Consider the following 282,661-nt stretch of genomic DNA (forward strand, 5'->3'; position numbering starts at 1 on the left):
ATTGTTGGCAGGTGAGTCCTTGCTATTCCCCATCCCTCAGGACACCTGGAGACCTCGTTACCAGCAGCCACAAATTAACACAACAGGGGAGAGACACCTTGTTACTCCAACTTTCAGCTGTCAAATTATCCTGTGTCCATCAGGAAAAGGTTTAGATTGGAGATTAGGAATCCTTCCCTGGGAGGGTGGGGGAGGCCCTGGCCCAGGTTGCCCAGAGAAGCTGTGGCTGCCCCTGGATCCCTGGAAGTGTCCAAGGCCAGGTTGGACGGGGCTTGGAGCAAGCTGGGCTAGTGGAAGGTGTCCCTGCCTGTGGCAGGGGGTGAGACTGGATGATCCTTAATTTCCCTTCCAACCCAAACCACTCCAGGGTTCCCCAGTGACCGTGGCAAAGGGAGATGTGACAGGGGTGCTCAGGACAAGCTCCACCCTCTGAGCCTGGTTTAACCCCTCAAGCTGAGCCAGGACCAGCAGGGCACTCCCCAGCCCTTCCCAGCCCCATCAGCACGAACTGGCATCAACCCCCAGGCAGGGAAAGAGCTCCAAAGTCCAGGGCGTGGAGGAAAAAAAGCTAAAGCAGGAGATGAAGTGATTTGTTTGAAGCTGAAATCTTCCAGTGGAAGCGCTGGAAGCACGACCTGGATTTCCTGGATTTCCTGCTTCCCAGTGCTGAGCTTCACCTACAGGCACATCACACATCACACCTCCCACCGGGATGAGCAGGAGGAGGAACGTGCCTGGCTCTGGAGTGATCTCACACCTGCACTCTGAGTACACACATGGATCCTGGGGAGGGTCCAACGTCCTCCTCCCTCGCTCCAGACTCCAAATCCTTTAATTCCTGGCTGGCAGGAGCAGCCTGGTTTCTTTGTCCAAGATGAATGTGGGTCATGAAGGCTGGAGTCGAAATGAGATTATTTTTACATTCAGTTGCATCATTAAATTGGTCCTGGGAAGGCACTTTCCTTCACACATTAATGGTGGGGAGGCTGATTTCCCAAGGAAAGGTTTTGTCCAGAGAACCCAATGGATCAGGGCTCACTCCAGCAAGGCAAGATTGGGATGCAAAAGGAAAAGCAACCCAGCATTTCCCAGTAATTCAGGATATGATTTGGCTTTATAAAGGCTGGTAAAGTTTATATTTTCAGCCTGAAGTGACCCAAAATCAACCCACCGGGGTCAGCAGCTCCATGGGGCTGGAAATAAATGATGGAAACCAGGAGATTTACGTGTAAAAACAATTTCTGGGGTTGCTACATCAGGCTCCTTGCCCACGTTTTTGTTGCCCATGCACAGCTTTAGCAGCAGGATTGAAGGATTCATTTGTATTTGGGATGAGCCAGAAATCTCAGTCCCATTCAGATTTTGCCTCTGTTGACAGGGAATTAAACCCTGTGGCAAAAAGAATTCCTCTTTTAACATGGAATTAATCACTTAGCAAAGAGAATTCCTCCTTTGGCAGGGAATTAAGTGCACAGCCAAGAGACTCCTCCTCAGGTGTGTTTGTTAACAACCATGACTCACTCCAGACACCTCGCAGTGCTCAGTGTCACCAAGAGGTTCTTAGAAAAGATAAAAACAAGGAAGAAAATCCTCTTCCTCTCAGGAAATAGTTCCTGAGAGAGGCCAGAGCTCCAGCCCACACCACCAGCACAATGAACACGCAGCATCCTTCGGAAGGTTGGAACAATCTGATTTTTTAACATTATTTCTGCAGCCAATCGAACAGACAAAGCCTTGGTCACATCAGGTGACAGCACGACCCCTCAGCCCACCCTGGGTGGGGTGACAAGGACAAGCTGAACGGACAGAACAGGTCACCAACTCACAGCAGGAGAAAATGAATCTATTATTGGTACTGAACACCCGTGAAACAAATATACCCCGATAAAGTTCTCGTTACAAAGTCGCCCGGGTTCCTATGTTAAGGGTTTATATGAAAAAGCAGGAGTTCTCCAATAGAATTCCCAATGTGAATTCCCAATAGAAAACAGCAGGTACAAACCTAAGGTAGAAATCTGGAGTTAGAGAAATCCTTTGGCAGCATGTTCAGTTACAATCAGGCCTCAAAAATAAATATGATCGTGTCTACAAGTGTGAAGAGAAACAGCAACCCCCCTCTAAATACACTGGTTTAATAATAATTAAATTATTTTACACTATCTACAAGTTGCATATCACAGAGTTAGGAAGAGAAGAGATGAGAGGAGGACAAATCCTGCTTTTAGAAAAGTCCAGGCGTGTGTGGAGCTGCGTAGAAAACCTCAGACAAATGAGTATATACATTATTTATATTTAACAAGGAACTGAACATAATCAAATCACATTTGGCTGGCTCCATTCAAGATTTCTCTTGGGCCAAAGCTTGGAAAACACCAATCCCAAATTCCTAACAAACATGGAAGATTTACACCAACGAGAGCAAAGTTTAATTTGACCACAAACCAACTCGGAACAAAGTCAACTCTTACAACAAAAGCTCCAAACAACAAGAATTTGGAAGAGCAGCATTGAAATCAATTCATTTCCTTAAAAGACACAAGGAACAAGTTATCAAAACACTTCAGTATTGCCATGGGTGCTGTTTGTACTGAGCTACTTCCAGGGGAAGGATCAAGACAAATTAAAGGCCTGTCAAAAGGAAAGACAAAAAAAATCTCCCTCCCAATTGCACAAATTTAAATAAAAAGTGATTTAAAGAGCAGGTTCTCAACACCTTATTGCATGAGCACGAGGCTGCAAGTGAACAGAAGGTCATGATCATTAAATAAAAGGTGAAACCAGGGGAGGAGGTGCTGAGTGAAGGGGGGGTTCGGTCACTCAACAGCCCAAAATCTGGGAATTCCAACTGGGGACAGAATTCAGACACCAAAACTACTTATGGAGACATCTGGGAGCTCCATGGATTGAATCCAGATGTTTGTATCAGTGAATTGCTTCCATTATTTCCCCAATCTAAGGGTTATTACTCCCCACAGGTTGTTAGAGCAGGCATGGATGTGACCTTGCTACAGTGAGGAGGGAAAAGGAACAGAATGATTTTTTTCAGTGTTGAAACAGAAAAAAGAAAGAAATCCCACATTCCCAGGATATGGATAAGGATAATCCAGCTCATCTGCTCCCTGGTACAAACCCCACCCCTTTAAAAAGTGCATCAGGGAAGAAATCCTTGGATTTCTTTTCTCAGCCACACTTCCCAGCTCCAGGGACACGGCTGCTGTTTTCCACTCCTTGTGTGGGGAGCACATTCCCACCCACCAGCACGTGGATTCTGCCTTAAATCCACCTTTCCCAAGAGTTCCTCTGTGATCCATGGTTGTTTAGACACGGACATGGTGGCAGAGAAAGGAAATCCAAGAGAGGAAGAGCCCCCTGGTCCCATCGAGGCCATTCCTGTTCCACTCAGCTCCCCCCTGGGAGGGGAACAAGGCAGATCCTCACAGTCTGAAGGAGCTCCAAACATCCTCGAGCCCCCTCCTTTCCCACAAGGAAGTACAATGCTCCTTCACTTCTAAATACATCCAAAAAGGAAAAGAAAAAGAGATTCTGTGCAAGTTCCTGGCTCAGCACCTTGGATCCGGCTGGGAGCATCCCTTGCCAGCTCTTCCCAAGGAGACTTGTGCTTGCAGTGCCACCTCTGCCAAAAGACATGGGAATTCTGGTAAAACTTGTTTCCTTCAAGAAGAACGCTCCAGTTCTCTGGATTTTCCAAAACACCCCGAGGCAGCACTGTAAAAACCTCCTGTTCCCACAGGATCACGTCCTCGCTGTCACCGTATCAAACCCTCTTCCCGCTGGACTCACGGATTGCTCCCATTCCGGGTCTCCAAACTGCAGAGATTCCCTAAAGCCACCGGGACAGAAGGACTACAGGAGACACCAGAGGAGGCAAAAGCAACACCGAGCGACGTCTCAGCTTCCTCCAGCTTCCAGAAACACATTGAAAAGGGAATTATTTTGGGACCATCTTTCAAAGACTCACAAAGTGGCGTTTCCTGAAAGCGCAGGAAAAGAAGGGCTCGAAGGAATCTGGAATTATTTTAAACCATCCCCTAATCTAGTTCAAGATGCAAATATGCAAATCACCATCAGAGCTGGTGCCTATTTTTACTCTGCAGCGAGCTGGGTTATTGGAAAAGGAAGATGTACTTTGATATCCATGACAGGGATTCAGAAAGATCATTAGGTCGGGTGGTCATTCCCTAATTCAGGAATGGGAGCTGGTGGTTTTAAAGCAGAGGCTGCTGATGGTAATTTGTTTGTTGCTGGAGAAGGGAGTGAGCGGGCAGTGCCACGGGATAACCTGGTCCTTGAGGCAGAGTGGCTGTGCTGCTCTGGAATGCTGCCATGTCCACGGGCATTGCCAGCTGGTGCTGGGGGAAGGCGGCCGGGCCGGCATTCGGGAAGGGCTGCGGCAGAGCGGGCTCGGGGCCTGGGCTGCAGGGAGACAACACAAGGCTCACTCTCACCACTCATGGCCATCCACCCCACAACCAGCTTTACAAACAACACCAGTGGCTGCTCCAAGAGCAAGTCAGGGGCTTTAAGAACACAGAAATTTGAACGTAACGTGAACCAAACGGTGGTTTTTCAAGGTATTCAGTGGCTTTCTGGCTAAAAACCCACATTTTTTACACACACACCCTCACAGCCCAAACCAGCTGCAGCCCCAGGTTTCCCTCCTGTTACTCTCCCATGTTAATGAACAGAGAATTTCCCAGGAATACTCCCTTTCCATAATGTTCATGCCTGTAACTTGGCAGGTTTTTATGGCTTTTGCAGGAAAAATGTTCTCACCCCCAAAATTCTTCAACAATTTTGCTACTCGATGATCCTTGTGGGTCCCTCCCCACTCAGAATATTCTGTGAAATATACTGAATTAATATACTGAATATCTGTGGAATCTCTTTAATTTTTACTCTCTGGGGCTGGGTGGTTAAACCTGAAGTCTGAGGTTCCTTTTCAAGCTTCATCCCTTAAAAACTTCCTGGGAAACATCCAATTTTATCCCTAATAAAGTTCCCACTCATACCCAGTTCAGCAAAATTGCTGTTTTCCTTTCAAAATTCCGTGTCACTGTAAATATAAATATGACAAGAACGTGGCACTTCCAGGCAAAGCAGCAGAATTCCCACCTGGGAGAGGAATTTGGTGGATCCATACCTTAAATAAGCAGCTTGAGGGGGCTGAGTGGCTCCCGAGGAATTGAGGCTTTGAGGTGCCAGGCTGTACCCTGGGGACATGGAGACCTGCTGGACCCCCTGGAGCATGTAATTCCCACTGGGAGGCTGCACGGGATACGACTGCAAAGAAAATCCAGCAGGAACCTGAGACTTCTTCAGCACATTTTGGAAATCAAACCATCAGAAAGATAAAACCCTTTTAATTTCTTGCATTTCTGGCTTAAATAATACAAGATTTCCTCAAAATTCGGGTATCACAGGACTAAAGAGCTCACTGGGTTTGGATTTGGGATGATTTATGGGCACTGAAGGAACGGTTTGTCCCAAATAACCACTCCCAAAGCCCAGCATGGCCAGCATTATCCCACATTTCTGACCACTGGAAGTAGGAATCTTGGAAGGAGCAGCAAACTCCAGTTGCCTTTTGGCTTAAATTACTTTCTAACCTCCAGATATAATGAATTTTCCATCGTCACTGGGAGTTAAGGACACGGAATTACTTTTAACTGACATATTTTCAGATCTGGCAGTTGCTATGGCAACTATTCTTTTCCCACTGAACAATTAACATTAAAGTAAAATTCACTTCAAGTAAAAACCCTCATTCTGTGCTTAAAAACCTCTCCTTCTCCTCTGTTTTTTTTTTTCCTCGAGCCCTCAATAGGCACATTGGGGACACCGTAAAACGCTCCTGAGCCTGAATATGTGCTTGTAACTAATAAATATGTTATTATCCAGGTATTATAACTGATGGAACATGTTCATTCCTTTAAAAAGACCTAAAAGGGGGGTGTTTCCATATTTAGAAAAAAAAACCACACTTGGGATTAATATTATATTGCAGTTCACCCCCGTCCCCTCCATTAGAGAAGAAGGGAACGTTCCACTCGGGGACTGACATGACTCACAGCAGGAGCTGAGACACACAATTCCAAGTGTAAAAAAGGAACCATGGGAGGAATCTTGGGGAATTTTCAATACTGGCCAAGCAGAGCCATCAGTGCACCCCTCAGGTTCTCCTGGCAAGGCTGTAAAAAGCCCCCCCAGGCAGTGTCAGGTCGCTCGTGGGCTCGCTCCGTGTTTGCTGTCATCCTTCCAAACAGAAATCCCGAGTTCTATTCCCAGATCCCAGGGACACTGACCTGCACAGAGACCCCCGAGGACGTGGGTGGGAACTGTGCAGGGTGGTGGAGTTTGGAGTAGGCTGAGTACATGGGGCTCTCATTCATCAGCTTGTTGTAGAGCTCCAGAGCTTCCAGAACCTTCACGTTCAGCTCCGACAACTCGGAATGTTTCCTGGTTCAAAACAAAGGCATAAAGACACTGAGCTCCTTTAGAGGGGGCAAAAAGGGAAGTGGTTCCTTAAATAGCTTGGAATGTGCAAGAAAAATTAAGCCTTAAAACGTAAATGGTCAAGTTTTTACCCATTTATATTGGAAAATTGCCGTTCTGGGACTGGAGGGAGAGCCCAAGTGGTGCAAAACTATCCCTCCCCAGAGCTGCCATGAGACAAGCAACTCCCAGGGGTACTGTCACCCCCAAATATCCCCAGAAATCACAGAATCATGGGATGGGTTGGGTTGGAGGGAAATTAAGGATCATCACTAGCCCAGGTTGCTCCAAGCCCCATCCAACCTGGCCTTGGACACTTCCAGGGATCCAGGGGCAGCCACAGCTTCTCTGGGTAACCTGGGCCAGGGCCTCCCCACCCTCCCAGCCAGCAATTCCTTCCCAATATCCCATCTCTCCCTGCCCTCTGGCAGTGGGAAGCCATTCCCTGTGTCCTGTCCCTCCATCCCTTGCAAAAACTCTCTCTCCATCTTTCCTGGCTCCTTCAGGTCTTGGAAGCCCAAATCTGGGGAGGGAGAGGTGAAGATAACACTGAACAGATTTTCCTGTCATGGATGCTGAGCAGGACACTGAAAATTCCAACCTCTGGCCAAAGCTGCAAAAGGCTCCAGCCAAAAAAGAATGCCAAAATAAAATGCAGCCATGGCTCGTGCAGGAAATTTTGGAGAGCAGCAACCAAACCTGAGTGCACCCCCTGGGAACTCAATACCTCAGCATTAAAAAAATAAAGGGAGGGTTGTCACAGTTTCCTTGCAAGGTTTTCCAGCTTGGGAGATGAAAGTAGCACAAAAAAATAATATTATTCCAACTGCAGAATTTGAAGTAAATCAGTAAATAGCAGAAGCTTCATTAGGCTCACCTGTCTATCTCTTCTAGTTTTTCATCTATCATTGGACCCATCTGCTGGCAGATATCTGTGAGCACAAAGTGTTGAGGTAGTTAATATCCTGCACAAATTAAGAGCTTAAATGCAGCCAAAAGCATTTATTGAAACAAGCAATTGATTTTTGTGTAGCCGGGTAAAAATCCAATTTTTTCATGTTATTTCGATAACTGCTCAGCTGAGAGCTGGGATTTGGATCTTGCAAAGATCAGGCATTTTCTGGGAGCTGGAAGCTATGCAAATTGCTCTGCTAAACATGGAGCTGGCTTGGAACTATTAAAGAAATTCAAATTATACACAGAGCCCCACACTCCCACTGGGAGAGAAACTGTTCTACAGCACTCTCTTGGTACAGACCACGGCTCCTCTAAGCTTAAAATAAACACAAAAGAACCACCAGCTCGAGCCACAAAAGGTAATTGTGTGAGCAGAAATAATATTAGAAAAATAGCTGAGTGCTCCAAGTACCTTCTGAGTCGAGAAGATCTGGAGAATCAAGCTTTAAATCTGTAGGATCTATGCTCTGGAGCACCTGCAGGGTTTTATCCATCTTATCCTGGAAGGTGAAGAGAAGATTAAGAACTTTTATTTCCCAACCAACGCAGAGACGGTTTGAATTTTCAAATAAAAGTTCTTTATGCAAAAAGAATTATCTGCCAGCATTCAGCAGCAAAAGGATGCAAAAGCTCAGCAATATTTTACATTTAAAGTGGCTCCATACCTCATCTATATAAACTGGCTCAGGCTCTGCTTTCTTAATTTCTTCTGCAGTATCCTCAGGAACAGAGATTTTATCCACAGCTGCTGGAAGAACAAAGATGAGTTTCTTTTCTGCAGCTCTAGGTTAACTTAAAACACACATTTCCTCCCTGTAATCCATCAGTTCTTTAAAGGGCAGAGATGTTTGAATAAGTGCTTCAAGCAGTGATGCACCCAGTGAAAGGCAAATGGGTTTGCCTGGGAAACCTAAAAGCTAAAAACCACCTCCAACACATTCCCTTCCAGCCAAGTCCTGAGTGCTGAGGTTTATTTTGGTCTCCTGGGCTTGGATGGAGCCAACAATGTGACTCTGACAACCCCCTGCCACGGGTGGGGATGTTGTTCTTGGGTCTGAAGAGAGAATGTGACATTTTAAAATTTACTGGGTTCATGTGTGTAATATGTCAGTGACAAACAGCTCTGGTGAGCTGAACCAAATTTCTGTAAGAGGAGGAAGAAATGGAAAACTTAGAGGAGAAAACAGAGATGACAGCGAGCTGTGATCTGTGGTTGCTGGTTTGAAACAAGGGCAGGATGTCTCTCAGTTCTTTCCCCAGGCTGATTACCAGGGAATTATTTTGCTGAGGGGCTAATTAGCTGCAGCATAAACCTGCCTTTCTAAAATAACTCCTGAGTTTTGGGCAGGTGACTCACCTGCCTCGGGTTCCACAGTCAGGTCAGAGGTCACAAAATTGGATGGGAAGAGCCCCACTCCTCTGTGGTTTTCACCTTTCCACCAGTTGGCGTCACTGGGGGAATAAAGATGGATTAAAACCCCTGGGTATTAAAACAGAGACATATTTGGGGCTTTTTACAGGAAACCTGTGATCCTGAGTACAGAGATTAACACCAAGCCACAGCCAGGAGCTGGGGCAAAGGGGAGGGAAGGGAGGAAGAGGAATAAGGGGACCAGGAATCACTCCAAACTTAACACAATTCATCAATTCTTTATATTGATTCCTTTATAACTCTCTGTATATCTACAGGTGGTAACAACAAGAATCACTTCAGCTATTTATAATCACTTTTATCCCTACCAAATGTGCTCCTTGATAGCCAAGAGATTTAACAAATGCTGGAAGCAGCTGGAATTCAGCTCTGGGATGACACACAACCAACTAACACTTATCTTAAAAAACTACAAATTGCATGAAATCCTTGAGTTTGTCTGCACTAGAGGTCAAAAAGAGGAGGATGGAAAGACAAAAGGAAGATAAAGGGGTGTGATGGAGGCCAGAGTGACAGGATGTTTCTCCCAGGAAAAGTTTACCATCCTAAGAAAACAGTATTTTGTGGGATAAATAACGGTGGGATAAAGTCCCCCCCTCCGTGTGAGCGTGTTATACCTGTCATCCAAAACAAAAATAATCTCTCCACTTTTAAAGGTGAGCTCATTGTCCTCCACAGCTTCAAAGTCATACAGGGCTCGCACCTTCCTCAGGCTCTGGGTGTTCTGGGGCATTTCTGCACTTGGGTACAAGGATTTGGTCTCTGTTTGCTGCTGCTTCTGCTCTTGAAGAGACAATTCGATGGCTACAGTTAAGGGAGAAAGAAAAATCACATGTCTTGTGTGCTTAGCCCTGTATACAAAGGTGGTTTGATTTCTTAATGTAATAAAAATAGTATTTATTGTGTTATTTAAACGTGGTCTGCTTCCCTAAGATGTAAAATTTCGAGTTCAAATGGCTGCCATGGGGAAGAATATATCTTACCCCAGATCCTCATGGGTGAGGAAAACACCATGAATGGCACAGTATTCCAACTCCCAGCCTGCTGAGAATTTGATTTCAATTCTACGAGGCAGAAAAGAGCCCAAATTCCCATTTCCCTGCTTTTTAACAAAACTTCTGGAGCACAAATCTAACTTACCTTTAGCTATATCTTCATCTTCTTTGGTTTTGCTGGCTGATGAACCATTCTTAGCAGCATTGGTGGAAGCCTGCAAAGGTAGGAACAACAGAAAATTGAGGTTACAAACAAAACCCACAAATCTCTATAATTATATATTTAAAAAAATTAGCACCAAGTTGTTCCTGGGCAGCTGCCTTAAGGAATCAAGATGACTTTCAAGAAGGAAAAATCACCAGTCTTCAGAACATCAGCCAGGTTTTGTTTTCAGCAGGGAAAGAAGTAAAATAAATATTGAGATTTAATATAAGTAACATTTAAATAATTATTTTACTTGTATTTATTATATTTAGTCATATTTATTAAAGTGAGAAATGACTCTTTGCACCTTTGTCCTTCACCCCTCCTTCCCAATGGGAGCTGCTGACTGAAACACTCTGAGTCTCCACACCAGCACAGAGAAATCATTCCTAGAGTTTTCATTCCCCCAGGGAAGTGGAATTGGGTGCCAGTGCTCAAACCTTCCATGTTTCCACCATATGTTTTAACACATAGCCTGGATTTAGAAGTGAAAACATCTTTGTGGAGGAAGGAAAGATTGTAGAAGTTAAAAAACCCCTGGGTGTTTAATGTGGAGCAAAGTAAACTTGGGGTAAGGAATATGGAATAGGAGCTGTCATTGGAATTTTCAGGGCTGATCTGCACCTGACTCATCATTAACATGAAAACATAAAGAAGCATCAAGAATAAAGGTTAGAAAGAAACCACCTGGCATCATATCTGCCAGTCAGAGAAGGTACAATAAACCATAGAAAATAAAGAACAAACCACTGCAAAACCCATGACAACCCCTGCCATGGACAGGGAACTGCCCAAACAGGGAATGGGGACTTGGAAAAGGAAACCACACCACAGATCCTCTTCCCAAATGTCTCTATTCCACTGCCCCCTGCTTTGGGAGGCTCTGGGAGGGAGAGTGAAGGGGTGTGTGCTTCATGGCAGCAAAATGAGAGCCAGGAAACACCAAATTCCAAGTGTGGGTGCAGAATTGTTTCAGCTTCAGGTGGTGCCAGAGAAATGAAGCTCTAAAAAATCTTTGGGAGAAAATGAAACAACTCACAGGGGCATCATGGAATGGCCTTCAGTCTGGTCTTCTTTGTCTAATTTTCCCATTTTTTTTATTAATAAAAAAAGCAGAATGGCCAGAAGTGAAGCTCAGCCTAAGGAGGAGCCCAGCAGGAACCAGGGTCCTGCTCTCCTCGGATCCAAAGCTCCAGTCACCACACCCAGACAAATTTTCCCTTGTTCCCAGGAACACTGAATCCAACAGTATCCCAAACCAGCTTTTACCTGTGATCCAGCTGCAGGAAAAGTGACCCCCTCTTCTTTTAAAGATTTGATAGTTGCAGATATTAAGCTGCACTGGGGGTCTTTCTGGAATTCCTCTGCCCACTCCACCATGAGGGTTTTGAGCTTCTCACACACTTTGGGATGAGCCTGGAAGACAAAAATTGCCCAAGAAGGGATGTGCTTGAACCTCAGAATGAACAGGAAGAGTGCTGGTATTTTAAATTCACTTTTAAGGGGGTTAAGGAAGGGTTAAAAGACAAACTGTTTGACTTTTCAAATGTTAGCCACGTTTCCACCTCACTAGTTTTGGAGAAATTCAGGCCACTCACCACACTTATCCCAAATTTCTGCCCTTCTGTGTTAAGTTACTCCATATTTTACCTCAATTTCCTCTCCATTCCTTTTGTTATTCCACTCCCAACTACAAAAGTTGGTCTAATATAAGACACTGTCTTTCCCTGGAAGACAATCCCCCTTCCCTGCCTTTCCTGACCTCAGATGCCAGAACACATTTCTGCCAGCTGAGAGAATCTCACAAAGCCCTGATCCCTGAACCATCCCTGTGTCTCCTTGAATCAGCTTCTCCCACAAAAAGGAATTATCCACAGAGCCACCCCTCTCATGGCACAGTTTCTACTCCCAAACTGGGAGCTGAGGGGCAGGCATGGGCTGAGATGTTTGCCTGGACTGGGGGCAAAGCAAGCTGAGGTCTGTGCTCTGCCTGCAGCTCCTCTGCTCCCACCTTCTCCTCCAGCCTCTGCACAAGAGCAGTGCTGGCCAAGATTCCTGAGCCAAGGAATCAGCTCCCACTGGAAGGCTGTAAACATGTTCTGAGCAGTGAGAACACTGACAGGTTTGGGCTCAAACGTGCCTTTAATTCCAAGGCAAGCCGTGGTTTGATGGGCTCAGGATCAGCACAAAGACATTTGTTACACTCCACTGAATTTCCTCCCAGTTTTATTTGCCCTCTGCACATTATTCCCCCCAAATGGGCCAGGGATGAGGGTAAAACATCACTAATTTCCCCAAACCACGATGAATTCTCCCCAGCAGCCCATCCTCCCGTGGGATTCCAGGTTTCCCTGGCATTCCAGGAGCTGTCAGACCATGAAGGTCGAGTCCTGGTTCAGCCTGGACCGTGGGTAATGAGGAAAGGGGAGCACTTGCAGACCTATTTTTCCACAGAAAGCAAGAAGCAGGAGAGCTGTGAACTCATTTTGCTTCCCAGCAATTTTATTAAGTTCCCTTAATTGCTTTGCTCAACCTCTGATGGTTCCAGGGCTCCCATGCAGCTGAAAACTCCTTTTTAACCCATTAACCAGGTTTGGCTCTGGCTGGAGAAGCAATTTGGGAAAAGCTGGTTGTGCTTTTCAATTCATCACATCCAGATTAAACCCCATCAGCTGCTGGACCCCAATCTTTAAGTCTTCCTTTCTTGGTTATTTTCTCTTTCAGAATTCCTAGAAAATTGTCTGCAGATTTTACCTTTTTCCCTGTAAAAATGTGATTTAACTTTCTGACAGTTCTCACTTCAGAGTTTCATTCAAGGCCAATAAAACCCTCTTCAAGAAAAGCTGCATTTACCATTATCAAATTAATCGAGTTTGGGAAGAGTCACAGGTTTGAATTTCAATTAAAACTGCTCAGGTCATTTGGGGTATCAGCAGCTGTTGCTTCTTTAATCCACTATTTTTGACAGTAAAAATCACAAATTTCAGTGAAAACACAAAGAGAAGTTCCTGCAACTGCACCAAAACCAGAAAAAGTGCATTAACCACAACATTAGTTTTGTTATGCTGAGACAAAGCAGAGAAATTACCAAAATAATCCTCCCCCAGCACTTAAGGTTATAAAAGCTTTACCTTATTTATTATCCCTCGAGCTTCGGTGGCAAAATCCCGAGAACACACTTCCAGGTGAAATATCTTCCCACAGTTTGAGACACAGGCTCCTAAAAGCTGCAAAAAAAGCAGAGAGACAACTGTGAAAAAGCGTGAAAACAGTGAAAATAATCCAAAATAAAAGAGCTCAATTCAACCCTGTGTTTAGTACATGCACTGTGTGTTAATGAAGTTATTAACTGAAGTTAATAAAGGGGTTAATGGTTTAAATAATGGCTGTGTTGCATCAAGACTAGTGATTTTGGGGGGAACAGGGGGGATTTACTCACTGTCAGTGCTTGCAAAGCCACGTGGGGAACTTTATGGTTTACCCTCTTCATGATGGCTTTAAGGCAATCCTTTGCTCTGCCAAAGGAACAGAGAAATAATCAGGAATAATCAGGAATAATCAGAGAGAAATGCAGAGCAGACACTCCAACTGGATGAGCAACAAATGGCAAAACATTTCTGAACAAAAAATGTCCCCAAACCTGAAAACCTCTCCCAGGGCTGGGCTCAAAAAGAGATTTAACCACCTGTTTGCTCCTATCTGTGCATTGGCTTGGAAAAGGCTCCATTTTCCCCCTGGATCCATTTGCAAACACTGCTGATGGGTCACAAAGGGATAAAATGATATAAAGTTGAATTAGACAACGGAAGAAACATCACTATAAAAGAAATGATTAAATAAATGGTTATTTTAGAGGCCACTGCAAAGGATTTAGTTTCCAACTTGTGCTGCTCCAGCTCTTGGATCCCCTTTTCCAGAGCCTGAGGACACAAGGATTTTATGATTTCTTTCAGCACAATCTGAGGTGGGTAGAGAATAATAAATAGCATTTTAAATGTTCCAGCTGAGGAGTTTTTCCACACTCTAAATGAGCGTTAATGGCAGCAGGAGCTACATGGGCTCAGGCAGATGAAAAGCTTCATTAACATTATTATTTTGAGCTCCTAAAAACATGAAATCCCCCTGAAAAAGCTGATGCTGCATTTTGAAAGCTAATATCCCTTCAGCTGCTGTATTAGCAAAGCACAGAAAAGTCTCTGTGCCACAGAAATATACTTTTATTCTTAATATTTTTATCATAATTTCAGGTACAAACAAAGTCAACTTAGTTGATTTTCAGTTACATATTTATTTAAGTTATATATTTATTTGTTTTCATAATATAATTATTTATTATTATCTCAGTGATGGGCAGGAGGGATGAAAAGTACCCAAAACTGAAGTGATTTTAACATTCAGAATTTAGGATTTGATCTCATGGAAAAAACTCATCTAGATAAGATTTAATTGTGTATTTTTATATAGTTATATTTTTGAATGTATCCTTGAAAAACAAACCACTGCATTTTCTACCATCTCCTCTCCCCCAAAACCAGATTTAAAACTCGACAAAAATGGCACTAAACCCATTGTTTTTTAATAAAAGATTGAACAGATTTGCTATTATTCCTTGTGGGAGGTAATTAATTAAAAACAAACAAAGAAAACAACAAAACAACCAAAAAAACCCTCAATTTTCTCAGTGTCATAATGTTATATGTTATAGAATTTAATTTAGCAGTTGTATTTAAATTCTAAATTCCTTCAGAATTCTGCCTGTGCACTAATTGAGGTTTAATTAAAAATTTAAAATGTGTTATCACTCGAAAAAATTACCTTAAAATCCCACATCTCTTGGCCATTGTAAGATCCCTGAAATTCCTCTTATATCCCAGTATTACCACTCAGCTCCAACTGATTCCAAGTGATCTGTGTTTTCCTTCCTATTTTTCCCCTTTTCTCCTCCCTCACTCCCATTTTTCCTCCTAATCAACCCCAAATTTCTCATCATAAATTGGTATTTTCCTGCAAAGGAACTATTCCCCTTTCTCCTCCTGGCACAGCCACCTCCCAGAATTTAGGCTGGATCATTAAATAACTCGGGCTGCTGTGCAAAATTCCAGAAAAAACCTGGAACACCCTCGGTTTTGTGCTGGAATAATCCTGCTGGAATATTTATTTTAAAGAATTTCAGAGCCAACACCACATATTTTAACATTTGAGCATTTTGAGGGTTTTCCCTCTGAAATATCCTTCACACCAACACAGAATTCCATGGAATTCCAGGGCCCAACTCACCCATTGGGAGTGCTCCCGACTTTGTCACATATATCCATGATAAGCCCCCAGTCCTCACTGGTGTTGTATTCATTTGTGGCTTTCTCTGGAAGGAAAAAATCAGATTTATGAAGTGTCAGACGCTGTTCAGATTCCAGACAGCACATCCTATCAAATTCCTTAATACTTAATTATTTACCAATAATTAATATTTCATGGAATCAGGGAATGGTTTGGGCTGGAAGGGACCTCAAAGCTCCTCTTGTTCCACCCCCTGCCATGGGCAGGACACTCATTTTTAGGGATAAACTGATAAGGCTTCATGTTATTTATTTGTGCTTTTATTATTTTCATCCCATGTAAATATTGCAGATCAATTTTAAAAATGGCAAATCAAGTATTTTATACATTGAATTTGCTGCCTTAAGGTTTAATTTTAGTCCACCAACTCGATATTTTAACTGAATTCAAAGAGAAGTGCCAATTATTATTATTATTAATATTCAATTTATTTTTAAAAATCAAATTAAAATCGAACCAAATCAGCCCCTGGAGGTTGGAGATTCCCTGGATATACCAACCCCCAGCACTGGACAATCATGGAAGGTTATCCTGAAGTGTTTGGTGCACAAAGCTTGGGGTTTCCTGGGAAGTTCTGCCAGGGAAAATGGCTTTTTGAAAGCACATCTCCATCCCCAGGGGGTAAATCCTCCCATCCAACCCTGCTATCCATAGGAATCCAGCTCCTCAAATTCCAGCAGCCACCAGTTGTGCCCGGAAAGCCAAGGGCAAAGAGCACCAAGGCCTGGAAAAGAGCCTGGCACGTGATTCCATAGCACTGCCTGGGGTCACCACTCTGGAATTCCTGGGATTTTTGAGAGGTGCCTCTTTTTCCAGGAGCAGCAAACAGGAAACGGGGAGAAATGGTGGCAGGTCAACAAGAAAACTCCATGGGCTCTGGATCCTTCCAAGGGCAGCTTCCCTGCCCTCATGGTGCTTGTCAGGAAGGCACAAGTGGCACTTTTATCCTCCACAAAAGACTTGGAAGCGCTTCCCAAGGGTGTCCCGAAGTATTCCTGGACCCTCAGTGGAAGTCAAGCCCAGCTTTGCCTGCCATGGGTGAAACAATCCCAACTCTGCCCGTGGCTACAGGAGGGTTTGAGGATTACAGGTTTCACCAGGAAGCGAATCCTGGAATCCCTGAGGTTGGATGAGACTTCCATGGTCATGGATCCCCCCTGTGCCCGATGCCCCCCTTGTCACTGAGTGCCACGGCCAGGCCTTCCTGGGACACCTCCAGGGTGGGCACTCCAAACCTCCCTGGGCAGCCCCTGCCAAGGCCTCACCACCCTTTCCATGAGAAATTCCTCCTGATGTCCAACCTGAGCCTCCCCTGGCACAGCCTGAGGCCGTTCCCTCTCCTCCTGTCCCTTGTTCCCTGGGAGCAGAGCCCAGTTCCCACCTGGATCCATGAGGGAGTTGCAGAGAGCCAGAAGGTCCCCCCTGAGCCCCCTTTTCTCCAGGTTCACCCCTCACTCCACACCTTCCACATCCCAAACCACAGCACAGCTCCCACTCAGTGCTCCCTACTCTCCATTCCTGGGCCTTTTCCCTCTCCCCCAGCCAGCACATTCCTACCTGGAGGAATGTCAGAGGCAAATCCCTCCTCCTGTACCCACATAGCCTGTTTTGGGGAGGATCCAAACGCTGCCCAGGGAGGATCCCAATCCCAGCACTGCCCTACTCCAAACCCTCCCAGCTCTGGAGACTCCTCTCCCTCCCAGCACACCAAAGGAAACACCACCTGCTTCCCTCCTTCCCACAGAGGATTTTGTAGGATAACTCCTTCCCAGATGCTCAGACTTGGCCTTTGATCAGAAGGAACAGCTGGGGGAGGACACATTTTCCCAGGTTTTTTTTTCAGTGCTAAGAGAGCACAAACTCCAAACCCGTGCTCTGCCTGATCCTCTGCATCCCTCCAATTCCCACAGGAATGCCAGAGCCGAGTTTGCTTTGAGAGCAGGAACACTCAAATCCCACTCTGCTGCCTGGTGGATTTTTAAAAAGCAGGAAGAACCAAGGCCCAGTGAGTGATTTTGGAGTGGGTGAGTCCCCCGAGCTGATGTGCAGCTGCAGCAGGAGCTGTGCCAGCCCGGGAGAGGACTGGAATGAGCAGCTGGGAAGGGGCTGGGAATTCTTTGCTGCTATTCCTGCCCAAAGGAGAAAAGCTTGTGGAGCTCCTGCCTCCAAACGCTGCCACAGGAAAAGAGGGAATGCTTGGCCACTGTGGGAAGGTTTTTGGGATCGTCCCTGTACAGCCAAACCCAAGCTGAGTGTCACGGAATCATGGAATGGTTTGGGTGGGAAGGGACATTAAGGCTCATCCAGTGCCACCCCTGCCATGGTCAGGGACACCTTCCACCAGCCCAGGTTGCTCCAGCCTGGCCTTGGACACTTCCAGGGATCCAGGGGCAGCCACAGCTTCTCTGGGAAATCCATTCCAGCACCTCCCCACCCTCCCAGCCAAGAATTCCTTCCCAATATCCCACCTAAACCAACCCTTATTCAGCTTAAAGCCATTCCCTGTGTCCTGTCCCTCCAGCCCTTGTCCCAAATCCCTCTCCAGCTCTCCTGGAGCCCCTTTAGGCCCTGGAAGGGGCTCCAAGATCTCTCTGGACCTTTCTCTTCTCCAGGCTGAACAATCCCAATCCTCCCACCCTTTCCTCCTGGGAAGGTGCTCCAGCCTCTATCCCAGCTCATTGCACTATTTCTTTCCCTTTTTTCCCAAAAAATGGATGGATAACACCCAGAAATAAAACCCAAGAGGAGGGGAAGAGAAATCCTGAGGATTGGAACCAGCCAACACGTGGCAAATCCCCAAATCCTGCCCGTTTCCATCTCTTCCAGCACCAGGTCCTCACTCTGACAGCTCCACCACCTTCAAATTCCCAAATATTTTGTTATTTCAGTCCTCAATTCCCTTGGGCCAGGCTTCCCAAATACCATCTAGGTCAAAAAAATATATATATATATACTAGAAAATAACATTTGTCTCCATCTGTGTCACTTTTAATGCAAGAAACAGAGAAAACAAGTCCTGATTTAGCACCAAAAAGTCACCACCAAGTCACTTTTAGCCCAAAAGTTTTTTGTGCCCTGAATGCCCAAAAAAATCAGGATTAATATATCCTGGCTGACACTGAGAGCAGGGTGAGGGTTTATAGGGAAGCTGGAAGGTAAAAGGAAAGGAACAGAAAGTTAAATAGAAAATAAATTATAAAAGAAATGAAAAATAAATAATAAAAAATAAAACAAAAAATTAAAAAGGAAAGAAAACATAAGGGAATAAAAGGAAAGGAACATAAGATAAAATAAAAATAATAAAAATAAATAATAAAAATAATATAAAAAATAAAAAAGGAAATCAAAATGTAAGGGAATAAAAGGAAAGGAGCATGAAATAAATAATAAAAAATAAAAAATAACACAAAAAATTAAAAAGGAAATAAAACATAAGGAAATAAAAGGAAAGGAACACAAAATACAATAAAAAATAAAAAATAATACCAAAAAAATTAAAAAGGGAAATCAAAATGGAAAGGAATAAAAGGAAAGGAACATAAAATCAAATAAGTAATAATAAATAATAAAAATAAATAATAAAAAATAATACCAAAAAATTAAAAAGGGAAATAAAATCTAAGGGAATAAAAGGAAAGGAGTATGAAATGAAATAAATAATAAATAATAAAAATAATTAAAAAATTGAAAAAGGAAATCAAATGCAAGGGAATAAAAGGAACATAAAATAAAATAAATAATAAAAATAAATTAAAATTAAATAATAATAAATTAATAAATAATAAAATATTAGAAAATTTTAAAGGAAATTAAACATAAGGGAAATGTAAACCTTTGAGGGCTGGATTAAGTGGGAAAAGAAACAGCCAGCAGGACAAAATGTAAATTCCCACAGTCAGGAAAAGATTCTCTTGGAAAACAAGTGCTCAGCAGCTGGAAACAGGAGGAGAACAAGGAGGACACTCAGCTCCAGGACAAGAGGACACAGGCAAAGGCAAATCCAATCGTGGAATGAAACCCCTCAGCAGCACACAGGGACACATGGAATGTTATCCCACAGCTTCTCAGCAAGCCCTGATCCGCTGGGGAATTGTGGCTGGCAGTCAAAGCCCAGGGAAAACACTTCCTGCTCCCCTGGGCCTGCCAACGATCCTGGGAAAGGAGGGCAAATAAACACAGGATCAAAGGGAAGGGGGTTGTTCCATGAAGGGGGGGAAGGTTATGGAAGGGGAAGGACAACACCGGGAAAACAGTAAGTGCACATGGACTGGGAATAGATCCAGGCAGGAAGTTTAAAGCTTCTCAGGGTTTTGGGGGTTCCCCTCAATAGGAAAAGCAGGTAAAAGAACCACATTCGACTGAAATCCTCTTCCCGAGGTTTATCCTGTGGCACTGCAGAGCAGCCAAAGCACATCCAAGGAATTCAGGCCCTGCTGGAATGCTTGGAACCACGGGAGCACATCCAGCTGTGGCCCAGGAGAAGCACATTTCCCACAGGTGTCCCAGGGGACGTGTGGCCTGAAGGGAGAGCTGGATCTGCCTCCTTGCTGCTCCTGAAAAAGGCCCCAAACTTCCCAACTCTGCCCTTCCAGAGACGATCCAACTCACCAGCCACACGTTTTCCTCTGGCAAATTGGTTTTCCACCAAAAATCAGCTCAATGAATCAAAAAAACCCCCAAAACCTGGATGTGGCCATGGAAGAGAAGGATCCCTCCAGTGCCACCAGCAGCTGGAATCAATTATTTCCTTGGAGTTTGTCTTTTTTCACAAGAAAAAAATATAAAGAAAGTTAAATCCTGACAGATACACATTAAAAGGTAATGTGTATAAAAAACCAGTCACATAAATACTGAAAATTAAAGTACAGACTGTCCACATGTGATAATTCTGGACGGTCTCATTTACAGCAGAATAATAATAATTTTTAAAAGCTTCTAATGACAAATTTTTCCCGGCAAAGCACTGCAAGATTTGGCCTCAGCAATTCAAGTTCCTACTCTGCTGCACTTGTTTAAATGTAATAAGTAGTAATTATAAGTTATAAATAATTTTGTTTAATTGCAATAAGTGATAGGAATAAATTCTAGAAAACTTTGTTTAGTTGTAATAAGTGATCAGAATAAATTCTAAACAATTTTGCTTACTTGTAATAAGTGATAAGGATAAATTCTAAATAATCAATATTCGAGTGTTAAATAAAAAATAAATTTTACACTCAGGAAAAATTAAGAAATTGCAAGTGAACAGACTCCCATTTTTTAAGTTCTGCAGCCTGGAAGCCCTTGAATTATAAGTTTGTTAAAGAATCCTGCACAGTTGGGAGTTCAAAAAAAAAATGCACTTGTACAAATTCTTCAGTCTGAGCCACGTGAAAGGTGAGTCAAAAACTCATCAAACTGCAGCAAGAATTTGAAATAAGGAATCAAAATAAATGAAAATAAATAAAATAAAAGAACAATTTGTACTCAGCACGAGTTTGCTGCTCCAGAAAGCACAAGTCAGGGCAGGAACTCGACCCAAAACAACTGAGTCATTGTGTCACCCCAACCCCGGCCACGGGTTTTGTAACCACGGGATGTCAGAGTGTCCTCTGAGCTGGGAGGGACCCACAGGGATCGTCTCCTGCACAGGACACCCCAAAATCCCCCCACCTGTCAGTACAGGGTCCTACAGGGAAGCTCATGGGAAGCTGGAAGGATAATGTAATAAATTCCATCAAGAAAAGGATGAAAACCAGAACTTACACCAACCACTTCAGTCCCTGAATCCCTGAAAACCCAGCAATGTCAGGGGAGGGCAAGGGGCACCAAAACACCTGAGACATGCTGGAGGAGCTGGAAAACTTCAGGAGTTAGAGCAGGAAAAACACAGCACACTTCCTGATGTGGCTGAGGAACGGAGTGGCTGCTCCCCTCGGGAATCCATCACGGTGGGAGGAAGAATCATGGAATCACTAAGATTGGAAAAGCCCTCCCAGCCCATGGATCCCCCCTGTGCCCGATGCCCCCCTTGTCCCCCAGCCCAGAGCACTGAGTGCCACGGCCAGGCCTTCCTGGGACACCTCCAGGGCTGGCCACTCCAAACCTCCCTGGGCAGCCCCTGCCAAGGCCTGACCACCCTTTCCATGAGAAATTCCTCCTGATGTCCCACCTGAGCCTCCCCTGGCACAGCCTGAGGCCGTTCCCTCTCCTCCTGTCCCTTGTTCCCTGGGAGCAGAGCCCGACCCCCCCCGGCTCCCCCCTCCTGTCAGGGGGTTGCAGAGCCAGAAGGTCCCCCCTGAGCCTCCTTTTCTCCAGGCTGAGCCCCCCCAGCTCCCTCAGCCCCTCCTGCTGCTCCAGCCCCTTCCCAGCTCCCTTCCCTTCCCTGCACACGCTCCAGCCCCTCCGTGTCCTGCCCGAGATCCCAGAACTGCCCCAGCACTGGAGGTGGGACGGGCACTGCCCTGGGGCTGGGACACACCAGGGCTGGCACAGCCCAGGGGCCATTGGCCTCTTGCCCACACCTGGGCTTGTGTCCTGTATTTCCTAGGTCGTTTTCCAGCTTTCCAGCCCCTCAGCCCCTCATCCAGACCATCAATAACGACACCGAACAGCGCTGGACCCCACACTGATCCCGGGGGGGCACCGGGAAAGGAGCGAGAGGAGGAAGAGGAAGGAGCGGAGGAAGGAGCGGAGGAAGGAGCGGAGAAGCCGCCTCCCCCGGCCCGGCGCGGTGCCCGCCGCCGCCCCCCGGCCCTGTGGCTCACCCACGTCCTGCTCGAAGGGGTTGGGTGCGAACAGCGGCATCGCGGCCGCTCCGCCGCCGCTCCGGCACCCACGGCACCCACCGCCCGGCCCGGCCCGGCCCGGCCCGCCCGCGGGCTGCCCCCCGCGCCGCACCGCCCGCCGCACCGAGCGCCGGGCCCGCGCCGCCGCCAACCGCCGGGATAATGGGACGGGCGGGACACGGGCGGAGCGGCCCGGCGGGACGAGGCGAGACGGGGCGGGCGGCGGCCGCGAAAGCGCGGCGGCGGAGACAGGCACGGGCTGGGGCAGCCCGGCCGGGCGGGGGCCTCGCGGGGAGGGGGCCTGGCCGGAAGGCGGAGACGGGGCGGGGGCGTAGGGGGGTGCTCTGACGTCACGGGAGGGGGCGGTGCGTGATCGTGACGTCACTGGGGCGCTGTGAGTCCTCGTGACGTCACGGGATGGGTGCTGTGCGTGCGCATGTGACGTCACGAGCGGAGAGGGAACGCTGTGGGTGCCCGTGAGGTCACGGGGAGGAGGGAGGCGGTGCTGAGGGTCCCGTGACGTCACGCGCCGCCATGTTGAGGCGGTGGCTGAGGGCACGGCGGGTTTCGCCTTCCCCATTTCCCCGCCGGGCACTGTCGCTTGGCGGTTTCCCTCCTCCGCGGGGCCAAAACCGAAATAAAAGTTGTCTGAGGGCACAAACTGTGTCGTGTCAGTGCGCGTGGGGAGGGAGGAGGGCGGGGAAGTGGTTCCCGGCGGGGAGAGTGCGGATGAGGGGAGGCTGTGGGTGAGGAGATGATGGGGGGGCTGTGGGTGAGGAAATGGAGGTGGGTAATGGCTGAGGAGATGGGGATGGGGCTGAGGGGCCGAGGGGTGTTATGGCTGGAGATGGTGGGATGGGGGGCTGTGGGTGAGGAGGATGTGGCCCATCTTGGGGAACGAAGGAGGGGACAGCCCCCAAAAAGCCCCTTCCTGGGCACACCTGAGGGCCCCCTGTCCCCGTCCCCGCTGTGGCATCACCAGGGCCTGGCAGGGACCCAGGGGCCCCAGTCCTGGTGTCCCTCCTTCCTCCTGGGAATGATGAGCTCCACATGAGCTCAGAGCAGGGGTGAGTCAGGAATTTGTGCCCAACACCACATTTCTCTGGAATTTGCACCATCATCCCTCTGGGAGTCATCGTGATCCTGAGTCACCATCCTGCCGAGTCACCACATTAGTCACAGCCTGAGTTCTTCCCTGAGAACTCTTGAAAAGTGAGGCAGAGCAGCAGCAAAGGGGCTGGTTCTGTGAAAAGGGCAGGAATGTGGGAATAATTGGAATGAGATGATCTTTAAAGTCCCTTCCAAACCATCACAAGATTCCTGAAAGCTTCCTCTGTGATTCAGTGATGTTTTCCTGCCCACTCACCTCAAATTTAAGAGGCTACATTCCTTTCTTCTGCAATATGAATGCACTGAAATAGATATGAAAGTATAAAACTTAAAGATACTGAAGTTTCACCTAAACACGTGAAAAAAAAATTTACTATATTTTGCGAGGAATTTTAGTTTACATATTAGAAACGAAAATTTTATTTGAAGAACACACCGATGTTGCTCCGAAAATTTAACAGAGTTTGTATTTTTCGAGTGATTTTTACATCAAAAAGTTTATTTTTGGGGGTTATCAAATGTGCTTTTTGAGTCTGAAGTTGCGTTATAAGAGACCTTTAAGTTCATCAAGCCCAAATTGCTGGGGAGGTGGTGGAGATCCAATTAGTGGCTCTCTTGCCCGGCTGTTCCCTTTAATTCCCATTTTCCATGGATTTAGACTGTCTGCAGGTGTCGCCGTTGCACCACATTCCCGGCCTTCCTCGTCCATCCCGAACTAACTGCTGGGAATGAACTCGGTCAGGTTTTTAAGGCAAAATGGAGCGTCTTTCCAGCTGTAATTCCCTAATTACATCGAAACTTCTAATTTCGCTTAATGAATCGCGCCGAGAATGGCACTAATTTGTTTAATTGCCTAAAAAAAAAAGCGAGGACGAAGCCATTTGTGCAGAAAAGCACCGAACACTGATGTTGTCTGGCTGAAGGAGGGAACTGTAATGGATCCTGTGTCATTCCAGATGGTGAGTTTTGTCCTTTATTGACTCCATGGATCCCACGTGGTGCAACAATCGCAGCAGCTGCACATGGAAATGAATGGATGGCTCTTCCATATCCATTGGTTTTGTCACCTTCAATCACATTTTCATGGACTTTTGCTCTGTTTTTTTGCCTGGTCATGGTGGGATAACGCGTCCAGGACCTGCTGTTCCTCCTGGGAATGAAAGACTGGGAAGGATCGTCCACTGGGTCTGAGCTTCCCAGGTTCAAGCAGTAGAATTTCCAGTCCAGAAGCATCTCCAGAACTTCTGCTCCAGGTGACATCACAGCCAAAGGCACAGGACGATTCCCAGCGGGAAAATCCCACAGCAAATTCTCAAATCCCCAGTAATAATAAGACCTGGGAAGAGGAAAATCTCGGGGCACTGACAGTTATCCAGGAGCAAACCATTCATTAAGGAAAAGCAGGAAGCACTTGAGAGGAGGACGGAAAAACGCTCTTAAAAAATCAGTTATTTCCAAACCTGTTTTTCCAGACTCCGGATCTGGGAATCTGTTTATCCCTGAGCAGGCTGTGCCCCCACATCCCAGCTGTTCTGCCATCACCAGGGACAGCCACCTGCAGATTTGGTGTCCGTATCCCTATGGATCTGTGGGGTCCATGGGAAGTCGGTGCTTCCCCCTCCTCACCTCCCTGTCCCACATCCAGGGGCCAACTCGGCTTTCCCAGTTGTCATAATATTTAGTCTCCAGCCTTTTACTTTGGCAACAGATGTTTTAAAGGACAACTTGTATTCCCCAAAGTGCTTTGGGAGCCCTGAGGGAGCTCCCAGGAAGCTTTTTCCCGGCGCACAGAAGCCGCTTGCTCCGGCTTCCAGCTTTGCTTTGAGGCTGGCTGGATCCTCTGGATTTCTCCAGCTGCCCCCTCGTTTACTTTGTGGTTTATTGAAATATCTGTTTCCTCTTTCTGGTCTCTCTCCTCAGTGCTCCGTGTGGGAGTCACGCCGACAGAAAACCGATGGAACAGAGAAACGCTGGCAGTAATTCCATGTAAAGCATTCCAAGATGTGAGTGAGGAGCTCTTGGGATGTGCTGGAACTCTTGGAACTCCAGGTGAGGCTCCAGACACAGGCCTGGGTGAGAAAACCACTCTTTAAAGTGTTAAAAGTTCTGTGTTTTTACAGCTCTGCTCAGCAGCTGGGCACGCTTTGTATCCGTCACGATATTCCTGCCTGGAAAACGACGCTGCCTGAGCCAAGTATGGAAACACTGGGGTGTTTTTAATACCTGATTTCACTGTACACATGGTCTGATGCCACTTCCATGGAACATCCCCTGGCTGGTTAAAGGCTTTGATTCATTATTGTTCATTATCTGGCTTTTGTTGCTCAGCTCAGGCGCCCGAGTTCCCTCATAAAAACGTCTCTGACACTTTTCCAAGCGTGGCTGTTGCAGCACCTTTGGAATACATCTGTTTTAACTGGAATGCATTTCTTTTTCTAATCACAGTTTATTTGCTTGTTACACGGTGGAACTCCTCTTCCTCACACCAGCTGCCACAGGGGAGATGAATCCCACATTTTCCCCACTTCCATGCACAGTTCCCACCCAGTGTCTGCATCCAGCAGTCCCTGAATGCAGGGAGATGATTCCAATGGTAAAAGACCTGGTCCATGGATGTTGCCCTGGGGTCTTGTTGTGTCCTTCCAAAAATTGGCCTCAGCCAGGGCAGGGTTGTGCCAACAGAATGAAGAGCTCCTTCTGGAGCAGCCAGAGGATCCAATGTTTCCATGCTTGGCCCTGGCTTTTTTTTCTATGGGAATGCTGCAGCTCCTTGAGCCATGGCTCTTGAGCCCCTGTTTCCAGCAGGGAACTCTACAAAGAGTTATGGAATCACAGAGTGGTTTGGGTTGGAAGGGACATCAGGGATCATCCAGTCCCACTCCCTGCCATGGGCAGGGACACCTTCCTCTATCCCAGGTTGCTCCAACCCGGCCTTGGACACTCCCAGGGATCCAGGGGCAGCCACAGCTTCTCTGGGCAGCCTGGGCCAGGGCCTCCCCACCCTCCCAGCCAGCAATTCCTTCCCGATATCCCATCCATCCCTGCCCTCTGGCACTTTAATCTCTGGCTCTGAGCTCTCCATCCCCAAATCTCGGGAGATGCTCTTCCAAGCTACTGGCACGCAGGGTAGGTGCTCCCATCCCCAGTCCCTTTGCCTCAGAGGAGGGGTTTTGTTCAGCGCTGGGCCATGTGGGGCGGTCGGGTGCCCATCCCGCATGGCAGCAGATCCCGGACTGTTGTTTTGCCACCGACTGTCCCCCCTTGGCACCGCCTGGCCCCGTGCCCTGTCTGGGTGCCCGCCCGCCGGGCCGGAATGTGGCTGCCGGGCAGTCCCGATTGTCGCACAGCACAGGCCAAATTCGGGATCAGATGTTTCCTCTCCTGAGCCCCGGAGTTCAATGTCCTTTCAGCGGGAGAGTTTATCCCTGAATGGAAAGTGCCGGGACGGTGCTTTGCATCTCGTTATCGCGCCCAGACAGCGTGTAAGCGATTCTCTCTGGGACAGATTTGGATCTGTCTGTGCCTCTGGGGCACCGCTGCCTTTTTCCACCTCCAAATATATCCCCAAATCCCTCCTTTTCCCTGGAGAGCGGCTCCCGCTTTTCAGAGCTGTGACGGGACCCCGCGTTCTTTCGGGATACTCATCCCAGCCGAGCATCCGGACATGCAGAGCCTTGAAGCACATGATTAACGCACGGTCTAGAGTATGCAAATGTGCTTTTTTCATTAGCCTCGGAGACGCCCAACCACGTGCAGGGTGAGCAGGGAGGGGAGAGGACGGGGCAGCACAGCCCAGACACTCGTGGAGGCAGAGAATGAAGCTCAGCATCAGCTGATTCCCAGTTACAGGGTGTCCAGTCTGTGCTGCCAGGCTTCTCCCAGGAAAACAGACCAAACCCGGGCTAAATCAAACCAGAACCGTGCCGGGAAGAGACCAGGGAGGTCGTGAGATGTGTCAGAATTAACCCCCCCACAGGTGAGGAGCAAACAGGTTAAAGTGTCAGGACTGCATGGAGTGGAGAGTGAAAGGAATCCATGGATTGAGTCCTCGCCTAAATGGCGTCAAAAAGCAGATTTTTCCTGCCAATTAAAATTTAATTTCCTGATAATTAAAGGGGGAGATACTCAAATAAGGACTTGCATGGTCCTCACCCCAGTCCCAGCACCTCTGGTGTCTAAAAGTGGAGGCATATGAAGATCCACAGCTGGGCTGCAAGGCTTGGGGCTGGATCCAGAGGAATCTCGGGAGAGGAAGGCTCAGAGGGAAGAGCTGCTCCTGGGATACATCTCCATGCCTTCTCCCATCCCATGGCATTGGCAAGGACCAGGGTAGTCCTGACCTCATCCCCAGCAGGATGCCAGGGGAGCCTCTGTCCTGCTCCCCATCCCCTCTGGCATCTTGTGTTTTGGGGGGTGTTCTGGAGAGTTCTGGAATCCACTTCCAAAGGGGTTAATGGAGCTTTTGGAAGGGATGAGGAGAAGAAATATCCTTGGCTCCCAGGACTGTGGCCCACTCACAGCAGGATCCTGTTGTCCTTCAAGTGTAAGGACAGAGGACTGTTGTGGTATCCAGATGGGATGCCAGGATGCCCCTGCCCCAGGATCAGCAATGCCAGGCTGTCCCTGCCCCAGATCAGCAATGCCAGGATGCTCCTGCCCCAGGATCAGCAATGCCAGGCTGTCCCTGCTCCAGGATCAGCAATGCCAGGATGCCCCTGCTCCAGGATCAGCAATGCCAGGATGCCCCTGCTCCAGGATCAGCAATGCTAGGATATTCCTGTCCCAGGATCAGCAATGCCAGGATGCTCCTGCCCCAGGATCAGCAATGCCAGGCTGTCCCTGCCCCAGGATCAGCAATGCCAGGCTGTCCCTCTCCCAGGATCAGCAATGCCAGGCTATCCCTGCCCCAGGATCAGCAATGCCAGGCTGTCCCTGCCCCAGGATCAGCAATGCCAGGCTGTCCCTCTCCCAGGATCAGCAATGCCAGGCTATCCCTGCCCCAGGATCAGCAATGCCAGGCTGTCCCTGCTCCAGGATCAGCAATGCCAGGCTGTCCCTGCTCCAGGATCAGCAATGCCAGGATGCCCCTGCTCCAGGATCAGCAATGCTAGGATATTCCTGTCCCAGGATCAGCAATGCCAGGATGCTCCTGCCCCAGGATCAGCAATGCCAGGCTGTCCCTGCTCCAGGATCAGCAATGCCAGGCTGTCCCTGCTCCAGGATCAGCAATGCCAGGATGCCCCTGCTCCAGGATCAGCAATGCTAGGATATTCCTGTCCCAGGATCAGCAATGCCAGGATGCTCCTGCCCCAGGATCAGCAATGCCAGGCTGTCCCTGCCCCAGGATCAGCAATGCCAGGCTGTCCCTCTCCCAGGATCAGCAATGCCAGGCTATCCCTGCCCCAGGATCAGCAATGCCAGGCTGTCCCTGCTCCAGGATCAGCAATGCCAGGCTGTCCCTGCTCCAGGATCAGCAATGCCAGGATGCTCCTGCCCCAGGATCAGCAATGCCAGGCTGTCCCTGCCCCAGGATCAGCAATGCCAGGATGCTCCTGCCCCAGGATCAGCGATGCCAGGCTGTCCCTCTCCCAGGATGATCAATGCCAGGATTCTCCTGCCCTAGGATCCATGATCCTGTGTCAGTACAATTTGCCATTAAAGCCACATTTTCCCTGAGTTTCCCATTTTAACACCACCTTTATGCAAATGTTTCCTCCAGTTTCCTTGTCCTGCCTTTTTTTTTTTTTTTTTTTTTTTTACATATTCCAAACCTGCCACGGTGTGACTTCAAGGAAATTCCCCAAATCCCCAGGAACTGCCCTCTCTCCCAAGCAAAGCTGGGCAGGCCCCGTTCCTGCTCCCACACCTGTCGGACCAGTAGGATGGGGAGGCCCTGCCCCGGTGCTTTGTGGCTTCAGTCATGTTTATAAACTACCCCGAGATCTGAGAGAAAACATTTACGAGGGCAAAATACTAAGTTGCCAAAGTGTTTCCAGCCTCATAAACACATCATTTTAAATGCGAGGAGGCACCAAGCAGGGCAAGATCGCACAAGTGGGATCCCTCCCGGGAGCTCCAACTGCAGAATTCCCTCCGTTTCTGCAAACCATTTCAATCATGAATCGGAAAAAAAAAGCCTTTTTAAAGATATTTTCTGCGTTCTAAAATTGGAAACTCATTTGTTTTTTTCGCTGCCCTCCTCCTCCTTTTGTTTCTCTCTCTTTGTGCAGCGTTTGGACAAAGCTTCCTGGAAATCTGGGCTGAAATGTGGGAATCAATTCAGCTCGGGGTGACTTTGTTCCTTTATTTCACACAAACTGCAGCAAACGTGTTTGTTGTGGAGCCATTCACTGGAACATTATCCCAACAATTGTGCAGCTGAGCTGGGATCCTGGGGCTCCTCCTGCTTGTGGGCCTGCAGTGGGAAAGCAGGAATTGGCAGCCTGGGAGACAGAGGTTTAGGACTTAGTCATGGGCCACTTTGCAAACAGAGTGGGATGATCAATAATTCATTGATAATAATTAATTTTTGTGCACTGACAGAGCCTGCCCAGAGAAGCTGTGGCTGCCCCTGGATCCCTGGAAGTGTCCAAGGCCAGGTTGGATGGGGCTTGGAGCAACCTGGGCTGGTGGAAGGTGTCCCTGCCCATGGCAGGGGGTGGCACTGCATGGGCTTTAATGTCCCTTCCAACCCAAACCAGTCTGGGATTCCAGAGCCAGGGCCAGCAGTGGGTGCCTGGGCTGGAGCCATCCATGGCTTGGTGGCCACAAGCTGCTCTCCCAGCCACCCTGAGCTCCCCCATCCTGGGAAATGCTCAACCTCAGCCCCCTGATTCCTCCAAGGATTCATGTCCCTGCCCTGAGCTCCCCCATCCTGGGAAATGCTCAACCTCAGCCCCCTAATTCCTCCAAGGATTCATGTCCCCACCCTGGGCTGGTGCTCTCTGAGTTTTCCAAAGGCAGGAGCTCCCCCAGCCCTGAGCAGAGCAAATCTCTTGTGGAGCATTTCACAGGGTCCTTCCAGGAAAATTTGTTCACTGAGCAGGATTCCAACACCCCCGTGGGGAGGCACCTGCCCATGGATGCTCCTCACCAGGGCCAAAGGCTGGGAAGTCTCCACGTAATCCACGGTGCTCCTGGTGGCAGCAGAGCTCCCTCCCGGGAACAAGCTGCTCTCCAAGCCGTGGAGGTTGTGCTGCTTAATATCTGAACAGAAGGCAACACAATTAGAGCTCAATCTAATGAATGAACCCTGATAAGAGCCACTGTCACGTTCCCTGTCCAGTGCTTGGCGTTGGATGCTCCGTGTGGAGCGAGGAGCCGGCAGCGCGGCCCCGGCCACCCACGGCCACGGCCGAGGCAGAGACACGGATGCTGCGGCCACAGGATGCCAAATAAACAGCGTGGACAACCATCTGCCACCCCCCTGAGCTGCAGCCAGCCCTGACACCCCATTAGGCTGTGGCCCAAAAGCACAAATCTGGTGGTTTGGCCACCGGCGGTTTTCGTTTTGCTACAGAAAAGGCTTCTGGCATTTGTTAAAAACAGCAAAAAAAAAAACAAAAAGAAAAAGCAACAGGAAGAGAGCCAAGGGATTTGAGGACTTGTTTAAATAATGGGAAGGCTGCTGCTGCCTGTTTTGTTTATGTCATCAAAAAAGGGCACAGCTTTGAAGTTCCCCATGAGCAGCTACAATGTTGGCTTAAAAAGGAGAGCTGGGATGCTGCTGGGTTTGCACCTTTCTGGAGCGGAGCATCCGTGGGGTCACTGTATCCAAAACCCCCGTGTCTGACCTCAGAACGAGCTGATTATTTTTCATTATTAACGTAGAGAAAGAGGGAAAGAATCATAACATTTTCCTCCCCCAAACCACTTGTTGTGCTACAGCTTAACTTGTGAAATGCCATTGGAATTCCAATCAAGGACAAACCAGGGAGGAGTGTCACCTCTCCTGGCTGTCACCAAACCACCAAACCACATCCTCCTGCTCTGAGACCTCCTCCAGGTACCAGGACTAGTAAACTGATTCTTAAAAACATTTCACTGCGCTCTGTAACATTAAACCCTGAGCAATTCTGTTATAATTCTATAAATCACAAATATTTCCTTACAATAGACCTAATTTTCTGTTTCCTGAGCCGTCCTCCATTCTCCCTCAGCCCATCTCCAGCCAGTAAGCAATTCCCAGAGAATGCAGTCGTGCAGTCCATCTTCTGCTTTACCTTTGGTTCCAAATAAATCCAAGCTGGATTCCATAGCCAGGATAAATGTGTGAGGAATAGTCATGCCAGAGCTTTCCCTGCTGCCGTCCCACTGCTGATGAAGCCGGCCCAGTGAGAGGGGGAAAAGGTTTCCCTGTGCCCTCATCGCCAGAGAAACACGTGGATGTGTAAAAGCCTGATCTAGACATGTTGGGATTGTGGGATCATTCCTGTTTAACCACTTCTGAGTCGCTGCATTTCCCCATCAAACACCGGATGGGGCATTTGAATACCTGCGCTCGCACCTCCCCGGCTGGGATTCCTGTGGAAACCCAAACTGCTCCGGGAGAAATCACCGAATCCCACACTGGTTTGGGTTGGGAGGGACCTTAAAGACCATCAATTCCACCCCCTGCCATGGGCAGGGACACCTTCCACCAGCCCAGGTTGCTCCAAGCCTCGTCCAAGCTGGCCTTGGACACTTCCAGGGATGCAGAGGCAGCCACAGCTGCCCTGGGTAACAAATGCCTAGAAGGAGTAGCTGAGCGTGGGAGGTGAAATCCTGTGTTCCATCAGTTTTCATGTTTAAAAAGGTGTTATTTCCTTGCTGTTCTAGGAATAGGCTGGTGTGACATTTCCCTTGGGACACAGAGTGGGTTTGGCCAGTTTGGCTGGAGAGGGGCGGAGAGGCCGGTGGTGGATCCAGCGGGATCCAGAGATGGAACTACCCAAAAATGAGCAGCATCTTGTCCCCTGTAAAATACCTCTGTGGTTGAAGCACCACAAGTCCTGTTCCCTTTGCACCCCACTGCTCCCCAGTCCCGCTGTGAGCTGTGGATGAGCCGCTCCAGGGTTACTCTGTGGGCAGGACCTGGCTCACCAAACCACGCTGGTGTTGGGACGTGGCCCCTGAATCCATGAGAAAACGCCCCAGTGGATTGCACAGCTCCATCCCTCCTGCTTCCCACTCTGATTAACTCCTGGGACACAGCCCTGGGTCTGTCAGCTGTATTCCTTTAATCCCTGTGATACCAGATTATGGATCACCAATCTGCTGGAAGGACTCCACCTCTCCAGAGGGGTTTTCCAGCAGCTTCGTTAACACCAGTGCTAATGATTTGAGTGACTGGCAGTTCAGGCAGTGGAGGTTCCCTTGTTCCAGCGTGGGGCTGGGTGTGTTCAGGACAGGACAGGGCTCTCTCTCCCAAAGCCCAGGAGGACAACAGTGCCACGGCCCTCCCAGTTTCCACGAGGAGAGAAAACTCCGTCGAAAAAGCTGGAGCAATGTCATCACTGGCTACACTCTACATCTGTTCCATCTCAGAATAATTTATTTTAACCTCTGAAGATACAAGGGAAAATATGTGAAGGAGATGGAGACGTGCCAGTATTTCCAGCTCATTATAAGCACAGAACTGTTGCTTGTAGCACTTTTTTGGAGCAGAGAGCAGTCTGGTTTGAAATCCCCCAAGCAATGAGGAATCATGTCCTCACCAATGGAAATCATTCCCGGGCGAAGAGTTTGCTAATTAGAAAAGTTTCAGCTTGAAACTCAGTCTAAATTTCCTCCCTTTACATAATGTTCTGTCTGCTTTCTGAGGGCACTGCTGGGGGTTGGAGTCACCCAAATGTTTTTCCTTCTCTCAAGGGGTGAAACCCTGGGCTGGAGGGATGTGGGACATGGAGCAAGAACAGCAGGGATTGGAATTGTCATGGGGGATGCTAAAGGTTTTGGGGTTTTTTTTCCTATTTGAAAGCAATGCTGCAGTTGGGAGGCAAAGGTGAGGCCAAGGGGAAGTGATGGATCTGCATTTTGGGGACCAGCAGAGCACGTGCCACACACCCCTGGGGGGTGACACTGACTGGGCTGTGACAAACCACTCTGCCATGTGAGAGGTGGCAGATGTGGCCCCTCTGTGCCCAACCCAGCCCAGGCAGCCTCTGCTCCACCACCAAAGCACAAATGAACTAAAAATGGCTCTTTTCCAGCCACTGGTTTCCCTGTTCAGCAGCGCTTTCCACAGCACCACAAAATGGCCCTTTTTGGCACAAAAAGGCACTTTCTGCCCGTTCTCTTTGTGTGGGAGAAGGGACTAAAGGACTTGGGGGACAGAGGGACTTGCTCAAGCAGAGTCATTCCCAGTCTGTTTGAGGATGAGCAGCCAGTGACCCGAATGGAGCAGACCCAGAGCCACGAACAGCTCAGCAGCTGTGCCCGAAGAGGACAGAGATATGAATGAGTGTTACCAAGATTAAGGTTTAATTAAATTCCTGCGAGATTTTTGGGTCTCCATAAATTTCCTTTGAGCTCTCTGCCAACTAGGATATGCTCCCTGGCTCCGGAATAGAAAAGCAAGTGTTGTTGTGTTTTGCAAATACATTTTCTAATGCATGCAAGTGCTGACTATGCAAAAGGCTCCCTGGTTTCCACGATTAACAAAATTACAAAAGCACAAAGGGTAGCAGTTCTTCTTGTTTTCGACTATCCCTTAAAAACAAGAGATGGATCAAAGTATCCTGTGATTAAGTTCATTAATCACACCCACATCGTGAAAACCATCGACTCCTCTGAACCCACATCTCACACAGGGAGGGTGAGAGGGGTTGGCCGGGGTGGATCCTGCTGTGGGTTGGGTGTTTATTTACTTGTTTTTCCCAAACAAGGCCCTGATGGGGTGGCATGGCCAGGGGGCAGGGATGGCTCTGGCCGGGAGCAGCCGGGTGGGCGAGAACAGGCAAAGTCCCTGCCCGGCCCTCGGGGTTGGGATGCACAAAACTCTGCTGCTTTCATCCCGTTCGGGGGTAAATCCCGGGAAGGGAAGGACTGAGCTGCAGGGCTGAGGGGTCAGCAGGCAGGATGGGCACAGGGATGTCTGTCCTGGACAGTGGTGCCCTGGAAACCCACTCCAGGAGTGGCATTCCCTGTGGTGCTGCTCCTGTAGGGTTCGTATCTTCCTTGCTTTTAATCCTGTGCTTGTCCTTGTCAACACAGCAAAGGCTTATCTAAGACACAGACCTTTTATCTTCCCAATGTCCCATCTAACCCTGCCCTCTGGCAATGGGAAGCCATTCCCTACATCCTGTCTCTGCAGGCCCTTGTCCCAAGTGCCTCTCCAGCTCTCCTGGAGCCTCTTTAGGCCCTGGAAGGGGCTCTCCTGTCTCCCCTTATCTATGTCTCTCTGTACCTGGTAAGTGAGAGCCATCTGTTAAAGCACTTGGAAAATTCAACAGCAAGCTGACAATCACATTCCCAAGCTGCTGGATCAGCCAGAAAGGGATTCAGCCCTCAGCTCCATCCCTACAAGTGGCACCTGACTGCAGGAGGTACAGCTGTGTTTCTCCAAGTGATGGAGCTGGAGGAGCTTCCAGCCAACGGGAAATCATCTCAACCCAAGGAGGACACAAGTGCCACCTGCTCTGCTTAGCAAAGCCCAGCTTTTTTCAATGCCTGACAAAGAAGTGGACACTGAGAGGGGTTTGTACCCTTGAGGGTCCTCCCTGCCCTGCAGGCACAGAGTGACTGCCCTGGGTTCTGGCCAAGGCCATCCCAGGATGAGCTGCTCATCATCCCAGGATGAGCTGCTCATCCCAGCACGGACCGGGCTGTGCTATGTCATGCTCTGTTTAAAACCAGCCCACAGGTGCTGTTTTGTGGGGGGGACCAGGCCCACTGACCGTGAAGACTGTGGAGGTTATAATTTTGTACATGCCAAAAATATTTCTCCAGCCCACCCCTCACAGATTTAATCACAACCAGAGATGAAAACACCCGATTCGGGGTGGATTTGCACCAAAGTGTGAACACTCTGCCCAGGGAGGATGTGTTGTTCATTGCCATTTGCCAGGTGCAAAATAAGCCTTTCTGTGACCCCAGTGTTATTGAAATGTCTGGCTGAGGGCAGGGAGAGCAGGGCTGAACTGCGGGTGCAGCACGGAAGGGGTTAGAGCGATAAGCCCGTGGCTCCACGTGGAACAAAGCTGGCATTTCAGGGGGGAGACAATGGATTGTGCTCTCTGTGTGCAGTTCAGTCATCCATCGGGCTCTGGGGCTGAGGTCACCCACCCAGCCCTGCACTGCAGCATCTCTGGCCCAGCCAGCAAGGAGCAGCCAAACAAAGAGGAGCTGAGTCGGCAGGAGTGGGACTGTCCCGTGGATGGGGAAGGGCTCCGTGGATGGGGAAGGGCTCTGTGGATGGGGAAGGGCTCCGTGGATGGGGAAGGGCCCCGTGGATGGGGAAGGGCCCCATGGATGGGGAAGGGCCCCGTGGATGGGGAAGGGCTCCGTGGATGGGGAAGGGCTCTGTGGATGGGGAAGGGCCCTGTGGATGGGGAAGGGCCCCGTGGATGGGGAAGGGCCCCGTGGATGGGGAAGGGCCCCGTGGATGGGGAAGGGCCCCGTGGATGGGGAAGGGCTCCGTGGATGGGGAAGGGCTCTGTGGATGGGGAAGGGCCCTGTGGATGGGGAAGGGCCCCGTGGATGGGGAAGGGCTCCGTGAAACGGCTCCCAGAAAACGCCAGGCAGTCCATTCCAGGACACTGCTGCAAATCCTTCTGAATAAGCATTTTCCCTGACAGCACATCTTAGCACTTTGCATGGCCACTGGTCACACTCAATTCCTGTCTCGCATCCCAAACAATAATTACGGGCTTGGCCTGGTTTTGTGGCTGGCTGATAGGATTTGCAAAGCAAGCGTGCAGGCTCCAGCCCAAAGGATGCAGGGGCTGCCATCCCTCTGTAAATCATCTGTAAATATTTTCTCCAGCAGCAGCTCTGTTTCCTTTGAAGCATTAAAAGGATGGCAGGTCTAATGTGGGCACGTGGCTCAAGGCACACCCCAGGCACACACACACACACACTCTTGGTTTAGGCTGGGCTGGGTTTTGGGCCATGAAAAGAGGAGGCTCAGTTTGTCACCCTGTGCTGTTTTCTGGGAAATGGGCTTTAATTATGTCACCAGCAACTGGAAAATCTGAGCTCTGAGTCGCAGGGTGGTGCTGTGAGTTCCTCTGCTTGTCAGGGGAAGGTACAGGCAGGCAGGGAGTCCTGGAATGGGTTGGGTGGAAAGGGACCTTAAATCCCATCTCATCCCACCCCCTGCCATGGGCAGGGACACCTTCCACCAGCCCAGGTTGCTCCAAGCCCTGTCCAGCCTGGCCTTGGACACTTCCAAGGATCCAGGGGCAGCCACAGCTTCTCTGCCCAACGTGGGCCAGGGCCTCCCCACCCTCACAGCCAGGAATTCCTTCCCAATATCCCATCTAACCCTGCCCTCTGGCAGTAGGAAGCCATTCCCTGTGTCCTGTCCCTCCATCCCTTGTCCCAGGTCCCTCTCCAGCTCTCCTGGAGCCCCTTTAGGCCCTGGAAGGGGCTCTCAGCTCTCCCTGGATCCTTCTCTTCTCCAGGGGAACCCCCCTAGCTCTCCCAGCCTGGCTCCAGAGCAGAGGGGCTCCAGCCCTGGGAGATCCTCTGTGGCCTCCTCTGGACTCACTCTAACAGGTCAATATTTTTCTCATGTTGGGGGTCCCAGATCCCAGTGAAGGACAAGGTACAACCCTTCTGGCTGTGCAGGATGTGCTGGGAAGTGAAGGAGAGCTTGTACTGGGCACCAAAGTGGTTGTTCCCTGCTTTATTCTGAAACAAATTGGGTGTGAGCTGGTATGGGACTGCTCCATCAGCTCTGCTCCATCAGCTCTGCTCCATCACCACTGTTCCATCCCAGTGCTCCATCCCCACTGCTCCATCCCACACCTTTCGGAGCTCACCAGGTTCAGCTGCACCCCAGAAGTGCCCTAAGGTATGGGATGCCCTGCAGCTGCCCATGAACCTCCTCGACCCAACACCTGCAGCATTTTGGAGGGTCTGGGCCGTGCCTTTCCCGGGCAGTGCCACCACACACACCACCCTGACCTTGTGCCGCAGGGCAGAAAGAGACGGGAGCTTCAGAAGTTTTACCCCCTGGAATCTCCAACCCCTCCCAGCTGGCTGCTCAAGGAAGTTATTAAAGATGCAGCAGGCCTTCTTCACGCTCCCTGCATCCATCATCCCCTCCTGGCTGGGTTCAGCCGGTCTCCGTCGGTCCCCAGCGCCACGAGCAGTAAATAATTCAGGGTGAACTTCTGTTCTCCTTGTCGTGTAACAGGAGTGGAGATGTTTGGAGTGGGTTGGGAAGGGGAAATGTCTGTTTTATGGGAAAAGCTGCACTGCTGGCCTTTTGCTGAATTTAGCAGCGGAACAGAGCCTGGTGATACCCTGGAGAAGGGAAGGCTCCGGGGTGACCTGGTTGTGGCCTTGCAGTGTCTGAAGGGAGCCTGCAGGGAAGATGGAGAGGGACTTTGGACAAGGGGGAATGGCTTCAAACTGACAGAGAGTAGGGTTAGATGGGATATTGGGAAGGAGTTCTTGGCTGGGAGGGTGGGGAGGCCCTGGCAGAGCTTGCCCAGAAAAGCTGTGGCTGCCCTTGGATCCCTGGAAGTGTCCAAGGCCAGGTTGGACAGGGCTTGGAGCAATCTGGGATAGATGAAGGTGTCCCTGCTCATAGCAGAGGTTGGGACTGGGTGAGCTTCAAGGTCCCTTCCCACCCAAATCATTCTGGGATTCCATGACGGTGGGACCCAGAGGGAAGGGACCTGTCCCCATCCCAGTCTGCCCGTCCCTGCCTGGCACAGCTCAGGAGCAAAGCAGTGACTTGTCCCACTGTCCAGCTCCCAGCAGGCTCCCTGGGAAGCTGAGGAACTCCAGACTGATGTCCCTGTGCTCCCATGGAAAGCTTTTGCTCCCCCTGAAAATCTGTCAGCTGGGACCGGTGACCCTCAACCCAGGACCTGCCACAAACAGGCCCTGAGGGGTGAGGACAGTCACAAACTGTCCCAAACCTTGGAGAACATCAACCTGTGACACCAGGTACCCCCTAATGACCCTGCACACCCTGTGGGACCAGCAGGTCCTCACACTCAGCACCCCCCACCCCATCTCCCCACGCGCCTGCTCAGTGAGCAGTGGGAGCATTCCCAGAAGTGCTCCCACCCCACACATCCCCAGCTGCCAGGGATGCAGACAGGGATAGTGGCAACTCTTTCACTTGGCAGATGCTGAGGAGTCCCTAAATTTAAAACAACAGCCAGGAGAGGCCACAGTGCCACCCACCCTGTGTCCATGGAGCATCCCGGGGGCACCAGCTACATGGGAAGGGGGGGCAAGGAGAGCTCAGCACTGCTGGGAGCTTTACCTGCAGTGAGACATCATTGAGGGGAGCTGGTGACACTGGAAAACGTGATTTAAAGGTCTGGAAAAGGTGTTTCCAGTGGCTGCACAACTCTTGTTCTGGCAAATTCTCCCCCTTCCCCCCCCACCTTGCTGGGAGACAAATGTTATTAATCAGTCCCGTAAATTGAAATCCATATTTTTTTCTCAGGAGTTCTGAAACCCATTTAAGGCCTCTAAACAGCTTCTATCAGCTGAAAAAATTGAATTAGTTTTATTCCTCTTGCCCAAGCATCCTCGGGAGCTCTTTGTCAGGAGCCTTTGGTGGGAAAACAATGGGAACTTGTGCGGCGCTTGTGTGCGGAGCCTGCGTGGAAGCACAGGGAGCTGTCCTCCTGCCTGGGGACAATGGCTGGCATTGTCCCACGGGTGGCCTTTGGAGCCAGGAGCCAGCTGAGGGCTGAGCTACAGCCCCTCCATCGCCGGGAAAAGCGGAGAGAAGGATCTCCTGGCAGTTACTGCATCTCCTCCAGGCTCGGTCTCCATCTCACCGCGCCGCTCTGCGCTCACACAGCAGCTTTATTAAATATTGACTCCTTCCCTCCTGCTATTTTCTGCTCCATTATCTCAGTTTCATTAGCATTTGCAATCCCTTGCCTTGCTGGGAATTCCGAAGTTGTGTTTTGTCTGCTTGCCTTCCTGCCAATAAATCATGGACGAGCTCCCGGCCGGGCTGAATCCCACCAGAAAACAACACTCGGGTTGTGTTTGATCACAGGGAGATGAGCAGGAACATGGAGATTCCATGGATGACCCCGAGGGTCACCATCCCAGTCTGGAAGTGGGGTGTCCTCCAGCTCCAGGTGTTCCTCTTCCCATCCCAGTGCTCCCTGGGGATTCTCCATCCCAGCATTTGCACCTTGTTTTAAACTCAATTTACCTGGAGGGGGGTTCACCTGGACAAGAGAAGGCTCCAGGGAGACCTTGAAGCCCCTTGCAGTGCCTAAAGGGGCTCCAGGAGAGCTGGAGAGGGACTGGGGACAAGGCATGGAGGGACAGGGCACAGGGAATGGCTTCCCGCTGCCAGAGGGCAGGGAAAGATGGGATACTGGGAAGGAATTGCTGGCGGGGAGGGTGGTGAGGCCCTGGCACAGGTTGGGCAGAGAATCTGTGGCTGCCCCTGGATCCCTGGAAGTGTCCAAGGCCAGGTTGGACGGGGCTTGGAGCAACCTGGGCTGGTGGAAGGTGTCCCTGCCCATGGCAGGGGGTGGGACTGGATGGGCTTTAAGGTCCCTTCCAACCAAACCATTCCATGATTCCATAATTGGATATTTTACAGTGCTACTTTTAATTCATATTAAGGAGCAAGTTCTCTATGTAACCGAATCCAACTCTGCTGCTTTGGGGGTGAATTTTACTGTAAGTCCTTTCCTCGATTTTCAGGGAATTCTCAGAACTTGAAGGCTGATCCCAAACGTGGGATTTTCCGTCTTTTTTTTCTTTTCCTAGCAACATTTCAGTTTCGTTTACAATCACTGCAGGTACAAAAGGAAAGGGAAGAACAAACAAAATTAGTTGAGTACACAAAGGTTTGTAGGTCATTAAACACAGTAATAGGGATTGAAGGGACCTTAAGGATCATCTCATTCCACCCACCACCTTCATCTCACCTTCCACCAGCCCAGGTTGCTCCAAGCCACAGCTTCTCTGCCCAACCTGTGCCAGTGTCTCATCACCCTGCAGCTTCTTATTTTCCTTGAGAAAACTGTTCTCAGAGAGCAGCCTATGGGTTGGTTTTTTATTCTTTTTTCCCTTTATTACAGCAAACCCCCTCTCTGTCTCCCAGGCAAGGTCAGTGCTGGTGTGCTGCAATCAATAACCTCTCGTTAAGTGTGCCCTGCTCAGCTCTCACACAGGGGTTATGGTTGCTCTACATCTTTATTATGAATGAATGAAACTTCCCCTGCCACGGCTGAGCCAGGAGCTGGCTATTTATTGAAGCCTCTCCAGCTTTAGGAACATTATATCACATCACCTGGAACTGCAGCTCGGGATCCATCTGGAAGTGCTGAGCATCGGGGAAAATGAGGGTTCATAAACCAAGCTTTTCCCTCCAGAGATTCTTCCACAGGCAGATAAGTAGACACTGGTTCAGGAGATTTTAGGAATGACTCAGCCCCAAACTTCCAGCTTGTTGTGTGGAGATTTTGGTGACAAACAGACCAATGAGCTTGAGGAAAGGCTGAGATGTCTCATTCTCCAGGGAAATTCCACACGTGCTCGTGGCACAGAGCCCTTGCAGAGCTGGTATGGCCATTAATCCTGGTGTCTTTCCTGGTGGCATCACCTGGTGTGAATTGTCCAGGTGCCTGGGATGAGCTCTGGGAACTGCACATTGTGTAGCTGCTTATTTAGTTTGAATAAATAAACGTAAAAACAAAGCTCTTGTTCATGAATTTTTATCCCAGAATAATTTCTTAGCCTTGTGTGAGCCAGCTGAGTCCCTTTTTTATTTAGCACTGCTGCCAGGCTCGTTCTGACATTTGCAAACATTGACATCCCAGTTACAGACAACAAATTGCTTCAAAATCCTCTTATTCTCTTGAAAGAATTCCTTCCTTTGCACTCTGGCATTGATGTCAAACAGTTGCTGTGTGTAAGGATGGCTAATTTCATTAAAAACTTTGCAAGGCTGGTTTTGACCTGAATATGCCTCATAGCAGGATTTGGAGCTGCCTTTGGCTTCCTGCCGAAAGCCAAGCCAAGGAATCCAGTTTGGATTCCCTGCAATTATCCCAACCTGTCCCAGGTATTCGTGGCTGGCAGCGGCTCCCGGGCCCCGACCGTGTCCCTGTGTCCAGAGGGATGCAAAAATCCTGAGGGGATTTGCCCTTGATTCAGAAAAATGAGGTTCCTGAGTGCTTCCATGGTGGGAATTAGTGATTGGGAAAATGCTGGGATTCCTCCTCTTGGAGGAAGGTTTCTGTCGCAGGTAATTCCCAGCTGGCAATTTGCTGCTGGGAGAGAGAAGGATCCCGGGCTGGAAACTGTCTCCAGCTCACTGTATCCTGACCCTCCTCTGTTATCAGTGACACTTCACTGCTCCCTTATCTCACAGCAGTGTTGTGAAGCTTAATTAACTAATTAATCTCTCAAAGAATTGTGATAGTTTTAGATAAAAGACCCTGAGCAAAGTATTTATTACCGGTCCCTTCACTAGCGACAATAACGTTGTTATTGAGTCCCAAGGGCTCTCTGGGGTTTAAACCTTGGTTTATTAAGGATATTGCAAGAATTTTAGGCTTTTGACAGAGCAGTTGTATGGAATTCTGGGCTGTTCCTGGGGTAACACCTTCCCCAGTGCCTGTGGAGCAGGAATCCACACCCTTGGCATTGCTCGGGGGCCCTGATACTCTATGGGCAAGGTGGGGTCTAATCCAGGACTCCCCATCCCAGTCATGTCTTTTTTTTTTTTTTTTTCTAATTAGAATGAGCACATTTAATTAGTGGTGGGTTTAGAGCACACACAGAGAAAAGCTTCCTGTCACTTCCCTGGATTTCCACTGCAGGGTTGCGTGTGCTGCCACACAGGATTCCCAGCGAGCTGTGCCTCTGGCACCACTGCCATCCCAGAGGAAATAAATTCAGGAATGGTCATTTTCTAAACAATCTTATCTTCTTGCTTTCCCCCCCAAAAAATTAATCTTCGGGTTGAGGAGAGACAGCAGTAAGAGTGTTGTAGTGGAGGTGACAGCTGAGTGAAAATCATTCTTCCCTGGAAGGATAATGGAATGTTAATAGAAGACAGTGGGATACGGATTGTGGGTGACAGGAGGGAATTAGGTCTTGGAGTGGGGACTAACACAGATGTAAGAGCAGGACAGCACAGTCACCAAACGGGTCAATGCCATCTCCTGGGATTTTCTCCAAACTGGGGGGGAGTGCTGGGGGCCAGGCTCGTGTTTCCTGCACGGCCCCTGCACACCCAGGGACCATTCCCAGGGGCTGCGTTTGGCCACCAGGACACTGACATAGTGTTGGAGAGGATCTGCAGGGAATGATGAAGAAATGGGGAATAGCACCTGAGGAGTGGGCAGGTTTGATATGCTTTGGAGGATGATCCCCTGATTACGCCCAGGCAGCATCACTGGCTTGGTTACGGATACGTTGGGGTGGTGAACCTATGGAGATTGATTCCCCCATTGTCCCAGTCTCAGCCAAAGAGATGTGGGCTCTGGGGGCACCCTGGAAAGCCCCTCGGTGGGGCAGAAGGCCCTGCTGCTCCAAGCCAACAGGCCCCTGTGGCTGCAGTGTCAGCCCCATGCTGGCACCACAGTGGGTGCACAGAGACCATGGAGTCCCAGGATGGTTTGGGCTGGAAGGGACATTAAGGATCATCCAGTTCCAACCCCAACCTTCCACCAGCCCAGGTTGCTCCAAGCCCCCTGGCCTTGGACACTCCCAGGGATCCAGGGGCAGCCCACTCTCCCAGCCAGGAATTCCTTCCTAATCCCCAAGGCAGGGGGGCCTTGGCCGCATGAAGCCGTTCCCCGCGTCCTGCCCCTCCATCCCTGCCCAGCGCGCCCGCTCGGCCAAAATGGAGGCGGCGGGGTCGCCCCCACCGCTGCCCACCCTTCGCCATCCCCTTCCCACCCCTTCCCCATCCCCTTCCCACCCCTTCTCTCTCCCTTTCCCACTCTTTCCCCGCGTCCCTCCCCCGGCGGGCGGCGGGACTACGAGTCCCATGGCGCCGCGGGCCGGGGGCGGAGCGGGGCTTTGTGCGGGCGGCATGCGGGGGAGCCGCAGCCTGGGCTGGAGCCGGAGCAGGAGTCGCAGCCGCAGCCGGAGCCGGAGCGAGCCCGCCCCGGGGGGAGGAGGGCGAGGGCGGCGAGCCATGACGGGCGGCGGCGCCGCGAAGCGCCGGCGGTGGTAGAGAGAGAGAGAGAGAGAGAAGAGAGGGAGAGAAGAGAGAGAGAGAGGAGAGAAGAGAAGAGAAGAGGGAGCCCCGAGCGCGGAGCCCGCGGGGCAGCGCCGAGGGGCCGCCATGGGCAACGCGGGCAGCGTGGACGCGCAGCACACCGAGCTGCGGGCGCACCCCGTGCCCCTCAAGCTGCCCATGCCCGAGCCCGGCGAGCTGGAGGAGCGCTTCGCTGTGGTCCTGGTGAGCCGGCGCCGGCCCCATTGTCTGCGGGCGGCGCGGAGCGGGGCGGGGGGGGAGGCAGCGCCGAAAAGTTGGAGCGGGAGCGGCGGCCGGGCACAGGTGGGGTGGGCTCGGCCCCCCGCCCGCGGGACGGGGCCGCGGCTCTTTGTCTCGGGAGCCCCCCGAGAGCCGCCCCTGGCCGAGCCCAGGCAGAGCCCCGGCCGGTTCGCCCGGCGCCGGCGGAGCGCAGCCCGCGGGCGGGGGCGGCCCCGGCGGGGCTGGAGCTGCGGGCGGGGATCGGCCCGGCCCGGCGGAGCCCCCCGGGACACCCCGGTCCTGTTCCCCCACCCGGGGACACCCCGGTCCTGTGACCCCTCGAGGACGCCGCCGTCCTGCCCTCCCCCTCCCGGGGAGCCCCCTGTCCTGCCCCCCGGAGACACCTCGGTCCTGTCCCCCCACCCCCTCCATCCTCCCCGGGGACACCCCTCTCCTTCTCCCTCGAGGATACCTCTCGGTCCTGCCCCCCCACCAACGGGGACACCCCGGTCCCGTTTCCCCCTGGGGACACCCCTGCACTGCCCCTCCGGTGTGCGCGGGGCACCGGGGCCAGTGCTGGGCTGGGTGTTTGGGATCAGCGGGACGGGCCGGGTGTTTGGGATCAGCAGGGCTGTGCTCCCCTGGGTGCTCCCCTGGGTGCTCCCCTGGGTGCTCCCCGGGCGCCGCATCCCGCAAACCTCCCGCTGGCTCTCAGGCGCCCGAGCAGCGCGACCCGGGTATCGCGACCCGGCTATCGCGACTCGGTCGTGGCGCCCCGTCTCCCTCTGCCGTGCCCTCCCTACTCGGAGCCCCGTCTCCGTGCGGAGCAGGGCCGGGGAGGAGGGCGAGCGGCCCCCTGTGCGTGCCATGCCCCGCGCTCCCTGCAGTGCCAGGGAAGCCCGGCCGGGAGAGCTGCTGCCGGAGTAATTCCCGTCGCACATCCCGGGGCAGCCCCCCCGGGCCGCGAAACGCTCCCGGCGCTGGGCGAGGATTCGCGAACTGGTGTGCGCTGGGGATTATTTCTGGTTAGACCCAATTAGATTATCATGTCTAAGAAAAGAATAAGCCTATTCAGTCAGGAACCCCCACTGACGAGCCAAATGGCGAGTGAGATGTTACGATTATTAGGCACAGTGGAAAAACCTTGATGTCGTGTTGCTCTTGTCGGGAAAGCCGTGGTGGTTCTGCGGATGGGAGATGCTCCTGCAGGCAGCACAGGGCTCAGAATCGGGTCTGGATTCATCCTAACCTGCCGCAAGAGTGTCTGGCTTGGTTTGCCTGCGTGGTCTGGGGGAGAAAATTGGTGGGTTTGAGTTGGGACTGATTGATTAGATCAGTCAGAGGCAGAGACGTCCTCTGGGAGAGCGTTAGAGATGTGTAATGTAAATATGGGAGATAACAGGGCCGTGCCTGTGATTTCCTGAGGTACTTGAAAGGAGGAGATGGCCTCTGGTTCTAAAGATGGACTTAAATAAAGGCTCAGAGGGCGAGTGCTATAGCCTTGCTGGAGGGAGAGGCCATGCAGAGGCACAGTCTGTACAAATGGGGTGTTGGATGGTTTGCTCCCATTGATTCCTTCTCCCATTGGGCGAAGCTGCAAGGTGGGGCTCCAAAAATCACCTTCATCCCGTCCTGGAAGCCAGCCAGGGATGGCTGGTGGTGTTGCAGCTTCCAGGAAATCTCTGAGCAGTTCCTGAAGGAATAAACTCCCCGGCTGTTACTGTTTTGCTTTCTCTGTGGCTCTGAGGGAAGGATGGCTGTGCCACCAGTCAAACCCCAGAGCGGGGCAGGCAGGAGGGCTGCAAGGATTGATGAGAAAGGAATGGTGAGGGGAGAAAGGACGAGGGATATTTTCTGTGGGGATGGTGGATTAGTCAGGGGATGTGAGTCTGAAGAAGAAGCTGAAGGTTATAGGACTAAATCTCACCTTCTTTACACGCTGTCTTAAGAAATTAGCCTGGCACCGGCGTTGCTGGCACACTGGGGAGCCCTGTTGAGGTCCTGGAGGGCTTTGCTGACAGTGGCAATTCTCGTGTCACTGACGAAATTTCCAGGACTGATTGTGACGTTGATGAACACGAGGCTCAGCTGAGTGGCTCGTGCAGATCTGGAGTCATCGTGCTGAGGGGTTTGTTTCCAGTTCTGTGTGCCAGGATCGGGTTGTGCAGGAAAGGTTCCTCCTGTGCAGCCTCACGAGTGTGTTTGGAAGTTTCCCCCCCCTCGTGCAGGACAACGAGCCATCACCCTCCAAAACACGTCCATGGCCACGAATGCTGTGATAGCAACTTTTATTTTTCCCACTTTGAACACGCTCCCCTGAGCTTCTCCAGGATCTCTGTGGTCCCTGATGTGCCTGGAGGTGATGGATGAATGTGCCAGCGTGCGTTGTTAGAGGAGCTGGTCTTGAGGAAGGGCTCTGGTGAGGTGGTTTGTCACCTCAAACATGCAGAGTCACCTCTGGGTAGCCTCGCTCTTTGAGGTGTTTCCACTGGAGGGGGTGATGGGCAGTGCCCCAGGTCACACTTTTTGGGTGAAGCTCTCCAATCTCCCTGTGCTCCCACGGCGTTCCCGAGGGTGTGCTGAGCCCGTGTGAGGTGGTGCCAGGCCTGGCTGTGCCACACCTCTTGGCCTGCTGGACAAATAACACGAGAGGGGTTTCCTGTGGATCTGGATGTCCTGGGGCTGTTTTTGGCACTGCTGTGGTAAATGTGCTTCCATGGCTTGTGTGCTGCGTGGAGTCTCCGGTGTGAGGCCCAGGGGTGTGTGTTGTGTTTGATGGGATGTACTTGGAGGAGGGAAACGTGCAGGATAACCCAAGAGAGATCCAGCTTTCTGTCTCTAAGCTGCTGATGTGAATTGTCCCCCGTTCCTGTGAAATAATTTCCTCAGTCTCAGGTTTACCCCGGAGTGTGTCATGGCCACCAAGTGTCCCGATGTGCCCGTGAGGGCTGATGGATAAACTGAGATCTGGATCCCAGAGCTGACTCTGAGCCTTCCATCACTGGCATGTGCCTGCAGGGACCTGCCTTCCCCAAGATGCTCCCTTTTCCTCCTCAGCCTTGTGGGATGTTTTCCTGGCTTTATCCTACGGACACGTGAGGCATAAACCCTGGATTCTGGTGTCCAACCCTGCTTTGCTGCCGGGAAAACCATCGCTCGGCAAACCAAGTGTGCCACGAGCATCCCTAGACACGATGGCACCACTGTTCCCTGTGGGAAGCTGGGATCCATGGGGGTGAATTCCAGGCTCCCAGCTCCTGCAGCAGGGTGGTCTCCCCCTGATCCCATAACGGGGTTGCACGTTTGCAAACGCCACGTGGTTTGGAGGAGGCAGCCAGGCCGGAGTTGGCAGGGGAAATCGGTGCCTAATGAGCTGTGATTGACATAATTTGACTGCTGGATTACAAATCTGCGGTGAGGTTAACAGGAAATATCCTCTTACCCCCTCCAAGTGGGATTTCATGTACAAAGGAGGCTTCTGTGCCCGCTGCTGTGGGCTGGAGGGACGGGGCTGAAGGCTGAAGGGAGGTGTTTGCCATCCTCGGTGTAACGTGAGGGCAGGGCAGCCACTCTCGTTCTGCTCAGGGCACTCAAGGCTTTGCCTGTAAGAACTTCCTCCTTCCACTAGAATTTCCCCTTTCATGGTGGATTTTGTCCCAGCATCGTTTTCCACACCGGTGAGGGCAGTTTGAGTGTCTCCTGCTGAAGAATTCGAAGGCTCAGTGTGAAAACTCTAATGTTTCCCAGCTGTTTTCCATTCCCCTTCCTGGTCCATCAAGTATATTAGGCTTTGTTTTATAATATGGATGGTTTAGGGTCTGCAAATCATTACAGAGCAGGACGTGGCTGCAGGGGATGTCTGTGGGGTAGGATGAGTTCCCTCCTTTGGTGGAGCTGGTGGGGCACTGGATTCCTTGTTGTGATTCCTAAATTTAGCAGAACTTGGGATGGATTTCAGTGGAGATCCTGAAATACCTGAGACTCCCATATCAGGTGTGATTTGTGTTGGTTTGGTGGAATTTGAAGGCAATACTGTGGAAGCTGAGAGACACTGAACTAGGTTTAGGAATCTTCAGGAAAAGGAGATTTCTAAAATTCAGCCCTGTTGGGTTTCCTTGTTCAGGCCCCAGCTCTGACAGAGCCCCTGGGCTCTACCTTAAGGTCTCATTGCAATGATTTGGGCAATGACACCTTTTAATGAGGAAACAGTCCAATAAATCCCACTGTTAAATACATGTATTTCAGAGGGAGGGAGCACTGGGTGGTGACACTTGTGCCCAGCTGCTGTGGCAGCCAGGGGGTGGCATTTGTGAGTTTTTCCACCCAGACATCACAGGAGAATTATTTTTATAAAACTAATTTTTAATTTGAGTGTCTGGAACGCGAGGTCTGAGGTGAACAACAACAGCTCAAACAACTTATTGAGGTGGAACCCCCCTGCCTTTACCCTGAACCTGCACCACCAGTGCACTGAACCTTTATTAAACATCTTTATCGACTCCCTTAACCTTGTGTGCAAGATAAAAGGGGTTTTTATTATTTTTATTTTGTCTTCACAAGCAAGGTCACGCAAAACTTGGCCCTGAGGTGTGACATGTTCTCTTCTTCTGTGCTGCAGGATGTTGGTGATGTTGGGAAAGAATTTGAGAGGTGCAAAATGAAATTCAGAGTTTACAAGATGGTCTGAAGTAAAACAGTAGCTGTTGGGTAGTTTTCAGTTGGTGACTGAATGACTTGGAGTGACTGGAGTCAGCCTGTAGTCTTTAATTTAGAAATAAAATCTGCATGAAAAGGTGTTAAAATCCACAGGAACTTCTCCTCCCCAAATAGCAAAACTCAGCAGAAACAAACCCAAACGGAAATGTTTGATTTGTTGTGTTTGTTTGTTTCGAAAGGACTTGTTATTTTTATTATATTTTTTTGCATCATTCCACAAAGATTATAAATTATTTAGGGAACTTTTTAAAGACTCCAAGTCCTTTTTAAAATAAAACATCCATCTGAAGGTGTGCAGGGTAATTATCAGCCTGTCCTTATGGGGCTGCTTAAGAGAAGGGGAGTGTTTTTTCCCTGCTGGAATTTTGGGAGCTCCTTAAAGCTGCCAGAGGGACTGATCTGGTGCTTCATCTGAGATCAGCACCGCCCCTGTTTTTAGCAGGGTTTGAACTTGTTCTCATTTTGAGGTCAGCACCTGCTGAATAAAAGAATTTCTCTTCCCAGTCTGTTGGAAAAGGTGGTTTAAATCTGTCACCTTGGTCTGGCACTTCATAGCCAGGGGAGTGAGTGACCCTGCAGGAGGAACTGGGTTTATTTGCCTCATTATTTCTGCCTTGGAATCCCTCCTAAAGTGAAACCAAGCTCTGACATTTCCCTTTCTGATCTCTTGTTCGGTCGTTGGGAGGTTACTGAGAGCCAAACCTTTCCCCCCAAATACGTTTTTAGTTTCGAGCTTTCAGCATTTCTGTTCATTTTCCAGGCTGTTGCTGTGCTCCCAGCTCAGTGACTGGGAAGTGAGGATGAATGGTGCCCACTGTTCTGGTCAGGAGTGGAAAATCCCTGGGATTGATTGCAGTTTTGCTTTTGCTTTTCCCCAGCCCCTGGTCAGTGTGGTGCTTGCTCTGGGCAGCAGCTCCCTCAGTGGGTGTGAGGAGGTGGCCAGGGAAGGGTCTCATGGGCCAAGTTTGGGCTCCAGTGGCACCAGTGTCCAGGTGGGATGATCCCACATTGGCATTGGTGCCTAGTGTGGATTTGTAGCACAGGGAAGGTAAAACCTCTTTGGTTTTGCTGCAGGTTCTGCTGCACTAGTTGTTGTCAGGAGTTGGTGACGTCCATCAGGGGAGTTTGGTGCCACTTACACTGGTCATGGAATGGTTTGGAAGGGAACTCAAAGCCCATCTCATTCCACCCCCTGCCACGGGCAGGGACACCTTCCACTAGCCCAGGTTGCTCCAACCTGGCCTTGGACACTTCCAGGGATCCAGGGGCAGCCACAGCTTCTCTGCCCAACCTGTGCCAGGGCCTTACCACCCTCCCAGCCAGGAATTCCTTCCCAATATCCCATCTCACCCTCCCCTCTGGCAGTGGGAAGCCATTCCCTGTGTCCTGTCCCTCCATCCCTTGTCCAGAGTCCGTCTGCAGAGGGACTGATTCTGATCCCATGTTTAGGGCCATCACTCAGAGCTCCATGACCTGCTCATGGAAGAAGGATTCCCATGTTCCAGCTGTACATTTAGAACCAAAATAGAGCAGGGAATGCCCCTGGGACTCAGGTGTTACAGTGGTAAAACCCATGGATTGATTTCCTGGAATCCCAGGCTGGTTTGGTTTGGAAGGGACACTGAGGATCATCTCATTCTACCCTTCTGCCTTCCACTAGCCCAGGTTACTCCAAGCCCTGTCCAACCTGACCTTGGACACTTCAGGGATCCAGGGGATCTCCAGGCAACCCAGACCATTCTGAGCTGGATTGTGTCTGGCAGGGAGTGCTGGCCCCCCGGGCTGTGCCCGGAGCAGGCCGTGGAGCAGCACGTGGAGGTGCCCGCGCTGCCACCGTGACCTCGTGGGGCGGGAGGCGAAGGGCTCTGCTCAGCACGAGGAAATGAATTATGCAAAACATGCTAATGCAGCAACACTTCAGCACCAGTTTATTTTTAAGCATCTGGGCTGCCTCTTGAGTTTGAATTAAGCTCTCGATGATCAGGATCAAAACACTTCCCGGTGCAGGAGGCCACGGAAGGGACGTGGTTGGTTTGCCTGGTGCCCTTTGGGTGCCGTGTCCTGGGAAGGTGAGGTGGCAGCAGGAGCTGTGGGTGGAACATGCCCTGCTCCAGAGGGTTTTCTCACCACTGGGAGATGTAAATATGATTTTTCTTTGGACCTTAGAACTAGCAGGCCAGTTGGAAGTGTGCTCCCGGGCAGTGGTGGGACCAGCTGATCCAGCTGCTGGAAGGTTTCCACGGCCAGCAGCGTGCAGCAGCCACATGGGAGACAAACTGAGCTGAATTATTGTTTGTTTTCTGTTTGGAAGAATCCGTTTGGGAATTTGCTGTGGGAAATAAGCGACACCTACTCCCTCCATTTGATTTATAATGGGGTTAGAAGGAGGTCTCTGGTGTGAGCCTCCAGCAGTGAGGAGCTGCAGCATCATGGAGCCAAAGGGCTCAGGCTGGTCCAGGTAACAGCACCTGCAGCTGCTGGGGCTTGAAAAGAGTCATTTCCCTTTTATCACATCCTGCTGATTGCAGTTCTGAAGGGTCAGTGTTGTCAAACAAGCAGATTTTCATCCCTTGGCCTTCACACCCTGACACCAGTTGACCGTGGAAGGGACAATTCTTGCCCACACAGAACTGTCACTGGGAAATGCCGTTTTCCCAGTTACTCCTGCCAAGGGCTCCAGTTTAGGCTGCATCTCAGGGAAAGGTTCTTCCCCCAGAGGGTGGTTGGCACTGACCAGGCTCCCCAGGGCAGTGGGCACAGCCCCAAGGCTGCCAGAGCTCCAGGAGGGTTTGGACAACGCTCTGAGGCACAGGGGAGGATCACTGGGGTGTCTGTGCAGGGCCAGGGGTTGGATGGATGATCCCTGTGGGTCCCTTCCCACCCAGGATATTCCAGGATTATATGATCTGCAGGTATGATTTGCACCCCTGTTTTAACTGAGTGTTGTTTCACTTGCACTGATTGTTTTGCCCACGATCATCTGCTTTTTAACTTTAATAACTCGAGATGCACAACGTTATATATGGATATATTGGAAAACAAAAGCACTAATTTGTCCTAGGCTTTGTCTCTTCCTAAAATAGTGCCTTTCACAAGTGTTTCATTGCTTAAAGACTTGGAGAATGTATAACTTGTGTATACTGTGCTATAACATGCTGCAGAAACTCAACATGTGTTGGTTTTCAATTTACTGGGGGATCTCTCAACAAACCAAGCGTTTGTGTGCCGTGACTGCGCAGCGTTAAACATATATTTGGGGAGGATATTCATAAAGCAACATAATGGTGGCATTGTGTTGGAGATGAATGGTCTTCTCATGAGTGCTGGGCGCTGTGAGGACCTCCAGGACTCTGCACTGCTGCTCTTGAGAGCGCCGGAGTGTCCTGGATCATGAGCTGGAAACGTGCCCGGCGCTTCCCGACGGCAGCGTCGGAGAGGCAAGTGGGGACACCTCGGCACTGCCACCCTGGGAACGGTCCTGCCAGGGGCTGGGCTGCTCTGGGTACAGCCTGCTCTGGGCCCCAGGGAAAAGCCCACGTCAGAAAGGTCCACAGGAAAACTCCTGGAAGTTGTGACTTCTCTTGTCATGTTGTGTGACGGGCACGGAGCAGGGTGAACCATGGAGGGTGGGACAAGGGGAATGGCTTTGAGCTGGAGGAGGGCAGGGTTAGATGGATATTGGGAAGGGATTCTTGGCTGTGAGGATGGTGAGGTGATGGAATGGATTTCCCAGAGAAGCTGTGGCTGCCCCTGGATCCCTGCAAGTGTCCAAGGCCAGGTTGGAGCAACCTGGGCTGGTGGAAGGTGTCCCTGCCCATGGCAGGGGTGGGACTGGATGGGCTTTGAGGTCCCTTCCTACCCAAACCAGTCTGGGATTCTGTAACTATGGCCTCCTGCCCTCTCAGAAGTTGTATCCCTGTGGTCCAGGGGCAGAAGTGGTTGGTGATGGCAGTAGGAGCCCACAGGGCTGCCCTTGGTGTCTCCAAAATTGGTGGACACCTCTGGCCACTCTCCCCTACGTGGGTGTTGGTTGAGGGCAGAAGTTCCTCCCACACAGAATATTCCAGAAGCATATGAAGAAAGTTTAGGTTTTTTAGTGTATGTTGGGGTGTTGTGGGAGATACCTTAAAAAATACAAGAATTTGTGTTCGTTCGTGGTTTGCCTTTTTTTTTTTTTTAAATATACATTATTTGGCCAGAAATCATTTACTATAAAAGGACTTGGGGCGACTATAGATTGTACATCTGTTACTTGTTTGTCTGCAAAATGACTGTACAGTTGAGGCCAAAAGCAGAGAATAGAGGGTTGTACAAGTTGGCAAAGTTGCTGAAGTCTTTCAGAAGCCAGTAATTACAATGAAGAAGCAAATTGTTCAGTGCAGGAGCTCTGGTTGTTCGTCCCTCTAACGCTCTGGCACGTCCCTCTGTGATCCCTCTTGTCCTGCTTTCCAAAGGGCACACAAATGACACGGATCTACCTGGGCTGGATCTGCAGGCAGGGGAAAGGAAAGGTCTGGGGAGTGATGGAGGTGACTTGGCTGAGTTCGTACAGCAGCTTTTCCCGAAGATTTCCCATAATTTAGCGTGTTTGGGAGTGCTTCAAAGGGCTTTCTGCCCAGCTCTGAGCCCTGCAAGCACGGACGGTCAAATAAATTAACCATCACAAATATTTAACTTAAAGCCTGGTCAAATAAGAGCTTTGATGTTTCACGTGTGTGGGGGGGAAGCCTCCGTGCGTCTGTACACTCTCACACGTTGGGGGAATTTGTCTCTTCTCTCAGACATAAGAAGCCTGAAACTGGAAATCTGAATAATTACGTTCCACCCCCGGGGGCAGCAGGTTGAAATATGGGATTGGTTGGAAACGGGGCACACGGAGTTTTACGGGGGAGCTGATGGAAAACAGATGGCAGAGAGTGGTCACACCTTGGGGAACCGTGGGCTTGGATGTGCCATCCCTCCAAAAAGCTTTGCCTCACAGGTGATTTTTTCCTCGCGTGGTGTAAGTGTTGCTTGGTGGCCATCGACTCTCCAGGGGCCAATTTGACACGGTGATAATGATGAAAGTGCACCGTGGATTGAGCCAGGAAGTGTTTGGGTTTAATCCTTGGGTGATAACATCTGTTTACAGGTGGCTGGAATGAATTGTGAGCTGTCTCGTCTAAAAATTGCAGCTTCCTAAAATAGTGTGGGAGTTGTCGTGTCTTCCCAGGGATGTGCGTGTGTGTGAGCACAGCTCTGCTCCTGTCACAGCTCCAGGTACAAATCCCGTTCTCTTGATCACGTAAATGAAGTATCTGAGCGTGGCAAACGCACGCTGTTCTCTCGGGTAAATGAAACAAGAACTTTTGCGCTTTACGTTTTTTATCCGTGAATTTTTTACGAGCCCCGTGGTGCCGTGGAGGAAGGAGAGGAGTGGGATGGGCTTGGAGCAACCTGCTCTAGGGAAGGTGTCCCTGTCCCCAGGGAATAAGATGATCTTTAAGGTCTCTTCCAACCCAAACAATTCCACGATTCTGTGACTCTGTGATTTTATGCCTGAGCAGATGAATGTTTTGCACAAAACACTGCAGGAAGGTGTTTTTCTTTTAAAATTTTGGTTTTTAAGTCCTTTTATGGGAGAGCCTGTAATACCTGGGATGGTCAACAGTGTTTTCCTTGTGCATGAGAAGGGAGAGGTTCAGCTGGCTCGGATCAAGTGGCAAAAGAGTAGGAGAAGAGGAATTTAGGAAGCTGAGTCTCAGCCTTTGTACGGATTAAAGTGAAGTGACCTTTCGGATCAGGTTTACAGGCTCAGGGATGTGACTGGTGACCTTTCCTCCAGCGTGGGGCATCTCTGGGAGAGGCAAAGCTTTGGTATCATTCCCACAACATCCAGCCCTCCCTTTGTTGGCCATCTCCTGGTATGTGAGCAGGAGGTGTTTTCCAGGAATAAATCTGTGCGTATTCCTGCAAATCCAGGCTGTTGTTCGGAGCAGAAGGCAGGTGGGCTTTCTCCATGCTAGGGAAGGATTTTGACAGATTTAAGTGCTTCGATTAGAACATAAAATAAATTGTGCAAGAGTTTACATGAGCTGAGTCCTTCCCTGTTTAGCAGCAGCGAGGGGGATGCAAATGAATTTCTTGTTTCACAGAGCAGGGCAGGAAAACCAGCTCAGTTTTCAGGTGCTGATAGTGCTCCTGCATCCTTGGATGAAGCAGATCCAGTGTGTCCCGAGCTGGTTTTGCAGGGAAAATGAAGAACTCAGATACCTACAAACAAAAATTGATTAAGCATGAAATTCTTTTCTGGCAGTGAATTCGTGGTTGGCTCAGAGACAAAAGGTTGCACAACTGAAAAGGAAAAGGAATTTTACTTGGAAAGCTCAAAGCTATTGTTTGTTTGATTTTGCTCGTGTTTATTTTCTGTCTGGTGGCAAATCTTTGTTAAAGGTGAATTATCCCTTCTGTTCAGCAAGTGGAGTGAAAACAGCCCAGATGCACTTGTGAGGCATTCAGTAAATGGTTAGAATTGTTGGGATTGTTGTAGGTGCTCGGAGGAAGTGGTTGGTGATCCTCGAGGTGCAATAACCCGTGTAGAGCAGGGTGTTACTTGTACTTCCAGTGTGAAGCACAGCTCTTGTGTTAGAACAACCCAGACAGCACATAAATAAATATATGGATGTGTAGATACATTGGAACATCAACAGTAATACCTGTTGTAATATTTCAAGTTTAACCTACAGGCTTGTTTGGGTACATTCTCCCAGCTGCTGCTGTGCCAAAACATTTCACAGGAAAGGTGAGAAGGGAGCAAACCACCTCTTTGACACTGGGAAAATTCCTGTTGGGGTTTATTGTGCCTTCAGAAATGGTGTGTTTAGTAATTTCTTTGTGGGACAGCTCTGTGTTGGTGTGTGTTATATCTGGTGGCTCACGGGACGGTCGCGTTTTGGTGCTTTGATGGACCCTGAGCATCCCAACTTTCTGCAGTGAGGACCTTTCTCCCAAAGACAGCCGTGATAAGCAAAGCTTTGTAGCCAAAACACTGACTGAGGCCTTGAAGGGGGCTGTTCTTGCCCCCCTGAGCTTCCAGCCTGGCTGACCCTGTGCTGGGTGATCCCACATCCATGGACACTTCCACCTCTGTGGAAGCTCCTTACTCTGACTCTCCAGTGCTCAGTAATGACCTAATTTTGGGGTCCAAGTTGCTGCTACTCAAGGTGCCGAATTCTGGCTGTTTCCTCCTGTTTAAATTAGCAGAGATTTTTAGTTTTCTAGTTTTAATTTTCTCCTTGTTCCCTCGATCAGCAATTTTTGGGTCGAAACTTTCCCTTTCCTGACAGGAGCTGGAAGCAGCAGCTCTTGCAGTGCACTGTGATAACAGTAGTGATGATAAAGGCTTTAGGCAGCGGTTAGGAGGGAGCAGGTCAGTAGATTTATGGATTTTTCTGGCCAGACTCCATCCCTGGAGATGTCTGTGCTGGTTTTTCCCTCAGGGACTTCTCAGGAGCTGTGCTCAGCCAAGAGTGGGATGTGGTGTTTGTGCCCCTGTCACTGCCCCGTTCCTGGCTCCATGGCAGGCAGGGATTGCCCATGAACAGGACACTCCAATCCAGGCAGGGATTGGACATTCCCAGGACACTTCAATCCAGCTGTGGCAGCACAGTGGAGCCCGGCCTGCTCCGTCTCCCCTCGGTTATCTCGGAGGCATTTCGGCCTTCGTGGGAGGGAATGTGGCTGGAGAAGTATCAACATGCCAGGAGCAAATACACTTCATTAGGGAGCAGGGTTTAACATTTTTGGCATTAGTAGGAGGCTGAGCTATGGTGTTTGTACACTTGGTGGTGGAGGGAGGGAGGGAGGGATGGATCTTGTGTGTCTGAGCAGCGGGGAGCAGTTGGACAATGCGTGATAACAACCCATCAGAATGGGAAAGCTGAGGGAAAAGGGGAAAAAACAAAGAAAAAACCCCCCAGAGGTGAGGTTTGCTGTCCCACAGCAGCCCCTGACTTGCTGGAGCAACTGTCCCTTCCTGGGATGTGTGCTGGGATGCACAAGAGGCTGGTGTGGCTGTGGGAAGGGATGCCAGGGACAAGGGCAGGGTTGGATGGGATACTGGGGAGAAATTCCTGCTGTGAGGGTGGGGAGGCCCTGGCACAGGTTGCCCCATCCCTGGGAGTGTCCAAGGCCAGGTTAGAGCAACCTGGGAGAGTGGAAGGTGTCAGAGTTGGAACTGGATGAGCTTTAAGGTCCCTTCCAACCCAAGCCATCCTGGAATTCTGTGATTCCTCTTCAGGGGATGCTGGGATTTGAGGAAATGGTGCCTTCGCTGCTGCACTTGCCCATCAGCTGAGGATGCCTGTCCTGTGATAAACCATGGGGTCTGTTAGGCCACCTTTTTATCATGTTGGGATTGTTTTTACACTCTTCATCCTGATTTTTGTCTGGAGCAGCCTGTGGCTGATCCAAGAGCTGGGATTTCTGAGCACTGTCTCCCCGTTTCTGTCGGGAGAGCCTAGTGGTGTTTCCACATTGCCTTCCTGCCATGTGTGTTTGGAAATTTTACACAACTCTGATGCTTTTTTCTGTACTCCTATGTCACATTAGGATCTCTGGAAAATGTCACCAAGTGTTTCAGCTGAACAAGATATGAAAAGACAAGGCCCTTGTGTTTAGGCTGCTTGCTGTTCCCTCAGGATTCATCATCCCCAGGGATGACTGTGGACTCTTCCCAGTGCAGGATTGTAACCCACAGGCCTGTGCAGGTGTTAAAATCAGCTCCCATGCAATGTAGGAGCTCCTGTAGATTAAAAAGGTTTTATTTTACTTCAGATAAAACAATAACTGCACTTACAAACCTCTCTGGTTAGACTTCTTTGGGAGTGTTTTACACTGGATTCTTTCCTCCCTTCTCTCTGTTAAGTGCTGAAACCCGCAGCTTACATGAAAATATAAACCTTTCCTTTTAACAGGCAACATCTTTTCCAAAGATTTCCCAGAGCCCCTGGATTGTGGTAGCACCATATTGAGCAGGGCTTATGTTACAGGAATAACCATTTCACTCAGTCATACACGATTTAAGGTCTATGGAGTTTTTTACTGTTCTTTCACTTAATAGTTAAATCATCTGGAAAACATATTTTAAGTTTTTACGTGGTGTGTCTTTCCTGATGTAAAACCAGTCTGAGAGTCAGCAGAAGTCCTCCTCAGTGTGCAGGCCTGGAATGATGTCCCACCCCAGCGTGGGATACGTCAGAAGCAGTTTGGAAAATCTCGTGCCCGATTTCCAGATGATGAGAAATTCTCTTTACCTGGTGAGCTCAGACTGCCCTGCCCGAGTTCAGCTGCCCTGAGCTTCCTTTTCAAAGGCTGTCAGTTCTAACAATCCAAAGAATGAGCCCCCAGCACAGGTTTTCCTTGCTTTCTGAACAGATAGTGTAACTGAGAACAGGTAGGAGCAGCTGTCGTTTTGGGGGCAGGGTGATAAAAAAATCCTAACCTTTTATTTTACAGCTCGTGTGCCAGGGAATTGTGATTTTACAGGAAAATACAACAGCTCTGCTTCAACCTGACACGTCCCCTGGCACTGGCTCTGCCTCCTGCTCGTGGATCATGGCAAGGCTGGGCCCTGCCTTCCCTGTGCTTCCCTGGGAGCAGGCAGGGAATTACATGGAATTACTTTAGATCCTTAAGTTCCCTTCCCACCCAAACCTGTGATTCCATGATTCTATGGCATCAAGTTTGGTGTAATCAGGGCAATAACTTGGGTTTGGCTGTCAATGTGGTGATTAAATGCATTTTATCCCTCTGTGTGAGAACTTCCCTTTCCTTACAGCAGCATCACAGGCAAAGGTAGGGTGTTATCCAGTTCCATACCTCGAATCCTCAAAAGATTCCCTTTCAAACATCAGGTCATTTCTGTTCATTTGTGCACCAGGAAGGCAGGAAAACCTCAAATGAGATTTAATAAGCTCCATTGCCAGTATTTGTGCATGAGATGAATAGCAGAAAAAGCAGAGCTTTGTTCCTGTATCCCCTTTCTTCTTAGGAAATGGGTTTGGAGGCTGGAGTGTGATGGAGACAGTGCTTCCAACAGGAGAATTTATGCTAATTGACAGCTAATGGATCAGCTATTTTCCAAATAAAGATGGAGAACAGGCAGCCTTATGTTCTGCTAACTGCAATTGAATCATCTGGAGTCGAAATCCAGGGAGAAACAAAGCACGATCCCATTCAAATATAGCTCTGGAGTGCTAAAACTGCAGGAATTGTGTAGGTTTGGGTAGTTTGACAGTAACATGTGAGGCATTTGGGGTGGTCAGAAATTATACTGCCCCAGCTCAGTTGTGTTTCACACCAGACCAAAGAGATTCTGACCCTGGAAATGTGTAATTTAAAGAGTGACTTCCAGCTTTTCAATAGAGTGTTATTTTTGTCTTAGCACGTGAATATTAGAGCTGGAATTCCACCAAAGTTGTTAAGATTCATGAGGGACAGATGCCTGGAATGGGTATTAAATGAAAAGGCTTTATATTAAATGTTGGTATTTAGGGGAGAGTTCTGCAATCTGTTTTCTGGGAGGTGATGCAGGAAAAGGGGTCCAGGGCTGGGGAAGGAGCTGGGAGAGAAACCTTGATCCAGGGAATTAATGGGAGCCGGGGAAGCACAGACTTTTGTTCTTCCTTCATGCTTTGCTCAAACCTGAACCTGAAGACTGAGGAGTTGAATTCATCCAGTCTCAGTCCCATTGGAGCCAAGGTGGTTGGTGAGCCCTGTGTGGATCCTGCAAATGCTCCTTTTTTGGGTATATTCTGTATATTCTCCTCCCTTGGCCACCTGCCTTCCAGAGGTCCTTTCCCTCTCCCTCTCTAGTGATTCCTTCAGCAGCTTTGTATCCTGTAGCTGCCTCCTTTTGTCTGGAGAGCTACTTTTCCATAACTTAATCCTCGTCTGCTTAAATCAGTCCAGGTTTTTTATTATCCCCTGGTTGTCCCTGTTCAATATTCCTCAGGTTTACTTGCCCGTCCCTTAAGTAGCTTAGGGATAAAAATGAGGATCATTTGCTAGTAATTTCCTGGGTTACTCAATTAAGTTTTAGTTGTTCCAGTAATTCAGTGTGGGGTTATTTATAGCACAATCAGCTGTGGAGTCTCAGAGGAGCCTGGAGAGCTCCAGCTCGCTTGGCTCCATGGATGGGAAGGAGCAACCACACGTTCCTGGCAGGAATGAAGGGACAGTTGTGACTTGACTCATTGAATTAAAGAGTAGTTTGAGTTGGAAGGGACATTAAGGATCATCCAGTACCACCCCCTGCCCTGGGCAGGGACACCTTCCACCAGCCCAGGTTGTTCCAGCCTGGCCTTGGACACTCCCAGGGATCCAGGGGCAGCCACAGCTTCTCTGGGCAACCTGTGCCAGGGCCTCCCCACCCTCCCAGCCAACAATTCCTTCCCAGTATCCCATCAAAATCAACCCTCCTTCAGCTTCAGACCATTCCCACTTCTATCACTCCATGCCCTTGTCTAAAGTCCCTCTCCAAGGGATTTGCTTCTTCCAAGTGCATCTGGGCGAACGGGCACAAAATCCAATATATTTTCCCCATTTACAGCAAAGCCTCAGCCTGTATTTTCAGGGTGGGCTGGTGTTGTGTTGGGAATTAGCTGGGAACAGGAATGAGCAGGGAAAGCTGCTCTCCCCTGTGCCATTCCCAGGACTGGCTCTCATTCCCTTTTGCCAAGAGACCTGGTTGGAAACCAAGTTAAACCCAGCCTAATGTAGGGAAGCTCTGGCCCACAGATGTTTGGGATGAATCGTGCTGCTCGTCTGTCTGTCTCAGCTGGGGTTAAATCCCGGGCTGTGGAAAATCCAACCAGGCTCTTTATTGCCTCGGAGTTGAGCCGGAGCCATGGATGCTGTGGGATGAGAGCTGGAGCACCCAACAGCTGCCTGGGAGAGCAGCACAATCTGCACGGGGAGGAGCCTGGATCACCAGCACAGAAACACAGCTTTGTGGGGTTTTTTTTCAGCTAGTTCTGAGCAGGGCTTGTCTTCTCCAGGATTTCCAGAAGATTCAAATGTGCAGGAACGAGTAGAAACACTCCCGGCACTGCTTTTCCCTGCTTGGAAATCTCTCCAGTTTTCTGATTTCCTAATTTCCCTGCTTGGAATTTAGGAAGAATCTCCCTAAATTTCTTTGAGGGCAGGAGCATTAATGACACAGGAGAGTCAAAAGGAGTAATGATATTTTTTTCTGGTCGGTTATTTAGGATTGGAAAAGCTTAGGAATCCTAAAATCCGGGATGTTTCCAGGCTCTGTCAGTGCTCACATTTTCCTGATGCTTTTGAGTCTCACCTGCCCTTTAAGGACTAGGTAGGTCTTTAAGTCAGACCTTTTCCTTGACTAATGCAGGAATAGATGCATAAATATAAGCATATTTAATCCAGAGTGGATTGAATAATACTTTTATTATGGCAGGAGTTGAGAACGTGGTAAATGAGGATAATTAACACAATCGAGTGGGTGTCCCTACAAAAATAATTCCAGCAAATGTTTTTAATATGGAGTTAAACACACTCTATTAATTTTATTTTTTCAATTCCTTAAGCCTTCTCGCCAGCAACCCCAAATTTAGGCTTATCAGTGCAAAATGCTCCTTACTGAGAGCTGTTTATCGACTTTGCACTGGAATAAATTGTAATAAAATGTAATAAATCATAGGTTTTGGCAGTCATTGCTTAAACCCAGCTCTACAGCAGGGATTCAGCACCACAGCCTTGTTTATGGAAGCAGTTCTTGGGGAAGATGGGACTCAACTGGTTAATGGCAAAGTAAGAAAAACTCAGGGTTGGAGAGGGATGAGAAGCAGTGAAAAGAGAAGGCATATTTTAAATTATATTTATTTATTGAAGCTTTATGTGGTCTGGCCCGTTTGCAGAGATGTGGAGCACTGGGAGAGACTTGGCTGAAAGGTGCTTTTCGTGGATGTGGAAGGTGCTAATCAGGAAAATGGAACTTGTAAAGTAAATTAATTTAATTACTGCTCAGATTTTCCGCACAGAGAGGGAATAATCAAAGTAATTCCCCTCAGCTGGAGCACAACATGGATCAACATCTCAGGGCAGGCAGGGGGTTAGGGATGGGCACCCCAAGAGCACCTGAATTTACAGGGTTCCTGCACTCTGGGGTGTATTTTGCTGTGCTTCAGCCACTTGGGGACAAAAATTGCCCCCTAATTAGGCTTTATTTCCCATCTGTTCCTGGAGCCCTCTCTAAATCTTCCTGTGCTCCAAACCCTCCTCCAGCTCCAGGGAGATCCTGGCTTGCTCTCAGCCCTTTTGTGCCGTGGAACAAGAGCTGAACAAGCTGGTGGTGGGTTTTCATCCCTCCGACCTGCACAGGCGGGTTTGGGTGGACTTAATAAATGAGTTTATTTGGGCAAGAAAAGGCCCGGGAGACACACATGACAGCGAGTTAACAAACAGCTCTGGAGCACAAAAGCCCTTTTCCAGCCTCAGACTCCGTGGCTCTGGCTCCCTGTGCTGTTTGTGAGGTGCCAGGGCTCTTTTCTCTCCCTCTGCCCGCTTTGAAACTCAGGTTTTGTCCTCAGAACCGACTCTCACACGACCAGTGCTTTCGGGGGACCTGCTGCAATATTTCCCCAGGTGGAGATTAGGCTGCCTGAGCAGCTTGGCCTAAGCACAGGGGGGTAAAATCCCTGTGCTGGTGTTCCTTAACAAAGGGAAATGGGAAATCTGGGAAGGTTTCACCTCCCTGATCACCTGTGCCAGCCCCTGAGCCCTACTCAGTTGGGGTGGTGGCCTGGGGTTGTGTTCTGAGGTGCATTTGTACCTCCTGCACATCCCCAGCTCGCAGAAACCTTCCTGTGGAGGGTTTGTTTTCCTGTCCGATATTCCACCTGGACGTGCCTGCAAAGTCCTGGCCTTGGGGGGCTGGGGATGGATTGAATAATAGTGATTTTGAAAAGCTCTGTGGTTCTCTTTGCCATTGTTACAGAGTCATTGTTATTCTCGGATTCAGACTGAAAGAGGAGGTTTAGGTGGGATATTGGGAAGGAATTGCTGGCTGGGAGGGGGGGGAGGCCCTGGCCCAGGTTGCCCAGAGAAGCTGTGGCTGTCCCTGGATCCCTGGAAGTGTCCAAGGCCAGGTTGGATGGGGCTTGGAGCAACCTGGGCTGGTGGAAGGTGTCCCTGGCCATGGCAGGGGGTGACACTGGATGGGCTTTAAGGTCCCTTCCAACCCAAACCATTCCATGATTGGATATTTTACAGTACTGCTTTTAATTCCTGTTAAGGAGCCAGTTCTCTATGTAACCGAATCCAACTCTGCTGCTTTGGGGGTGAATTTTGCTGTAAGTCCTTTCCCTGATTTTCAGGGAATTCTCAGAACGTGAAGGCTGATCCCAAACGTGGGATTTTCTGTCTTGTTTTTTTTTTTCCTAGCAACATTTCAGTTTCGTTTACAATCACTGCAGGTACAAAAGGAAAGGGAAGAACAAACAAAATTAGTTGAGTACACAAAGGTTTGTAGGTCATTAAACACAGTAATAGGGATTGAAGGGACATTAGGGATCATCTCATTCCACCCCTACCACGGGCAGGGACATCTTCCACCAGCCCAGGTTGCTCCAAGCCCCGTCCAGCCTGGCCTTGGACACTTCCAGGGATCCAGGGGCAGCCACAGCACAGTTGTGGTGTTACCTTCTCTCATAAAATAGGGCAGAGACAAAACCCAAAATAGACTATTTTTTTACCAGGACACATTTCTGACTCGTGATGTTTGGTTTCTGTAGCACCAAGAGTTGAGAAACCCCCAGTGGACAGGGAGAAGCAGCATTCCCATGCCCAGGACAGGGCTCCTTCCTCTCCTCGTGCTCACACCATTCCATGCTGCTCCAGAGCTTCCCATGCAGAGCACAGTGTCCCTTCTCCTTTTCTTGGAATTCTGTGCCATAACATTCCAGGGAGGCTGTGCCACTCCTGTGCTGTTCCTCCCCTTCTCCCCCCCAGCGTGGCACATTTTTTCATGGCATCCTTGGGTGAAATGTGTGGATTTGGATCCCAAATCCCCTGTATCCATGTAGGCTCTGCATCTCCTCCCTCAGCCAGGCTTGGACGTTATGCCAAGCCCTGGGACTTCCAATATCCACCTGGAATGGGAAGATCTCGGGGTCAGTGGTGGAGCTGCCCTCCTGCTGCCTTTGGAGTGGGCACCAGCTGGAGCATCCACCTGCTCCTGCCTCGGGCCAGCTCTGGAATTACCAGCCATTCATGGAACTGCATTCCTGGGGGTTCTTGATCCGTGCCCTGGAGTCATCCCTGTGGAGGAGCAAAGGTGGTGGTGCCAGCCCAGACCATGAGCAAGCTGCAAAAAACCATTGATTCCCCATTTTCAGGCTGGTAGCAAAGTCTGGCATCAGCAGGTACTAAAAGCCCTTACCCTGAATGGTTTACCTCTGAAATGTAGAATTTGGGGGATTTTCCTTCTTGCTGCCACTCAGCAAGAGAGTGAAAGGCTTCTGTTAAGTAAGTGTGAGCCTGAGCTTAGTGATCCTTGATTTGGGAATAGTTTTATCATGGGATAAGCGAGACTTTGGTCAGTTTGGCCACCTTTTGTTTGTGACCATCAAGGTGTAAGTTAACACTGGTCCAGGCACTGTATTATTATTATTATTACTGTAGTCATCATAATAATTTCATTATTTTGTTATTAATATTATTTCATTATTATTTTTATTGTTTCAGTTATTTTAATTATTTTCATCGCTATTTTATTTATTATTTTCATCATTATTTTCATCATTACTTTCATTATTTCTGTTATTTAATTAATTAATGTTGGGGGTGTCTCTCAGCAATGGTTTGAGGTCACCTTTTCACTCTTCCCAGGCTCTTGCAACACCCTCTCCCGTTTTTTAGGACATGACAGATGATGGCACAGCACAATACATTTTTAATTACATCACTGGGTGTCTTACAACTCTGGAAGTATATCATAAAAATTTTAGGGGTGCATATGAAAGCCTTCCATTTGCCAGCCATTGCACAAGAGTTGGATTCGTGTCTCTGCAGTTTCTGATGTGTTTTTAGGAGGGATGGAAATCTGGTCCCTGTGGTGGCTTCTCTGCAGTGCTCAGCCTCAGCCTGCATATTTCCTGTGTTTTCTTTTTTAGCAGAACCCAGTCTCTTCAGAAGAGTTCAATTTACATTGAATTCCTGTTCACTTCCCTATATATTCGTGGTCAAATTCTGGTTTTAGTTAACTCAGAGACAAACGGGGTTGACGTCAGGAGAAGCTGGATACGGGGAAAAGGGGTTTGTGCATTTATTGCTTTCCTTTTGGCTCGTGGCTGCAGAACTCTGGTGTCTCTCATTACAAAGAACAGATGCCCCTCATTTCAGACCCAAATTTATTCCTGTCCCACACAGATCTGGTTTGTGTCCTTGCCCTGTTATTGTTGAACGCTCTGCAAATGCGTTTGTGGTGGGAGGTCAAGGGCTGGGGAGTGCAGGCAGTGCTCTGTGTTTAAATTCTGCAGGAGCAGAATATTAACAATTTCTGACTTTGCTCCTTCCCTATTCCTCATTTGGGGTTTTTGGTTTGGGTTTGTGTGTTTGTATCTGTCCTGTGTTTGGTTAAGGACAAGGGGGAATGGCTTCCCACTGCCAGAGGGCAGGGAGAGATGGGATATTGGGAAGGAATTGCTGGCTGGGAGGGTGGGGAGGCCCTGGCCCAGGTTGAGCAGAGAAACTGTCCCTGGATCCCTGGAAGTGTCCAAGGCCAGGTTGGACAGGGCTTGGAGCAACCTGGGCAGTGGAAGGTGTCCCTGCCCATGGCAGGGGGTGGAACTAAATGTTCCTTAATGTCCTTTCCAACCCAAACCATTCCGTGATTCTGTGATTCCATTTGGTGACATGTTTTTGGGTGCTGGGATGCACATTTGTCACTTGGAAACAAAAGGCTGTTCCCTGGCTAGGGACAGATTTCCTGGATGTAAATGGATGTGGAATTGCCCCTTTCAGCTTTGACACTGTCCCACTCTGATCCCTTAATTCCGACGTGGAGTGAGCTCCATGTGCTCCCACTGTGCCTGGAGGTGTTGCAGGTGCCCTGGACAGGGCCAGGAGCAGCAGGATCCTCCTCTTCATGCCCAAGTTGCTCTTGGGAACGTGCCATCTCCAAACCTGCTGGTGCCTGGAGCAGGCACAGGGCTGTTGGTTCTCCTGGTGGGATGCTGTGAGCCGTGAAGGGGAAGCCCAAAGGGAGCTGCTCTTTAGTTGGTGTGAGGTGACACCTTCCAAACCAGGCATGGCAGGACCAAGCACCAACCCTCCCAAAGAAACCCCCCAAAAAAGACCTTTTTCACACTTGAAAATGTGTGAGCTCAGCTTTTTGCATCTGAGTTCCCGCCGAGGAGCAGGAGGGATTTGTAGCAGCGGTGACCTTGTTGCTCTCTGACCACAGCAAAGCTGTCGGAGCTGCTGGGCTCTGTCCTGACTTGACCTGGGCCTGCTGGGCCGTTCCTGACGGATGCTGAGGGCCTTTGGACTCTTGGCACGTGCAGGAGCTGCTGGCAGGGCTGGAGCTGGTGCCGTCTGTCGTGGAGATGGGGACACGAGTGCTCGCAGGGTGTGGGGCTGGCATGGGGCTCTGCACTCACACCAGGGCCTGCCCTTGGAGACCTCTGTGCCTTTGGAGGAGAAAAATGGGGATTCTGGAGGAAGCAGCAGCTGTCCCATCTTGGGGGATGTGTTAGAATCACAGAATTATTGAGGCTGGAAAAGCCCTCTAAGACCATCGAGTCCGACTGTCCCCCGGGGCCAGCACTGCCCCATGTCCCCAAGTGCCACAGCCACTCCTGTTTTAAACCCTTCCATTGGTGGTGATTCCAGGTGGTGATGGTGATTCCAATGTTAGGATGGGGGTAGCCACTCCAGGCCGTTCTTGCATCCCTGCGGTGGGATGAAGGTGAAGATTTGGCAGGACTTAGGTGGGAAATGAGCTGGGAAAGCAGCAGCACCGTGGTTGTGGTGGTGGAGTGTCCCTGTGCCTGTTCCACTCCTTTCCCCTTGGAAAGAGATCCCAGGAATGGTGTGTGTGGGGTGTCTCCTTCCCTTCTTTTTTATTACTGGAGGTGATTTATAGATGCTGATACAAAAGCTCCCCGTTGAAGCCTCATTGAGTTTAATGAAGTGAGTTTGCTCAGCCTGGAAATGAAATAAAAACCCTCCCAAGTCAGTAACCTTCAAGTGAACAAGAGGGTGATTAAAATGCTTTATTCGGAATTGCTTGGGATTCTGAGCCATTTCCCAGATACTCGCTGATTAAAAAGAGCCCTAATGAAAAATTAAGGATCAGCAAAAGAAATTACATTAAAATAAATAATAAAAAAGGACAGTAGAGGGGTGTCTTTCCTGAACCACTTTTGCAGACTTGCACCACGAACCTGTTGGTGCTTCCAAGTCAGCCCACATGTCTGGACAGATCATTTTTGCATTTTTTGGGCTGGGATAACTGTAAATACCTGCCCCAATTCCTGGGAAGGCGTTTCACAGGCGCTTCTTCCTCCTTCTGTGAAATTACAGCTCCAGCCCCAGACTTGCCTCAACAGATCCTTGTCCCCAGAGCTGGGGGTGCTGTGGTGTGGCAGGTTGGAAATCCAGGCTCTGGGGATCTGCTCTGGGAGGTGAATGTTGTGATGCCCTGACCTGGGTTACACTGAGGACCTTTCATAAGTCTGGAGCGTTAATATATTAATAAATCATGGAATCTCAGGAGGGTTTGGGTTGGAAGGAACCTTAAAGCTCATCCTGCCATGGGCAGGGACACCTTCCACTAGCCCAGGTTGCTCCAGCCTGGCCTTGGACACTTCCAGGGATCCAGGGGCAGCCACAGCTTCTCTGGGCAACAAATCCCAGCTGTAAAGATAAAACCAGCTGAACCTTCCCTGGTTCTCCTCAAATTCAGAAAATATCGTGAAGTGCATATCCATCTTAATAAAACACTTGGAAATTTGAGGCTGAAAAGTGCAAAATTCCTGCTGTAAAGCAGAATCTGAGGGGAAATGCTGTCAGGTGGGCGTGGTCCTTCCAGAAAATCGTGTATTTTGTGGAGCCATTAACAGGCAACTCAGGAATGTTGATTTCTGTGTGATTGTCATAGACAAGGGATATTATCTGTGATAATTATGTGGGCTGCACATCCAAACATGCTGCAAAGAGCAGGAAGAACATTAGCCCAAATTCAGCCAGGCAGGCTCTGATTTAACAGAGTTAGAGTCTGTGAAATGGGCAGCTGGGCTCACGTTCAAGGCCGATCAGGATCCCTGATTCTGGGCTTATTTAAGCAGTGTAAAAATGCATCAAAGCTGGGGGTGTTCTTAAGGAGGTGCTGAATCCTCACCGGGGTGTTTGGCTGAAGCACGAGCTGCTTTAACGCGCTCTCATAAAATGCAGGAGCTCTGAGTGACTTGAAATTTAAACCACTTTGAATTTGAGGGACTCGAAAAGGGGTTTGTGAGTTCTTCTGTTTCTCTGAGGGATTTTCTGGAATTCTGGGTGTCCACTCTGATGCTGAGAGGACGAGGCTCTGACAGGCTTTGATGTGGTTGGAGGAACGCGAGCGCTCGCGCTTGGTTTGATTTTCCAGGGGATGGAGCGAAAGGAGGAAAGGGAGCCTGGAATTCCTCTTACTTCCTTACTTTTAGAGGAGACGTGTGGGCAGTTGGGGTTGGATTTCCTACTGGACATCTGGAAAACCCCTTTTGGATGCATTTGTGATGTGTCACTCAGTGTCCCCTCGGTGGAGGCCTGCAGATGACCTGCCTGGGGCCGGCCCGGCACTGGAGGCTCCAGGGGACGGGAATTTGGCTCCTGGCCCGGGGTGGTTGATGTGTAAACTCCTGCTCCAAATCCAGTCGGGAGATTTGCAGCAGCAGGCTGGGAAACAAAAAGTGAAAGAAAACCACAAACCCTTCTGGTGTGTAGGGAAAGTTCCTCACTGTGGGATCAGGGCAGGGAAGGGGATCTCCTGGGATTCATGGTCCTTGTGGGCACTTTGGAAGGCCTTGGGCACGGGATCTCACCTTGGAAGGAAGGTGTGCCCCAGCCTCACCTTTGCCTCCTTTGCTGTGCTTGATTTTCCGAGTGGTTTGGAGTTGGAGCAGGGATTTTTTGGTCGCTCAGCCCCTGTCCCCTGTGAGATCCAGGTGGGAGCATTTCCTCCCAGCAGCACACCCCGTGCTCTCCTCCCCGGGGCTCGGGTGACAGATGCACAGTGGCCGAGCTGTTCAGAGCTTTGGCATCACCACCATCACCTCTGAGGTTCCTTCTCTCTCAGTTATCTCCGGACAGGAGGAATTTTGGTGCCAGGAGCTCCCTGACAGCTGATGGACAAGGTCCTTGGTGGGGAGAAGTGCTGCACCTTGGGGGGGAATTTCAGCTGAAATGGTCCAAAAATTTACTTTTCTGGTGTAAATCTGTTGGTGTTTAGAGGCGACTTCTTAGAGTGAAGAAGTTGTCTGGGATGACAATTAGTGAGTGACTTAATTACCTTGCTTGCAAGCCTCATTAAACCCTCCAGAGCAGTTGTCTTCACAGCTCGTGGCAAACTGGGCTCCCAGGTGGGTGCTCCGGGGTTGTGGAGTGGGTTGGCCACATCATCCAATAACTGTGGGCCAAAATCATCAATTATTAATTATTCCTTAATTATCTGTGTGGCCAGGGGACCTCTGTTGCCGTTGACAGCGGTGACAGTGGTGCCTTCCTGGTTGTTCCCTCTCGGAGTGCCTGAGGGTTGTGGCGCCGGGTTTGACTTCCCTTTGTCTGAGGGCAGGGCAGAGAGACAACAAAGTGGAAGGTCTTCCCAAGGGATGGGCCAAACAACACTATGGGCCAAATCCTGGGCTCAGCTGTGGTCCTGCCCCCTCTCTGGAGCTGGCAGGAGATGCTGGGGCTCCTGGGATATCAGCAGACACAGACCTGGCCTCTCGAGCTGACGTGAGGAAGAGGCCACTGGACAAGATGGAGGCAAAGGAAGAGACCCAGCGTGAACTTTCTGCCCCAAATTTTCCTTAAAGCTTCAGCAAAGCTTTAAAGTCAACCCAGAGCTGCTCTAACTCCAGTGGCTTTGGAAGAACTTCCCAGGGAGAGCAGGGAGGATGTTCTGAGGGGGTACCTGAGGGGTGCAGGCTCTGTGCACGTTTTGGAGACACCCCAACCTTCACACAATACATCAGCTGGGCCAAGTACGGAACAGCAGGAGCACGCCTGGATTTTCTTGTTGTTTTAGAGATTATGTTAAGTGTTGCTTAAATGAAAAGGCTTTATTTTCTTACACCCACGAGCGTGTTTACTTCCTCCTCGTACCTTCTGGAGTTGAAAGGGCTCTTTCATTACCAAAAATCCCCCTGCAAACCGGCCCTTTTGTTGTGGTTTTGTGTGATGAGGGCCCAGTGAGTGTCTGTCTGTGTTTCATAGGAGAGCTCAGGGAAGAGATTCCAGCCAGAGCTTGGAGAGTCCGTGGGCTCCTTTCTGTCCCTCTGCCACCGAGGCAACATGTGCTGGTGACTTGCTGGTGGTTCCTATGGGAACGGGTGATGAATCCTCCCAGGGAGGGGAGGAGGAGTGGGCAGAGGGACAGGGCTCCTGCTGAAATGTGGCCAGGATTTCAAGGAAAAGTGCCCGAGCACACGTGTGTGTGCTTGTTCCGCTCGGCCAGGCTTTGCTGCTCCGGTTTTTATCCAGCTAACACTGATATCCCTGGCTTTGGGGTGCCAGCTCTGGGGCAGGCTACAAACGAGGTGAAACATACCTTCCAGTTGGGTTTCCAGCAGGAATGTGTTCCATGGGAACAGGGTTTTGTACTGTCTGTCAAACCCGTCCTCCCGGGAACCCTGCGGTGGCTTCGGCCGCGTGAAGATGCCGTGTTACAACCTGGCAATAAGTGCTGCTGTCACCCTCAGGGGACTTCACAACTGCTCCTGTCAAGGTGTCTGCATGAAATTTTCATCCCTTCCTTCCTTCCTGGATGCCTGAGGAAACACAGGGATGCCCATCCAGCCCAGGGTCGGAGTTTGGAGGTGCTTGGCACCTCCTGCCACCTCGGCATCGCCGCGTGGTCTGATGGGGTTTTGTTGACACACTTTGGGTCACCCTCGTTGGAGTCACTTCTTGATGTCTTCACAGACATTGGGACAGACTGCCCAGGGAAGTGCTGGAGTCACCATCCCTGGAAGTGTTCCGAAGGCTCTTGGATGTGGCACCTGGGGACGTGGTTTAGTGGTGAACACTGGGTTAATCTTGATCTCAGTGATCTGACAGGTCTTTTCCAACCTCAGTGATCCCATGATCCTGTGATTCTATAGCTCATCATCCTGACAAGTGCTTTAGTGTTTTTCCATGCAGTGGTCTTTTGGCAAATAAGAAAATAATGACTTTAATAATAAAGATGTAACCCCTCAGAAGTATGAGCCCCATGCCCCTGAATGTTTGCTTTTCTATTTTTTCAAAGAAATTAAAATAAGCTCCAGTCAGTTTGGAGGGTTTGCAGTGAAAGGCTGGTGTCTGTAAGGTTTGCTCCTGCAATTTTTCATCATAAAATTCAAGAAAAAAGTCAAGGGCATAAAGCAGGTGTTTGTCCTTTTGATGCAAATAAAGTCCTGTAAGAAAACAAGGGAGAAAGGAGAAAGCACAGGTTTAGTGTTGATATTATTCTGGAGAGGGTTTTGTCATTCTACACGTGGGTGTGTCTGTTTTTATTCTGAACAAGTTTCCTATTTTAAGGATTATGTCAGCAAATAGAGGGAAGTGGCATTGTCTCACATTGCTGAAGGCCAAGCCCAGACCTGGCTGACATCCTGCACCAGCTCAGGAGTGTTTGGGGAGGGAGAATCAAATCTGGGATGGAGTTAGGACCTGTACCCAGCATAACTCACACAGGGAATTTAAGCTCCAGTGATGCTGTGAAGCCCTTGTGTCCTTGTGCTGCTGGTTCTGGGAATGTGTGGAAGGATGGGATTCCCAGCCCCTGGTGTTTGCTGGGGTTGGAGATTGGAGGCTCAGGGAGTTCAGTGGGACTGGGGCTGGAAGGGACCTGTGGATGGCTCTGATATCCCTGCTCCAAGGCTAAAATCCCAGCTCCAAGGCTAAAATCCCAGCTCCAAGGCTAAAAATCTTTGCTCCAAGGCTAAAATCCCAGCTCCAGGGCTGAGACCATGAGCTATTACTGAGCAGGAGGAGAGCAGGGTCCTGCTGCTGCTGCTGGGTTTGATGACATTGCACAAAGAATGCAAACAGGGAGGGCTTTTCTAAAACATGATTAGGAATTTTCCCCCTTTGGCTCAGCTCCACATCCAGCTTTGGGGGCCTGGTGGTGCTGCTTCTCCTGGAGTTGTGACTGGGAGGGGTTTGTGCTGCTGCAGAGGATGAAAAATATGATTGCAAATGAGCCAGCAAACACATTTCCTTTTCAACCTTAAAAATAGATGGAAGATAAACAACTTTGGAATATGGCTCCAGCGGACAGAAACACTTTTTCCCCATATTTTCTTTACATTATTGTGTTACTTCTCCTTTTCACTGCAGGAGCCCCTTTTCCAGAGTGCAGGAGCATTTGCCAGTGCAGCTTTTCTTGATCCACCCCTTGGTTTTGGCTGCAGGAGCACCTTAAATATCCTTCCAGAGCTCTGGTGCTGCCTCATGCCAGCTGTGCCCGCAGTCACTGTGTCACTGGGTTAGTGGAGGGCTTCTCTAAAACCTTATTCCTGCTTCCCCCTTCGGCCCAGCTCCATGTCCAGCTTTGGGTCTTGGTGATGCTGCTTTTCCTGGAGTTGTGACTGGGAGGGGTTTGTGCTGCTGCAGAGGATCCAAACCTTGACTGCAAATGAGCCAGCAAACACATTTCCTTTTAAACCTTAAAAATAGGTGGAAGATAAACAGCTTTGGGATGCAGCTCCTGCGGACAGAAACATTTTTTTCCCCTATTTTCTTAATGTTACTGTCTCACTTTTCCTTTCCACTGCAGGAGGCCCTTTCCCACAGTGCAGGAGGAGCGTTTGCCAGCACAGCTTCTCCTGATCCACCTCTTGGTTTCAGCAGCAGGAGCACCTTCCCCCCCTCTCCCAGGGCTCTGGTGCTGCCTGGTGCCAGCTGTGCCCACAGTCACTGTGTCACTGGGTTAGTGGCACGTCCATATCCTGGCCTGGCACCGAGCTCCAGGCTGCAGGGTTTTAGGATTGTTTTGGACGAGCTGCCTGGCACTGTGCCATGTATTTTCCAGGCTCAGCGTCGGGAAGCTCTTTCTGAACACTGAGAGCTTCCTGCAGCCCCTGCAGAGGGGTCAGGGAGGTGTTGGTGGCATGGGTGGCACAGGGACGTGTCCCTGGGTTCACCTGTGCTCCTGGGGGCAGTGGAGGGGCAGGACCTGCTCTGTTTGAGCAGTGGCAGGGCCCAGGGAATGGCTGGAGCTGTGCCAGGGTTGGGTCTCAGGCAAAGGTTCTTCCCCCAGAGGGTGGTTGGGCACTGACCAGGCTCCTCAGGGCAGTGGGCACAGCCCCAAGGCTGCCAGAGCTCCAGGAGGGTTTGGATGATCCTCTCAGGGACAGGGTGGGATTGTTGGGGTGTCTGTGCAGGGCCAGGGGTTGGACTCTGATCCTTGTGGGTCCCTTCCAGCTCAGGATTTTCCATGACTGTACCTGTGCACACAGCAGTGGATGCAGTGCGGGCACGTGAAGGGATCCTGCAGCATCCTGGGGGTGGCAGGGAGGGCACAGCAAGAGCCTGCTCAGCTCTAAACACCCAAAGAGGTCAAGCCAACGTGCTGGAAGAATGGACTAGACATTAATGCTCCTGCCATTCAGTGTTTCTCGGAATACCTGGGGAGAAAATCCCAGCCCGGCACTTCCAGGGCACACTCAGCCTTTGTTCGGCTCCTCTGCTTGGTTTGGTTTGTAGAGGTTTGAGATGTCTGGGAAGTGCAGGACCCTCGAGGGTATAACAGAGAAATGAAGGGTTTTCATGTGAGCTGCACATCTCCCTTCCCTGCCTGTAAATTGCTGGCAATGCACTTTCTTATGGCTTTTAAGCCTTTGGGATAAAACGGGAAACAATCGGAGGTCAAGTGAAAAAAAGGAGGAGTTTTTGCTGCAGGAGTAAAGAACGAGGCCGGGATGGAGGTCACACAGCACAGGACTTTAAAGGCTCTTTTCTACAGCTGACTTGTACTCAGAGGCTGTTTGAAGTGCACATCTGGTGAGCAGATTGGAGGGACAAACCCCCAGTGTTTGCCTCGCGGTTCCTGCGCTCGCTTTCCAAACATCTGACCCGGAGAGCTCCCTTTTGGGGAAAAAGTGCGGGATCTTGCTGGGCTTCTCTCCCCTGCACGTTGCAGAAATGGCTCTGGAGGCTCCAGAAAAGCAGGAGGCGGATTAAGGCTTCCTCTTTTCGCATTCCCAGCCACCTGCTGCTTGGATTTTGCAAGTCCAGCCCTGGATAAGGGACCAGAGAGCGTCCGGCGGCATCCTCAGGGAATGTCGGCCTGTCGGATGGGGTGGAACCATCTCCCCCTGACCCAGCCACCCCGGGGGGCTGTGGGGCAAAGCCAGGCACAGGGATTTGGGAGAAGTCTTTGAGGGATAGGGGATCATGTGTGTGGGTTGTGCCCCATTCTTCCCTTGTCCTGGTGTTTGATCTCTCTGGAGCTGCTCCAGGCCCTGCGTCAGAGTCGGCCCAACGCTCCTTCCCTCCGACAGGAATCTGGAAGAGCTCTGCTTAAGGCACAAAAATATTTATAGACAGGAAGGGAATCTGGTCTCCCCCCACCCTTTGGCAGAGTAACTCTCAGCTTCCTTGAGATCCATCCTTGGCAGCGAGGAAACCTAATTCATCCCAGCGAGGGCTCTTCTCCTCGGCATCATCAGATGGAAAATGTCATGGATTTGTCATGTAATCTAATTTCTTCCATTTGGATGTATGTTAGGAATGAAGTCAGCTGAGGGGATCACAAAAGGAGCATTGATGCTGCCGTCCCCCCGCATATTTCCAGGGGAGGACTGAAATTCCAGGCGGTTGGCAGCGCACGGCGCTGCGCCTTCCACGGCCCCAATTCCTGGGAAGAGCAAGTTGGATTTAGAGACACCCCACGGACACCCCAAGGCCTGGGAGGTGCAGGTGGTTATCCAGCTCCTGTGCAGGGAGAGCTGTGTGGAAGCCCCTCAGCAGCCCAGCCGAGCATCCTGACCTGCAACCCCCAGCGTGGAAAATGTCAGGACAAATCCACAAAAGCCTCTTCCTGGTTTATTGGGGGGGTTTGGGAACCGTCACGTTCCTCCTATAAACTGTAGCTGTAGGTTCATGTGTTGTCCTGCCTTTGCATTGAAGACAAGACAGGCTGGGACTTGCTGGGGGTTCTGTCACCACTTGGAACGTTGGAGGAGAAACCCCACGTTGTTTCCTCACTTTTAATGGGAATACTCACCTCGAAGCAACAGCAATAATCACTCCTTTCAAAACAGGTGAGAGCTGAAGTGACTTTATGGGATGATAAGAGCAGTGAAGACACAGCTTTATATGTGACAAGGATCTGGTTTGCAATTGCATCCTTTACCCATAGGAATTCTTGGATCCACGGAGCCATGGAGCCCCGGGAGCTGGGTGTGGTGTGTTCCACCAGCTGGCATCTGTGTGGTGCCAGAGGGAATTTTATCTCTTGGCTTCCAGGACTGAAAAGGCTCAGTCCCTGCTCCTCCTCTGGCTTGTCTCAGGCTCGGTGTGTGTGTCAGTGCCAGCTCTGCTCCCTGGGACAGCAGGAAGGTTTCCAAGCCGTGTGGTGCCTCGGAGAACGAGGTTTGAGGCACAAACACCCCAGGGAGGAAGGAACGAGGAGAAAAGTGGGACACAAAACTGTGATTGGGGTGTGTGGCTCGGGGGGAGCCCCACCCTGCACCATTCCAGGGGGGACAGTGCCTGCTGTGGGTGCTGCACTGGTGCAGAGCTCCATGTTCAGTTTGGGCTTCCCATCGCACGGAGCTCAGCCCAAACAGGGATTGAGGGGACAAGCAGGGGTTAACTGGAAATTCATGGATGCACTAAGTGCTTAGTCATAGCAGGACCAAGCTGTGTGGCAGGGAGGGATCAATGGAAAACTCAAAGGGAGTGATTTGCTCTCCTAACTCAAAGGAGAGGGAAGAAAAGTTGTGAAAGCCGGGAATGCTGAGCCATGGGACAGCCTTGGCAGGCTGGTGGCTGCAGCCACAAGGCAGGGATGAGCCAGGGATATCCATCTGTTTATTCATGGTTGTGATGCAACCCAGTGCTTGGCTTAAAGTTGGGGTTTTATCTAAATAATGGGCTTCACATGAAGGCAGAACCCACTTCATCCCCACATGTCCTCTGTGCCCACTTCCCACTCAACTTTGTTATTTTCTGTGGAGCTGGGGCTTGGGCACCACCTGGATGGAGGAATTTGAAGATGAGAGAGGACCCCGGAGGTGCAAATATTGTATTTCCTAAGGCAAAAATCTGTTACCCTTCTGGGATGGATCATCATTTGGTGGGAATTGGTGTGGGATGGATCATCATTAGGTGGGAATTGGTGTGGGATGGATCATCATTGAGTGGGAATTGGTGTGGGATGGATCATCATTAGGTGGGAATTGGTGAGGGATGGATCATCATTAGGTGGGAATTGGTGTGGCTCCCTTCATCCCAGTGCATTGCTGCCTCTTTCCATCTGGGAATGGTGGTCACACACTGTGTATTTAATTGGTGTAGCACTGTAACAGTTAATTAATTACTAGTTTATGACCCCCTTGAGTCACTCCAGCTCCTGGCATTCCTGGTTGTTTCTGGTTTCTTCTCTTTCTGGTTCCAGCAGACAGTGATTTTGGTGCCTGGGAAGGTGCAGGCTGTGAGTTGGTGCAGACCTTGCACGGATCCAGGGTGACCAGTCTCCCCAGTCCCTCCCCCAGCCCTGCTTTTCCCTGCTCAGCCCTTCTTGGGCAGAGATTTTCATCTGTGCAGGGATTTTTTGTGCCCAGGATGCACATCCCCCCCTCCACCCCGGGATTAATTTAAGGCTTGTTTTATTAGTGACCTAATCCATATCTGCATCCATGGCCCTGGCTGGTGGATGTGCTGGCCAGACCTCCTGGTTTCCTCTCCCTGGAGCTCTGCAGGTGCAGGACACGTGCTGTGACCAGCTGTGACCACAGATCTAGACCTTCTCCTGCTCCACAATGTGGAGTTGAGGGAATACTGTGGGAACAGGGATGAGTAGACTCTCTCCCTCTGTGCCCATGGCCATGAAATAAGAAAAATCCCTTGGATACAACGACTGGTTTTCCATTGGGGTGTCCCCCTTGGCTCTCTTCAGGGATTGCACAATTTTGGAGCAGTGCCTTTGTGTCTGTCACTGAAGGAATATTGGCACAACCCTTCCCAGGATGGGAAACCCGAGTGCTCTTTGCCTCAGTGGAAGAAGTTTAGATATTAAATACCTTTTAATTAAAGGTGAGGAAACCAAGATGTGAAGAGATTAGGGACCAGTTTTCTACAGGAGCTCAGTGGCTGGTCAGGACTAGATGTTCAGAAGGGCTCAGCTCCTGTTGAAGTAGTGAATGAACAACCAGATTTTCCCAGCATCCCATCCCGTTAAAGGCTGAGCCCTTCCAGCTGGGCCCTAATTGCTGGTGGGAACTGCCCACCTCGGGCAAAGGGAGGGTGTTCTTCTCCCTCTGGGGTCTGGAATGGAGGTTTTCACATCTGAACTGGCTCCTTGGAGAAACAGGGACTGTGGGACGTTTGACTGGGTGAGTTTGGCTTGGGGAGGGGGGTGTTGGACGTGCCCCTTCCCCTGTGTTGGACAGAAATGTCTATGACCTCAGAGGTGCATGGAGAGGTGTCCCAGTCCAGGCCACATCTGTAGGGGAGGGGAAACCCCATCCTTTCTGTTGTGCTCTGTCAGCTTCAGCATCATCTGTGTTGAGGTTCAGCATCTGCATTGAGGTTCTGCATGTGATTCCATGAAATTCAACATCAACTAAATTGAAGCTCCAAAGAGCTTTGTGAGTGAGGGCTGTGTGGGTTTAAGCAGATGCTTAAACCAAGGTGTTAAAATTATTGAGGACCCTGTAATCTGTTTTGGTGCCTTTATGAAATTAATACTCCAAATGTTATCATGGTTTTCCCTGAAAACCATAGAATTCAAAGGACATGAGATAGTCTGTAGGTGGTATGTTGCATTATTGCTGTTAAAAATACTGAATGTGAGGTACACAAAGTGATTGAGGCAGCACAAAAGCTTTTCTGCTGCAGGAATTTTGAGTGGAGACCCCAAAACTACCCAAGGAAGGAAGGAGGGACGTGATCTGTTTTATCCCTTTATATTCTAGGAAAAAAAAAGGTGTAGGAAATTAAATAACATGATTTTCCTGTGGAGGTGCTGAAAGTCCTGCTGTGTGTGCCTGAGAGGCTGCTGCAGGAAGCTCCCTGTCAGGAGGGGATGACAAATAGGGAATGTTTTCCCAGAATGCCGAGAAATTGCATCCATATCCTGCATTCCCCTGGAGCAACCTGGGATAGTGAAAGGTGTCCCTGCCCATGGCAGGGGGTGGAACAAAATGGGCTTTAAGGTCCCTTCCAACCCAAACCATTTTGGGATTCCATGAAAATCGGTTGCCTGGAGTTAAGTGGGCTTGACCAGCTCCATGGGCAGCTCATCCTTGGACAAGGACATGGGGCAGCTTCCTCACATAATGAAGGAGGGAACTGGAAACTGGAGCTGCCTCCTTTCATCCAGGTGGCTCTTGGTGTCACTGGGCACGGTGGGGTGTTGAAAAGAAGGAGATGGGGATGGCCCTTGTGGAGGGACAGGGTGGGGGTTTGACAGGCCCACAGCAGAGGGGTTGGGGTGGAGCGGTGTCCGAGGGGCTGAGCTCCTCTGTCTGCAGCCAGCCCAGGCTGGGGGAGCTGAGGTAACACTACAGCCATTGCCAGATGTTTCCAATCCATAATTTTTGGCTGCCTCCAGGAATTATTTGGTGTGACCTCACCGCGAGGAACAGCGGGAACGGCTCCGGCGTCACCCTGCGCCGTGTCCAGCCCGGGGGAGCACGGCATCCCAGCTCCTGCCCTGGCAGGGGACAGCCAGGAGGGCCACCAGTGTCCTGGGGGCATCAGGCACCTCAGTGCAGTTCCAGCTTCCTGGGCAGGGGCAGAGGAGGGGCAGGGACTGAGCTCTGCTCTGGGGGACCAGGGACAGCACCCAGGGAATGGCTGGAGCTGTGCCAGGGAGATTTGGGTCGGATCTCAGGCAAAGGTTCTTCCCCCAGAGGGTGGTTGGGCACTGCCCAGGCTCCCCAGGGCAGTGGGCACAGCCCCAAGGCTGCCAGAGCTCCAGGAGGGTTTGGATGATCCTCTGGGACTCTTGGGGCTGGGTCTGTGCAGGGCTCAGGGTTGGACTGATGATCCTTGTGGGTCCCTTCCAACTCAAGATATTCTGGGATTCTGTGTCCCTGTATTATGTGATGCACAAACCCCTCACTGACCCACCCTCAGAGGGAAGAATTCCTGCCCAGCATCCCATCTCACCTCTATTCTCCTTCTCCTCATACCTTGTCCGTCAGGGGTTTGTTGTTGTGTTGGGTTCACAGGTACAGACAATAATAGTTTTTCCCACCAAGGAGGGCACTGTATTCCTGTTTTTTTTTTTTTTTTGTCATTACATTACATCTTGTAGATGTCACAGCAATAGGAGTTTAATCAATTAATATGCAAAGCAAATCAATAGGAACCTTTCCCTCAGTGTGGATTAGGAGATGAGGGGGGTGGAAGATTCTGAGGCACATCCCTGGCCTGCCCTCACGGAAAAGGTTCTTGGCCTGAACTCCTGACCCAAAGCTCTTGGGTGGGTGTAGGACAGGCTTGTGTGAGCTGGAGCCTCCAGCTTCCTGCTCTTCAGCCTTTATTTGTCCCTGCTTTGTACACAACCACTGCCTGAACAGTGCTTTGAAAGCAGAGGAAGGTTTCTGAAGGTGGGCTGTGTGTGTGTTGAAGGCAGAGCTGGGGCATCCAGGAGTTAAACGTTGCCTGGGGTGTTGGAACACTGAGAGTTTTCCAGAGAGAATAAAGGAGAAGTAATCACAAAGATCTGTTATTAAAAACAGCCACAAAACAAACTGTCACAAAAAAATTGGGGGGATTTTTTGGTACCCAATAAGGAAAGTTAGGAGATAAAATTTTAGATGCAGGCAGTGAAATCTTATTTTGATATAAGCTAAGGGGGTTTATGGCTCTTTTCTTCTCAAAGACCAGGATTTCAATTCTCTGCTGAGAATTTTTGGAAATTTCCAGGCTTGGTTTTACTTCAAGAGCCACTTCCCATCTCGTGTAAGACCAGTCCTAACTCCACGGAGCAGTTCCTGTGTCTGTGTGAGCCGAGTGGCAGGAAGAGGTCCCTGACTCGCAATCCCACGCCGGGAAAATTCCCAGTGACTTCGAAAGGAAGTCCATGGGAAGCAGGGAACACAGGATCAAACCCCAGAGATTAGAATTGTCTGTAAATCTGAGCCACTGAAACACCTAAAACCAACGAGGCGACCGAGAAGCCTTTTGGAGTCACGCATTTATTTCCCTCGTAGGTGGCTCAGCAGTTGGGAGGGAGGGCTGTGTTTCAAATTAATGTGTGTTAATTTAGGTTGCTCAGTTGCTCCAGTTGCTCCCTACCCTCTCCTCACCTTTTGTCATCTTGGATGGCAGTTTAATTGGGTCAGGAACGCTATTTTTGTCTTAGCTGGGGAAACAATGAGCTCAAGCAGCAACAGCAGCCGTAGTGAAAAGCCAAATTAATTCCTGATGAATTTGCCTGGGTTGTGGTCTGGCACTTGGGTTCTTGCAGAGCACAGATGACAGGGGTGGATGAGTGAAGCTGCTCAGTTGCTTTGTGAGCTCATAGGAGTCACAAGCATGGCCTGTGCTGTTGTGGGGTCCATGGAATATCCTGAGCTGGAAGGGACACACAAGGATCATCCATCCAACCCCTGGCCCTGCACAGACACCTCAGTGATCTCCCCCTGTCCCTCAGAGCGTTGTCCAAACCCTCCTGGAGCTCTGGCAGCCTTGGGGCCGTGCCCACTGCCCTGGGGAGCCTGGTCAGTGCCAACCACCCTCTGGGGGAAGAACCTTTTCCTGAGATCCAACCTGACCCTGCCCTGACACAGCTCCAGCCATTCCCTGGGTGCTGTCCCTGCTCCCAGAGAGCAGAGGTGGTGCTGCCCCTCCTGAGGAAGCTGCAGACCCCCATGAGTCTCCCCTCAGGCTCCTCTTCTCCAACAAACCAAGTGCCCTCAGCTGCTCCTCATGTGGCCCCTCCAGACTCTTCCCCATTTTCAGAGCCCTGCTTAGGTTGTGCCCCTCCTTTAGGGAATCCACACCGAGAGTTTGGAGCTCTCCAGGGGAAAAACCCTCCCATGAGTGCCATGTGTTGGGATTGTCATTGTCAGGGCAGCTCCTGGAGAAGAAAAGAGGATCCTGGTGGTGGCAGGTCTGGAATCACGAGCTGGGAGGGTTTTCAGGGCTCTGGGCTGGGAGAAGCAGGAGCAGCCAGGGCAGGGTGGCCAGCAGAGCTCCGTGAGGGCTGTAAATAGCAGTAATACCACAATGGGATTGTAGGGTTGCCTTGATGAAGGACACAACCAGCACAGCCTGGTGGGACATCTCCAGGTGCTGCTCCACAAACACAATCCCTCTCCTCTGCAGACAGTCCACAGACAGAAGTGTGTGTTAATATTGCAACAACAGCTTGGCTTAAAACAGCTTTTATTACCTTTTTCCAGTTCTGCTCAGTTTTCCAGGGTCATTTTTTAAGCAGGGATTTGCGTTTTTGCTGCAGGAACCGCTCAGGAAAGGGATGCCAAAAGCCTGATTTAAAGTTGTTATTCTGATTTCTGTCCAAAAAGTCCGTGTTTACTTTACCATTGCAAATATGTACACATGGCACCAGCAGCTGGCTGGGAGGATTTGGGGCCAGATTCTGCTTCCACTGAGAGTGGTGGAGGTTCAAAACAGCCCCTGGGACTTGTCCTGGCCCTCACTGAGGCTCAGAACCCAGGAGGGTTGTGGGGCTGTGTGTTGAGTGTATATTACAACATTTTGGGGTTAATTTATAGTAAACCAGCAAGATACTTTGTTCACAGTTTAAAGTGGGTTTGTCAGCATTTTTTCTGATATTTTATGGAAAAACAGAACAAAATAAAAGCCCTGTAGTCACACACACACACAAAACCAAACCCCTCTGTCTTCTCTTTGCCCCACATGCCTGGGTTGGCTTTTTGGGCTGCCAAGGAGGGTCAGAAAGGTGAATCAGAAAGGATTTAGCTCAGGGAGCAGCTGGGACACGGCAAAGTACTCCCTGTACTCCACACATGGCATGTGGGAAGTGACTCCATAAAGCCTGAAATACTTCCCTTGCACTTCTCTGTAACAGGGTAAAGAGAAAACCATGTGGGTTAAGTTGTCATGGGAATGAGGAAATCTGGGAGTGAAAGTTGATGTCAGACCCGAAGGACTCTGGAATACTGGTGATGTTTTTCTGGTTTATTGGGAATGTGTCTCTCCTGAGCACATTTCCCAGTGTGGAACCCGGGGGTATCCCGGAGTTACCTGGAGAAATGGTGCTGTGGTAGTTCAGAGCACCCCAAAGTGCTCATCCCGCTGCCTCCAAGGGACACTGGATTTCCTGGAAGACCACCCAGGACTGTGTATTTACAGAGCTTGCTTTTTCCCTTTTCCCCAAGGCCCCTGCAGTTTCCATTTATTTGTGCACCGGCGGAGCTGCAGGTCAGGTTTTCCAGCAGGGTTGGGAATGCAGGTGTGGAAATGAGGGGCACCAGCTGTGGCTGAGCAGAGGCTGGCAGGGATCATCTGCTCTGGAGCTGCTGTGATTCCCAACGTGCATCTTGGAGAATCCAGAGGGGACACAGAGCAGAGCCCTCCCCAAACCTCCTTCGGCTTTTTTCCCCCCTCGCTTTTTTTTCCCACTTTTTTATTTTCTTCTCATGACAAGGACATGGAGGGGCTGGAGCAGCAGGAGGGGCTGAGGGAGCTGGGGGGGCTCAGCCTGGAGAAAAGGAGGCTCAGGGGGGACCTTCTGGCTCTGCAACCCCCTGACAGGAGGGGGGAGCCGGGGGGGGTCGGGCTCTGCTCCCAGGGAACAAGGGACAGGAGGAGAGGGAACGGCCTCAGGCTGTGCCAGGGGAGGGTCAGGTTGGACAGGAGGAGGAATTTCCTCCTGGAAAGGGTGGTGAGGCCTTGGCAGGGGCTGCCCAGGGAGGTTTGGAGTGCCCAGCCCTGGAGGTGTCCCAGGAAGGCCTGGCCGTGGCACTCAGTGCTCTGGGCTGGGGGACAAGAGGGGCATCGGGCACAGGGGGGACTCGGTGACCTTGGAGGGCTTTTCCAACCTCAGTGATCCTGGGATTCTGTGATACTTTAACTTTTAAAGTTCTTTTCGGAGCCCTGAGGATTGTTAAAGTTTAAATGCAACAAAACCAGTGTGGTAATAAGTTATGCAAATAGGGTTAAGGAGAGGGTCAAACCATGGGAAAGAAAGAGGGAGGAACACACCTTCCCTGGATGCTGTCAGGGCATGAGCCTGGAGTGTGTATCCCTTAATTAAGATATGTCTTGTGTATCCCATGTTTTCATAGTTCTCAACAGAAGCTTCAGACTTTTCTTTGAAAAGTTATCTAGAACTTCCAATGATCACAGAATCCCAGAATCCCAGACTGGTTTGGGTTGGAAGGGACCTTAAATCCCATCCAGTGCCACCCCCTGCCATGTGCAGGGACACCTTCCACCAGCCCAGGTTGCTCCAAGCCCTATCCAACCTGGCCTTGGACACTTCCAGGGATGGGGAGTTCACAGACACCTCTCACCTGTGGATCCTGAATAACTAAATAACCTTCAAAGCCACACGGAGTGTCTCCTTTCCAGCTCAGCTCTGCCTGAAGAATCCCTAATAAAAGGGTACATGATTCACATGGGCTTTGTGAGCCTTAATTGATTCAGGTTTATGAAGAACTTTGATCCAAGAATGAAAGGCATCCAACAGACAGGAGCAATTCCCAGTGACAATTACCCTTTATTTGGAGGTTGTGTGGCAGTGATTAATTTGTATTCTTCGTACACAAGCAGTGATTGGGATGGTTTTTCCCTGTTCCCAAATGTCCCCTGTTGAGTTGAGCTGGGTCTAAAGGAGTGTCTCCCCTACACCCACCCGTCTGAGCCTGTCAAAGCCTGACATCACCCCTCAGCCCCAGCCTGATTTCGCAATCAGAGAGAATTCAGAGAGCAAACTGCCAGTTTAATAAGCACTGAAACACGCCCAGCCAAGTTTACTTTATTGTTCTTGGGATGCAAAAAAAAAAAATAAAATAAAAAATAAAAAAAAAAATCGTATTGTTTGGACAATAAAGATGTTTGGGAGGGTTTGGCTGAGTGCAGCCTTTCCTGCCTCCTCCTTTGTGTTCCGGATGCATCAGCAGATGTCCGTGGAAGTGCTAAATCTGCACCCTGCCTGACCTTTCCCACTGAGGAAGGTAAATCACTGCTGGCAGGAGCCTTCCCGGAATATCTCCAGGACGGTACTACTGCTAATGTAAACAAATCTAATTAAAGAGGGATCTTAAGGAGGTTTGGGGCTTTGGTGGTTCCCCCCCCCCGCTGATGTTGGAGTTTTACACTTTGGGCCTTTCTCAAGAGGTGAAAAATTTGCTCATGAGTTGAATTTTAAGTTGGTTTTTTTTTAAGGTGTTGTTCGTTTCAAGGCTGTTTTTGTTGTTCCTTTTAAGGGTTTTAGGCTGTTATCCTTTTTGGGGGGGGATAACAGAGATTAGGCCACCGAAATGAGAAATAGTTGGAGAAATATTAAGTCTGTGTTGGGCATGTGTAGCAGGGGTGGACTCCTGAGCTCTCCTAACATGGTCCCTGGTGCTTTGGGGATAAGAGGAACATTATCTGGGCAGAATAGAGGATGAGAGAGTTATCCAAGCAGTGGATGTTGAGCCTCTGTTGGATACATCCCGTTTTATCTTCTTTCTGTGTGTCAGCATGTCATTCTGCTCTCACTCCTTTCACTCTTCCTAAAAATTTGGCCACTGCTTCATCAGCAGTTAAGAAAACTTCCTGGGATCTAAAGATAGATCCCCAAATCTATAAATGATTCCAAAAACAAGCGTATTCCTGTCCCAAGGGTGTGTCTGTAGGTTCCTAACACAGAGCCGGTCAGCAGCTCACTTGAAAGCTGGGCTCAGCTTTGAGGACATCCAGGTCCTGATCCCAGTCCTAATCCTGTCCCTGGAGCACGTTCAAGTGAGGGTTGCAAAGTTCCCCTGAGCAGGAAGGGGGGGAGCCCCCAGTCCCGTGTGCTGCAGGTGTGACCCCGGGAGGGGCCGCCTTGGTCTCCAAAAGGGCTCATCTGGAACATCTCACGAGTCAGATTTTCCAAAGTACGTGTGGATGTGGGTTTATAAAGGGAATTGCAGCAGGGATTTGTTATGTAAGGGCAGGGGATGGTCCGTCCCAAGTGCTTGGTTGGGAAAACCATCAGGATGGTGAAGCTTCCGTGGGAGTTTTTGGCGTGTGCTGTTTGTCAGGTAGCTCTTGACCCCGAGGAACGTAACCAAATCATTCTATCAGATTTTTCTTTCCATAACAAGAATAAACCCCCACTATTTATTTATATGAGCAACATGAACCTCAGCCTAATGATGAGACTTTAATTTGGCTTCTTACAACAGCTCCTACAGGAAACGAATCCCAGCGCCGGTCTGGGCTTGCGGCGTGTGCCAGGAAATCAATAGGACACAGTTCCAAATCTGAGCCACGCTCTGCCTGGGAACTGAGTCACACAGCCATGACTTAACACCCAGGTGGTGCCAGAGCCTTCAGAGGGTGAAATATTTGCCCTGGGAAGAGCAGGAGTGTGGATGGAAGGGGTTGGAGATGACGAGTTTCACGTTGGTCCCACCTCCCCTCAGCGCTGTCACATCCCTCCCGCAACCGGTGTGTGCTCCTGCTGGATTTTGGGGCTGAACTGGGGTTTTTGGTGTGAGGAATGCTCAGTCCCCCTCTGTGTTTGTAGGTGCTCCCCCTCCCTGGGTGCAGGATGGAGCGGGAAGGGTCTGTGGGCACGTGGGTGCTTTGCCCGTCCCGCCAGAGGGAAGCCAAGCACAACCTTGGAAATGCAAAGGGAAGGGGATGCAGATGGTGGGGTGGGGTGCTTGGAGGTTTGGGGGGCAGTGGGGGGAGTGATTCCCGGGTGTGTCAGGGCTCTGGTGTGGTTTTGGCTGCAGATCCCCCCTCCTGGAGCAGCGAGACGGGGCCGATAGGATCAGGAGGCTGCGGTTGGCTCTGCCTCGGTGGGACTGGCCAGGGCTGTTGGGATCCATCTCCATGAGATTTGCATAGCTGGCAAAGGGAGCCTGTTTGCTGAATCCTGAGAAAACTGCCTGTCTTTTTGTTAGGAATGAGGGCTCTGGGTTGGTGTTGGGGTGTGTGATGGATCCTGGGGTGAGGGTCCTCCCCGTGCCAAGCTCAGTCCGCTCTGGGCTCCCTCCTGGTGGTGTCCTGCTTCCAGAGGCTGAGGCTCACCAAGCCTGGCTGCAAAACTCAGGATATCAGAGAGCCCTAAAAGCACAGAGAGTGGCTGGATGCAGGTTAAAGTCACGGATGAGGACTCTGGAGCTTGTTTTACTACTGTATTTTGCTGCTGCTGCTGCTCAGGGCTCAGTGTCCAGCAGGGATTTTAGAATGACAGAGATTCACCTGGCAAAGAGGTGCTGGAGCAGTTTGGTTGTTGTCACTTGGATCGAGGAATTAGAAGAGGAATATGCTGAGATGGATTCCCATCTGTAAGATTGATTGGATTTCATAAAATTGTAGAATCATGGAGTGGTTTGGGTTGAAAGGGACCTTAAAGCTCATCTTGTTCCAACCCTCTGCCATGGGCAGGGACACCTTCTACTGGACCAGGTTGCTCAGATGTGGGGTGGGATGGGTGGCTGACCCAGCTGTATGTACCAGAAATGAGGCTAAAAGTTCAGTAAAACTGTCAGACTCCAGTAAAAACAGAAGGAAACTAAATACTGATAAATCAATCTCCCTTAAGACTGCATTGAAGGCATTTAACAGTGGTCCCTGGCATCCCTGGGGTGTGGAAGGACCATCCAGTCTGCCAGGTGGAGTCACACTCCATGAACTTGTGTTTGACTGAACAGCACGAGGTGGGAAGGGGTTTTTGTTTTGCTAATGGGCAGAATGAGTCCTGTTTTCTGCTAAATGAAATCCTGACAGGCCTTGGTCAGTGCTGGTAGCTCTGCATTATTCAGAATTCCTGGTATTCCTCCCTTAACAGCCTTTGCCAAGTGTTGGATGCAGCCAGTTGTCTCCCTCCCTGGGCATCTTGGAGGACCCAGAGGTTTTTATCCCTCTCGGAGCAGAAAGTGGCCGTGGCAGAGCCACGTGTGGGAATCTGCACCGGGAGAGAATCCTGGGATGAAATAATGAAGCTCTAAACATAATTTAAACAGGGAAATGGCACGACTTGGATAACGACTATAATTAATTAAAGCTATTTAAGCAGCTTCATGGGGTTCTGATGATGTTGGAGGCAGGAGAAGAAGGATGTGGAGCTCGCAGGGTCTAAAACCCCGCTACGTGTGTCGACTTTATTAATGGCCTTGCTGTGTTGGGGTGGATGTTTTGCTGGATACCACGAGGTCCTAATTGGGAAAACATGTTCTCTGCAAACAGCCCCTGCCCTCCTGCTTGGCCTCGTGCAGAGCCAGGGTTTGTCAGGGAAGATGGGAAGGCAGGAACGCCGAAATCCCCGCAGGGCTCCGCCCGGATCGCGCTGGCCTGAGCTTTGCCTGGGTGTATCCATGAGGAGCTCGGGGCCAGCTGGACTCTGGGATGAGGGCCTGGCCGGCCCTGCTTCCTTAGCAAAGCCACAGGCTGTCAGAGCTAATGGGCTGGGAAAGCTCCACTGGGTTTTTCCCACACCTGCACAGTCCTGGGCAGGGGCTGGAGCCTGGGCATGTCCCTCCAGCTCACCGGTGACCTCCTCTCTGCCTGGTCCTGCTTGTGGGCAGGATAACATATCCCAGGAATCTCCAGGCTGGAGCTTCCCTTGCTAGAATCACAGAATCCCAGAATGTGCTGAGCTGGAAGGGACCCACAAGGACCATCCAGTCCAACCCTCAGCCCTGCACAGGACAGCCCCAAGAGTCCCACCCTGTGCCCCAGAGGATCATCCAAACCCTCCTGGAGCTCTGGCAGCCTTGGGGCTGTGCCCACTGCCCTGGGGAGCCGGTCAGCAGCCCACTTGGGGAAGAACCTTTCCCTGAGATCCAACCTGAGCCTGCCCTGGCACAGCTCCAGCCATTCCCTGGGTGCTGTCCCTGGTCCCCCAGAGCAGAGCTCAGTCCCTGCCCCTCACAGCATTTCTGGGGGTTCTCACAGAAGGGGTCAGGTTGGGAGGGACCACCAGTGGGGTCATCTTGTCCAAGCTCCCTGCTCAAGCAGGGTCATCCCAGAGCACATCCTCAATCCCTTATCCTTTGGGATCCCCTCCCCACAGTGTAAATGTGCCAGCAGTGCTTTCCTGAGCAGGGGAACCCCAGATTCCTGATGGCATCCTAAATACAATCCTGATGGCTGCTTTGTGGCCTGTGCTGGAGAAGGGAAAACCAGGTCAAATTTAGAGATTAAGATCAGTTCTGGTGTTTGTGTTATTGCTTGTTAAAGTATTTTTTCTAGAGCTCCAGTGGTCTTTAGTCTTAAGGACTTAAGTGCTCCTGATCCTGCTTTTGGAGTGGTTTGGAGCGGTCAGTTTGTGTCGGGGGATTTTTAGCGTGAAGGGGTTTTTCCCTGGAATGTTTTGGTGGGTAACACAGCTCCCACTGTCACCTCAACCCCTGCTTGGTGGGAAACTGTGTCTCGCTGATACTAATATTGCCAACCTGTAGAAAACACTCCATAAATCCCTGTCCTGCCTCTTTCATTCCACAGTTTGTGAGCATCTCCACGAGGTGACCTTTAAGGTCCCTTCCACCCCAACCCCCCTCCGGCTGCTGTGGCTGACACTGTCCATCCCTGTCTGCTCCTTGCAGCCCTTTCTCCTTTTTTTAAGTGCTTGAGTGATGTTCAGTTTTGGGTGGTTCTGTTTTTCTTCTGACAAATGCTTTTGGACAAAGGCCTGTGTTTCTCGGGGTGGTGCTGAACTCTTACACAAGCTGAGTAATCACCACCCCGTCAGGGTGCAGGGCTGTGGCTTTGGGGGCTGAAGGGGGGCCCAATTCCTGCTTTCCAGTTAAACTGAGCAGGGTTCTGAAGCAGTGTTCCCTGGGATGTGTTTCCAGAGATGATCCAATCACTTCTTTTCTGGTGTGAATGGTAAGGATTGAGTTTAACCCGGAGACTCGGAGCACTTGTGGAAGATTTGTTAATGAAGCACCAGGAGAGGTGTTTTCACAGCCCCTTCCCAGACAGAGGCACAGAGGGAGATGCAAGAAATACAATGTCCCAGGCCAGGTTGGATGGGGCTTGGAGCAACCTGGGATAGTGGAAGGTGTCCCTGCCCATGGCAGGGGTGGAACGAGGTGGGCTCTGAGTCCCTTCTGACCCAAACCAGTCTGGGATTCTGGAATTCCATGATTAAAGAACAGTATTGGCTTGTTCTCCTCTTTCACAGATGGTCATTTTTGTTGTCCAGTGTGACCTTTTGTGTGTCTTGTGGTATTTCTTTGTCATTTTAGGCAACACAGATTCTCCTTTTGCATGTGGGTGTCCTTCAGCTCCAAGCACAGCTCTCAGACTGAGAGCTTGGAATGCTGGGAACTGTTCTTTCTGAGCATCCTTTGCTGTGCTGCAGCTCTAGCAGAAGGAATTTTGAGTGCAAAAGAGCATTAGCCACATCTCTGATCATATTTAGGATGCCATCAGAATCACATTTAGGATGCCATCAGGATCACATTTAGGATGCCATCAGGAATCTGGGGTTCCCCTGCTCAGGAGAGCACTGCAGACCATTGACCATTAGCTCCCTGCTGTCCTGGGAGTGAGTGTCTCTGCCTGGAAGAAGCATTAAGGAGGATGTTTTGAGTGTGGTGATGTGGGAATTGATCATCTTTGCTGGTCCCAGGGTGCTCTAATGGAGCTGCTGGTTGTGTTTTTCTTGGCACGGCGTTAGGATGGGCATTACCCAGCAGGTCCTGCTTTTGCTCCTGCAGAGAGGAGTGAAGATGGATGTGGTGTTGGAGGGTTTCACACTGGCTTTATAATGCTCTCTTTTGGTCTCATGTTAAACCAACAGCCCAGGATTTTAGCTGGTATTAATCGTGTGGCTGAGCAGTAAAATGCCCTTTTTAATGGCATAAATTGCAATTAATGGGGAAAACTGGCTGTGGAATCTTAAACTTTACCTCCAGTTGTTTGTGTTCCCTTTTCCTACCAGCCTGGCTACTGGGCATTTTGGGCACAGGGATAGCCAGGAACTCCTTCTTGCCTGGCCCAAGGACATCCAGGATTAGCTGGAATGAGCAAAAGGCTTGAAAACAGTTCTTTGGGTGAAGAGGGGGGGAGGTACCATTTGTTTGCAGAGGATGGGGCTGTTCTTGTCCAGGGGACTTGATGTCATGGAACCATAGGATTGACTGGGTTGGAAAAGCCCTCTGAGACCATCAAGTCCAGCTGTTCCCCAGCACTGGCCGGGCCACCACTGACCCCTGTCCCCAAGTGCCACATCCACAGGGGTTTTAAATCCTTCCAGGGCTGGGGACTCCAAACCTCCCTGGGCAGCCCCTGCCAAGGCCCAACTACCCTTTCCATGAGAAATTCCTGCTGATGTCCAACCTGACCCTCCCCTGGCACAGCCTGAGGCCGTTCCCTCTCCTCCTGTCCCTTGTTCCCTGGGAGCAGAGCCCGACCCCCCCCGGCTCCCCCCTCCTGTCAAGGGGTTGCAGAGCCAGAAGGTCCCCCCTGAGCCTCCTTTTCTCCAGGTTGAGCCCCCCCAGCTCCCTCAGCCCCTCCTGCTGCTCCAGCCCCTTCCCCAGCTCCGTTCCCTTCCCTGGCCACGCTCCAGCCCTGCTGTCAGGTTGCTGTGGCCTCCTGCTCCGTGATGGCCCGTCGGAGCCGTGCGTCCATCTGGGATGAGGCCATTCCCATCTGCCTGGCAAAGGGCTCCATCCACCCACCTGCCCTGAACCCACACGGGGCAGTTTCACCACTCCTTGTTCTTTGGCCTGATTTTTCCTTTCATCTGTGCTTGTTTTCCTGTCTGTGTTTGGACACAGGAGCTGTTCCAGAGGCCGATCTTTGCCTTTCCCTTGTTTACGGAGCGTTTGCATTTCCTCGCGCTCCGGTCGGTTGGGTTCCAACCCCTCCAAGGGAATCTTTAGCAACAGGTTTCGGTGGCCACTTTCTACAAGGAAAAAAAAAAAATAATGTTTGGAATATTTTCATTGTAATTAAGCTTTGGAAATATTTATAAAAATAACATCTTGGCCACAGTCATCCATGCAGTGAAACCTCCCGGTCTGTTAGCCCGGAGCAGAGAGCGTTCCCTGGCCCTTTCCCAGGAGGGATGCTTGTTTTCCTTCCCAAAGTGTGAGCTGGGGAGGAAGCTGGGGAAGCTGAGAGGCAGGTGAGGAGGCAGCAAGGGACTTTGGCATGTTTGGACTGCAAACATCCTTCAATCCCTGCTCCCCAGCACCTGCCGGCGGTGGAAGGTTGGGCACCTGGGAGCAAAAACCCAAGATTTTTCTCTAAATATTAGATTTATTTTAATTGTTTTGCTACCTTAAAGAAAAAAAAGCAAACAGTTATTTAGTCCCCACACACTGTGTTTTGATTATATTCTAATTTTACAGGCAAAGCCAAGATATTAAACCTACAAAAGGAGGGTGGGAGCGCAGGGACAACGCTCCGGTCGCAACACTCCGGTCGCATTCCCTTACGGAGCTGCCATATGGATCGGCCTGGGTGCCTGCTAAGCTCTTAGCACGTGCAGGATTGTGTCTTTTCCCCGTGGAAAATTTCCTTGCTTCCCCTGAAGGCCAGCCCCATTCACAGGTTGGCATGGCACGGCAGAGAATTCCAGGGCGGGGGGAGCGCCGGGCCCGCGCTCCGGCTCCCGCTGCTCCCGAGAGCCGGCATTTCTTTCAGGGGCTGTAAATCCTGTTTCAAGGCTTGAGCCAAACTCCTGACTAATGACTGGGAGGTATAAACATTCCCTGTGGGCCAGGGCTCCTGCCTGCCTTCTGTGTGCTGCTGGCATCCCCTTTCCTGCCCCGGTGCCGGAGGGTGTTGGGACAGGACCTCCGGGTGCTGGTGGACATCGGGCAGGGCCTCCTGCAGCTACTCCTGGTGGTTTCTACCCTTCCAATGACTAATGCAGGGGTTTTAATTATGAACTAAGTCCTGTCTCAGTGACCCATTTCCCAGCTGGAACAGTCCCAGCCACTCTCCTTGTTCCTCTCTGGATCTGCTGTGGGCCGACAGCTCCTGTGGATTTGTGTGCATCCCGTGGCCACTGCATTTGGAGGTGCAGCTGAGCTTCCCTGGTGTTCAGGTGACTTTGATCATGAGGTTTTGGGTTGAATTCCCTCAATTCTGGGTAGCTTTGAAAGGCAGAGTTCTGACCATCCCCTGGCATAATGTGCTGTGCTGCTGGGCTTGGCAGTGCTGTGGGAATGGTTGGACTTGGTGACCTTGGAGGTGTTTTCCAACCTAAATGATTCTGTGATTCCATGATTTTATGGTGATTTGAGCTGCTGTCCTGTGCCCCCTTTCCTTGGTACACCCACATCCTCATCAGCAAATCCCTCCACCCCACCAAACTTACCTGTCAATAGATATTTTTACTGTTGTGTGCGAATCGTTTTCCACTGTTTTGCTCAAATTTAAGGATTTGTTCTCTCCTCAACCTTTGAGGAGTTCCTGACATAAATCCTTGTCCATCAAATCAACCTTTTGCCTCAGAAACACAGAACAAACTGCTGTTTAAATCCAGTGTGTCAGCTCAGATTCCCCAAATAGCTGCTGAAAGTACAGGAAAAGGCCGTGTCCGGGTCCTGGCCTAATTCGACAATTGTTGTTGGTGCCAAGTCGGTTTTGATGCCACATAATTCTCCAGGAAAGTTCAAAGAAAGCCTGTGGAAACCTTTCCTGTCAGCTGTCCCTCCTGGGTTCCTGCTTCTCTAGCATTTGTTTAGGTGACATTTGAGCTAAAGGTGTTTTGGGGCTGCCCCGTGTCCCGTGGGTTGGTCTGAAACAGGGATTACAGGTGTGCCTTTATCTTACAGTGCTTAAAAGGCTAAAACACAATCAGGAAAACACGGAAATTAATTGGATTATGCAAAAGGATGGAGCCACTGACCTTTTAAAGCAGGGAGAGACCTCACTGCCCAAAGGAAATAAGAAGATGTGTGTTAGGAAATTGGTGCTTTATGTGAGGTTTGGTTTGGTTTGGTTTGATTTGGTTTGGTTTGGTTTGACAGATTTCTTCCCTGGTAGCCCCAACTGCCCTCCCTGTGTGCCAGCTCAGTGGGGGCACCTTTGTTTGCAGGAAAACCCTCTTGATTGGGTATCCAGAGGAAACGATGTCCCTAATTCAGGATTTTCCCTGCCGGGGTTAAAGGATGCTCTGTGGGTGTAGGAGCAGCAGGTTTGAGAGCTCTTTGCTACTGTCACCCCCTGAAACACAGAGAGGGGTTTGCTTCTCCCCCCAGACCTGGGGGGGTGTGAGGACCTGTCCCCCCTGTCCCTGTCCCAGCAGCTCAGGCTGGGAAAATGTCCTTTCCAGCCCTCCTGAAATACAGACATCACGGTGGCAGCGCCGGGGGCTCATTAGCCGGGCAGAAAAGGAGGACTAATTAGCTGTGCTGTGCTCAGTGTGGCTCTGTGTGTGCTGTTCCCAGGAGCAGAGCCAGGGCTGGCTGGGATGGTTGGAGCTGCCAGGGCTGTGCTGCTGCTCCCACTGAGGGTGTTCTCCCTGCTCTGGGGGTCCCACATTCCCCCACCGCGTTTTCATCCCGTGCCCGATGCCCACCTTGTCCCCCAGCCCAGAGCACTGAGTGCCACGGCCAGTGGGCACCTCCAGGGCTGGGGACTCCAAACCTCCCTGGGCAGCCCCTTCCAATGCTTTTGTAGCCGTTTTCCCCAGAATTTTTGCCTCAGCTTCATCCCCCACTGTTGTTATTTTTGAATCCTTGGTCGATTAAACATCAGGATGGGCTCTGTCTCACCTCAGGTGTTTGGGCCTCAGAGACCTGCAGTGAGCAGGACAGTCACAAATCAGCGTGGCAAGACAACCACGTTGCCAACCCTGTCACCCTTTGAGTGTTTAGGCCACTGAAACCTCAGTTCAAGAGCTTAATTTCGAGGAGGTGAGTTCTGCAGACTCTCCCCCCGGTCTCCCCGTGGCCGTTTGGATCCCTGTGGAGCCGTGTGGGTGCCCCGGGGGTGCTGTGGGATGGTGCTGTCACCCCCAGTGCTGCTGATCAAAGGCAGCATTCCACACTGGGAGTGTGAAATCCCGTTTGGGGGGCTGTGCCGGGGCTGTTCTGCTCCGCCTGCTCCCAGAGCCGCCTCGGTGTGTGCCGACAGAAGGCCGAGCATATGTTCCGAGGGGCGTCATTAGGAGCAATTGGTTGCAACCTTGGTAATGCTGGGATTTACAGTCTCCCTGTAATCTCTGGTGCCTGTCAGGGTGGAGAAGATGCTCCCAGAGGCAGCCTGCAGCCTTCTGAAGGGCTGGGGCTGGCTGATTCCAACCGGGAATGGGGGTGCTGGTTGCACCTCGCCAGCTGGGACCTGGCGGGGGCTGGTGGTGCCACCCCCTCCACGGGCTGTCGTGGTGAAACACCATCCAAGAGATCCATTGCCATCCATGAGTGCATTTGCATTCCTTCTGGAGGCAGCTGCTCCCCTGTCCGTGCCATCACTCCCCCGGTCCTGTGGGAATTCAGTGTTGCTGCTCCCAGTTGGTGGCAGCTGGTGGTGCCAGTCGGATCCACAGCTCTGCCATTGCTTGGGGCTCCCTTTGTGTCCCCTGACTTGGGGCTGCAAAAATGAACCCTCAGGTCATGCTGGCCACCCCTCAGAGGTTCCCAAAGAATGGAAAGGCACATGAGTCTAGGGGAAGCTGGGAACTGGGAAGCACAGGGATGAGAATTCCCAAAGTTCTCCAGGTGTGTACCGCATCGCGTTGCAAGGGTCCCAAAATTTGGGTCTCGTAGGAATGCTTCCAACAAGACTTCCAGACACCCTCCCTTGGTTCTCAGAGCTGCAGAATGCATGGGCTGGCCTTGTGTTGAAGCCCTGGAGCTGAGACATGATCCTGAAGGAAGAGCAGCTCCGGGAACACACGGCTCCCAGGCAGGGAGCGTCTCCGTCGTGGGCCGGGAGTTTTTGTTGGCACTGGGACCTGTGCCGAGGCTTGGAAAGGGAGCTGATCCCGCTGCTTCCCGATACACCACAGAAAGCAACTGTGTCTGAACTCCTGCTTGTGAATTTGGCTGGTTTTTGGCACATCTTCCCCGAGGTACCGCCGGCCACGGAAGTGTGTGGTGGGGACGTGGCCGATAACATCTTGGAGTTCTTGCAGATCAGGGTAATGAGGTGTGAGCGGGATAAGGATGTACCATTGCTGGGAAGAATCTGGTTTTCTTTGCCAACTCCAGTTAAAGGTCTGTCAGAGAGAGTGTGCTTTGCTGTGGGGCTGCTGCTGCTTCTCCTGTGAGAAGCTGAGTTATCCTGGAGTCAGTGATGGGCTGAGGTGCTCCCAGCAGGTTGCTCAGGGCTGGATCCTGTTTGGCCTCCAGGGATGTGGCTGCACATCCTCTCTGGGCAGCCTGTGCCAGAGCTGGATCATACTTAGCATATAAAGGGGTTTTTTTGTTTGTTTTTGTACCATTTAAGATGGAATTTGAGGTATTCCAGCCTGTGCCCGTGTCCAGGCTGGGGGGGGCTGGTTGCTGCTGGTCCCGGTGCCAGTGTGGAATTAATTCTGCTGGTCATCCCAGTCATGTGCCACTGGAGAGCTTTGGCTCCTGCACGGGCTCGTTGTCATTCCAGGCCATGCTCGGCTTCAGCGGGAGCCCACGAGCTCTTTAACCTAATTCCCATCCCATTCCCGAGCTCCCGGCGTGGGAAGCCGAGGAGAGCCAGGGTCCTTTGGACAGGGATATCTTCAGCTCTCACTGCAGTGCAGCCCAAGTGCCCCGGCCATGGAGAACCCGGAGTTGCACTCGTGGGTGCTGCTGCCCTGTGCAGGTGCAGGAGGGGGTACAGGGATAAATAAATGCCTGGAGTTATTCATTCACCTGCCTCCAGCTGAAGGAGCTACTCAGGGTGTGACAGGGGCTCAAATATTACCAGAAAAGTCTCCTTATAAATAATTTTCAGCTCTCTAAGCCACAGTCTCTCCAGTTGCTGGTTGTGCTGACAGCCAGCCCAGCTCCCTCTGCCTGGGATGATCTGCATGTGGGATTGGTGGGGTGTCTGTGCAGGGCCAGGAGTTGGATCCATGATCCTTGTGGGTCCCTCCCAACTCAGGACATTCCATGATTCTACATCATAACTTCCCTGGAACCTGGACTAGTGCTGTTCTTCAGCTGATCTTACTCTCAGCAACCACTCCCTGCTGTAAAACTACTTCCTAAACTGGGATATTTTTACTTAAATGGGCAGCAGTTTATTTTTGTCAAGGTCCTTGGGTACTCAGTGAAAAACTGAAACATAATTGAATTCCTCCTCTGTAACTATTCTCTCTAATTAATTTAGAGGTAGGTTATAGTCAGGAATTAGGACAGTTCTGCCTTAAAGGAGCTGAGGAAGAGCCGGTGTGTGGAATAATGTTCCCATTTCTGTACTCTGGGCTGGGTGACAGGGTGGGGATCGGTCACAGGTTGGACTCGATGATCTTGGAGGTCTTTTCCAACCTCAATGATTCTCTAATTCCCTGATTGAGGCAGTTGAGTCCTGCCCTTGCCAGCTCCAGGAGTGCTCCAGGCAGGAGCTGGGAGTGTGTGGTGTTGCAGTGCAATTCTCCACCCCTGTTCCAGCTGCTCTGCAGTTTATAAACATTCTTCAAAGGGAGTTTTGATGAAATACAAGTTTTGTGTGTTCCCAGGCTTCCTGCACCGGGAAAGTCACGGGGTGGATGTCTTGGAGGGTGAGCAGGTGAAGTGCCTCTGAGATGAAAAGGTTCAATTAGAAATGTGTTTGAGGATAAACAAAGGGGATTGTAGTGCATGGGTTATCATCAGGTGAGAAATCCCGTGGGATTCAGGAATAAGGATGACCCCGGGATGACTGGAGCTGGAGAGAAATCTGCTGGCTGGCAGGGTGGAACAGGCCTTTAGGGAATGAGTTTTCTCCTCGTGTCCTGGCAGGACTCAGATGAGAATTGTCCTGCAGTGAGAACAGGAAAACAAAGTCAGAAGTGTTTAAACCCGTTGCAGCGCCCTGGGTTTAATTTGTGTGCATTGTGAAACCCTGATTTAATACTCAGAGCACTTCTAGCTCTGTGTACACCGTGTGTAAAGAATGAAACCTGTATTTCATGGAATCATAGACTGAATGCCAGAAGGGTTTGGATTGGAAAGGACCTTAAAGTTCATCTTATTCCACCTCCTGCCATGGGCAGGGACACCTTCCATTGGAAGGTTCTGCCTTCCCCTTCCCTCTCCTCTTCCTCTTCCTTTTCCTATCCCTTTCCCTGAATATCTGTATGTTTAATATGCACATGAAGTGTCCAGAAATTTGGGATTCATCTTCTTACAGGCATTGAAAACAGCATCAGGACTTGCCTCATCATTTTCCAACAGACCCATTTTACATGAGTTCAGCTAAACCAGAAACTCAACTGAACTTCAGTGCTCGAGTCTCTGCACTCCCAACTTTACTCAGTGTGTGTCTGAGCCTGGTGTTAGGTCAGGTATTGTCATGTGAGGTTTGGAGTGCCCACCCTGGAGGTGTCCCAGGAAGGCCTGGCCGTGGCACTCAGTGCTCTGGGCTGGGGGACAAGGTGGGCATCGGGCACAGGGAGGATCCATGGGCTGGGAGGGCTTTTCCAGCCTCAGTGACTCTGGGATCCTGTGAGGTGCTGTGTGTCATAAATGTCATTTATTAGCAGTGACTCAGAGCCTTGCAGGGAGATCTGAGGGTGGTGGAGTGTGACTGGGGTGTGCTGGAAACTCCAAGTGCTGCTCGTAAATGGGAGCCCGGCGAGCGCCGCCAGGGCTTGATTTGGAAAAACTAATGTGGTGGGAGCCTTTATGAGGGAGATCAAACATTTATTGGTCTAGCACCTACCTTCAGGACTGGATTTGGGACGGCTGCAGTCAAAGTGCTTAAAGAATAAGCCAGGTGTGTTTTCTGAGGGGGTTTGTCCCACGCCTGGAGCTCAGCGGGGCGTCCATAAAGCTGTGACCCTCTTGGTACCTCCCAGCCAGCTCAGTGGGCCAGACTGTGGGTCCTTGAGCCCAGATTTTGGGGAGGAGAACAATAAAAGCATCACTTTGATGAGGGAGGGTCAGCTGTGCCCACACTGGGTGACTGGGTGACAATGCTGCTTATATTGAGACTGCAGAGTTAAAACCCATGTGGATGAGGGAGAGATGTTTTCATTTGTTATAATTCATGTACTTAACCAAGGAGCAGCTGGTGGCTTTGTAGCATCTTAGAATTGTGGAATATCCTGAGCTGGAAGGGACACACAAGGACTATCCATTCCAACCCTCAGCCCTGCACAGGACAGACCCAAGAGTCCCACCCTGTGCCCTAGAGGATCATCCAAACCCTCCTGGAGCTCTGGCAGCCTTGGGGCTGTGCCCACTGCCCTGGGGAGCCTGGGCAGTGCCAACCACCCTCTGGGGGAAGAACCTTTTCCTGAGATCCAGCCTGACCCTGCCCTGGCACAGCTCCAGCCCTTCCCTGGGTGCTGTCCCTGGTCCCCCCAGAGCAGAGCTCAGTCCTGCCCCTCCTCTGCCATTCCTGAGGGATTTATAACTGCACTGAGGTCTCCCCTCAGTCTCCCCTTCTCCAGCTGAACACTCCAAGTGCCCTCAGCTGCTCCTCAGACAGTTTCCCCTCCAGGCCCTTCCCCGTCCTCGCTGTGATTTCCCCTTTTCCTGCAGCTCCTCATTTATATTTCATGCCCAGTCGTCTGGCTCCATAAACACGGGGATGGATGTTCCTGGGTCTGACACCTGCAGTGCTGTGAAATGTGCCTGTGGAGCAGGGAGGATGAGGAGGAGGACGAGGAGGAGGACGAGGAGGAGGGAGTGGGGCCGGGCGAGACGCGCGGATGCCTCTGGAATTAGGACACCTTTGGAATTAGGACACGGCAAGGGCAGCTGGTGCCGTCAAGGGCAGGATTTCTAGGAAAGGAACAAAGACAGAGGTGTTTGCTCAGTGGCCACATGTGTTCCCTGGAATCCTGATGCCTCATTCTTGGCTAAGACCTGGAGCCTTGAACGCTCAAAGGCAACGAACAGAATAATCCTTCAAGGAGGTGACATGAAAATGTGCCCAAAACAGCAAAAATCGGGGCTGAAGGCACCTCATTTGAGACATTTAACATTATTTATGTGATGCACATGTGCTCGTGTGTCACACATTTATTGAGTCAACCCAGTATCACCTCTGATGTCACTTGTCCACTCTAATGCCTTGGGGACAGTCACACTGGAGTGCAGGACACAGCAGCCCCGCTGGGGGAATTATTTCTGATTATGGCTGGAAAATCGCAGGTTTTGGGTTTATTTTGGCTCCCCTACACCTCTTCTGCTGGGCTGGAGTGGTGCCTGCAGCAGTGAGACCTGTAAATGTTTCCCAGTTTGTAACTTGCCTTTAAAAATTCCCTTGGGATGGGAGCTTGGTGTAGGAGAGCCTTTCCTGGTGTTTGCATTTTTAGGTGTCATAAACTGCCAAGTAAATTCCTTCCCCTGTTCCTCAGGTACTTGAGTGCAGAAAAGAGGGATGTGAATAATTTGCATTTCTTAAGAAGTGCTTGGGACTTACCTGCTCCTTCTGGGCTTGCAGAGACCTGGAGTTACTGAGAGGTGCTGGGCAGGGAGGAGAGCTCAGGGAAAATTAGAAGTAGGCTCTGAAGGCTCCAACTTGAGCATCTGATGATGATTCCTGCCTGCCTTCGAAGCAGAGGAGTTTTGTCTGCGAGGAGGGCTCTGCTGACAGCCATTGGAGACAGAAAACCTGGGCCTGGGCCCCGGGCCAGGCTTTTTATCCCTGACTTCATTTATTTTTCTTGGTTTATTCAGCCCTTAATATTATTCCAATAGAGATTTTGTTTCCAGCCCGACATCCCTCAGGGAAGCTCCCATCCAGCCCCATTTCCTCTGTCCTGGGACCAGACCCTGCTGCCCCTGTGGGGTTGATTTGCTCTTAGTTTTTATTTGTGTCCGTTTTAAAGGTGTTGCTGGGTTTTATTCTGGGTTTTGGGGGGTTTCATGCCCATGTTTGTGTGCTGATGGTGGTTGGATTTTGCTGTGTGGGGGTTTTTTTGTGGGTGCTTTAGTTCAAAGACTTTGCATTTGCAAAAGAAACTCACTCTGAACAAATTCCATGTCTTTTTATCCATATGTGTGGGTAGTGGAAGGTGTCCCTGCCCATGGCAGGGGCTGGAGTGAGATGAGCTTTAAGGTCCCTTCCACCCCAAACCATTCTGAGATTCTATAATTCTGTGATTTTTGTAGGGAAAAGAATTATTTCTATGACAGAAGTGCATGTAGGACAATTTATGATGTTTAAAGTGGCAGTGAGGTGAAGTTTAACTGCTGTTTGGATGAGAGCTTTATCCAGCTTTTCCTCAGCAGTTTTCTTTGCAGACTGTGTGAGCAGCTCATTGCTTTGGGCTATGGGGAAGTGAGGAGTCCTCCATGTGAAGGGATGCTGGAGGGGTTGTGTTCCACCCACCCTCTGCAAATCCCTCCTGTCATCCTCAGGAATATTATATAAATCGTAGAATCCCAGAATGGTTTGGGTTGGAAGGGACCTCAAAGCCCATCCAGTGCCACCCCCTGCCATGGTCAGGGACACCTTCCACTATTCCCAAGTGGTTCCAAGCCCTGTCCAACCTGGCCTTGGACACTTCCAGGGATCCAGGGGCAGCCACAGCTTCTCTGGGCAACCTGTGCCAGGGCCTCCCCACCCTCCCAGCCAGGAATTCCTTCCCAATATCCCATCTATCCCTGCCCTCTGGCAGTGGGAAGCCATTCCCTGTGTCCTGTCCCTCCATCCCTTGTCCAGCTCTCTTGGGGCTGCCTCTCCTCTGGTCCCCAGCCCTGCTTTAACTTCCCAGCTGAGGTTTGTAGCTGTGGAAGGACCATGACCTTTGAGCTGCCCTGTGCAGCTCTTGGATCCAGGGATTCTGCAGTGCCCAGCTGGCAGATGGGGTTTGGCAGCTGCTGCTCGGAGCTGCCGCCCTTAATTTGAATTTTCCTTCCCAGCAGATGATTGATGAGCAGCAGTGCAGTTACACAGGTAACATATGCTCCTATTTCCAGAGGGTTTGTAGGGAACAATGTTATGAGGGGATGGGATCCTCTGATTTATAGCAAGGGGGTTTTTGTGGTGAGATCTGGGTAAAAGTTCGAGAAACCAAAACCCATCAGCATATTTGGGATAACTGTAGGGATGCTTAGACTTCACCCCTCTGTCTGTAGTGCTGTGAGCCAGCACAGGGGTGGAAAAGATGGAAAAACTGCTGGAACCCTTTCTGTGTGTGTCTTCCACCCTTTCCCTGCCCTGCAGCACCCGGCACGTGCAGTGCTGTGGTGGGATGCCCTGGAGTGAGGACCCTTCTCGCCCTGGAATCACAGGGATTGACCACAACCTCTGCACAGCCTTTGGAATACACATTCTGGTTCTTTGGAAGCCACTTGCTCAGACATTTCACTAAAAGGGCTTTAATTTTGTATTTTGTGGTTGGCCTTATCAACAGCCAGTGCCTTTGAGTGATTGAATAAAGCCCCAGGCCCTGCCCGGAGCAATATTCCAGCTGGGTGAGTCAGGGCTGAGCTGGGTTTTGAAGCTTTTGTAGCATGCAGCTATTTTTCAGTGGTGAATTAATGAGGTTTCAGCTTGTCCAAAACGTGAAGCCATTAGGCTGAGTCTGTATTTTTGAAAGGAACAAACAGCTCCGTGGTCTCAGCAGCCCTTGGTCCCTAAAACCTTCCAGAGGTTTCCCAGATGGAGTTGTCTCGGCTGTCCCAGTGAGGCCCCACTCACTGTGTGAGGTGAAAGGGTTTTAAAATCGTAGAATCAGAGTCCTTAAGGTTGGCAAAGCCCTCTGAGATCACCAAGTCCAACTTTTCCCCTGGCACTACCAAGGCCACCACTGACCATGTCCCCAAGTGCCACATCCACACGGCTTTGAAATCCCTCCAGGGATGGTGTCTCCAGTGCCCTGGGCAGCCCTTTCAATGCCTGACCGCCCTTTCCATGAAGAAATTGTCCCTAATATCCAGTCTGTCCCATCACTAACCCGGGACTCGAGGAATGAGCCCACGGCAGCACGAGGGGAACGCCGAGATTCCCCCAGCTCCGTGGGCAGCCTTAAACATCTCCGTGCCGGTGCTTTCATGGTGCTTTCATCTGTACTCAGTGTTTCTGTGCTCCTGTTTCTGGAGTGGGGATTAACCTCCGTGAAGGGCTTTGAAGTGAAATGCTAATTTATTACAAATATGCAAATGTGGGTGCTGATCAAAGGCAGCGGCACGTGGGAAGAGCTCCGAGTGCGGCCAGGCTGGAGAGGCTCGGAGGAGCTGTGGAGAACCACACTGGTGGGAAAAACGTGGGCACCTGAGTGTCAGCCTTGCACGTGGACATCGTCCACTGTGGCCATGTGGGGCAGGAACCCCTTGGTTGTCTCCCTGGCAGCATCTCCAGGCCGTGCTCCATCAGGATTCGGGATGGAGAACAGACAACCAGGGCCGGTTGTCTGTAAACACCCAGGAGGTGCTGACCCCCCAGGAGGTGTTTACCCTTCCCTGCCACTGGATTTCTGGATGGTTTAGTCCTTCCTTAGCTGGGGAACTGCAGGTTCTCACAGCAGTTTCCTGCATCCCAGCTTTCCCCTTCAGGGTGCCAAGTGGATGTTCCTGGATGTTCCACCCCACCGAGGTGCACATGGGGAATCATGGATCTGGGGTTCATTTGCCTGGTTCTTCCCAAGGATAAGCTCCACATGAGCGTCCCCACCACAGCCCTGGACCGTGATGTGCCTCCTGAGTGGAGACACTGCACCCTCAGCAGGTCCCACCACACTGAAGAGGCTTCTCCTGCTCTTCCCTGCGGATCTGGGGCGTGTTCAGGAGGAGAAGGGCCTCGTGCAGCCAGGGCGTTGGTATTTTTAGATCAAAGACCAGTTTAATAAAAAAAAAAAAAAACAGAGGAGAAGAAGGAGGATTAGAACAATAAGTACATTTAATTTTAGCCTAGCTTGGATTCCTCAGAAAGTCAACGAACTTTGGGATCGCTTCAGTCGCCTCTGGCTTCCCTAAATAAACACACCGTGGCAGGACCGAGCAGTTAAGTAGCATAGAAAATTGCAAAAAGTTACATTTTAATATTGGAGGAGAATATTAAGGGCTGTTTTATGGGCCAGGTCCTGGAATTCAATTTTAATGCTGTGCAGAAATATCGGAGGTTGTTTTTGTAGGCAGCTGCTGGAGCTACAAAGAGAGTTTTTTTCTGTGTCTCCCTTGCAGGAAGGGTCAGAGTTAGGGCAGGGTGAGGGACCTTCTCCAGCAGTGGCAAGTGAGGTGAGTTTGGGGCCAGGTTCTTATGGAATGTTGTGTGTTTTTATGGAATTTTTGTCTGGACAAGAGGAGGGTCGGGGGGAACCTCAGTGCTCTCTCCAACTCCCTGAGAGGAGGTGGAGTGAGGGGGGTCAGGCTGTTTGCTGTATCTCAAGGGAGAGGATGAGAGGAAATGGCCTCAAGTTGCACCAGGAGAGGTTCAGATTAGAGATTAAATTCTTTTTTTCCCTGAAAGAGCGGTCAGGCCTTGGAGTGAGCTGCCCAGGGAAGTGTGGGGTCGCTGTCTCTGGAGGCATCTGGATGTGGCCCGTGGGGATGTGGTTTGGGGGTGATTCTGGTGGAGCTGGGTGATGGTGGGACTGGATGATTTGAAGGTCTCTTCCAACCCTGTGATTCTGTGGATTTTACCCCAGGCTAAACAGACCCGATTGCCACCACCCTCCTGCCTTGGGTGATGTGGTGGGCGTGTGTTTCACCTGGGAGGAAGAATTATGGAATCATTAAGGTTGGGAAAGCCCTCCAGGATCATCAAATCCAACCATTCCCCAGCACTGCCAAGGCCACCACTAACCCATGTCCTCAGGTGCCACATCCACACCTCACTGCTCTTAAAAGGCTTTAGGTGTTGTAGATCTTGAGTAGGCCTCAGGATAGAAGTAACTGGGGTGAGTGGGATGAGTGAGGAGGTCTCACTTGTGACACTTCATGGCTCCAAGTCAACACCAAACAGCCCCTGTCTCCTGGTTGTCCCAGCAGAGGATGAACTTGAGTAGGGGTGAGTTGTCCTCATTGCTCAAGCCTTAAAGGATGAGGAGAGAACCCTGAGTTGCTGCTGCCTCCTCTTTGGGATGTTCCAAACTGGATTCTTTTCACACCAACTAAATGTAGAGAACCTGAAGGAACGTTGACAGACCCAGAAATCTCATCTCTGATGACCAAGGGTGACAGGGTCACTGTCTTTGTGAATGTCCATGGGCACATCTGAACTGTCTTATGTTGCTTTTCATTCCCTTTTTAATGTTTTTGGAATTTGGTTGCTTTTGGATCCTGTTTTCTGGGAAGACCAAGAAGTAAACCTGGATCCACTCAGGAACTGGGATTTGGTTCTTGGGCTCACTCCAGGCAGGGAAGGGGCTGCTCTGCCCCAGTGTTCTGGAGGTGGGAGGTATGGATTTGACTTATGACCCAATTTTGGGTCTCTTTTGTAGGAACTCACTGGATATTAATGAAAGTTAAAAATAGCTCAGGCAGTGCCTTGAAACAGCCCTGTCCCTAATGCAGGAAAAATCGGGATTGCAGCTCCTGGTGGTGGAGATAAAGCCAGGAGAGCTGTTCTGAAAGGAGGGATTGAGGAGTTCCGCTGCTGAGCTGGGGAATGGGCTCAGGTTGGGAAATTCCAGGTGAGGACAGCGGGTCCTTGGAGCCTGGAGTGAGAAGTAGAGCTTTGATGTCCCTGTGTAAATCAGGATCTCATTTACCAGGACCAGGGCTATTGTTTTAAAGGAATTAAAGCCTGATCTTTGCGAAGCCAGAAATGACCCAGGTTTGTTTTTCTGTCTCTCTGGTGGTGGTGCAAGGAGATAATAATCCCAGTGAGAGGAAGGATGGGAGGAGAAAGCGAGCTGGGAATTAGGCTTTAGGAATGTGAGCACCTCTGTTTCCCTGAGGAGTGGGAATTACCTTCACCCTCCTAAGGGTGTGTCCTTCCAGATAAGGTTTTCTTGGGATACCTTGATTTCTTTCAAGGTTAACAGTGCCTTTATGGGAGTGGGAAGTTTAACTCTTTGCTGGAAAGGCTTTTAAATTGCCCTTCCTGCAGCTCTGACAGTGGTGTCTGACTCACCTTTCCTTGCCACCTTTGCTGCCCTCCCAGCACCTGGAGCTGTGCAGGGCTGGCTTTTTCCATCACCATCCGGGGGATGGTGGAAACATCTCACATTTTAGGGCTTCATGTGCTCTTAGTAAGGCTGTTCCTGGGAACAAATGGATCAGAAGGATTCTGTCATGTTCACTGCCAGCTCATTAATGTCATGTTTCATTAATAAAAGGGTTGTAGACTTAAAGACGATACAATCAATCAGAGCAACAGCCTGGTGCTATTAATTAATAATGCTCAGGCTTTTGACTCAGTCAGGTTGCTGCTACACTCATTTTCCAAAACACTGAGCCTTTTAATTGTCATTAAAGCGAGGAAGAAGTTGGGAAAAGCCCAGCTCAGTCTTGCCACCACCAGAGCTGGTGCCAGTGTGACCCGGTCTGCAGGTCCCACCTGGAGGCACGTGCTGGTCCTTCCCTTTCCACTTGGGTGCTTTATCCCCTGGGATAGTGTTTTCCCATTTTCCCATTTTTCCTTGGCCATGCTGCCTGCAGGAGCACTTTGCCCCCGAGGCCTGGGGCCACCAAGTGTGGCCACCACCAGCTCCCAGTGCCCCTTTTCCATGGAAGGGAACATCATGAGAATCCCCAGGGGGCATTTTTGAGGTCAGGGGTGAAGTGGTGGTGCCCACTTTTTGCAGATCAGTCCATAAAATTAGTTTTTAGTGCCAAAAGCTGGAATTAGAGATGGTGCCAGCTTGGACAGAGCTGGGCTTTGTTTCATAGGTTAAAAACACATATATTTCCTTGATGTGCTCTTGGTTTTATTTTTAACTCTTAAGCAGTTTAATGTTTTGTAGCCCTGCTAGTATTTCCCCCAGTTTTCCATCTGCTGCCGTGATTAATTGAAGTTTTAGCTTTCTATTGCCAGCCCAGAGCACACGGAATGGAAACCTCACCTATATTATTTGGCACGGCCCAGCAGACATGAATAACTTCGGAATCTGGGGGGGAAAAGAGGAGTTGTGTGTTTTTGGAGCCGAAGTGGGGTTGGAAAGCAGCCCTTGCAGACAGCAGGATGCTGTGGAGGATCAGGCTGGAGTTCCCCTGGGTGCAGAGCCCTGGGCTGCTGTTTGTGGGTGTTTCTGAGGGGTCGGAAGCCGCACGCGGAGCCAGCGGAGCACCGAGTTCCTCGGAGACAGCCAGGCAGGATGATGTGCCAGAGCTTGGCTCTTTGGCTTCTTTCCCCCTCTTCAGTCCTAGAAGCACTGTGAGGTAGTGGAAATTTGGAGTGTGGTGGGGAAGGCGGGCCTGGTTTCCTCAGGCTGCAGGAGGGAGGAGCGGAGCAGAGCCTCGGAGCTCACCTGGGCACGGGGGCTCGGCCGGGGGCAAAGAGTTTGGCCCAAAATGGTTATTTCTGCTCTGGATCGTGTTTGGTGTGAGCCACAGCAGTGTGTGGGTCCAGCATTCCCAGGGCCAGCTGGGAATGAGGGAGGGGATGGGAATGAGGATGGGGATGAGGAGGGAATGGGGATGGGGATGCAGAGCAGTGGGTGCAACACAGTGGGGCAGCTTCAGCTGCTGTTGCCACTGGCAGAAGTGGGTTTGCAAGGAATCCTAATGGAAGCTGAGTATCCCATATAAAGGTTCAGCTCTTCCTGAGCTGATGGAATTATGCTCTGCTGGCAAAGGGTCTCCAGCTGTGCAAGTGTTGGTGGTGACCCAGGGGACCACAGGAGGGAGTGGGGCCATCCCTTCTACCAGCAGTTGGGATTGTTTCAGGGGGGATAATTCCACTCTCAGGAGCCTTCAAAACTCTAATTGGGTAAAGATGGAAATAGAAACCACAGGTCACAGGCCTGTAGTTAACTGGAAGCTCTGGGATGTGTGAAGGCCACAGTCCTGAGGGCTGGAAGTGGCCGGGAGACGTTTGTGAGTCATTCCACTGAAACACTGAGAACAAGAAACCCAGACAGCGAGTCATCTGCTTGGGTATGACTGGAGTCCAAACTGCTGGAGCTGGTGAGGCCGAGCTGGCCAGTCCAGGAGCCTTCCTTGCCACGGATCCTGCTGGAACAGCCGCAGTTACGCAATGAGGAGCAGCACACTTGGATTTCAGGAAGCCCGTTGGTGCAGGGCCATGCAGAGATGGAAAGAAAATATATTGCTTCCCATTTAAGTAAAAATATCACAGCTTAGGAACTAGTTTTCCAGCAGGGAGTGGTTGTCAAGAGTAAGACCAGCTGAAGAACAGTGGTGGTGCAGGTTTGAGGGAAGGGATGATGTAGAATCAGGGAGTCATGGAATATCCTGAGCTGGAAGGGACCCACAAGGATCATTAGTCCAACTCCTGGCCCTGCACAGACACCCCAACAATCCCACCCTGTCCCTCAGAGCATTGTCCAAACCCTCCTGGAGCTCTGGCAGCCTTGGGGCTGTGCCCACTGCCCTGGGGAGCCTGGTCAGTGCCAACCACCCTCTGGGGGAAGAACCTTTTCCTGAGATCCAACCTGACCCTGCCCTGGCACAGCTCCAGCCCTTCCCTGGGTGCTGTCCCTGCTCCCAGAGAGCAGTAATTGGAGCTGCCCCTCCACTACCCCTCCTGAGGAAGCTGCAGACCCCAATGAGTCTCCCCTCAGGCTCCTCCAGCTGGACAAGCCAAGTGCCCTCAGCTGCTCCTCACGTGGCCCCTCCAGACCCTTCCCCACCCTCGTGGCCTCCTTTGGATGCTCTCTAATAGATCCACACCTGCCTTAGGCTGGACATGGAACCAAGGTGGCAGTTTGCTTCCCAGTTCCCTCCAGCAGAGAGGAAGTGAGGGACTGGAGGGACTCTGGGGTGACCTGGGTCCTGTCCATGCCATGGTCAGGGACTTGAACACAGGCAGGTGTCAAAAGGGCTTTAAATCCCTCCCTGAGCTGTGAGTAGGTGCAAATCACCCACTGGGGTTTGAATCTGGGAGGTGCACAAACAGTTCATAAATAATTCAGGAAGAACTTTCCCTGCTGGAGAGGGCAGGGGGGTCTGACCTGAGCCCCAGTGGTACCTGAGGTGGTTTGTGCAGCAAAGCAACATGGAGAGAAGGAGTCCCCGGAGCAGAGTGAGCTCACATGGAATTCATTTTGGGATGAGATCACTGGGACCTGCTGCCTGGCTCTTGTTTGCCCTGTTCCAGGCTCTCAGCCCTGCTGAACTCTTGCCATGCCTGGGTTGTGCAGGGGTTTCCAGGCAGGTTTCTTGTCCCAGTGCCAGCCTGGTGCCTAAGCTGATTAGCTCTAAGGAGATCAGAGCTTGACAGGGGGGGTACTGCAGGTAAACAGGGAAGCTTTTCCTACAGCTGAGCTCCAGTGTAGCTGTGAAATATGTTTGCATCCTCGGAGGTGAGGAATGAGGGAAGAACCCCCAGGAAAAATACCGAGGAGTGCACTGAATGATAAGTAGAACTGATAAGGAGCCTGGTGAGAGACTGAGAGGAGAATCAGGCACAGATACCATCAGAGCCTGTAAATGCTGTCAACATGACAGCACAGATGAGCAAAAGGAAGAGTATTTGTTATCTGATGGAGAGCAAGCTTTAGGAAGAGCAGGGATCACAGCAGCAGGCGTGGGGGGATCCCTGGGAGCTGGTGGAGGGGATCCCTGGCAGCAGGTGACACTCTGGCTGGGATGGAGGGAGGGCAGAGGAGAAAACACAACGTGCAGGTGGCAGGATGGGCTGGGGACCCTCGCTGTCCTCACCCTCTCCGTGCTCCTGAGTGGAGCAGGAGGTACAAGTGCACTGGAGGGGTCCCTTGGGGTCCCCTGTGTTCCCAGAAATAGGAGTTTGCTGTCACATTGAACTTGTGGATGGTGTCACTGCTCCTGTGCTCGGTGGCAGGTGGTGGCTGCGTCCCAGCAGTGCTCCTGGGGATGCCCTGGGGTGAGGGGGACCCCTGTCCTGAGCCTCCTCCAGGTTGGAGAAGACATGCCACCTGTGCTCCTATCACACCGAGCCCTCCCGCTTTCCAGCCAGGAAACCCAAGGAGAGGGAAAGCTGGACCAGCAGCTGGGAGGGAGCTGGGTCAGGGCAGCACTGCTGCCCCCAGGGCTGGCTGGGAGTGGGGAGACCCTCAGCTGAGATGGAAAAGCCCTGGGAAGTGTCCTGTGTCAGACCCAAGCACTGGGATTTGAGCAGGGAAAACCTCAGACCCAGACCCTGCTGGGAATCTTTGCCATGGGTGGCCAGTTCCCTCTCAGGAATCCCTCATCCCCCAGGGCTCTCCTGGCTGTTGTGGTGCCCAGCAGTGTGGTCAGCATCCCTGGGCACCTGCAGTCCTACCAGGGGTTTATTGAAATCCTGATTTTCCAGGTGCCATTGAGCAACCTGGGGTGTCTGACCCTGGCAGCTGCTCTTGGTGGGACTGGTGGCAGCTCAGACTGTCCACATCCCTCCTCTTCCCTTCCCTGGGATGGGGTTTGTGTGAGGAAACAGAGGAGCTCTGGGCTCAGGGGTGTAGCAGAGTGTGGGTCTGGGATGGTCCTGAGGATCCTCTTGTGATAAAGCTGTAGGGCTGCCCATGGCACAGCTTGGGAAGGGGTGTGATCCTGGAGGGAAGGTTTGGTACCAAGCCATGGATTTATTGATTCCTGCTGCACTACACACACAGGGACCAGCTGGCTCTTCCTCATACCCTGGGAGCAGTCCTGGATGGACTGTGCTCCTCAGGGGTTAACTGGGCATAGCTGGGGCCAGTCTGGGAATTTAAACTGGAGCCCAAAAAGTACTGGAGACCAAGAGGTGCTGAAGACCAAGAGGTGCTCAGCAAGTTTTCCACCCAAGCACTTGCCCCTGCTCCGTGCTGCTGGGCCGATAGGGATCCTCTCCAGCCCTGGTGCTTGCATTCCTGGTTTGCATTCCCCAGTTCTCCAGGAGCACAGGTGTGGAAAGCTGCCTTGGGAGCCAGTGGCCAGCCTGTGCCGCCCTTCCCTGGAGAAGTGCCCCTGGAAGGGTGGAAGGAGATCTGTGCTGACATCAAAGGAGCCAGCAAACGATAGGCATCACCTAATTGCTGCCTCTCCCCTTCCTCCTGACTCTGGGCCTTCCCAGGCTGGGATTGTTATCTCAGGGGGTTGGGCAGCAGCAGTCCCACCCCTGGGATCTCTGGTACCGAGATAAGGTCCAGGTGGTGACGTTTAACAACCTGAAGAATTGTTGGAATACAATAAAATGGCATTTCATGGTCTGTTTGGGAGAGAAGTGGTCTTGTGCAGCCCCCAGCCTGCAGGGGAGACTGTGTGTCCCTCAGGAGTGTGCTCAGGGGAAGGGAAGGACACCTGGAGCACCCCAGGGACCCTTCTGGGATGGGAGGTGACTCCTGTGCTGTGGCAGCTCAGGGAATTCCTGTCCTTTCTGCTGGATGGAGGTGGCTGGTCATAGAATCCCAGGATGGTTTGGGTTGGGAGGAACCTTAAAGCCCATCTTGTTGCAACCCCCTGCCATGGGCAGGGACACCTTCCACTAGCCCAGGTTGCTTGGGTCTCCATCCAACATGGCCTTGGACACTTCCAGGGATCCAGCCACAGTTTCTCTGGGCAACCTTTGCCATGGCCTCCCCACCCTCACAGGGAAGAACGTTTTCCTAAAAAAAAGGAAACTGGAGCTCAGGATGGACCGGGTCCTCTCTCTCTCACCTCGCGTGGCCTCACACCCAGCCCTGCCCCCGGGTGCCCCGTGATTCACTGGTGCTTTTGGGGCCAAAACCAACATCCAGAGGAGATTTTTCTGAGTAATTCTGTCACCAGGAGCTCCCAGGAACCAATTCCCCAACCGCAGCCCCGCCGCCGTGGTTCGCTCCGGCCTTTCCCTGCCCGCCGGTCCCTCACGGGTGTTTCCCTCTCCCCACAGAATTCCATGAACCTGCCTCCCGACAAGGCCCGGCTCCTGCGGCAGTACGACAACGAGAAGAAGTGGGAGCTCATCTGTGACCAGGTGAGGGGGCTCTGGGGGGGTTTTGGGAGCTGTTTTCACTGAGAGCACCAACTGCTTCCTCGGAGCGTCCCTGGGCTGAGAAGGGACCTCCCAGAGGACCAGTGCTGAGGAGTTGAAACACTCATTTCTTTGGCCTACTCATAATAATTCCTTTCTTTTTGCCCCTCTGATGTTACAGTCACCCTGTGTGTCCTCTGGGTGCCCAGTGCTGCTGATTTTGCCCCTGCAGTCACCTCTCAGTCGGGTCTGTCCTGACCTGTGTCGTGAGCAAATTCTCTCAATCCAGAGAGTATTTGGGTCCCCACGTCCCGAGCATTGTCCCTGCCAGCAGTAGCTGTCACCTTGAGGCACAGGAGGCTGGTGATGCAGCCTGAACTCCTGTTCACCTCCAGAGGCTGCAGACAACCTCGGATTAGGCAGCGACAGATGCTGAGGCATCTCTGTGTGGGAGCTGGGCAGGCCTGGCAGGGCACACAACAATTAACAGGTTGGCTCTGCCACGGTGCATAAACAGGAGTGGCATTGCTGGGGAAAACGGAGTGTGGAAAAGGTGGGATGTGCATTTGGGAGCCAGCAGCAAAATCGGGATCTGCCGGGAAGTGCAGCAGGAAGGGCTGATGGAAATAATTGATCCAGGGCTGGAAAAGGAGGGTGGTTCATTGGAATATAAAACACAGGAATACCAGGGTGGGAGTTTGGCAGGAGTCATGCTGGGAGATCAGGAATATTTGGATAAATACATGTATGGGACATTTCCTATTTAGCTGAGACAGTGGTGGAGCCTCTGAAAAAATTGTAGAATCCCAGACTGGTTTGGGTGGGAAGGGACCTTAAAGCCCATCCAGTCCCACTCTCCTGCCATGGGCAGGGACACCTTCCACCAGCCCAGGTTGCTCCAACCTGGCCTTGGACACTTCCAGGGATCCAGGGGCAGCCACAGCTTCTCTACCCAACCTGTACCAGGGCCTCCCCATCCTCCCAGCCAGGAATTCCTTCCCAATATCCCATCTATCCCTACCCTCTGGCAGTTTACAACCATTGCAGGGGTACCTTAAAGTAGAGCTGAATGAAGAATTACTTGCTCTTTTCTCGTGAGTTTTCTGTGCAGAGAATGTAAAGCTCGACCTATTTAAAGTTTTGGTTTAGTGAGACACTGAAAAATTGCAGGAACTACTGTGAGTGATTGTGGACTCCCCTGGACCCCTGGAAGTGTCCAAGGTCAGGTTGGACAGGGCTCGGAACAACCTGGGCTGGTGGAAGGTGTCCCTGCCCATGGCAGGGGGTGGCACTGGATGAGGTTTAAGTCCCTTCCAACCCAGACAGTTCTGGGATTCTGTAATTCCGTGATTTGTTTCCTGGGTGTTTTCAGAGCTCAGGGAAGTGTGAGCTCCGTGCTGGAGCCCGTGTGCTGCCCTTGCTCCGAGTTGGCAGCAGGACAGGCAGAAGCAGTTTGATCCCAGCCTGGATGTGCAAATTCCCACCTCGGAGCTGATCCACCCTGTGCAGCTGCTGCTGATTCACTGCCGAGCTCGGGGATGGGAGGGCTGAGCAGATGGGAAGGAAATCTGCAATCTGGAGTAATTGTGGCTCTCAGCAGCTCCTTGCACAACTCCAGTCCACCCCCGGGTTGGGATGAGGCCGCTTCCCATCGCCTGGAGAGGCAGGGAAGCGGCTCAGGGCTGATGGAACCAGCACTGCGAGGAGGAGGAGGAGGGGAGGTGACCATGTGCCACCCTTCCCATGTCCAGTCATCCAGGGGGACACTCCTGAGCAGAGAGGGGCTCTCTGGGGTCAGTCCCAGCCCCTCTAAATCAGATCATCCTGAGCAGGTGTTGGGAAAAGCACGGAAAGGCAGCATATGGGGTGTGAAATATTGATCTGTGTCCCTGGAATTCCGGGGCCAAAAGCACTGCCAGGAGCAGGGTTTGTGCACAGTGGCTGAGTTTGGTGTGGGGGCATATTTTCACTGGTATTTTTTTGTCTTGGTTTCAACCCCTACACCATTTTCACCTGGTTTTGCTTGTAAATGAATGGAACAGCTTGAGGGAAATAACTCTTTGACTCCTGTGCTGGTTTCCAGCTTATATTTGAAAGGAGACAGTACCCAGAGATTGATCTGCAGTGATATTTTCTACGTAGTCTGAAAATCAGATCCTGGATGTTTGCATGTGGAATATCTTGAGAATATTAGAGAGAGTTTGGCTCCCTAAAGGAACTTTCACTTTTGCAAAAGTGGGATTAACAAGAGTGGGGAGCTACAGGTCTCCTACTGATGCTAGTAATAATAATAATGATAAGAATAATCATAATAATCTGCCATGAGTAGGATTATGTGCTCCTTGGTGAATCACTGTAAGGGTTGCAGGGCTGGTTGTGGAGGACTCATCCCATGTGGAATTTTGTGTTCCTTTGTCTGTAAACCTTGGAAGCATCTCAGCATTGCACTGGTGTCCTCAGAGCTTGCTCCCTACCCCTGCTTAGGGGGCAAGGAGGAGGAGAAGAGCAAAGCCAGGAAACCTGTTGCCCACCCTGGAGAGGGTCAAGGCTGGTCATCTGTGGGGTTGGCATTGGGAAGGATCCAGGCAGGGAAGTGGATGCTGTTTCTTGGTATGGAAAGCCAGGAAATGGGATCCTCGAGGCCTCTTTTGGTGTCCTCGAGGCCTCTCTCCCCAGCTGGGTGCCATGAGGTGTTCCAGAGGGACAGGGATGCCGAGGGGAGAGGTTGGGAACATCTTCCAAGGTTCTTCATTGCCCTCTAATGGCAAATGGTGGCAGGGGCATCACCACGTCCTCACCTCTGCAGGCACGGGAGGGGTGTGGGGATTGAGGGGCTGGAATGAAAGGGGTGTGGTTCACACCCAGAATATCCCCACTGGGGAGCTTCAGCAGGTTCTCCAACCCCCAAAGGAGGCTGGAGCTGGTTGTTTTGGGGGCTGGTTGTTTTGGGGGCTGGTTGTTTTGGGGGCTGGTTGTTTTGGGGGCTGGTTGGTTTGGAGGGAGGCTGGTTGGTTTGGGGGCTGGTTGGTTTGAGGGCTGGTTGGTTTGAGGGCTGGTTGGTTTGAGGGCTGGTTGGTTTGGAGGGAGGCTGGTTGGTTTGGGGGCTGGTTGGTTTGGGGGCTGGTGGCCACATGGAGCTCACGGGGTGCTGGTGGGTTTGTCCAGCAGCTCATGGGTGGGGTCCTGTGCCACCCCTCAGCTTTGCTCCAGGGGGCTCTGACCCCTCCAGGCCTCTTTTGGGGGAAATTTCACCCCAGACCAGCCCCTCTGGGTGCCCTGGGGGGGCTCCATGTGCCACGTCAGGAGTTGTTTCCACATGTGACTGGGAAGCGTGTGGGAATGTTGGATGCACAGCCCCAGGTGAGGAGCTTGTGCTGTGCCAGTCCCTGGCTGGGTGAACCCCCAGCTCTGCCCAGGGGATCCCTGGATCTCCATGGATGGTGATGGAGTGAGGAGCAGGGTTTTGTGGGAATGTTGTGCTGCCTATTTGTCCCAAATCTCTCAGGGGAGCCCCAAACCTCCCCTCGGAGATGTGCTGGAGAGGCCATGTTACCACGGGGTGCCACTGACCCTTGGGCAACAGAGATCCAGACTTTTTTGCCAGTATCCAACCAAGCATTTTCCATCTCTTTCCGAGGGCTGCATTTACACCTCTGGGTTGAGAGCCTTTTCTTAAAAAACCCAATAGTGACTCTCAGTGAACCTCCCCTGCTGTGGGGAAATACAGGGGAGAAAATAACGTGTTTTAGTGGACTCTGTTGAACTTGGAGACACTCACTGGCTTCATTTGCCTGACTGGGTGGCCCTGAGAGGAGACTTGAGGAACATCAAACACAGAGGGATAGAGTGGTTGGAGATGAGGCACAGGGGGTCCAAGGCTCGGTGTGGTGGGGCTGATCTCCAGCCTTGGAGCATCCCTCCTTCACACAGCTTGGCTGGGTCCCTTCCAGAGGTGCTGGTGGCCTGGCTTGGCAGGAAAGTCACTGTGGTGGAAATGGCTCATTCTGCCTCCTAATCAGTGCAGAGATGATCAGCTGCTGTCGTCTCATTCCATGAGGAGACTTACACGTGCCATGTTGTCCTGCTGGTGGGCCTGGCTGGATTTCGGGGCAGGATCGAGCCACGCTCTGGCTCTGTGGGAATTATGAACCGCCTTTATGATGTGTTTGTGCCTCAGGAAGGAGAAGACACTGGTGTCCAGCCCTGCCTTGTCCATCTCCTTCCCCAGTGATCTCCATCCATGGGCTCTCTGCTCTCCCAGCAGGCGCCGACAGCCTGTGGGGTTCCGATCCCATCGGACGCTCCGTGTGCTCGCCGAGCATTTGTGAATCCTAGGAATGAAACAGCTTAGCAAGGATAACGATAATGATGATAATAACATGTGTGCTGATGCAGAAAAATGTCCTGAATGTTTTTTGGAAGCCAAGGGTTGTTGGAAAAGCCACGATTTCCTGGTTACGGAATTAATACGTTTTCCAGATCCGCGTGACCAAGGGATGCATGGAGGTCTTTGTGGGATCCTGTGGAAGAGGAAATGCAGAAATCCAGCACTTCCTCTTGGCTGCTGAAGTAACCCCCCCCAGCCCCCATTTTTTTGAATCCATCTGGAAAGAAAGGGCTAATTCTGGATACTGGTGATAAAAGAGGCACAGGAGCGTGTTGTGTTGCTGCATTCATGCTCTTTCCCTGGATTACAGAATCATGGAATTGTTTGGGTTGGAAGGGATCTTAAAGATATCTCATTCCACCCCCTGCCATGGGCAGGGACACCTTCCACTAGCCCAGGTTGCTCCAAACCTTGTCCAACCTGGCCTTGGACACTTCCAGGGATGGGGCAGCCACATCCTCGGGGATTTTCCAAGTGAAAAAGGGGCCTTTATCCTCGGGAATTAAGTTAGTTTGCTTTGTAGGTGGCTGACAAAGGCAGTGGTGAGTTACTGCTGCTCTGCCTCTCTCAGGGCTGCAGATAATGTTGGTGCTCACATGAGTCACACATGGGAGATAAAACAGGTTCCATCGGGATGGATTAACTTTGTTGTGTCTGAACGGCTCAATCCTGGCAGGACCAGGAGGAGAAGCCACCACGTCCCAGTCGTGATGTCACCCCCTGGCTTAGGCTGTTTGCTGAGCAAAGTTTGGCCACTCAGAGCTGGGGTTTAAACTTTATATGTGTGTGGTAAAACCTCCCCCCTCCTCCTTCAAAGAGTGTCAAAGCCTCGCCATAAAAATCGGGATTTCGAGAGCAGGTTTGGCCAGGGAGCAGCTGGGAATTGCCAGGAGTGGAGAGGGGGAGCAGACAGGAGAAAGCAATGACTTTTACCTCTTTATTTCTGGTTTCTGAGGCACGTGGTTTTGCAGAGCAGGGCCTTGGTGTTGGCTGGGAATTGTGGTTGTGGGGACGCTCCCGGGAAGGACCATGAGAGGACTCCAACTCCACAGCATTCATGGGAAGAGGAGTACCAGCCTCCAACCAGCTCCCAGCTCCAGTGGGAGCTCCCAGTCAGTTTTTTGGGAGCAGGAGAGTTGTAACCAGGCACTGAGGGTGATCCAGAAGCTTCAGGAAGCCTTGGGCTGCCCTCTCTGCACAGCACCAAGCCCTGGTTCTGGCAGCTTCTTAATGAGCCTCTAATGTAAAACAGTCAAAGCTGGATAAACCCAGACAGTCATCACAGCCAGGAAAGGGCAGTTTTAAAGGCTAATCCCTCATGGCTTTCCAAACCAGAAAAAAACCCCCACCAAACAACCACTTTAAGGGGCTGTAAAAATCTTTCCAGGACTAGGAGGTGTTTCCCACAAGTGGTTCTTGGTCACTTGTTAGGGAAAAGCATTGCTGGTGGCTGCTCTTTGTGGATAATGGCTTTAAAATCCTTCAGCCCAAAGGATTCCACTTCATGGGAATAAGCAGCATCTTTTTAACTGAAACTGCTGTAGAGATTATTACATAAATACATAATTACAGCCAGGTTTTAAGAAAATAAACACAAACATTGAGTATCTGCAGTCCAGACTGCAGAATGTGCTCGTTGAGTCTCCTTAAACGTTTCATTTTGAAGACTCCAACTATTAAAACTGGCAGTTGGGAAAAGCTCCTGTCACTTCAGCAGCTGATTAGTTGGGAAGAGAAATAAATCCTTAAGAGCAAAATAGCTCCTCTGGAGGATTAGACTAAACCCAGCAGGAGAGAACCCCCCAAAAAGGGAGGGGTAAATGGGAGAGGGGAGGTGGAGCCTTGGTGGGCTGGGATGCTGCTGTCAGGAGGAGCAGGGGGTTGGAAGTGGATGATCCTTCGGGTCTCTTCCAACCCAAACCCTTCTGGGATCATTCTGTGACCTTTGGCTCGGTGCTCCACCACTTGGAGATGCAAAGAACAGTATTTGGGCACGAATGTCAAGTGGCACAGTGAGAACACTTCGACCTTGGTGGGTTTTGTAGGAAATGATGGGCTTATTCAAGTGCTGCAGTGTCTCTGGAGCTCATATGGAACTGTTGAGGGGGGAAATGAGGATTGGTGGTGGTCTCTGAGGTCCAGGTACCTCCACAGCTCTTTACTGGCCAACCATGGCCCAGACTCTCATTTACAAAGTGCTTTTTTGTCTGTTTGCCAGTGGGAAGGAGCTTTAAAAGGGGTTAATGGGTGGAAAATGCTGCTCAATAACTTATATTTATGCCCAGTGTAAAACCTCGCTGTCCTGGGGGGGCTGTAAGGCTGACTCAGAACGGCCCAGCAGCGTCCTGCCAAACTGACAGAGGGGAATTTAGGTTGGATATTGGGAAGGAATTCCTGGCTGGGAGGATGGGGAGGCCCTGGCACAGGTTGCCCAGAGAAGCTGTGGCTGCCCCTGGATCCCTGGAAGTGTCCAAGGCCAGGCAGGATGGGGCTTGGAGCAACCTGGGCTGGTGGAAGGTGTCCCTGCCTATGGCAGGGGGTGGAATGGGATGGGTTTTAAGGTCCCTTCCATCCTGGGATTCTGTGATTCCAGGAAAGGGTCTGTCTGAGCCATGGGAACCATCTGAGAGGAGGCTGGCTCCAGGAATCCGTGCTGTGGAGCCAAGAGGAAATCGTGGCCATGGACACCGTGCCGGGGGAGGATGGAGCAGGACAGGCCCTGTCGGTGTCACTGTGGCCAGAGAGGAGCTGTCAGTGAAGAACTTTGCATTTTCTGGACTGTTTTTTAGATAAAAAAAGGAAATGCCAATTCCAGAGCCGTGTTTGGCCCGTAGGTGTGAATGTGCCTGGAAAAAGAATTCGGTTGGAAAAGAGGAAAGACGAGTCTGCTCCGTGTCCTCAGAGCTCTCAGCAGGGCTGAGGGACCAGGGCAGGCTCCTGTGTTCATTTTTTCCTGCTGACCACCATGAATTACTTTTTTTACAGCAAGATAAAAACAGGAAGAACTTGTGGTGTTCAGACAGTTCTGGTGACTGGGCAGAAGAGTCCTGTTCGTTCTGGAATAACTTTGGGATAATGTAGTCAAGACTGCATCCTGACCTAATAAAGGGAGGGTTCAGATAACAGTTATAAAATGGGACATTTCAGGAGGAAATTGGTATGAGGTCTTTCCTCAAGGGAGGGGGGCAGAATAGTTTTAAAACTCTTCCAAGATACAAATAGTATCAGGACTTTTGGTAATGCTCTTCACAGGTTTGGACAGAGCTCACTCCTCATGGAACAGCTCGTGTTTCCCAGCAGCTTTGGTGGGATAAACTGTTCTTGCTCATAATGCTACTCTTCCTGTGATCCCAACAAGGAATGATGAGACTTTTTTCCCATGCCCATGCAATGTGGTTTTGGGCTTTTCCCAAGTGATAAAAGAGGTGTCTTGGCTTTTGTGGTGATGGTTTCAATCAAACATGGACCTGCATCCACTTTTCTATCCCTTCTCCTTCCTCTCCTGCAGAGCAGAAACCCCATAACTCCAGATGTGTGTGTTTGTTTGTGTAATTAAAATTCACAATTGTCCCTGAATATGTAACATGTATTTTTATGCATCTGATATAAATATCCTATTTCAGACTATCAAGATACATATAAATATATTTTATTTGCATGCATATCATATGTGCATAAATTACATCCTTAGGAATATAAGGCATGTACATATCAAACTATATCCTAATTATATAGTCTTCAAATATATGTGTGTGCATGTGGTTTATATATAGAATAAGTAAATACAAAAGATGTTCTGAAGTGGCTGATGTTTATTCTTGTCTCCTTTGCAGGAAAGATTCCAAGTGAAGAATCCTCCACACACATACATCCAGAAATTAAAGGGCTATCTGGACCCAGCAGTCACCAGGAAGGTGAGGAGCATCCTGTTTCCTCTTGCTGTCCCTCATCCCTCATCCAGGATGGTCCTGGGGGTCCAGGTTCCTTCCTGCCTTTGTGTAAATCCCCTGCAAAGTCTCCCTTCCGAAAGGAACTGGGAATTTGCTGCAGTTTTCACAGCTCGGGGAGGGCAGCAGATGTTGGAAAGCAAAGGACCATCTGACACACAGCACAACTTGTTTGAACAGCGTCAACTCCAATAAAAATGGGACAAATTGTCACTGAGCTGAGCTCCAGGCCTGGCTCTTGTGTGGGCAGGGATTAAAACCGCTGCCTGAGGGCACTTTGCTCACCCCTGTGAAGGGGGTGTTGAGTTGGGAGTCCTTTTCCCTGGGGATTTGCAGGGCAGAGGTTCAGTGCAGCTGGCACAGTTCACCCCCTCTGGGCTGTGTTTACATGGCACAGCCTCCTCCATCCTTTTGCCTGTTATTTTATCCCAAATAGTTTGGAAATCACTTGTGGGAGACTCAGACACTTCACTCGACCTTCGTGTGTCCCTGAGTGTGGATTCTGTGCTGGGATGTGTTTGGGGCTGGTTCTGAGATTACTAAGCCCAGCTCTGGTGGGTTTGTTACAAAATCATGGAATCACAGGATTCTACAATGGTTTGGGTTGGAAGGGACCTTAAAGGTCATCCCATTCCACCCCCTGCTGTGAGCACTGGACCAGGTTGCTCCAACCTGGCCATGGACACTCCCAGGGATCCAGGGACATCCACAGCTTCTCTGGGCAACCTGTGCCAGTCCCTCACAGGGCAAACTTAGGAATATCCTCCAGGATTTTAGACTGTCAGTAAACTTTCATCCCATTTAGAAGTCCATGGCTGAACCTTTGGGATTTAACCCCGTTGGCCATCAGCTCACATCCTGTGGGACAGCTGGAAGAGCCTCTGGAAAACAACAAAAAGAGGCAGCAGAGCACATCCAATCCTGCCTTGGACTGGCTCTGCCTCGTCCTCAACAATCCCAGCTTTGTGCTGCCAGAAATAAGCCCTGCAGGAAAACACGGATCCTGACACGGGGCTTCCGTGGAGGTGCTGCTCCATCCCTGGGGTGGCAGCAGGGGACATGGAGTGCCCTGTGCTCCAGCTCGTGTTTCCTAGTGCCCTGGGACAGTGCTCCTCTTGTTGGAGCCTCTGACCATGAGGAGGAGCCCATTTAGTAGGATCCCATTTAGTTGGAAACCTTTGGATTTGCCGGGGGCCGATCAGAGTTGTTTTGAGCACCCGGTGAACAAGGTCTTTGTGTTTTTCCTCCTGAGGGGTTTTGAGGTTCATGGAGTGTTTGGCTTCGCTCCCTTGAGGCCCACATTGAGGCCTTTCTTATCCTGATGCCTCTCTGAGGGTCCCATGACCAATGACAAACCCAAAGGGGCCTAAAAATAACCCCTAGAAATAACAGAGTTCCTCTTTGTGATGTTGTTCCGTGTCACCCGCAGCCTTTCCTCAGCCCGGGCTGTGGGATGGAAAGATTTACACATGGAGATGGGAGAGCTCCTCTTACTGGGATTATTGCTGGGATTGAGGTGGTGTCAGTGGTTTTGCTGCTGATCCCCAGCGTGGCCAAGAGGAGGTGGCTCCAGGCTGCTGGAAGTGTGTTGTTCCAGCTCCTAATTGGGGTTGGAATGGCTCTTCCCGGGAAAACAATTGCTTTTTGGCTGAGCTGAGTTTTGGAGCAGGGAATAAAAAGGTGTTGAAATGACACGGTTTTTTAAAGCAGCTGCAGTTTGCTGGCTCTTGGAGCTCGTTAAGCACCAAATTGGGTCATTAAGGGTCTGAGGGCACTTGGAGTGTTCAGCTGGAAGAGACTGAGGGGAGACCTCAGGGGTCTGCAGCTTCCTCAGGAGGGGCAGCACCACCTCTGCTCTGGGGGGACCAGGGACAGCACCCAGGGAATGGCTGGAGCTGTGCCAGGGCAGGGTCAGGTTGGATCTCAGGGAAAGCTTCTTCCCCCAGAGGGTGTTTGGGCACTGCCCAGGCTCCCCAGGGCAGTGGGCACAGCCCCAAGGCTGCCAGAGCTCCAGGAGGGTTTGGACAACACTCAGGAACAGAGGTTGGGGTGTCTGTGCAGGGCCAGGGGTTGGATGGATGATCCCTGTGGGTCCCTTCCAGCTCAGGATATTCCATGAGTCTCTGATTGCTCCCTGCTCTGGTGGCAGAGCAGCCTGGCCTTGCTGGGGGTGACAGTTCCTGCCGTGCCCTCCCAGCCCATGGACCATCTGCCTCTTTAAACATCAATATTTGACCTTCATTTCTGGGGAGGGAAGGTTTTGTATTGCTGGAGTTACAATGTGAGAGCTCTGGGGGGGAGAAGGTGCTGGGTTTGTGTGCTCTGAGCTAATCAAAGAGGTGCAGAGAAGCTGTGTCTGAGCCATGGGCAGGGACACCTTCCACCAGCCCAGGTTGCTCCAAGCCCCATCCAGCCTGGCCTTGGACACTCCCAGGGATCCAGGGGCAGCCACAGCTTCTCTGGGCAACCTGGGCCAGGGCCTGCCCACCCTCCCAGCGAGGAATTCCTTCCCAATATCCCTTCTCATTCTTCATCCACTTTGGCTCTCATTTCCCTTGTTCAAAAATGAGGGTGTGCCAGAATTTATCCAGGTGTTTTAGCACTTTTCCACGGGCAGGGGAGAGGAAGACAATCCTTCTCCAGATGGAAGAGGAGGCGACCTCGTTGTCTCTCTCTCTACCTGGTTTTGCAGAGGAAGGAGAGGATCTGCTCTAGCCCTCAACAGAGAGTTTGATGCTGAACCAAAGCTTGTTTCATAAAAAAATGTTTATTTATCTGCAGGCTTTTAATTTTCTTAATCCTGGAAAGTCCAGAATGTTCCTGGGAACAGAAGTGGTTTCTCCACGCGTGTTTTTGTTGACTGCTGGAGTGTTGTTGTTGCGTTCCTGGGGATTTGGAAGAGTTCTCAGTTTACCTGGGAACTGTTTTCTTTATTCAATCTGAGATGCTGATATTCTTTAATAGCACCCCATGACTCTAATTGATGTTTTTGCTGCTCACTCCGTTCCAGAAGTTCAGAAGGCGAGTCCAGGAGTCGACTCAAGTGCTGCGAGAACTGGAAATTTCTTTAAGGACAAACCACATTGGGTAAGAAATTTTGGTGCCTCTGCTCTCAGATTTATTTTTTAACATCTGCTGATGGATGTCTTTGAGAGAACATCTCTTTGCCTGTCGAGCAGTGATGGCACTTGACTGTTAAAGCCCGTGGGGCTCAGCTGAGCAGAGCTGGGCATCCTCAGGAGAATAATTCAGCTTTAATCCTTTCCTGAGAGGTTCATCCACATCTCTGTGAAGGCTGAGGAGACATTGAAGCAACTTCTGCTCATGCTCAGCACGTGGTTGTGTCTAGAATAATAATAGAGCTAAATTTATTTATTTATTTATTTATAACTTCCCCCTGCTGTTCAGTGCCTGTAACATGGTGCAGTTCATGAAGCCTGGCTGGGAGTAAAATTACCAGGGTTTCTCTTCCACAAAGCAGAAAATTCCTCTCAAATAGCCAAAGAATCACCAGAGGTTTGGTTTTTTGTCAGACATCCCATTCCCCTCGACATTCCCACCTCATTTTCCCACACTGAGGATTCCCCAGCAGAGCACTGAGGCACCTGAGCGTGTTGCCCTGTGGATTTGGGATGATGCCCCGTGGATTTGGGATGTACAAGAGGAGCTGTGGTGCTGCCCCAGCTCAAGCAAAGAGGCTCCAGGACCAATGTTCATTTATTTGCTTCACTGGGCTGAAGGATGAGCTTCAAAATCCACTTTATTGAACACCAGACTGGTTATTTTAGCAGGTAAACAGAGAAGGATTCAAAGCCTGAAGACCAGAATAACTCAGAGGTGATGAATTCCCACCCTGGGAGATTGGGGCTCCCTTTCCCTCCCTGGATGCCCAGTAATTCCAGTGGTACCTCCCCACTCCCAGGGGGATTTGCTGCCCTGCTTGGGGTTCAGAGCTGAGCTGGGCTGGGCTGAGCCTCTTTGCCTCCTGGCTTTGCCCCTAAATGGATGGAATTCCAAACTTTCACTTGGCATCTTCAAAATCTTAGGAAGATAATTGACTTTTCTGAATTCTTTTGTGAAACTCAGGGGCCAAAATTCACTGGAACAGGTTAATAGGTTTTAAAAAGAGAAGGCAGAATTACTGCTGGATGCACATCCAGGATATCCATCAGATTATTCTTTTCCTGCTGTGCTGCCTCCAGGCTTTTACAGACCTTCAGAGATCAAGATGTGATAAAAACTAAGCCAGGTCCCTGTGACTTTGTGTGTTTGGAGGTGACCATCCCAAAAAAAAACCCCCTTGGGTTTAGTACATTTGTAAAACCATTTAAAGGGCTGCTTTTTAAAGTCTCCTAAATAATAAAGGGTATTTTAAAAAACCTTTTTTTTTTTTTTTTCCTGAGTGAGAATTAAGGTTTTGCTCAGTGGTGCAGCTTGTCCAGTTTATCTGAGAATTCCAGTGGCTTCCCAAAGGCCCTGAAAGGCTCTGCTGTTTTTTTTTAACAGGTGGGTCAGGGAGTTCCTGAATGAGGAGAACAAGGGCCTGGATGTTCTGGTGGAGTACCTGTCCTTTGCACAATATGCAGTCACGTGAGTAACACATTCCTGGGGCTTTCCTGCCAGAAAATACACGATCCTGGTGGATATTAGGGAATATTTCATCACTGGGAGAGTGGTCAGGCATTGGAAGGGGCTGCCCAGGACGGTGGGGGTGTCACCACTTCAAAAATGAGTGGATGTGGCACTTGGGAACGTGGTTTGGTTGCCAAGGGGGTGTTTGCTCAAAGGTTGGACTTGATGATCTTGGAGACCTTTTCCAGCATTAATAATTCCATGATTCTGGGTCTAAAGAGCAGAGAAAATGGTAACTTGAGTCTGGAATTATTTCACCCCAAGCCTGAATTTAAACCTTGAGATTTTTTATCTCCAGGACTGCACTGACACATTTTTTTAGCTTTGGCCTCTGATCATCTCAGGGGTGCAAAAAACAAATGTGTGGAAGGCTGGAGGCTCCCTTGGAAAGAGGTTTGGAATCGGTGCCCAACCCTAAGGAATTGTGTTCCTGCTGTGTTCAAAGGGCACATCCACACCCCAGGCACTGCTCACAGGCAGAGCTGGGGTGTCCTGGGCAGCAGATGTGCTCCAGGAAAACAGGAGGAGTTCCAGGGGGGGCATTTTGCAAGTTGGGAAGGCTGGAAACCCAGTTTTTTTCTCTTCTGACATCTGGGTAGCTGGGGGTCACGTTTATTTAGTTGTGTGGGTGATAAATCATGACACATGTTCTGAGAGCAGAGTGGGAAAATGAGCTTTCATGAGTTGTTATGTCACAGAATTGGAAGTAGATTTTCAGCAGAGAATCCAAGTATTTGTTTATTTTATTAATTTATTTATTATCATGGAATCATCCCAGATTGGTTTGAGTTGGGAGGGACCTTGAAGCTCATCCCTACCATGGGCAAGGGCACTTTCCACTAAACCAGGCCTTGAACACTTCCAGGAACGGGACATTATATCCATATTAATTCAGGGTATTGTAGCAGATTTTTTTGATATAAAAGTGTCTAAAAAGAAGCCTTAGGTTAAGATACTGATAATCTATTTTTAGCAAAGCTGCCCTCACATTTATGGTATATCATTGCACAGAAAAGGGATTTTTGGTGGCCTTGCAGAAAAATTAATGAGGGGAAATTATATGTTTTAAAATGTGACTAACTGGAAAAAACTGTGCAGAGTTAAAAGAAGTGTTTAGAGGAAGACTCTCTTCCTAAATTTATACAAATGTCCGCAAGTGACTGGCTGGGTTTTTCCCCCCTGACATGGTAAGCGTGAGTAACAACCTCCAAAGCTGTAAAGGGAACAAGAATTCCTGCTTGGAATAGCAGAACAAGGGGCAGGGAAGGGGCTGGGATGATGATGGTGATTTATTGCACGTGCTGGGAGATTTGTGAGGCCAACACGGTGTTGGGGGAAACCAAACCAGTGCTTGGACAACTGATTTGTTGAGATGAAGTGGAGAGGGGTCCCAGCATTCCCACTCTTTCCTTTAAGGCAGAGCTGTTCCCTGGGCAGAGCAGCCAGTGCTGGATTTGTGTTGTGTTGAGGTGGAATAATATGGAGCTGTTTGATCCTGGAAGGGTGGAAAATCCACGTGGATGTGGCACTTGGGGACATGGTTAATGGTGGCCTTGGCAGTGCTGGGGGATGGTTGGACTTGATGCTCTTGGAGGCCTTTTCCAGCCTGAAAGAATCTGTGATTCTGGGATTTCCTTCCCCCCTCTGGAGCTCATCCCGTTTCCCTGGACTGTGCTGTGTCCCTCAAGCCCCACATTGTCTTTAGGTCTCCTTTTCCATCACTATTTCACTGGATCACATAAGGAATGTTATTAACCATTAGCATTCCCTTTACCTCATACATGTTTGGGGTGGTGGGTTGCTACAGGCCCAGCCCTGGAGGTGTCCCAGGAAAGCCTGGCCATGCTCTGGGCTGGGGGACAAGGTGGGCATTGGGCACAGGGGGGATCCATGGACTGGGAGGGCTTTTCCAACCTCAGGGATCACACAGTCCCAGGCTGGTTTGGGTGGGAAGGGCCCTTGGAACAACTGGTGGAACGGTTGGACTCGATGGTCTTGGAGGGCTTTTCATTTGATTTCGTCAGACTTGGCTTTGTCCCATGACTTTGTGATTCCCCTCAAACCCACAGGGAGGAAAACTCGGGGCATCTCTCGTGTCTGACCTGGCGCTGGAATTCCTCTTCCCTTTCAGGTTTGACTTTGAGAGCCTGGAGAACAGCGTGGAGAACTCCATGGACAAGTCCAAGCCCTGGAGCCGCTCCATCGAGGACCTGCACAGGGGCACCAACCTGCCCTCCCCGGTTGGGAACAGCGTCTCCCGCTCGGGCCGGCACTCCACGCTCCGGTACGAGGCCGTGGGATGGGGAACCTTCTCCCACTGGGGTATCCTCCACCTTCCTGCTTTTCCCAGCAGAGCCATGACATTTCTAGGGAACGTGTGGCTGTGCTGGTGGTGTGAGGTGGGAAGTGCCCAGCCAGTGACACGGGACAGCGTTACACACTTGGGGAAGGGACAGGGATAACTCTGCCCATTCCCAAGGGCAGGATGGCCTGAGGATGCATTTCCACCCCTTACAAAGCACAGGGGAAGCCATTCCTCTGCTCCAAAACATGTCTCAAGGTTTCCATGGGCCCAGCCAGTCCGGGGCTCTCATCTGTGTCCCGTCTCTTCCAGCAGCACGTTCCTTCCACGCTGCCACCAACAGGAGCCGTTGTTTTTTGGAAAGGCCACTTCCATCCTTCAAACCTGTGTCCCTCTCCCACCACCCCACGCTTTGCTACGGAGTCTCTCTTTCCCAATCCTGCCTTTTTCTTATTGCTTAATGTGTGGAAAAGGCAGGATCACTTCCCAGGAGTGGCTGACAGACAAGGCTGTTCCATTCCTTGGATGCTGCACTATTTAAACCAGTGAGGACCTCCCTCTGACTCCAGCAGTGTTACCTGGAGTGCTGGCTGACTTGGGATATTTTTGGTTGCTACAGAGCCCTGTGAGTGTAGAAGAGTCCCAAAAAAGATGGAGCCAGTGAGAACTGGCTTCCAGCTTTTTCCTTCCAGCAGAGATTGTTTTGCTTTGCCAGGCAGGTGACCCTTGGGTTGATGCTCAGTGCCCAAGTGGCTCCGGAGCAGTACCTGGAAAATTTAGTTCCCAGCCCTCAGGCAGTGGAGAGGAGGAGACAGGCACAGCTCTGGTAAAGAAATCCAGGCTCTGGAGTGCAGCAAAATCACTTGAGCCGTTGATTTATTATTTTTGTGAGTGTTTTTTGTTTTCTCTGCTCTGTAATTGCTCTGACAGGAATGGCAGAGCCCTGTGCTGGTTCCATCTGTTTTTGGGAGGAGAGCTTGGGATTAGAAATGCCTGAGTCGGGAATACATTACATGTCTCTTACATTGTTTCTCTTCGTTTCCTTCCATCCTTTTTCCTTTCTCACATCTCCCTTTATTCCTCACCTGTTTGGTTCCCCATCTCAATGTCCCCTTCATTCCCTTCTCCCTCTCAAACGCTTCTCTCTCATCCTTCCCTCCCCTCACACACCATCAGATTGGTTTCTCTGCCCGAGCAACTTGAGTTCAAACGCTGCCAGAGCTGCTGGTCAGCCACCTGCCTCTGGAGCAGCTTCACTTGGGGCTCTGCCGATGAGGCTCCCGGCCGGAAAATCCCGTAAGTCCCGAGTGGAAGGTCCTCCGGAGCCGGGGCTGTGCAGGGCATGGAGCCAGGGGCCAGCACTGCTCCCCATGCCAGATAATCTGATATCCACACGGATTGGGGCTGCCCCCCAGGAGGGTACCAAGCAGTGGGTATCACATTATAGAATTCCCAGAGTAGTGGCTTCCGTAGGGCGGGATTTTCGCGGAGGACGTGAGACGGGCTTGACTTGGAAGCGAGATCCGAGTTCCCTTTGTCGTGCTGCAAGTAGTGGTGTTAGTTTTATTCCTTAAAACACGAGCCTTTGGTCCTTGTCCATCTTACTTCATCTTTTTGTTATAAATGGAGACTTTATTCACACCCCAGACCGGCACAGAAATGGGATTTAACACCCTGTTCTCCAGCCAAGTCCCTCCAGAGCCATCTCAGCACTGGGGCAGTTTAGGCAGAAACTGTGTGGAATTGGCACATTTGGATTGGTCTTTGTTGTTGTTTGGGTTTTTTTTTTTAACTCTGTGTTCTAAAATGCATGTTTTTGAAAATGTGTATTTTTCAATACCTGGGGATGATGTGTATTTAAAAAAGTAAAAGCTAAAGGTAAGTGGGGAGGTTTTAAGAAGGTTTTTGTATTTTTTGTGGAATTGCTAAATAATTGAAATAGAATCTTTTCTTGAGAGCAAGGTAGGTGCTCATCGAGTGAGGAGGGTGTGCAGGATGATGTTTTTGGGCAAAACCAGGAGGTTCCTGCCCTGCCACTGAGTGGTAAATGAGGGTTCTGGGATGTGGACACCCAGATGTGTCTGTAGGTTCTGCTCTTCTGTCTTTGTCATGGAAACCATTGAAATGGGAGAGAGGAATCCCAGAATCCCAGGCTGGTTTGAGTTGGAAGGGACCCTAAAGCTCATCTCATTCCACCCCTGCCATGGACAGGGACACCTCCCACCAGCCCAGGTTGCTCCAAGCCCCATCCAGCCTGGCCTTGGACACTTCCAGGGATGCAGGGGCAGCCCAGCTGGACTGAAAGATGTGCTCCTCCCTCTTGGATGAGAAAGGAGAAGGCTGTCAAATCTTACCGGGATAATTCCAAATTCCAGAGCTGGCCTGGGGTGGACACGGAGCTCTGTGTGTCCCTTTGGTGGCTCAGCCCATCCCTTTCCAACCCCGACTCCAACTGCCTTCCCAGAGCTCTTTTTAACAGTGCTAAACCCTGCCAATTCCCTGCTCTCTGGGTTTCCTTGGCAACTGAGGGCTTTTTCCTGAAGAGGAGGCACAGGGATTTGGGGAACCGACTCCAAAACGAGGGCAGGAGGATAAAAAAGGGGCTGAAGCTTTGGGGATTTTATTGCTGCTTTTTTGGGAGAGGGAGCATTGCTGAGAGTCAGAGTCTCCTGTCAGATAAATATTAATGCAGCCTTTGCAGAGGCCCAGCCCATTAGAAATTCCCTTTCTTCCCAGTCAAATACTGGAGTTTTTAATGTGGATTGAAGTGAGAAACTTCAATTCTTCAAAATCTCCACGAGGAGAGAAGGATCCAGGCCCAGGGAGCTCAATCCATAGATGGGCTTTGAGTGCCTTCACTAATTGGGCTTTAATTTGACACGGCTTCGTGTGCTGCAGTCCTTTAATTTGGGCTTTGTCATTAACACTTTCGCTGCTCAGGGACCTGGGAAACATCCTTTTGGTCAGATATTTCCTCATGTAACAGAGCATGTTTGTGATCAGCTCTGAGGGATCAGAAAAACCCCAGATTTGTGGGATGTGCCAAAACCTTCCTCCTCTAAAGCCACTTTCTGCTATCAGGAGGATGTTGATAATACAACCCCCCCCAGTTTCCAGACCACCACCAATCCAATTGCAGGAATGTCACCCAAAACCCACCCAACCCCTAGGAAAACCAGCAGTCCCAGCCCATGGAGAGCTGGGCCAGCTGCCAGGGGGGTGGTGAGATCCATCCTGGGCTGCCCTCTGCTCTCCAGGGAGCCAGGGGAGAGATGAGGGGCTTTTTTAGCAGAAAATGAGGTAAAAATGAGAGGAGAGAGCAGCTGTAATTGGAATTAATGTGGTGCATTGTAAATCTGCATTGGATTGGGCACATGTCATGGAATCCCAGAATGGGTTGGGTGGGAAGGGACCTTAAATCCCATCTCATTCCATCCCCTGCCCTGGGCTGGGACACCTTCCACCAGCCCAGGTTGCTCCAAGCCCCATCTAGCCTGGCCTTGGACACTTCCAGGGATCAAGGAGCAGCCACAGCTTCTCTGCCCAACCTGTGCCAGGGCCTCCCCACCCTCCCAGCCAGCAATTCCTTCCCAATATCCCATCTAAAATTCCCTCTTTCACTTTGAAGCCATTCCCTGTGTCCTGTCCCTCCATCCCTTGTCCCCAGTCCCTCTCCAGCTCTCCTGGAGCCCCTTTAGGTCCTGGAAGGGGCTCTCAGCTCTCCCTGGATCCTTCTCTTCTCCAGGGGAACCCCCCCAGCTCTCCCAGCCTGGCTCCAGAGCAGAGGGGCTCCAGCCCTGGAGCATCTCCATGTCCCTAGGGAAATAAAAATGATAAGTGAGTTATTCTTGAACAGAAAGTTCTTCTGTTAGATGTGGGTGAGAAAAGAACCCTAAAACTCTGTATTTCAGCACAGGATTAGCCTTGGGTTTAATGATTGTCTGTTTTCCCACATGGCTGCAGAATCCCAGCTGTGGAAATCCTGGATCTTGCATTCTTCCCCCCATCCTCCAGCAGTGAAGTCCCAAAGCTATGGAGTAGCTCCTTCCCCACATGTGAGAGGGTCCAGAGTGGCAGGAGGAACCCATTATCCACTGCAGGAGCTTCCACACACTCAGCTTCTCTGCCCCTGCTTTTTTTTTGGGAGAAGAGGTTTATGGTTCCCCTCTAAAGGAGGGGCCGAGGAAATAAAAAGAGGAACCATCTGAGTTGAATTAGCAGGATAAATATACTCGTGGTGACATAATCCTTGACCTGCAGCAGACAGGAAATCAAACCCAACGAGTCATCCAAGCTGCTGGGCTCAGCCAAGTGTTCAGGAACCAGGAATGAAGGAAAAGCAGGAGAAGCTCAGCCACCCTTCCCTTGGCTGGAGGGAGGTGTCGGAGCTCCCAGCAGCCTGCCCTGCTCTGGGGAGGGAGCAGAAACACTGGGAATTGTTGGGATCACTACTGAGGCAGGGGAAGCATCTCCAGCCTCTGCCCTGTTGTTGTTGTTCAGGAGTTGCTGTGCAAAAACTCCTCGTGAATTTTTGGCACTCGGGTCCACGTGAGGGGATTTGCATCTGGGGAAGGGAAGGGATGGAAATGTAGGGATTGGATCTGCTCTTCAGGGCAGATTCCATGCCTGGGTCTCACCCCAGTGGGACACTGACACGGGTGGGAGTGGGAATGTGCCAAGGGGCTGGAGCCAGGCTCTGCTTGGTGATGCCAGGCAGTAGGAGAAGAGGGAACGGGCACAGACTGGTGCCAGGAAGTTCCACCTGAACAGGAGGAAGAACAGTGAGGTGACAGGTTGCCCACAGAGGGTTGGAGTCCCCCTCAGTGGAGATATCCCAGAACAATGTGGCCACATCCCTGTGCTCTGGGATGGCCCTGCTGGAGCAGGTGACCCACTGTGGGCCCCTCCAACCTGCCCTGTGGGTCTGAGTGTCACTGCCTCGGGATTTGTGGGAAAGGCAGAGGAGCTCAGGGATGGAGCTGTGCCTTGGGACAGTCCCCAGGGGAGGGTCATCTGGGGATGTGGGAGGAGGACACAACCTCTGCCCCTGGCTTTGCCCGTTCAGCTGCTCATGAGGATCCCCCAGGGAACATCTCCAGGCTCCAAACCAGCAGCTTTCCTGGCTGGGGGCAGGTGGGGCCATATGGGATCTGTGCAGCCCTGCTGGGTTTCTGTGGGGCTTTTCCACCTCTCTGGAGGGAGGGAGTGTTGGCTTCACCTCAGACCTTCCTTCTGGTGCCCACAATGCTTTGGAGGATCACAGTTTGGGTTGGAAGAAACCAATCTGGAAATGCCAAATTCTGGCTTTATCATCATCTTTTATTAGTTTAAGGAGACTCCCCCCATTTCTTAACTGTCAGATGGCTAAAGGCATTCTGAAATTTAGGAGCTGGTGCACTGAGGAAGTTTATTCTCCTATCAGTTCCATGATTAAGATCTCATTAATCTGCTGATTTAAAATGTAAAGGAAAGCAGTGTCTGCAGCCTTTAGTGGTTTAAAGCTGAGATAAGTCGTTGTAGGGACAATCTCTCACTAGAAATGACTTTAAAATCCTTTTATTGCCAGGTTTTCTCACTTGGAGAAATGAATGTCTGAAATGGGCTGGTGTGGTGTGGTTCCACATTCTCCAGCCAGCACTGGCAGCAATTCCACACTTCCCAGTTCAGACTCCCAGTTGAAGGCTGCTCTGCTCCTCTTTTATCTCAGGAAGGGACATTTGGGAAGTGAAGGAGTCCCTGGGTGCAGGGTCTGTGTGGGCAGGGAGCTGATCCATGGGAAGGAGGCAGGATGGTGGGACAGTCCTGGCTGCAGCTCCTTGGCAGCCCCATTCCCAGCAGGAGCTGCCAGAGTTTCCAGGTGCAGAGCCCCAATCCAAGGAGCTTGGAGCCATCGACCTCATCCTGTCCTGGTTCTCCAAGGCACAATCCTGGTCCCATCCACAGGATCCACTCCCCAAAATTCAGCTGAAACCACCCTCTGTTCTCAGCCAAAACTGGGTCAATCTTTCCCAGAGCCCTGAAATCCTCCTGCAGTGCCCTGAGCTGATTTATTCATTCATATTTATGGGAGGGGGGGAAAGAAGGCTTTTGATTGAATCCTGCTTTGAATTTTGGGATTTCTTTCATCTTGGCACTGCTGGAAAATGAAAGCCAAGGGGAGGAGTTGCTGAAGGCTGAGGGTTGTGGGCTCTCCATGGGCAGAGCTCCACGACCCCCCTCGTTCCTCTTGCTTTGGACATTTGAAGGGAGGGAATTTGGAGGTGTTTGTGTCAGAGAGTAGTGAATCACAATAATTCAGTGTGGTATTTCTTGTTTATGTCTTTATTATGAATATTTACTGTCCCCTGCACTGGCACTGCAGCTCCTGGTCTGTGGAGCCAAACATCTGCTTTTTTTTGTGTGAACATCCCAGCCCCTTTTCCTGCTTCATTTTCATGAATATTGCCCCGTGTTCACCTGAGAAACACCTTCCTTCTCACCCAGTGGAGGGATATTTCTCTTCCTTCCTTCTCACCCCCTAAAACCAGCCCTGTGGTTGATGAGAGCTGCTTCTCTCTGCAGGTACAACACCTTGCCAAGCCGAAGAACACTAAAAAACTCCAGATTAGTGAGTAAAAAGGACGATGTTCACGTCTGCATCATGTGCTTGAGGGCCATAATGAACTACCAGGTAATTAATTGCCTTTTGACACCACAGAACTTTTTCAGTGTTGGGAGGGGGGAGGAAAAGTTCGGGGTGAATTTGGAAGGTAGAACCGATGCAAATATTTCCATTCTCATTATTAAAATGGGAAGCAGCAGGACACAGTTCTGATTTACCTGTGCAGGTGATTTATTGCAGGTGGGAAGGCACAGGTGAGCCTGGGCATGATGTGCTCATTGGGCACTAACTAATTAAACCTGCAGCCAATCAGGTTCTAATTAGTCTCAGCATTTAGTCTTAATGCTTAAAAAGAGGAGATTTTTTTTTCCAGAAGAATCCTTGTTTTTCCTCAGTAAGTGTTTATGGCAAGGCAATGGGACAACTGGGAGTGAACCAACTAAACCAAAGCCAACCTGATTTTCCTGAGGGTTTTTTTCTTTCCAGTGGGATACAGGGATTGTGCAGTTTGTCCAGGGAGCTCCAAGGATTTGGTTTTTTTTGCTAAAACAAGGGAAGCCTGTGGGGAACACCTTTTTTAGGAGTTCCTGAGGGGTGTAGGAGGTGTTTGTAACCCCCCCTCTGCCCTGGGTGGGGGGTACCAGCTCCCTGGGATTTACAGGGATTGGGAGGGAGACCAGCCCCAATCCTAATAACCAGTGGAGTATTTTCCAAAGGAATTCTGTTTTCATTTTTGGAGAGTGGCAACAACTGAACTTCAAAGTCCTCTTTAGGGAGTAAATCATGCTCTCGACTGTCACAATTAAAAAGGGGCTGGAGGGAGAAAAGGAAAAGCAGAGGGGCTGGAAATAATGTAGGGGCAGCTCTTAGACCCCTTTTGTTGGCTGACATGGCCAAAAGGAGTATTTTCAACTCTGCCAGTGGCAGGGAATTGTAGGATCATGGAATATCCAGAGTTGGAAGTTTTTTAGGACTGGTGGGAGAATGAAGTATTTCGGTTTAACCAGTAAACTCCACGAGGTTTTGTTTGGCTTAAAAAACTGCCACGGGGGTCTGGTCAGGGTGGTGGGATTTGTTTGGTTTCTGAGTAATAATTTGGGGTGTCAGAACTGCAGCAGGACTTCCTTTCCCTTCTGTCCCCAGTATGGATTCAACATGGTCATGTCCCACCCCCACGCCGTCAATGAGATCGCCCTGAGTCTGAACAACAAGAACCCCAGGTAGGTGCTCTTGTTTTTGGAGAGTTGGACAAGCAGGTAAGTAAAGAGGACTTGGGAAGGGGTTTTCACCTTCAAAAGGGTGTGCTTGTGCACAAACCTGTGGCAAAAATCGGATTAAATGTGTGTAGTGGTGCAGGGAGATGAGCAGTTGTTGTCTGATTCCAGTGGGTTCAGGAGCTGCTGATTCTGCAGCTGTGATAATGGCTTTGAACTGACAGGGGGGGGATTTGGGTTGGATACTGGGGAGAAGTCCTTCCCTGGGAGGGTGGGGAAGCCCTGGCACAGGTTGCCCAGAGAAGCTGTGGCTGTCCCTGGATCCCTGGAAGTGTCCAAGGCCAGGTTGGACGGGGCTTGGAGCAACCTGGGCTAGTGGAAGGTGTCCCTGCCCATGGCAGGAGGTGGGAGTGGATGAGCTTTAAGGTCCTTCCAAGCCAAAACATTCTGGGATTCTGTGATTGAGCTGCTGAAGCCCCTCAGCTCTGTTGCAGTGCAGAGAAACCCCCCTGATAATGAGCAGCTTAACATGGGATTTTCCTGAAGAAAGGGAGAATCTTCCTTAGAAATGTTATCCAAGGATCCTTAGGTTTGAATTTCCTTGGGAGAAGGTTGCATTCCTGTCCTGGGTCAGGTTGCTGTGCAGCCACAGCCATAATGTGATTCCACAGTGCAACTGCTGGCTGTGAATCCCTGTCCCTCCTCTCCCACACTTGTGATCCCAGCAGCCACTTCCAGCAGACCCTGGAGTTCTCAACCTTTCCTGGTCTTACAAAACCAAACCTGGCACAGACATTTTTCCAAGGAAGGGTCAAACTGGGGGCTGAGATGACTAAACAAAACTCTGTGTGTGTTTACAGGGCCTTGGCTTAGGCTCTGGGCTGACAGAGCACAAACCTTGTCCTGGTGGAAACAGGGACATCCTTCCTTTCTTGTAGTCAGCCCTAAGTCAGCAAACACATGCACAGATAAATAGGAAGGACATGGGAAGTTTATTATTTTTAAATCACTTTTTAATCACTTTTGTGCCTGGAAATCAGGTGGTCGAGGGACAACCCCAGTTTTCAGTTTTGAAACAAGGAGGTTATTTCGATTTCTGTTTCTAAAAACGTTGCTTTAAAATGTGACTGAAATAGTCTGAGGACAAAACTGGGTGTTAGTGCTGTTCAAAACCCCAATCTGTGTTTGGTTCAGCCCCATAACTGAAGAATCCAGAGGTCTGAGTGCTTAGGGTGGGTGAGATGTGCCAAGGGGAAGCAGCAGCTCTGGGGATGGGATGTGGAGCTGATCCCATTCCCACTGTGGAGCTGAGTGGGCAGCAGGTGGAGAGGGACTGAGGGGACTCCATCTCCTGGTTCTTCCCAGAGGGATCCCACAGACACAGCTGGAACTGTCCTCTCTTGTCCCCATTGCACCAGAGACCTGGGAATCCCTCTGATCCCAGAGATCCCCTCTCCCCGCCCCCACAGCCCCTCACAACCCACCCTGGGATGGGATATTCCTGAAGATCCACACAAGAGCTCCTTGATCCTGTCTGACAGAACCCCCCTGGATGAGTCAGCCTTGAACATGACCCGTTTAAAATTTCCTAGGGAAGTGAACATTTTATGTGGTTCCCAAAGATAACCCTGACCCTTTGAAAGCCAAAAGGTATTTCTTGTTCTGTAACATCTGGTTTGAGACTCTGCTTTGGCATGAGACTAATTTTATGTGTCTGCATGGTTTGACTCTGCTCAGAGCTCAGCTGGCCAGGAAATCTTTTGCTTTCCACGAATCCCGTAAGGAAATACTGTGGATTATTTTCCTTAGGGTAACACCCAGTTTGCTGCATGGTTTTCTCTCAGTGATCTGGTGTTTTCTCTCTGTGGCAGATTGATTTCTGATTTCTAGGGAGAAGGACGTGCTGAGGCATCCTGTGTTCCTGCAGTGAACTCTGTGTGTGTGGCTCTGAATAACATAGAGAATAATTCAGATTTGTACCAGGAAAAATGCAGATTGGAATTATGTGCACTCCCCTTAAAAAGTGGGATCAGAGGAGGCCAGTTGGGGTGTGGGAATCTGCCCCCCCTGGGTGTGTGCAGGGGAGTTCTCCAGGAGTAGGAGCTGTCAGTGATCTGCCTTTCCCAGAGTTCTGCAACTGCCTTTTTGCTTGAGTTTCTGAGTTGTGGTTTCAATTCCTGCATGTTTTGAGCAGCATTAAACAGGGGGAGAAGTGCATGATCCCGGGAGAGGCCGAATTCCCTGGATCAGGGACGCTCGGCAGGTTTATTGATTCAAGGGGATTAAAACCACAGGGGGTGAAGCTCCATCTCCCACATTCTCCCACAGGTTTGGAAGCAGGTGCTGGTCACTGAGTGCCACCTTTTCCTCTCTCCACAGGACAAAGGCCCTCGTCTTGGAACTCTTGGCAGCCGTTTGCCTCGTCCGAGGGGGACACGAGATCATCCTGTCGGCCTTTGATAACTTCAAGGAGGTACCTTGGCCCAACTCATTTAATTTGGGTGTTATTCCCTCTCTGATTATTGCCTGGAGCTTTCTCATCCAGCTAAATTCCCTGGAGTCAGGGTTTTCCATGAACTACAGGCTTTCCTTGGAGGTGCAAAGCAGCTCCGTGGTGACCATTCCATTGTTTTTGTGTCTGTGGGGAAGAGCTGTAACTCCAACAGGGCGAATCCAGGCTGGGAATTTGAGCTCCCTTTGCTCAGTCAAATGATGTCCCATGGTTTTAGGACATTTTGAAAGCTTGACTCCAGTTGCTCTGTCTCTGGAACAACCAGGAATGCTGGGTTAGATCTCCCATTTCCAAAGCCATTTCCACAGGCCCTTGAAACACAAAGTTCCTGGATTTACCCTCAGTGGGAATTTTGTCTGTGTAGAAATTACAGAATCAAGTCTCTGTCAGTCACAGTGACTGCTGGAATTCATCCAGGAATTCCAGTTGGCTCAGGTGTCATTTATAGGTGTATTTTCCAGTTTGCACACAGTGATTTAAAGGATTTGGGAATATTGTGTGAGGGTTTGGAAGCACTGGGAGGGGGAAGCAAGTCCTAGAATGCTGCTGTCTTAGTTTCCTTTGGATATTGGCTATATGTGTGGGGTTAATATCAAATTAAAAAGGAATAAATTAGACTTTCCAGCTCCAGAATTGTTGGATTTGGTGAGTCCCAACTGGACACAGGGTGTGTTTCCTTGAAGCTGTAAGTGGGTTAATGCAGATGATCCAGGAGCCAAGTTGGTAATTTTTTGGTGTTTTGTGTTTGAGGAATAATTTCTGACCTCGGAAGGATTTGCATGTTGTAGATAAATGAGGGAATTTTGGAGGTGCTCAACATCATCCAGAGCAAAAGGTTTGAGCCACCTCCAGCGTGGGCCTGTTGTGGAAAGCTCAGCTCTGCAAGTCCAGGCCTGTCCCTCTGGGTGTGGGAAGGTTGTCCTGAGGACAGAGGGAATGGGAACAGCACTGCTGGGAAGTGGAAGTTGGGTTGGAAGTGTGTGACCACGGAGAGAGCCTGGCTTGGGGTGACACCAGTGGGAGGGGCACTCAGAAAATGGGAATTGGGGAAAGGTCTGGGGACCTTCAGTGCAGGCAGAAACTGGGAATTATGGTTTGGGTCTTCCCTTGGTTGATCTGTGTCGTGTCATGTCTTTGTTTGCACCTTTGGGAACCCAAGGGATCAGGAGGCAAATGCAGTGGGATTGTTGTGAAGAACAATTTGAGAGAGGGGCTTTCAGTGGGGGAAAAAACTCTGCAAATGTGCAGATCACAACGTTGTTAGTCCAGGGTTAAATTCTCCTGGGTTTTCCTGCTCTGTTAGGGAAGGAATAGGGCTCAGCAGGGAGGGATTGGGGATAAATAGTGGCTGCAGCCAAATCCCACTGGTTGGGATGGTCTGTGAGGCTCATTGGACACCTCCCAGGGAAGGGTGTGGAAACCCCAGGTGCTTTCTTACCTTCCTGGCATCCTCAGTCAAGGTTTTGCTCCTTCATGTCCTTCCAGGTGCTCTGTCATCTCCTACTGAGACAAATATTCCCGTGGAACCCATTCAGTTTGTGTGGAATTAGTTATTTATTCCATTCCTTTGGGGTCTGAGCAAGTGCTGGTGGAACTGTCGGCTGTTGCAGGTTAAGTGAGGTCAGGGAGGGGATTTACCTTCCTCAGTTCTGCATTTGGATGCTCTTCTCTTTCTCAATTCTACATTTAGATGCTCTTTTCTTCCTCAATTCTGCATTTGGATGCTCTTCTCTTCCTCAATTCTGCATTTAACTGCTCTTTCATTCCCCAGTTCTGCATTTAGCTGCCCTTTTTACCCAATTATGCTGCTTATTTCTTGCTCTGTGCTGTTGTTTTCCACCTTCCTCCTGGGCAAGTTTTCAGGAATGGTTTCAAGTTTTCACTTTTATTTTATAAACCCCTCGAGTTGCTGACAAGTCAAGTACCCAGCTTGTCTTTCCAGCCCTGCACATCCAATTCAAATTGCTGTGAGCTCCATAATCTTTGTGTGGCTGCTGTAGCTCTGCAGTTCAGGGCTGCCACGGTTCTTTCATGCCTATTTAGGGCAGATTTGACTTATTGAATTAGATCTCTGCCACTCCATCTCTTTGCCATGAAACAACTTCAAAAGGAAGCTGAACTCCTGCCTAATGAAATCTAATAAAGTCAGGAGGGAAAACAGGATGTTTAGCACCAAGTTCTGCTCTCGTTTCCATGGGGGTGAACATCAGATGGTTCATCAAGCTTTGAGCTTTGCTCAGATGGAAACGAGGGCAGGGTTTGGTTCTTGTCAAGGGAGATTTTTCAGTTGAAAATGGAGACCTCAGAGCCCCTTCTGGTATCTGAAGGGCCCCCAAGGAACACAGAGAGGGATGGTCATCAGGAACTGCAGCGGCAGGACACAGGGAATGGGGTCAAACTGGAAGAGGGGAAATTTAGCTTTGATATCTGGAAGAATTTCTTCCCTGGGAGGGTGGGGAGGCCCTGGCACAGGTTGCCCAGAGAGGCTGTGGCTGCCCCTGGATCCCTGGAAGTGTCCAAGGCCAGGTTGGACGGGGCTTGGAGCAACCTGGATACTTCCAGGGATGGGGCAGCCCCAACTTCTCTGGACATTTGCTGCTCTTGAATACCTGACAGGTGAGGAGAATCTCAGTCCTCTCACACATCACCTGGTTATGGCCATGAATTCTGAGCCCTCAGAGGTGTTTGGATGCTTGGGAGTTGGGCAGGGAGCTGGAAGGTGGGGGCCCTGCACACAAACCCCATCATGCCCCTCCATCAGCTTTCATGACACTGAAGGGGAGCCAAGATTGTCCAGGCCTTGCTTTCCACAGGGCTTAATCCAGAGTCAGATCTCCCTGCTGGAATAATGAATGGCAGCACTGCAAACAGCACTTCTGAGTTATCCTTGTGGACCAGCAGAATAACCCGTGCTGGAAAATGTAAATGCAGTTGTTGTTTGTTGGCTTTTGAGAGTGACTTAACCCTGCTGTGGAGAAGTAAAAAAGGTATTTTAACCTAGTAAGTATTAAATAACTGTTTGCTTGACCAGAAACTTAATGGGAAAACAGATTTTTTTGTTCTCCTGCAAAGTGCAGGAATGTCAGCACGGGGAAGGCAAACAAAGTGTCCCTGTGGAGGGTCGTGGGCCGGCGGTGGGAGCTGCTGCTCACACTGGGCTCTTGTGGGGGACAGAAAGCCAGCATTGTGCTGCTGGACAAAGGGGCACAGACAGGAGAAGGGGGCACAAAGGCTCCCAGGGATTTTTGGGCTGCAGATCCATCAGGCTGTGTGTGACAGCACACCCTGTATGGGCTGGGCTCGTCCACACGCTCTGTGTTTGCTCTGCCTCTTTCTCTTGGAGGACTCCAGGAGTTACTGGAGGAGGAGGAGAAGCTCAAAACAGCCTTTGGGGGGTTCATTTTAACATTGGCACTGACAGAACTTGTCTTGTATTGCAAAGCCTCTCCTATAGTTCAGGTGTTTTAAATTTGCTCCATCAGAGGGTGATTTTCCTGCCTTGGGGTGCTGAGTTCACCTCGAGGGAACTGCAGGTGTTTCCTGATTGGAAAGGACCTTAAAACTCATCCCATCCCACCTCCTGCCATGGGCAGGGACACCTTCCACTCTCCCAGGTTGCTCCAAGCCCCATCCAGCCTGCCCTTGGACACTTCCAGGGATCCAGGGGCAGCCACAGCTTCTCTGGGTAACCTGGGCCAGGGCCTCCCCACCCTCCCAGCCAGGAATTCCTTCCCAACATCCCATCTAACCCTGCCCTCCTTCACCTTAAGGCCATTCCTCCTTGTACCAGGACAGTCCTCCAGATGTGGAGGAGTTCACAGTCTGACAGCTGTGTCTCAGAAATCCTGCCTGGATTCACTGCCCTCTCCATGTGGAACACGCTGGCTCTGCTTGTGGTGACATTTAGTTACAAGCTCCATTCTCCAGCAAACTGAGGTGGTGGTGTGAGATGAGTGTCTGAGGTGGGAGGGTGATGGATGTGCTTCTACCAGCCCGGGGTTTCACCTTCTGCCTGACACTGCACATGAGAACATCTTCAGTTTTCCCAAATCCCCTTGTCTGCTGCTCCTTGCCCAGGTTGCTGTTCGAGGTGCCCAGAGGGGTTGTGGACTCCCCTGGATCCCTGGAAGTGTCCAAGGCCAGGTTGGATGGGGCTTGGAGCAGATTAGGATAGTGGAAGGTGTCCCTGCCCATTGGAATGAGATGGGCTTTAAGGTCCTTTCCCCCTCAAACCATTCCGTGATTCTGGAGCATCTTCCAGTGATCCGGCCCCGAGAGCGGGAACAGCGCGAGGATCATCGTAGTTGAGCTTTGCTCTTGGGTGGTCTGGATGGGAACTGTGTGACCACTGCCAGGTGGATATGGGTGCAATCCTCACGAAATTTTTCATAACAGATCCTTTTGCTTCCTTACGGGCTTGTGTCGTGGCTTTGTAACGGATCCGGGCTGGATTTCCTTCGTTAGCACCCGGAGAAAGGACCCTCCGTGGGTGGTTTTCCATAAAGCCACATTGTTCTTCCAGAATGACGTGGGCTTAATGGGACCTAAAGTGGGCTTTTTCACAGCCTAAGCAGAGACAGAGGGTTTTTATAGCTGTGGTAACTCGTTTAATCTTGCTTCTTACACAGAATAAAGCCAATAAAGGAAAGCTCTGCCTCTCCTCGGCCCAACCGTGCTTCCAAATGACAGGCCTCGGGAATTTATTCCAATAGAAATGGCAACATATGGTTTTATGTGGTGGGATTTGATTTCAGCATTCTCCTTGGCTTTGGGCCAGTCTTCAGGCCGGAGGCTCCAGCTCCGGTTTCACTCTCTTTAATCTTCCAGGATAAATTATATCATTTCGTGAAAGTCAGTTCTGCTGCCTCCTCAAACACACACGGCCCAGCCCTGACTCATCTCAACTATCTGGGAGCAGCCACTGAAAGCCACAGGTGGTTGTTGCTTTTCCTCTTCCTCAGCTGCTGTATCCCAGCCAGGCAGAGGCTGCTCCAGCCTGGGATCTGCTCTGCCAGGGCACTCTGGGTTGCTCCCTGTTTAATTAGTCAGCCCTAAATGGCTCCGAGTTGTTTGTGTCAGCTTTTCTCATCCCTGTGGAATGGTTTGCATTAGATTTCCCAGAAATCAGTCCTTCTGGCTTTACTGGTGAGGGATCAGATGCACCATTGTTCTGTTTGGTTCCACAGTCCAGGGTTTTGGTTAAATCGGCTCCGTTTTTTGTGACGTGGGTACAAGAGAAACCGTGGAATCCCAGACTGGTTTGGGTTGGAAGGGACCTTTAATCCCACCCCATTCCACCCCCTGCCATGGCCAGGGACACCTTCCACTAGCCCAGGTTGCTCCAGCAGGGAAAAACTGTGTGGGATATAACACAGAGCAGTTAAAGAGTGATGAAGGAGAGGGTTCCTGGGGTTTGCTTGGAGCAGGGGTTGGATCCAGCCCAGCCCACGCCTCCCAAATCCAGTGATCCCATGGAGCAGCTGCTGCCTTTGATCCCTGCACTGCCAGGGGCTTCCTGAAACTTGGCCACATCCCTTGCCCTGGGTTTTGCTTGGAGCTGCTCTGACCATCAATGAGGTGTGTGGGGGGTTTGGGCTTTGATCTCCCAGCAAGGCCATTCCTGATGCTGCAGGGAGGCTTTCCAAGGATTGCTCCTGAAGAAAGGCCTGGGATTAGACTGGAGATTCACAACCAGGAGGGTGGTGATCTCCAAACTCCCCCAGCCTTTTCCTGGGATCCCATCAGACAGGTCATTTGTGCTTCATCAGAGTATTCCTCCATCCCAGAGTGGGTCTGGTTTGCTCTATTTTAGACCTTAATGTGTGTTTTTTTGGGGGTTTAGTGGAGCAGCCCATGGAAAAGTGTTTAATGCTTCACTTTCATGCTGTGGCCTGCAGAGAGAGATGAGTCCTTTGGGTTTAAAATCAGGATAATTTGCTTGAGCAACAAGTGTAATTTGTTTCTCATGAGGTTCATGCTTTGTTGTTTGAGGGTTTATTTTACCTGGTGAGGCTTCAAGGTTCAGCTGCAGACACTGAAATACAACTTCAGCAAGCCAAGGGCTCACCAAGGGTTTTGTTCCTCAGCAGAAGGGAACTTTCTTTCAGTCCTCCACATGACTGGAATCTGTTTTTCCAGGACCTTTAAGGTGAAAACAGCTTCTTTCAGAGCTGCTTCTGTCCCTCTGAAAACAGGGAAGCTTAAACCTCCTGCCATGGGCAGGACACCCATTAAGCCAGGGGGCTCCTCGAACACTTACAGGGATGGGAAGTGTCTTTCCCAAACTTATTTACTCTTTTGTGGCTTTTTGGGGATTACTGCAGATCATTTGTGTGCTGAGGGAAGCAGGACTGAGCCAGAGGAGCTACTGGGAATATTAAGATTTCAGCAATATCCTGAGAGCTGCTTTATCTTAGATCTTCTTTCTCCCCCAGATTGCTTTTGTTTCCTGCCAGCAGCCCGTGCTACAGCTCTGCAACCCTGATTGTTACACTGATGTATTTTCACTCCTTGTTTAGCCAGGGATAATTTTCCCTTTGTCTTCCCTGTAATTTGCTTTTCTTCCTAATTACATGATATTACAGTGAAGAGCCAGGAGAGAGGCTGAGCCTTCCCTGTGGCGTGGCCTGGTGCAACTCTTACACTCAGAATGATGAAATTTGTGAGGGGAAAAGACCCACAAAGAGCTATTTTATGATGGTATCTATATAATAATTGTACCTGACTCCTCAGACTCGCACTGCAGGTGTTGACAGAGAATTGCTCAGCTGGATTTTTTTGACGAAGAATATTTTCAACCTGGACAAAGGGGTTTTGAACGAGCAGAAAAATCTGCATTTTTAATGTTTGGGGTTTTTTTGCCCAAGCTGTGCTTGACCAAAGGTGTGGTGCTTTTTTTTTTTTGTAGGTGTGTGGGGAGAAGCAACGCTTCGAGAAGCTCATGGAGCACTTCAGAAACGAGGACAACAACATAGACTTCATGGTGAGTGGGATTGACCCTCAGCAGCTCTCATTCCGGAGTTTCCTGTGCCTGAGCTGTGTCTGCCTCCTGATCCTGGGCCTAAAACACCACAGCCCAATTATTTATGTTCCAAATGCCTTTCATTTTTAGCTGCCCATTCACTTTTCCTCCCGAAGTGCCTTGTGCCACAGTGAAGGTAAGAGGGAAGTGGCCCTTTGTGCTCTTTCACAGCAGCTTCTGCAACATCCAGTTCTGTCCCTGTGCCAAAATCCTGGGAGCCCCAGACAGGGAAGTGTGGGAGAGACTCTCTCCAGCTGCTGCCTGTCCTTATCTGCTGATAAATATAGCAGTGGCTTGCACCACTTTTGGTTCCTCAGTGTGCATCTGCATGACTTTTTCACCAAACCCACTTCCCCTGGAGCACAAAGAGGGAACAGGGAGAGGGGAAGCTCTGGCTGGCACAGGCACCAGCACGTTGGCATCACGTGGGAGGCTGTGGCAGGGAGGATGTGTCTGCTACCAAAAATACCTCTATATCTGGTTTTTTAACTTGTGCTTGTGTGAGAAATGGGAGAAATTAAAGTCTTGTATATTTAATCAGGGAAAATCTCCCTTGCGCTGCTCCTGCTCAGGGCTTGGATCCCGTGTGGGCCCGGCCTGAAGTGGGAGCAGAGCAGGAGGAATTCCCACCCCAGCTGGTTTTCTGAGGCCTCTGTGAACCATCTGTGATGCTTTAAACCATTTCAGTGCCGAGCTTTGTGTTAAAGATCTTTTTCTGCCAAGAATTAGGTGTCAGAGCACCCGCTGGGGTGTTTCCTCCAGGCTTTGAATGCTCTGTGTCCGTGGCTTCCAGGGGGACAGCAGGATAAAAAGGAGGTGGTGTGAGTGAGCCAGGATGGCAGATTTCTTGGATTTAAAAAGAAAAAGAGAAAATTACAGTGATCCCTGCATTTTAACTCCAATTAACAGCTGCTCTCAGTAACTCTGACGCATTGCATTGGGTTTGTTCCTTATTCCTGCATCAGTGTCCCTGCAAGGACAGGTTGGTAGGCACAGAAAACATGGAGTATTTAGTCTGTAATATAACAGAAAGATTTTTCAGTCCTCAAATCCCAACTCTCAGTCATTTTTTTCCATGCTCACTGGGAGGGATGATGGAATTTGGGGAGTGGGAGGGAAGCAACCTGAGCCACCTCGCTGGAACTGTGGGGTTTGTCCACTTTTTAGAGAAAGAAATCATCTGTTAGAGAATCCCAGAACCATCTGGGTTGGAAAAACCCTCTCAGACCATTTAGCAGGACTGCCAAGGCCACTACTGACCCATGTCCCCAAGTGCCACATCCACAGGGATTTTTAAATCCCTCTGGGAATGGGAACTCACCACTGCCCTGGGCAGCTGTGCCAGGGCTGGACAGCCCTTTCCATGGAGAAAATTTCCCTTAAATCCAACCTAAACCTCCCCTGGAGCAACTTGAGACCATTTCCTCTTGTTCCATCATCATCACCTTCATTTAAGATGTTAAATGATGTATTGTAAGGATGTAACAGGGAATCTGCATGTGAGTGTCCATACAAGCCTGGAGAGCTGGGAATATTCAGCATCCATGTGGGCAGCCTGGAAGAAAATTCCCTCCTCTTCTCATAGGCTGAAAATTGCATTGAGATTTTCTTGAAAAAGGATGAATATGTTTTTTTTAGGACTTGCCCAAATATAAACAAAATCTGCATCTTTGGGCTGCTCCACCAGCCACGATCTGGAGTGTAGGACCAGCCTGGAGCTGGAGGAGAAATTCCTTAGTTGTGTATGTAAGGATTTGGGAAAAGAAATGAGAATTTGGCCCTGATGTTGCGAGAGCCACAGCAAGGATCACAAAAGCACCCTTGGATAGGGGAGTTTGGCTCTGGGGGAGGCACAGGACAGCAGGGATCAGCTGGAGAAGGCTGGGAGCAGCACTGGGAGGAACCAGGGTCCACCACAGCAGCTGGAAAGGGTCCTGAAAAGGCTTGAAACCTCAGCTTGGGTTTCCAGGAGCATGGATTGGAACCTGGATTTGGGTTTCCAGGAGCATGGATTGGAACCTGGGTTTGGGTTTCCAGGAGCATGGATTGGAACCTGGATTGAGGTTTCCAGGAGCATGGATGGGGTTGTTCCTGTAGGAGGTGGGGACACACCAAGGGCTGTGAATAGTCCATTCCAGGAGCTCCTGGATGAGTTTTTAGACCATCCTTCTTCCTCTGTTCCTTGGTGTTGTCCCTCTTACCAGTCTCACAACCCTATTGAAGTGATTTTGGAACACAGAGTGGTCAAAGCTGGTCAGGGCCTAGCAGGGAATCCAGTGGAGCTGTTGAGTGACCTTTGAAGTGTCCTTGTGGTCCCAGTTCCTCCAAAGCTGGGACGGTTTGGGTGGGAAGGTTTCATGGCATCCCAGTGATTTCTGGGAGCTGCAGCTGGAAGGAGCAGCTCAGGACACCCCAACCAGCCCTGGGATCACAGGGCAGATCTGCCCCCTTGAGTTTATCCTGTGGGCCAGATCACAGGGAACTGGCCAAGTTCCAGTACCAAACTGGTCATCCAGTCCTCACCTCCTTCAGTTCTTTCTTCCCACCAAATGCCCCAGAGCTGTGGGGTCTCCTGGAGGCTTTTCAGGTTGTTTTGATTTTTGCTGCCTCAGGTTCCTTCTGGAGATCTGGGAGGTATCCCAGTGACTGTTGGGAAACTGGAATGATCCCTGTTGCAGCATTGCTCACAGGATGAGGTTATGTCCTTGAGAAACCCAGCAAGGATGAGGCAAACCCTGTCTTGGGGCAGCTTAGAGGGTGATGGATGATCCCCAGGGAGCTGGGAGAGGGCTGGGGGTGCCTGTGCAGAGCAGGACGAGGCCTGGCCTTACATTCAGGGGAAGGACAAACTTTTTGGGGTTTCTACCCCAATTCCTTCCGCTCCACAGGTTTTCTTGGAAAGGAAGAGCCTTTGCCTTCCTTTGGCTGTGCTGGGACATGTGTGGATGCCAATTCCAGTGATCTGATCCTCAACCCACAGCTTTGGGAACGTGCTTTGGGCACCCAACAAAGCGCCTTTTGTGCGAGTCCCGTTTCCTGAGCTGGGGGTTCCAGGCCCCACATTAATCTCACTTTTCCAGGCAGTTTGAGGAACAACATTGTTTTCTTTAGAGCTCGTGTGATGTCTGCTCTGGCCCTGGGAGCTGGCAGGGGCAGCCTTCCCGCTCACCGGCACGCCGGGAAGGTGGGCCTGGAGACATGACTCAATTCCTGGAACTCGCGTTTCCCTTCATCCCAGCAGACAAAATCCAAGCACTGCCTTGGAAATAAACCCTTTCAGAACAGCAGCTCATGGTTTTCCCCTCGGAGTAACCACAAGGAAACGTGGTCGTGGCCGTGTCCGGCCCTGGAGATCCCGCTCTGATCCTGGTCCTGGAAAACCTGTTCCGACCCCGGTGTGGGGCTGTGGGGACAGCTGGGGGTCACTCTGTGTTGTCCTTGCAGGTGGCCTGCATGCAGTTCATCAACATCGTGGTGCACTCCGTGGAGGACATGAACTTCCGAGTGCACCTGCAGTACGAGTTCACCAAGCTGGGCCTGGACGAGTACTTGGATGTGAGTCCCACCCGGATCTGCCCCCTCCAACACAGCCCCAGCCCTGAACCCCCCAAACCCCTCACCCCAGGGCTGTTGTCCCACAGTCCCTGCTCCCAAGGCTGTGTCCTGGCTGTCCCGGGGGGGCTGTGACTGGAGCCTCCCGGCGGGAGGGAATTGGGCTGCAGCCAACTGGAATTACAGCCTGGAGCTAAATGTGGAGCTCTGCTTATAACAAAGGGAGGATGAACCACAGTCACCCTCGCCCTGCCACGTCCCTCAGGGCTGCTGGCCTCAGGTTGGCCCTGGCTCAGGTGCTGCCAGGGCTCCTTCCGTCTCCAGGGGTGGAAAAATCTCTCCTTTGGGTTTTCCCTGGCAGCCAGACGGGCTCTGGTGTCCTGTGGGAAATGCTGGGTTTCAGAAGGAAGCTGCTTTTGTTTCCCTTTATCTGTTTTCCATGGAATCACAGGCTGGTTTGGGTTGGGAGGGACCTTAAAGCCCATCCCATTCCACCCCTACCCTGGGCAGGGACACCTCCCACTAGCCCAGGTTGCTCCAAGCCCCATCCAACCTGGCCTTGGACAATTCCAGGGATCCAGGGGCAGCCACACTTCCCTGGGCATCATTTTTCTCCCTGTCCCTGCTTTTGGGAACACACCCAGGAAAGCAGTGCTTGTATTGACTTGTCCCTGCTGATTTCTACTCAAGAGGGAGGGATTTTGGGGTCTGCAAGGTGTTTTTGGACATGGCAGCACCCACCACACGTGTGTTTGGGCTCTGGGGGTGGCACAAGCCCTGCAGTCCTTGGGGGACCAGACAGAGCCTTGCCAAGAAACCACGGAGGAAATCATGGAATGCCAGAATTGTTTAGGTTGGAAGACCTTAAGGATCATCCAGTTCCAACCCCCTGCCATGGGCAGGAAAGCCATAATATCCTCTAGAACAGAAGATGAGGCGCTGCTTGGCTTCATTTGAAAGCTCTGGATGTTTGGTCTTCCAAAAATGACTGTTTATCACTTATGACCCCAGATAACATTCAAATCCCACGTGTTTTCCTGGGTGGGGGAGGTGACCCGAGGTCCCCCTGCCCTCCCAATTCCCAGTGCCACCTTTGTCCCCTTGGCTTTGCAGAAGCTGAAGCACACGGAGAGTGACAAGCTCCAGGTGCAGATCCAGGCCTACCTGGACAACGTGTTCGACGTGGGAGCTTTGCTGGAAGACGCCGAAACCAAGAACGCGGCCCTGGAGAGGGTGGAGGAACTGGAAGAGAACATTTCTCACGTTAGTACCACACCTGGGCACCTTGGTCTCAGCTCAGAGGGACGTTCTGGGAGGTGGGAGCACAGGCAGTGCAGGGCCACAGCCTCTGGAGTGAGGTTGGAAAAACCCTGGGACTGCTGTGCCTCTGGATTGGGGGATGTTCAGATGTTGGGTGTTCCAGATGGAGTCACTTGGCACAGGAGTTGTCTCAGGAGCTGAGAATGCTGATTTACATCAAAATTCCCAGTTCCTCAGCAGGGCAGGACGTAAATAGAGCAGAAAACCCTCCTGGCTGGACCTTGGACACATTGCTGGGCTCAGGAGGGAAGGGGCTGAAAAATAGGGTTGTGGGGACCCTCAGGGTTTGCTCAGTTCAGTGTCTGCTCACACTTTGCTCTCCCAAACCTTGGATTCAGTTCCTCCAGTCCAGGACATGTGGCTTGGCTTTTTGAAAATAATAAAAAAGTGGTTTTCCAGACTTTAAAAAAGCCATCAAATGATCTCCGTTCTCTCGCCACTCCTGTATTACTTAGAATAAATATGGTTTTAAACACTTTGCCCCTCTGAGGTGTCACAGAATCATGGAATGGTTTGGGTGGGAAGGGACCTTAAAGGTCATCCAGTTCCACGCCCTGCCATGGGCAGGGACACCTCCCACTATTCCAGGTTGCTCCAACCTGGCCTTGGACACTTCCAGGGATCCAGGGGCAGCCCCAGCTTCTCTGGGCAACCTGTGCCAGGGCCTCCCCACCCTCCCAGGGAGGAATAAAGGAATTACATTTAAGAGCTTTATTGCAGAATAGACTTTCTTGTCTGGACAGGCCCGTAGTGATGGTCCAGCCAGGCATCTGCTGGTCACAGCTGAGGGGTGACATCACAGGAACCTTCAGTGGGGCACGTGATGTCCCTCATCTCAGGCAGGAACCCTTTTTATTTCCAAAGGAAGGCCTCAGGATTTGGTTGAATATCCGTAATAACCATGTCCCACTGCTCCAACAAGTGTCCTGATGTTTCGATGGATAAAACTACAGTTTTCCACTTAATTAATCTATTCCTCTTTGGATTGACAGTTATCTGAAAAACTCCAGGATACGGAGAACGAGGCCATGGCCAAGATTGTGGAACTGGAAAAGCAACTTATGCAAAGGAACAAAGAACTGGATGTGATCCGGGTGAGTGGGGTGGGGGAGGCTCTGCCTGGATCCAGGGAGCTCCTGGGCTGGGGGAGGTGATGGGTCTGAGGCAGTGACTTCTCTTGGCTGCCAAATTTGAACCTGGGACAGATTTGAGGTAGAATTCCTTGTGTGTGCACTCCAAAGGACCTGGAACTGCGAGTGTGGCAGCACATGAGGGAATGAGACAAAGGCATCTTATTGCTCAGGGCTGGAGCGTTTCCATTTGGGGTTTTGGAGGTCCCAAGGGTTGGGGGTTCTGGGGTTCCCTCTGGGGGTCTGCCCTGGGTATGTGCAGGTACAGCCTCCTCTCTAGAGCAGGAGCTGTGCTGCTGCTTCCCTTTGTCTGCTCCCAGGGCATGGAATTGCAGAATCATTTAGGTTGGAAAAGCCCTCCAAGATTGAGTCCAACCATCCCTCAGCACTGCCCAGGCCACCCCTGACCCCTGTCCCCAAGTGCCACATCCCCAGGGCTCTGAAATCCCTGCAGGAGTGGGGATTCCACCCCTGCCCTGGGCAGCCCCTTCCAAGGCCTGACCACCCTTTCCAGGGAGAAATTCCTGCTGATGTCCAACCTGACACAGCTGGAGGCCGTTCCCTCTCCTCCTGTCCCTTGTTCCCTGGGAGCAGAGCCCGACCCCCCCCGGCTCCCCCCTCCTGTCAGGGGGTTGCAGAGCCAGAAGGTCCCCCCTGAGCCTCCTTTTCTCCAGGCTGAGCCCCCCCAGCTCCCTCAGCCCCTCCTGCTGCTCCAACCCCTTCCCAGCTCCCTTCCCTTCCCTGGACACGCTCCAGCCCCTCCATGTCCTTCTTGTCCTGAGGGGCCAAAGAGCAGCACAAGGAAGGAGAGGCAGCATGAGAAGGAGGTGCTGAGAAGTTCTGCACCCCCAGGTGTTGGTGTCCACAGGGGAGGTTTCTGCCAGGACTTGGCACAGCCTTGGTGGCTCTTTGGGAACACACCAGGTGGAGACGTGGTTTGGTCAGAGCTCAGTGTCAGTGACATTCAGGGTCAGGCTGTTCTGATCCTGCAGTTGGAATTCTGAGTGCAAATTCCGTGTTTCTGTGTCATTGCAGGAGATCTACAAAGATGCCAATACCCAAGTTCACACCTTGAGGAAGATGGTGAAGGAGAAGGAAGAAGCCATCCAGCGCCAGTCCACGCTGGAGAAGAAGATCCACGAGCTGGAGAAGCAGGGAACCATCAAGATCCAGAAGAAAGGGGATGGGGACATCTCCATCCTTCCCGTGGCTCTGGCCTCTGGGATGGTGCCAACAGGGTCAGAGGTGTCAGGGACACCTGGCACACCTGGAGCTGCATCCTCAGTGCCATTGCCACCACCTCCACCACCCCTACCTGCCATGGCAGGGACTCCTGAGGCAGGTGAGGAGCTGTGGGGCATCCAGGGGCTGTGGGATCCAGTTCTGAGCCCTTCAGAGGATGGAAGAGATGGAACCTTCTTCAGTAGGGGGTTCCTCCTGTGCTGATGCACCAAAGGACTTCAGTGAAGGGTCCAACCAGTGGAGGGTGGAGAGGGGGGGATCGGGGGATGTTGGAGGGGGGATGGAAGGGGGGATAAGGGACTGTTGGACAGGGATGTGTGGGGGGATGAGGGGATGTTGGACAGGGATGTGTGGGGGGATGAGGGGATGTTGGACAGGGATGTGGGGGGGATAAGGGGATGTTGGACAGGGATGTGTGGGGGGATGAGGGGATGTTGGACAGGGATGTGGGGGGGATAAGGGGATGTTGGACAGGGATGTGTGGGGGGATGAGGGGATGTTGGACAGGGATGTGTGGGGGGATGAGGGGATGTTGGACAGGGATGTGGGGGGGATGAGGGGATGTTGGACAGGGATGTGGGGGGGATGAGGGGATGTTGGACAGGGATGTGGGGGGGATAAGGGGATGTTGTGACTCTCCCTGTGCCCGTGGTCTCCCAGTCCATGTCCATGGTAACCCCTGGTTCTCCCTTGCCCCCGCAGTGCCCAATGGCCCCGTGTCGGTGCCGATGCCGCCTCCTCCACCGCCCCCCCCCGCCGCCCCCACCGCCTCCTCCTCCTCCTCCTCTGCCAGGGCCGGCTCTGGACACGGCTCCAGCAGCCCCACTGCCCCCACCACCCCCTCCCTCAGCTCCCCCCCTGCCCGGGACGGCCTCTCCCACCGTGGTCTTCAACTCAGGCCTTGCAGGTAAAGCTCGGGCGTGGGGGCAAAGGGGGGGTCAGGGCACAGCCTTGGGGAATTCAGTGCTCAGTCACCTGAGTAAATCCCATAACTGATGTAACACCAAGGAGTTTATGGAAGAAAAGAGCATTTAAGGTTCTCCAAGGTTGCCCAGAGAAGCTGTGGCTGCCCCTGGATCCCTGGAAGTGTCCAAGGCCAGGTTGGACGGGGCTTGGAGCAACCTGGGCTGGTGGAAGGTGTCCCTGCCCATGGCAGGGGGTGGGATGAGATAATCCTTAATGTCCCTTCCAACCCAAACCATCCTGTGATTCTGTGATTTATCAGCCTGACAGCTTTGGTTTGGTCTGGAAGAGTTGGATTCTCCAGTGAAACAAAGCCCATGCCAAAAGTGCCTTTTAAACATGATCAGTTTTGGCTTTTGAGCAGACAAAAAGTGGGTTTGAAAGAAATGTGAAGCTGCATGGGTTGGATTTCTTCTGAGAAGAAATGTCTGTGCAAAAAAAAGGGGCAAACTTTGGGGAATTTTTTGGAAGGCAGAACAATTTGCAGCCCTTCTTTAATGGTGTTTTTAGTCACTCTCTGGCACGTGCCAAGTGTCTCAGGCAGTGAGTAAATGCTGACTGTCACCAGAAGCCTCAAGAGCACATCATGAGTCCAAAAAAAAGAGACTGAGGAGCTCTAATTAAGAACTTCTTATGAAGAAGAAAAATCTGATTAAGTATTCCAACCTTTAAAGTTTCCTCTGAAGGCCCAAAGCATCCTGGAACTAGAGGGTCCCAGGGGGAATTAGACAAAAATAAAGCACAGAAGGCACAGCCCTGCTGAGGGCTGATCCCTCTGGAGGGATTTGGGAAAGGGGTGCTGGATGTGGCCGTGGGGGGCTGCAGGGGGCACAGGAGGTGCCTTATCCCAACATCCCTGGGTGTTCATTTGGGATGGGAGCAGTGGCCAAGCCCTCCTGGCCCAGCTCCTCACTCACATCTGGGTGAGATGCCCAGAGCCAGGGGAGCTGGAAATCCTGTTCTTCAATGGGTTAGGATTGGGAATGGGAGTGCAAGTGCCTTTTCCTGATGCAGTGGCTCCTCAGGAAGGAGGGTTTTTAGGGCAGGAACCTTCTGGGTGTGAGGGGAGTCCGGGGAATAACAAATGTTGCCTTTCTGACCATCACTAACACTGTTTTCTCTGTTCTCTCTGCCTCCTGCTAAGATGGGCCCATCAAGCTCTTCTGTAGGTTGCTCCCTGCTAAGTATTTGTTATTCCTGCTTTTCCCTCTGTGCTGTGTCCGTGTGTGTCCAGGGACTCGAGGGGGTCGGCAGGGGGAGGCCCTGGGGATGTGCCACCCCTGGGGATTTGGGCACCAGAGCTCTGGAATGGAGGAGGAAGGGAAATCTGGAGAGATTTTGAGCTCCATCAGGACCTGGCCCACAAGGCTTCAGCTTCTTCCCTGTCCTGGAATAACCCAGGAGCAGTTAATGAGATTCTAATTTATGCACAAGCGGAAAATGGTTTTTTTCATGGGTGTTCAAAGCTTTTTTAATTTATTTTAGGAATTATTTTAAGTAACCTCATTAATTAAGCAGAGAGTAAAACTGTGTGGTGGAGATGAGCACGTGGGTTCCTGCCTTGCAGTTGCAGACATCTAATTCTCAAAATGCACAGTGGAATATTGTGGATGTTCCCTGTTATCCACTCGTGGCTCTTTGTTCCCAGCACTGGAGAGGAAGGACCAGGGTTTGTGTTTAGTGTTTGCAAAGAAACAATTTATCTTTTAAATAACTCAGGAGCAAAAGGTTGATTGAGCACTTTATTGAGCACCTTGATTTTGTAGCAAGGAATAACTTCATGTTTACATCAAGGTACAAAGAAATGAGAACTGAATTACAGAATTTATTCATTATTCACCTTCCAGACCTGTTGGAATTGGAATAGGAATAGGAACAGGAATAGGAAGGGATTGGGTTCATTGCTCCCATGTTGCTTTTTCTCCTCTGTTCACAGATTAATGAGAGTAATCAAGTTTAATTTTCAGGCTTCATTTTCATAGCTCCTCTGTTGAAGTTCCTAATTGACTGTAAAGTTCCTAAATTACTTTAATTTGCTGCATTTGCACAGCACAGGAATTAAAACCCGGTTTCTTCACCCCTGTTAAATCCCAGGTGCTGCAGCCCAACCCCTTTGGCTCTGAAACACAAACCTGCTGAGGAGCAGCTCTGCCCAATGCAGTTTCCCCAAAAACCTTGGGAAAGGGGCTTTTTTTCCCTTCTTGTCACCTGTTTTGGGACACAGCTCCCAGCGTGTGTGACACTGCTCTGCCAACAGCAGGACAGGCTTCAATTCAGCCGCTCTCTCCATGTTCTGGGGTGTTTAAATATAAATCCTGGGCTTTTAAATCAATCCAGGCAGCTTGTGGCAATAAACTAATCCCAGATTTCTTTAGGGAAGTTTTCACAGCCTCTGAGGGTGAGGCTGGGCCTGAAGCAGCTCAGGGCTGGGTGCCACCGTTGGCCTCTCAAGTTAGTGACACCTTTTCAGGATTCCAGTGGGATAATTCAGCTCTGGCCAGTTCTCCAGTGCTGAAATGCCAGCTGGAGAGCTGCCCTCTGGGAATGTGGGGTGTTCTGCGGCCAGTCCCTCAGGAATCTGTGGTTTCCTCTGCCCTGTGTGCAGCTGTGAAGATCAAGAAGCCCATCAAGACCAAGTTCCGCATGCCCGTGTTCAACTGGGTGGCCCTGAAGCCCAACCAGATCAACGGCACCGTCTTCAACGAGATCGACGACGAGAGGATCCTCGAGGTACCCCCGCTGCTCCTGGGCCTCTCTGGCCACCAGGGAGTCATGGAATGGGTGGGAAAAGCCCTCTTAGATCTCTGAGTCCAACCATCCCCCAGCACGGCCCAGGCCACCCCTGACCCCTGTCCCCAGGTGCCACATCCACATGGATTTTAGATCCCTCCAGGGCTGGGGACTCCAAACCTCCTTGGGCAGCCCCTTCCAAGGCCTGACCACCCTTTCCAGGGAGCTGATGTCCCACCTGAGCCTCCCCTGGCACAGCCTGAGGCCGTTCCCTCTCCTCCTGTCCCTTGTTCCCTGGGAGCAGAGCCCGACCCCCCCTCCAGCTCCCCCCTCCTGCCAGGGAATTGGACAGTGAGAAGGTCTCCCCAGGGATAGACCATGGCAGTGACCTTGGCAAAGAGCTCATCCAGGTCCCGGATGCTCCCTGTGGGCTGGATAAAGCACGAGTGCTAATGTGAATATTTTCCTGAGCTTTAGAATATCTGAAGAGCTGTTGGGGCTGGATTTCTGGACTCTGGCCAGATTCCTGATAACCAGCTCAGGAGCAAGTGTTCCTTCCATCCCTGATGGAAATATTCTGAATTTTGAGTCCAGGTTGGATGGGGTTTGGAGCGACCTGGGCTAGGGGAAAGTGTCCCTGCCCATGGCAGGGGGTGGGAATGGATGAGCTTTAAGATCCTTTCCATCCCAACCCATTCCATGATACTCTGCTCCAGTCTCAGCCCCTTTCCCTGCAGCTCTGGCCCAGGATTAGGGACTGGGTTCAGTGCTCCCTGCGAGAGGGATAAATCATTTCCTTTCCTTTTTAGGATCTAAACGTGGATGAATTTGAAGAAATCTTCAAGACAAAGGCCCAGGGCCCAGCCATTGATCTGACCTCCAGCAAGCAGAAGATCACCCAGAAAGGCTCCAACAAGGTCACGTTGCTGGATGCCAACAGGGCCAAGAATCTGGCCATAACTCTCCGGAAAGCCGGGAAGACGGCGGACGAGATCTGCAAGGCCATCCACGTGTAAGTGAAACACTGGCCAGCCAAGAAACCCTGAGATTTACTGGGGGGTTTAGTCGGTGGAAAGGGTTGGAATTGGCAGTTGATGTCTCTGGAAAATATCCAGGGGTAAGGAGGGAATGGTTCTGAATTCCCAGAAATCAGATTGCCTTGAACTCAAATGAAAACCTGGCAGTTCTGTGTCTCTGAATCACTGCTGAGGCTTAACAAATTAACACTTCTGTTGTTAAAGCAGCTAATTCCTGTCTGTGCACAGGATAGTGGATCCATATCCTATATCCTGTAGTTTGCCATTGCAGCTCTCCCTCTGGTTCCACAATAATTTCTGTTCCAGTGAGCACCCAAAAGGCAGAGAATCAGGAAGAGGGAACTCTTTTGGTTTGCTCTGTAAAGGATGAGTTTAGTCCAGGTGCTGGAAGAGATTTTGCATGGAATTAGGTTTGTGTGGTGGCCTCAGGCATTGCCAAATGTGGGTGTCCATGGGACTTGTCTGTGCCCCATCCCACCCCAATCCAGACCCTTCCCTGTTCCTGGGGACTGAGTGCAGGTGCAGCTGCTCCTTGGGGCTGATCCCAAATCCATCCACACGCTCTCTGTGCTCCTCATGGCCATGACAAACATCTCCCATTCCTCCAGTAAGGAATATCCTAAAAATGTGGATCAAAAGCATTACCTTTGGGCTGGAGGGTGACCCAAACCTGCCCCACATCAAGGCAGGTTCAGTTGTTGGACTTTTACAGGGCTCTGCTCCAATTAAATAAAAATATTTGCTCCTCCCCACCTGTTTTCTCTTACAAAAAAGAGCTGTGGCCATGGAGGGATGTAGGGATGGCCACATATCTTTGGAATGGGAAGCAGAGTGTCCAGCAGCACCATTCCCATCAGCTCAGTAACCTGTTCCCATCTCCATGTGCAGGAAGCTTCAGGTGCAGGGCAGGAAGAACTTCACAGCTTCTTCTCTGCTGACTCAGACTCATGTAGGGCTGAATCTCAGCCTGGTTTGGGTTGGAAGGGACCTTAAAGCCCATCCAGCACCACCCTCTGCCATGGGCAGGGACACCTTCCCCTATCCTAGCTTGCTCCAAGCCCCATCCAGGCTGTCCTTGAACTCTTCTCCTGGCGTTGTGCCGCAGGTTTGACCTGAAGACGCTGCCGGTGGATTTCGTGGAGTGCCTGATGCGGTTCCTGCCCACGGAGAACGAGGTGAAGGTGCTGCGTCTGTACGAGCGGGAGCGGAAGCCCATCGAGAACCTGTCGGACGAGGACCGGTTCATGATGCAGTTCAGCAAGATCGAGAGGCTCATGCAGAAAATGACCATCATGGCCTTCATCGGCAACTTCGCCGAGAGCATCCAGATGCTGACCCCGGTGAGCCGTGGAATCCGGGAATATCCTGAGCTGGGGGTCACCGAGCCAGGTGCTGGCCCTGCACAGGCACCTCAACAATCCCACCCTGTCCCTGAAGCCTCCTGGAACTCTGGCAGCCTTGGGGCCAGGCCCACTGCCCTGGGGAGCCTGGTCAGTGCCAGCCCTCCCCCCCCCCCCCCCAAGAAACACACACACAAATGGAAAAGTGGTTTTCTGGCTTTATTTTCATCTGTTAGTGACTGTATATCCCAGGAGCTGTTTGTATGGCAGTTGTAGCCTGGACTGTTAGGGACTGCCTCATAGGCCCCATAAGCCTTGTAGGTCTCACAGGCCTCATAGGATCCATAGGCCTCACGAGTCCCACAGACCCCATAGCCCTCATGGGCCCATTAGAACTCATGGACCCCATAAACCCCTGTAGGCCTCATGGGCCCCACAGGCCCCATAGATCCCAGAGGCCTCACAGGCCCCATAGGCCCCATAGTGCCATTAGGCCTCACGTGTCCCGTAGGACCCAAAGGCCCCACAGGCCTTAGGGCCCTATTAGGTTACTGTGGGTCCTGGTCCGTGGGCTCCTAGAATTGTGTCCCACCCAGCCCAAAGCACCTGTCACAGTTGTAGGGATTGAAATGTGAATCCTCTTTGACCCCACCATGCCTGAGGGGGTAAATCTGGTGGGCAAATGAATGGTTTGAAATCCTGGTGTGTCAGGACAGGGGAACATCCACAGAATCACAAAATGGTTTGGTTTGGAATGGACATTGAGGATCATCTCATCCCACTCCCTGCCATGGGCAGAGACACCTTCCACCAGCCCAGGTTGCTCCAAGCCCCGTCCAACCTGGCCTTGGACACTTCCAGGGATCCAGGGGCAGCCACAGCTTCTCTGGGCAACCTGTGCCAGGGCCTCCCCACCCTCCCAGCCAGCAATTCCTTCCCAGTATCCCATCTCTCCCTGCCCTCTGGCAGTGGGAAGCCATTCCCTGTGTCCTGTTCCTCCATCCCTTGTCCCCAGTCCCTCTTCAGCTCTCCTGGAGCCCCTTCAGGCCCTGCAAAGGGCTCTCAGCTCTCCTTGGGTCCTTCTCTCCTCCAGGTGAACCCCCCCAGCTCTCCCAGCCTGGCTCCAGAATAGGGGGACATCCATGCTCAGGCCCCTGGTGTGGATGAAAAATAAGAGGATTTTTTCAGGATGTTATTAGATGCTCATGTAATTCCTGGTGGGACTTGAATTAACCAAGCCCTTCCTGTGTTTGTCTGCAGCAACTCCACGCCATAATCGCTGCCTCTGTCTCCATAAAGTCATCCCAAAAGCTTAAGAAAATACTGGAGGTAGGTCTGACACCAGCTCTGCTTCCAGGGGTTTCTAAAGCCCTGAACACTTGTCTTGAAAATTCATGCCCTGCTTGTTTCCTCCTGGCAGATAATCCTGGCTCTTGGGAACTACATGAACAGCAGCAAACGAGGGGCTGTCTATGGGTTCAAGCTGCAGAGTTTAGACCTGGTAAGTAAAGCAAGAGGTGTGTGGTGGGACCAGGTGGGAATTGGGGTTGTAGGGTCATTTAGGTTGGAAAAGCCATGAGAGCATTGAGTCCAGCCCTCAACCCAGCACTGCCCAGGCCACCACTGACCCCTGTCCCCAAGTACCACATCCACATGGATTTTAAATCCCTCTAGGGATGGGGACTCCACCATCTCCTTGGGCAGCCCCTTCCAATACCTGACTACCCTTTCCAGGAAGAAATTGTCCCCAGTATCCAACCTGACCCTGCCCTGGCACAGCTGGAGACCGTTTCCCCTTGTCCTGTCCCTTGTTCCCTGGGAGCAGAGCCCGACCCCCCCCCCCCCCCGGCTCCCCCCTCCTGTCAGGGGGTTGCAGAGCCAGAAGGTCCCCCCTGAGCCTCCTTTTCTCCAGGTTGAGCCCCCCCAGCTCCCTCAGCCCCTCCTGCTGCTCCAGCCCCTTCCCAGCTCCGTTCCCTTCCCTGCACACGCTCCAGCCCCTCCGTGTCTTGTCTGAGGTCCCAGAACTGCCCTAGCACTGAAGGTGGGATGGGCACTGGGGCTATGACACACCAGGGCTGGCACAGCCCAGGTGATGTTTCCCACCTGGGCACACCTGGGCTCGTGTTCAGCACCCCCAGGTCCTTTTCCAGCTTTCCAGACCCCATCCTGGAATGTTCCATGGGGCTGTGGTGACCCAAGGACAGTGATGTCCAGGCTGAGTGGCTGCTGAGGGACTCAGCTGGTGCTTCCCAGCATGGAAAACCATGATGGAGCTGGAGAAGCACCGGGGGGTCTCTTTGCTTGGAACCTGCTGCTCCATCTCCTGGCCTGTTGCCCACAGCTCCTGGAAACCAAGTCGACAGACCGGAAGCAGACGCTGCTGCACTACATCTCCAACGTGGTCAAGGAGAAGTACCAGCACGTGTCCCTCTTCTACAACGAGCTGCACTACGTGGAGAAGGCAGCAGCAGGTACTGTGACCCTCCCTCGGCCTCCTCCACCCCCCAGGGGTGGCTATTCCAGGCAGGGAGCCCCCTGGGCTGTGGGTTGCAGCCTCTGTCCCGTTCCCAGTGTCCCTGGAGAACGTGCTGTTGGACGTGAAGGAGCTGCAGCGGGGCCTGGAGCTGACGAAGCGCGAGTACACCATGCACGACCACAACACCATGCTCAAGGACTTCATCCAGAACAACGAGGGCAAGCTCAAGAAGCTGCAGGACGACGCCAAAATAGCCCAGGTACCCCTCATTCCTCGGGGTTTGGCAGGAGGGTGTGGGCTCTCCCCACAGGATGTGCTCTGTATCCCTGGAATGCACAGTGGGGCTGGGGAGGTGACCTGGGGCAGTGCAGTAAATCTGTACCTGTTGCAGGATGCCTTTGATGATGCTGTGAAGTACTTTGGGGAGAATCCCAAGACAACTCCCCCCTCAGTCTTTTTCCCAGTGTTTGTCCGGTTTGTGAAGGCCTACAAGGTAAGCAGGAGCTTCCTTCTCCTCCTCTTCCTTCTCCTCTTCCTCCTTTTCTTCTTCTCCTCCTCCTTTCTCCTCCTTTTTCCTCCCCCTTTTCCCCTTTCCCCCTTCCCTTTTTCTTCTGCTCCTCCTCCTCCTCCTCCTCTTCCCCTCCCCTGCCCTCCCCTCAGTAGCACCTGCCAACATTCCTCCCTGGCACTGTTTAGGATCCCAGTCTCCCCTGGAAGCTCTAACCTCTGGTTTTTTTCCCATAAATAGCAAGCAGAAGAAGAGAATGAGCTGAGGAAAAAGCAGGAACAGGCCTTAATGGAAAAACTCATGGAGCAGGAAGCGTTGATGGAGCAGCAGGACCAAAAGGTATGGCCCAGATCCACCTCCCAGGTGGGATCATGTTCCTGGTGCTTCAGAAACCTCCACTCTGGGGGGGAGGAATTCGGTAGTTGCCTGGAAATAGTCTCTGGAAGTTTTCTCCTTATGTGGAAAGAGCTGGGATAAGCTGGAAAAGTTTGTGCTTCTACTGCTTTGGAAGTCTGAAAAATTAAGGAAAACTAAGTGGAAAGTTGTCTTTTCCACGTGTCCAGGAGTTAAAAGTTCTCCTTCTCTGGCTTCTCCCTGGGATGTGAGTCACTAGTGGACACATGAGGGTGTTCCAGCCTTGGAAAATGGGGGGAAAAGGGGCAGTTCCTGTGTGCTGGTTGCCACCCAGTCGGTGTGTGAGGTTGGGGCAGAGGCAGGAGAGCAGGAGGTCCGTCCCTCCAACCCCTCTCCTTGTTTGCAGTCCCCCTCCCACAAGACGAAGCGGCAGCAGCAGGAGCTGATCGCGGAGCTGCGGCGGCGGCAGGTCAAGGACAACCGGCACGTGTACGAGGGCAAGGACGGGGCCATCGAGGACATCATCACAGGTAACCCTCCTCCCAGGGGATCCAGGGCTCTCCCACAGGGAACAGCTCTGGGAGCTGCCCAGGGGCTGCTGCAAGGGCTGCGTGTCCTCCTCGAAGCCGCAGCAGAGCTGAGGGTGTTGGTTCCTGAAGGCTCTGCTCGGTGTCTTAGTCCTTCTCCTCCAGGTGTGGGGACATTCCCGGGGCTTTAGAGCAGCCAGGGAGTGCCTGATCCCAGAGTTCTCTCACTGGGATGTGCTTGCCCTGCAGATCTGTCCCAGAACCCTTTTCCCCCCCAGATGATGGGTGTTTAACATGATGAAGAGCCTCCACTTTCAGGCAAATGTTCTAACAGGGACTGCAGAGTTACAGCAAATCACTTGATCAAACCAGGGATCCATGACCCCACACTGCTCCTGTTCCCTGCTCAGGCAGAGTCTGGGCTGGTCCCTGAGGGAGGGACACACCCCCTGGTGCAGCCAGGCACAGGCAGGACTTGGGTGCCACTATTTGCCAATAGAAAAAACCACCTAAAACTGCATTTTGCTGGGGAATTAAACCATTTTTAACCAGTCCAGTTGCTCTGATTTGGCAGTACTTGGAGTTTTCTGCACGTTGTGCACAAGGAACACGATTTAACACTTCAATAACTCTACAATCCTGTGTTTCCTTGCACAGAAGATCAAAAAAGGTCTTTTCCTACTGCTCCTGGAAGTTTTTGCTGCAGAGGGGCAGGAGCTGTTTTACCAGTCACTAAGGAAAGCCAGGGAGTTTTTACCCAGCCAGAGGACAGGGCTGACGAGTGTGAAGCTCTCCCAGCTCCTTTTAACCTTGATTAATGGCTTCCTGAGATAATATTTGGGATGTAAAGGGCAGGCTGGCAGTAATATCCAATCTGTCAGCGCTTCTCCAGCTCCTCCAGACTCCTGGGAGCTTGTTGGGTTGGGGAAGTGGTTCTGCTGCTCCGGGGGAGAAACATTGTGTGGCAGATGCCCTTCCCCATGGAAAAGGCATCCAGTGGAGGGGGTGCCAGATGAGACATTTCAACTCAAACGTTTCCTGTGCCCTCGTGCCTGGTATTTCCCGTTATGGGGGTAGCTCGAGCCATGGATTAGCTGGCATTTCCCATTGTGGGGGTGGCTCGAGCCATGGAGTGCTGAAGGTCAGGCACAGGGAGTCAGGTAGGACTGAGGTCACCTCCTTATCCCTGGAAATCATGGAGCCCCCCATCCCTGGGAGTGTTCAAGCCAGGTTGGATAGGGCTTAGAGCGACCTGCTCTAGTGGAAGGTGTCCAGAGGGTGGGATGAGATGAGTTTTAAGTCCCTTCCAACCCAAACCATTCTGGAATTCCACGAGCCGGTTAAATCCTTCCTCGATCCTTTCCGCTGCCGCGTCCAAAGCCCGCTGAGGAGCAGCTTTCAGGGAGCTGTTGGCCCGTGTCAGAGTGTCCCTGGCCATCCCTGGTGGAGCACTAACCCTGCACTAATGCCCTGGAGCCCTGCTGACGTTGGTTTGTGTGTCTGGCTGTTGTTGTTCCCATGCAGTGCTGAAGACGGTGCCGTTCACTGCCCGGAGCGCCAAGCGCGGCTCTCGGTTCTTCTGCGACCCCGTTGTCACGGAGGAATTCCATTACTAAACTATTCCTCTCTCACACCTGACGCTCTTAGAAAACAGGAAGGTGGCTGTAGATTTGTTGTCCCTCCCTCCCCCTTTGTGCAGATCTCAGCCAGGACATGTGAATGTTGAGTGTTTAGTGGTGTCCGGCGTCACCCGACGTTCTCGTGGTGTCACCTCCGTTGCACGTCCCGTGTCTCCATAACTTCTCGTTCCATCCCATCGACTTCTGGCCATCCCTGTGTTCCAGTGCCATAGAACAGCAAGTGGTGGCAGTCACTGGGGCGAGTTTCCTGCAGTCCAAGGGCTGAGGAGACCAAATGAAGCCAAGAAGTGACGTTCACTTGGCTTTTCTATGTCACCCCCGTGGCCCGCACACCTTTGTGTGCCGTGCATGTGATGCCTCGGCGGAATTCTGGGCTGCATGGACTAGGGGGACATCCCTGGGGGTGGCTTCTGGCTGGGGAGGGCTGCCTGGGCTAACACCCGTGGTTGGGGTTAGATTCCTAACCAGCTCCTGCATGTTGGCTGCACGTGAGACACGAGGTGGAACCGGTGGGGGGAAATCTCTGCTCATGGGTCACATCCACGTTTAACCCCTTCAGTTCCACGTCAGCTTTGTTTAAGGAAAATCAGGAATCTTCCCTGAGCATGAACCAGTTCAGCTGGACTGTGCAGTGCTGGGACTGGGGGAAAGAGGAGCAGGGCTGGGGAAACACTTAAATATGGGCCAGAAGCACCGAGATGGTGCTGCTGAAAAGGCTGACGTGGAACTGAGCGATTCCCACCATGGTGTCCATGTAGGAAGGGTGTCTCTAACCCTGCATGTCTCAGCACTGTTGTCTTGCATTAAGGCCCCAGCAGCTTAAGAAGCCAACAGTGTTTCTCCCTTCCCTGTGTACTTTAATTAATGCTGCAATAAATCCAACTAATCACTCGACGGGTCTTTGCTCTCCGAGTCCGCTGCCGTGTTCTCTTCCTGGAGCCAGCCTTCAAAGCAGCTTGGAATTGGGGTGGGGAGAGACCAGGAGGCCTCCTGTCCCTCCTGCCCCTGTCTAACCCCTCACAGCCTTGGCCTCACCCTCTTGCTCTGTGGTCACCCCGCCTGGGAGGTTTGAACTTTGCTGACTTGACTTGTTCTTCATTTTCCATCCCATTTTTTTACTTAACCATCATTTTGTGTTCTGTTTTGTTTTTGTTTGTTTTTTTTTTTTGTTTTGTTTTTTTTTTCTGTTTAGCCCTAAAGAAGAATAATATCACTAAATTTCCCAATGTTCACTCGAGGGTAAGGATTTCTTCTAGCACCCCGGTGGTGGAGGATACCCAGAGCTGGCAAGCATCACTTTTTACTTGGCTTCCTCCTCTCTCTGTCTGCCAGGAGCTGGTGGTAGATGTGGCTGAGCTAATACTGGTGAGACCCTCCAGGCCTGTGGAGACCCAGATCCTTGATTTTCACCCTTGGAGGTGCAGGGGATCCACAGGCCGTTGGCTGGTGACCATCTTCACACCGTTTTGGCCATTTCTCTTCAAGTTCAGCCCAAAATAGTCTTGTCCTCGGGTTTTGTAGCCCCACAGCTCCCTGGAGGTTCTGCTGCCCCCAGACCACAAAATAGGGGATGAGGTGCTCAACCAGCAGCTCCAGGGGCAGAGCTGAGAAGTTGGGGAGTTGTGTGTGACCCTGACATGATTATCCAGGAAATCTGAGGGAGGGTTTGCCCAATCCAACACAAATTTGTTGGCCAGCAGAGAAATATTTTATCTGGAATAGTCTTCAGGGCATCCATGTGCTGGTTGTGTTGTGGTTGCACAGGTAACACACGTGGCACATGGAATGGGCTTCATCAAGGCATCCATCAGCCCATCAGTTTTCCCATTCTTCCTTCCATCCATCCATCCATCCATCCCTCCCATGCTCAGTGTTCCCTCCTGAGCTCTCACCTCCCCAGCAGTGGGGTGGGCTGGGCTGGGCTTTGCTGCAGGTGAGGAGGATGAGGATGAGGAGGGAGGGGTTTGGCCACTCCACACCCTTTGGCTGAGGAAGCTTTGCTCCAGCCACAGGGCAGGACAGCAGCTGGAGCATCCCAAGCACCAGCTGCTTTTCCCACCTTTAAATCTGGTTGGACTTGATCTAAGAGATCTTTGCCAACCTGAATGATTCCACGATAAATGGGGATACAGGGATCAGAGCTCCATCCCGCTGTGGCCAAACGCGTCCCACAGGACTGTGGGTTGCACATCTCCCTCATCCCACTGTGGGAATGAGGGGGGCTCTGGAGGACTGGGGCACACATCAACCCCCCCATTTGGGGTGATGGTGCCTCTCTGATGGATGTTCCCACCCCACCCGGTCCCACCCGGTCCCACCAGTATTACCCCGCTGCTTGGGCGCGTAGTCGGGCACGGCAGCCCCCGCTCCCCTCGGGGCCGACCCCCTTCTCTGCCCTCCACAAGCTGCTTTGACTGGCTTCCAGCAGGACTTTCCTTGTCTGGCCTCTCTCTGTGTGTGTGCGTGTGCGTGTCCGGGGGGGCCGTTTTCCCGGGACGAGCTCACCAGGCCCTTCCCTGCCCGCAGATCTTCGGAACCAGCCGTACCGCCGGGCCGACGCGCTGAGGAGGAGCGTCCGCCGCCGCTTCGACGAGCACGGCCTGCGCCCCAACGGCCCCGACGTGGCCATGTGAGCCCCGGGGGGGCTCCCCGGGGGCCTCAGCCACGGGCACTCCGTGCTCGGCGAGCCCCGGGAACGGCCAAACCCACCCACCGGGCCCGGGAACACTGGGAACGGTGGGAACCGCCCCGGAGCCACCAAGTGCCTGAGATGGAAGGACCTGCTCCAGGGACAGCGCCGGGACCTGGGCTGAGGGACCCAGCCTGAGGGGGGTCCTGGGACACGTCCCGCGGCGTCCGGAACCAAAATGTAAAAATTCCTGCTGGTTTGGGGGGTTGGTTTGGCTGCCTGAGGGCGGAGTTCGGCCACTGGTCTCTCTCCGCTGGTTGGAAACTGGGAATACTGGGATGTGCTCAGCTTTGGAATGCTCGGCTCTGAACTGATCCTGTGCTGGTGCCCAGGGGGTCGGCTGCACTTATGGCTTGGGGTTTGATCACAAAGGAAGACACTGAAGGGCTTTCTGTAGGAATAACGATCCCAGCCCTTTTCCCACCCCGGGCACCTCCGGAGCTGGATGTGGGACCCAACACATCCACGATCCCAGGGAGAGGAACCAAACGAGGTCACCCCCAGGCCAGGGGGGTTTTGGGGGCCAGGACAGGGAGGGGGAGGCCCGGCCGGCGCTCACAGCTCTGGAGTAACAGCTATTTATTAATTAGCACTAAGCCAATTAACACCTCAGTAATCAGTATTAGGCTCTGGGACCACCTCAGTCCAGTTCCTCAGTGGGGAACCAGCCCAGCCCTGCTCTGTGGGATCACACCCCGGGCCAGTCCCACCCCCATTCCCTGCTGAGGCTCCTTTGGGCACCAAAGCCAAGCCCAGCCTAAAATCCCGTGGAGGTTTGAGGTTCAAAATGGCTTTTCCAAGCCTAAAAAGGGACAGGAGCCATTTTAGGCCCGTCGTGCACCCCCAGCTCCCGGAGCAGCAGGAGGAGGAATCCAACCCCTTGATCCTCTCAGCTGGGAAGAACTGGACTGAAGAGACAGATTTGGCCTTTCCAAGACCCCTTTTTTTGCTTCCAGCTTCTTCCCTGGGCTCGTCACATCCCCCTGTTAATTGTAAAATTTCTTGTATAGTATTTAACCACGGAATTTCTTGGCCCTTTCCCGTTGTGCTCCCTCCACTGGTGAAGGTCCCTGGAATCTTTTCCCCCCTCGGATAATGTGTAGTTATATGATAATCTGTTTTTAAATGTACAGATATTTTGCTACAAAATTGGTGCAGTTTTTTATGGTTTTTACACTTCTCTTTTATCCCCCCCTCCCCCCCCTTTAGCCTCTGGGTAATATTGTAAATATTGTTTAAAATGAAATAAATGCATCAAGCCTGTGCTATACAATCTGAATGTTATTTTAACTTATAGTTTTTGTTTTTATATTTAACTAAAACGGACAGTTTGGGGCTCAGAGTTACCACGTTGACCTATTTACAGGAATTTTGGACTTTCAAACCTGCCAATTCCTTGCATTTTACAGCACTTGACCCACTAAAGAGAACATGCCACCCCCTCCTTTGCCTCCCTGGCAGTCACAAGGAGTTGTTTGAATCGGAAGCAATGGGATAATTTTAAATTCAATGTGATAGATTGTTTTGTTACAAGCACCAGATCTTGTCTTCTTCAGCTCAAAGGTATTTTCTTAACAAAAGACCCAAAATTCTCCAGGCTGGCATGTTCTCTTTAATATTTTTCTAGTAATAGATCTGCTTCTTAGCAAGATTAGAGTGTTTTATAAAGCAGTTCACGTTCCTTTCCTGGTCTGTTCCTGCCATAAAATCCAATAAACTATTTACACTACTACAGCCAAATCCTCACCGGGTTTTTTTGGGGCACTTTTCCCTTTTTTTTTTCCTTTCCCTGCTGGTGATGTTGGACAGGAGAACTCCTGGAGGTTGGGGCAGCTCTGGGGGGATGGACACAGAAATGATTCCCCAGGTGATTTGCAGCATTAATTTATTCTTTGTTACTCTGGGAAAAAGAAATTCCAGATGATCCCAGGAAAAATCCCAAATGACCCAAGGAAAATTACTGATCATGCCAGGGAAAAATGCCAAATCCCCCAGGAAAAATCCCAAATCATCCCAGGAAACATCACAAATCATCTCAGGAAAAATTCCAAATAATCCCAGGAAAAAATCCCAGATGATCCCTGGAAAAAATCTCAAATTACCCCAGGAAAAAACCCCAAATAATTCCGGGAAAAAAAATCCCAAATCATTTCAGGAAAAAAAATCTCAAATCACCCCAGGAAAAATCCCCAAATAATTAAAGGGAACATCCCAAATAATCCTGGGAAAAACTCCACATGATCCCAGGAAAAATCCCAAATCATCCCCGGAAAAAAATCCCAAATAACTGCAGAAAAAATCCCAAATCATTCCAGAAAAAAAAATCCAAAAACATCCCACGAAAAATCCCAAATCACCCCAAGAAAAAGTCCCAGATGACGCCAAGAAAAATATCAAATCATCCCAGGAAAAAATCCCAGATGATCCCAGGAAAAACCCCCCAAATTATCCCAGGAAAAAATGCCAAATAATCCTGGGAAAAATCCCAGATGATTCCAGGATAATATCCCAAATCATCCCAAGGAAAATCCAAAATCATCCTAGGAAAAATCCCATATCACCCCAGGGAAAATCCCAAAACATCCCAGGAAAAAAAAGATGATCCCAGGAAATAAATCCCAAATCATCCTGGGAAAAATGCCAAATCACCCCAAAAAAAAATCCCAGATGATCCCAGGAAAAAAACCCCAAACCATCCCAGGAAAAAAATCCCCAAATAATTCCCAGAAAGAATGCCAAATCATTCCAGGAAAAAAAATCCCAAATCATCCCAAGAAAAAAAAAAAGCCAGATGATGCCAAGAAAAAAAATCTCAAAACATTCCAGGAAAAATCCCAGATGATCCCAGGAAAAAACCCCAAATCACCCCAGGAAAAAAAAATCCAAATAATTAAAGGAAACATCCCAAATAATCCTAGGAAAAATCCCAGATGATCCCAGGAAAAACCCCAGGTCCTCCCAGGATAATGTCCCATATTATCCCAAGGAAAATCCCAAATCATCCCAGGAAAAATCCTAAATCACTCCAGGAAAATTCCAAATTATCCCAGGAAAAAACCCCAAATCATTCCAGGAAAAACCCCAGATGATCCCAGGAAAAATCTGAAATAATTCCAAGAAAAAAAATCCCAAATCATCCCAGGAAAAAAACCCAAATAATTAAAGGAAGCATCCCAAATAATCCTGGGAAAAAGCCACATGATCCCAGGAAAAATCCCAAATCATCCCAGGAAAAAAAATCCCAAACAATTCCAGGAAAAAATGCCAAACCATTCCAGGAAAAAAAATCCCAAATCATCCCAGGAAAAATCCCAAATAATTCCAGGAAACATCCCAAATAATCCTGGGAAAAACCGCACATGATCCCAGGAAAAATCCTAAATCACCCCAGGAAAAAAAAAATCCCAGATAATGCCAAGAAAAAATCCCAGATGATCCCAGGAAAAAAATCCCAAATCAATCCAGGAAAAATTCCAAATCATCCCAGGAAAAAAATCCCAAATCGTCCAAGGAAAAAACCCCAAATAATTCCAGGAAAAAATGCAAAATCATTCCAGGAAAAATCTTCCAAATCATCCCGGGAGAAAAATTCCTAGATGATCCCAGGAAAAAATATCAAACAATCCCAGGAAAAAATTCCAAATAATTAAATAAAACATGCCAAATAATCCTGGGAAAAAACCCCACATGATCCCAGGAAAAATCCCAAATCACCCCAGGAAAAAAAAAATCCCAGATGATACCAAGAAAAAAATCTCAAAACATTCCAGGAAAAATCCCAGATGATCCCAGGAAAAATTCCAAATCATCCTAGGAAAAAAACCTGAAATATTTCCAGGAAAAAACCCCAAATAATTCTAGGAAAAAATCCCAAATCATTCCAGAAAAAAAATTCCAAATCATCCCGGGAAAAAAAATCCCAGATGATCCCAGGAAAAAATCCCAAATAATTCCACGAAAAAATGCCAAATCATTTCAGGAAAAAAATCCCAAATAATTACAGTAAAAAAACTCGTATCATCCCAAGGAAAATCCAAAATTATCCCAGGAAAAAAATCTCAAACCATTCCCAGGAAAAAACCCCAAATAATTAAAGGAGACATCCCAAATAATCCTGGGAAAAATCCCAGATGATCCCAGAAAAAAAAAAACAAACAACAAATTATTCCAGGAAAAAATGCCAAATCATTCCAGGAAAAAAATCCCAAACAGATGACGCCAAGAAAAAAAATCTCAAAATATTCCAGGAAAAATCCCAGATGATCCCAGGAAAAAAATCCTAAATCACCCCAGGAAAATATCCCAAATCATCCCAGGGAAACCCCCCAAATATTTCCAGGAAAAAAAACCCAAATCATTCCAGGAAAAAACTTCCAAATCATCCTGGGAAAAAAAACCCCAGATGATCCCAGGAAAAAATCTCAAACCATCCAGGGAAAAAAACCCAAATAATTAAAGGAAATATCCCAAATAATCCTGGGAAAAACCCCACATGATCCCAGGAAAAAATCCCAAATCATCCCCGGAAAAAAACCCAAATAATTCCAGGAAAAAATGCCAAATCATTCCAGGAAAAAAATTCTAAATCATCCCGGGAAAAAACATCCCAGATGATCCCAGGAAAAAAATCCCAAATCACCCCAGGAAAAAATCCCAAATCATCCTGGGAAAAAAATCCCAAATGATCCCACAAAAAATCCCAGATCACCCCAGGACAATATCCCAAATCATCCCAGGAAAATCCAGAATCATCCCAGGAAAAATCCTAACTCAACCCAGGGAAAATCCCAAATCACTCCAGGAAAAATCCCAAATCAACCCAGGAAAATTCCAAATCATCTCAGGAAAAAAAATCCCAGATGATCCCAGGAAAAAACCAAGGTCCTCCCAGGATAATATCCCAAATGATCCCAAGGAAAATCCCAAATCACCCCAGGAAAAAATCCCAAATAATTCCAGGAAACATCCCAAATAATCCTGGGAAAAATCCCAGATCATCCCAGGAAAAAATCCCAAATAATTCCACGAAAAAATGCCAAATCATTCCAGGAAAAAATTCCCAGATGATCTCAGGAAAAAAATCCCAAATCATCCCAAGAAAACCCCAAATAATTCGAGGAAAGAATGCCAAAGCATTCCAGGAAAAGAATCCCAAATCACTCCAAGAAAAAAAAAAATCCCAAATACTTCCAGGAAAAATCCCAGATGATCCCAGGAAAAAAACACAAATATTTCCAGGAAAAAAACCCCAAATAATTCTAGGAAAAAATACCAAATCATTCCAGGAAAAAAATCCCAAATCATCCCAAGAGAAAAAATCCCAGATGATCCCAGGAAAAACCCCAGATTGCCCCAGGAAAAAAATCCCAAATCATCCCAGGAAAAATCCCAAATTATCTCAGGAAAAATCCCAGAAGATCCCAGGTTACAATCCCAAATCATCCCGGGAAAAAAACCCTAAATAATTCCATGAAAAAATGCCAAATTATCCCAGGAAAAATCCCAAATCATCCTGGGGAAAAAAAAATCCCAGATGATCCCAGGAAAAAAAACCCAAATAATTACAGGAAAAAATCCATAATCATTCCAGGAAAGAAAATCCCAAATCATCCAAGGAAAAATCCCAAATCACCCCAAGAAAAAAAAATCCCAGATGATGCCAAGAAAAAAATCTCAAAATATTCCAGGAAAAAACTCAAATCACACAAGGAAAAATCCCAAATCATCCTGGGAAAAAAAATCCCAAATCATCCCAGGAAAAAATCCCAGATAATCCCAGAAATAAATCACAGATGATCCCAGGAAAAAATGCCAAATCACCCCAGGAAAAACATCCCAAATCATCCTGGGAAAAAAATCGCAAATCATTCCAAGAAAAAACCCCAAATAATTCCAGGAAAATACCCCAAATCATTCCAGAAAAAAAATCCCAAATCATCCAGGAAAAATCCCAAATCATTCCAGGAAAAAAAATCCCAGATGATACCAAGAAAAAAATCTCAAAACATTCCAGGAAAAATCCCAGATGATCCCAGGAAAAAATGCCAAATCATTCCAGAAAAAAAATCCCAAATCATCCCAGGAAAATACCCCAAAAAATTACGGGAAAAAACCATGTATCATCCCAAGAAAAATCCAAAATTATCCCAGGAAAAAATCCCGGGAAAAAACCCCAAATCATTCCAGGAAAAATCCCAAATCATCCCAGGAAAAAACCCAGATGATCCCAGGAAAAATCCCAAATCATGCCAGGAAAAAATGCCAAAAATTCCAGGAAATTCATTCCAGGAAAAAAATCCCAAATCACCCCAAGAAAAAAAATCCCCCAAATTATCCCAGGAAAAAATCTCAAATCATTGCAGGAAAAAACCCCAAATAATTAAAGGAGACATCCCAAATAGTCCTGGGAAAAATCCCAGATGACCCCAGGAAAAAAAACCCCAAATCATTCCAGGAAAAAAATCCCAAATCATCCCAAGAAAAAAAACCCAAACAGATGACGCCAAGAAAAAAATCTCAAAAAATTCCAGGAAAAATCCCAGATGATCCCAGGAAAAAAATCCTAAATCACCCCAGGAAAATATCCCAAATCATCCCAAGGAAACCCCAAATCACCCCAAGGAAAAAATTCCAAATCATCCCAGGAAAAAATCCCAAATATTTCCAGGAAAAAAACCCAAATCATTCCAGGAAAAAACTTCCAAATCATCCTGGGAAAAAAAAAAAACCAGATGATCCAGGAAAAAAATCTCAAATCACCCCAGGGAAATAACCCCAAATAATTAAAGGAAACATCCCAAATGATCCTGGGAAAAAACCCCACATGATCCCAGGAAAAATCCCAAATCATCCTGGGAAAAAAAAACACAAAAAACAACAAAAACCAGATGATACCAAGAAAAAAATCTCAAAACATTCCAGGAAAAATACCAGATGATCCTAGGAAACAATCCCAAATCACCCCAGGAAAAATCCAAATCATCCCAAGGAAAACCCCAAGTCATCCCAGGAAAAACTTCCAAATCATCCTGGGAAAAAAAATCCCAGATGATCCCAGGGGAAAAATAATTCCAAATCATCCCAGCAAAAATACCCAAATAATTCCATGAAAAAATGCCAAATTATCCCAGGAAAAATCCCAAATCAATCCTGGAAAAAATCCCAGATGATCCCAGGAAAAACCCCAGGTCCTCCCAGGATAAAATCCCAAATCATCCCAAGGAAAATCCCAAATCATCTTGGGAAAAAAAAATCCCAGATGATCCCAGGAAAAATCCCAAATCACCCCAGGAAAAAATCCCAAATAATTCCAGGAAATAATCTCAAATTATCCCAGGAAAAAAATCCCAGATGATCCTAAGAAAAAAAATCCCAAATCGTCCTGGGGAAAAAACCCCAAATAATTCCAGGAAACATCTCAAATAATCCTGGGAAAAATCCCAGATCATCCCAGGAAAAAAATCTCAAATCACCCCAGGAAAAAAATGCCAAATCATTCTAGGAAAAAAATCCCAAAACACCCCGAGAAAAATAATCCCAGATGATGCCAAGAAAAAAATCTCAAATCATCCAAGGAAATAAACCCAAATAATTAAAGGAAACCTCCCAAATAATCCTGGGAAAAATCCCAGATGATCCCAGGAAAAATCCCAAATAATTCCATGAAAAAATGCCAAATCATTCCAGAAAAAAAAACCCCAGATGACCCCAGGAAAAAACTCCAAATCATTCCAGGAAAAAAATCCCAAATCATCCAAGGAAAAATCCCAAATCACCCCAAGAAAAAAAAAATCCCAGATGATGCCAAGAAAAAATCTCAAAACATTCCAGGGAAAATCCCAGATGATCCCAGGAAAAATTCCAAATCCTCCAGGAAAAAATCCCAAATAATTACAGGAAAAAATCTCAAATTATCCCAGGAAAAAAAATCCCAGATGATCCCAAGAAAAAAAATCCCAAATCATCCAAAGAAAAAACCCCAAATAATTCCAGGAAACATCACAAAAAATCCTGGGAAAAATCCCAGATGATCCCAGGAAAAAATCCCCAATAATTCCGGGAAAAAATGCCAAATCATTCCAGGAAAAAAATTGCAGATGATCCCAGGAAAAAAAATCCCAAATCATCCCAAGAAAACCCCAAATAATTCCAGGAAAGAATGCCAAAGCATTCCAGGAAAAGAATCGCAAATCACCCCAGGAAAAATCCCAAATCACCCCAAGAAAAAAAAAATCCCAAATAATTCCAGGAAAAAAACTCCAAATAATTCCAGGAAAAATCCCAAATCATTCCAGGAAAAAACTTCCAAATGATCCCAGGAGAAAAAATCCCAGATGATCCCATGAAAAACCCCAGATTGTCCCAGGAAAAAAATCCCAAATCATCCCAGGAAAAACCCCAAATAATTCCAGGAAAAATCCCAAATCACCCCTGAAATTATCCCAAATTATCTCAGGAAAAATCCCAGAAGATCCCAGGTAACAATCCCAAATCATCCCAGGAAAAAACCCCTAAATAATTCCATGAAAAAATGCCAAATTATCCCAGGAAAAATCCCAGATGATCCCGGGAAAAAAAATCCCATATCATCCCAGGAAAAAAACCCCAAATAGTTCCAGGAAACATCCCAAATTATTCTGGGGAAAAATCCCAGGTGATCCCAGGAAAAATCCCAAATAATTCCAGGAAAAAAATCCCAATTCCCCCCAAGAAAAAAGGTCCCAGATGATCCCAGGAAAAAAATCCTAAATCACCCCAGAAAAATATCCCAAATCATCCCAAGGAAACCCCAAATCACCCCAGGAAAAAATTCTAAATCATCCCAGGAAAAAACCCCAAATATTTCCAGGAAAAAAACCCCAAATCATTCTAAGAAAAAACTTCAAAATCATCCCAGGAAATAAAAAAACAGATGATCCCAGGAAAATATCTCAAACCATCCAGAGAAATAACCCCAAATAATTAAAGGAAACATCCCAAATAATCCTGGGAAAACCCCCACATGATCCCAGGAAACAATCCCAAATCATTCCGGGAAAAAAACCCCAAATCACCCCAGGAAAAACTTCCAAATCATCCTGGGAAAAAAATCCCAGATGATCCCAGGGGAAAAATAATTCCAAATCATCCCAGCAAAAAACCCCAAATAATTCCATGAAAAAATGCCAAATTATCCCAGGAAAAATCCCAAATCAATCCTGGAAAAAATCCCAGATGATCCCAGGAAAAATTCCAAATCCTCCAGGAAAAAATCCCAAATAATTACAGGAAAAAATCTCAAATTATCCCAGGAAAAAAAATCCCAGATGATCCCAAGAAAAAAAATCCCAAATCATCCAAAGAAAAAACCCCAAATAATTCCAGGAAACATCACAAAAAATCCTGGGAAAAATCCCAGATGATCCCAGGAAAAAATCCCCAATAATTCCGGGAAAAAATGCCAAATCATTCCAGGAAAAAAATTGCAGATGATCCCAGGAAAAAAAATCCCAAATCATCCCAAGAAAACCCCAAATAATTCCAGGAAAGAATGCCAAAGCATTCCAGGAAAAGAATCGCAAATCACCCCAGGAAAAATCCCAAATCACCCCAAGAAAAAAAAAATCCCAAATAATTCCAGGAAAAAAACTCCAAATAATTCCAGGAAAAATCCCAAATCATTCCAGGAAAAAACTTCCAAATGATCCCAGGAGAAAAAATCCCAGATGATCCCATGAAAAACCCCAGATTGTCCCAGGAAAAAAATCCCAAATCATCCCAGGAAAAACCCCAAATAATTCCAGGAAAAATCCCAAATCACCCCTGAAATTATCCCAAATTATCTCAGGAAAAATCCCAGAAGATCCCAGGTAACAATCCCAAATCATCCCAGGAAAAAACCCCTAAATAATTCCATGAAAAAATGCCAAATTATCCCAGGAAAAATCCCAGATGATCCCGGGAAAAAAAATCCCATATCATCCCAGGAAAAAAACCCCAAATAGTTCCAGGAAACATCCCAAATTATTCTGGGGAAAAATCCCAGGTGATCCCAGGAAAAATCCCAAATAATTCCAGGAAAAAAATCCCAATTCCCCCCAAGAAAAAAGGTCCCAGATGATCCCAGGAAAAAAATCCTAAATCACCCCAGAAAAATATCCCAAATCATCCCAAGGAAACCCCAAATCACCCCAGGAAAAAATTCTAAATCATCCCAGGAAAAAACCCCAAATATTTCCAGGAAAAAAACCCCAAATCATTCTAAGAAAAAACTTCAAAATCATCCCAGGAAATAAAAAAACAGATGATCCCAGGAAAATATCTCAAACCATCCAGAGAAATAACCCCAAATAATTAAAGGAAACATCCCAAATAATCCTGGGAAAACCCCCACATGATCCCAGGAAACAATCCCAAATCATTCCGGGAAAAAAACCCCAAATCACCCCAGGAAAAACTTCCAAATCATCCTGGGAAAAAAATCCCAGATGATCCCAGGGGAAAAATAATTCCAAATCATCCCAGCAAAAAACCCCAAATAATTCCATGAAAAAATGCCAAATTATCCCAGGAAAAATCCCAAATCAATCCTGGAAAAAATCCCAGATGATCCCAGGAAAAACCCCGGGTCCTCCCAGGATAAAATCCCAAATCATCCCACGGAAAATCCCAAATCATCCCAGGAAAAAAAAACCAAACAGATGATGCCAAGAAAAAATCTTAAAATATTCCAGGAAAAATCCCAGATGATCCCAGGAAACAATCCCAAATCATCCCAGGAAAATATCCCAAATCATTCCAAGGAAAATCCCAAATCATCCCAGGAAAAAACCTAAATCACCCCAGGAAAATTCCAAATCATCTCAGGAAAAAAAAATCCCAGATGATCCCAGGAAAAATCCCAAATAATTCCAGGAAAAATCCCAAATCGTCCCGGGAAAAAAATCCAAATAGTTAAATGAAACATCCCAAATAATCCTGGGAAAAACCCCACATGATCCCAGGAAAAATCCCAAATCATCCCAGGAAGAAACCCAAGTAATTAAAGGAAAGATCCCAAATATCCCTGGGAAAAATCCCAGATGATCCCAGGAAAAATCCCAAATCACCCCAACAAAAAAACCCCAAATAATTCCAGGAAAAAATCCCAGACCATTCCAGGAAAGAAATCCCAAATTATCCCAGGAAAAATCCCAAATAACCTCAACAAAAAATATGCCAGATGATGTCAAGAAAAAATCTCAAAATATTCCAGGAAAATCCCAGATGATCCCAGGAAAAATCCCAAATAATTCCAGGAAAAAAATCCCAAATCATCCCAGGAAAAAATTCAAATAATTAAAGGAAATATCCCAAATAATCCTGGGAAAACCCCCACATGACTCCAGGAAAAATCCCAAAACACCCCAGGAAAAAATCCCAAATAATTCCAGGAAAAAACCCTCAAATTATCCCAGGAAAAAATGCCAGATGATCCCAAGAAAAAAAATCCCAAATCATCCTGGGGAAAAAACCCCAAATAATTCCAGGAAACATCACAAAAAATCCTGGGAAAAATCCCAGATGATCTCAGGAAAAAATCCCAAACAATTCCACGAAAAAATACCAAAGCATTCCAGGAAAATAATTCTAATTCATCCCAGGAAAAAAATCCCAGATGATCCCAGGAAAAATCCCAAATCATCCTGGGAAAAATGTCAGGTGATCCAGGAAAAAAACCCCAAATAATCCTAGGAAAAATCCCAAATGATCCTGGGAAAAAAAATCCCAAATGATCCTGGGAAAAAAAATCCCAAATCATCCGAGGAAAAATCCCAGATAATCCCAGAAATAAATCCCAGATGATCCCAAGAAAAAATGCCAAATCAGCCCAGGAAAAAAGTCCCAAATCATTCCAAGAAAAAAAACCCCAAATAATTCCAGGAAAATACCCCAAATCATTCCAGAAATAAAATGCCAAATCAGCCAAGAAAAAATCCCAAATCATTCCAGGGAAAAAAATCCCAGATGATACCAAGAAAAAAATCTCAAAATATTCCAGGAAAAATCCCAGATGATCCCAGGAAAAAAATCTCAAATCATCCCAGGAAAAAATTCCAAATCATCCTGGGAAAAACATCCCAGATGATCCCAGGAAAAATCCCAGATCACCCCAGGACAATATCCCAAATCATCCCAAGGAAAATCCAGAATCATACTAGAAAAAGTTCCAAATCAACACAGGGAAAATCCCAAATCATCCCAGGAAAATATCCCATATCATCCCAAGGAAAACCCCAAGTCATCCCAAGGAAAAAATTGCAAATAATTCTTTGGAAAAAAATCCCAGATGATCCCAGAAAAAATCCCAAATCACCACAGGAAAAAATCCCAAATCATCCCAGGAAAAAAACCCAAATCATTCCAGGAAAAAAATCCCAAATAATTCCAGAAAAAACATCGCAGATGATACCAAGAAAAAATCTCAAAATCTTCCAGAAAAAATCCCAGATGGTCCCAGGAAAAATTCCAAATCATCCTGGGAAAAAAATCCCAAATGATCCCAGGAAAAACCCCAGATCACCCCAGGACAATATCCTGTATCATCCCAAGGAAAATCCAGAATCATACTAGGAAAAATCCCAAATCATTCCAGGGAAAATCCCAGATGATCCCAGGAAAAAAATCCCAAATCATCCCAGGAAAAATCCCAAATCACCCCAGGAAAAAAAATCCCAAATCATCCCAGGAAAAATCCCAAATCACCCCAGGAAAATCTCCCACATCATCCCAAGGAAACCCCCAAATCATCTCAGGAAAAAATCCCAACTCGTGCCAGGAAAAGAAATCCCAAATCAGCCCAGGAAAAAACCCCAATTCACCCCAGGGAAAATCACAGCTGATCCCAGGGAAAAAAATCCCAAATCAGCCCAGGAAAAATGGTTTTGGGCTCCTGCATTTTCCACCTGGAATTCCCAATTCCACTCCCAGCGTATTCCCAAGGAGTCTGAGCCACGTGACCACCCCAGCAAGAGAATTCCCGGGATGAATCCACCTGGGGGGTTGTCAAAAAGAGGGAAAATCCAGGCTGGGAAGGAACTGAGCTGGGAGTGTTCCCTGGATGGGATTTGTGAGGAATAGGTTGGAATTCCAAGGGGCAGAGCCAGGATTGCTCCAGGACAAAGAGACACCAGCCAGGGTACAAGACAAGGTTTAATCATCAATAAAAATGTACAAAAATATTCCAAGGAGAGCAGATTCCCAATTTTTCTCCCCGAGCAGGGCAGGGGCACCTTCCTGGACACGCAGGGGCTGGAAAACAGGGCTGGAATTGCCTCCTCCTCCTCCTCCTCCCTGCTCTGGGCCGGGCAGGGACATTCTGCAGCAGGTTCTTAAGGCAACACTTGGAAATGGGGGGCAAATTTGAGTTTTATTCCTAAATTTTCCCGAGGGGAAGGTCCAGGTGGAGCTGGAGGTGGAGATAAGCGCTGAGGGAACACCCGCGGCTGGGCCGGGGCGGGATTTGGGAATGAGGTGGTTGTGTCACACACACCCCCTCTGCTGGCGCTGCAGCCACATTCCCATTCCCATTCCCATTCCCTGGGTTATTTCCTTGGAGTCAGTGCTCAGTCAGTGAAGTCTTGGACAAACTCCACACTGGGACCGAGAACAATCCCAAAACCTGGGGGTTTGCAGGAGAGATCAGGACGTAGATTCATCGCTCCCGTTGCCTTCCCAGAGGAAAACCCCCAATATCCCAGATCCATGCAGGGAATTAATTAAACCAACAGAAACTAAATTAAAGGCCCTTTTCCAAAGCTGGAATGGCTCTGCCCAGCAGCCCAGTGTTATTCCCTGCCCAGCCCAGCCCAGCACTCCAGGTTTTTTCCCAGCTTTTCCCTGGGAATTCCATTGGTTGTCTCCATTTGCTGCCAATAGGGACTGCCTGGGGTGACGTGGGACAAACTAAAAGCCGCTGTAATTCCAGCTCTGCTGGGCTGGGATGCCGTGTAAACATTTTTGGTATAAATAATTTGTCATTGATCTTCATCCAGCTGCTCCAACAGAGTCCTCCTCTGCTTCTCCAGCTCCCCCTCGCTCAGCTCGCTGCCCGACGTGTCCCAGTTCCCCTGTGGAGACAACGGGATCGTGCTCAGGATGGGGCTTTCCAGGGGGTTGGACCCTCTGGAGGTGCCACCTGTGCCCACTGGGACCCTGAGAGAGGACACAGACAGAGCTGGGCAGCTCGTGGCACAGGTGGCTGCTCTGTGGCACACTCAGGATCCACAAAAACCCAATTATTTGGGAATGGGAAAGACCTCTGAGATCACAGAGTCCCACCTTTGACCAAGAGTCCAACTGTGACCTTGGAACACCCCCTTGGAGCTGCCCCCTGTCCCATCCCATCCCATCCCATCCCACCCCATCCCATCCCATCCCATCCCATCCCACCCCACAGGCAGCAGGTGGGAGCAGAGCTTACGGAATCTTTTCCGGGCCGTTTCTTGGTGGGAGATTTGTGTTTGGACTCGGATCTCTGCCGGCCCCGCTCCTTCTCACTGTCCCTCTCCTTCTTGTCCTTCTCCCGCTCCAGATCCGACTCCGGGGAATCCTGGAGAAGTAAAGAGGGAAATGTTGAGTATCAGTGTTGAAGATGTTCAGTATTGATTTATAGAATAACCACAGGCAGAAAAGTCTGACTTGATTTTATGGAATCTCAGAATGGAAGGGACATTAAGGATCATCTCCTTCCACCCCTGCCATGGGCAGGGACACCTCCCACTATTCCAGGTTGCTCCAACCTGGCCTTGGACATTCCAGGGATCCAGGGGCAGCCACAGCTTCTCTGGTAACCTGGGCCAGGGCCTCCCCACCCTCCCAGCCAGGAATTCCTTCCCAATATCCAACCTAAATTTCCCCTCTTCACTGGTTCTGTTTTAATCCAGCCCCTGGAAACTGCTCCAAGTAGTTCCTAATTAGGCACAGAAATAAATAACCCAAAAACATCGAGGAAGGTTTGTTCAAGGCAGAACTTCCACCATTCCCAGTGCAAAGGTGGGACATGCTGGATGTCCCTCAGCCCATCCCTGTGCACAACTGGCAGTCATTCCATGAGATCTCTGGAAGTGGTGAGCTCTGGAAAATGGTTTTTCTGGCTTTTACTTTTACAAACCCCACTCTTTGACCTCAGGTGATACAGGGCCTGACACAGGTGATTCAGAGCTTCTGACACATCCCTGACAGGCAGGCACAGGGAATGGCTGGAATTCTTCCCACAGTAACAGTGAACACCAGGATTTGCCAGGATAAACAGCAAATTCCAAGTTGTTAGTGCAGTCCTTCACACCTCACGTGGTTGCACTTAAACCCCCCAAATTTAGCAGTGGTTCAATATGAAGATATATAACAGAGGTATTACATTGGCAACACCCTCCTCCAGCCTGATCCCACTCCAGCAGGTTTTTTTTCCCTGGAAAATCCCCTCTGGCTGAGTGAAAGCAGTGCCAGGTTGGCCACGAGGCACCTCAGAGCTGAACTGCACTTACAGACTTGTGTCTCCTCTTCTTGCTCTTCTTCTTGTGCTTTTTGGACTTCTTGTAACTCCTCTCTGCAGGCACAGGAGACAAAACCACATCAGTGGAGCGATGAAGACCCAGCAATCCAGCTGGGAAGGAGGATTCCAACCCAACCCAGCCCCATCCCGTACCGGATTCCGCACTGGACGAGCGCTCGGACACCGAGCGGGACTCCGAGCGCTGCCGCTTCTTCTTGGAGTGGCTGTCGTCGTCCTCGGACTCGGAGCCCTTCGGATGCAAAGCCAGGGAATGGTTACCATGGATCCCAAGGACAGGAGCCACCAGGAGCTGTGGCAGAGGTGGGTTTGGGGGCCCCTGGAACACTTACGGAGCGGGAGCGGGAGCGTTTCCGGTGATGCTTTTTGGACTTCTTCGAATGTTTCTTGGTCTTGGAGTGGTGGTGTTGGCACTCGTGCTGGGGGACAGGAGAGGGGTCAGCATGGAATTCCAGAGGGCTTGGGCTGGAAAGGATCTTAAAGGTCACCCAGTTCCAACCCCAACACCTGGCCTTGGACACTCCCAGGGATCCAGGGGCAGCCACAGCTTCTCTGGGCAACCTGGGCCAGGGCCTCCCCACCCTCCCAGCCAGCAATTCCTTCCCAATATCCAGCTTAAAGTTCCTCTCTTTCAGTTGGAAGCCATTCCCTGTGTCCTGTCCCTGCAGTCCCTGGAGAACAGTCCCCCAGGAATGAGGCAGCCCCACCTCAGCAGCTCCCTGAGGACACCCAAAGAACCCAGGACCACGTTCCTCACCCTCCACAAACCTGGGACGGGTTAAAAACCCCCAATCACACATTTACTGTCAAACCCCCCCAAAAATGGGCACTGTTGCCCCAATAAAAGCCCCTAGGAGCAAGGAAACACAAGGTTTGGTACCTGGATCCAGTTTAAAGCTGGCCTAAAACCCACACCTTGCTTTGCCAAATTTCAAATTGACAAATTAAGTCATTTGAAGCCCAAATTCTTACAAACTGCAGCATATGAAATAAAACAAAACCCCCAAAGAGCACGTGCTGCACAGTGAAATAAATCTCACACTGGCACTTTATTGAACCCTGTCAGAAGTTCTGCAGCTCAACCAAAACTAAGGATGGAATTAAACTACAGCATTTATTTTGCTCATCAGCAAGAAAATCGATCACAGTAAAAAAAAAAATCATGATTCTGGTGTGTTCTGGGAGACCCTGATTCGTAGGGAATAAAATCCTGGACAAGTTTAGTTCCAATTTCATCTTGTTTCCTATGAAATCCCAGCAATAAATTTCCTAAAACAAAGCAGGAAATTTTCGTGTCAACTCCAAAAATTCTTGCAGGAGCAGATTCAAAGACCAATTATTTCTCAAATAAGTGTGAGATGTTTCTCCAGTTGCTCACTTGGGAGATGAGGTTTTATATCCATCACTTTTAGGTGATTCCCAATGTACCAGAAATCAGTAAAGTCCTGTTGAATCCTTCCCCTTCCCACCCAACTTAGGAGGAATAGGAATTTTTTTTTTTGGTATATTCTCTCATGGGGGAAAAAAATAAATTAGGAACTACCTCTAGTACATGTAAGAAGTCTTTAAATATCCTTTTCCTTTCAGACTCCAGGGTGATGTCTTCAAATGCTGGTTCCTTCACAAACCTGTCTCTGATCTGCCAGAGAAACAGCAATGGAATTATAATAGCAGATAGAGCATTTAGAAATAAAAATAATAACAGGAATAAAGGGTTTAGGGTTCATGGTTTAGGTCCAGGGGTTGGGCTTAGGGGTCAGCATTAGCAGCAGCAGGCTGGTGAAACCACTTGGGAATTCTTTCCTAAGGAAGGGACCATTAGGGTCGGGGTTTAGGGTTTGGGCCAGGGCTAGTGGTTAAGGTTAGGGTTAGGATTAGGGTTAGGAGGCTGTTGAATTCCTTTGGGAACTGTTTCTGAAGGAAAGGCCACACTCCCATCCTCCCAGCCAGTGTCCAGCTCAATGGGGGATGTAGGGTCAGGGTTGGGATCAGGGTTAGGGGTTAGCATTAGCAGGCAGCAGGTGGTTGAATCCATTTGGGAATTCTTTCCTAAGGAAAGGACCATTAAGGTTAGGATTAGAGTTCAGGGTTAACCTTAGCAGGTAGCAGGTTGTTGAATCCATTTGGGAATTCTTTCCTGAGGAAAGGATCACCCTCACATCCTCCCAGATAGCGTCCAGCTTGATGTGGGGTGTAGGGTTAGGGTTAGGAGGCTGCTGAATCCCTTTGGGAATTGTTTCTTAAGGAAAGGCCACACTCACATCCTCCCAGACCACATCCAGCTTGCTGTGGGGTGTAGTCAGGGTTAGGATCAGGGTGTTGAATCCCTTTGGGAATTGTTTCCTAAGGAAGGGTCACACTCACATCCTCCCAGACCACATCCAGCTTGCTGTGGGGTGTAGTTAGGGTTAGGATCAGGGTGTTGAATCCCTTTGGGAATTGTTTCCTAAGGAAGGGCCACACTCACATCCTCCCAGACAGCATCCAGCTCGATGGGGGGGGTGGCCTGTTTCAACATGCTCTTGAAGGCCGACTCCTTGCGCTTCATCTTCCGAGCCTCCTCCTTCTCCCGCTCCCGCTCCCGCGCCTCGGCCTTCTCCAGCAGCTGCAGCAAGGAAAGGGCACAGGAGATAAGGAAAAGGCACAGGAGATAAGGAAAAGGCACAGGATATTTCAAAGACATCCAAGTGGAAGGGGGATAATCCAGTTTAATGGGATTTTTGGAAAGCCAGTTCACCTTCGGAGTGGTCTGTTAGTGTGAATTATAATAATAATTAATCAATGGTTTAATTTCAAAGCACAGAATGGCTGTTCCTGAGAATCTCAAATAGAGTTAATTAATAAACTCCAGAAACCACACACACAGCTCATGAGATCAGCTGTGTGTAAATCAGAGAACCTGACTCAATTCCTACCCCAGAATTCCCTAAGCTGGAATGGTGATGGTTGGAATGAAGATCAACCTCTGCCATAATTCTGGTAACTGATATCAGCATAAGCATCTCCCCAAATTATTATGGGAGTAGGCAGAGCAATACAGTGAAAATAAATGTTAATTCTTGCTTGGACAAGAGATTTCATACCCTAAAATAAATGTTCATTCTTGTTTAGGCAAGAGATTTCATACCCTAATTAATTACCCTAATAAAAACATTAATTTGACATTTATTAATGACACATATTAAAATATCCAGGATAATTATTGATATTATATTATAATTCTGGTCTCCCTGCACACTTACACTGTTGAAAGCCAGTTTGATATTTCCTGCATCCAAAGTTGTGGCTCTTTTGGTGGAGCTGATGACGGTGACGAAGTCCTCGAAGGAAGTGTTCACCTCCACCACGAAGCCCTTGTCCTGGAAGGAAAGGAATTCCTTGGCATCGGGGAGTCAGGAATTCCCAGCACCAACAGGTTCCCTGGGAGGAGGGATCTGGCACGACAAGGAATTTCCTGGGATTTGCTCACCTTTAGGATGTCTTTGATGATCTTCTTCTCATCGTGGTAACGAGCCTTCAGGTCCTCCACGTAGAACTTGAACAGGTCCAGGGCTGTGGATCCTGAGGGGAGGGATCCACAGAAACTTTACATGTTTCTGACATGATTTTGGATTCTTTGTATTTTTTTAGAGATTAGATTTCTAAAGATATTTTTAGATTTTCTTAGATTTTTTTTTTTAGATTTTTTTCCAATTTTTTAGGTATTTATTTCATTTTTTAGCTATTCACATATTTATTTTCTTACAAATTTCTAGGATCTTTTAAAGATCTTTTAAGCTTCTTTAGCTTTCAGATCTTTTTTTTTTAGATCTTTTCAATTTCTTAGATACTTATTTAGGTTTTTTTAGTTATTTACATATTTATTTTCTTACATATTTCTGGGATCTATTAAGGATCTTTTAATCTTTTTTAGCTTTCAGATTTTATTCTTTTTTCAGATTTGTCCAATTTTTTAGATATTTATTTAATTTTTTAGCTATTCACATATTTATTTTCTTACATATTTCTAGGATCTTTTTAAAAAGATCTTTTAAGTTTTTTTAGCTTTCAGATTTTTTTCTAGATCTTTTCAATTTCTTAGATACTTATTTATCTTTTTTAGCTATTTTGTATTTATTTTTTACATATTTTTAGGCTCTTTTAAAAAGATCTTTTAATCTTTTTTAGCTTTCACATTTAATTTTTTTTTAGATTTTTTCAATTTCTCAGACACTTATTTATCTTTTTTAGCTATTTTGTATTTTTAGGCTCTTTTAAAGATCTTTTAAGCATTTTTAGCTTTCAGATTTTATTTTTTTTTTAGATTTTTTTGATTTCTTAAATATTTATTTACATTTTTTATCTATTTAGGTATTTATTTCTTACATATTTCTAGGATCTTTTAAAAAGATCTTTCAAGCCTTTTTAGCTTTCAGATTTTATTTTTTTTTGATCTTTTCAATTTCTTAAATACTTAGATTTTTTACCTATTTCCATATTTATTTTTTACACATTTCTAGGATTTTTTAAAGATCTTTTAAGCTTCTTTAGCTTTCATATTTTATTTTTTTAGATTTTTTCAATTTCTTAGATACTTATTTATCTTTTTTAGCTATTTTGTATTTTTTTTACACATTTCTAGGATCTTTTAAAAAGATCTTTTAATCTTTTTTAGCTTTTACATTTTATTTTTTTTAGATTTTTTCAATTTCTTAGATACTTATCTTTTTTAGTTATTTTGTATTTATTTTTTACACATTTCTAGGATCTTTTAAAAAGATCTTTTAATCTTTTTTAGCTTTCACATTTTATTTTTTTTAGATTTTTTCAATTTCTCAGATACTTATTTACCTATTTTACCTATTTTGTATTTATTTTTTACATATTTCTAGGCCCTTTAAAAAAGATCTTCTAAGCTTTTTCAGCTTTCAAATTCTGTATTTATATTTTTTATTTTTATTTATATTTTATTTATATTTTATATTTTTTAGATTTTTTTCAATTTCTTCGATTCTTATTTAGCTTTTTTAGCTATTTACGTCTTTATTTCTTACACATTTCTAGGCTCCTTTAAAGACCTTTTAAGCTCTTTTACCTTCCAAATTTTACTTTTTTTTAGATTTTCCAGAATATTTAAAATACATTAAGATACCTAGGGTTTTTTTTTTCATTTTCCTTTCGATTTAAGACATTTTTAGGTGGGTTTTTATCTTTTTTTCCCTAGTTTTTTTTTCCAATTTTTTTTTTTCCCCCCCAGATTTTAAGATTTTTTTCCAAAATGTTTAAGCTATTTTTTTAGCCATTCCAAAAATCCCAAATCCCCCCTTACCAGGCTGGCCCAACATGCTGGTGAACCTGATGTCGGAGCTGATGGCCGGGTACAGCTCCATCCAGGAGGACATGGAATGTAACTGCCCGTGCTCGTGCAGCTCGTCCAGGAACAGCTGCCAAACACAACCACAACAGGCATTTCCCATCACTCCTCACACATTTCCATGGTTATGGCTCATCCTGATGACTGCAATTCCATAGTTGCTCAAATATGACTGAAAAATCCCAGTTTTTATTGGTTTTTTCCGCCCTCCTCCACCATTTTACGACATCCCAGTTGCACTTCCCTCTCTATCCACATCTGCCCAACCTGGTCTCCTTCTGCCCAACCTGAGCTCCCTCTGCCCAACCTGATCTCCTTCTGCCCAACCTGATCTCCTTCTGCCCAACCTGATCTCCTTTTACAGCCAGGTGACCTGCCTGGTGGGTGAGGGGAAGGCTGTGGATGTGTCTGCCTGCACTTCAGCAAAGCCTTGGACACCGTCTCCCATGGCACATTCCTGGAAAAGCTGCAGCCCATGGCTTGGCCAGGGACACCCTGTGCTGGGTTAGGAACTGGCTGGAGGGCTGGGCCCAGAGAGTGGTGGGGATGGAGCTGCATCCAGCTGGGATCTGGTCACTGTTGGTGCCCCCAGGGATCAGTGTCGGGCCCAGTCCTGTTTAATGTCTTTACTGATGATCTGGATGAGGGGATTGAGTCCATCATCAGCAAATTTGCAGATGATACCAAGTTGGGAGGGAGTGTGGATCAGCTGGAAGGCAGGAGGGTCTGCAGAGGGACCTGGAGAGGTTGGAGAGTTGGGCTGATTCCAATGGGATGAGGTTCAACCAGGCCAAGGGCCGGGTCCTGCCCTTTGGCCACAACAACCCCCGGCAGCTCCAGGCTGGGCCAGAGGGGCTGGAGAGCAGCCAGGCAGGAAGGGAGCTGGGAGTGGGGATGGACAGGGAGCTGAACAGGAGCCAGAGTGTGCCCAGGGGGACAAGAGGGCCAATGGATCCTGGCCTGGCTCAGGAACAGGGTGGCCAACAGGGCCAGGGAAGTGATTCTGCCCCTGGACTCAGCGCTGGTGAGGCCACCCCTGGAGTGCTGTGTCCAGTTCTGGGCCCTCAGCTCAGGAAGGACATGGAGGGGCTGGAGCAGGTCCAGGGAAGAGCAGCGAGGCTGGGGAAGGGACTGGAGCACAAGTGCTGTGAGGAGAGGCTGAGGGAGCTGGGGGGGCTCAGCCTGGAGAGGAGGAGGCTCAGGGGAGACCTCCTCACTCTCTGCAACTCCCTGACAGGAGGGGGGAGCCGGGGGGGGTTGGTCTCTTTTCCCAGGCAACCATCAGCAAGACAAGAGGGCTGGGTCTTCAGCTGTGCAGGGGAGGGTTAGGTTGGATATTAGAAAGAATTTCTTTGCAGAGAGGGTGCTCAGCCATTGGAATGGGCTGCCCAGGGAAGGGGTGGATTCTCCATCCCTGGAGGTGTTTAAGGACAGACTGGATGTGGCATCAGTGCCATGGGCTGGGAATCACGGTGGGGTTGGATCAAGGGTTGGACTTGATGATCTCAGAGGTCCCTTCCAACCCAGCTGATTCTATGATTCTATGATCTATTTCTTTTTACTTTCCCCAACTTCCTGGCAACCAGGTGCATTCCAGAGTGGAGAAAACGCTACAAAACCTCCCACCTGAGGCACAAAACCACCCTTAGAAATAAAAAAATCCCACATAACGACATATTTAGGACAGAAAAGCCAATCCCACCAACCTGGAAGGATTCCCTGTTTTTTCTCTGCCTCCTCCTTTCTCTCAGCAAACTTTTCTGCTTTTCCTCTTCCTCCTCTTTTTCCAAGGCCCGGATATGCTCCTCAAAACAGATCAGGGCGTCCTCCTTATCCATGTCTGGCGAGAGAATGGAATGATAAGGGGAAAAATCAGGTTATTTCTTCCCATTCCCTCTCCCAGAGGGATCCCAAGGATCCTGTGGACTCACTCTGGAGCTCCTCATCCTCTGCAAAGGTGGGGTTGTCCATCAGGTACTGCTGGGCCTCCGACCACGTGGTGCAATAGGTGACATTGGCCATGTTATCCAGGATGTTCTTCAGGGCTTCCCAGTTCCTCTTCCGTAACTGCTTGGCTTGTTCCTGAAGAGAAAACACATGGATTTGGGTTGGAAATCTGAGGCTGTGTGGGCAGAAAGACATGACATCAACTTTGCTCCAAGAAAACTCAAAATTAGCCTTTCATTTACAGAGAATCCCAGACTGGTTGGGGTTGGAAAGGACCTTAAATCCCATCCAGTCCCATCCCTTCCCACTAGCCTCATCCCAGCTGGCCTTGGACACACCACAACTTGGACCTACACAGTTTTTGCATATTATTATTGTCTCAGTGATTCAGAGCAGCTTAGAAATAAAAATAATCTTTTAATTTATTCAAATCATCCTAAAAATCAAACATGTGGTAAATTCAGCAGGAATTGATGTGCATAAAAACAAAGACCTTTCAAAAAACTGCTCTTTATCTGCCATAACCCTCAAACCAGAGGTTCATCTGCTCCACCAGAGGTTGAAATTAATTCAGGGTAACAAGATAAACGAGGAGGGAAGTTACCTTCTCCTTCTTGGACAGGAAAAACAAGACATCCTCATAGATTTCCAGGCGATCCCGCTCGGATATGGCATTCCACACCTCCATCTCCCCAAACATCTGCTCAGCTTTCCTGGGACGAGACAAAGCACCCCAGGAATTAATTATTAACATTATTATTAAACCACCCCACCATCCCACACCACCAGTGAACTCTGTCAGGAGCAGGAACACTTCCATAGGACGTCTCCCTGATTTTCCCCCTTGGGATTTTATTTTCTGTGACACCTTTTTTTATCTTTTATAAAGGAAGGGAAGAACTTAAAATGAAAGCTGATGTCACTGCCCATCCTCTCAGCCCAGCAGGACTTTTCTCCTGCCCCAGCACCCCTTACTTGTATCTGGTGGTGGATGTCATCTTCTCGTGGTTCTCCAGGAAACGCTGGAAGGATTCTTTGGCTTCTTTGTACTTGGATCTCGCCTCTTCTTTCTCCTCCTTTTCTGTCTGCACTTTGTAAGCATTAAAAGCTTGTTTTTTCTCACTCAGCTTTGCCAGAGCACTTCAGAGCAGAGAAAAAAGAGAATAATTCTGTCATTTATACAAAGGGATTAAATAAGAGAAACAAACCCAAAGAACTGAAAGGCAGCAGATCTGAATAATCCAGATCTTGAGACAAAATTAAATATATATAATATAATAATATTATATATAATAATAGAAATATAATAATATATAATAATATAGTATAATGCAATGTAATATAATAGAAATATAATAATATGTTATATATAATATACTATAATGTAATGTAATATAATAATAGAAATATAATAATGCATATTATATATAATATAATAATATAATATAATGCAATGCAATATAATAATAGAAATATAATAATATATATAATATATAATATAGTATAATATAATATAATGCAATGCAATATAATATTAGAAATATAATAATATATAATATAGTATAATATAATATAATGCAATGTAATATGATATTAGAAATATAATAATATATATTATATACAATATATTATAATATAATATAATGTAATGTAATATAATAATAGAAATCTAATAATACATATAATATATAATATAGTATAATAATATAATGCAATGGAATATAATAATAGGAATATAATATATATTCTATACAATATATTATAATAATATAATAATGTAATGCAATGTAATAATAGAAATATAATAATATATATTACATATAATAATACAATACAATGTAATATAATATAAATGTCCAGTCACCACCATCACTCCCTCAGGATTAGTGGAAGATCATTGAAAAAAGCAGCACTTTCTAATAAAAGAAGTTAAGAATATAACCCAAGTTACTATTTTGCTGCATGTACACATTTAAATAATATTTTAATCATAGCTATCAACCACTTTTCTGCCAATGTTTGTAGCAGCCACTCATTCCATCATTACCAATGTGTATTTTTATTCCAAACAAATTGATGGAAACAGCAGAAAATACCAACTACCACATCTTTTCCAAAGGAAAAATTCAGCCCAGGGCTTGCACTTCTTTATGCAGGGAAGGACCAAAGTTCCCTGCCAAAGGCCCACGTTCCCAAAGGCACCAATATTCCTAATTTTGGGGGGGATTTGAGGAGGGAAGGATTGAGCAGTACCTGTATCTGGGATCGTTGATGATCATCTTCATGGCTTGCTCCCAAGAAGCATTGGATGGGACTCGCTGGGAAGACAAGAAATCATGGAATAATTCGCTTTGGAATCAACATTCCACTGTGAAATTCCTTAAAAAACAACCCTTAGCTTAAAAAAAAATAAATCAAAATAAAACCTGGCCAGTGCAGGTTTTGTAGCTGAAGAAAACATGAAGAATTGGCCCAAATACCTTTTCTTTTAACAGCTCTTTAAATGCTTGTTTTGCTTCTTCCTTCGTGTTCCAGGTGTAGGTTTTTTTAACTGGTTGGGCATCGTCGTCCTCCTTCTTTGAAGCAGCACTAGAAACAAAAAGTAATTTATTATTTAAGTCTTTTTTTCTAAGGTAGAGCCACTGAAGAGCCCTAAATGACTAGAATTGGATAGAATGAGTTTTTTAAACAGTAGCTCAAAGTCAAACCCTGATAAATCCAGTTTGACAAGGCTTTTCCTCACAGGCACCACACACAACTCATCAGAAAAAGCAAATTATTTCAGATCAATATTTCCCTGATGCAATTGCCTGCTCAAGTTATCTAGAAATTATTCATAAAAATATAATGCTGGAATGCAGCAGGAATATTCCTATATTATATATGCCTAAAAATGTGCCTCTTGTCCTTGATGACCTCCTGCTGTCTGCAATCCCCCTCAGCATTTTTTTATTTGAGTGATAAAAATCATAATCATTCCCCACATAATCAATTCTTCATTATTAATTAAGAAAGGGTCCCACTTCTGCTGGAACAGATAAAAGATCTATTTAGTATTTCATTTTCTTCTATTGATAACCAAGTGCACAGATCTATGGAAAAGGATCATAAAGAGTAAGTATTTAATGGGAAATTCTTACAGCTAGTGAAAAATTTATGGAATTTTCATGTCATTGATGCTCTGTAGGGTTTTAAGAGCTTTGGGAGATGGTTGGCAAGTGGAGTTAATTTTCTAAAAATAGATTTAATAAATAATTCTTCCTCTCTTTCTTACTCATTATTATTCTGTGGTGCCATTGACTCACATTCATGTTAAGGAGCTTGGTGACCCTCAACTGAAGATACACCAGATCCCAGAAGAAATAAAAATGCAGCAAAGCCACGTGGATTCATAATTTATCATGGAATCATTTGGGTTGGGAAGGAACTTAAAGGTCATCTTGTTCCAACACCTTCCACTAGACCAAGTGGCTCCAAGCCCTGTCCAGCCTGGCCTTGGACACTTCCAGGGATCCAGGGGCAGCCACAGCTTCTCTGGGCAACTTGGGCCAGGGCCTCCCCACCCTCCCAGCCAAGGATTTCTTCCTAATCCTTCATCTCCACCTGCCCTCCTTCACCTTAAATCCACTCCCCCTTGTCCTCCAACAAAACAATGTTCTCCAAGAACTTGCTTTAAGATGTGCCACAGGTTTGAGATAAGACTTTGGTGTTTGGGATCAGAGAGTCATAGAATGGGTTGGGTTGGAAGGGACCTTAAAGCTCCTTCAGTTCCAACACTGACACCTTCCACCAGCCCAGGTTGCTCCAACCTGGCCTTGGACACTTCCAGGGATCCAGGGGCAGCCACAGCTTCTCTGGGAAACCAGGGCCTCCCCACGCTCCCAGGGAAGGATTTCTCCCTAATATCCAACCCAAACTTCCTTCCCTGGAGCTTCCCCCATGCCCCCTGTGCAACAACCCCACTCACTCTCCCGTTGCCTCCTGCTTGGCCGTGTCCTCGGTGCCGGTGGCCGCGTCCCCCGCTCCCTCCTGCGCTCCGGGGGCGGCGCTTCCTTGGCCCTGCTCCTCGGCCTGGGCTGGCCCAGCACCCTCAGCTTCCCCCCCGGCAGCAGCTGGAGCAGCTTCCCCCTCTGGAGCGGCTCCGGTGGGAGCAGCCGTGGCCGCGGGGGCGGATTCGGCCACGGGGGCGGCTCCGGCTCCGCTCGGAGCGTCTGTGGAGGCGGCCGGAGCCGCTGTGGATGCACCGGAATCCTCGGGCTTTGTGCTGGGGGAACCAAAAACACCCACTGTCACCCACAGCTCCGGGAGTCAGGGTGAACCCAGAGGTTAATTAGGTTAAGGAAGTTAATGAAGTACGAAATCGGAGGTTTAGGGTTAGGTAAAGACACAGAAAAGGGTTAAAGGCCATCGGAAAAGGGTTCAGGGCCCTCAGAAAGGGTTCAGGGCCCTCAGAAAGGGTTCAGGGCCCTCAGAAAGGGTTCAGGGCCCTCAGAAAGGGTTCAGGGCCCTCAGAAAGGGGTTAAAGGCTCTCAGAAAGGGTTCAGGGCCCTCAGAAAGGGTTCAGGGCCCTCAGAAAGGGTTCAGGGCCCTCAGAAAGGGTTCAGGGCCCTCAGAAAGGGTTCAGGGCCCTCAGAAAGGGTTCAGGGCCCTCAGAAAGGGGTTAAAGGCTCTCAGAAAAGGGTTAAAGGTTCTCAGAAAAGGGTTCAAGGCTCACAGAAAAGGGGTAAAAGCCCTCAGAAAAGGGTGGAAGACTCAAAAAAGGGTTAAAGGTTCTCAAAGAAGGGTTCAGGGCCCTCAGAAAAAGGTTTTAAAGGCCTTCAGAAAAGGGTTACAGACTCTCAAAAAAGGGTTCAGGGCCTTCAGAAAATGGTTAAAGGCCCTCAGAAAAGGGTTTTAAAGGCCTTTAGAAAACGGTTTTAAAAGCTCTCAGAAAAGGGTTTTAAAGGTCTTCAGAAAAGGGTTAAAGATTCTCAAAAAAGGGTTCAGGGTCCTCAGAAAAGGGTTTTAAAAGCTCTCAAAAAAGGATCTTAAAGGCTCTCAGAAAAGGGTTAAAGACTCTCAAAAAAGGGTTCAGGGCCTTCAGAAAATGAAAGGTCCTCAGAAAAGGGTTTTAAATGCTCTCAGAAAAGGGTTTGAGGACCTCCCAAAAGGGTTAAAGGCCCTCAGAAAAGGGTTTTAAAGGCTCTCAAAAAAAGGGTTTTAAAAGCTCTCAGAAAAGGGTTTTAAGTGCCCTCAAAAAGGGCTCAGGGCTCTCAGAAAAGGGTTTTAAAAGCTCTCAGAAAAGCGTTAAAGGCCCTCAGAAAAGGGTTTTAAAAGCTCTCAGAAAAGCGTTAAAGGCCCTCAGAAAAGGGTTTTAAAAGCTCTCAGAAAAGGGTTTTAAAGGCCCTCAGAAAAGGGTTTTAAAGGCTTTTAAAAAAGAGGTTTAAAGGCTCTCAGAAAAGGGTTTTAAAGTCTCTCAGAAAAGGTTTAAAAGTTCTCAAAAGAGGGTTTTAAAACCTCTCAGAAAAGGGTTAGAAGCTCTCAGAAAAAGGTTTTAAAGGTCCTCAGAAAAGGGTTAAAGGCTCTTGGAAAAGGGTTTTAAAGGCTCTCAGAAAAGAGTTAAAGACTCTCAAAAAAGGGTTCAAGGCCCTCAGAAAAGCACAAAATCAGCTCCAAGTAAAAGCTTTACTCAAACTCTGGATCTGTGGAGGTCCATCATCCTATTTACAGTCACTCAGAATACATTATTTGAGGCTTAATATGTATTATTTATGTATAAAATTGATATATTATTTATATATATTTGAATGAAAAGCTGCAAGGAGAATGTTTGAAGATTTCAAGACCAGAGTCCATCTTTAAGCAACAGGCAAAAAATTAGGATAATATTAAAAACATACCTGTTTTCTTCAGCTTTAATCATTGCTGGAGGAGAAAGGGAAAAAGCAATTAAAATATAGCTTGGAAATAACTGATATGCACATGGTGAAAAGGTCCTGCAAGACAATTACTGATTTAATAAAGCACAGCTTTAAATATTTTTGTTCCTATCAATAATTTGATTACTTGTGCCCTTTAGAGAGTAAAATCAATTCAGACTCAACCAAACCCATTCAAGAAAAATGAGGGCATATAAAGAAAAACTCCTTGGTTTAAAATCACTATTTCAACTTTAAAAGAGGAGTTCAAAGGACAGAAAATCAGGATTATCAAACAGCATAAAAAACCCAGGAGGAACTATCTAAATCACTGCTGTTTATTCTTTTTAAACACTTATTTCTTTCCCAGCTGATTTTGTAGCTATTTTATCCCCTCACAATCCCAAATAAAACCATGGTAAAAGGGAAAAATGGGAGCATTAGAAGACATTTTATAAAATGTCTTCATTTATATATTTATTTATTTATACACAGAAAGGCAATATATTATCTATATATTAATATATCTATAGACATATTAATATATCTATATATTAATATATCTATTATATATATGAAAAAATCCCAATATTTTTGCCATTTGAATTTCTCAAAATAATTACTGCCAAAAATGAAAGCCAAAATGATACCTGAACAAAGCCTTGCTTTCATATATATATAAAAAATATATAAATATATATGTAAATACATAAATATATAAAAATATATGTAAATATATAAATATATATTTATGTAAATATATAAAATTATATATAAATGTATACATAAATATATCAATATATAAAAAATATATATAGATATATATGTATATATATATAATTGCTCCACAGACATCTCAGATGCATTAACTCTACTCCAAAGAGCTTATTTCAGTAATTAAGGCACTAACTGAGGTCTGACTGCTGTGCTTGGACACTTTTTTTTGGGGGTAACTTTACCTTCAAGATCCTCCAGCTCTTTGGGTTTGGCCCAGCGGGATTCCTTGGTTTGGGAATTGTAATAATAAGGCTTCCCAGAATCTGATTTATACTCTTTCCAGGGACACTTGGACAACAGTTGCTAATGGAGAGAAAGCAAAATGCATAAATCCCTTGGCAGAGCCATTCTCCTGCACGAGTGATGCTCAGAAATCCTCGTGTTCCCACCCCACCAGCCAGGACAGTCATTTTAATCTGATAATCTGATTTTAGGTCACCTCAGCAGGTGTTTTGAGATCATCTGGCTTCTCCCACGTCGACTGCTTCGTCTCGGTGTTGTAGTAATAAGTTCTTCCATCGGGAGATTTGTGCTCTGTCCACGTGGATTTCTAGGGAAATCAGGAGATGCCATGGATAATGAACAGGGATTGGTGACCAGGATGGTGTCAAAAGGCAGGAGAAAGGGGGAAACACAAGTGGAAAGCAGCCAAACCTGCTTGGAGTGATCCTCAGTGGCAGAGCTGGTGGTGGTGGCCGTTTGCTGGACTGTGGAGACCACGGGATGGGTTGTCTGGGAATGAAACAAAAGAGCTCTGAAAATCCTGGATAACTGTTGGTTTTCACCTGCATGTGTTAAATACACTGAATTTACCCAAAGCACACTTTAAGGCAGTGTTGTTTGCAGCAAAGTGCTTTTTTGGGGGACTGGAGCTTCCCACTCCTCATTCCAAAGCCACTAATTCCCACCAGAAAGGGAAAGTGAAGTGCCCAAACTCCAACTTGAACTCCCAGGTCAAAGTTCCAGGAGCAAAGCCCATTCCCAAAACTTAAAGGAAAATGTGCTGCCAGAAGATTCTGCCTTCCTGAATTCCCATTTAACTCCTCAGGAGCTTCCTGCTGTTTCCCACAGAGAGTTTTTGTATGAATTCCCTGAAATCAGGAGCAGGAGAAGATGGCTCTTCCCATCCCCTCCGGATCACTGATGGGATGTGGCCATGGGGAACTGGAATTCCTTACAGTCCAACTGCAAATCTCCTGGAAATAAGATTGATTATCATCTATATTTAATAATTAAGCTGGGAAAAGGGCCCCAGATTTCAGGCAACAGTGAAAAACTTGGGAGGAGGAGAGGAGGGGGAAAAGAGAGGGAAGGGAAAAGGGAAGGGGTTTGTTTCCAGGAGGACTAAACCAAACACACTGCAGTGCTCAGAAATTAAGGATATAACAGAAACCCCCTAATTAAGCCATTGGCATTAATTACAGACTGACAGGTAAATAAGCAAAAAAAAAAGCTCTGTCTGAGAGGAAAAAATAGGACCCAAAGTGTCCTTTGAAACCTCCAAACCATTCCAACCTTCTGAGATTGGGGTTCTCCCATACCTGAGTTCCAGGAGGGGTCACACCTGCAAAACAAACACAGAGAAATCAGAAAGGGTTTGGGTGCTTCGTTTTTCTGTGCATTAATTAAAATAAACACACAGAAATCAGAAAGGCTTTGGGTGCTTCGTTTTTCTGTGCACTAATTAAAATAAACACACAGAAATTAGAAATTTTTCAGTGTATTAATTGGTGTGTGAAAGAAAAGAATGTCCTGGGGAGCAATGAAGAGCTCCAAGTCACTGAAAAGCTGAATGAAATTTCCAAAACAGGATTATTTTGGATGTTTCAGCTGATTTTGGTCAAATATTTGAAATGAAAAGGAGTTTTTGATACTCACCTACTTGTGCATCCATACTGTTCACCCCTGGCTGCAGAAACAACCAACAGACACTTCATTACTGAGTGCAACTGGAATTAAATCCCCAAGAAATCCAATATATATCCACCCAAACCAGTGCTTCCTGCCTCAAAATGCTCCTTAAACTCCTTAAATAGGGATTCCAACCTTCCCCTCGCCCTCTTAATTATCCCTGCTCCTTAAATAAAGCAATTAGGGACATGGTTAGGAGCTTTCTGGGCTAATTCTGTGCCTTTGGGTGTGTTACTGGTGCATTCCTGAGCCTGGAGCTCTTCCAGATGCTCTTCTTGGAATTCTTTCAAACTGAGGAAAAAGATGCTCAGAATTCCAAGAGTTTTCCCCACTTCTTTCTCCCTGGAGGCTAAACCAGAGCTGGTGGATTCAGCTTTAACCAGGGTTTATTTTCACCCCACACTTGTTTTATTTCAATGCTGCTCAAGAAACAAAGAAAAATTGGGTTTTAAGAAGTGAAAATAAATCCCTTGGGATCCATTATATTGGATTTGATCCAACAGGACTAAACCTGGGGAATTCTCCACACCTTTTAAATGCTTTTAAAATGTCCCTGAGCACCAGAACTGCCAGGGAACCACAGAGCAATTTGTGTCTCCACAAGGAATTCTTCCAACATTCCCTTTCCCTGGGCCTTTCCTTTCCCTAAATTCCACTCTAAAGGAATTAAGAGCATTAATCTGGCCCTAAAAATCCTCATTTTTAGGAATTGCACTGTTTCTAATCAGCTTTCTGGAAGCAGGAGATCCCAAGCCAGAGGGAGGGATGGTTTGGAAAACAGCCATCCTTGGATGCAACATCCCAGACATCCCTAAAAATCCTCCAAAAAAATAAATTAATTAAGTGAAATTAATTAAAAATTAATTCATGTTAAATTTGACACCAAAATTATAACAGGTCACTCTCTCAAAGTTCACCAGGGGTCACTGACAGGATTTTTTACTCATCTATAAATGATTTCAATTAGGAAGTGCTAAAATCATGCCCTTTTCCTCCTAAATCCCACATATCCAGCCTTAATTCCATCAAAATTCACTCCTAGTCCAGTAATAAATTCAGAAGATCTCCCTTCTTTGTAAAATATATAAAATTACACATTAAAATTGAAAATTAGGGTAATTTTACTGCTGATCCAGGGGATGTTACATCCCATTCCTAACTTTATTTATTTTGCAGGAATTTTGTATCTTTGTGAACTTTTAACTTTCAATCCTCTGGATTTTAATTCCTTAAATCCCCTGGATGACACAGTTACCTCTGGTCACACAAAACCATTCAGCAGATTAATTAAATCTCTCTTTCAACAAACTCTCCCTGAGAAAACCAAGTGGATTATTAACCAATTTAACTGTTAAAATAACCCACAAAAGGGGTTGTGCTCCAGGAAATTCCAGAGTTTGGCAGGGATATAAAATCTTCATGGGGAAAAAAAAACAACAAATAATTTCTTTCTAAATTTAAGTGGCTGCAATTGATTTTAAATGGATTTCCTGCAGTTAATTTGAATTAAAATTATGTTCATAGGAAAGAAATTTACTTTTCACTTCAGATACTTCACTTGGACTTCACCATTTCCACCCAAAAATCTTCTTTATTCCTTTGAATTTCAGGCATTTCAGCAAATTTTGCTCAATGTGTGAACTTCAGAAACTTGCAAAAAAAAAATCTATTTACAACAGATGAAAATCTATTCAATATTTAAATTGAATAAATTTAAAGAGAAAGATTTTATTTGGAGATTTTTTTAGAGACAATTTAGAGATATTTTTTAAACAAATTAATAGATAAAAACCTATTTTATGATATACTGATCATAATTAGAACTTTTCCCAAGCAGAGTTCATGCTGGGAAGAATTCCAGCTCCAAACTGGTGAGGGATGAGGGGCTGGGAAGCAGAATCCAGGGAAAAAAAAGGAGGAGGAATTTAAAGACTGATGAAAATCCTCAGGACAATAAATCTCACCAGCTCTACCTCGCCCAGAAATCTTGGGTTTTTTACAGTTAATCTGATTTTTAACAGTTAATCTGATTTTTTTTTTCCAAATGAAACATCCCTGCAAGGAGCAACAGCTTCCAAATGGGAAGTTTGATTTGCCAAGGAAAGGAAATAAAGCCTGAGAGCCAGCAAAGGCCTTGGGAAAGCTGGAAAAGCTTTAAAAGTGAGGGAATTGGAGTTCAAACTCACAGGAACCGTGGGCTGCATGGCAGCCTGGGACATGTGGGACATCATCATTCCAGGCATCACTGACTGCATCATTCCAGGCATCTGCAATCCAAGGAATGTGGGACACAGTTAATGATATTTCGACAGCAAATACAAGTTTTATTTTTATTTAAAAGCCATTTTTGGATATTAGTTTTTCATTAAAAAAAAAAAACCACCAAGCAAACAAGCCTTTTAGGCAACAAAAGTTTGGAGGATTCTGATCCTTTCACTGCATTCCCACAAAATGGGAATATTAGCCAAAATAAAATAGGAATATTCATATTAGGAACGTCTTCAAAATAAAATAGGAATATTCATACTGGGAAGAACATGTCACAGGCTCCAAAAGAAAATAGGAATATTCATATTAGAAATGTCCTCAGACTTCAAAATAAAATAGGAATAATCTTATTAGGAATGTCAAGAGATTCCAAAACAAAACAGGAATATTCATATTGGGAAGAACACATTACAGGCTTCAAAATAAAATGGGAATATTCCTATGGGAATAACATGTCACGGGCTCCAAAATAAAACAGGAATATTCTTATTATTCAAGAGATATTATTATTATTATGTCAAGAGATTCCAAACCAAAACAGGAATATTCCTATTGGGAAGAACATGTGACAGGCTTCAAAATAAAATGGGAATATTCATATTAGGAATGTCCACAGATCCCAAACCAAAACAGGAATATTCATACTGGGAATAATATGTCCACAGGCTCCAAAATAAAACAGGAATATTCTTATTAGGAATGTCCTCAGATCCCAAAAAAACAGGAATATTCCTATTGGGAATAACATGTCACAGGCTCCAAAATAAAGAGGAATATTCTTATTAGGAATGTCCACAGATCCCAGAACAAAACAGTAATATTCATACTGGGAAGAACATGTCACAGGTTTCAAAATAAAATGGGAATATTCATACTAGGAATGTCCTCAGACTTCAAAATAAAATAGGAATATTCATACTGGGAAGAACATGTCACAGGCTCCAAAATAAAATAGGAATATTCTTATTATTCAAGAGATATTATTATGTCAAGAGATTCCAAACCAAAACAGGAATATTCCTATTGGGAATAACACATTACAGGCTTCAAAAGAAAATGGGAATATTCATATTAGGAATGTCCACAGATCACAAAACAAAACAGGAATATTCATATTGGGAATAACTTGTTACAGGCTCCAAAATAAAACAGGAATATTCTTATTATTCAAGAGATATTATTATTATTATGTCAAGAGATTCCAAAACAAACCAGGAATATTTCTATTGGGAAGAACATGTCACAGGTTCCAAAAGAAAATAGGAATAATCTTATTAGGAATGTCAAGAGATTCCAACACAAAACAGGAATATTCCTATTGGGAAGAACACACTACAGGCTCCAAAATAAAATAGGAATATTCTTATTAGGAATGTCCACAGATTCCACTTCTGTATCCACCATCACAAGGAGCATCACTAGAATATTACATTCATTATCATTATAATACTTATTATATTAAGAATTAGGATTCAATCAGGAATTTAGCCAAAATTCAATATATGATTATTTCTTCCCTTGCACCTTGCTCTGGTTTTTATCTCAGAATTAAAGAAACCTCTGAGAAGCACCACAACTTTCTGTTCCTGGTATGTAAGACACACTACTTTTATTTTAATTTTACTTCTTCAGAAGCTGCAGAAAACTCCAAAAAAAAACCACTTTAATAAAAGCCAAGTGATGGGTTCTTATTTATTTATAATTAAATTCTACAGAGGTGCACAATTACAGGAGAAGAGTTTCTGCATGGACAGGATCAAATCCCCTGAATTACTGATCCTTTCACTTCCCAGCTGCTGTGGGAGATTCCTGGGATCCCCTGGAATGCTGATGGGAAGCAAGGAAGGAAGAAGATCCTGGTGGCAGTGCCTTACCTGCCCCATCGGGGGTCCCCCCATGGGGGGCATCATCTGGGGCATCATCCCGTGGGGCACAGGAGGCATGTTGGGGGGTCTCTGCCCCATGGGGTGCATCCCCATGGGGGGGTAGTGGGGCATCCCTGGGTGTCCCATCTGGAAGAGAGAGACAAACAGGGAAAAGCAGCATGAAAGCAGCAGCAATGACACAGCAATGGCAGCAATTATTTCACACTGGCACTGCAAAGCAGCCCCTGAGGGGGGTCACTCCTCCCAGCCCTCCAGAGCTGCAGTTCATGGGCAGGAACTGAACAGTGCAAACATCCCAGTGGAAAAGGAACCACCCCATCATCCTTCCCCTATGGCTTCACACAGCAAAGCCCATGGAATTTAGGGATACAGCTATTGCCATGTGCTTTTCCATACAGGATTAACACAGGGCACCCTGAGGCACAGCAGTCCAGCAGGTGAAGGATTTTATTGATGGCCAAGTTCAAGGAATTGCTTCTACCCTGACAACCACCCCAGGCTCTTTGCCTAAAAACCCAAATCCTGGTGCTGTTCTAATACCTGGTAGAATCACACTTTCCTGTTTTCTTTAAAATACCAGAACACATTCAGAGCTTTCTATTCCAGCAGAAGCACCAGCTCTGAGAGCACCTCCAGATAATCCTGGGCAGCATCTTCCTTTGAGGAACAGACTGGGCAGGACAAAAAATAACCCTTCTTTTTGCTCATGGAATCCCAGGCTGGTTTGGGTTGGAAGGGACATGAAAGATCATCCCTAAGCCACGGGCAGGGACACCTTCCACCAGCCCAGGTTGATCCAAGCCCCGTCCAACCTGGCCTTGGACACTTCCAGGGATCCAGGGGCAGCCACAGCTTCTCTGCCCAACCTGGGCCAGGGCCTCCCCACCCTCCCAGACAGGAATTCCTTCCCAATATCCCATCTCTCCCTGCCCTCTGGCAGTGGGAAGCCATTCCCTGTGTCCTGTCCCTCCATCCCTTGTCCCCAGTCCCTCTCCAGCTCTCCTGGAGCCCCTTTAGGCCCTGGAAGGGGCTCTCAGCTCTCCCTGGAGCCTTCTCTTCTCCAGGTGAACCCCCCCAGCTCTCCCAGCCTGGCTCCAGAGCAGAGGGGCTGCAGCCTCAGCACCCCCACAGGGAGTTATTTCTCCCTAATCTCTCACCCAACCCTGCTCCCTTTCACTCTAGCAACAGTTTTCCCATTATTTTTCTCATCCCAGAAGGCTCCCCGGGGCTGGGAGTCACACAAAGAGACCACAAGCAACTAAGTTGGTCTGACTGTTCTGCACACAACGTTTGACCTCCTCAGGTCACACCCTCAAATCCCAGCAGGGGCAGTGACAGCTCCTGTTTCCCAAGTCTCTGGTGCTGCCCAGGTAATTCCAGGGATAACAGTGCTCCCTGCAAGTCTCCCCTGTCCCTTCCCAGAGTGTCACCACGTTTTCTTGTCCTCTCAGAGGGACCTGCCACCCCAGTGCCACTGTCACTGACAGTCCCTCGCTGCTGGTGGCTGTGGTGGGGCTCAGGGTGGGAATGGTGTGGAGTCCTGCTCCCCTGCACTCACAGAATCCCAGGAGGAAGAACTTCTTCCCTTGCAGTGACCCAGCCCTGAACAGGCTGCCCAGACAGGGGGTGGAGTGTCCTCACTGGGGATGTTCCAGAACCATCTGGACACAATCCTGTGCCAGGGGATGGTCATCCCATCCAACTCTGGGATGGCCCAGCTGGAGCAGGGAGGGGAGATGGGGTGACCCAGTGTGAGCCCTTCCAACCTGACCCACCCTGGAATTCTGGGATTCCAACCTGACCCATCCTGGAATTCTGGGATTCCAACCTGACCCACCCTGGAATTCTGGGATTCCAACCTGGCCCATCCTGCGATTCCAACCTGACCCATCCTGGGATTCTAATCTGATCCACCCTGGGATTCCAACCTGACCCATCCTGAGAGTCTGGGATTCCAACCTGACCCATCCTGAGAGTCTGGGATTCCAACCTGACCCATCCTGAGAGTCTGGGATTCCAACCTGACCCATCCTGAGAGTCTGGGATTCCAACCTGACCCATCCTGGGATTCTGGGATTCCAACCTGACCCATTCTATGAGTCCAACATGACCCATCCTGGGATTTGGGGATCATCCTGGGAATCTGGGATCTCAACCTGACCTATCCTGGGATTCTGAGATCATCCTGGGATTTCAGCCTGACCTGTTCTGTGGTTCCAACCTGACCCATCCTGGGCTTCTAATCTGATCCTTTTTGAGATTCCAACTTGACCCATCCTGGGATTCTGGGATTCTAATCTGATCCATCCTTAGATTCCAACCTGATCCATCCTTAGATTCCAACCTGATCCATCCTTAGATTCTAACCTGACCCATCCTGGGATTGCAACCTGACCCATCCTAGGATTCGGGGGTCATCCTGGGATTCTGGGATCTCAACCAGACCTATCCTGGGATTCCGGGATCATCCTGGGATTTCAACCTGACTCGTTCTGTGATTCCAACCTGATCCATCCTGGAATTCTGGGATTCCAACCTGGCCCATCCCGTGACTGTGTCCCCAGAGGGCCCAGAGCAGGGACTCCCCAGGTGTGTGCCCCCCTCACGAGTGACACCCTGTCCCCCCCACTCACTCCCCCTGAGTGACCCCCTGTCCCCCCCTCACCTCGAGCGCCCCCTGTCCCCTCACTCCCCGTGCGTGACCCCCCTCCCCGACTCCCCGTGAGCGACGCCCGCCCCTCACCATGAGCGAGCCCCTGTCCACGGCTCCGGGCCGCATGGCGGGGCTGAGCAGGGATCCCCCGCAGCGGCCGAGGATCCTGCCGCGGATGGGGGCGCGGGAGGCGGCGGGGCCGAAGGGCAGCAGCGGCTCGGGGTCCCCGCGGGGCGGGAGCAGTGGCGCCAGGAGGCTGACGGGCTTCCCCGCCGGCCAATCGGGGCGCGCGCCCAGCCGCGCGCTCTTCGGCGATTGGTCGGCGCCCGAGCCCACGGGCCGCACGGCGTCGCCCGGCGTCAGCTGCATGAGGGGCGGCGGCTTGGGCAGCGAGAACGGCAGCGCCTGCGGGGACGCGGCGGCGGCGGCCGCCGTGGAGTCCCCGCCGGACATGGCTGCGGCGGCGGGCGGGCGGCGCGACCGCGCGGGGTTGCCCTGAGGCCGCTCTGCCGGGCCCGCGGGGCGCGCAGCGAAGCGGCGGCTGCGGCGGCCGAGCGCGGGGCACGCCGGGAAACCGCTCACGTGGGGCCGGGGGGCGGCGCGCGGGGAGGCGGGCGGCACCACCGGCGACGGAAAGAGGGGGGTTGCCGCTCAGCCTCGCGTTTCGGCTTCCATTCGCCGGAGCGGGAGGTGGCGGTGGGTCCCCCCTCGGCCGTGCTGTGTGGTACGCGCCGCCCCCCTCCGTGCGGTGCAGTTGGTACGTGCCGAGAGCCGCTCAGTGCCCCCCCCCGCCCCGCGCGGTGGTCGGGGCCGCTGAGGGGGAACGGCCGCCATGAGGGGGAAACGGGAAAATCCCGGGGGAAAAGGGAATATCCCGGGGGAAAAAGGACACACAGGGACCAACGAGTCCAACACCTGCCCCTGCACACTCCCAGCAGTCCCACCGTGTCCCTCAGAGCCTTCGCTGAGAGCTCTGGGGTCGGGAACACTCCCAGGATCCAGGGGCAGCCACAGCTTCTCTGCCCAACCTGGGCCAGAGCCTGCCCACCCTCCCAGCCGGGAATTCCTTCCCGATATCCATCTAACCCTGGGGGAATCCATTCTCTGTGTCCTGTCCCTCCAGGCCCGTGCAAAAAAATAGGCCAGAAAAGAACTGAAAATTGACACGGTGTTAAACTCACTGTTAACTTCAGCTGAAATTGCCCCAAAGGTAACTCTCGTTTTTTCCATAAAATGTCACAGTCCTGCTGTTTTCTTTGCACAGGGTGTGTAATCAGCTATTTGTAGGAATACACACACCTTCTGACAAGGTTTTGGTCAGAAGGAAGGAATTTATTGTAGCAAGGAATTTATTATATGAAGCAATTTATTATAGCGAGGAATTTATTATATCAGGGTAAAATTGGATACGACCTAAAATCACTGCCTGTAAATCGAGTCAGTGGGAGAGATTTGATAGCTTGATATATTTTATATACTTGATATATTTGATATACTCGAATATCAAGAATTCATTCTCAAGAAATCAAGATACACTTGAATAAAGTGGGAGAGGAGCTGAAGGAATATTTAAGGAGCACCTAAATTCCTTTTCTGTGTAATAGTAGCTGATAATTATAATGTATTTAAACACACTTTGTCTTTCATTTTCCTGTTAGAAATGCTCTTATATTTTCTGTGGATAAACTAAACATAAAATGACTCTCAGATGTTTCCTGGCCACCAATTTTTGTAGGAACAGCTGGATATTTGTTGGAAACACGGAGAATCCTGAAAGACAAATTGTGAAATACAGAATTCTGAAATACAGATTGTGAAATCCAGATTCTGAACTACAAATTTTGAAATATAAATTCTGCAGTACAAGTTCTGAGACAGAAATTCTGCAATAGGGAATTCTGAAAGACAGATTTATTTGGGAGCATTTAAGGAGCACTTAAATTCCTTCTCTGTGGAATAATAACTACTAATTACAATGTATTTAAACACACCTTTATTTTCCTTTCAGAAATGTTATTTTCCTCTAAGAAATGCTCTTATATTTCCTGTGGATAAACTAAATCTAAAATGACTCTCAGGTGTTTCTTGGACACCAGTTGTTGTAGGAACAGCTGGATATTTGTTGGAAACACAGAGAATCCTGAAAGCCAAAATGGGAAATCCAGAATTCTGAAATACAAATGGTGAAATCCAGAATTCTAAAAGACAAATTGTGAAACACAAGTTCTGAAACAGAGAATTCTGAAATACAGGATTTTTTGGGAGCATTTAAGGAGCACTTAAATTCCTTGCCTGTGGAATGATAACCACTAATTATAATATATTTAAACACACCTTTATTTTCGTCTCAGAAATGTTGTTTTCCTCTAAGAAATGCTCTTCTATTTCCTGTGGATAAACTAAATCTAAAATGACTCTCAGGTGTTTCCTGGCCACCGGTTGTTGTAGGAGCAGCTGGATATTTGTTGGAGTCCCTGAGAATTCCAGGACAATCCGTGGAGTGCCCAGCAGGGAGAGACCTTGCACACGGAATGTGCTCCACGCCCGACTCTCGAAAGGAAATCCCGGTTTGTCTGTCCTGGCACTCACTGAACGCACCTTTTTAAGGAGCACCATTTGTCAGGTGGTTTTTTTTCCCTTTGGAATTCTGTCCCGCTTCCCAGGCGCTGGGAAATCTCATCCAGTTTGGCTCATTAAGCCAAGATCCAGCGGGTCCAGGGGGGGCAGAGTTGCCTTGGCAACCAACACCTCCTTTTCTGGCTAAATTAGAACTGTTGCTTTCCAACACATCGACCTCCAATAATCTCCTGGACATCCCAAAGGATAAAAACTGGGAATCCAATTCCTCCTGGAGCCGGTTTGGGGGGGGTGATTATTTCCCAACAGATGTGCCTCGAGTTCTACACGAGGATTTAGCTCTATTTGGTTTTTTTTTTTTCCATTAGAGCTCATAAGTTATTTAAGAATTGAGTGGATTTGGATCTTTAAACCCTCGGCTCTGATGTGGGAGGGTTTGTTTTTCCTTCCAAGGAATCCCAGGGCTGGCTGAGATATCCTGGTTCCAGGGATTCAGCCACACCACCCTTTGGAAAGGAGCTTTCCCCCCATGTTCCCAAATTATTTTCAGCAGCTTCTTTCTTCCCCTGAATAATTTCACTTCTTTTTTCACTCTGTGAAAAATGTGACCAAATTTTCCAGTGGGGTATTTTTCCTGATAAAATGTGGGATTGGGTTTCCTGCTGGGTGTTATCCCAGCCATGTTCTGCTTCCACTTGCTCTGTTATCCTGGAAAACAGAGCTGGATTCAGATCAGTTCAATGCAGAGAAGAGTAACAGGAGCAAGTCCAACTTTTTTTCCTGGAAAAAAAACCCCAAAAACTGAGGATTAATAATTTGTGTGCTGGATCTCAGGGGAAACAGCTGGAATCCCTCTGGAAATGAGGTGTCACTTCTGGAATGTCCTTTGAACACCTTGATGGTGGAGGTGTCCATTTCCTGAGGGAATTTGAGGGAATTTGGGAGCCTGAAAACCTCAGGTTATGTGGAAACCTCTCGAATCCCTCATTTTGAGCAGCTCAGGAAGGGGAGAGTTGGAGCATTTGGGGGTTTGAATTTCTCTTGTCCAGGATTGGCTTTGGTTTTTTGCATCATTTCAGGACTGCCAGAGGATTTCAAAGGAGCTCTGGAGCCAAATATTGAGGATCCTTTTTCTTTTCTGACACACCCACATGATTTGGGTTGGGAAAAAAATGAGATATTTCCCCGTGCAGGTCCCGTGGTGGAGTGAGTGTGATTTAAATACCGTGCACCGAGGCAGAAATTAGGAAATTAGAGGGAAATTAGGAGCAGCACATCCCAAATCCAGAGCCAAGGGAAGGCTGGGAGGCGGCTGGAGCAAAACCAAGGCAAAATGCAAAGCAAAATATGGGCTAATAAATAAATATATTCAGCAAATGGATTGCTATTCACCTTGGGTGCCTTGTAGCTCGGGGGAATTCTCACTCCAACACGTTTTCTAGGATAAATATTGGATTTTCCCACCTGGTTTTGCCCTGGAGGAGAATCCAGGTTGGGATCTGCTGCAGCTCCTGGGCCTAAGGACTGATTTTTGCTGCTCCCCAAGGGATTTGGGGCTCAGGAATTGTGTCTCCCACCTTATTGTTCTCATATGCTCGTCGTGCTCCATAAAAATCACGCAATGGGACATGGATCAGTCATCCTGGTGGCTTGATCCTGCTGCTGCCTAGCTGATGAATTCATGGGTTTAAGGCAAATAATCCCGATTTCATTACCAGCAAGTGCCAGAAATAAAAATGTGCTCCGGCCCGGCGGGCGGAAAAACCAAATCCCGCAGAGTCGGGAGGGGGGATTACAATTGGAAACCATCAAAAAGAATCAAACATTAAAAAATCTCTCAGGAGATATGTTCCAAAAGCAAAGAGAGTGGTGACATCTGCTTGCCAACATCCAGCCCTCCAACTGCACCTTGGAGTCTTGGATATAGGGAATAAAATGGGAACACGGGGGAAAGGAATAGGTGGAAAAATCGGGGTAAAGCAGGAGGTGGGTGAGGTGGGACTGTTGTTTTGTGCAGCTCTGAGGCTGAGATGTGCCCTAAGGACACTAATGAAGCTAAAGATCAAAGCTAAAAGCGTGGGGATAAAGCTTAAAGGGCAACAGAGCTGCTTTAATTCCCAGCGAGGCGGGAGCGGGGCAGAGCAGCCGGATAATGGCCATTCCCGCTGCTCCCGGCCAGGGGCTCCTGGAATGGGGAGGGAACCCCCGGGGGGAATGGGGAGTGAATGGCAGGTGGGATGGAAGAGTCAGAACCAAACCCTGCAGGGGGACATTGGCCATAAATGTGCAGGTGCAGCTCGCCCGGGGCCAGCGTGGGCTCTCCTTCGGGAAGGAAAAGGGAGTCCTTGGGAATCAGCTTCCTGAGAGCTCTCCTTTCTTATTGCTTCTTTCTTTTCTTTCTTCTTTCTTTTCTTTCTTCTTTCTTTTCTTTCTTCTTTCTTCATGTTTTCTTATTTACTTTTTATTTTCTTCTTTCTTCTTTCTTCTTCTTTCTTTTCTTTCTTCTTTCTTCTTTATTTTCTTCCTTATTTCTTCTTTATTTTCTTATTTCTTCTTTTCTTTCTTATTTCTTCTTTCTTTTCTTTCTTATTTCTTCTTTATTTTTTATTTCCTCTTTATTTTCTTTCTTATTTCTTCTTTTTTTTCTTTCTTATTTCTTCTTTATTTTTTATTTCCTCTTTATTTTCTTTCTTATTTCTTCTTTTTTTTCTTTCTTATTCCCTCTTTATTTTCTTTCGTATTTCTTCTTTATTTTCTTAATTCTTCTTTTCTTTCTTATTTCTTCTTTATTTTTTCTTATTTCTTTTTTCTTTCTTATTTCTTCTTTATTTTCTTATTTCTTCTTTATTTTCTTATTTCTTCTTTATTTTCTTATTTCTTCTTTATTTTATTATTTCTTCTTTATTTTATTATTTCGTCTTCATTTTATTATTTCTTCTTTCTTTTCTTTCTTATTTCTTCTGTATTTCCTTATTTCTTCTTTATTTTCTTATTTCTTTCTTTTCTTTCTTATTTCTTTTTTTTCTTTCTTATTTCTTCTTTATTTTCTTATTTCTTGTTTTATTACTTCTTTCTTTTTTTTTCTTATTTCTTCTTTTTCTTTTTTTTTCCTTATTTCTTCTTTATTTTCTTTCTTATTTTTTTACTGTTTGGTTTGACTTTGAAATGTTCCCCCTCCCAGTTCTGGCTGGGAGGGCCTTTTTATAAAGAGAAAACTTCAACCTGCCTTGCTATAAAGTGATTTTCCTTATTTTTCCCATCCTACCCAGGCCTGCTGGTGTGTGAGGGGAGAGGGAATCAGGCTGACAGGACCAAATGCTGTCTGAGCAGCTGCTCCTCCTGGCACCACTCACAGCTTCCCTGCTCCTCCTGAGGGACAGTGGAAAAGTCCAGGAAGAGGCAACAGAGAAAAATTCACAATTCTATCCCATTTCTTGGCAGGGAGGGGAGAGCAGCAACCAAGACATCTCTGTGTTTTCCTGGGAACAGGAACCCCCAGGATTCTCATCCTGCCCAAAAGCTGCCTTTGAAGAGGTGTTTGAGGGTGACTCCAGAGGCAAAGCTCCCAAACCAGAGCTGTCTGTTATCAGTAAGGAATAGGATTAAGGATTTGCTTTTGGTTGTGGAGTTACCCATGGTCATGGGAATTCAGGTTGCTCCAAGCCCTGTCCAGCCTGGCCTTGGACACTCCCAGGGATCCAGGGGCAGCCACAGCTTCTCTGCCCAACCTGGGCCAGGGCCTCCCCACCCTCCTGCCAGGAATTCCTTCCCTGATTTCCAGAAACTCATCCCCTGCAGCCCTGGGGCCATCAGCTGTGTCCTGCTTCCAGGACTCCTCCTTTCCCACTCTTTTTCGAAACCCAAATAGTTTTCCCCAACCACAACTTTTCCCCCAACCCCACAGCAAGGAGTTTGTGGCTTCAATGTGTCTTTTCCAAGAATTCCTTGGGAATGATCCCCAGGACAGCCCTGATGGAGGGGCAGAGCTGTTGTTCCTGCTGCAGGCTGGGGAGGAGCAGACACTGCAAAGCCTCCAAGGTGATACATGACAAATTAACATCCCAAATTCCTCTGAAGTCATGGCACGTGATCCCATGGAAGTTTGGATCCTGATCCTGCTGTTAAAAGATCCCTGCTCACAACTCTTGGCACCGTGGTCTCTAAACTGGGAAGCTGGAATTGCTGCTCCAGGGTTCATCCCACAGCTGCTGGGAGATGGGGGAAGGAGAGTCCAATTCCTGTGTGTTCTTCTCCACGTGCTGATCAGGTTTGCAGGAAAGATTCTCTTCTTTTGGCCTTTTTTTGGTCAATTTTATTTTAAATTTCCTTTGCTACACAGTTTCCAGTGGAAACATGAGCAATGGATGCTGTAGGAAGGAGCACGTGGCAGGAATCAGAGAATGTTTTGTGGTTGAATAAATGCATTTTCCTCTTTTCCTCTTTTAATATCAGACAATAATCTGAGATATTTTTTTTGCTTTCCTTTGTCCCTGTGCCTGTTTGGTCCTTCATTTGTCCTCCTCTGCACAGTGGGCAGTGATCACACCTCGGTGGCTGCAGCCAGGAATTCCAGAGGGCTGGAGCAACCAAACTGATTCCTAACTGATTTCTAACCCTGCAAAGCCTTCAGAGGATGGGTGTTGTAGTTTGGGGCTTTTTTTGGCCAAATTTTATTTCAAATTTACTTTGCTACACAGTTTTCCAGTGGAAACAGGAGCTTCCCCCAAGGAGCTGGAATTTAGGGGCTGTTGTAGGAAACAGAGAATGTTTTTTTGTTTAGATAAATATATTTTCCTCTTTTGATTTAAAACAATAACCTAAGATTTTTGCTTTCCAGGGTCCCTGTTCCTGTTTGGTCCTTGGTGGCTGAAGCCAGGAATTCAAAGAAGCTGGAGCAACCAAACTGATTCCTGAATTCCTAACCCTGAAAAGCCTCCACATGATGAGTGTTTTGGCTTCATTCCTGATAAATCAGGGCTTGGGAGATGAGGGCAAAATTGGGAACACTGTTGGGTGATTCCAGCTCTTATTGAATTAAAAGTAGCACATGAAATGTTGTGGTTTCCCAACCACTGGAAAAATTCCTCATCATCCAATGGTTTGGGTTAGAAGAGGTCTTAAATATCATCCAATTCCAGCCCCTGCCATGGGCAGGGAACCTTCCACCATCCCAGTTTCCATCTGACTTTGTCCTCTGAGAGGCATTTTATGTGGATCAGAAGAGCACCAGAGCCTAAAGAAAAGAGTCCACCATGGATAAAATCTTGGGGTTCATTTGTTTTAATGAATTTTTCTGTATTAATTAACACTCTGATGGTCTCTGCAGGGGCCCACAGGACATCCTGGCTCATCCCTGAGCTGCTCCTGTGTTTCCATGGCCCCTGATGGCACTCAGAGATGTTTGCTGACCTCCCTTGGAGGTGCCCCAAAGCCCAGGGAGGGCGTTTGGTGTCTTAAATAACCCCTTACAGAATGATGGGGTGGGTTTCAAAAGGTGTTTAAATGCAAAATATAACTATTTATCTTCCAGGAAAACCAGGTTTCAAACCCAGGGGACGTTCTCTGACTTTTTGGGTGTTATTTTTGTGCTGGTTTCGGGCAGGTAAAAGGTGACAAAACTCATTTGCAATTAAAATGTGATGAAGTCCAGGGTTTTTTTTTTCCCCCATTTCTCCTGTTTAACCTGCAGCTGATAAAAATCAGCAATTTCTAGTTCATACTGTCAAATGCTTGGACTGTGATATTTGTACAGCACTGTTTTATTTTCTGACACTGCAGGGACCGAGTTATTGAAGCATTTTTATTGGACTCAGAGAAAATACGCTGCTGCTCTACCTTATTTGAGAAGTTCCTCTTTTCTGTGGTTTTTATAACCCATCTCCTGTGGGAAAGGTCCTGGAGTTGGAGTTCCCTGCCAGGTATTTCCTGCCATTAGTGAATATCCCAGAATGTATAAAAAGGTTTTGCCAGAGGACAGAAATGCTGTGTAATTGTGCACTCGAATCTTACATATATTGGTGTGGTTTAGAATTTGGCTGCAGCTGTAAACCCTGAAGAACTGCAGAGGGAACTATTAGGGGAAGTTTTGTCTTTACAAATGCTATAAAACTGCTTTTCCTGCTGTGTTTTCCCCGTGCTTTGGACAGATAAAGTCTCCAGTTGTGTGTGGAGTTTGAGTTGTCTCCCTTAATTTGCTTGATAGAATTGATCAGGATAAAAAGTGTGGCTTTGGATAAATGTAAGCTGGTTGTGTGTCAGAACTGATGTTGTGAGGAGACATTCACTCCTAAGAAATGCCTGTGAATTTAAGTCAATATTATTCAGCATTTACAATCCTGATCATTGATTTGAAGTGTCTCAAGAGCTCACTGTGCTCTGGGACCTGGGTCTGTATGACAGCACCTGCATAGTGAATTTTACTCCCAAAAAATGGCACAGACACCACAGACCTTGCCTTTTCTCCCCTTTTCCTGCACAGAAAATCATGGAATCCTGGAATCCTGGGCTGGTTTGGGTTGGAAGAGACTTTAAACCCATCCTGTTCCGACCTCAGGGACACTTTCTGCTATCCCAGGTTGCTCCAAGCCCCATCCAACCTGGCCTTGGACACTTCCAGGGATGGGGCAGCTTCTCTGGAATAGGGGTGGTCCTTCCCTTTGTGTCTTTCAGTGTCTTTTTGGATTCTCATCTTCCCTGTGCTGGGAATTGCAGCTCCTTCAAGGGACAAGGAGCTGCAAAGTTTGGGCTGGGAGGGACAGTTTCAGCCCAAAGCACCAAATTCTCCCTTAGACCAATCCTTTACCAATCCATTCATTACATTCAGCCTTATTACAGGTCAGGAAAGGGAAAAAATGCCTGGATGAAGTGAACTTTTCAGTCTCCCTGGAATTGAGGTGGCTGAGCTGGAAAAGGGGCTTTGTTTCAAATGCAGCAGTTTGGGAGGGGGCAGTGCCACGATATCCAGTGTGTGCTGGATTTTGGGGTTTTATTCCAATGCCTGGGCACAGATCCCACTTTTATGGAGTGCAAGGTCAGTGCAGAGCTGAGCTTGCTTGGGGTGAAGCTCGTGGGACCTTCCCCTTGCCCCAGATCCCACCAGGGAGGGGGTTGGAATGATCTGGATGTGACTCTGAGCAACCTGGTCTGGTGGGAGGTGTCCCTGCCCACAGGGTTGGAACTGGATAGGCTTTCAGGTCCCTGCCAACCCAAACCAGTGTGGGATTCCATGATTTACCCTTCCCACCCACAAGCTTTGGCATCTGGCTCCTCACCCCTGCAAGTCCCCCTCTGTGCTGCCAGGATAACCCTGCCAATGTGCCTGTCAGAGATGTTTGCTGCAGAGCTGTGCAGGAACAGCAGCCACAATCACAGCAGGGCTTCCTGGGGCTGACAGCCCAGATTAAAAATGTATAACCCCCTGCTTTTATTAATGCAGGTGCTGTCTGTGAAACCACACACCAGGCTCTCCTGGTTGTTGTACAAAGCAGGCAAACGAGGGCTGTCCTGTTCCTCCTCCAGCTGTCGGAGCCACGGCTGGGAAAACAAACTGCTGCTCCCCTTTCAAGTCTCTCCTGACTAGCATTAATATGGAAAATTCAAAACAAAGGCATTTTCAAGCCCATTTGACTCTGCAGAGCCCAGTTTGATATTTCAGGAAGTATTCCCAGTAAGTAAAAGGCATCTGGAAGCTCGGCAGGAGTGTTGGCAGTGGGGCAGAGCTGAGCTGCTGGGGCAGGAAGGAGGGATGCTCCCAGCTGGGATGGGGCTGGATCTCCTTCCTGTGGGCCAGGGATGGGAGTGATTTTTCCACCTGTTTGTCTTTAAGTACAAAGTAGAGTGTTTGGACTTGGATACAAAATCCCAGGATCACTGAGGATGGAAAAGCCCTCCCAGCCCATGGAGTCCAACCTGTGCCTGATCCCCCCCTTCTTCCCCAGCCCAGAGCACTGAGTGCCTGGGACACCTCCAGGGTGGGCACTCCAAACCTCCCTGGGCAGCCCCTGCCAGTGACTGACCACCCTTTCCATGAGAAATTCCTCCTGATGTCCCACCTGAGCCTCCCCTGGCACAGCCTGAGGCCGTTCCCTCTCCTCCTGTCCCTTGTTCCCTGGGAGCAGAGCCCGACCCCCCCCGGCTCCCCCCTCCTGTCAGGGGGTTGCAGAGCCAGAAGGTCCCCCCTGAGCCTCCTTTTCTCCAGGCTGAGCCCCCCCAGCTCCCTCAGCCCCTCCTGCTGCTCCAGCCCCTTCCCTGCACACACTCCAGCCCCTCTGTGTCCTGTCTGAGGTCCCAGCCCTGCCCCAGCCCTGGAGGTGCCCCAGCAGTGCCAGTTCATGGCTGTGTTTGATGGACACAGCCCATCCCTGACCTGGATTTCCACCTTTTCCTGGGCAGGCTCAGATTTTCCCTGCAGCTTTGGGATTTCTCTCACCACCCATCTTTCTGCAAGCCCAGGGCAAAGAGAGTCACTGGGATCCAATTCCATGGCACTGACAGAGTGGTGAGAGTTAACACAGTCATGCTTGGGTGGCCTTATCCCTCCTGCCTTTTTTCCTCATTTGGGGATTGAAACATGATCCTCCAGCTCTCAATGGCTCCCCAAAATCCTCAGCACGTGGAGGTGATTCACTGTTTCTCTCTCCCAAGCAATCCCTCTCTGTGATTCACAGAGCACACACACACACACACACACAACATCCACTGGGGATTTTTGAAAGTTTATTTTTAGCTTTTGCAAATAATTCACAGATTTGGATTAAGTTTCACTCCGTGCAGCAATTTGAAGCAGTTGGTGTGTGTGGAACGTCTGTCACCGAGGACAGTGACCTACAAAGAGGGGCTGAGAGCCCAGGCCATGAATTATTCACGTGCTCACACGCCCTGGAGGTGCAGGAGGGGCTCTGGAATTCCACACTGAGCTCTTCATCCCATCCTTCCTCCCCTCCTGGCACTTGGCCTGGGCCATGACAGGGGAGGGGGCTGCTGGAGGGGGAATAAAACCTTGGGAAGCACCACAGAAAGGAGATGGAGAAGGGACAGGGAAGGGACAATGGTTACTAAAGGCAATGATGCTCCAGGATGGAGTCATGGATGGCTAAATTGGAAAAGTGCTCCAAGACCATCGAGTCCAACCATCCCCCAGCACTGCCCAGGGGATGATCCATGTCCCCAAGTGCCACATGCACATGGATTTGTAATCCCTCCAGGGATGGGGACTCCACCACTGCCCTGGGCAGCCCCTGCCAAGGCCTCACCACCCTTTCCATGAAAAATTCCTCCTGATGTCCACCCTGACCCTCCCCTGGCACAGCCTGAGGCCGTTCCCTCTCCTCCTGTCCCTTGTTCCCTGGGAGCAGAGCCCGACCCCCCCTGGCTCCCCCCTCCTGTCAGGGGGTTGCAGAGCCAGAAGGTCCCCCCTGAGCCTCCTTTTCTCCAGGCTGAGCCCCCCCAGCTCCCTCAGCCCCTCCTGCTGCTCCAGCCCCTTCCCAACTCCGTTGTTCCACTCAGAGTCTGCTCTCCTTGGGTTATAATGGATGTGGGAAAGAGGCTTTTAAAGAAGGAATAAAAGAGGAGCAACTGGAAAATTAGTGGATGCTCCAGCATTTCTAGGTGGAGATTTCCAGGCACTGCTGCCGTGAATCCATGACATGGGATCAAACCTGATGCCCACAAAGCTCTGACTTGGCACCTTGTCAGCCTCTAACAGGGCCTGAGCAGAGAACTGAGTGTGGGAGCAAAGCAAACAACTTTCCAGGAAAACATTCCTCTAAACAGACCTCCCTGAGTGGTCCAAACCCACTCACTTTGGCTTTGTGGAGTGTTTAATGTCTCTTGATTTTTGTCCTTTCGGGTGCAGCTGTGTTTGAATTCTCACCTTTCCAGCTGACTGGTGAGAACAAGCCCGTTGTCCTCGAAAGCTGCAGGTGATTCCAGCTCATTTATTCATCACCACAACTCTCTGCAAGTTTGCTGTGAGTGAGAGGAGAGTTCCTTGGTCCTTCAGCTTTTCCAAAGGGGTCGTGGCTGTCCTGCTCTGCCAGCAGTGGGATACTGGGTGAGTCTGTTTGGAGACACCACTGAGTTATTTGTATAAAATAACTGAGTTATTTTTCATGCAGTAAAGATGAATTGAAGGATTATCACAGGTTTCCAGTGCAAAATCCTGAGACAAAAGCAAGGAAACTGGGAGAAGGGTCTGCTGGTGGGCTGAGAGAAATCTTACCCTTCTACCAGGTCAGAGGCACCTTCTGATCCCTTTTTGCTCTTGGTAGAAAATAAATGGGAATGATGTTGTGGGTCCAGGGATCCAAGGGCTGCTCTGGAGCCAGGCTGGGAGAGCTGGGGGGGTTCCCCTGGAGAAGAGAAGGCTCCAGGGAGAGCTGAGAGCCCCTTGCAGGGCCTAAAGGGGCTCCAGGAGAGCTGGAGAGGGACTGGGGACAAGGGATGGAGGGACAGGACACAGGGAATGGCTTCCCACTGCCAGAGGGCAGAGAGAGATGGGATATTGGGAAGGAATTCCTGGCTGGGAGGGTGGGAGGCCCTGGCCCAGGTTGGGCAGAGAAGCTGTGGCTGCCCCTGGATCCCTGGGAGTGTCCAAGGCCAGGTTGGAACAACCTGGGATATGGAAGGTGTCCCTGCCCATGGCAGGGGGTGAAATGAGATAATCCTTAATATCCCTTCCCACCCAAACCATTCTTGGATGATTCCACAAAATAATGAGCAAAATGCAGTTTAAAAAGCCCCACAAGAACATTTCCTTCTTATCTTTTTAATGGCAGCTCAGACACAATTCCATTGTGGGTCTGGAATGACTTACAAACTCTCTTCCTCGGCAGTTAAAGTGCAATTTGCTGAGTCTTTTGTGCTTTTGGTAGAAATAAATAGAAACTTCTGTTGTTCTGGGCTTTTATCTAAAATATATTACCATTTTTAATGTGAAAAAGTGATTCATCTCTGCCATTGGCATTTAATAAATTTTAGCACTGATGCTTCTCCAGCAACATTAAGTAGTGCTTTGTGTTGGAATTATAAGAGGTAATAAATGATGGCCTGAAAGCTGCTCTTCACATCGGAATGTCTTCAAAGCTCCCTGGGAACCCGAGGTAATTAGTGGTCACAACAGGAGCTGCTGCTCCTGGGGGTCTGATGGGCTCAGAAGAGCCTGGCAGGGGGGGGAATCAAGGTGTGAAAGGCAGTTTTCTTGGGGAATAACAGAGAAAAACAGGTTATTTTGTTTCTCTTCAGTGCTCTGGTGCCCCTGGAACTGCCACTCCATCACCTGTCCTGGTCCAACCCTCTGGATCCTGGTCCCACTTGGCCAAGGGCTGCCCTGGCAGCCTGTGCAGGGTCAGGAACTGGACTCAATGATCCTTCCAGCTCAGGAGATTCCAGAATTCTCTCATTCTGTGTTTTCCACATTGGTTGTTCGTTGCCTCAAAAATCCCTGTCACTGCCAAACGTATCCATAGGTCCAGGATTGTCCCTTTTCCAGCCTGGGGGCTCCCAGACACTGGTGATGGGCTGATGTGCTGCCCTGGCAGCTGGGCAGGGATGCAGAGGGAGGGAGGTCCTGCAGAGTGACTCCAAAATGAATCCATGGATCCTCTGCTTCCACAGCACCACACCCAGGACACGAGGATTGGGTGTCCCTCAAGAGTACATCCCATGGTTTGCAGTGCCTTGAGCTCCCTGAAGATCCCACAATCCCAGTCTGGTTTAGGTTGGAAGGGACATTAAAGCCCATCCAGTTCCACGCCCTGCCATGGGCAGAGACACCTTCCACCAGCCCAGGTGGCTCCAACCTGGCCTTGGACACTTCCAGGGATCCAGGGGCAGCCACAGCTTCTCTGGGCAACCTGGGCCAGGGCCTGCCCACCCTCCCAGCCAGCAATTCCTTCCCAATATCCCATCTCTCCCTGCCCTCTGGAAGCCATTCCCTGTGTCCTGTCCCTCCAGGCCTTGTCCCCAGTCCCTCTCCAGCTCTCCTGGAGCCCCTTTAGGCCCTGGAATGGGCTCTCAGGTCTCCCTGGAGCCTTCTCTTCTCCAGGGGAACAATCCCAAGACCACTCTTCTTGGAGGAGTTTTTCTGCCAATGCCAGGTTGTTCCTTTCATCCAGTCTTTTTAATACAAATATTACAGAAAGAATCTGATGTTCTTTCCCAGGTACACAGAGGGATGGAGAGATCTCAGGGATGTGGAGAACCCAAGGATGCAGAGCCCAGGGATGGGGAGATCCCAGGGATGCAGAGCCCAGGGATAGGGACAGCCCAGGGACATGGAGAGCCCAGGGATGCAGAGCCCAGGGATGTGGAGATCCCAGGGATACAGAGCCCAGGAATACAGAGGCCAGGGGTGGGGAGATCCCAGGGATGCAGAGCTTAGGGATGGGAAGAGCCTGGGGATGCAGAGCCCAGGGACGTGGAGCCCAGGGATGGGGAGAGCCCAGGGGCATGGAGAGCCCAGGGATGCAGAACCCAGGGATGCAGAGCCCAGGGACATGGAGATCCCAGGGATGCAGAGCCCAGGCATGGGGAGAGCCCGGGGGTCCAGAGCCCAAGGATACAGAGCCCAGGGAAGGGGGAATCCCAGGAATTGAGAGAGCCCAGAGATGCAGAGCCCAGGGATGTGGAGATCCCAAGGATATAGAGCCCTGTTTCTTTTCCTTTGTTCTCCCACTCCTGCATATCCAGGAGGTGCTCCAGTCCCAGCTAACAAAGCTGGCACCTGACACCATCCTAAGGAATTCCTGGCTCACCCAACTGGCAGCAGGGCTGCCATGAACTTGGAGAGTGGCTCCAAATGTGACTTTGTCCCAGCCTGAGGGGACAAGTGGAGCTGAATAAGCAGCCAGGGCAGAGGAAGCCACAGCTCGAGGAGCAGCAGATGTTGTGCTGCTGCCCCGCTGTGCTGTCTGACCATCGGACACACAAACCAGCAAAGTGACAGCAAACCCGTCCCCAGTGCCACCACTGTCCTTGAGGATGTGAAATGCTGTCAGTGCCTGAAATGAGGACGTTTTGGGGCTGTCACTGATGCCCAGCAGTAAAAACCCTGAGCCCCAGCCCTGCTCTCCCACAGCTTGGCTGCTCCGGACGGGAACTGTTAAACACAGGCAAGGCAGAATCTGTTGGATTCTTTGGATAATCTTCAAATAAAGCCCAGATTTGGCTGAGAGTGCTCTCACTTTGCAGCATAGGCTCCTAATTTGTAGATAAACCACTTTGGGAGGGATATTCATCAGCAAATGGATTATCCCTGTGTTTGTCCCTGGAACCATTGGCAGCTCGGGTGGAAGCATCGACAGGTTTGAGGACAGTGGGAGCACAAAACCTCCAGCCCATCCCTCCTAAGGGTGGTGAGGGGATGCTCCTCATCCACCTTCCCTCTTGGATACCACACAGAGTCTGGGAAGAAGCTGGAGAATGTGTGAGAGGGGAGGGGAGGATAAATGTCTCCATGGGAAGTGTTTTGTAAGGAAGGGGATGGGCTGAGTTCCTCTGCCAGGACCCAACACCCCAATCCTCACTCACCGGTGTCCTCATGCAAAGACTCTTCCAGCCCAGACTGAGGCACCTTGGATGCCTCATTTCCATCAGGATTGAACCCTGTGCTAATTGAGGGATCATTACTCGAGGGTTTGATTGCTCCCTGCAGGACTCAACAACCCTGGGAACATCCACTTCATCCTGGGGATGGCTTTAAATCAAGGAATGCAGTGTTAGTTATCCCTCACAAACCTTGTGTATCAAACCTTGGAGATCATGGAATCATGGAATGACTAAGGTTGGAAAAGGTCTTTAAGACCATCAAGTCCCACCATCAACCCGCACCAGCACCGTGTTCACCAGTGAGCCACGTCCTCAAGTGCCACATCCACGTGTTTTTGGAGCACTTCCAGGGCTGGGGACTCCACCACTGCCCTTTCCATGAAGGAATTTTCCCAGTGTCCAACCTGAGCCTCCCCTGGCACAGCCTGAGGCCGTTCCCTCTCCTCCTGTCCCTTGTTCCCTGGGAGCAGGGAAGCCTCCCCGGCTCCCCCCTCCTGTCAGGGAGTTGCAGAGCCAGAAGGTCCCCCCTGAGCCTCCTTTTCTCCAGGCTGAGCCCCCCCAGCTCCCTCAGCTGGGAAATCAGAGCCAGCAGTGCCACTTGGGGGGACCAGATCCCGTTCCCGCTCCCCTCTGACCCCAAAGGGAATTCCCTGGAGAGCAGGTGATGAATCCAACGCCCCGAGTCAGCCCTCGGGAGGGGGTTTCCCAAACTGCAGCTCTTTCCCGTTGTCCCCCTGCTCACTTTATGCCCCCTTGGTCCTTGTCCCGGGCTGTGGCGGGTTCCCGTGACCTGCCCTCATCCCGCGTGTCCCGTGTGCGTGTCCCGGGCTGGCAGAGCGCTCGCCAGATGTGCAGCAGCTGCCCCAGGACCGGCGGAGCTTTCGGCTCCTGCCAGATGTTGGAGTCACCGCCCGGGAGGGGAACGAGGGCGGGGCAGCTGCTGAGCCGGGGATGAGCCGGGATCGGGGTCAGGGAGCTCTTCCTGGAACAAGGAGAGGGGATTTGGGGATCTTGGAGTCCTGAGTTGGGAGCAGGGCAAACATCTGGGCAATGCTCGCTCCCTGATTAGCGCCGGGGGGTTAATTAGCAGGGAACTGCTGGTGGCTGAGCACAGGCACAGCCAGGAGGGGGGAGCAGGGGTGGGAAGGAGAAGGATGGGAAGGAGGGGGGATCACAAGGAGAAGGATGGGAAGGAGCAGGGATCTGAAGGAGAGGGATGGGAAGGAGCAGGGATTGGAAGGAGAAAGATGGAAAGGAGCAGGGATGAGAAAAAGAAGGGTGGAAAGGAGCAGGGATTGGGAGAAGGAGCAGGAATTGGGAGAAGGACGGAAAGGAGAAGGATTGGAAGGAGCAGGGATCACAAGGAGAAGGATGTGAAGAAGCAGGGATCACAGGGAGAAGGATGGGAAGGAGCAGGGATTGGAAGGAAAAAGATGGAAAGGAGCAGGGATCGGGAGAAGGATGGAAAGGAGCAGGGATGGGAAGGAAAAGGGTGGAAAGGAGCAGGGATCTGAAGGAGAAGGATGGGAAGGAGCAGGGATCACAAGGAGAAGGATGGGAAGGAGCAGGGATCAGGAGAAGGATGGAAAGGAGCAGGGATGGGGAGGAGAAGGATTGGAAGGAACAGGGATTGGAAGGAGAAAGATGGAAAGGAGCAGGAATAGGAAGGAAAAGGACTGGAAGGAGCAGGGATAGGAAGGAAAAGGACTGGAAGGAGCAGGGATCACAAGGAGAAGGATGGAAAGGAGCAGGGATCACAGAGGAATGGCTTTCCCAAGCATTCCCACCCAGAGCACCATCATCCATAGGTTTTATTCTCTGTGGGACTCACGAGTCCCCATGTGGTTCTTGCATTGACTCAGTGGGGAAACAAATGTTCCAGTTAATTTTAGGCATCTGTTTGGAATTCTAAAAACTTCAATGTCCAGTTACATGAATATATTGTTTACATGAGAGCATAATACATACATGGCACCTGTAAATATCATGATGCATGATATTAAAGATAACAACATATATTATATAATATTATATGAAATATTTAACAATATCACTATATATAATTATTATTATATCAATATATGATACCAATATATAATATAAATATATACAATATATAGTAAATACCTATTATATACTCTCTCTATATAATATATGTAATATCTATAATAACATATATTACAATATAAATATGTTATATGTAATATATCACAATATAATGATATTTCATAATAGGACTATCATATAATATCAATATATGAATATATCAATATATAATATAACTATATTAAATATATAATCAATATTTACATTATATACTCAATATCTATAATATAATATATGCATGCATAATATACGTAATCCACATAATTGTACCAATATATAATCAATATATTATAATATAATACATGATATTTAAGATATGTAGATGTATTTAATATCTCTGCATTAATAGGACATTTTGGAATGTGACATATCTGCACTAATACGACACTTTGGGTTAAGTTGTCCCTTTGAATATGGAAATTTAAATGCCTTTGCAATCAACTGATGCCTCATAAGAGCCTGATAAACCTGGCTCCCTGCCTGGAGGGTGCTCTCGTGCAGTTCCTGTAATCCATGGGAATCACAGAGCCATCAGGGTTGGAAAAGACCTCCAAGATCATCAAGTCCAACCCTTGGAAACCCCCCCAGGGAGTGGAGCTGCTGGAGACCCCCCCAGCCCCCTGTGCTGAAGGGGGCAGGACAGGGGGGGTTGTGCCCATCCCAGTGCCCATCCCCACGGCTGGAGGAATTCCCAGTATCCCAAAGTGCCTCCCTGGGCAGCTGTGCCCGGTGGGGGCTCACCCTGGTGTGGGTGGGCTCCCTGGGGGATCCCTGGGGGAAGGTGGAGCTTGGGGTTGGTTTCAGCTTCTCACACAAACGAAGGCAGTGAAAGGATTTCCTGAACTTGGCCAAAGTTATGTAAGAACGTCCCTGATCCCAGAAAGTAGCTTATGGAGCGGCTTAGGGAGACTTACTGTCCATCTGGAGGCCTTTCCACTCCTGCTTTTAAGGAGCTATTTGCTCTGGGGCTCGTTCTGCTGCTTCACACCCAGTCCCACAGCTCTGCCAGCACCACAAAGGCCTGGCACATTTCATTAGGCCCGGCACATTTAATTAGGCCCGGCACATTTAATTGCTCCTGAAAGCCGTGGGGAGCTGCCGCTGCCTCCCAGCTCCTCCTGCCCCTGTTCCCTGAGGACTCTCCCGGGGGGCTTTGGGCCATCAAACGTGGGTGACTGGCCTTGATCAGAGCCCAGACTGGTTCTTAATGAATTGTTGAGCTCTGGGCAAGGTTGGGTCATTTATAGACACTGAGAACTTGAAATCTAAGGCAGAACTGAACAAAAGCAGCTCTTGGGCCCAAAACCTCAGAAGGACATGGAGCTGCTGGAGAGAGTCCAGAGGAGGCCACGGAGATTCTCCAGGGCTGGAGCCCCTCTGCTCTGAAGCCAGGCTGGGAGAGCTGGGGGGGTTCCCCTGGAGAAGAGAAGGCTCCAGGGAGAGCTGAGAGCCCCTTGCAGGGCCTAAAGGGGCTCCAGGAGAGCTGGAGAGGGACTGGGGACAAGGCATGGAGGGACAGGACACAGGGAATGGCTTCCCACTGCCAGAGGGCAGGGAGAGATGGGATATTGGGAAGGAATTGCTGACTGGGAGGGTGGGGAGGCCCTGGCCCAGGTTGGGCAGAGAAGCTGTGGCTGCCCCTGGATCCCTGGAAGTGTCCAAGGCCAGGTTGGAGCCACCTGGGCTAGTGAAAGGTGTCCCATCCCCCTGGAGAATTTTTAATGTCCCTTCCCACCCAAACCACCCTGGGATTCTACAATTCCATGAAAAGGGTGTGCAGTGACTCACAAGTTTACATTTTAAAATATTCTCAGCTCTCGTTTTAATGGCAGAAAACACAGCTTTGGGTTATTGACTCACATTTTTTTTCCTTTCTCGCAGCTCCTGCACTAAATTGAAGGAATAAACTCTGGAGAGCTGTCCTGGCACCAGGCAGAGCCTGAATGCTCAGGAAGCTGCTTGAATAATGGAGTGCTGCTTTCCTGACTGATGGCCTTAATATCAACTTCCCGGCTCTCAGGCACTTTTTAAATATTACATTGCAAGCCCAAGTGGATCAGGGCACAATATCCTGGCTGGGAGCCACAACATCCTGCCAGGTGCCTCTGCAGCCTCTCAGCAACGGGATTTCTGTGCCTCCACCTGTGGAACAGGGCAGGAAGAGCCCCCAGAGATCCTGGGAAGGGATTTGGGACCCCGAGAGGAGTGGGAGGTGGCAACATTAACCCTTCAGTTCTCAGGGCTGGAGCTTTCAGGGTTTTTGTGGCTGCAGGGCAGGATTTAAGGACTGAACAATGTGGGAAGTCTCTGTCCCAGCACTGGGGGTGCCAGTGTGCCCATGGGCTGGTTTGGGGGATTTGCTTTGAACATGCAGGACCAGGGAGAGAAAGGTCTGGACCTGCAGCCACTCCATGTGCAAACATCCCAGAGCTCCTGGGAATTGTCTGGGGACATCTCACACTTCACTTTAGCAGGACTGCAGCAGATCTTCCTCCTCCTAGAGGCTGTATTTGGCTGTCAAATGGAAACCTTGATCCTGATAATAGGAATTAATATTGAGTGTTCTTCAACTCCCTGGGTAGACTTGGATCAACTCCCTGGATAGACTTGGATATTCCTGCCTCGGGCACAGGCAGCTGGCACTGACAAGTTGTTCCCCCCCCTTCTTGGAAATGGCTTCACAGAGAAATAAACCTGAGAAGGTCAATGGTAAAGGCAGAAAATAACCCAGGAGAAAATCTGGAGGTGCACAAGCAGCGATGGGACAAGGGGGAAAGGCTTCCCACTGCCAGAGGGCAGGGTTAGGTGGGATATTGGGAAGGAATTCCTGGCTGGGAGGGTGGGCAGTCGGTGCAAAGTGAAGGTTTAGCCAGGCTTGTTGGTGAGGTGCTGCTGCAGAATAGAGAGAGAAATGGTTAATCACTGCAAGGAGCAGATTATTGAACATCTGGAAGCAAAACCCTGATCTGCATAAATTAAACTGTTAGAGAAGAAGAGAAAGCACAGCAGTTCCTCCCTTTCCAGCTGTTATTGTTCCTCTCTTTTCTGAGCCATTAACTTTTTGCCAGCTCCCACAATCTGCTCTGGTTTGGTTTTCCAGGCACCACTTTGAAAATCCAGTGGCACTAAAACATGAGGAAAATGCCATGAGTTTCTTGGATAATGTTTTCCCTGCCTGGTAACCTGAGTGCTGGATCCCAAAGAGCCCCTGGCTCCTGCTGGAGGTGGGATTACTGTGGGGATAATTTGGGATCTCTGGGATTCCCCTCATTTGTGCTGATGAGTCTGTTCCAGATCCTGCAGCTCCTGAGCAGGGAAGTCAATCCCACTCCAAACTGCCCAGGAGCTCAGCCCCTGAGCTCAGCTTTGTTAAGCCTTGTTTGGCAGCCTCGGCTGAGCTGCAGGTGCCAGGGGTGGCACAGAACATTTCATGTATAAACCAAAGCTGCCAAAGCAGCAGGAGGCCCTGAAGGAATGATTTTAACAACCTTTCTGCTGCTTTCTGTCAAACTCACTGTTTCCAGTAACTCACACTCATTTTTAGATCCTGTCTCTACCCGAAATTCATATTTTTAATCCTCAGTGGGCCTCACCCCAGTATCTTGGCTGGGTTGGATGGGGCTTGGAGCAACCTGGGATAGTGGGAATGTCCCTTCCCAGGGCAGGGGGTGCCACGAGATAATCCTTAATGTCCCTCCCAACCCAAACCTTTGGGATTCAGGGATTCCAGGATCTTACAGCTGCTTCCCCTGCTGCAGGGTGTTCATTCTGCCTTTCACCCTTCCAGCCTCAACAATGTGGGAGAACTCGGAGATCATCAGGAGTTTAAATTCAAGTCTTTTATGAGAAATGAGTTATAAAATGCTGTGAGTGTGGTAAACTTTATAGCTTGGCTTTCCAAAGTGGGTTTGTGGCCTGTGGGTGTAACTTTATGAGATCTCCACAGGTCCATAACTCCTCAGTGGACAGAGCAACACAAGTCAGTGTGACCTGCACGGAAATAACTGGATTGTGCCTCATAGAACAGGCCCCTGAGAGACAAACTGGGATTCTCCATCCCCCTGGAAGCTCAGCCCTCTGGACCTGTGGGATGAGCACAGTGTTAATCACTGGTTTTTTAATTAGTGCAGCCAGGGCTGGGCTGGGGCTGGTTTGAAATGCTGCCCCTTTAAGATCTTGACTGTGATGCCTCCCCAGCCAGGGCAGGGCTGGGCACTTCAGCCTGGGCTGCTTTCCCAAGGCTTCAGGGGGACAGTTTTCCTTCCCTTGGTTGTCACACCCTCCATCAGTGGGTGACCAGCCTGGCACAGCCCCTCAGCTCTGTCTCTGAGAGACCTGTGCCAGAATTATCATCCCCAGGGCATGGTTTGGGGAGGAAAGGAACTTGAGGATCACTTGGTTCCACCCCTGCCGTGGGCAGGGACACCTTCCAGGATCCCAGGCTGCTCCAACCTGGCCTTGGACACTCCCAAGGCTTGGGGCAGCCCCAGCTTCCCTGGGTGACCTGTTCCATGTGACAATCCCACTGGCACAGCCTCCCACCTCCTCGATTCCATGGATCACTTCCCTTCCTCCTGGCACAGCCAGGACTCCTCATGCCAGTTATTTTGAGGGGCTCCCTGAGAAACCAGTGCCAAGGCCTCTCCCAGAGCACACCGAGCCAGTTCCAAACTGGGTTGGACACCTGGGTGAAGGGGACAAAAACCAGCTCTCAGCAAAAGGAGGCTCAGTAAATTTGAATCCCAAACCTTGGAAAACAAGAGCTGACAAACATCTCGTGAGTCAAGAAATTTGGACCCTTGTCCTGAGGCCTGTTGATGTGCAACCCTGAGATGTGAACCTGGCTCCAAGCAGAATTAAGAAAGGACTTTTTGAGATGATTGTTAAAACCATGCCTAAACCCCTGTAATCCCTCTATCCCCCATGGAATCCTGCTTGAAGAAAAATTAACTCTTTGGAAATTGCAGTAAAAACTCGTGTAACTCCCCAATTAACAGAGGTTGTCCCCTTCATTAACATGGCCAGCCCCAGATGCCTTTAAAATCGTGTTCAATAAAGCATTCCAGTTTTCCCCGGGCTGGAATCGTGGCCAGCTTTTATTTTTCAGGCCAGCACTCCTGGGCACTGGGCAGGGACGTGCCATGGGACCCACCAGCTGCTTCCAGAGGCAGGGAAGGCTTCCAGAGGCTCTGCAGGGAAGTTTGGCTGCAGGATTTGGGCCCTCAGCCACCAGCACTGGAGACAAGTAGTCCAAAGGGAATAGAGAGACAAAGGCTGCTCTCCTTAATGAGGGCAATAACCCAATAAAAGTGCAATTATGCAGTAAAACTCTTGTCATTTTGGGGCTGGGAGATAACAGATTGGGCAACAGGCTTGTTTGAGGCCGTGTTTTGGGGCCTCTTCCAGCCTCTGACACAGTAATTACATCCCACTATCTCCTGCCTGCATCTCCTCACTGTTATGGGCAGTGTCAGATCCCAAATTCCCCACACTCACGTGGATCTCTGGCTCTGTTTGGCTTTGCCAGGTTGGGAACATGCCTGGAAATGCCTCTTTTCCTCTGTCACGTTTGTCGAGTGATGGAGAAAAATAATCATATCCCAAGTCCAAGCTGAATTCCCAGGGCTGGATGTGGTGCATCATATTCCTATTCCAATCCAGAAATTGGGCCTGAAATCATTTTTATTACTTTCCTCCCTAGCTCATATTGACAACACCATTTTATAGGTGTTCTAAATGAGGGTTTCTGTTGGATTTTGAAAAAAAAAACCCACCCTGATTTCTGCGGTTAAATTTTGATTTAATCATTACAAACATTGACACATTCAGAATAACCTGCCTTGTGGGTGCTTTGGTCTTGGCAAATATTATTTTCCCTCCCTCTGCCTCCCTGGCTTCCATCAGCTATTTCAGGAATTAGTTTGAGAGTGGTTGTTAAAAAAAATAAAATATGAAAATACACCTGTGCTGTTTGTGTGCATTTATATTCAATTCATTTAAATATCATCCCCTGGCTTTATCAGTTGTTTGTTAAATCCTGATATATCTCATTTAGGGAAGTTTTAAGCTGTGTCAGACTCATTTAGGGGAAGGAATTTCTGCTTTGGGCTGGTCTAAATGATCACCTGGGTCTAAAATGATCACCTGGAGTCTGCCCAAACTTCTTCCCTGGGTGCCAAACCCAGATATTACATTTAGAATTTAAATTTTAACTTCAGTTTATATCTGCATGACAGTGCAACACCAGATTAAAGCCCTACTTTAGGATTGTTGCAATGGTATATTAACAATAATCACCATGAGCATCATCAGAATTGTTTTCTGTCCCTCAGTAAAGCACCACCCTTCAATTTTTAATTGACTCCAGTCTCCTTCTGAGCAGTGGTTCATCCTGAGAGCTGCTTTCCCAAAGGTTAATCTGGCTCTGGAATGACTGGTACAAATTAAACACCGGTGACATTCTGTTTTCCCAGCCTGGAGAGAGAAAATATTTACACTGAAGGCAGATCAATTTATAGAACAGGTGCAGCTTTGATGTTTCTATCCTTTAATCAGCACCTTAATGAACAGGTTGTTTGCTAATGATCAATCACCTGCACAAATACCAGGTGGATTTGGGGATTTGAAGTTACAGGGATTTTGGGTGGTGAGGTTTTTGAACCTTAACATGAAAAATGACATGAAGTGATGATGTTTGTGTTCTTTGGGGTGTTTGGGCTGGGAAGGTGGGAAAGCAGGACCAGGTGTTTTCCAGGATAACCTGAGAGAAAGGGGTTTTTTCAGGAACACAGGTGTTACCTCTCAACTTCTAGTAATTGAATTAAAATACTGTTTCCACAGAATCCCAGACTTATTTAGGTGGGAATGGACCTCAAAATTCCTCTCACCCCATTCCCTGCCATGGGAAGGGGCACCTTCCACTCCTTGGTTGCTCCAAACTGGCCCTGGACACTTCCAGGGATGGGGGGAAATTTTTATTCTCATTCCTTCAGGTGCAGCTCGTCAGGGAGGAGGTTGGGCTGGTCATTATTGACACCTGGTAGGAGCTGCTCTGCCCATAAATGAGGCTGGGAAGGGTCACTGTGGTTGCTGCTGGGTGTGGAGAAGGGGAGCTTCAGTGATGTTCCTGAAGTTGCTTCCAGAATCAGCAAAGGTAAAAGTTTGGTTCTGCTTTTTGGGGAACTTGGAAATGATGCTTTCTGAAAAATTCTCAGGCTGGAACATGCACTGGAGTGGAAATGAGAAGTCAGGAAAGCAGGATGGAGAGAAGCCATGTAGAGGTTTTTTTGGGAGGAGGGAAATGTGTGTTAATACTTAAACTTTTGGGATGTGCCCAATTTATTCTATTATTAGACCCTCTTTCCCCAAATAGTGCTGCCCTGTGGCTCCTTCTCTTTGTTTCTGAGTTTAACTCTGACCAGGAAGGTCTCAGAGTAGTTCAAACTGCCCAATAAGGGTGAGAATTATAGCTTGAGGTACAATTTTATATATATGTAGTTAGAGGTATAAATATAGAGAGAGAGCTTGGCTGTTATTGTCCTTTTAACCAAGTCAGTAAGAATTTGGTGACCTTTTCTGGCTCTGGGGGTTTCTTTTGGCCCTGAGGTTGTTGTGTTTTTGCTGTACAGAGCTCAACCTTGTTTGTAGGAACTAAGACTGTGTTGAAAAGCTGCTAAAAGTGCCCAAAGCAGGCTCCATTCCCCCAAACCTGGGGTTTAGCACCTTTTTGCAGCTTCCCTGTGGGCAATGGGGGTTGTTCTCCCTCCCTTTCCCAGGGCAGAACCTGCAAATCTTCCTGCCTGGGACAGATTTGTGGGAAAACTCGTTAAAGACAAGCCCTCTGCTGTCCACTTTGTCATGATTTATTTTGTTGTGCAATATCTGGTGACAGGGGCAGAGGTTGGGAATTCTCTGCCACGTTGGTGACATTAAGTTTTAATTCACTGCTTCGTGCTGTGAAGTTTTCTGTGGCTTCATTTACTCATGGGGGGGATTTTTTGATGGTGATAAAGGTGGCAAAGTCTGTGTCCTCCTGGAGAGGCTTCAGGGATGCTCCTCATAAAGCTTAATAACCAGATTTAAGAGGCACTCAGGTAACTCATCCTGTTGCTGGGTGCTGACTCTTCCTCTGGCCTGGAGTCATCACTCACCTCCCAGTCATCACCCTGGGGGCAGGGGGAGGTGTTGGGGTGATTTGTCTCCATCCTGCTGGCTGAGGTTGCTGTGCCTCCCCTGGAATGAGTGATGAGGCTGAATCACCCGGGGAATGAGATTTTAAGGGAGGTTTTGTGGGATGAGGGTGATATTTGCTTAGGAAATGCTCAGAAGAACAAGGTGTGTTTAAGTCAGGCTTGGTGTTTAACCTCAGAGCAGAGTGACCTGGTGTGTGAGCAGCTCTCAGATGCCCCATCAGAGCCTCTGCTCCTCAAACCAGGCTTTTGTTGGTTTGTTTGTTGGATGGACTGGGAGCAGCTGGATTTGGGAGCAGTGGAAGGGCTGCTAAAAATGCAGGATGTGAGAGTATCCACTGCAGTGGAGGGAAAATGCTGAGCAGACTCCTGGAGGTCTGGCTGGGGTGGGCAGGGAGGAGCAGGAGCTGCTGCTGGAGGTCTTGTCATTATTCTGCTACAAAGCCTTTGTGCAGCCAACAATTCCCAGCCTCCAGCTGCTCCAGGTATTCCATAGTGAGCCTGGGATTCCTGTGCAGGAGGATTTGGGCTGATCATTAATTGTCTTTACAGCAAAGACACCCATTCACAATGTGCTCCTTGATTTCTGTGTAGGATTTTTTTTCTACTCATTTGCAGTAATTTGAAGATTGATGCCCCGTAATTAAGTGTAGCTTATAATGAGGGAAGATTTAAAATGCACATTAAACTCTTCAATCAAAGTGCATTAGAGATGGATCTCTCCACACAGAATTGGTATTTTTCTGCTCTTAGTCTCTGAAATATCACTTTGCCTTTCTCTTGCTGAATTTCTACACAACCTGTTACACCCTCAGCCCGTTCCAGAGGCATAAAATGAGATTTGCTGTTCCCAAAGATAAAACCAGAGGTGAATTCCTCCCCCATTTCCCCAGAATGGGGTGTCCTTGTGCAGGAGTTCGCTGGGGGCCATAAAATTATTCCTAGGAAAATCATAAAGTTGTCATGGAAAACAGGGAACTTATGTCAGAGTTTGCTGCCAATTCACATTTACAGAAATGTTGTTTAAATACCATCACAGCCCAGGAATCAGAGTTTTGCCTGTTTTATTGGGGACCAATGGAACTGGACAGGGTTGGGGCGTTTCTGGGTGGCAAAAAGGATTTTTCCCATTCCAGGAGGCAAAATGTTCCTGTCTTTTGCTCTGTCAGAGTGACACCTCTCCCATTCCTATCCCAGGACAGGTAATGGGATCATGGAATGCCAGACTGGTTTGGCTGAAAGGGACCTTAAAGCTCCTCTTATCCCACCCCCTGCCATGGGCAGGGACACCTTCCACCAGCCCAGGTTGCTCCAACCTGGCCTTGGACACTTCCAGGGATCCAGGGGCAGCCACAGCTTCTCTGGGAATTCCATTCCAGCACCTCCCCACCCTCCCAGCCAGCAATTCCTTCCCAATATCCCATCTCTCCCTGCCCTCTGGCAGTGGGAAGCCATTCCCTGTGTCCTGTCCCTCCATCCCTTGTCCCCAGTCCCTCTCCAGCTCTCCTGGAGCCCCTTCAGGCCCTGGCTTTGCTCCATTTCCAGCTGTGAGTTGTTTTTCCTGCCTCTCCCAGGAATATTTGCGTGATTATATTTTGATTTGCATGATTATATTCTGATTTCTTTTCTCCAGGCAGGAGGATTTGGGCTTTTATCCGAGCAGTGCTTTGAAAACCCCCCCAAACCCCTCCAACATTTCCATCCTTCCTTTTTATCCTGAGGAAAGACTAATCCTGGTTGCATGAGCTTCCCTGGGCCTCCACACATGGCCAGTCACACAAATATTATTCAGTCTGAAGCTCCCACTGCTCTTGGATGCTTCCCATCAGTGAGTTTGTGCCTGGGGCATGGCATTGATTTCTGCAGGACCCAGCTGGGATATCACAGGGAGGAGAGGCTTCAAATGGACATGAAGGGAAGGAAATATTTAAAAACTGGAGCCTGGGTTTCATGCAAATGCCCTTCAGAACCTCCAGCCTAGCTGTACTTTTGTTTCTGACACATGGAAGAGACATTAAGAACCTCCAGGGCAGATGGGAAATGTTCTGCAGGTTTGAATGTTTGGGTTAATATCTGCAGGAATGGATTGGGTTGGTAATAATTGTGATGATTCACAAAACTCAAGTGCTTTCATGGGGAATACAACATCAGAAAGTGGTCATCTCCAGAATTAATTAGATTTTTTTACCCTAAGGGTGTCTTGACCATTATTCCCCTACCAGCAGAGTGGGGGAGAACATTGTAATCTCTCTTTTGTGGATTTTTTTGCCTGTTAAAAACTTAAGGGTTTCTGCTTTTTACCCCGAGGGAGAACACAAACAATCCAGTGCTGGATGGCAGAACAACCTCAAAGGTGTTTCCCCCGCTGGAAGGGAAGCTGGAATGTTTCTGTTTGAGCCAAGTGTTTGTTAAACTTCAGGAACAAAAAGGTCAATATTTGATGTTGCCAGCGTGTTTTCAGGTCAGGGATGTTCCACCAACTTTTCCCCATGCACATCCCTGACCTGGTGCAGTTTGTGGGAGTGTATTTACCAAAATATTGGTTTTTAAGCAAAAAAAACCGTGGGTGAATCTTCATCTTGTGCAGTTCTGTTGAAGGTAGAACTAATTCCTGAAAGGTCTCTTAATTTATATGGAATCTGTCAAGTGAAAAGGGACACCTGAAATTGCAGTTATCTGAAATAAATGAGTTTAGGGTTAGCTCTCATTGTTCTGGGCAATGATGGGCAGGTTCTTGACTGGTCCTGAAGCTCAGAGCAGGAGCAGAGAGCAGATCTTTACAAGGGATGGAGGGACAGGACACAGGGAATGGCTTCCCACTGCCAGAGGGCAGGGGGAGATGGGATATTGGGAAGGAATTCCTGGCTGGGAAGGTGGAATTCCTGGCTGTGATAAACCCCTCTGTGTCACTTGGCTGTGTTGACTATCTCTGCCTTGAGTTTGGGAGGTGAGACCAGGCTGATTTTTTTCCCTTTTACTTCGTGTTAGGGACCCTGCAGTGCTCTGTCCCAGGGCAGGAAAAAGAAATTCTGGGCAGAACACTGGGGGATGGATGGGAGTTGTTGTTCTGCTCCATCCATATCTCGAATTTCTATTTTCTTGCTCACATTGCATGCAAGGAGAAGTTGGCATTTCTCACACAGAGCACTAATTATCTCCCAAGTGAATTTACAGGGATTTTGGAGGGTTAAGTGCCTTGCCCAGAGCCTTTTCTTGGGCTGGTTCTGGCTGACTTGGGCCTAAATGGTTTAGTGGATGTGGTGGGATTTGGTCAAAGGCTGGACTTGGTGATCCTGGAGGTGCTTTGCAGCCTCAGTGATCCTATGGAAATGAAGGGTTTGGGGTTTATTGCTTTCAGCTTTGAGTGCCAGGTTTGGTGTGGACACTCCTCCCCCTGCTTATCCAGGGAAACTGGGACTCCAAAAGCCTGTTATGAGAGTACCAGGCAGCTAAAATAAGGCTCTGGGCTTGCTCAGCCCATGTCTGGGAAGGAAAAAAATCAAGTAATTAATATTTCCCACTGTGTGAAGATGGTTATTGAGGCAGGAATAGCAAAAATATGCCAAAATCTGGATGCAAGCAGAAGGAGGTGGTGATGAGTTGGGGCATCAGGTGTGTCAATGAAGAAGACATTGGAAATTGGTTTTCTTGTTCACCTTCTCAGAGCCAGGAGTTGGAGAAACTGGAGACAACCTCAGGAAAATTCTTTTCTTCCTTGGAATGCTGATGTCTCCAGAGAAACACGGGAAGGGGTTGACAGCAACGTGGTCCTTCGTGAAGTATGGGGAGAAAAATCTGTCCTGTCTGGAATTAAATTACTTTTGGGGTTGGTTCAGTGGCTTCAGAGCAGTGGCAGCTCATCTGTGCTCTGCCAAAACGTGGTACTGAGGCTGAGCCTTCATCCCCCTGCATCCCACCTGTGGAATGGGATGTCCTGGGGGCATCAGCATTAATGTGAGGAGTGGGAATGGCTTTGTGTCATCCCAGAGCCACAGGACCCTCCCCAGCCTCTCTTCCTGGAGGGGGATGAGCAGCAGCATCCTGTTTATTAGTGATAAATAAAATATGCCTCTGAATATTTGAGGCAAAATGTGCTTGGGGAGGGGGAAGAATCCTTAGTTTTCTCCTGGGAAGATGGATGGTTTGAAGGAGCTCTGTCTGAGCCCTGGAATAGCTGAGCAGCTGCTGCAATAACTCTTGGGGAGGTTATGGAGGGAGTGACAGGATTTCTGGGGTTTGGCTTGGTAGGAAGCCAAAAAAAGGAGAAAATTGGGCTGCAGGCATCAGATTCATCACTGGGGCTGGGAGTGAAGGGGGGTCAGAGCAGCTCTGGAGCTCTGCTGAGTGGAACAGCAGGGGGAACTTGCAGCTGCCAGCCTTGCTCCCACAAAAAAAGGGGGAATGAATCCATGGGTGCAGCTATTTCTGGGGCAGAGGAACCTCCTGGGCTGGGCACAGCTTTTAAACCACTTTTGGAACGGCAGGTTCCTGGGGGGAAGCTTGTTTTCTCCTTGGTTCTCATAAATCTCGTTCTTCCACGCTCGTTTCCCGAAATCCTAAAGCAAAACATCCCTGTTTTAGCGTGAAATGGAGTGAGAATTTTTATCGAGCTCGTGGTGCCCATTCTCCCCATTCCACAGACTCCCATCCCTGCAGAACAACACCCAAACCCCTCCCACACCTGCACAAAACAAAGGACTTTTTTTTTTTTTTTTCCCCCACCTGGAAACAGCAGAAGTGGAAGAAATGGAGCATAAAATATCCCCACAGCAGGTGGCAACAGTGAAATGATAAAAAAGAAACAGAAAAGAACTGCGGAGCTGCGGCTTTATTTTCTTTTTTTCTTTTTTCTTTTTTTTTTTCCCTTTCCCAGAAGGGGCAAAACGATTCCCGAGGTGATTTGAGATGGATGGTTGGAGCCTGGGCGGTGTCAGCTCGCCGTGACTGCGGAGGGATGTGCTGCTCAATCCACCCCCTCAGACGTGGCGGGGGAACGAGCAGCTCTTGTTTTTTATATTTTAATGAGCACATGTAAGTCAGCCCAGGCTCCCAGACAAGCTGAAATCCTGGGATTCCCGGGAGATGTGTTCCCTCCCTCCTCTCAACTCTGCTCAGAACTCGGGAAAGGAGCTGGAAAGCTGGGGATGGAGGGGTCAGTCCAGGGAATTTTGGGGGGTCTGCACCCACAAAATGGGGTGGGAGAGAACCTGTGGGTGCTCTTAAATATATTTACAGTCAAACCAACCTTGGAATCAGCCATTTCTTTGGTGGTCCATCTCCTTTTCCCAACTTTCCCACTGCCTGTCCCTCTCCTGGGGGTGTTATCCCAGGGATTGGGCTCTGGAAGCCCTTTGAGGAGCCCTGGGAAGCACAGGAGGAACATCTGGGTGCAGGTGAGGAGGGTGAGGTGACTCCTCTCCCTAAAGATCCTCCCAGGGTGGAGTGAAAACGTTGGGAGTTGCATAAATTAATCCAGAGGCTCTGTCTGAGTCTGAATCCTGTGGATCAAACTTCCCTGCTGGAGCTCAAGGAGAGCTTGGACAACACTCAGACCCGGGCTGGGATTTTTTTTTAGGGTGTCCTGTGCAGGGTCAGGAGTTGGACTTGATCCTTGTGGGACCCTCCCAGCTGAGGGTATTCCGTGATTTTCAATTTTGGGTGACTTATTTAGGATTCCCCCGAAGTCCTGGGTGGAAATGTCTGTCAGGAAGTTGTTCCTCTCTGAGGAATTGTTGCTTTTCCCTCTTGTGCTCTCCGGGCACAGAACTTGGCTTGTTACAGAAGCTGGGAATTAATTGCTCTTAGTTGAACTCTCCTGGCACTTTTTGCACCTGGAAAGGGATAAACAGGCTGTGGAAACAAATGATCTGTGTGTTGGATGCAGTTAAAAACCTGGAGAAATCTGAATTCTGCCCTTCCCCGTGCGTGGTTTGTGCTCCAGGACGGGGCCCTGCTCCTGGATCTCCTCAGGAGTCCTTTTGTGGAGCAGTAAAGTAAGATCTGAATCCAAGGAACAAGTAAACAGGGAGCAGAAGAGGCTGTTGTGGTGTGAGAGCAGAGCTGGCCTGGGGAATTCTGCCTGCAGCAGGTTTTTACTGGAATTTTTCAGTTGATATAAAAGCCTGATGCAGGGGAGTCTCTGCTGGGAGGTCCCTGCTGAAAGCAGCACGACCTGGGTGGAGGTGGCCGTGGAATATTGTGGGCCTGGGTGGTGCCTGGGGCAGAGAAACCACTCTGGAAAATTCCAGAAACGAGGTAAAGCTGCTTTGCCACCATCTATTTGTGCATTATGACAATTAAAGGATGATTTATTGTCTGCTCCAAGCACTGGGAGAAGCCTTTCCTCAGTCACATGTCTATATATGCATTTATTTTAATCTTTTCTCTTCAGTCATCTCCAATGGCAGGAAGTTTTCCAAGCTAATTGAATCCTTCAGCAGTTTTTTAGCTGTTTTTTCCCAGGGAAAAAAAACCCACTTAATCTCCCCCATTCCCCTGAAGATGCACAGCTTTGAAATGCATTTGAGTTCTGAGGTGGAATTTGTTTTATGACAAAACAGAAGATGAAAAATAAATACCAGGAATAAGTCCTGGATTTTTGATTCAGTCTGGTGGGGGGGAGGTGGGGAGAGAGCTGAGCAAGGGAATATTTGGGATGAGCCCTCTGGAAACAGTTTCTCTTACAAATGGCAAAGCCTTGGTGTGGTATTTTAGTTGCTGCAATTGAACTTTCTGGGCTTAATGATCAAGATAATTTGCTTTTCACAGGGGAAAAATGATCAGCCCCATCCTGGGGCCCTCAAACCCCAGGCATTGGTGCCAGTCACTGGACTGGACACACCAGGAGGGGCTCAGGGAGTTCTCAGAGTTCCAGGAAGTGATTTCAATAAAATTTAAATCCCAGTCAAAAGGGGGAATATCTGGAAAGCAAGGGAATATTAAAATATGAGCAGTGCAGGGCAGTTATTTGTTCCAAGCTGATCAGGGCTGTGATGAGGAGATAAAGCTGCTGTTCTGCAGACAGTGCCAGGCACATCCCTCAGCAAAAACTGGGCCAAACACCCCCTCCATCACCCTGCAGAAGGGTTTAGAAAATTGAGAAGGAAAATATTGTGTTTGAAACCGTAATTAGGCTCAAACACAGTTTGATTATGATCTTATCACAGAATTAGCTAAAAAGAGAAGAGCTTCTGGTGATTCAATATTCAACTTCAATATTAAACTTTCAATATTAAACTTCCAGTGCTTTGCTGCTGCCCCTCATGTTCTGGTGAGTTCTGCTGTCACCAAAGCCCTGATCTATTTAGAACTGGCTCCAAGAAAGGCTCCCCAACAGCCCAGCCCCAGGTCCAGCAATTCCCAGCAGGAAAAGTTAATTGAACAACCTTCTGGCCGAGACAACATTTGATTTCTTCCTCTTTTAGAACCCATCAGCAGCTGCAGGTGTTTTGGCTACTTTCTGGGAACATGTAATGGGAAGAGTGCTTCCATTGCAGGCAGGCACATTATCCCTGATGAAAACCAATTTGGGAGCAGGGGAGATTTGGGCAGGAGCAGGAAATAAGGAAGGGGTGCTAATGGAAGTCTGGTGACCTGTGGGCTGCTCCAATGGACTGAATGTTGCTGGCCAAGGAAACGAGCTCAGTGAACCCAAAGGAAGGGAGGAGGGGAAAAAAATAAACCCATCTGGAAAGGGATGAGGGCAAAGTGTGAATTCACTGCATTGGAAACAACAGGGATCTTACTTTTCTCTGGAGAATTTATGATTCCTGCTGTTGTCATTTATCCTTTGTTGACAGGCTGGGAGAGCTGGGGGGGTTCCCCTGGAGAAGAGAAGGCTCCAGGGAGAGCTGAGAGCCCCTGGCAGGGCCTAAAGGGGCTCCAGGAGAGCTGGAGAGGGACTGGGGACAAGGGATGGAGGGACAGGACACAGGGAATGGCTTCCCACTGCCAGAGGGCAGGGAGAGATGGGATATTGGGAAGGAATTGCTGGCTGGGAGGGTGGGGAGGCCCTGGCCCAGGTTGGGCAGAGAAGCTGTGGCTGCCCCTGGATCCCTGGAAGTGTCCAAGGCCAGGCTGGAGCAACCTGGGCTGGTGGAAGGTGTCCCTGCCCATGGCAGGGGGTGGCACTGGATGGGCTTTAAGGTCCCTTCCAACCCAAACCCTTTTGCAGACTAAGGAATTGTAGGATAAATCCCAACTTCCAAAATTGGGGGGTAAAATGTGTTGCTTTCCACCAAGTCTCTCTAAGTTGTATCTGAACAAAGTGGTTTTTCCCTCTGAATGGAGCAAGGCCTGGAAATAATGGGCACAGCCTGGATTTACTCTCTCTGATGGCTCTTAGGGATAGTGGGAAACAGGGGTTTAAGGGAGAAGATCCATCCTGTGGCTCAGTGAGGATAAAATGTGTATTGCTGTGACATCTGCACCTCTGGCAGTGGGGCTGGGATTCCCATGGGATGCAGGTGGAGCTGTGAATAATTGAATATATCAACTCAATTCCCCCCAGAATGTGTAAAACCATCATGGCTTTAGCCAGAATTAATAATGGATCAATTAACTCCACTGGAATAAACAGCTGGAAAATGTTCAGCTACTTCAAAAAGCAGGAGAGGAACTTGTAAAATTGGTTTTCCACAAGCACTAAGGAAAAAGAAACCATTCCCACCACCCCCTTTCTCTGTGTTCCACGTTTCCCTATTTTTCATCAAACAAATAGTGACAGATTGAATAGAAACCATTTGACAAGATGCAATGGAGGAGCTCAAGAGCTGGCCCTGGAAAGGACAGGTTTGTTTTCTCAGCCTGGTTTTGATCACCATAAAAGGCAGTTTATTATTCTACACTTGAAATTTGTTGGGGAAACCCGTGATTGGCTCCACTGTGGGAGGAATAAAGGGATTTAATTGGGTTGTTGCCTTGGTGGAAAAGCCAAAGATCACAGAGCTGAGGCTGTGGTGACATTTTATATGGAAGGATGGTGCACTTTTTTTTAGTGACATGGATAATGTGAGGCCATCAATCCTCTGTAAACCTGGGAGAGACCCTGGACAAGGAGGCTTCAGCCTTTGGATGGAGATTTCCTTGGATAGGGACAATGATGCAAATAAAATCAGAATTTCCTCAGGCTTTTCCCTTTTGCAGATGCCCCCCTGGGCTCCAGAAAGCAGGCTGGGCCCTGTTGCCAGGGCTCTGCTGGAGCTGGGAGAGGTGTCTGTGCCAAGGGTGGGTTGTTGTGGGGAATAATCGGGGATTTGAGCTCTCCACTCCCATCCAAAATGCAGAGCTGCCTCATTAGGTGTTTCAGGAGGTAAAATTGCCTTGCTGGATGACTCTAATGACACATTTCAGTGCAGAGTTGAGCAGTTCCAGGCTGATTTTTGTCCTGAAATACAAGCCAGAATGGTCTCAGTAAATATTAGAGGGCACAGTTCGCTAAGCTGTAGAATTCCCATTTTCCCAGTGTTTGGTAAATCTTGTTTGGAAGCATCTTGGATTCTCCTGTGGTTGTTTCTAGAAGGCTTTTTAATTTTGGCCACTAAGAAAACGTTCACAACGTTGTGCCACTTTAATTATTATTTTTCTTAGATTCCTGCATCTTCCAGGCTCCAGAATAACCATTTCCCGCTGGTCTGAGTGAACTGGAGCATTAAATTCCCAGGGAGAGGAAGGTGGGGTGGGATTCTCCAGGCTGGGAAGGTGATCCTTGACCTTGCTTTTGGTAGGATCCTTTAATTTCTGCCACTCCTGCTCTCCAGTGACCTTGGGCTGGTTTAGTTGATCCTGGTCTACTCTGCCCTTATTTCTTTATGTCCTTATTAATTATTATTTATCCTTATGTCCTTATTATACCCTTGTTTATGTCCACACTGTTGGAAATAAGACCTTTTCCCAAGTGCTTCTCTATCTTAATGTTTCCCCAAACCTTCTTCCTGTCATTGCAGGTGGGCTGGAGCCTAAACAATTTAACCTGTTAAAAGCCCAACTTAAACCTGTTTAAGCCTTAAAACTGGCTGACAGAACTCACAAAATCTCTTTGGCTTTGGGATATCTGTCCCCAAAAAAGGTTCCTTCCATCTCTAACCATCCCATGATTCTACTCCAGTCGTGGATATTGAGCTCTGGGGTCACCTCTGAGTTCCCCCAACAGCTCATCCAGGGGCTGCTCCTTTGCTTTTAGCTGCTGGTAATGAAATGTCTGGGTCCAGAGTTCCTCTCAGAGGTAATGAAGTCCAACTTTCACTGCCATGAACTTTTACAGTGTCAGAATTTGGCATTTTATTTAATGCCTTTGCCCTGGGAAGGCTCTGCTGAAAAGAGGTGACATTTTTCTGCCATCACCAAAAGGGAAAAAATCTCTGCAAATGAGTCTCAGGGAGCTGATTAGAAATGAGCATTTTAGAGTGATCTCCCACTGCTCTGCTCAGCGCTGATGAGCCCAGAGATTACAGGAGCTGCAGCAACCCCTCAATTCTGTGACTTTTTAATAATATCCTCAATATCATTGACAGGCAGAGATGCTCATGAGCTGTTTGTGGCCTCCCTGATGAAATATCCTGTCTGGAAAGCTAATCCCCCATCCCTCTGCCTTGCAGTTCTTTTAGGCTGGAGAGAAATGAAGGCAAAGGTGACCTGTGTAGGGGAAATGGGAACCTCTCGGGGTGGTGACTCTCCCACGGATCTGCTCTTGGATTTCCTGGAGCCTTCCCAGGGATTGGCATCAGCTTCCAAGGGGTTTGGGTCTGTCCATCATAATCAGAGCTGAATTCACACTGAAAACTTCCAAACCAATCAAGAGGAAAATACAGCTGCCATTTCCTTCAGATTTAAGTTTAGCTTGTGATATTCATTATTATCTCAATGATCCTGGGAGTTTGTGTGTGTATATATACATATATTATATATTTAATTCTTCTATCTCTATAATAAATGTGGTGATGAGCCCCAGCCCTGAGAGTTTCACACTTTAAAAACCAGACTGCTGTATGAAGACCAGGTTGGATGGGGCTTGGAGCAACCTGGGGCAGTGGGAGGTGTCCCTGCCCATGGGATGGGTTTTCATGTCCTTCCCACCCAAACCACTCCGTGATTCCATGATTAATAACTCACCTTTACCTCTCTGTAATTAAAAGTGGAGGCACCTCCTCAAAGCTTTTTGACTTGAGCCTTACATTTGTTTTTAAACTCAGATAAGTCACTTGAACACTCAGTGCCCTTTGCCTTCAGCTCATCTCTGCTCAGGATTTCTTGAGGGTTGTCAGATCATGTTCTGGTGAACAAAACTCTGCCAGGTCCATTTTATCTGATCCCACCCAGGCCAAGTTAAGAAAACTTGTCACTGTGTTAGATTTAAAAGGGGTTTTACCTTCCCTTTGCAACACAAATCACCCAGGCTGTGTTGCTGTACACTGAATTTAGAATTCAGTTGTTTTGTTTTGACATTGCCTGGGCCTCAACTAATTTGGAGGGAACACAATCAAAGCTGAGAAATGATGGGAAGGAAGGGGGGAAGCATTTATATGCCAGGCCTTGATTAAAAAAGCCTCTTCTAGAAAAATATTTGCCTTCCTAAAAGACCTTTTTACAGACAATCAAATGAGCTGGTTGCTGGTTGACAGGACTCAGGAACAAACACACACAGGTCAGGAGCTCTGGGTTGCTGGGACTGCTGACACTGCAGCCAAAAAACAGGTTTGATGGACAACTTGTCAAAGGAGAAGTTTGTTATAAAACAGCTCTGCAGAAATGCATTTTCAAAACATCAGTTGCAGTGTGGCCTCTGAGGTGGAAAATGTGGGGGAATGATCATTTCTGGGGGCTCTGAATAAAACAGTGGGGAACAGTGGGGAGGGTTGTGGGTCTCTAATTAAAATGCTTAATTGACTGAGATAAGAACTGTGATTGATCCAATTAATTATTCTGGAGTATAATGTTCTGAGATATAAGAAAAGGCTTTTACCATGAGGGTGGGCAGGCCCTGGCACAGGTTACCCAGAGGAGCTGTGGCTGCCCCTGGATCCCTGGAAGTGTCCAAGGCCAGGCTGGAGCAACCTGGGCTGGTGGAAGGTGTCCCTGCCCATGGCAGGGGGTGGAATTAATGATCATCATAATTTTACTCCTATTTTTCTGGTCCTAACCCTGGGGTTTTATTCCCAGGTATCTGGGGACATGAAGGGACAGAGTGAGGAAAGAGGAGACCCTCTCGAGGCATCAGGAATTTATCTGAAATTCTGGAGTGGTTCAAATTACCCAAGAAATGGTGAGGGATGAAGGAATAGTGGTGGTGAGAGACTTATCACTGCAAAGGAGGGAGCAGAACCTGTCCTGGTTTGCCTTTCAAGCAAAGCTTTATCTTCTCTTGGTATTAACTTGAAATATTCTCTTCAGAGTGTGTTTCCAAAACAACAGTGTCCAAGTGTCCTTGTAGAAAAGGACTTCAAGGCATGGACTTTTACATTATATTCCTTTTTTCTCCTTAGAGATAAATGTTAATAATACAGGTTAAGCAGATTTATTTCTTTTGAATAATTTCTGGTAATAGCAAAGTTTCCCCAAGGCCTCTGCTGTGTGGAGAAGTGATATCTCAATCCACAAACTGAATTACCGAATGGGAAAGAGATACTCAGATAAAAAGGAGACCAAACTGAGCCCTGCTCTTGCTCTGGGGTGGCTGCAGGGCTGGGTGGGGTGCAGGGGGAAGGTGGAACAAGGAGATGCTCAGTGTCTGTCCCTGGGTGAGCTGCAGAGCCCATCAGTGCTCTCAGGGCTGATGAGTTGGTGGTTTGAGGCACGTTGGCAACCAGGGGAGTTGATCCCAGAATATCCTGAGCTGGAAGGGACCCATGAGGATCATCCAGTCCAACTCCTGGCCCCGCACAGGACAGCCCCAAGAGTCCCCCCCTGTGCCCCAGAGGATCATCCCAACCCTCCTGCAGCTCTGGTAGCCTTGGGGCTGTGCCCACTGCCCTGGGGAGCCTGGTCAGTGCCAACCACCCTCTGGGGGAAGAACCTTTTCCTGAGATCCAACCTGACCCTGCCCTGGCACAGCTCCAGCCATTCCCTGGCTGCTGTCCCTGGTCCCCCAGAGCAGAGCTCAGTCCCTGCCCCTCCTCTGCCCCTGCCCAGGAATTGGAACTGCACTGAGGTCTCCCCTCAGTCTCCTCTTCTCCAGCTGAACACACCAAGTGCCCTCAGTGTCCTCACACGGCTTCAAATCAAGGCCCTTCCCCATCTTCTCTGCCCTCTTTGGACACTCTCTGATGGCTCAATACCTTCCTTACATTGTGGCTCCCAAAACTACCCCCAGGCTGGGCCAGGAGCAGCTGGAGGGGTGGCTGGGGTGGGACCCCAGAGGTGGGTGCTGCTGTTGGGGTCCCTGCTGTCCATGAGATGTGGTTTGAGGGACCACAGGGGTGTTTTGCTGAACCCTGAGGGGATTTAAAGTGCTCTGTGAGACTAAAAATAACCAAACAAGCCCTGCCTCAGCTGAGCTCCTGCTGGTTTGGGTTTTTAATGCCCCTCCCCACCCCATCCAGCTTTGGTGCACTTTGGTTTGGAGTCTGTGCCCTGCTCTGGTGTGGAGAGAGGAGCTGCTTCCAAGCCCAGGGCTGGGTGACCACAGAGGGAAATGCACCCTCCTACTGCTGTCTCAAGCCCAGGCTCATTCCCTGGGGCACAGCAGCAATTCCTGCACCCAGGAGAGGCACTTCTGTCTTTTATTCCAGAGTAAGAAGCTGGGTGGTAACATCCAAAAAGCTGCTCCCTGAGCATCAGAACTTTTTTATACATTTTAGCAAAGGCATCAGCGTCTGTTGGTCGCAAATTACATCACTTTGCAGTTAATTACTTCTCAAACTCCTCTTTGCTGGTTGTATCTCTCCCTCCTTGTGCTGATCAATGTGCAGGGGCAGCTCTTCCCTCCCTTGGAGTTGGTGGTTGGCATCTCCCATTGCCAGAACTCCCTTTCCCCAGGTACTGCTCAGTCCTGCTGCCTTCCCTCCTGGTGCCTCTTGTCCAGACAGCCCATTCATCGTGGGATTGTCTTCCCTTTTCCTTAAAAGATTAGCCAAGCATACAACACTCACAGTGCAATTGTTAATCATGTCTGTCCAGCTCCTGATTAACAACTCAACCAAACTGCAGGGTGTGATCCAGATCTGGGGGGGCTCTATGTCACTGCCACTCGTGTGTTCTCCACCTCTCCCCGGTGTGTGGGACCCTTGTCCCACTGGGTGTGAGGAAAAATGGCTTGGGATTGATCATCCCTTTCCTCAGGGCTTTGTTTGCACCAGGAAACTTCCACAGAATCCCACGACACAATCCCACAGCAACACAAACTGCTCTCTGCTGTGGGAGTTGTCAGGAATTAAAGGAGTTATTTCCAGGTTACCTGTCTCAGAATCATCATCATCAGGGAATGGTTTGGGTTGGGAGGGACCCTAAAGCTCATGCAGGCCTGGTTTCCCCCCTAAATCCCTGGAAACACTGAATATTTGGGCTTGGATGAAGGCAGTGACTGCTGGGCTTGCCAGAACCTTCCTCCCTGAGCACGATGGGTGTGAAGGGGGATTTTGGCAGCACGTGGGGCCACCCCACCCTTGTCCCACACATCTACCCTGACCTCCCCTGTGACTACCTGAATTTTTAAGTGCATTTTCTCTGCCTCTCTGTTGTTGCATTTCTCTACTTTAATAGTTTCATAAACATGTTTTGGGCAAATTTTGTAGAGAAACAGCAGTTTTAATGCTGGTATTGTCAGACATTGATGGAACCTTAATTTCCCTGATTACATAGAGGTATTTACAAGAAAACATGGATTTGAAGAGTTACACCAGACAGGGAATGGGATCATATCCTATCTGCTCTGTCCTGTCCCATCATTAAATTTTGACAGTGAACTTTCTTGGGAACAAATCCCAGCAATTTATTATAAGTAAACTAATGAATATCTGCTCCGATGAAAAGGAAAATAAATATTTTATTCAGCAGTTCTTCACTTGGATTTATCCAGAAACCTTCTACTCAGAACTCTGAAAAAAAAAACCCTGTATGTTGGAGTCTTTCCTCTCCAAAACAAACCCTGATGTCTCCTCTGGTGCTGTGGGGCCAGAGCTGGGCAGTGTTTTGGGCACAGGGGGGGTTTCTCTGCTCCCTGTCACCAGCTCTGCACCTCTGCAAGGTGCCACAAGGCACAGGGCACATCTTCCCAAGGTTAAAGATGAAAGGAACAATGCAAAGGAGGCACTTTAAAGGCTTAGAAACGAGAGGCAGACAGTTGAGAGCTGAAGGTGTGACAGGCTGAAGGGCCCTGATCTGCTGTACAAAATGCTCCTGCCAGCAGCGATCCAAGGGCTTGAAATTTGGATTTACCAGCTGAGAGCTGTGTATAGCTGACAGCTCTGCTCTCTCCTAGTATTTTATGCTGCAATAAAAGTCCCTTCTCAGCTCTTTTTGTGGGAGTCTGAGCATCTCAACCGAGAGGTTGCAGGTAAATTGATGGGCTCTTGCTGTGCTGTCTGCAAACGTGTCACAGCTCTGTTGGCCTCTGATTGATTCCTCCTCCTTCCTCTTCCTCCCTCCTGCCACTGGGGAACTGTTTGGCCCCTGAAAGGGTGGCCAGTCATTGGCACAGGCTGCCCAGGGCAGTGGTGGAGTCCCTGTGCCTGGAGGGATGTAAAATCCGCGTGGATGTGGCACTTGGGGACATGTTTAGTCGTGGCTTTGGCAGTGCTGGGGTTGCACTCAGTGGTCTGAGAGGGCTTTTCCAACCTCAAGGATTCCAGGCATGGCTACAGAAAAGTGGAGGAAAACCTACAGTCTGTGAGTTCTGCTCTGAGCTTTGTCCCCTCTGAAGCCAATTTTCAATATATTCCCCCAGAAGATGAGCCCAAGGTTTGTGCCTCGTTAATCAGAGATGGTTGATGGCCTGGAAAGGTGGTTGGTTCTGTTCCAATAGTCCCTGATTTTTTGTGATGGCCTCGTTTGAAAGCCCTTCATTAGCTGAAGGCATGAAATGGAGTTTCATTCCTTGTCCTTGGGCACTTTTAACTTGTCCCTTGTCCCCCTTGCACCCACCACCATCAGTGCTCTTCTGGATGAGCTCAGCTGCCTGTGAGCTCTCCTGTGAACAGCTCTGAGGGCAGATACACCTCCATGTGCTCTAAATGTCAAATAAATAGCGTGAAAAAGTTACCTGAGACGATGCCAAGTGATTTGGAAGGGCTGAGAAAGTTTTGCCTGGCAGCAAATATCCCTAAACGTCTCCTGGGATGGAGACTTTCTGCTTTGAAGGTGAGCAGAAGAGCCAAACCAGACCTGAATTTGGGTTTAAATGTGTTGGCTGGTGTTTGGGCTCCCCATAATTGCTAAAAATCCCGGAAAGGATTTCAGCAGAGGTGCAAGGAGGAGTCTGTGGGGACATCCCACTGCTTGATCTGCTGTTTGTTGTTGACTTGGTGAGCTCAAAGAGCTCAGGCTGAGCTCTTTAAATGGCTCATGTTGCCATTTCAACAGGAGAGCAGGAACATGAGCGTGGGATGCTCCTCCAGCCAGCCCTGGGAGGCGTGTTTGGGAACGCCAGGAAAAGGGAAATCGCCCTAGGAAGGGAATAATTCTTGGATGTAACGCCTGATCTGAAATATTTCCATGTTTTCAGCGAGAAAAAGGAAGTCAAATGGTAACAGGGAAAATCAAACACGGCTCTGTGCTTTCATTGCCCTCCGAAGGCAATAAAACAGTCAGGGCAAAACGCTGCTTTATTACAAAGGCTCCAATTCTGCCTTTTTTTGCTCCCCAGACATAATTTATCCAGTGACAGCAATAAACATCCCTCTCTCAGCTGCTCTCCCTGGTGCAGCCCCACGTGCAGGGCAGCTCTCAGGCTGCACTGGGGCTTTGTTCCTGCTCAGCTCGTTCCTCAGTGCAGCACTGAGTTGTATTTACACACATTTCTCAGCAGTGTCTGTGATAAAGCTGCAATATCCATCAAACCCTGGGAGTGCAGTGAAAGCCTCCTGCTCTGCTGCTGGTTTGATTCCCATTTCAGTCTCCAACACATGTGGATAAAGATCCTTTTCAAATCCAATCTGGTTTGTGCAAGCTCTGCCTCAGCCTCGTTCTGTAAAATTGGAAAGAAAAGTATATTTATCCTAAATATCTCTCTTTTTTTTGGCTCTGCGGGTCTCTTGGAAAATGCCCTGGGCTCTGTGGGTTTTGTTTTGCTGGAAATGGGGTTTCAGAGCAGAAATGGAGTCCTCTGAGGTGGGAAATGAGAAGTGAGGGAGGTGTGTTCTGTTTTCTGCCCTCACAAAAAGGACTCCAGGCTTGTTTGGTTAAAGGGCCCCTTCAGGAGATGTGTCAGGGACTGGTGGGCTGAGGGCTGGGGTCTGTTTTGGACCCAGAATCCCACAATGGTTTGGGTTGGAAGGGGTCTTAAAGCTCACCCAGCTCCCCCTACCCCAGGTTTTTCAGCTGGGAGTGTTTTACCAGCGCTTTGCTCCAAGTCCTAAATCCTGAATTAGGGCTCTGATTTATCAAATTCGCTTCTGAACCTGCTGCTGAAGGGGAAATTATGGGACTAACCCTGCCCCACGTTATTTACTGGGGTGGTGAACGTGGCTGAGGGGGTGTAAAATCCACGTGGATGTGGCACTTGGGGACACGTTTAGTCGTGGCTTTGGCAGTGCTGGGGTTGCACTCAGTGGTCTGAGAGGGCTTTTCCAGCCTTAAGGATTCCATGCATGGCTACAGAAAAGTGGAGGAAAACCTACAGTCTGTGAGTTCTGCTCTGAGCTTTGTCTCCTCTGAAACCAATTTTCAATATATTCCCCCAGAAGATGAGCCCAAGGTTTGTGCCTTGTTCATCACAGATGGTTGATGGCCTGGAAAGGTGGTTGGTTCTGTTTAATAGTCCCTGATTTTTTGTGATGACCTCATTTGAAAGCCCTTCATTAGCTGAAGGCATGAAATGGAGCTTCATTCCTTGTCCTTGGACACTTTTAACTTGTGGAGGAAAACTGCCTGTGTGTTTTCTGGCAAACTGGTCATGTCCCCCCAGCCCAGTGTGGCCCCTGGGTGCAGAACCGTTCACAACCACCTTACAGCTCTGGGGACAGGGCAGGGCAACAAAGAGGAGCCTCTTGTCATGGAATCCTGGAATGGTTTGGGTGGGAAGGGGCATGAAAGGTTATTCCCACCCAGGCAGGGACACCTTCCACCAGCCCAGGTGGCTCCAACCTGGCCTTGGACACTTCCAGGGATCGCCACAGCTTCTCTGGGCAAGGGAGAACATTTCTGACCTCTGAATATTTAAGCCTTAACAAGTCTTTTGGCCTTTCCTGCTGATCTCCGTGGTGGAGTGAAAACACCGAAATCCTTTTCAAGGACATTCAAAGTTCCAGGTTTTCAAAGCCAATTAAGACTTAACTGCAAAAAAAAGCCCTTCTCAGGCCTGCTGTCCTTGAGGTGTCATTTTCTCCATAAAGAGGCCAGCTCAATAAAGCTATTTTTTTTCCCAGTTAACACCTCCACCACCTTCCTCTCTGCCCCTTTCTGCCCTTTGTGACTTGACTGACAATTTTTGAGGAATTCATTCTTGCACCTGGGAACAGTGCCAGGTTTGAGCAGTTTTTTTGGGGGCAGATGCTTCACAGTGTCCATGTGTTTGTGCAGCCTCATGCTGGTGATCGCAGGTTCCTCATTTTCCCCAGGGCTATAAATTTAAAGAAAAACGAGTGGGAAGGGAAAAGACTTGAAATATATTTTAAAACCCATCCTAGTCATTGCCCCAGATACATATAGATTAATAATTCTTATTTTAGGCCTGGTTTACTGCCCTTTCTCCTCATAAAGGCAGGATGGATCTTATCCCTTAAATCTGATTTGTACAGTGCCTTGGGTTGTAAGACAGGAAAAGCACTTTCCAGAGTTTATTGTGTTTTATGATTGTATTTTGAGCTTCCCAAGGCTGTGGAGTTGTGTAACCCTCTATCCAATAAGGTCATGAATAATGGACAGGGTAAGAGCCACCTAAATCCCTTCCTGTCTTATCCATTATTGAGTTATAACCAAGAAGAAGAGAGGGAAAAGTTGGGATTGAATCACGCCCTGACACCTTTGGGCCTCCACAGCTCCAGGCCCTCCCAAATTGGGTGAAGTTTGGGGGTTTTTTATGTCTTATTGCACCATTTTAGCTCGGTGTTGACTGTGGAAATGAAATTAAAGGCTCATCCCAGAAAAGCCTGAAGCCTTCCAGGAGCTACAAGTGGAGGGAGGGGACAGGATTTGGGGCAAATTTGTCTCCCAGAAGGAAATGGGGGTTGGGAGTGTGGGTGATGTTTGTCTGCAAAGAGCAGGAAAAGGCTCTTCCTGCCCTTGGGCCTTGACATTTTTTGTGCCACGAACCCACAGCAAGATAGACAAAAATGTGGGTTTGGATCCTGGAATTCCTGAATGGTCTGGGTTGGAAGGGACACCTTCCACGAGACCAGGTTGCTCCAAGCCCTGCCCAACCGAAAATACATTGGCCAAAATCCTGTGCTGTGCTGAAGAGCTTCAGCAACTGTGCTCTGGGTTTGTTGTGAGGGAGACAAAAACTTCCCTGTGTAGAAATGCATTAAATTTCCTCCTGGAAATTTGCCTTCCTTTGACCGGAGAGTTTTGGTTTAGTCGTGGGATTAAATATAAATTAATCAGAAATAGAATCGAGGCTGCTCCATTTATTTCAACAAAATGCTGGGTTGATTGAAAGAAGAAAAGAAGGGGGTTTTGGAAGGCTTGTCTTATTGAAAAATGTTGGCCAGATAAACAGCAGCAATTAGTCCTTAATGAGGACAGAGAGTACGAACAGTCTGAATCCAAACTCCTGTGTTTATTTTCCCAGCAAAATCTGTTCTGATCAAATAAAACAGATCAAGAAATTAATCTGTGCAGGGATGAAAATATTTTCCACTTCTTGCTCCTAAACGGAGTGAATAATTTACATTTAAGTCCAACAGCACCCTGCACACTTTTGTGCTGAATTAATTTAAATATTAATTTTCGCTGTAGTATCTCAGTGGTTTTATTATCCATATTTTGCAGAGGGGGTTGATGTTATTCCCTGTGCTGTTGGACAAGTGGAAACTGAGGCAGGGACCCCAACTGGTAAGAAATTGAGATATTTCTGGCTGTTTTCAGCAGCTTTTATGGGGTGTTTGGTGTGAGGATCCAGCCCCGGTTTGGATGTGCCATTCCAAGTTGGATGTGCAATTCAACCCCATTAATTGTTATTCAACCCCATTCAGCTAATTGTTATGACTATTGAAATGAAGTCATCAAAATGAAGGCAGTTGGCTGGAATTGGAGTAGAATAGAAATTGGAAGAGTCATCCAAATATTTCTCAGAGTTGATAAGAGTTTGGCCTTATTATAAGATGAAATTACTCCTTAACTGCAGCCCAGAGAGCTGAGCTTAAAATAGCACAAGTTGTTTTCTCCAGCTGCTAAACTGCTGCTTAGAGGCCCAAATTATTCCCATTAAAGAAACATTCCTGTGACTGTATCGTGACCTTAAATAAGCATTTTCCTTGTGGAAAAACTCAGGTAAAACGAGGAAACACCAGCAGAGAGAGAAGGGCTTTGAGTGTGTGGGAAGGAATTCTGTTGGGGAATGGTGGGGTGTGAAAATTCAGGGTAGAAGCAGCATCAGCATTTAGGAATGGGAGTAATTAATGACCATTATGTGATGAATTATGTAAATTTTCAAGCCTTTAATGAGGACTGGACAACTCTGGGTGAGATGCTGTAGGAGAAGTCGAGGTCCTGCCAGGGCAGGTGCTGGCTCTCAGTGAGCAAAAAGCCTCTCAATGTCATTGTTGTGATTCCTCCAGACCTTCAAACGAGTTTAATTATTGTCAGAAATGTGCTTAGCTGGGTGCAGCACTAAAAACTTAATTTGTTGTCTCGAGCGGCGCAAAAAAAATGACTGCAAACAAACAGTGACTGCTGAATGCAAGCTGTGAAAGGATGTCACTATTAGCAAATTAAAACAATTATAGAAGGGATGTTTGACTTTATTTCTGGTGATGGGTTTTTCAGTTTCAATTTTACACTCAGCTCTCCTAGGGAAAAAATCAAAACTCAACCAAAAAGCCTCAAAACACCCAAACCTTCCCCCCCCCATCCAACAGCTCAGAAACTTCCTGGGTGTACAGGGATAAACCTCTACTCAATTCTGGAGAAAGAGCTGAAGTCAAGGTTAAAACCTCATATTTATTTATTCAGAGCCTGCAGGAGCTGAAAGGAGCCACTTGTGAGGTTCCCTCAGCAGCGATGGGAATGTAAAGACTTCCTAAAAATACCTTTTCTTTTGAAGGTGCTGGGTTTTGCTGAAATGTCACGTGAACAGATTGTTCTTGGTGAAGGAAGGAAGCTGAGGGAGGGTGGTTTTAGGTGGGATATTGGGAAGGAATTCCTGGCTGGGAGGGTGGGGAGACCCTGGCCCAGGTTGCCCAGAGAAGCTGTGGCTGCCCCTGGATCCCTGGAAGTGTCCAAGGCCAGGCTGGACATGGGCAGAATAAGCCCCTTTTTGGGTGTGTTTGGATAATTTCCATAAATATCTGCCCATTTTCCACCCTGGTTTCTTCGTGCTCTCCTGGAAGGGAGGCAGAAATCACTGGCACTGTTCCTTTTGGGGTTTCTACTCTCTGGTATCTTTTAAGACCCAGTTACATGAAAAGTTCTTCCACTTCTCATCTTGTGGCTGGGAAGAAAGGCCTGAGATGCTACAAAACTATCAAGAGTCATCCTCAAACCCTGGGCCAAATGCATTTGGAACCTCACCCCATAAACACAGAAAACTGAGTTTTCCAGACTGTCCACGTACCTTGATCCAAGCCAAATTAAAACAGATTTCAATAAACCCTTCAAATTTCCAAGGGGATAAAAATGATGAGAAAAATCACATCCAATTTCCCTGTTTTTATCAGAAGAGGTTCATTAAACCCACGCCACGACATCTGAAGCTGCGAGAGGCTTTTTTAATGGCTTTTATGCAGATCTCGTGCATTTTGAGCACAATTCTGAAGAGAAATTCTTGCAACCAGATTAAACCTTGTTAGCAAACCATCTGTCCTGTGTGCACAAGTGGGGAGGAACCTCACTGCTCGTGGCTGAGTCTCTGCTGATCCCAACCCTCTTGGCTTAGGGAAGGTTCTCCATGTCCTTCTTTCAGAGCTGGGACGTGGCACCTCCAGGTGTTGGGGCTTGGAAACTTCTGTGCAGTCCTGGGCTTGATGTGGGAAGAAATCAGTGTAAATTTAACTTGTTCCCAGGCTCCTGTGGCTGATTTTCATCCTGGGCTTGATGTGGGAAGAAATCAGTGTAAATTTAACTCATTCCCAGACTCCTGTGGTTGATTTTCATCCTGGGCTTGATGTGGGAAGAAATCAGTGTAAATTTAACTTGTTCTCAGACTCCTGTGGCTGATTTTCATCCTGGGCTTGATGTGGGAAGAAATCAGTGTAAATTTAACTTATTCCCAGACTCCTGTGGCTGATTTTCATCCTGGGCTTGATGTGGGAAGAAATCTGTAAATTTAACTCATTCCCAGACTCCTGTGGCTGATTTTCATCCTGGGCTTGATGTGGGAAGAAATCAGTGCAAATTTAACTCATTCCCAGACTCCTGTGGCTGATTTTCATCCTGGGCTTGATGTGAAAATAAATCAGTGTGAATTTAACCTGTCCCAAGTCTCCTGTGTCTGGTTGCTGCTGGTTTTGCACCAGGTGGGGCCCTGACATTTCACTGAAACCAGAGAGTTGTCAAAGGCAGCTGCAGGGAGAGGGAACAAAGGCTTTCATACAAAACCTGCAGGTTTTAAGGCTTGCTGTGGTTAGATGGTGTTTTTTTCCCTCATTGTCTCTCAGGAGCCATGGGAGGTTGCTGGTGGCATTTTACATCCCTTTTAAAACAAACCTCCAACGATGACAACAAAGTTTTCCTGGGAATTGCCTGTTTTTAATCTGCAATGTGAAAATGGGAGTTGGAGTCTTTTTTTTTCTTTTTTTTTCATTATTCTCTGTGTTTTTTTCACCGTGCTGTGCCTGCCATTTATTTTATTTGCTGCTCTTTGCTGAGGAGTTGGTCCTTTCAAATTTGAAACCTGCCAAGGCACGAATTCATCCTGGACAAAGGAGTTTGGGAACATCAGCTGACTGAGCCCCACTGGGGCCACAAGGGGTGAATAATTAAAAAGATCAAAACCCAGCCAGGTTGTGGATGACTCTGGTTTGCTTTTCCCTGCTGGGCTGGTGGCCTCTTTTAATGAAGTCCCTACGTCTGAAATGCTACTAAAGGGAGTAACTTGAGCAGTAACAGAGCCAGGGGGGTGGTTTTTAAAGCTCTTCTAAAGCTCTCAGGCGGCCTCTGATCTTTAAATGCTTCGTTGGTTGGCTCAGGAGGTGGATCTTGGGATGGGAATTCTTTGCTTTCCTGTGATTTCCCTGTTTGGGGGTACAGGAAGCCCCCAAATGCCCCAGTGGCACAAGATGCTGCAGCTCTGAAAGCTGATAAAGACCAAAATCAAAAGGACCAGGTCCCACCCAGATGAAGGTGATTTTCACGTCCTTGGTTGTCTTTTGTGAAGGAATTTTGGTTGGGTGGTACTTGGAGACACTGATGGGTGGGTGTATTTTAATTTTAACTGAAATGAAGGTGTTTTTAGGTTTTAACATTTTAACCTCTGGCCTTTCCCATGAGAGTGATGGGGGGGCTCTGAAATCCTTAATAAGCTTCAGGGTGTTCTTTTTAAGGAGGGAGAAAGTCAGAGGTGGAGGCCTGGATATGGGGGGGTTGGTGATGTGTTCCCAAATCCAGCTGGGCCCAGGCACCTGTATCTGGGATCCAAAGGTGGAGAATTTGGGTTTTCTCCTGCTGATTGCTGTTGCTGCCGTGTCTGGGGGCTGAAATGTGGTGGGAAGGGACTGTGATGCAGAGCCAAGACCAGACAGAAACAGGGGGACAGGAGGTTTTGGGTGGAGGCACCTGAGATGTGACTTCGCATGAGAATGATAAAGGCAATTTAAAGCAACCCGACTAATTAAAAGCTCAAATCAAATCGAGGGATTATAAATAATGTGATTTAGAGTCACTTGCTTGCCAAATCCAAATTTTGGGGGCAGCTCAGGGCAGGACAAAGGATTCCAGCCCTGGTGGAGCTCAGGAGCTGCAGGTCTGTGGAGCGTTTTCCTGCAGCTCTGGGGGGTTTGGGGGCACAGGCTGTGGGATGGGGGGCAGTGTTGGGGAGCTCAGCCTTTGAAAACAGGCATCAAAGTGTGCAAGGGAAGCAAAGATGTTCCCCAGTGACAGGGCAGCACCAAAGAGTGCCCTGGAAAAAACAACTGCCCTGCAGCAACATCGAATCCTGATGGATTTTCTGTGCAACTCCAAGGCAGCAAGAGAGAAAAATCAGCTTATTTCAGTGGGCACAGAGCTGTGCCCCCTTCCTGCCAGGAGGGGCCGTGCAGGACCCCTTGGGTTTGCAAAACAGCTCGGTGAGGAAGCAAATCCTTCCTTTATTTTATGCCGAAATCAGGGTGTAAAAGGCCAGAGAGAAATCTGGGGGGGGTGTGCAGGGGAGAAAAAGCCTCTGCATCCTGCTGTTACATAAACTCAGGTTCTCTCCCTGTCCAAAATCAATTGTCCTGGGAGCAGCATTCCATGCTGACACATGGCAGCACTTTGTCACAAGCCATTACCCCACGCTACAGTAAATCCCGGGATCTGTGACGGCCGGGGGCACCCGGGTGGGCTCAGCTCCCCCCTCACAGCTCCTGGATCACACAGGGCACACGTGGCACGGGCCAAGGCTCTCCTCAGGCCCTTCCAAAGAAATGATGTTGGAAAAAGGAAATAAGATAAAATAGGAAGTCTGTTGAAAAGGGTGTTCTGTTTTTTTCTCTGTTCTGGAGCCAGGTTGGGAGAGCTGGGGGAGTTCACCTGGGGAAGAGAAGGATCCAGGGAGAGCTGAGAGCCCCTTGCAGGGCCTAAAGGGGCTCCAGGAGAGCTGGAGAGGGACTGGGGACAAGGCATGGAGGGACAGGACCCAGGGAATGGCTTCCACTGCCAGAGGGCAGGGATAGATGGGATGTTGGGAAGGAATTGCTGGCTGGGAGGGTGGGGAGGCCCTGGCACAGGTTGCCCAGAGAAGCTGTGGCTGCCCCTGGATCCCTGGAAGTGTCCAAGGCCAGGTTGGAGCCACCTGGGCTAGTGGAAGGTGTCCCTGCCCATGGCAGGGGATGGCACTGGATGGGCTTTAATGTCCTTTCCAACTCAAACCATTCTGGAATTCCCTATGGATTGTGCAGAACACCAACAAGCCTTAACTTTGGAAGCTGAAATATTTTCCTGTCATTTATGGGGGAATCTGAAAAACAGGGTTGAAGAAAACAATCACTCACACCCAGACAGGGCTGGAAAAGCTCCTGGATGCCGTGGGGTTTTTAAAAGTGGGGAGATGTTGCTGTGCTGGTGGAGGTGGGAGGAGGAGCATGGAAATCAGGGCTGAGGGGATGCCTGGGAAAGGTTTTGTCTTCTCATCATGTTTTGGAAAATGTAGTTGCTAAGGCAAGTATTGACAGACTGGGTTAGACCAGACGTGATGTCAGTGCAGCTTTGGAGCCCTTCCCAGGCAGGAGTTCACCCTACCCAGGGATAGGGACTCCACCACTGCCCTGGGCACTCTGTTCCAACGCCTGACACCCTTTCTGGGAACAAATTTTCCCTGATATCCAACCTAAACCTCCCCTGGCACAACTTGAGGCTGTTTTCTCCTGTCCAGAGACGTGGAGAACGAAGGGGTGGTCTCACCCTTTCCCCCTCTGCTCCTTATAAATTCCCTTTCCCAGCTGAACCACTTTATCCATTAAGTGCTGCACTTCCAGCTGGTTTGGTCACTGTTTCTTGCAAACCTCCCTTCCCCTTGGCTTTCTCATTTCCAGTTTCTCATGTCAATAAATTTTTGGCAGAACCCACAGACTCTGTTCCTTTGTTCATTACAAGGACTTCAGGAAGCCTCTGCAAAGTCTTGCTCGTGTTTGCAGCCTCATATGGGTTTTTATTCAATTAGGAGGCCTCATTTTTTAATTCAGTTTCACCTCAGGAACACGTGGAATTTGGCAGTGACTTCATCTCTTTGTTCCCTCTGGGAAGCAGAGCGGTGGCACCGAAGGTCCTCTGGCAGCTCCCATTTAGTCCTTGCAGGAAAGAGGGTTTTTGTGGCTCCTCTCCAGGCTGTGGAGCAGGGGGGGAGCAGGCTCTGTGTTTGGTGAACATCAAATCTTCCCCTTTGGAGCTTTCCCTCCCTCCCAGTCCCTTTGTGAGGGTGTGGTGGTTCACCAGCACCAAGGGGCTCCCCATAGTTTGGTCATGGAAGGGGAAAACACCAAATATTTGCCATCCCTGAGCTGGCAGCAAAGGAGATGTGGAGGGGACAGGGGACTCCTGCTGTCTCTGTGCCACAGCCAGAAAAATGTGGGAGCCATGCCCAGTGTGGCTCTGGCCTGGGCACTGGTGTCCTCAGCTTTGGCTCGGAGTAGGGCAGTTCCAGATGGAAACCAAGGAGGAAGAGAATCCCAGACTGCTTTGGTTGGGAAGGGACCTTAAATCCCATCCATCCCACCCCCTGCCATGGGCAGGGACACCTTCCACCAGCCCAGGTTGCTCCAAGCCCCGTCCAACCTGGCCTTGGACACTCCCAGGGATCCAGGGGCAGCCACAGCTTCTCTGCCCAACCTGTGCCAGGGCCTCCCCACCCTCCCAGCCAGCAATTCCTTCCCAAATATGCCAAAAAAAGGGCAAAAACCACGAGTGGTTGGGATTTATGGCAGTGGCACAGATTGAGCCTTGTGCCTTTAAACATTCAGGGGGAATATCAAACAATAAAACATCCCAGCAGAGCTGTTACACTGCACACCAAGGCAGAAATATTTGAGCTGGGGGTGCCTGGGGTCTCATCACTGGCACAAAAAAGGCTGAGGGAACGTTCCAGGCTGGCAGAGGTTCATCCCAGAGCAGCTGGGGGAGCTTTCAAACCCTGCACATCCTCCCTGAGCAGGAGGAGCTGCTCTGCTTGGGGTTCAGCAGCACCAAGTGCCATGAATTTCCTTGTGTGACAGGGGCTGAACCCATTCCCAGGCTGTTCTCTGGGAAAAGGGGAAAATTCACCGCTGAGGTTTCACGGCAAATATAAATTTGGGCTCCTGTAAGATTTTAGGGGTTTTTTTTTGCAACCTGTTTCGAGTGAAATAATTCCTCTGGGATCAGCCTGGAGGGAAATACTGCTGGGTTTTAGAGGAGAGGAGGGTTAGATTGGATATTAGGGAATATTTCTCCACTGAAAGGGTTGTTCAGCCCTGGCACAGCTGCCCATCCCTGCAGGGATTTAAAAGCCCTGTGGATGTTGTGCTTAATTAATATATTATTTTTCTTTTTTTTTTGCCTTTAATTTATGCTCTTCATCAATATTTCTGCTTCTCTCATTGACACTGGGAGTTGTAATAAATGTTGTTTTCTCTGGTAGCTCTCCCTGGAATTTGATAGGACGAGTGGAAATGCTCTCAGATTGCTCCAGGAAAGGTTTAGGTTGAATATTAGGGAAAATTTCTTCCTGGAAAGGGTGGTCAGGCATTGGAAGGGGCTGCCCAGGTGGAATCCCTGGAGGGATTTAAAAGCTGTGGCACTTGGGGACAGGGATCAGAGGTGGCCTTGGCAGTGCTGGGGGATGGTTGGACTCGATCTTAGGGGGCTTTTCCAACCCAAACCATTCCATGGTCCTATGAAATAACAAATAAACCCCCTTGTAGAGGGATAAATGTGTTTGGAGTGCTGAAATCCCAGGGCTCCCCAGCAGGGCTGGCATTCCATAAAACCATTGTGGGATGGAGCAGCTGGCTCAGTTACAGGGAAATGGTTTGAACAACACTTTTCCCCTCTCTCCCTTTGCACTCTTTGTTTCCATCAGGATATGAAAAGCTTAATATAGAGCTGAAGTGGAGCTTCTCAAATGAAGAAGGCCCAGCTGGCAAAATACGTTGTCTGAAGCAAAATTTGCCCCATTTTGAATGCATACATTAAAATCAAAGCTTGTTGGTGTGTTTGCATGATGATATTTACAACTCAGTGCCAAATGAATACTCTTATGCTATTTTAATAAACTTAATTTTATTAAATGCTTTAGTTAGAAAAAAAGCAGAATTTATATATTTTGTATTATTTTAATATATTGAATTGAAACTCCACCACATGTGTTGAAGAGAAATCATTGTGTTTTAGTAAAGCCTCGCTTGGGGATGGAGTTTAATTTTATAATCTAATTATTTCAAATTAAACCTTTGTGGATATTGGGAAGGAATTGCTGGCTGGGAGGGTGGGGAGGCCCTGGCACAGGTTGCCCAGAGAAGCTGTGGCTGCCCCTGGATCCCTGGGAGTGTCCAAGGCCAGGTTGGACAGGGCTTGGAGCAACCTGGAATAGTAGAAGTTGTCCCTGCCCATGGAATGGGGTGGGTTTAAAGGTCCCTTCCAACCCAAACCATTCCAGGATTCCATGATCTGCCTGGCACAGGTGGCATGTGCCATCCAGCCTCTTCTCCTCCCTGTGTCCAGGGGACCAGGTCTGTGGCAGAGGGAGCTTTTTGTTGGTTTATTTTTATGGAGAAAGCAGCTCCGTGGTTAAAACCAACCTCCCCCTGTTCAGTGGGGTGGCTGAAAAAGGTGCATTTTGGGTAAAGGTTAGTTTTACTAAAGGTTTGGAGATCCAGTGTTAAGTTTTTGGACTTTTCCTCCCCTTTTTGGTGTGTAAGATCACCTGGATCTCCAGTGAGCAGCACACACCCAGCCCCAGCAGGACTGTGGTCACTGTTCATCCAGCCCACACCATTTTTTAAAAAATGATTTCTAGGACCAGGTCACAGCAAGAGGTCACTTGAAACCTGATTTTCACTGTAGCAGCAGGTTCAGGGTGAGTAATTCAGGTGATGTTGTGTAATTAGGGCATGAAAGATGAGGCTTGTGCTGAACGTGGGGATGAACCTTCCTCGAACCCGTGGCCGTTCTGCAGCTTTGTGTTTGTGCTTCCTGCAGTCAGACCACTGGAGAGCTGAGCTTGGCCTGAGCCCAGCCTTGCATTAGGTGAAAAGCTCTGGGGGGTTGGGGGAGAGCAGCTCTGAGCTCCTGGGGAGCATCATCCCCCTGCCAGCCCAGCTCGGAGCAGCAGCTCCCGAGGAGGGGCAGTGCCAGCTCCCAGATGGATCTCCTGCAGTCACCAGAGCTGGCCCTTAAGTGCCTCTGAGGAGCTGAGCCAGGAGGTTTGGGGATGAAAAGCCTTTGCAGAGTCATCCCTGGCTGACCCTGGGTGGGCTCTGCCCTGGGCTGGGCTGTTGGCTCTTGGGGTGGGGTAGAAATGCCCCTGAAATGCCCCCAAAAAGCCCCCGGCCCTGGAGAGCAGCCAGGAGGGTTCTCAGGGGCACAAACACCTTCCCAAAGCAAGAGTCAGGCTGGGAATAACAGGGATGCTGCTGGGAATGCTCCTGGGTGGCCAAGAGGGGCAATTGTCCCAGCCCTGGTGTGTCCCAGCCCCAGTGCCCGTCCCACCTCCAGGGCTGGGGCAGTTCTGGGATCTTGGACAGGACACGGAGGGGCTGGAGCATGTCCAGGGAAGGGAAGGGAGCTGGGAAGGGGCTGGAGCAGCAGGAGGGGCTGAGGGAGCTGGGGGGACTCAGCCTGGAGAAAAGGAGGCTCAGGGGGGACCTTCTGGCTCTGCAACCCCCTGACAGGAGGGGGGAGCCGGGGGGGGTCGGGCTCTGCTCCCAGGGAACAAGGGACAGGAGAAGAGGGAACGGCCTCAGGCTGTGCCAGGGGAGGCTCAGGTTGGACATCAGGAGGAATTTCCTCCTGGAAAGGGTGGTCAGGCCTTGGCAGGGGCTGCCCAGGGAGGTGGTGGAGTCCTCATCCCTGGAAGTTCTCAAAAACACATGGATGTGGCACTTGGGGACACGGTCAGTGGTGACCATGGTGGTGGTGGTTGATGGTTGGACTTGATGATCTTTTCCAACCTGAATGATTCCATGACTCCACATTGACTCCCCCAAGTCCCCCAGGAGTTTCCCCTGGCTGTTCTAGGGGAGGGTCATGTTGGATACTGGGGAAATTCCTTCCTGGAAAGGGCTCTCCAGCCCTGGCACAGCTGCCCAGGGCAGGGGTGGAGTCCCCATCCCTGGAGGGATTTAAAATCCCTGTGGATGTGGCACTTGGGGACAGGGGGCAGTGGTGGCCTGGGCAGACCAACAATTGCACTTGATGACCTCAGAAGTCTAAGACTTCAGGCTCAGAGAGGGAAGTGAACAATTGCAGCAGACAAGTCACTAACTGGTGATTTCCACCGTGTTTAATACATTAAAAACATGTTCAAAAATCAACAAAGCCAAATCCCCCTCCCCCAAAATGGCACCCAATAGGAAAAAATAATTAGTTTGGGGGGCTTTTTATGGTGTTTCATTTGCTTGTTTGTTTGGGAGGTTTGGTTTTGGTTTGTGTGTTTCGTTTTGTTTGGTTTGGGGTTTTGTTTGGGTTTTTTTTTTTGAAGAAGAAGCAGCTCAGTAAACCAGAACTTTTGCAAAGGGAAGTCCTGTAACAGCAGGAAGCCACTCCAAAATGCTTTCTGGAGAAACCAATGACTTCAAACTCTCTTGACAACCATAGCAAGCTCTTCACACTTTAATAAGACAAAGAATTGGTCTTCTCCAGTCATTGTGAAGATTAAACAGAACCTGCTCTCTTTTGTGCTCACTGTGGCCACACATTTCCTTTATCTGCTTGCTCGCTTTATTTTCTGACTCATACATTTATTTTTAATGGGAAAATAATGTTTTGGAATTATCTCAATGCTGTTTTGAAAGTGCAAACCATGGGGTGGGGAGGCCCTGGCCCAGGTTGCCCAGAGAAGCTGTGGCTCCCCCTGGATCCCTGGAAGTGTCCAAGGCCAGGTTGGAGCCACCTGGGCTGGTGGAAGGTGTCCCTGCCCATGGCAGGGAGCTGGAACTGGATGGGCTTTAATTTCCCTCCCAACTCAAACCATTCCAGGATTTTCTGGGTCTAGGACAGGCCCCTTTTGGTTCGTTTTGGTTCCATGTTAATTGGCAGATGACAAATGACCCTCCCTGCTGGGAGGAGTGGAGATCAATCAGCTCAAGGCACAAACAGAACAATTAAAAATCAGTGGCTTTGCAGTCATTAGAGGGCAAAATTTCATTAATGTTAATAACTGTGGAAATTAAGGAACTAATGAACCCTATTGATCTCCAGGAGGAGCCACCTCAGGCTCTGCTTCCCACGGCCCACAGGGATGGGGCCAAACATCTGGGATAAGTTCCTTGATGTTGTTTTGTAGTTGATGCTGATGGTGAGGGTGAAAATCAGACTGGAAAAGGCTGGAAAAGCCCTCCCAGCCCACAGAGCCCACCCTGTGCCCGATGCCCACCCTGTCCCCCAGCCCAGGTGCCACGTCCAGCCGTGCCCGTGTTCCTGTGGGATAAATGGGAGCAGTGTGTGCTCCAGGGCTGGGAAAGCAGAGCTGCCTGTCCTGCCTCTGCTGCTCTGTGCATAAAGAGATTTATGTTTGCCATAAAAGCAGCCTTCAGGCGCTTCCATCTCTGTGCAATCATTTCAGCAGCTCTTGTCTTGGGGTTGAAAGAGGATGAGCTCTGCCTTCCCCCCAAACCTGCCCCATTCCCATCATTTCCCTCTCCCTGCAGCTCAAACAGGACCTTGGAGGTGCTGAAAGTCTTAGCAAAGCATCCTAATTGCCCAGCAATGAGGAGTTTTGTGGGTGTGCTGCCACCAATCCCTCTGTTTGCTGCAGGCAGGAGTTCCTTTATTCCTTAATTTAACCTGGTCCCCATAAACCTGCTCTCTGCTGCCTTTCCTGGTGGGACTGGGATGCCAGGCTGGAGTGGTGCCCTATGGTGTTCTGCTCCACCCCTCAAATCCCAGAGCTCGTTTTTCCAGTGCTGAGGTGCCACAGGAGATCAGGAGTTCTCTGCCTGAGCCAAAAAAATAGCAGGAATGGGATCAGTGGAACCCTCAACCTCTCATCACCTCCCTCACCAGGGAGGCTCCTCTCTCTTTGGATGTAAAAATGAAATGTGAGGTCCTTCAATTGTAGGAATCATCCTTTGTCCATCACCTGTTTTTCCCCATGGATGCAGGATCAAAGCATGGAAAAGCAATTTGTCAACAGTGATCGTTTCCCACCATCCTGCTGTTCTTTCAAAGACACACTTGGACCATAAAACTTCTTTGTGTGGAATAACTGTGTTTGATAAACCTCAGCCAAGTGTTTGTTCATGCAAAGCAATAATCTGTCCTGAGTTTTCCCTCCGGGAATATGGAATTCCCAGCACCGTAGACAGAACAGGTTTCCATTGCCTTTGGGTAAAATGATCAATCTGGGCCTCTTTGGCATGAGAAACTGGGAATGGGAGCAACTGGAGCAACACGTTGGAGTCTGTGGCACCAGGGCTGGGGTTTTAGTGATGGGAAAATTAGGGAAGTGAACGAATCCCCTCCCCTTTCAGCAAAGGATCCGTGTGTCCCAGAGCTTTGGGTGTGCTGCTTTCCCTGGAAATACCCAGCTGAGTTGGTGCCCAGTGCTGGAAGCTCAGCTTTCAAACACAAACCTCGGGAGTTTCTCCCAGTTTGGGTCTATGGAATTCTTTCCAGTTCTGCCCTTGACCAGCTTGTCTTTCTGAATCAAGGAAATCATGGATTCATGGAATGATTTGGGCTGGAAAAGAGCTCCAAAATCATCCAGTCCCACCATCCCCCAGCACTGCCCAGGCCACCACTGACCCCTGTCCCCAAGTGCCACATCCACAGGGCTTGGAAATCCCTCCAGGGGTGGGGACTCCCTGGACAACCCTTCCCACAAAGGAATGTTTCCAACATCCAACCTAAACCTCCCTTGGTGCACCTCCATTTCCCTGTGATTCCAAATTAATCAGATGCTCTGATTTCACTGGAATTAATCTTTATGGATCTGTTGACAGGCTCCAATATTTGCTTTCATCAGGCAGAAGGAAGGAAACCAAAGTCTTTTGCATGGTTACAATTGCCAAGGAAACCACTCCACTGTTTCCACGGCTGGAATTTCATTTTTCCCTTTGTGTGGCTGTTGGAGAAGTGTCTGATTACAGAGCAGAAACTCTCCTAGGCTCAATGTATTGCTTGTCAAAGTCTTCATCATTTGATATCAGTTTATCCACCACCACTCTTCTGGAGCTCGTTGGAGCTGCTGCTTTTCATTTCTGAAAATATGACCCTTGATGGAAACCCCTGAATTACAGAATTGCCTGGATTCAGGATGTTTTCCAGCCATCTCAGATCTCTTCTAAAATCACCTTTTAACTAATTGTTCTCTTAGAGCCTTTATTTTAAAATAGGTTGCCCTGAAGATTTTTTAGAGTCTTTACTGAAGATGAGTCGCTCTGAGGAATTTCTAGTGCTTGAAAGATTTTACCTAATCAAGCAGATCCTAGAAAATCATGGGATTCTGTTAAAAAATCGGTGTTATTTGTGGAAAAGCAGATTGCTGAGCATGGCAGGGTGTTTAAATGAGTTGTAGCACGGAAATATAAAGAGCAGCTTTCCAGTTGTCCAGGTAAACTTCAGGTTGCCTGATTTTTCTCGGGTGTCTCTTATTTCTAACCATCCTTAACATTCCAAAAAATATTTTGTTGAAATTTTTCCAGACTTGAACGCTGAGGAAAACTGAGGGAGTGTTGATGCAACCACTTTTTAAAGCAAAGAAAACCTACAAATCTGGGTCTGAAACTTTCCCAGACTGGCACAAGTCCCTGCTTTTCATTGTCTCACTCCTGCCAGTGCTTGGAGAAGTCCTCCCATGGTTTCAGGACTTCCTGATGGGGGTCACAGTTTTCTCCTCTGTCAGACAAGGAGTAGAATCACAGATTCATGGAGAGACTCCTGGTCTCATCCAGCACGAGGCAGTTTTTCAGGCTAAGTCGAGGTCAGGCTCCATCACTGTCCCCTGGGGATGGGGGTTGGTGGTGACCAAGGTGGGGCTGGGTGGTTATTTGGGCTCAGTGACCTGGGAGGGCTTTTCCCACCTTGGCAATTCCACAGTTCTGTGATTCCTTGGGTGACTTGGAGGATTCTCATGGCATTTTGTGGGAAGAGTGGGAATGCTGGGATCGGTGCCCAGCGTTTCCAAAAGAGACCCTGGAGACAGTGACGTGCCTGGGAGGGAGGAGGAGGAGGAGGAAGGCTGGGATGGCCACAGGCCATGGCACCATCCCAGGGGCTGTGGAGGGGAACCACAGCTGGGGCTGGGGCTTCAGGAGAAACAGGGGAACTTCCCCCTGATTTGGAAATCCTAACTGGGGAGCACAGTGAGCAGCCCTAGAGTTAAACCAAACCTAACCCCAGCTTAAAGTTAGCCCTGGGTGCAGGCTGTCCCCTCTGCCCTCAATAACCAGGTTTGGGTTGGGTCTCCTGAGGGTTCCAGGTGTGTTTCAGCTCAGAGACTCCAAAACAAAGCCCTGATCCAAGAGGCAGCTGCTCCCAGTGCTCCTTTGGGGAGCAGCCAGTGCCTTCCCCGAGGAGCTGGGGGGCCCTGTGGCAGATGGATCTTGGATTTCAACCCTTTCCAAACCCAGCTCCCTTTTCCCCCCTCCCCGTGTCTGCACACGTGTTAATGAGCCGTGGTTTGAATCGGCTCCTGATCTGTGATTTTTAATTCAGCCTGTAATGGCCTTTCAGAGGGGCTTTGTGTTGGAGGATATAATTCAGGCTAATTATCCCGGGGAAGTTTTCTGAGCACTCTGCTGGCAGCCCAGATATCATCTCCATTCTCCTCTCCCTGCTAATCACTTTGGATGAGCCTTTCTCGCCCTGACCACGCTCAATTTTGGCGAAACAAACGCTTCAGCCCCAGTTATCAGGCAGCAAAACGCCTGAGAAATCACATTATATTCAGCAAAAAGCCTGGGGAAGCACAGATTGGCCCCTCAGAGAATGGGCAATAGAGGATTTTTGTATTGTTCATTTTTCTTCTGTCACAAGATCCTTCATCTTTTATTTTTCTCTCCTGTATCCCGGACAGTCTCTAATCCTTTTCCGGGGCCTGGAGTAGGAGGTTATTTTTCAGTTTAAAATGAGATAGGGCTAAACCCTCCAGCCTGCTGTGAACATCCTTGTCTGCCTCTCTTTTCTCTTTTAACTCCTTCACACAGGAAGCACAGAAATCCAATTTGCACGTTCAGGAACCTGGCCCTGGCTCCTGCCATCCAGGCTCCATTCCCTGGGAATGGGGCCTCTTGTATTCCAGAGCTCAAATAAGCCAACATTAAAATTACTTAAAAAGAGAGTGCAAGGACCCCCCTTTTCCATGGGGTGAGGATAAATTGTGTGCATTTGTGGGGACACAATCCACACAAGTCCCACCACCAAGCTCCTTTTTTCCTTCTCAGCATGCACACGGGATTTTTATTCTTCTCTGGGATGAGTATTTGTGCTGAACTGTGATTGAAATATAGAGAATATGATTTAACACTTATTGGCCATTTGAAGCACAGAAAATTCCTGTGGACTTCCAATCCCTGGGAGTGTCCAAGGCCAGGTTGGATGGACATGGAGCAACCTGGGCTAGTGGAAGGTGTCCCTGCCCATGGCAGGGGTGGCACTGGATGGGCTTTAAGGTCCCTCCCAACCCAAACCAGTCTGGGATTCCATGATTCCATGAGTAATGGAGCCATTTTCCCTAAAAGATTCCCACACATTGTCCCTTTGACCCCAAAGTTTCTGCATGTGCACACACACAGTCTGTGGCTGGGGGAGTTCTGCAGGTCAACAACACATTTGAGGAAGAAAAACCCAATTTTCTTACTATAATCCCCTTAAATATATGTTCTTGCAGAGTTCCTTCCCCATTTGGGAAGCTGAAGTACTTCATGTCAAACATTTGGGCATGCTGTAGGTTTTTGTTGGTACATTATTCAGTGCAGTGGCTGGTGGTGCTGTGGAAGGACCACTGGCCACCCCTGGAAGTGTCCAAGGCCAGGCTGGATGGGCTTGGAGCTACCTGGGCTAGTGGAAGGTGTCCCTGCCCGTGGTATTGGATGAGCTTTCAGATCCTTCCAACCCAAACCATTCCAGGATCCCATGATCAAGCTCTGGTTTTGCTGAGCCCAGGGACACCCTGCAGGGTCACCCAAGTGCTGCTGTGGGGACAGACCTCGACCCCCTGTCACCCAGAGCAGGGCTGGGTGTGGTGACCAGGCCTGGGGAGAGGATTTATGGGTGGGGAGCTTTCCCAGCCCCCTGAGCCACTTATCTCAGCCCCACAGCCTGTTTCCCAAGCAGGTTCAGTGCAGCTGGTCCATGCAGGAGGGCTGCCCAGGGAATTCAGGATTTCATTTGCAGTGTCAGCTCCTGTGACAGCTTCATCTGCCACCTCAGGAATTGGCTGCAGCAGCTTTACCTGCCAAGATGCTTCACAGGCTGATTGTCTGACTCTCCTAGATGTTCAAACCAGCTCTTCTTCTCTAAATGAGTGTCATGTTGGGCTTTTCTTTTCCCCCACAAAGCTACAAAACTCGGTTCCATTTAATTGCTCCTTTAGCTCCCTGAATTGCCCCTTGTTCTCCCAGCCTGGTGACGACCCCTTTGGAAAGGACCAGCTCCTGGCTGGAGAGGGAGCTTTGTTCTCTCTCTCCCTGGTTCTCTCCCCACTGTTGGGGGTTCCTGAATCAGAAGGAATGAAAAAGAAGTGCAGAGACATTTGGCAGTGGGAGCACAAAGCCCTGAAGGAAATGAATTCTCCCTATTAATGGGATTTGGAGGGAGAGCAGCAGAGCTGGCCCTGGGAACACAGACAGTGGTGGAACCATTTGTGCAGCACAATCTCCATCCCTGGACAGCAAAACATCCCAGCTGGCTGTGCTGGCAGCCACAGCAGCCCTCTGGGCAGGACCAGGAGATGGGCAGGAGCTGCTGGAGGGGCTTTTCTCTCCTTGGGATCCATCCCCAGGGAAGGGGGCTTTGGGGACTGACTGAGGGATGTGACACCTCGAGATTTCTTCTTTCCATGAACCCTCAACCCCTCCAAGCTGCAGCAGGAGCTGAGGGCACTTGTTGCTTCTTGATGAGTCTTTGCAGTTGCTCAGAACGAAGAGTTAAAAGGACATTTCACTGATTTGTTTTCCCTCAACGCCATCCCCTGGTTTTACCTCATTTATTTTCCCCTTCCTCTTCCCCCTGACAGAAAATGGCCCCTCATCACCTAAAAGTGACCCTTCTTGGTCATCAGAGGACTTTCTGCTCATGCTGTGGGATGGATAAAGTCATAAAATCATGGAATTGTTTAGGTTGGAAAAGCCCTCCAAGACCACCAAGTCCAACTGTTCCCCAACACTGCCAAGGCCACCACTAAATCTGTCCCCAAGTGTCCCATCTGTGGGGCTTTTAAATCCCTGCAGGGATGGGCACTCCAGCCCTGCCCTGGGCAGGACAACCCAGAGCCTTCCTGTGGCAGTATAATTTTGGGGCTCTTACCTGTGTGTATATTTGCTTTATTTTTTTATTATTTATAGCTTTTATTATTTATTATTTTTGTTATTTATTATTTATACCTGCCAAAGAGCAGGAGCACCCATGACCACATTTTTCAGCTGCTCAGGTCATGTCAAGCTGATTTAAATTTCAATCCATTGCTCAGTGTGGATTTATCCTGCACGGGCAGAGGGAGGTTCAAAGGGCTTCTCTGGTCACCCCAGAAATTTGGTTGGGGAAAAAAGCAACACAGAGATGATAAAAAAGAACCAAAATAAAGCTTTTTATGCACTGCTGGCTGTGGGGGCTCCATATTGTGGCACCAGCAAAGAAAGAGCAAAAATTTGCTGATAGTTTAATTCATGAGCTCTTAGTGCTAAAAGTGCCAAAGGGAGAGAGGGAATGGCAGGAATTTTTGGGAGTCTCTGTACTTGGGAGCATCTGTTGGAACTACCATGAGCATCAGCTGGATTGTGGGTGATGAACCACAAAAAGTGGGGTGTTTTTAGGTTTCTCCTGCTAAAAATGATGAGTTTTTTAATGACGGTCCAAAACGACGGAGAGAAGTGAGTGGGAATCCTGGAGCAGGATCCCATTTAGCAGGAGCTCTCCTGGGGGATCTCTCCTGGTGGATGCAGAGGAAATAAGGGGCTAAAAGCAGGGAGTTCTTAGAGAGGCCCATGAGCTGGAAAAGGCAGAGCTCCCAACCCCCTGAGCTCCCACATCCCCCAGTTCATTCCCTGTTCCAGGGCTGCCACTCCCAGCTCTCAGAGCACTAATGGAGACCCATCAGACCCTTCCACATCTCCTCTTGCCCTGGGAGAGGACTCATGGCAGAGCCCCAGGGCAGTGCCTGCTGTCCAGAAGGAATTTTCCCAGGATTGCTGCTCCTTAGAAGAGTGCCCAGGCCCTGAGTGTGACCATCCATCACCTTTAGCTCAGCCTACCACTGTTTTTCCACCCTCAAACATCCCGCTTGGATGAGCTGGTTTACTGCTGCCTTTCACCTTTTTCCATTTTCCCAACTTGGATTTCTATTCCCAGCAAAATCAGGGGGTCTCAGAGCTGGGATTTCATAGTGGGAATGAGGGCAGCTGGGCTCAGGGATTCCCAAATTAGCTGTGCCTCCAGCATATGTTGCAGGTATTTGGTGCTCCAGCCCAGCAAGTGGCTGGAGCAGAGCAGTCTGTCTGGTTTGTGGCCTCATTAAGTCATTGCTGGGCTGGATTGAAGCCTCTACCCCATCAATCATTTCCCTAAAAACAGTGTCAGAAGAAAACAAAACACGAATTAGGAGGGAGGTGCAACAAAACTCCGTGATGATGGTCCTATTTTTGTGTTGCATTTTAGGGTTTTTCATAAGCTGCAGATGATATTTGGACTTTCTACTCAGTAATTCAGTTTTTGCTCCCAAATTGGGAGGAGCAAAGTGCATTTTTTTTTTTCCTGAGGTGGACCACAGCACAGAGGTCTTGTTGAACACTGCCCTGCTCTCAGGTGGGAAGGGTAGTTGTGTGTCAGCCCTGTTTGGCAGCTGCAGTAGAGGGATTGAAATTTAAATCAGCTTGACGTGACCTGAGCAGCTGAAAAATGTGGTCATGGGTGCTTCTGCTCTTTGGCAGGTATAAATCATAAATAATCAAAATAATAAACAATAAAAGCTATCAATAATAAAAAAAATAAAGCAAATACATACACAGGTAAGACCCCCAAAATTATACTGCCACAAGAAGTCCCTGCCCAGGGCGGTGGGATGAGATGGGCTTTAGGTGCCCTTTCATCCCAAACCAGTGTGGGATTCTGTGATCCCACACATTCCAGGGCAAAACCTCCTTCCTGCTGCTCCTTGGAATGGTTCAGGCAGCAGAAACAGGGATGGGTGAGCTCTGACCCCACAGGACGGTGCAGCAAAGCCAGACAACGCCTTGGACCGCCCCACATTCCGGGCATTAACTCTGCCAGGCTTCATTTGGCATTTTGACATAAACCCCTGAAGAAGAAATGAAGAAAACCGCTGCTGGCTGGGCAGTCAGTGCATGCAGCAGCAGCTGATTGCCTCTGGCACCCCCAGCTCCCTCCCCAAAGCCGGGCTATCGACCCTGCTGAGCTTGGTTAAGAGCAGGACAAATTATTTTCGGCCTCCTCTCGGAGCACTGGGTTGGATCGATGGCAGTTCTCACTTTCCCGGCTGCTGGTGACTCGCTAAAACCTCTCTTTTCAGGCAATTAGAGGAATGAATAGAGGAACAAAACAAGCTGTTTTCTCCTCGCTCCGCCAGCCGAAGTGCCAGCCCTGGATATATGGAATGTGGTGCCGAGCCACGGGATGTCACAGCTCTGAGGGTGTGGGCTGTTAATGCACATTAAAATAATGCTCTAATATAAGAAAGTGCTCCAAATGCTGCCAGGTCTTAGCTGGAAAATGCCAGGGTGTCAATAATGGGCAGAAATCTGTTATTAAAAGTGATTTTTCAGCCTGACTTCACACTCGGTGTGAGCTGGCTCAGAGCTCCCACGGGCACGGGCAGTGGCACGGGCAGTGCCCACCAGCTCTGAGGGGGAGGCAGGAGATGTGGAACTGTGGGTTTCTGCCTTGACTCACCTCGGTTTGAACGAGGAAAATCACTGGACTGAGGGTGGGGTTCTGATTTAAACACTGAGGGGACCCTCAGACAGGACACGGAGGGGCTGGAGCGTGTGCAGGGAAGGGAATGGAGCAGCAGGAGGGGCTGAGGGAGCTGGGGGGGCTCAGCCTGGAGAAAAGGAGGCTCAGGGGGGACCTTCTGGCTCTGCAACCCCCTGACAGGAGAGGGGAGCCGGGGGGGGGGGTCCTTGCTCCCAGGGAACAAGTGGTGGGACAAAAGGAATTGGCCTCAAGTTGCATCAGGGAAGTTTTAGGTTGGGTATTAGGGCAAATTCCTTCATGGATAGGGTTGTCCAGCCCTGGCACAGCTGCCCAGGGAGGTTGTGGAGTCCTCATCCCTGGAAGTTCTCAAAAACACGTGGATGTGGGGACGTGGTCGGTGGTGACCATGGTGATGGTTGGACTTGATGACCTTTTCCAACCTTAACAATTCCATGATTCCACACTGACTCCCCCAAGCCCCCCAGGAATTCCCACCCTCCCTGTCCCTCTCCAGGACCACGAGCTGCTGTTCCAGGTCTCTCTGAGCCTCGTGCCTTCCATCAGATTCCCTGCCCAGCCCCACAGTGGAGCTCCCTGGAATCCTTTAGCTCCTATTACAGCACGAGTTAATAATATTTTCCCCAAAGCCTCCTTTTAATTAATGTGTGTTTTCATTTTCTGCCCAAGCCGTGACAAATGGGGGGTGTCAGTGGCTCATTCCTGCCATGCTCCATTTCCCAGTCACACCGGATTTTTTTCCCAAGGTAATTCATTTCTCACTCACACAATACCCCGTGGATTTGCTTTGTTCGGGCTCAGAGTGTTATTTGTGCATAAAAATGGTCGTGGTGCAGTGTTTGAAAGGAGGGAAAAGGGATCTGAAGTGTGCAAAGAACAGAGTGAAGATAATGTGTGGTTCTGCAGGGAGGGAATTAAGGAAACCTGCTTCTTTTCCCCGCTTTCTGAAATCACTGAGTAGAATTCTGCTTGTTTTCTTTCCTTAATAACTTCTGAGAGGTTTTTCTGTCAAATTAGTGTTTGCAGCCTGATTGGCACTCTGCATTCCCACAGCTCCAGTGGCACACGGTGATCAGCTTGGCCAGGGAATTCCATGAGACAGTGATGGAGAGGTTGGACTGGAAAAGCAGATTGAGCTTCTTGTAAATGCAACAGCATCCTACAGGGAATAGATTCTCAACTTTAGAGTAAAAGTCATAAATAAAAGAATTTTTCTCTCTTCCCTCTCGAGATTTTTCCACAGCCAACAGCTTTGGTTGTCAAGGCTTTCCTACAAACCAGCAAAATTGCTTTATTCCACCCTGGCCTCTTCCAGCCCATCTTTTCTGGATCTACCTCATCTCCAAACTGTTTTCCCCCCAGCAGGTTGATGTGTGTGACACCTTCCACACCCTTATTTCGATTTCTTTGTCCAAGCCCACGGATGGATTTTTTAGGTGGATTTCTTTCTTCATCAGTTTTCCAGGTTCCTGGCAATTTTTTTGCTCTTCCTCTCACTTACCATTTTGTTGCTGGTATCCCAGTGGGATTTCACCCCAGCTTCCATTATCCAGGAACAAACCAGAGCAGGGACCACTAATCCATCCTTTATTTCACAGTGTGTTCACAAACACAGCACCCAACAAAGCTGAGATTTCATGGGGGCAGTTTTGGTGCACATTTACTATTTTCCCACTGTAAAATCATCCCTGAGTTCCTTTGAGGCCCAAAGTCTGTGGGTGAATCCTTGTGTCTGTCACTTCAGCTCCTGGAGCTGGGGAAGGACTTGGACCTGGTTGGAGTGAGGGCAAAGCCATCCCTTCTATGTCTTGGTTTTATGATATTATCCCCCAGCATAAATCAGCTGCTCCTTTCTCTTAAGCTCTTTTAAACTCAACTGAGCCCCTGTTTTCTTCTGCAACTGCTGTGACAGGAAATGAAAGGAGCTAAAATGAGAAAAAATACCGAGGAATTTGCACCGAGGAAGTGGCAGCAGTGGAATGGGAGCACAGAGCTCCCCACTCTGCCAAGGCTGGACCCTTCTCTGCCTTCCTGAGATCCCACCAGCACCTCCTCCTTAATTCCCACTCCATCTCCTCCATCTCAGTGCCGTGTCAGTCCATTTTCTGCATCCCAGAGCTGTGTCACTCCATCTCCTCCATCCCAATGTCCTGTCACTCCATCTCCATCCCAATGCCCTGTCACTCCATCTCCATCCCAATTCCCTGTCACTCCATCTCCTCCATCCCAATGCCCTGTCACTCCATCTCCTCCATCCCAATGCCCTGTCACTCCATCTCCTCCATCCCAATTCCCTGTCACTCCATCTCCTCCATCCCAATGCCCTGTCACTCCCTCTCCTTCCCTTTTCTGGACACTTTGCTCTGGCTTTGATGGCCCTGAGGTTCCTCCAGTTGGGCTCCCTGGAGACTCTTCCAAAATAGAAGCAAGTAGGGGGGAAAAAAACCCTCCTAACGTGCTTCTGATGGAATAAAGGACAGAAAAGTGATCTATTGCTTTGTGTATTTTTCGTATCATGTGCTCATGACACTGTTTTTTCCATGGGCTAAAAATACATCCCATAACTGTGGAATGGGTCCCAAGGTGCTGGTGGCTGAGCTGATGGATAAGCTCAGACCTGAGGAGCTCAGGCTTCCTTTGGTTTCTGTCTTCAGAGGAAGTGTCTGGTCCCCGGCGATAAAATAAATCTAATTTTTGGCATCAAAAAATAGAGGTGTTTCATAAAAGAAACCAGCCTCCTAGAAATATATTAGTGATCATGGAATGAGTCATGGAATCATGGAATGGTTTGGGTTGGAAGGGAAATTGAGGATCATCTTGTTCCACTCCCCTGCCATGGGCAGGGACACCTTCCACCAGCCCAGGTTGCTCCAAGCCCCGTCCAGCCTGGCCTTGGACACTTCCAGGGATCCAGGGGCAGCCACAGCTTCTCTACCCAACCTGGGCCAGGGCCTCCCCACCCTCCCAGCCAGCAATTCCTTCCCAATATCCCATCTAACCCTGCCCTCTGGCAGTGGGAAGCCATTCCCTGTGTCCTGTCCCTCCATGCCTTGTCCCCAGTCCCTCTCCAGCTCTCCTGGAGCCCCTTTAGGCCCTGCAAGAGGCTCTCAGGTCTCCCTGGAGCCTTCTCTCCTCCAGATGAACCCCCCCAGCTCTCCCAGCCTGGCTCCATGTTACAGAGGGAATAAATGACGTGTTCACCAACATCCCTTGGTCTCAGTTTAAGTTCAGAGAAGGAGGGAGGGGAGAGGGTGGTGCTGCTAAAACCTTGCCTTGGAGCATGTATGGAAATTTGGGAGGGGACAAAACCCACACCTTAATGCAAACAGGTGCCTGAACCCTTCAAAATAATTTCTACCCCAGCCACACAAGTGTCTGTGAAACCCCTTTCCTGGCTCAGCTCTGGGACACCCCTGGGAGAAGTTTGGCTGCCAGGAACAGCTCATGGGGAGCTGCAGACAGTGAGGGTTTGGGCAATAACTTCAACCCTTAATTACAGAGCTGACACTGCTGGTTTATCTTCTCAAAGAATTGAAAGCCTGGCTGTCCCCTGGGGCTCCAGGAGCTCTTAGACATTCCCAGTCCTGGCTGGGATCAATGGCAGCAACCCATTCATGCACAAAGAGGGCTGGGAGGGAGGCAGGGGAGCACCTCTAATGATCCCTCTAATGAGCATTAATATGGGCTCCTGTTGAAGAGGGGAGTCCAGCTGGACATGAAGATTTTTAGGGAGCACCCTTTCATTCAGGGCTGGGAGCCCCATTCCCAGCTGTGCTGCAGGATCCAGGATCACTCCATGGCTACTTCTTACAATATAATTATAAATATTAAGGCTAATCACGAAGCTGTAACTGGCTCTTAGAGTGAAGTTTGATTTTTTTTTTACCTGCAAATGAACTGCAGGATCTTATTTCCCTTATTAGAGCTGAACTGCTTTAAAAAAAATCAATGTGAATTTTGCCTGAATGTGAGGTTGGAATAAACCTCCCTCCACCCACATGTGTGTCTGAGCTGCCAAAGTGCACCTTGTCCTCACCCTTCAGACAGTGTTTGATCATTATTACCCGAAAGATGTGGAAAACAGACAATTAAAACTGTACAGCCACCCAGAGCAATTAGGCTGAGAGCACTCCCAGGGTTATCTGACAGCAATTACAGGTGCTGGAGTGGTTTTTAAGGAGTGTCTCCCATCTGAAATATGGAATGAACCACTCCAGTGGGTGTTGGGGAGAGACTGAGGCAGCTCTTGGTTCCTGTCCTGGAGGATTAGCAGCAGTTTTGGGGCGAGAGGGTGAAATCCATAACTGCAGTTCCTGCCAGGCTGAGAGGCAGCAGGGACAGCAGGAGGGCCAGGATGAGCCTGGTGGGGTTGTATTCCCAGGATTGCTCTGGCTCCAGGGTTTTCCAGCTCAGGGCTGTGTGGAGCAGTGGCCTCAGGCTCTGCAGCACATGGATTTAATTCCAGGCAAGGGCAGTGGTGGTCTGACTGTGTAGGCAGCAATTAGGAATTCAGGCAGCCTGAGGTGAGGCCACTTCAACCTTGACTTCAGAAAAGTCAGATTTGAGCTTTTTTATTGCAGCACTCGAGGAGAATCACAAATATACCCTGAGGGAGCTGCTCTGGCTGGGGCTGAACAGACTTTCTGGGTGTTGTTCTCTCCAAACAGCTGGAGTGGGATGCCAGAGAATCCCAGGATGGTTTGGAAGGGACCTGGAAGATCATCTTGCTCCAACTCCCCTGCCATGGGCAGGGGGATTCCTGGTAGGAATCTCACTGGGAGAGGTCCTGCTGCAAAGTCCTTCCCACCCCAGGAGTCACTGGGAATTGCAAGGGTCAGGGCTGTCTCAAAAATTGGAAATATTCCCTGTATGAGATCATGTTTTAGTAGGGCCTGGAGGGGCAGGACACAGGGAATGGCTTCCCACTGCCAGAGGGCAGGGACAGATGGGATAGTGGGAAGGAATTCCTGGCTGGGAGGGTGGGCAGGCCCTGGTACAGGTTGGGTAGAGAAGCTGTGGCTGCCCCTGGATCCCTGGAAGTGTCCAAGGCCAGGTTGGATGGGGCTTGGAGCCACCTGGGCTGGTGGCAGGTGTCCCTGCCCATGGCAGAGGGTTGGACCATCTGACCCTTAAAGGTCCCTTCCAACCCAAACCATTCCATGGTTCTCCCATTGTATGATCTGACAGCAGTGACTGGGATCTGCTCAGCTATCCCAGCTCACTCAGTTGTCCTCTCCTCTGGGAATTCCATGGATGGAAGCATTCTGCAGAAGCAGGAATGCCCATCAACGAAAGGCCCCTGGAATTCTGGTGGTAAAGGGAACACACTCAACCATTCCAGCTGAACAAAAAGGCAGAAGCACAGGGGAGCAGGGCAGGGGTTTGGACTGTGCATTCCAGCTCGGGGACTGTGAGCCCCCCTTTGGGTACCCACACTGTTTGATCCCCAATGCACCCATTTCCTGGCCCCTCAGCACCCCAGGAGGCAGCTTTGTTTCCAGGAGCTGAGGGAGCTGGGCTTGTTGACCCCACAGACTCCCCTCAGCTTTCCAGGTGCTTTCCCAAAAACGCCCCGGAAACGTCGGGCGCAGCTGAGAAATCTCTGTTCCCCAGGAGGCTCCTGCTCTGGAACACGCAGGGCACAGCTTCACACACGTGTTGGGAGGGACCAAGGTGCTCCCTGGGCAGGAGGAGCAGGTTCCTGAGGCAGGGAGGTGTTTGGAACACCCAGAGGACGGGCAGGAGGCACGTCTAGGAGTGAGCAGAGCCGATGAGCTCCTCCATCCCCCGAGCTCCTCCATCCCCCTGGACAACGTGGGGCTGAGGTGATGCCAGAGCTCTGGGTGGGATCTCAGAGGTTCTTCTTCCCCTTCCACCCTCCTGCCCAGCCAGGGGTGATGAACATCCCAGGTCTCCATCTATTCCCGGTGCCAATTCCCAAATCCCCGCGGTGCAGGGAGGGAGAGAGGCCCCAGCCCCTCTGAGGGACTGGATGTGTCTGAGCAGCTCTGCATCCACCCCTTTCCCAACTGTTCCCTGCCTGAAATGGAGCCTCTTCCGAGGGATTGAGGAGTCACAAGTGCTGGATTAGGTGGGGGCTCCCACCTCCTAAGGGTCCCTGGGCACCAGGGAAAGAGGGAAAGAGGGATCTCGGGCTGAGGCTGAAAGGCCAAAATTTTATGACAGAACCAGGAGTTTACTTTCCCTCACACTGATGGTGTAGACAAAAGCCGTGGCCTCTGGCAAAGGTTAATCAAAATGTATAATTATATAATGTATAATCCAAGCATTCCCTATAATTAAGAAAGGATGCCTAATGAATCCAGCTCCCAGAAAGTGTCCACGCACTCAGTGCACCCCTTGCAAGGCAAGGTATGGGAATGGCTGTGTTCTCCATAACACCACCCAGTGATGCACATTAAACAGCTGGAAATGCTCTGGAATGACTGGAACATTTGTATTAGTTCTCCCTCTTACTGTATTATCTTAAAATTCTGCTTTATCTAACATTCCTCTGGCACTAAAGGGTAAAGAAAGGAGAGTTTTGGTTCAATTTCTCAGGGCTGTTTCAGCTGAGATGGCTCAGGAACGTTTATTTTGCTGTAATGACGAGCCCACAGTGTGTTTGTTCCCCAGAGAACAGGCAGATCTGTTCTTTGTCTTTCCCTTAAATGTAGCTGTAAATGAGGGAGCACGCGGGGAACTGCACTCCCTCGGGATGCTCTGCTTTGTCTCAGATTCCAGCAGAAGATGTTGTGTCAGGCTCCAGCTTTATTTCCCCCCGCCCTTCCAGCTCAGGTGTCAACGAGTTTCACCTTGTCCATCACAATTTAAGCTCCTGATAACATCTCCTGGAGGTGTCTGGAACACTTTGGTAGCTCAGCCATCTCCGCAGCCGGGATGAACCGAACAGCCTGGAGTCTGGCTGGCTGCTCCAGAAAACTCCCCGATCGTTATCGGCGTTAAAAATACCGACAATTAGCGTCTTACTGCGGGAATTTGGGGGTCGTGAGAACTGTTATCTCACAGGCACGTTGTTTGAGCCCTTCTTGCCCCCATCCCGCTGCCGCGTCCCCGGCGAGTGTTTGTGCCGGTCCCACTCCCCTCCCAGCAAACGCGGAGATATTCATTTGTCACCAGCAGGCAGAGGAGCCCCCGCGGGTGTGATAAACAGCTCAGGAAGATGCTGTCTGTCCGTGTGCCCGCGGAGGGAAGGGATGGAGAGAACAGAACCCCGTGCGAGCAGCAGCTTCTCCCTCCCCAAAATGTGACCGTGCGAAGTCACCTGTTGGCCAGCTGGGTTAAAAAAAACTATGTATTGTGGTTTTCCGGAGCCAAACCCGGACTGAGGGGATACAACCGGGGTCGTTGGGGTTATTTCCCTGGCCACAGCCGGGATCCGCGGGACCCACGGGGCAGGATCGCAGTCCCAGCATCTCCCCCGCGCCCAGGGATGAGGGTCCCGGGTTCGCCCAGGGATGAGGGTCCCGTGTTCGCCCAGGGATGAGGGTCCCGTGTTCGCCCAGGGATGAGGGTCCCGGGTTCGCCCAGGGATGAGGGTCCCGTGTTCGCCCAGGGATGAGGGTCCCGGGTTCGCCCAGGGATGAGGGTCCCGGGTTTGCCCGGGTTTGTCCAACGGGGGAGGGCTGGAAAAGCGCTGGAAAAGGGAAATTTTAGCACAGTTGCGAGGAAAAACCTGCACGGGGGGAGAGGGAAGGGTTCATCCCGGTGCATCCCGGCCGCCCCCCGCGCCCCTCCGCGGCACCCCGGGACCCGCAGGGAGGGACGGACGGATAAAGGCGGACGGAATAAGGACCCCCAGACCTGTTGCCATGAGAGCACGTTTTACTTGGCAGCCCGCGGGCGGACGGGACGGGCCGGGCGGCTCCGAGGCCTCCGGGATCCCGGGAATCGTCCGTGGGACGGTTTTTAAGGAGGAAAAAGCTCCGAGCCGAGACGGCGGCGTGTCCGCGGCGTGTCCGGGCGCTGTCCCGGGGCCGGGCGGTCAGTACGGCCCCACCACCACCGCCTCCACCTCCTTGGACGGCCGGCGGTCCTTCACCAGAAAGTTGATCATCCCCTCGGACTTGATGAGCAGGTTGCAGCCGAGGAAGAAGATGCCGAAGACGACGGTGAGGGCGAGGACGCACATGACGGCGATCTGCACGACCCGCATGATGTACAGGCTGCGCTCCTCGGCCGCGCCGCTGCCGTCGGTCACCACGGAGGCGGCGGTGCAGCAGCGCAGCGCCCGCTCCAGCTCCAGCGCCGCGCCCCCGGCCCCCGCCAGCAGCCCCGCCGCCGCCGCCGACGAGCCGTTCGGCCCTCCCGGGAGTCCCCCGGCACCGGGCAGCGCTCCCGGGAGCCCCGCCGGGCCGCTCGTCCCGCCCGGCAGCCCCGCCGAGGAGCCGTTCATCCCTGCCGGCATTCCCGAGCCGCTCATCCCGCCCGGCATTCCCGAGCCGCTCATCCCGCCCGGCAGCCCCGCCGCCGCCGCCGCCGCATGCAGGCGGGCCGTGCCGGGCCGGGCTGAGCCGTGCCGAGCCCACCCGAGCCGAGCCTGACCGAGCTGAGCCCACCCGAGCCGAGCCCGAGCGAGCCGAGCCCACCCGCGCCCGCGGAGCCGCCCGCCCCGCCCCGGGGAGAGGGAGGGGGCAGAGGGAGGGGAGACGGCTCGGGGGACGGGAAGGAGGGTGGGAGTGGGAAAGGGACGGGGAGGGGAGCGGGGAGGCGGGAGAGAGAGGGAGGGGACGAGTTTGGGGGTGGGAGGTGGAAGAAGGGAGGGGAGAGGGTTTGCGGGGCTGGAGGGAGGGTTGGGGTGGGAGGGAGGAGAGGAGGGAGGGGGAGAAGGGGATTTGGGGGGCTGGAGGGAGGATTGGTGTGGGAGGGAGGGGAGCGGGAGGGAGAGGAGGGGGTTTTGGAGGTGGGAGAAGGGAGGGAGAGGGTTTGCGGGGCTGGAGGGAGGGTTGGGGTGGGGAGAAGAGAGAGCGGGAGGAAGAGGAGGTGGTTTTGGGGGGTTGAAGGGAGGATTGGAGTGGGAAAGGGTCGAGAAGGGGGGGAAGAAGAGAGAGGAGAGGGTTTGGAGGCGGGAGGGAGAGGAGCGAGTTTGGGAAGCGGGAAGGGGGGTCGGCGCGGGAAATTTGGGGGGTGGCTTTGGAGCGGGATGGGGGAATCGGCGAGGGAAAAGGTCAGAGAGGGGAATGAATTTGGGGGGTGGGAGAGGGGGCAGCGGGAAAGGTCGGGGAGGGCGGTGGGCGGGGGAGCGGGTCGGGGGTGCGGGGAAGGCGGCGGGGGGATCCTGGGGAGAAGGAGAACGGGGTCGGGGGGCTTGGAGACCTGGATGGGGCCAAGAGGGTCTCGTGAGAGGGTTTGGGGAGCGGGTTTTGAAAGGAGCAGGTTGGAGGGCTGTGGGGAGGGGGATCCGGGGGAGCAGGACTTTTGCCAGTGGGTTTTGTGCAGTGACTCCGGCAAACGGATTTCAGGGATGCACTTTTCCTACGGGAGGGAGCTTTGGGAGATGGCTCTGGGGGAATGAGGTTCGGGAGTGTTTTCAGGGGAACAGACTTGCAGATTTTGGGGGAGCAGGATTTCCCAAGCGGGTTTTGGGCTGCGCATTTCCAGGGAGTGGATCTGGGGAGTGTTTGGGGGGAAACCTGTTTTGGAGGAGGTTTGTGCAGCGAGGAGGGGCAGTGCCAGTCCCGGGGCTGCGGGAAGAGCCGGCCCAGCCCTCTGGGGACCTGTGGGCTCAGTCGGTTGAACCTCCCCCTCCCCAAAGACCCCTCAGGTCTGTTTTCATTGAAGGTCCAACCACGGGGAGTTTTTCGGAGCCTCCCCGCGTGCCCAGGTGAGGTGACACCGGGAGCGGTGACACCGGGATGGTGGCAGCTGGTGTGACACTGGGGCTGCACTTGGCCGCGGGGGCACCGGGACCGCGCACCCCTGAGACCCCTGCCCAGCCCTGGGGAGGCACCCGAGCACCCCAGGGACCAAAACGGCTTCCCAGAGGCACCCGAGTGCCTGGGAATTGCTGGGAATTCGTGTCCCCCTCCCTCAGCAGTTCTCAGGGAGTGCCCAGCCCTGGTGCCGCTCCTGGGACCGAGTTTCCCATCGGAGGTTTGGAGGTTTGGGGGATAAATGGAAGGTGGCAGCAGCTCCTGACAGCCAGGGCGGTGGTTTGGGAGTGTGTCCTGACACTCCAGCTCCCTGGAATGCCCAGGGATGGGCGGGACAGTCACTCCCGTGCTGGGCTGAGCGCTGATTTGGGGTATTTCCTGGACGAGGATGTGGATGCAGGCAGAGCTCGGAGCTGCTGCCCTGGTTAACTCTGCCCCCTCCCTGTCTGAGCGGAGATTCCATTATCCCAAACACACCCGGGAATGCGGGAGGGGGCTGTGAGCAAACCCTGCCGCGGCACAGGGGTGAGATATCTGGGTGGCACCTCGGGCTGTCCAGGGATGGTCCCCATGGGAATGAGCCCTCAGGGAGGCCGAGGCCAGCACGGAGAAATGCTGTTTGATGGAGTTCTCGCAGGGAATTTCCCTTGGTGGCTGTTCCACGTGTGGATGTGGCACCTGGGGACACGGGTTGGTGGTGGCCGTGGCAGCACTGCGGGGTGGTTGCACTCGATGGGCTCAGAGGGCTTTTCCAGCCTAAACCATTCCATGATTCTCTGATTCCATGAACAACACCCATCCAGAGCCTGGATGTATCCCACTCCCATGTCCTGGTCTCGATGCAGCCCATCCCTCTGGCCTCTTTGGGGGCAACAATCCCCACTTGGCCCCCTCCCCAAGGCCGTGCTGGCCATGCCTCTGCCTCATCCCACGGGACACTTCAGTGGGAACACTTTGTTTTTCCTGCTGGAAAAGAAGACAGTATCAGTTCTAATTAGCAATGGGAGTGCTGGCAGTTATTCCAGCCAGAAGAAAACCTGGAAGAGATGTTGGAACTCCACATGATTCCCGTTTGAAGTGTGTGGTCCCTCTGCCTCCCTGGCAAGAACGTGGGTCAAGGTCTGCCCTCACACCCCTCTCCATCTTCCAGCTGGGAAAATGATTTCTATCCCTAAATTATGTCAGAAAATGATTGCCATCCCTCAGTTATGTCTGGAAGATGGATCCCATCCCTGAGTTGTGGCTGGGAAGCCCTGTGTGTACTTTCAGCCCTGGGAAGCTGAGAGCAGGGGGAGCTGGATCCGGGTGCCCTCTCTTGCTCCATGGATCACTTAGCAAGTTTTCCATGGATTAATCATTTGCAATTCCTAAACTGAATGTGCCTTGGGAATGTTTTCTGACAGGTGAGTCTCACGGATCCCTGAGGCAGCAGCAGTTAGACCCGACTGAGGGGGCTTTGCAGCCTCTTGGGAGTGGCTGTGTCAAAAAAGTGCCAAAAATGTGCCAAAAACGTACCAAAAAGAGAAATTATGGATAACACGATCCCTTTAATATTTAGATTTCATCTTTATTAGTTTTCTGGGATTAGTTTTCTGCTCAGCCTTGGTCTGAGCAGTCCCACCCGGGTGGTTTTCCTGCCTCTCCACTGGAATTTCACGGCAGGATGGAAGCAGGGTGTGATTTAACCTCTTATCATCCCTGTCACTGCTTTGGATGGTTTTGTCCTCGTGGTTTGAAAGCTGGAATTGGATTAGCATTGAAAAGTAAACTGTGTTTCATCCTTCCAGTGAGAAAAGTGGCTGAAAGCTCTGGGGACAGAGATTTGAGGCAGTGCAGTGTCCGTGGGGGCAGAGCCTGTCAAGGGAAGGGAGGGGATCAATCCTCTTCCCTCCGGGTTTGTGGATCATTGGAAGGCACCAAGAAATTTTAGATGATTAAAAGAATATTTTGTGGAGTTCTGGGATGGAAAAGAGTGTTCTCATGTGCAGTGTTTTGACGTGGAAAAACCATCTGGGAAAAGAAGGGGGGGAAGCCACAGCAGCACTTTGTGCAAAGGGAGAGATTTGGGGAACAACCCCCTGGAAGTGGCGACATGGCCCTGACTTGGGGATGGGGCTGGGGGGGCAGTGGAGCCCTGTGATCCCAATGGGATTGGGGTGGAATTGTGGGGCTGGGGGGCAGTGGAACCCTGTGCTCCCAATGGGATTGGGGTGGAATTGTGGGGCTGGGGGGCAGTGGAACCCTGTGCTCCCAATGGGATTGGGGTGGAATTGTGGGGCTGGGGGGCAGTGGAACCCTGTGATCCCAATGGGATTGGGGTGGAATTGTGGGCCTGGGGGGGCAGTACAGCCCTGTGCTCCCAGTGGGATTGGGGTGGAATTGCCCAGGGATGACACCACAACCCCGTGTCCCTCACACCAGGAGCTGGGGAAGCCAGAGCAGCTCTGGCCATGCAGAGACTCCTTGGGTACCCCCAGGGTCAGGTTTGGGGGCAGCAGGGCTGTGTGTGGGATATGGGCACCCCAAACTCACCTGGGGGAA

General features: G+C 49.4%; 4 protein-coding genes and 3 long non-coding RNA genes across 10 annotated transcripts; 4 read left to right on the forward strand and 3 right to left on the reverse strand.

The window, feature by feature from the left end:
* Window positions 1–1,825: 1,825 nt before the first annotated feature.
* On the reverse strand, window positions 1,826–22,330 carry STAM2 (signal transducing adaptor molecule 2). 3 transcript variants are annotated; one of them, XM_051810180.1, is made up of 14 exons: window positions 22,186–22,330; window positions 15,380–15,464; window positions 13,542–13,617; window positions 13,234–13,329; window positions 11,372–11,518; window positions 10,043–10,112; window positions 9,520–9,706; window positions 8,828–8,922; window positions 8,136–8,215; window positions 7,883–7,970; window positions 7,391–7,445; window positions 6,324–6,477; window positions 5,162–5,301; window positions 1,826–4,434 (listed from the first exon to the last, which is right to left on the reverse strand). In XM_051810180.1, exons 1-14 carry the CDS (start codon window positions 22,223–22,225, stop codon window positions 4,227–4,229), a joined length of 1,521 nt encoding a protein of 506 aa, XP_051666140.1. In that variant the 5' UTR covers window positions 22,226–22,330; the 3' UTR covers window positions 1,826–4,226. The 3 variants fall into 3 exon arrangements, with proteins under 3 accessions (XP_051666140.1, XP_051666139.1, XP_051666142.1); XM_051810179.1 differs by having other exon boundaries at window positions 8,136–8,218; XM_051810182.1 differs by lacking the exon at window positions 22,186–22,330 and adding an exon at window positions 20,048–20,975 and having other exon boundaries at window positions 8,136–8,218.
* Window positions 22,331–22,958: 628 nt separating this feature from the next.
* LOC127481210 (uncharacterized) lies at window positions 22,959–25,710 on the forward strand. The gene is made up of 3 exons (XR_007908141.1): window positions 22,959–22,992; window positions 25,237–25,365; window positions 25,437–25,710. It is a non-coding gene; the product is annotated as an uncharacterized LOC127481210 (long non-coding RNA).
* A 17,833-nt stretch (window positions 25,711–43,543) lies between these two features.
* FMNL2 (formin like 2) lies at window positions 43,544–167,074 on the forward strand. Its single transcript, XM_051810154.1, is given in 27 exon segments — window positions 43,544–43,879; window positions 111,143–111,226; window positions 119,444–119,524; window positions 122,568–122,644; window positions 124,064–124,147; window positions 126,321–126,473; window positions 133,053–133,161; window positions 134,236–134,312; window positions 136,686–136,779; window positions 143,726–143,800; window positions 147,284–147,394; window positions 148,505–148,654; window positions 149,704–149,805; window positions 150,877–151,183; window positions 151,786–151,828; window positions 151,830–151,990; window positions 154,652–154,776; window positions 155,586–155,788; window positions 156,919–157,153; window positions 158,414–158,482; window positions 158,574–158,654; window positions 159,495–159,624; window positions 159,725–159,888; window positions 160,021–160,122; window positions 160,378–160,476; window positions 160,898–161,021; window positions 165,185–167,074. Coding segments are annotated over 27 exon segments (3,264 nt in total). The 5' UTR covers window positions 43,544–43,762; the 3' UTR covers window positions 165,292–167,074.
* An 11,425-nt stretch (window positions 167,075–178,499) lies between these two features.
* On the reverse strand, window positions 178,500–204,125 carry PRPF40A (pre-mRNA processing factor 40 homolog A). 2 transcript variants are annotated; one of them, XM_051810156.1, is made up of 26 exons: window positions 203,659–204,125; window positions 200,904–201,041; window positions 198,948–199,028; window positions 196,729–196,759; window positions 196,392–196,414; window positions 195,505–195,582; window positions 195,290–195,400; window positions 195,033–195,153; window positions 194,056–194,080; window positions 192,144–192,440; window positions 190,657–190,765; window positions 190,430–190,494; window positions 189,152–189,316; window positions 188,781–188,889; window positions 188,161–188,311; window positions 187,936–188,069; window positions 186,185–186,299; window positions 184,346–184,437; window positions 184,119–184,235; window positions 183,344–183,481; window positions 182,420–182,515; window positions 181,209–181,295; window positions 181,012–181,108; window positions 180,851–180,912; window positions 179,788–179,916; window positions 178,500–179,434 (listed from the first exon to the last, which is right to left on the reverse strand). In XM_051810156.1, the coding sequence occupies exons 1-26, from the start codon at window positions 204,019–204,021 to the stop codon at window positions 179,342–179,344; spliced, it is 3,027 nt and encodes a 1,008-aa protein (XP_051666116.1). In that variant the 5' UTR covers window positions 204,022–204,125; the 3' UTR covers window positions 178,500–179,341. The 2 variants fall into 2 exon arrangements, with proteins under 2 accessions (XP_051666116.1, XP_051666115.1); XM_051810155.1 differs by having other exon boundaries at window positions 180,851–181,108.
* Window positions 192,575–194,048, forward strand: LOC127481213 (uncharacterized). The gene is made up of 3 exons (XR_007908146.1): window positions 192,575–192,714; window positions 192,754–192,863; window positions 193,760–194,048. It is a non-coding gene; the product is annotated as an uncharacterized LOC127481213 (long non-coding RNA).
* Window positions 204,126–211,574: 7,449 nt separating the features above from the next.
* Window positions 211,575–213,761, forward strand: LOC127481220 (uncharacterized). Its single transcript, XR_007908154.1, has 3 exons — window positions 211,575–212,063; window positions 212,980–213,038; window positions 213,581–213,761. It is a non-coding gene; the product is annotated as an uncharacterized LOC127481220 (long non-coding RNA).
* Window positions 213,762–278,065: 64,304 nt separating this feature from the next.
* Window positions 278,066–278,772, reverse strand: RPRM (reprimo, TP53 dependent G2 arrest mediator homolog). The gene has a single exon (XM_051810229.1). It carries the CDS (start codon window positions 278,695–278,697, stop codon window positions 278,233–278,235), a length of 465 nt encoding a protein of 154 aa, XP_051666189.1. The 5' UTR covers window positions 278,698–278,772; the 3' UTR covers window positions 278,066–278,232.
* Between the last annotated feature and the right edge of the window lie 3,889 nt (window positions 278,773–282,661).

The sequence above is a fragment of the Manacus candei genome, unplaced genomic scaffold (assembly GCF_025592945.1).
Source record: "Manacus candei isolate 608988 ecotype Guabito, Panama unplaced genomic scaffold, ASM2559294v1 h1tg000077l, whole genome shotgun sequence".
Taxonomy (NCBI): Eukaryota; Metazoa; Chordata; class Aves; order Passeriformes; family Pipridae; genus Manacus; species Manacus candei.

Bases quoted from the DNA above. Each gene is read 5' to 3' on its own strand.
- STAM2 (XM_051810179.1), bottom strand. From the start codon at position 22,225: ATGCCGCTGTTCGCACCCAACCCCTTCGAGCAGGACGTGG. The intron at 13,330-13,541 runs GTGAGTAAATCC...CTTTTTTTGCAG, and splicing joins TGGCTTTGCAAGCACTGACA to CTTTTAGGAGCCTGTGTCTC. The intron at 10,113-11,371 runs GTAAAAGCTGGT...CTACCTTTGCAG, and splicing joins TTCCTGCAGCTGGATCACAG to GCTTCCACCAATGCTGCTAA.
- PRPF40A (XM_051810155.1), bottom strand. From the start codon at position 204,021: ATGTCCGGCGGGGACTCCACGGCGGCCGCCGCCGCCGCGTCCCCGCAG. The intron at 199,029-200,903 runs GTAAGGCACTGC...CTTGGATTGCAG, and splicing joins GGGGACCCCCGATGGGGCAG to ATGCCTGGAATGATGCAGTC. The intron at 195,583-196,391 runs GTATGGGAGAAC...TTTCATTCCCAG, and splicing joins TGACCCCTCCTGGAACTCAG to ACAACCCATCCCGTGGTCTC.
- RPRM (XM_051810229.1), bottom strand. From the start codon at position 278,697: ATGAGCGGCTCGGGAATGCCGGGCGGGATGAGCGGCTCGGGAATGCCG.